This window comes from Oreochromis aureus, linkage group 23 (assembly GCF_013358895.1).
Source record: "Oreochromis aureus strain Israel breed Guangdong linkage group 23, ZZ_aureus, whole genome shotgun sequence".
NCBI classification, from domain to species: Eukaryota; Metazoa; Chordata; class Actinopteri; order Cichliformes; family Cichlidae; genus Oreochromis; species Oreochromis aureus.
In genome coordinates this window covers 18461503-18749860 of record NC_052963.1, presented here as the reverse complement: position 1 = coordinate 18749860, position 288358 = coordinate 18461503, and the positions used below count along the sequence as shown (strand labels likewise).

At 41.0% G+C, this 288358-nt stretch overlaps 6 protein-coding genes across 18 annotated transcripts; 3 read left to right on the top strand and 3 right to left on the bottom strand.

Annotated features, from left to right (window-relative positions):
• Positions 1 to 54380: 54380 nt before the first annotated feature.
• acvr2ab (activin A receptor type 2Ab) lies at positions 54381 to 133734 on the top strand. The gene is made up of 11 exons (XM_039606228.1): positions 54381 to 55365; positions 87948 to 88155; positions 90132 to 90265; positions 98552 to 98706; positions 117514 to 117657; positions 119806 to 119949; positions 124035 to 124180; positions 124290 to 124404; positions 125523 to 125661; positions 125756 to 125886; positions 126262 to 133734. Exons 1-11 carry the CDS (start codon positions 55311 to 55313, stop codon positions 126454 to 126456), a joined length of 1566 nt encoding a protein of 521 aa, XP_039462162.1. The 5' UTR covers positions 54381 to 55310; the 3' UTR covers positions 126457 to 133734.
• A 1321-nt stretch (positions 133735 to 135055) lies between these two features.
• Positions 135056 to 140333, bottom strand: orc4 (origin recognition complex, subunit 4). 4 transcript variants are annotated; one of them, XM_031734970.2, is made up of 14 exons: positions 140233 to 140333; positions 139474 to 139547; positions 139303 to 139379; positions 138344 to 138434; positions 138164 to 138239; positions 137985 to 138070; positions 137848 to 137896; positions 137604 to 137755; positions 137346 to 137519; positions 136003 to 136089; positions 135803 to 135911; positions 135633 to 135728; positions 135487 to 135554; positions 135056 to 135357 (listed from the first exon to the last, which is right to left on the bottom strand). In XM_031734970.2, exons 2-14 carry the CDS (start codon positions 139528 to 139530, stop codon positions 135175 to 135177), a joined length of 1305 nt encoding a protein of 434 aa, XP_031590830.1. In that variant the 5' UTR covers positions 139531 to 139547; positions 140233 to 140333; the 3' UTR covers positions 135056 to 135174. The 4 variants fall into 4 exon arrangements, with proteins under 4 accessions (XP_031590830.1, XP_039462617.1, XP_039462618.1 ...); XM_039606683.1 differs by lacking the exon at positions 140233 to 140333 and adding an exon at positions 140169 to 140228; XM_039606684.1 differs by lacking the exon at positions 140233 to 140333 and adding an exon at positions 140163 to 140218.
• A 5949-nt stretch (positions 140334 to 146282) lies between these two features.
• Positions 146283 to 192245, top strand: LOC116316408 (methyl-CpG-binding domain protein 5). Of its 3 annotated transcripts, none has more exons than XM_039606682.1 (10): positions 146283 to 146460; positions 160353 to 160978; positions 164340 to 164442; positions 170985 to 171156; positions 172028 to 174418; positions 183739 to 183959; positions 184057 to 185178; positions 185663 to 185736; positions 186771 to 186846; positions 186935 to 192245. In XM_039606682.1, the coding sequence occupies exons 2-10, from the start codon at positions 160866 to 160868 to the stop codon at positions 186995 to 186997; spliced, it is 4335 nt and encodes a 1444-aa protein (XP_039462616.1). In that variant the 5' UTR covers positions 146283 to 146460; positions 160353 to 160865; the 3' UTR covers positions 186998 to 192245. The 3 variants fall into 3 exon arrangements, with proteins under 3 accessions (XP_039462616.1, XP_031590826.2, XP_039462615.1); XM_031734966.2 differs by having other exon boundaries at positions 184054 to 185178; XM_039606681.1 differs by having other exon boundaries at positions 146283 to 146558; positions 184054 to 185178.
• A 1745-nt stretch (positions 192246 to 193990) lies between these two features.
• LOC116316412 (kinesin heavy chain) lies at positions 193991 to 219664 on the top strand. Its single transcript, XM_031734972.2, has 26 exons — positions 193991 to 194616; positions 198450 to 198537; positions 199356 to 199429; positions 200986 to 201090; positions 201374 to 201422; positions 201525 to 201580; positions 201891 to 201978; positions 202775 to 202899; positions 203001 to 203105; positions 203195 to 203343; positions 205438 to 205586; positions 208906 to 209087; positions 209509 to 209577; positions 209668 to 209874; positions 209970 to 210122; positions 210217 to 210414; positions 210498 to 210615; positions 211823 to 211887; positions 213094 to 213203; positions 213722 to 213823; positions 213907 to 213967; positions 214749 to 214820; positions 214894 to 214998; positions 215116 to 215332; positions 216098 to 216209; positions 216360 to 219664. Exons 1-25 carry the CDS (start codon positions 194491 to 194493, stop codon positions 216184 to 216186), a joined length of 2862 nt encoding a protein of 953 aa, XP_031590832.2. The 5' UTR covers positions 193991 to 194490; the 3' UTR covers positions 216187 to 216209; positions 216360 to 219664.
• A 75-nt stretch (positions 219665 to 219739) lies between these two features.
• Positions 219740 to 269030, bottom strand: LOC116316414 (plakophilin-4-like). 5 transcript variants are annotated; one of them, XM_031734976.2, is made up of 17 exons: positions 268994 to 269030; positions 254927 to 255431; positions 245437 to 245607; positions 244487 to 244688; positions 243641 to 243773; positions 237756 to 237969; positions 234695 to 234878; positions 229986 to 230103; positions 227873 to 228067; positions 226661 to 226834; positions 226216 to 226366; positions 224705 to 224897; positions 224466 to 224550; positions 222548 to 222665; positions 222298 to 222429; positions 222107 to 222180; positions 219740 to 221800 (listed from the first exon to the last, which is right to left on the bottom strand). In XM_031734976.2, exons 2-17 carry the CDS (start codon positions 255405 to 255407, stop codon positions 221543 to 221545), a joined length of 2883 nt encoding a protein of 960 aa, XP_031590836.2. In that variant the 5' UTR covers positions 255408 to 255431; positions 268994 to 269030; the 3' UTR covers positions 219740 to 221542. The 5 variants fall into 5 exon arrangements, with proteins under 5 accessions (XP_031590836.2, XP_039463412.1, XP_039463413.1 ...); XM_039607478.1 differs by lacking the exons at positions 254927 to 255431; positions 268994 to 269030 and adding an exon at positions 250340 to 251646; XM_039607479.1 differs by lacking the exons at positions 254927 to 255431; positions 268994 to 269030 and adding an exon at positions 250398 to 251646.
• Positions 257635 to 262491, bottom strand: LOC116316415. 4 transcript variants are annotated; one of them, XM_039607480.1, is made up of 8 exons: positions 259903 to 262491; positions 259265 to 259360; positions 259075 to 259168; positions 258872 to 258983; positions 258592 to 258797; positions 258324 to 258495; positions 258100 to 258224; positions 257635 to 257986 (listed from the first exon to the last, which is right to left on the bottom strand). In XM_039607480.1, the coding sequence occupies exons 2-8, from the start codon at positions 259303 to 259305 to the stop codon at positions 257945 to 257947; spliced, it is 792 nt and encodes a 263-aa protein (XP_039463414.1). In that variant the 5' UTR covers positions 259306 to 259360; positions 259903 to 262491; the 3' UTR covers positions 257635 to 257944. The 4 variants fall into 4 exon arrangements, 2 of the variants coding, with proteins under 2 accessions (XP_039463414.1, XP_039463415.1); XM_039607481.1 differs by having other exon boundaries at positions 258342 to 258495; XR_005610441.1 differs by lacking the exons at positions 257635 to 257986; positions 258100 to 258224; positions 258324 to 258495; positions 258592 to 258797 and having other exon boundaries at positions 258920 to 258983.
• Positions 269031 to 288358: the final 19328 nt, after the last annotated feature.

The following is a 288358-nucleotide window of genomic DNA, read 5'->3' as shown; positions in this document are numbered from 1 at the left end:
TCCTTTTTCAAGGGGTTTTCCCATATTCCCATCTCCCAACTGCGGCTCCTGTTTTGCGGTTTCTCACGGTATCATGAACTCTATCACTGTCAGTGAATTATAGGCAGGTTAGAAGGAGTTTATATGGGGATCTCTTTTTGTAATTTGCCACCTGGATGTCTAGAAAGCTGATACAGGCTGGCATTGAGATCTGTTGATTTTTGGCCCGCCTGAGCTGATTTATGAAGCCCTGTACAGCATGCAACATCCTTCATCCTCAGGCAATCAACCAAGATGAGAAAAAACCTCCCCCACATAGTTTAAAGTGGAGAAGAAATGAGAAATCTGAAGTAGTGAAGAGCGGACTTGCTGCCTCAAGTGGAGGAGTTCAAGTATCCCAACCCAAACAACCCTTCAACATCTCTAAAAATACAGAGTCAATAATTAAAACTGTTATTTCTGCAGTCGCTTCTTTGTTTAATTGGCAAGAGCCGAAGAGTATTGTGCTCACGTTGCCCATCCTGAAGCTCCACTGGGAGTTTTCTGGCAACCACTAACTGGCAAAGATGGTGGCGAGATGGCAAGAAATGAGCCCAACTTTAGGAAGCGCAGAGTGACATCAAACCATCACACAAAGACAACCATTCAGTCTTTGTGTGATCAGTGGCTCTTCATTTCAGGCATGCTCACTATAGCATGCTCTGTTTAAACACACAGAGAAGAGAGAGAAACGTAGTACAGTTAAAAACTCTAAAGGAAAGAGACAAACACAGGATATCATGAAGGTTAAGTGATTGTGAATCCCGAGAGCATAAAAATCAGAGGGGACAGGTGGCTGTTTGATGGATGGTGATGAAGACTGGTACGCTAGACTGATATCACAAAATGGCAAATGAATAACACCCCAAGTTATTTTGTGTGATATCACGAAACAGTTTTTGCTTTTTTACACTTTGTGAAACAATGACATTAAACTTAATGGCTGTGAAGCTTTTAGACACCTGAGTCACATGCAGTGCTTTTTTCCCTGATGTGTTCAGGCACATTAAAAATAGGTAGAACACATAATGGCACTGGTAGTTTTATCGTCATTCATCCCTCGGTTAGACCACAAATTAATGCAAAATACTCCAACTGCATCCTTAGATAGAAAATTATTTATGAATCACTTTCACATGCAGATTGTTAGTTCTGATTAATCACTGACAAATCAGAGTCTGCTGGAGAAAACGGGATAAGTACTTGGATCACTTGTGACTCCAGCCATGTATGTTTTTAATCCTAAAAATGTTTCCTGCCATCAATTTATCTTCTGCAACATTTCATCAATTTTATAGGGATTCGGCTCAATTTTACTAAGGAATAAGGCTAATTTGTGTGAAATGTATGCACAGTATTGTGCAAAAGTCTTAAACCATCCCTCTGTCTGCAAACATACATGAAAGAAAATAATATAACATGGCTTTACAACAAAGTTTGTGCAATACTAATAAACCTGAAAGTCAATATTCTTCAGCACAGTCTGATCTCTCTTAGGCAGCCCTACTTGTCATGTCTTTAAGTAGTCTTCAGGAATAGTTCTCCAGGCTTTTTGAAGGACATTCAAAGCTCTTCTTTGGATGTTTCTGCCTTTTGTTCTGTTCTCTGTCAACATGATCCCACACTGCTTTAATAATGTTGAGGTCCGGACTCTGGGGAGGCCGATCCATGACTGATAGTGTTGCACTGTGTGTTTTTCTATCCAGGTATGATTTCACTGCATTGGCAGTGTGTTTTCATGTCATGCTGAAAAATAAAGCCATTGCTAATCACATGCTTTACAGATAGTAATCCATGGTGGATTAAGATTTGATCACAGTAACTGAGACCATGACTGATGAGGCTTCAGTGAACAGTAGATGGATCAGGTGATGGTCCAGATGTATCTCAAGGGGCTTGCGTCATGTCTTTGCTGGAATTTTTTTCCACTTTCTTAAAGACATGACTTTCAGGTACTGTTCATCTGCTGTAGACGAACACTATCTGTAGCTGTAGAAGTAGGTAGACCTAATACTTCTTCTTTTGTCGTCCACTTGTGCCAAGGTTTTATCTAACAACTCTTTGGGAACCACATTATTGATGCAAAAATACTATTTTATGACAAACTATGATTAAGCATTTTTCAAAAGCCAAACTCTAAAGAAAAACTTTGAAGGACTTCAGTTATTGCTTAAGACCACTTTCAAAAATTACAAGTCTGGATCAAATGTAAAGAACTGAGGGGTGACTAATAATTTTTGCACAGGACTCTAAGCTTTTATTTTGTGTGTTTTTTTTTTAAAACTTTTTTATGATTAAAGTCTTAGATTTTAATGTAATTTTCTTTGTAACTTCTAATCACCATGTTGTAATGTTTTACTGTTGGTTACAAACCTAGATTTATCCTTCCTGCTGCAAAAGCTTTAAGGCAGATAGTTAATAACCAAAGTGATGATAAAATATGAAGCAGATTTATTCTTTTTTCCATACAAATGATTCAAATGAATACATCTGAAACATTATAGTGTATCTATCACTGATGAAGGAAAGATTATGGGTTTCATAGACACAAACAGACCCATAAAGAGGTATTCCTGTATAAAGAGGTATTCCTGTATACCTGTTTTGCCACTAAAATAGTTTGTCAGTATAAAATAGTTAATTTCTGATATCTTAATTTCACAAATGTTGGGATAATGGGCCAAACAAACAATATCACCTTTATCAGTTTAGTTTTTGCAATTTTAAAAGGTTTTTGAAGCCTGAGCTAATGTTCCAGCTCTATAAAAACACGACGCACAGAAAATTCTTCACTTTTTACAACCACTGTTATTAAGAAATTCAACCTTAACCCGGTAATGGCTCTAAAAACGCGGCTTGTTAATTAAAACAGTTACTTCTACAGAAGTTTGTTTTTTTGATTGACAGGAGCAAAATAATATCATCCTCCTGCTGCCCATCTTTAAGCTTCACTGGGAGTTTTCTGGCCGCAGTAACTGGCAGAGATGGCGGCAAGATGGCGAGAAATGAGATATGAGCCCAATTTTAGAAAACTCCGAGTGACATCACAGCCGCTACAACTAGTCGATTTGTCCTTATCTACGTGATCACTGGCTTTTTCTATAAATCGCACTGAGAATAAAGATAATGCGCTCTGCTCAAATACAGAAAAGAGACCAGTGATGTGCAATAATGGCTTCAAAGTAGTCCGAATGTCAAAAGGGGGTGGTTATTCTCATCTGCAACCAAATTTTAATTGGCAGCATGGCTCCACCTTCCCAACTGCAGAAAACAACATCTGTGACAACAGATGTAACATTCATTAAGTCAGACAAAGCGTGAAAGGGTGGAGGTGGGTTGCAAAGCAGTCTGCATGTGTGTAGACATTGTGAGGAAGCTAATGAACCTGAGAGAGTCCCATGTGAGCTTGACCAGTAGCTCTGTGAAAGGCCCCTGGGATGGTCTGGGTTCTTGCCCAACTTCTGCCCCATCTGGGCCACCTGTAGCGCCCAGTTGGGGCACAGCAACTCAATCAGAAGGTTGGTGGTTTGATCCCTGGCTGCTCCAGTCTGCATGCCTAAGTATCCACGGACAAGATACTGAACTCCAAGTTGCTACTGATGCATCTTGCAGCATCAGAAGTATTGATTGGAGTGAATGAGGCATGTTACATAAAGCGCTCCAGATGCCAGCTGGCCACTGGATAAAGACTGGAAGCACCTCCTTTAAACTGGACCTGACCAGACCTACTTCCTGACCGGTTGTCTGCATGTATTTTTTGAACTGAGAAGAGTTCAGTTAGCAATTTTGTTGATATTGTAAATATATATTTATAGGTTTTTCTGAAAGGGAGGCAGGTAGGAGGCCTGTATCCTCTTTTGGTTTTCATAGTGATAGGTAAGTTGTTGGTTTTTTTCTTTTACTAGAATGTTTCGTTTGTTATTTCGGCCATGCCCATCCTGACGTGATCTCCCTGTAAAGAATATTTCAACTGCAAATTTAGCTGTGGTGCCGGTCTTTCTTTGGGAGGAGGGGAGTCACGTCGATGCCCTGCTCTAAGGTTCCTCTAGATCAAGCCATAACATAGGAAATCTAAGGAGAAACCTGCCCCAAATCCTTTTAACGTGGAGAAATAAAAAGAAATCAGAAGTGCAGAGAGGAGCTTCACCCTCAAGCGGAGGAGTTCAAGTGTCTCGGGGTCTTCACAAGCAGTGGGAGAGCAGAGTGGGAGATTAACAGATGGATTGGTGCAGTGTCTGCAGTGCTGTGGACACTGTACAAGTCTGCTTTGATAAAGAGAGAGCTGAGGGTGAATTCAAAGCTGCTGATTTACTTTTTAATCTATGTTCCTGCCCTCACCTATGACCGTGAACTGTGGGTAGAGATTGAAAGAACAGATGCAAGCAGCAGAAATGAGCTTCCTCTGAAAGAAGGCTGGGCTGCAAAGGCTGGGCTCAGCCTTTGCATCAAAACAAGTCAATTGATGTGGTTTGGACATCTGAGTAGAATACATGTTGGACGCTTCCTAGATCAGGTGTTTTGAAGGACAGTCCAGGGCAGACTAAGGACACACTGTAGTCTCTCGACTTATTTGGGATTGTTTCCAAGTATCTCCCATTGCCTGGATAAATGTTCCTAAATGGTAAATAGATGATCAGACAGAGAAACACCGAGTTAAATATAGGAAAAGAATACAGATCTGGGAGCATGTTGAGCAATTAATATCAATAAAACTTTCTAATTAGAGACAGTTTTATAAGAGCATCACAAAAACATAAACACTAACATCGATTCTTCTTTGCAGAAAGTTTATTCTCCAATTCACTTCTGAAAACTCAATCAGGGCCTCCGTATCGACCTAAAACCAACTCCTCAGAATTTGATATTTTGAAATCACCCAACAGCCACAATGAAGAGCTCAGTATAAAACAGAGGGCAGGAAAGCGAAAGCAGACAGCAAGTCAAATGATTCCCTTTGGTGTTTCCAGCAACCTTACACGAGTGAGTGCTGATTCACAGCCCGACGGTGTGTTCGGGAGTAGCTGGAGACACAATCGTATTAATAAGTGATCCCCACAGTGCGGCGATGTGTTCTTCATTAGTCTCTGCTCAGCTATAAAAGGCAAAAATTGATTATCTCTGCAACACCTTCCAAACCTTGAGGTTTGTGTTGTTGCTGCTGAGCAGGGGGGGGAACTCTCCAGGCAGGCTGAAGCAGAAGGATGAAGATCGATTTTTTTTTTTTTTTTTTTTTGCATTGAGGAGCTTGTATTTGTGGAATTGCTCTCCTCCTCAAGCTCAAGACTATACACATAGATCTATAGAGATCTTCTTAAGACTTCAGGGCTTGTTCAAAGGTCCTTTGCAGAGACCAGACGTTCATGGAGCAAAAGACTTCCCCGAGGAGCCAGCCAAGATTCACAGCAAAGCATGAAGAAGAGATTTACTTCTTATGAAATTATATGTTAGTGGGAAACATTGCTCATACCAGAGCTTAAAAAGAAATGTATTCAGTTTGTTTGGATATTTCAATGTTAGTGCTTAAAGGAGACATCTCATGCAAATTTTGTAAACATCATTTTTACCAAAGTGCCCAAAGTTTAAGAGACCCATCAAAAATATCTCCTTTCTTAATCCAAAAGAGTGTGACTGAATAAATCCCTCAGACCTGTAGAGTGTCATTACCCGGGATAAGCAGGTTGTTTCCTAATGTATTATACATTACCCGTTAAAAGTAATAATTAATTATGCTACTCATTACATTGCTTTGTTTCTTTCTCTTTTTATAAGCTACAGTCCCACACACCAACACAAATCCCTGTCCTAATGAGGACACACATATGCTCTTTTCTTTAGTATTTATGTATGAATATAAAGCTGACACACAAAGGAAAGATGAAACCAGCGCAACAAGACACTCTGGGTCCTTGGCTAGCTTAGCATTAGCATTAGCATGCTGTTTGGCTAGCTTAGTATTAGTACACTGTTTAGCTGGCTTAGGAGTAGCATGCCGTCTAGCTAGCTTAGCATTAGGATGCTGTCTGGCTAGTTTAGCATTACCTTGCTGTCTGCAAATGGTTGCAAAGAGCTAAAGTTGTGTTAGTAGCATAATGCAGCTATTTCTTTTCTGGATGCAGGATACGCTGTCATTCTTTGTGCAGTAAGATAAAAGTTATGTCAATATCTCCACTATAGACCACTTCACTATTTTCCTTATCCTCCACATGAACTGACATCAGCTGAAAAAAAAACTGAAAAAAAGAGTTTTGTAAGACAAGTATATTTGTGACAATTGTAACTGTAATGTAATTACTGAATTTTGTACAGTAAAGCATTAAATTACTTTGTTACTGTAAAATCTCATGTGATTACATTAATGAGTTACTTTTTGATACATTCACCCAAGACTGGCTACAGCACAGCCAAAACCTCTTGTGATTGCAGACAGAAAAAAAGATCCTTGCAGCTTCCTGTACGAAAAACAGAGCCAATATGGAAGTCCTATTATGCTAATGGGAAATATTTTCAGATCATAGTGCTGAAAAGCTGAACAAAAATGGAAAAAGGACAAGCTCCTTATATTATTTCAAATGTTATAGGACTGCTGACATCGGTATCAGAAAATCTGAAAAACCTCAAAGTATTTGTCTAATATAATTTTGTTAAACTGTCACAATCCTGGTGTCTTATTTAACACTGTTGATGTTGTTTTAAATGTTCCTCAGCCTGATGGTAGTGAACCTTCCTCTGAGGCATGTGAGAAATTTCTGAATTTCTTTGTGGAAAATGTGAATGACGCCAGGGCTCAGATAACACCACCTGCTCTTGTGCAAGCACTAAATGATTGTCTTGAGGAAGTAAAAGCTTGGTTGGCCCTTAATTTTTTACATTTAAATTTTTCTTTTCCCGTGACAGGCCCACGTCACTAATCACTCATCCTTGTCACATATTCATCTGGTGCAAAAAGCTGCTGCACAGCTTTTAATTGGTTAAGGGAGCATATCACTGCCATTTCATCCTCACTACACTGGCTGCCGGTCCATTTTAGAATTCATTTAAAAATGATTTTGTTGTTGGATGTGCCTGTTATGTTACGGCTGTGTGCAGACAGGAATAGGACCCAAAGTGCAGACTCCGGAGACAAAAAGGTGAACTCAAAACAGCTTTAATGCTGAACTCAAAAAGGGTAACAAAACATACCTGGGAAAAATCAAAATAAACTTAAACCAGAGAACTGACAGAACACACAGCTAGGTAAACGGTAGAACGCGACAGAGAGCACAGGAAAACACAGGGCTTAAATACGCAGAGGGAGTAATCAGGGAATGGGCAACAGGAGGGAAACACAGCTGGGGCAAATCAGGACTAACGAGACAAAGAAGCGTAACCTGAACACACTGAGAAAAGACAGAGACCTTCAAAGTAAAACAGGAAACACAACACAGACTGAACTTACAGACACAGACACTGACTGGACGTGGGGATACAGCAAACAGGGGAGACAGCAACTCAGAATCACAGACAGAAAACCAGAACACTAAAACTCTAACAGAACCCACCCAGAGAACCTAAACTAAGAATAATCCAAAAACCCAAAAAGCAAAACTAGAATATAATGAAATAACAAACTCAAAGAACCAAAACACAAACCACTGGGTTGATGACCCAGGGATCCTAACAGTGCCGAGGACACATCGGAAGCTCCAGGGGGATTGGGCTTTAGCAGTTGTGGCTCCCAAAAAGTGGAACGCACTGCCTTTACAAATTAGAAAGACCTCCTCACTTGATATTTTTACATCTGGTCTGAAGATTCACCTTTTCAGTTTGGCTTTTGTGTGATTGGTAGGCATGTATAATTCCATTTTTGTGGATATAAATATGACGTTATTCTAATGAAGTTAAAATGCTGAAGTAGGTAGGTTAGTAAGTACATAAGTCAATTTTATTTATATAGCAAATTTAAAACTAAAGTGCTGTATAGCCATAAATAAATTAAAAATTAATAGTTTCCTAAAAATTTGCACTACATAGATTCACATTATTTAATAGCACAGCAACAACCTTCCTCCCAGCCGCTTACAAAAGTTTGACAAAAAAAGGTAAGTCTTCAGCTCAGATTTAAAGACAGTCACAGCTGATGCATTTTGGAGGTCATTTCTGTGGGGAAGACTGTTTTCCCTTCAGTCAATGTGGTTTTCACACATTCCTTTAAGAAGTGGGCAGCAACACAGCTGAAAACAGAGGTATTTTAGGCTGGTAGAATTAATCTATGCAGCATTCTGAGATGAACATTGAAAGTTAAATTGTTGAAAAACCATAGAATACGGAACCTTTGGGTTACATAAAAAGTGTTTTTTCTCATATTCATCATTTGTATTGACCCTTTTCCATGTGAATGGCAGCAGTTCTCTATGAATCTATGGTCTTGGCCTCTGTCTACCACAAGGACAAACACCCACTCATCTTTACTATATAGAAATTCAAAAAAAAAAGAAAAACTTCTATTTTCCAATGCAGTTTATCATTTCATTGAGTCTTTAGAGCCTTTGTGAGAATCAACTGCTCTAAAGACTCAATGAAATGAGTTGAACAGGTTTATGTAAACATAAAACTAATTTAAAGTTATCATAAAGTATCATTAAATTATCCCAAAAAGTTGATTCTGTTCATCTGGATGTAGCGTCCAGATGAACAGAATCAACTTTTTGGGATTTCCTTATCTGGATGATTCAGGATGCCTCAAGATATCATTTAATTAGTCTTCTTGTTGGTTTTTACAGTAAAACGGCGGTTTGTCATTTGATTGCGTTTTTGTAAAAGTCGTCAGTGAAATGAGTGGACTTTCAGGGTTTAAAGACACCTAAATTACTTTAGACTTACCATCAACTTTGGCTTCTTGTTAGATGTCAGAGTAAACGGGCCATTTTTATGCTTAGAAGTACTCATAATACTGCTGTGCCGTGCAGCTGGTGAGTATTCAGGTAATTCTGAGGCTTGAATCACACAAGGGATTTCCATTAAAGACAATCTTTGTAATTTCCAACCAGCTCTTCACTTTGCTAAACATGCCTGTCAAATCTATTTTTCATCAAAGCTGCACAGAGCAGATGAGGAGCAAGAGAAGAATAACACAGGAACATTGCAGGGCTTACAGTAAATTTTCAAAATAAAACACCCTGTGCAGATGAAAGGTTCCGCTTCTGAAAAGCCACACTGCTGCACTGCAGATGATTGCTTTCCAAGGATGAGGCTGTGGCTGCACTAAACTCACCATGGATGTTCCACTATAATGAAAGAATCTGGCTCCACCAGATGTGAAATCAAAACAGAAATCCTGAAACAGGAGCACAAGAAACAAGGAGAAGATCATAAACAGACAGTTTGACCAGCGACAAACGGGAAGACAAGATGATACGCAGACAGACCACTGAAAGACAAGACATGGGTGGAAACAATCAGGTCCTTAGAGGGAAGACAAAAACAGGAAGTTAAGGAAAAGGTGACATACAAGAAAGGCCAACCACTGACCTGAATTAGGAAGAAGAAACAAAGAAGACATGCTAACTAACAGATGGTGATAAGAAAATACTAGTTAAATATGATCATGAAAAAATCTTGAGCCACCCCTTATTTCCTCATATTTTGCTAGCCCAACTTTCTTGTATTTTGCTGTCTTGAGCAATAGTTCTCCAAGGTGGCTGTCTCTTTAGGTAGGGAAAAATAAGAAAAAAGGCAGAGTATGCCAAATTATACAAGAACTGGACTAAAAATCAGTGGCAATTTCACATTTTTCAATATACAGTATATGGAGCAGTTCAGGAGAGAGGTACCACAGTTAGCCATCTGTAAAACAAGGTGGAGGCTCTGCCATAAGGTTGCATTTCAGTCAGTGCTGTTGGAGATCTTGTCAGAATTGATGAAATGTGAATATGGAACATGGAAAAGCTTTAATCCTTCATGCAATACCATCTGTAAAGCATTTGATTGGCAACAGTTTAATTTTTCAGCATGTCATTGATCCCAAACACACTGCCAATGCAGTGAAATCATACCTGGATAGAAAAACACACAGTGGAACACTATCAGTCATGGATCGGCCTCCCCGGAGCCCGGACCTCAACATTATTGAAGCAGTGTGGGATCATGTTGACAGAGAACAGAACAAAAGGCAGAAACATCCAAAGAAGAGCTTTGAATGTCCTTCAAGAAGCCTGGAGAACTATTTCTGAAGACTACTTAAAGAACAAATGACAAAGCTGCCTGAGAGATCAGTCTGTGCTGATGAACAATAATAATAATAATAATAATACAAACTCTGTTTTTGCCTCATATGCTGTATTTCCATGTATTTCTTCACATGTGTCAATACATCTGTCTGGGTTCACCTCAGTAACTGACCTGCTGCTTCTTCACGTCAAAGGGAGTCTGTTGAGGAGGTTGGCAACTGACTGTGATGCTTCTTGGAAACCCTCCTAGGTGACTTTTTTCAGCCAGTGAAGACACACGACAAGCAGGAGACATAATGCCTCTCGATTGGTTTGGGAACCTCTAACAGAGGAGCTGGTGGAGGTGACATGAGGAGTTTCTGCTTAAACTGCTATCTGTGCAACCCAGACCCCAGTGAGCAATGGAAAGTCTTTATTTCACTCTTTTAGTGCAACCTTAGGTACATGAACCATTGCTTTAACAGCACAATGAAGGATTGCTTGTGGATATGTGAGACAAATATCTTTTGAATCACTGAGTCCTTGACAGCCCTTTTTTCTCAGAATCTGAAATGGCTATTACAACCAAATCTAAACAGCTCTTTCTACCAGAAGAAAATCGTGCCGTATGTATGGGACTTCTTTCTAAAAAGACACACCTAGCTTCATGATAAAGAAGAAAACTCTGTATTTTCAGTCATTTCTTTGAGGTGATCCTCCAACATAATATGCATATCTATATAAACCACTTCTGTTCTTGTTAATAAAGTGTTACAACTAAACTCCTGATGGCACCAGAATCCATCCCCAGACTTTTACATTTAACGTCGCTCACTTCTATTTTCAAACTAACCCAGATGAGTTAAAATAGAAAAGACAGATTTATCGCAGTCTGCTCCGAAAACGCAGCAACATGCAACATGACAGCTGGGATTACCATTGGCAGAGACGGCAAAGACAAAAGTGGCAGTGTCAGAGCGTGTCAGCACACACGCACAAACACGCACACACCTGTCAGTGCCTCACCTCATCCTGCAACAAAAACATCTCGAGGGAGCAGCAGTCTGATCCAGAGCACCAGCATCTATATATAATACACATCATTTGCATTTGAGTGTGTAACAAACGTCATTTCGCCTGTTTCACTCCTGACATCAAGCGGCGTGCTCTCGATGGTATTTACCATTTTTTTCCCCATTATTTTCACCTATTTCATCACGCCGCTGTCCTTGAAGCACTCTTTCCTTCCTTTTACATCACATTTCATCGGGGCTGCGCCGCCACGTGAGCCAACACTCTTCAAAAGCCTGAAAGTAAAATCTTTTTATTAAAGGAGCTCCCTTTACATTTCTCTACAACCGTGTCATTCACACCTGACACCCCGGCAGGACCGCGGCCCCCTCGGTTTGATTGGCGGTGGAAGGTGGAAGGGGGGAGTTGGGGTTCCCAGACTCCGTGAAGAGTGATTGCTGGTGTTCTGTAGTCAGCCGGGGGGGAGGGTGTCTCATTTCAAAGCTGGGAGGAGAAAGATTTGTCAGAGCCTTAAAGCCCTAAAGGCTGCCTGGCGCCTCTTATCCTCTATCCCAGGGAGAAGAAGCAAAAGTCTCCTGCTGAAGCAACATCGAACACTGCAGCAATTACCATGGATGGATGGATGGATGGTCTGGTAGTGTGCAAATAATCTTTGTACAAAGATCAGAGTCCAGTTTCATGGATGCTTATCTGATGATGCAAAATGTCTTTTAAAGTTCCTTTTTTTTTTAGCTAAATTGAAAACAGAAGTTTTGTTTCTACTAAATCGCTCCATCAAAACTCTTTAAGTCTCCCACCGCCCACCAAGAAAACTACTAGAGAACAACTGCCTTTTCTGCAGAGCATGTTGTTTTATACAGGGTCCATTACCCCCTGTCCAACATAGTGGGACACATTTGATGGGCCCTAAGTTTTTAAACGAAATGTGTGACTCAAAAGAGATGTGCCCTACTGAAACCCAAAGATTTTTAGGCAAAGGAGTGGTTGAAATAAAAGTTTAAAGGACAAAAACAGGACAGTAACCTCCTTGGAACTAGGAAAAACTGGTGATTGCACTGAAATTTTCAGCAAGTTTTATTTCTTCTATTTTATGTGACCTTCATTTAACCAGGAAAATATGACTGTCGAGATTTTAAATCTCTTTTACAGGGGCATCCTGGCTGAGAAAGACAGCAGTAAAAACAGCAAGTAGAATTCACACACAAAAGATACAAAAGTTAACTAAACTAAAATGTAGCTAATAAAGAAAAAGGAAATATCAAAAACAGCATATAAAATTTATCAACCTCAGTGGCAATAAAGCCGGAAACATCAATAAAAGTCACTGTCTTGTGCTAGAAACGAGGGTAATAACATTCAGGCAACATTTCCTCCAACCAGGTCATTTAAAATCACCTTAAATTCACTAAGTGAGGCCTGTGCATGAAGTTTTAGTTGATTTTGCAGAAGGAAGGAGCTGCAGATCTGAACGCTCTGTTTCCAAATTCAGTCTGAACTTTTGGGACAGACTGAGGAATGAGTCTTGGGACCAAAGATTATACAGATTTTTGATGCGCATAAGTCAGTAGGTAAGATGTGAGGAGACCAAGAATAGACCTATATGAACCAGTCTCTGAGTCTACTAAATGACAAAGCAGACCACCCAACCCAGCCATTATTACAATTCTTACTTATGCTGGTTTCTGTTTATCAGAGAGGAGAGATGATGCATGCATATAAATAACATCGCCGCAATCAAGTACAGACATAAAGGCGGAAGTCTCTTTTGTGCCTCAAAGGATAGAAAAGACTTTCTTCTAAAGTAAAAATCCAGTTTCAGTTTGAGCTTTCTAACCAGTCGCTGTATGTGAGGTAATAAAAAGAGAGAGTCGTTAATTAGTAGTTGAGATGACCACGTTCATCTGCACCGAGTTCACCGGGATATAAAAGAAAGTCTTTCACTATCTATCCAATCAGCTTACTGTTTACCTTATCTGTCAGCGGCAGGTGAGAAGCGTAGGTTTGTCTGTTTACTGTGGAGGAGGTTGTAAAATTCTGCAAAAAGTCCAGCAAACTCGATGAATCAGTGAAGCTCAATTCTGTTGGATGACAGTGATACTGAGGTGAGTTGTTGAGGATATCCTGAACTTTTCTGTCGGTAAATGCTGCTGTTAGTGTCTGTTAACCTCTGTTAGCTGCTGTTAGCGAAAATGTTTCTGAAGTGGATCTATCGTTCGAGGGAAAGTGTGATTTTTACAACACTCCAGCCTAGCATTAGCTAGCACAATGTTAGATGTTGCTGTTTAGACTGGAGGGTCACATGACTAATCTGCAGACAATACGTAGTTGCAGCAGTATAAAAAAGCAAGTTAATGCACGCTTTCATGTGCTAGAGCCCTGACTTCAGCTCAGGAGATGAGGCTTGAGGTGATGATGAAGAGGATGAAGGTTTATTCAGATGCTGGTGGTTTCTGTTTTCACTTCTCTGGTGAAGGAGACCACTTCTCAGATGATCAAACACGGTCATTATCCTCATATCTTGTATCTCAGGTATATACAAGTTTACAAGAACGCTTCATTTTGCTGTAAGATTACACACAATTACACAGAAATCATTGGACACGTGTGAGTACAATAAATAATTCTTGTTTTCTATTAAATAACCTCAAAAGATTACTGACTATACCTTTAATATAAGCATCCACTTTTGGTGCAGAACAATATACATGTACCAGAAAATAAAGAGCGCATAATGGATCCACTTTCAGTGTCTGCGAGCTTTGTTTCCTGCTTTTAGTCTGCAATTTCTGATGCTGCTCTAAGTTCGGCACTGATAAAATCTTGTTAAACAAATACTAAATAATTTAAAAATACATATATATCTTGTTATTACTGCTGTTGTACTTCACTGCTTCCTTCATCCTGACAGCACAGTATTGTAATTCAACAGCTCTCCCTCTGAGAAGCTACAGTGTTTTTTAATTAGATCATCATCTCTTTGCCGAAGTATTATAAAACAGAAAAACTGTCACATTAACTGTGGTTGGAAGAAACGCTGAAAAATGTTGAGCAGCGTGTGTGCTGGCACCTGTCCTGGTAAAATCTGCTCAGAACACAGCGAGCTCACTGTACATTTTACACAATGTTCATGCACTGAAATTAGCAGCATCGCACAAACAGGCAGGTCTTTTTTTCTTTTAAGGTCATTTCAACTACTTTTCAGTGCCGCAAAAGGGTATCATTACACAGAAAGTTACAGGTTTTTGTGAGCAGAATGAAGCTACTCTAATTAGCAAAACTGTATCTGCAACCAGCAGAAAAGTTTTGACTTTTACAAGCTGAATTTGTTGGCAGTCGGCTTCACCAGAGAGTCACACATTCTGGGCTTGCTGTGAGCTACAAGTTAATTGTTTGGTGATAATTTCTCTGATTATATAATTTGTTTTTTTAAGTTGTCTAACTGTTGGATTCCGTGGAGACGTTTTCTGCTCCTGGATTTTATCATGCTGTATAACATAGCTGAACGAATGCACTCGTGTTTTTAATGCAAACGGGGTGGCGCTGGACATAGTGTGTGGTGGCAGGTCAGGTCAGACTGTTACGTCTTCACATGCACAACATGAAGCTGAGCTATCTTGGCAGCAATTACCACCAAAGGACCGACGCCGACAATGAAATGATCTCACTAAATGTGTTTATCTGAAGACTGGTGCAGTATATTCTCCATCCTCTGTAAGTCTGCTGTCCAAAAGTATTTAAAAGCTCTCACGCTATCACACTGGGTGAACTGTTCCTTCGACTAAATTCTACAAAAACACAAAAAAAACACTAATACACTGCTGAAAATGGTCCGAAAAATTGCACTATTTCCCCATCAATTGGTTTTAGGAAATTATACTGAGAGAGGAAAGGGAAGTCAGCTGGTATTGAAAGTCTGACACATTGCTGATTTTTGGTCTTTTAAAAAAAGTTGTTCACAGTAACAGAAATACAGGCCATTGCGGGCTTTATCCTGTGGAGGAAAAAGAAAACTGAGAGTGCATCGACCAAGCTGTGCAGTGAAATTGTAAAATAGGATAAAAGTCTGTAAACTCTGACCTAAATTATGATGTTTGGGCTGGGTCCGACCACCTGTCATGTCATTCTGTCATAATGGCTGTGGGCTAAGCTGGACTAGGAGGAAGACACTGAGACAGATAGCAAGTTTACCAACTCCAAGTGGAGGCAGTCTTCTCTTGTGTTGCAGGCGATGACTGGGTGGTTAAAGGTGGATGAATCTCCTTTTTTTCTCTGTGAGTGATTTCCAGGTTGTCAGGAGTGATCTGGCCGTCCTTCAAATGAGGCGTTTCACTAGGGGCGGATGAGAGACAAGACTGGAAATGGCAACAAACAGGTACAAAGACAGAAGCCTCAAGAAGGCCTGATCACCACCACAAGGGCGTTCAACAATGTGGCGGAAAGTAGATGCTCCGTCTGGTCCTTCAGTAGTGCGGTTGATGATTAAGTGTCAACAGGTGTGACGGCTGGAGCCGTGGAGGAAAATAAAGACAGAGCAAACACAGTGTGTCTCATATTCTCGTGTTTGTGTTGTTCCATTATCATCGTAATAATGTTGGTTTAGGCTCGACATTGCAACTGATCAATCATAATGTTGTGATGTCATAGCTTTAAGGAAAAGAGAAAAAAAAAGCCTTTGTTTATAAAAAAAAAAATCTCTCTTCTGGATCAAACCATAAGAACTTTAATTGTTTTCTACGGTGGCTGGGAAGTGCAAATCACATTTACAACATCAACAACAAAATAACATTTCCGAAAACACTTTTACATTAAAAAAAACAAATAAAAAATTGACAACAAAATAAGAAAACACTTTAACAAGTCCGCAACAAATTAACAAGTCCACAACAAATTAACAAGTGGCTCTTGACGGAAAGGGATTGTCTGAAATACCGGAAGTGACTCAACAATTAGGCTTACTCCATATTTGTAGTACAGAAAAATGATTTGTAGTCAGCTAAAGGAGGGCTTTTCAGAGAAGTAGTGTTCAGTTAATGTTTGAAGAGATTTTACAAAAGAGTATGGGTGAGATAATAATGTTCAGATTTTTAAATGTCACGGGGATTTTCCTAATAAAATATCCAGGCCTTAAAACCGTCACGGTCGGTCCACACTCCAGCCCAGCAGGTGGCGGTAAAGCGCCTTTGAATTAGCGGCAGAAGAAGAAGCAGCAGCTAAACGCGGGATGCACAAAAAGGAGTGAAGAGGCTGAAGCTAATGCCACAAAACGGGCAAAACATTTTCCATTTATCTATGTAGTGCTGCGAGCACCGTTAGGGTAATAAATGTAACGAAGCGCTGTGAGGAGTTAGTTTCTAGACGTTTGTTGACATCCCACGTTTGGAGTAAGCCTAATCGTTGAGTCACTTCCAGTATTTCAGACAATCCCTTTTCGTCAAGAGCCACTTGTTAATTTGTTGCGGACTTGTTAATTTCTTGTGGACTTGTTAATTTGTTGCGGACTGTTTAATTTGTTGCGGACTTGTTAAAGTGTTTTCTTAAATGTTATTTTGTTGTAAATTTCTTTATTTGTTTTGTTTTTAATGTAAAAGTGTTTTCGGAAATGTTATTTTATTGTTGATGTTGTAAATGTGATTTGCACTTCCCAGCCACTGTAGTTTTCTTTATTAATTTATTTAAATTAAGTTTGCTAGACAACTTTAGGTTACTCGTGTTGGTTTGCTTTTGATAGTGTTAGCATTAGCATTAGCGTTAGCATTCTTCTAACTTTTTGGCTAATGCTAATTGAATGCTAAGTCTACACATCACAATATTAGATTTCAGTTGCCCAACACTTTAAGAATTGCTCACATAGCTTTATATACTTTTGAGAGATGCTTGTCTTGAAGCAGAACTGCATTTTTGTGGAGTTTTTAGTATCTTGAACTAGCGTTTTGTTCTTCAGGTCTTCGCGCTGGTCACATTGCAAAAAGTTTCACTTTCGAGTGATTTAATTTCTAAAATGAGCTTAAGAAGAAGAAAAAGAAGGACCTGAATAAATGACCCTCCGTTTGTTCTTTTATTGGTGTACAGTTTCTGTCTGTTATGAGTGCTTACCAGGCTGGTAAAATGAAAAAGCTGGATCTAGGAAGAACAAGTTGGAGAGAAAAGAAATAAAGGTGAGAACACCATCAAGAAGCAAAAAGAAATAAGTGCAAAAAAGGCAAATAAACACAGAGCTGTATTGTAGTTAAAAAGAGGGAGCACAGAGGAAAGATAGACGTGTACATCCATGAAGACGGCTAGAAAATGAGCCTGGAAGAGGGAAAAATGAGACGGATTTGCACAGAGAGAGAAATGAGACGCAAGCCCGAATCCATCAACAAAGGGAGAAAAATGAGCTCGACAAAGGTGGCAAAAAAAAAACCCCCAAAAAACGAGACAGTGCTCCATGAAGGATGAACCACTTGAAAGAAGAAGAGAAGAAGAAAAGGGCAGAGAGGTCTGCATTTATTAAGAAGAAGAACAGAGAGGAAGAGGTCTGCCTTTATAAATTATTCACAAAGACGGATACGTGCCTCTGATAGATGGCTTTAAGACGCAGGTAAATACCCCGGGTTTGCATCCAGAGAAAATGAAAATGGAAGAGATGGGAAGAGAAGAGGCTAACAGAGAAGCAATGCCTCAATGTGCAGATCGATTGGATGCACACAGAGGAAGCAAAAAGTGGAAGATATGAGCAGTCCGAAAGTGACATTTCTGTTTGTCCAAGAGCTGGCGGGTTTGTTTGCGCGAGGCCGGTATTATGCTGGGATTTCACGCGAGTAAAGATTCATCCTCTAATCTCTGTGGAAGGTCGGGACTTTACTCCAATGAATCATCTTAACTCATCGACTGAAAATGCCAGATTTATGTAGTCGCATCCAGAGAAACAAGCTGATCAATTGCTTATAATTCTGCATATATAAAACAAACCTACAGTTTCATGAAAACTGATCAGTGATGAGACACTATGGGGTGTCAGCTCTCTAAGCAAGCATCTCATTGCACCAAATGTCACCGGACAGTGATGTGCTGTGGCAGGTGACTGCTTCAAGGACCCGGCTTTCATTCAATCGCATTCTGCTGGGTTGTTTATTTGCTTTGCAGTCACAGGATGAACATTGCACAGCCCGGCCTCAGATTTGCTTGTTTTCAGTCTGATACACATTCGGGCCCTTTGCCGTAAAGCGCTGGCACTGTGTAAAGCTGATTGTGAGGCGTGAGCAGCAGAAAAGACGAGAAAAAAGGGCAAAGAATCAAAATTCACCGGAAGATTGAAAGTCTCTCTAAAGATCCGAGTCCCAAGCTGTTACCTTGACTGTCTTGATTTGTTTTTTTATTTGGCTTATTAAAAAGTTATGACAAAAAAAAAAACATGAGCAACTGAGCTATTGCCTTCAGACTCCTGGAAGAATTTAATAATGACAAAGACTGGCAAAATGCATTCCTAAATAAAAGCAGAAAAATTATATGCCCGGAGGCTCTCTTCCTTTCTTATTGCAGTAATAAGTAATGACAAAAATCTGCAGCTTAAATTAAATCTATTTAAGATTCAGGGTCAGTTTTTGGATGAATTCAGCAATCATAATGTTGTGATTTGTTCATGACTTCAGCAACTAAACACTTTAAATGTGCTACAGCTCAAATTTGTGTGCTTGATTGGCTTCATCTGCCAGTCCTCTTTCCTAAAAATCATATTCCCAGACAACTCAAGTGCACACTTAATTACATTCCAAGGGAAATGGCTTCACTTGGAGAGGTACCGATTTGATTTTTTAGTTGCTTTTGCATTACGTTTAGGTATTTAGATAATGCATGCTTAGGTTTAGGGTTAAAATAATAGATAATAGATTTTGCTAGACTGGAGTATATAGGTGTGTGAGTTAGGGTGAATTTGCTAGGACGTCCACTTCTGGGAAGATTATAGCACTGCATATTAAATTCATGACTAACTCTACTTAGTAGGTAAATACTGTGGGTTTCTCTGCACATCTGAATCCAAATTGCCTGCTGAGACGGAAATATTTTCTCCGTTTTATACATATAAACAGTCTTGTGGATTCTTGTGAAGCCTTACAAATGTTCCACCTCCGTGGTTTAAATATGTTTTTATATAAAGCACAATAAGTGACCTTGACTGCTGCTGTGAGAAGTCTGCCTTTATTTTTTTAAATAGTTTTCAGTGGGAAAAATACTTATCAGGCCACCAGGGGATATTTTTGTTGCAATAAATGTCACCATATCCATCTCTCTCGATGCATCCATGGGAAAATATTTCCTTCCACGCCATGGTTCAATCAGCACTCTTCAGGTTTAATCTGTTTGGGGTTTTTTAACTTATCCCTTAAGATTTATCATTGGTTTTCTCAGCTCTTGGTTGTGGTTGCAGATGTGTTTGTTCTTTATTTTTCACTTTCAGTCACAGATCTCTGAATACACCGTGGTGACACAAAACATAATAGTTGTATCTTCCTGCTTGATGGCTTTTGGTTTTCATTTTACCTTGTAAGGAATGAAATGTGATAGCCTATAAACAAGAGCAAGCAAAATGAAGCAATATTTACAAATGGCCAACTGTTCTCTGTGCCTCTTGGCTGGCTGCTTTGGTCCTGACCGGTTGCGAGGACTCAGAGTCCAGGGCAAGTGCCAGGACCTGCTGGTGGGATTACAACTCCCAGCTGGCCTGGGAGTGACCGGTTATCCCCGAGCAGGAGGTGGAGGAAGTCGTTGAGGACAGGACATTTGGGCAGAATGAGGGATTTGGATAGATTCTTAAAATGTCTAAATGGGTTTAAGAGTTGTGAAGGTTTGCTGTGAGGGGGCAATTCTGGGAAATCTCTTGAAAATAAATGCACTGGAAAAGAAGAAGCTCCTTCCTGTAGATACATAACGAAATAAGATTTTCCCTGGAAATTTCATAAATGTTGCTATCATCTGCAGACCCAGTGGTCAGGTATCAGTGGGATTTTATAACAATTATATTACTGCTGTATAGCTTATTAAAAAGTTATCAGTGGATCATTAATTTACTGTATCATGTTCAGTCTTATTTCCCTTAACAAAAAACCCTTCAAACCCTTTTGGTCAAAGGGAATCCCAGTCCATTTGTGCAGTTGCCAGATGGATTTCTGCAGCAATTTCTGAAATCGTCATGACCTCTAATGAGTCATATTTCCAAAATCGTATTTCCCAACCACTCCGATGACCTGGATCTGGAGTGGGAGAAAATGGATGGAAACAAAATACAAGACACCCAATTTAATATAATTAAAGGGGGTTTTTTTAATGACATATAGGAAAATCTGACATGTTGGGTTGGTCTAATGGGTGTATTTTGTTATTTTAGTCTATCTCTGTCAGCATGTACAATCAGGTTAAAAAGAAAGTACCCCCCCATAAAAGTTTTATATATAGGACGTAATAAAAATATTCTTAAAATGAGGTGAACACAACCTCAGATGAATTATTAAATTCTGACATATTACACTGGGTCATTATTTATTTAAAAAAATTAAACCAAAGTGTAGAGTCAGTGTTGAAAAATAAACCGACCTTTAATGCTTCAGTACAAATTAGCAACCAGGTACTGCGTGGGCTTTTGCAAAAAGAATGATAAAGTCATTTTTCAAAGCTAAATTGCATCACTGGCTAAAGAATGAGAAGCTATTTTTTTCAAACTTCATCTAAAATCAAGGTTGCAGTGATACTGAAATTATTAAGAACTGCCAAATAGCAAATGAACTTTATGCAGAAAGTTGACAGATTACTCAAAGGATAACCCGCCTGATCTGTGGCTAAAGCTAATTGTGCCTCATCCACAAAAACTAAGTGGTCAGGCTTCTATGGGTGTTTTTACACCTGCAGTATCTGGTCTGTTTAAATCAAACTTTCCTTTTCCTCCTTGGTGCAGTTTGTTTGTGCAGGTATCAACACAACAATCGCACTTGTGTGCGGACCAAAACAACCGTACCGAGACCCTCTGATGGCGGTGGTCTCGGTCCAGTTCCAAACGACCGTGGTCTGACCCCGATCCGAACCAACTACCAGGTGTACGTTGGAAAAAAACTAAGAGCTAAAAAACTTCCCGTAGCCACATGTGCTTTGTATTCTGAACGTGGCAGGGTACTAAAGATGTGCAAAGGTCTATATGGGCTAGCAACAAGCTGTGAAATGAACATAACATCCCCAGAACGCAGCATGTTACTTCCTGTTTCTATCTTTGTTGCTCCCACCTCAGACACATCTGGCGAATGAGCAGACTGAATATTGTCACATGGTTTGTAGGGACTCATTTTGGTTTGCATTGAGTTCACTTGGATGTTTCTCTGTGTGGTAAGGAACCAAACCGCTGGGAAAAGCTACAAGTTTACCAACCCACCAACTGATTTGGACCAGAGTAAACGAACTACAGGTGTAAAAACGCCCCAAGAGTCAAATGTAAGGCCGTCCGTCTGACAGCTAAAGCTTAGCCTAGACTGAGTCATGCTCGAGGACAATGATCCCTAGCACAACAGAAACTCTACAACACAAGGAAGAAGAAGAAGCCGTGCATAAACGAATGCCTGCAGATCTGAATGAACCGAAACAACGTCATGAAGAACAGTCGGCCAAAATTCCTTCAGAACAATGTAACAGACTGATAAAGTCTCACAGAAAATGAGTACTCAGAGTTATGGCTGCTAAAGGTGGTTCACGGGGTGTACTTCGTTTTTCACACTGCTTCTGCATATAAATAAATAATTCTGCGGTACAACATGTCATGCTTTGCATTTCACCTGAGGATGTTCTTAGCTCATTTTAAGGATCAGATGACTTTTTTTTTTATTATGTCCTGATATGTAAAACCTTAGCACTGGCAGAGGGCGTGCTTTCGTTTTAACATGACCGCATGTTGTCAAGAGACTTCAGAGGGGATGTGTCACCCTGGTAACCAAGAAAGTAGACGTTTGAAACCCAAACTGTGATCTCTTTCTAAACCTGACCAAATAGCTTTTAATGCTTAAACCTCACATAATTGGAGTGTTAAAATCTGTGCTCTCTGGTGTGAGCAGTGAAATGTTTCAGCGTCAACCCGTCAAGGCTCCAAATGTGGACTTTTTCATCCTGTAAAAGTGGAAAACACTTATTTCATTTGCATGGACGCGAATCAAAAGTCGTGAGACCAGCGAGAGAAAATTCATGTTGGGGAACACGAACACAAGGGTGGGACATTAGTGTCCAGGATCACGACTCGGCAGTCGTGACAAGTGTTGTCAATGCATGATGATACAAAGCTCGAGCTTTTGTTGAACATATACAGAAAAGACATAACCTGATATTATTCCTGAACAAATTAATACAGCTACAGTATAATGAGCAGAAAATGAGCTGCTTGGAAACAGGAGAAAGAAGGAAAGAAAGGGACTGGAGTACATTGTGTAACATCGCCACATATGATTCATGTAGTATTTCTGTCAGCTCTCGCCGTGATGCATCGCGGCCTGCGCTTTGTAATCTGCAGAAGGCATCCGTCTCATTTTTCAATCCTCAACCTTGGAGGAGGAGCGGATGGATGCCGAGGCCTTCCACCGAGCGGCGGATAAATATAAATCTGTCTGTTTGCATTTACAAAACAGTTACTGTCTGTCTTGGCTCTGCAAAAGAAGCCCCTTTTATGCGCTCCACACTTTACTCGCACTGTTAAAACCTACATATGTCAGCAGGTGACTATTGACAGCTTGAAAGCTATTCTTAACTTCCTGCAAGAGGCATAAAAATCCATCAAAGTCATCGTTTCCAGGAAATTAAAGGCAGATGTTATTGATGCTATTGCACTATTACCTTTGAATATCTATTATGTTAATGGTGCTTTGTTTTTTAGTGTCCTCTCTTTAGTGTTTTATTGATTGCATGCGAGTCGTTTGCTTTTGGTTTTAAAGTGCTGTCGTGACGGTGCGGAGCTGCTGCTACTGCAACTACTGCTACTGAGCAATCTGCAACAAGATTTTAAAAAATAAAGTAAATTAAAAAAGAAAAACAGGATCTCAGAGGCTGGCAACTCTTTGGGGGGGAATAACACGCAGAAAACACTACTATCGCTAATATTTTCAAGGGGGTTTGATGTCCCAGAGCTTTCACACCTCCACACAAGATGGCCAGCCTCGTAGGGTAGGATGAGGAGGAGGAAGAGGAAGCTGCACTCTTCCTCCTTTCGATAGCGCAGAGGCGAGGAGCAGATGGTGCGAGAGATTGGAAACATCGTCTGGAGTCGGCCAACCCTGGGCTAATGGCAAGCTGTGCTGGCAGCGCCGCGTGAGTGTGTGCGAGGGGTTGAAGCTGTCGTACTGTGCAGAGCTGGCTTGTTAAAGTTCATTACTCTGTGTGTGTGCGCACATGTGTGAAGATCAGAGCTCACAATGTGTCCGTGAAGCTTTCAGAAAGTTTCTTTGTGATGGTGACACTAACAAAGAGATGAGCAAGGACGCGAGCCATGGAGCTTATTATTATCTTCGTCATCATCATTATTATTATTACTGCTGCAAGCCTGTGAGAAATAAAAGCAGGTTTAGAGCACCAAAACTACAATTTGGTGGGTTTAAAATAAACGCTTAAGGTGCCGGGCACGTGGGATGGTAAATAAGAGTAAACAGGAGACAAAAAGAGGCCGTTTCTGTGTCGCCGTTTAAATGCTCCTCGTGTGCGGAGCCTGTCTAATAGCTGCAAATAACTTCAATCCTGCCAACTTGTGGCACATTCATCCCTCCCACGTTTCTGAACACACAAATTCAGCTGGGGTTCACTGAGCATCTGAAGCACCTGAAGGTTTCCGTCTATAAACCGCTGAGAAATATTTGAAATCGACCCTCTTTTCTTTAATGGGCGTCTTTCATGAATCTGAGGATATTTATTATAGTTGTGAGCAGCTATGAAGCAGGCATTACACCACATGATGTTAGTCCAATGTGAGGCTAAAATGAGGCTAAAACAGACTGAACAGCCTGCCTCCTCTCTAATTGGACAACATCTGATACTAGCAAAATGTTCTTCCAGCTGTTTCTTTTTAGTGCCACTTATTTTCCAGGCATTTGTTGCATCCATCCCGACTTTTTTAAGGCTTGTTTCCTCCATCAAACTCAAAATTAGCTAATATTTTTAAGGAAATCTTAAAATGTTGCCGTTTTCTATGTTCAATTTTGGGTCAGATTTACGAATCCCTACATTTTATCTTCATGTTACACACTGTCCCAACCTACTAGAAACTGTTCTTCCAAATATTGGAAATCAAGGGACAAAAACAATCACGAAGGTTCGGTTTAGGGTTGGGATCATCACCGATGATGACTTAGACCTCAGGGTTAAGCAGAACTCTTTGACCTCCTAAACCTCTTCCAGGAGTTAGCAAAGCATTCAAAAATCACCAGACATCTCTCCAGCTTGTTTTGTGTCTGCCATGAGGTGTCCAGCAAAATATCTCACCATGGAGGAGTCCAGAAGATATCCTCATACAATTTCAGTCAATCTTCTAAGGTCTAAGTTGTCATCAGTGATGTCGTACTGTGCAGAGCTCAACCTCAACCCTAAATCTAACTCAAACTCTAACAGTCCAACAATCAAAATATGTATTTTGCTTTTGTTACATTGTTCTTCTTCCATGTCAAAACAATCATTCTGACACAAACAAAAGGTTTTCTTTTCTTTTGTTTGTAAAAAGTAAGTTTTGTCTTTCTCCCAAACAAAGGGTGAGGTTAGGGTTAACAAAAGAAAGCGAAAGAAAACAATAGTGAGCGAACTAACAGTCGCTGTTTCGTCAAACTGGTCTGACAACATCAAAATCAAGCAGTCCTCAGCCGTAACAGTCCTTAGCCATGACAATCCTTAGCCGTGACAGTTCCTTAGCCGTGACAGTCCTTAGCCATGACAATCCTTAGCCGTGACAATCCTTAGCCGTGACAGTCCTTAGCCGTGACATTGCCACTGTTGACATTCCTGATGCATCTCTGCCTCCTTGCCTGATCTCCTTAGCGTGTCATGCAGGTTGTCAAAAACCAGCATAAGCAAGCCACAATTGGCCAGGGCTCAACTTGTTCTACTTGTCTTTCAGCCAAACAGTAGCAGAAACTGAGGGCGCCGGGATAAAACTCTCTTCTCCACAGATCTAGTGCGGATGCCTTGTCTAGAATCAGTTTCATCGAAACAAACTGGCATTGGTCTAAATCCACAAAATTCCTAACACCTGGCAGGAGATGCTGCGGGTAAAAATTTACGGTTGTTTAACAGATTCCCTAAGAATTATCTATCTCCAGCAAGTCAACATTCCCAGTGTGTGTTCTCAATCCTGTTTTTATACAGGGTAAACCCAGTGTTACCTTTGGAGAAAGTACCATCACTGAGGTAGTTTCTATGCAACGACGAAACGTTCAGTGGGGTGGCCGGGTCAGTGCACCAGGGCCCAGAAGGTAAGATAATCATGCATATATTTGGTGAATTCAGTCAAAGCTTGACAATATCTTTGAGTTCCACTACATAAGTCATGTTTTCATTCACCTTGTGAATTGAAGGCTATTATGCAGTTTTCCCCATGAGTTGAATTTTAGCTGGAAATATTTACTCAGTTATCTTACACCTTATTTATTTAAAACAGGTGCCTTTTTCTGAAAACTGTTGATGGCAGGGCGGCATGCTGGGAAATATGTTACTTGTGATTCCTAATATTGCTCTCTGTCATTCGTAGAAAATGTGCAGTTTATGTTGACATAAACTACTGCAACCATTTGCCTTATAAAAGGTAGGTCAGTGGCATAGCCCGGGACACATTGTGGCTACGAGGGCCCAAAAAACAATATCTGCACTGGGCCTCTTTTCTGTGGTTACAATCTGAGGTCTGCATCTACCAATCATTGGTGAGTTTCTTCCAGTAAACCTAACTCCAGCCTCTCAGTCAGAGAACGATTTTATTTTACTGTGCTGGATTAGAAAAATGAAGGGAAGACTCTTTTTCCTTGTACAACAAGAAAACACAGACAGCAGTTTGATTGAGTGGTTTATTACAGCCTAATATCACTTTTACTGGAGAGGAGACTGGGCTCATTGGATGGGTCCGAACATACAAGTTTGTTTCTCATTTCAAACCCAGTCTTTGTTGTTTCTTTAATCACAACCATCGTATGACCTTAACAGTAAGTTTATTATTGTCACAGTAATGAGAAAAGTCCTCTCATGTCAACAAAGCACCTTTTTTTTCAAGCCTAAAGTCTCTCCAAACCTAATTAAATTGCTCTGTGCCCAAGCCTGATGAACCTTTGCTACAGAAACAGCAAAGTTTCTTATTTATTTTTGTTAACATTGATTTTTAGCTTTTTTTTTTGTTTGTTGTTTATTTTCTTTGAAGTCACAGAGATAAGCTTCCAATCATGATTTTCCTACCTTCAGCTGTCTAGATAAGTCGTAAAAGGTGGAAGATAATAAGAATCTAAAATAGAAATCTATGCTGCGTTGTTAAAATGCTCTTCTAGTTATGCAAACATGTTGTTTTTCGTTTTGGGCCGAATGTGTTGAGCAACAACGTTTTTGTTAAACTAATTTGGCTTATATTCCTTCTGTAAGTGTTCTCTAAGCATGAAAATGTATTTGAAAGATTATAATACTGTAGAGAGAAGAAAACACGGCACAAATTGATTACACTTCAGGAGAGAAATCAGTATCCATGTTTGTTTACTCGATAAACTGTCATGGACTGAGGTAAGCTGACCTGAAAATACTATCAGATGTTGCACAATGTTGCACAAGAGTCATGCGTTACTTTGTTCTGAGACACTGATATATGGAGCCATCTGTAAAACACGGTGGAAGCTCTCGCCTAACCATGAAATACCATCTGGAAAGCTTCTGATTGGCAAAGGCTTCATTTTTCGGTAAAAACACACAGTGAAACACTATGAGTCATGGATTGGCCTCCCCAGAGCCCGGACCATGTTGGGGCTCTAGGATCATGTTGACAGAGAACAGACCAAAAGGCAGAAACATCCAAAGAAGAGCTTTGAATGTCCTTCAAGAAGCCTGGAGAACTATTCCTGAAGACTACTTAAAGAAATGACAAGAAAGTACAGGCTACGTTGAAGAATAAAGGTGGTCATACTAAACACTGACTTTCAAGCTCGTTAGAATTGAACAAACTCATGGAACTTGGAGATAAATACATCTTTTGCACTTCTCTCTGTTAAATTAAAGTTAAATTTTTTATGCCAGCCTGCATCTTTCATGTCTGTACTTCTTTGTTTCTGTTTTTTACTCTATCCTGATATGCGACACAAACAGTACCAACCACATAAACTCCTTAGAGGGGGTAGAAATGATCAAGGGATTAATGGGCAATAAAAATAAGCATTAGTAGCAGTTGTAGTAGTAACAGCCAGTAAAGCAGAGTCACTTTACTGTGTCTTATGACGCATTACAATCCTCCAAGTGAACCTGCTTCTGTATTTCATGAGAGGAAATCTGCAGCTTCTCACTTGGCTGCACCTCCATAAGGCTTTTCTTGTGTTGCAGTGAGTAGCTTTACCTTGTTTTGGAACTGAACTCCTCACTTGGCATTTTTCTATCAGTGCAGTCAGAGAGGGAGGGAGAGAGGGAGGGAGCCTTCTCAGTCCAGTGGCAGTGACATCAGCGGTGCCTTTGGCGCCACTTATCTCTGCAGGATCTCCCAGCTGCCCTGGCATTTCCTGAAACAGGCACACACACTGTTAAACTTGAAAGATTCAGGGAACCATTTAGTGATTTAGTGCCTTCTTGCACAACTCAGTTCTGGGTATTAAGAAAGAAAAATAATCCTACATACAAATGACCCATGAAAAACACTTTGCTTCCATGACTGTTTTTGTTGTTTTTGCTAAGTATTTATCTTGTTTGGAAATCAATCGATTTATCTAGACTTTGGTTCCACTCTGATGATGCATTGCACATTTCTTCTGGTGCAACTTGTGACTGTGATTTTATTTATGAAAGCAAGTGTTTAAGTACTTTTACGCATAAGAAAAGATGTAGGGAGCATTTGTAACACACATCTGTAACAGAACCTTATATGTCAGTTGGACATTTAAAATTTCATTTCAAATATATATGTTTTAATTTTTTTAAAGCTCTCTGTCAACATGATACCACATTGCTTCAGTAAAGCTGAGGTCCGGGCTCTGGGGAGGCCAATCCATGACTGTGTTTTTTCTATCCAAGTATGCTTTTACTGCACTGGCAGTGTGTTTGGGAACATTACTATGCTGACAAAATGAAGCTGTTGCCAATCAGATGCTTTACATATAGTGTTGCATGGTGGTCAAAATCTGATGGTACTTTTCTGTGTTTGTAATTCATACATTTTGACAAGTTCTCCAACATCACTGACTGAAATGTAGCCTCAAACCATGACAGAGCCTCCACCTTGTTATACAGATGAAATTTGGATTAATCACTCCATCCGACCTGTTGCCAATGATTTTTAGTTCAATATGTAATTTGGCATACCCCAATCTTTTCTCCTTGTTTCCCATCCTTAACAATAGCTTATTGAAACCCATCCTTTCACTGAGACCATTTCTAATAAGGCTTCTGTAAACAGTAGGTGGATCAACTGAAGGTCAAGGTCCTGTGTCACATCTTTGATAGTTTCCTTTCTATTTGAAATCTTTTGATTTCAAATGTATCAAATCTTTTGATACATCCCTTTTTCATAGTATAATCTTAACGTGCTTCATCTGAATCACCCTTTCTGTGTACTCACTACCTAATTTATAGCCAAAGTATTCACTCACTGTCTCTTTACTGTTTCGCTAGCTTAGCTTAGCTCGTAGCCGACTCGTTAGCACCATGGCTACTTCACCTGTCCCTCCTGCACTTTCCTGCTCATTGTGTCAGATGTTTAGTTACTCCTCGGCCTCCTTTAGCAGTAATGATACCTGTAATAAATGTAGCATATTTGCAGCTCTGGAGGCCAGGATTACTGAATTGGAGACTCGGCCGCACCCCTTCATTCACCCGTAGCTAGCCAGGCCCCTGTAGCTCGTGCAGCCGAAGATAGCGTGGGCCCGCTAGCTGTTCCCCGGCAGACCCCAAGCAGCTGGGGAAAGAGGGCGGCTGGGTGACGGTGAGGAGGAAGCATAGTCTTAACCTGAAGCCCCAGGTACACCACCAACCTGTTCATGTGTCTAACCGTTTTTCCCCACTCGGCGACACACCCGCCGGGGTCAAACTCTGGTAATTGGTGATTCTGTTCTCAGGCGTGTGAAGCTAGAGACACCGGCAACCATAGTCAATTGTCTTCCAGGGGCAGAGCAGGCGACATTGAAGGAAATTTAAAACTGCTGGCTAAGGGTAAACGTAAATACAGTAAGATCATAATTCACGTCGGCAGTAATGACACCCGGTTACGCCAATCGGAGGTCACTAAAATCAATATTGAATCGGTGTGTAACTTTGCCAAAACAATGTCGGACTCTGTAGTTTTCTCTGGTCCCTCCCAATCAGACCAGGAGTGACATGTTTAGCCGCATGTTCTCCTTAAATTGCTGGCTGTCTGAGTGGTGTCCCAGAAACGATGTGGGCTTCATAGATAATTGGCAAACCTTCTGGAGGAAACCTGGTCTTGTTAGGAGAGACGGCATCCATCCCACTTTGGACGGAGCAGCTCTCATTTCTAGAAATATGGACCAATTTATTAAACCCCCAAAATATGACTATCCAGAGTTGGGACCAGGAAGCAGAGTTGCAGTCTTACACGCCTCTCTGCAGCTTCTCTCCTCCTGCTACCCCCAAAACCCATCTCCATTGAGACTGTGTCAGCTCCCAAAAGACAAAAAACAAACCAAAAACCAGCAATAAACAACTTAAACATAAAAATCACAAAGAAAGAACAACACAGTATCCACATCTGAACCAAAGAGTAAAACAGTGAAATGTGGATTATTAAATATTAGGTCTCTCTCCTCCAAGTCTCTGTTAGTACATGACTTAATAATTGATCAACAAATCGATTTACTCTGCCTTACAGAAACCTGGTTGCAGCAGGATGATTATGTTAGTTTAAATGAATCAACACCCCGAGTCATTCTAACTACCAGAAATCTCGAGCACAGGCCGAGGGGCGGTGTGGCAGCAATTTTTCACACCAGCCTATTAATTAACGAAAGACCAAGACAGACTTTTAATTCATTTGAAAGCCTGATGCTTAGCCTCGTCCACCCCAGCTGTAAAACTCAGAAACCAGTCTTACTTGTTATCATCTATCGTCCACCTGGGCCTTACACAGAGTTTCTCTCTGATTTCTCAGACTTTTATCTGATTTAGTGCTCAGCTCAGATAAAATAATTATTGTGGGTGATTTTAACATCCATGTAGATGCTAAAAATGACAGCCTCAACATCGCATTTAATCTGTTATTAGACTCAATTGGCTTCTCTCAAAATGTAAAAGAACCCACCCACCACTTTAATCACACTCTAGATCTTGTTTTAACATATGGCATAGAAACTGAACATTTAACAGTGTTTCCTGAAAACCCTCTGCTGTCTGATCATTTCCTGATAACATTTACATTTACAATAATTGATTACACAGCAGTGGAGAGTAGACTTTATCAAAGTAGATGTCTTTCTGAAAGTGCTGTAACTAAGTTTAAGAATATAATCCACCCACTGTTATCATCTTCAATGCCCTGTACCAACATAGAGCAGAGCAGCTATCTGAACGCTACTCCAACAGAGGTCGATTATCTTGTTAATAATTTTACCTCCTCACTACGTGCGACTCTGGATACTGTAGCTCCTGTGAAAACTAAGGCCTCAAATCCGAAGTCCCTGACTCCGTGGTATAATTCTCAAACACGTAGCCTAAAGCAGATAACCCGTAAGCTGGAGAGGAAATGGCGTGTCACAAATTTAGAGGATCATCATTTAGCCTGGAGAAATAGTTTGCTGCTTTATAAGAAAGCCCTCCATAAAGCCAGAACATCTTACTATTTGTCACTGATTGAAGAAAATAAGAACAACCCCAGGTTTCTCTTCAGCACTGTAGCCAGGCTGACAAAAGTCAGAGCTCTACTGAGCCAACAATCCCTTTAACGTTAACTAGTAATGACTTCATGAACTTCTTCACAAATAAAATTTTTATCATCAGAGAAAAAATTACCAATAATCATCCCACAGATGTAATATTATCTACAGCTACTTTTAGTACCATCAATGTTAAGTTAGACTCTTTTTCTCCAATTGATCTTTCTGAGTTAACTTCAACGTGTCTTTTAGACCCCATTCCTACAAAACTGCTCAAAGAAGTCCTGCCATTAATTAATTCTTCGATCTTAAATATGATCAACCTATCTCTAATAATCGGCTATGTACCACAGGCCTTCAAGGTGGCTGTAGTTAAACCTTTACTTAAAAAGCCATCTCTAGACCCAGCTGTCTTAGCTAATTATAGGCCAATCTCCAACCTTCCTTTCATATCAAAAATCCTTGAAAGAGTAGTTGTCAAACAGCTAACTGATCATCTGCAGAGGAATGGCTTATTTGAAGCGTTTCAGTCAGGTTTCAGAGCTCAGCACAGCACAGAAACAGCTTTAGTGAAGGTTACAAATGATCTTCTTATGGCCTCTGACAGTGGACTCATCTCTGTGCTTGTCCTGCTAGACCTCAGTGCTGCATTCGATACTGTTGACCATAATATCCTATTAGAGCGATTAGAACATGCTGTAGGTATTACAGGTACTGCGCTGCAGTGGTTTGTATCATATCTATCTAATAGACTCCAATTTGTACATGTAAATGAAGAGTCCTCTTCACACACTAAGGTCAATTATGGTGTTCCACAGGGTTCAGTGCTAGGACCAATTCTATTTACATTATACATGCTTCCCTAGGCAACATCATTAGAAGACATAGCATAAATTTTCACTGCTATGCAGATGACACGCAGCTCTATCTATCCATGAAGCCAGGTAACACACACCAATTAGTTAAACTGCAGGAATGTCTTAAAGACATAAAGACCTGGATGGCCGCTAACTTTCTGCTTCTTAATTCAGATAAAACTGAGGTTATTGTACTCGGCCCTGAAAATCTTAGAAATATGGTATCTAAGCAGATTCTTACTCTGGATGGCATTACCTTGGCCTCCAGTAACACTGTGAGGAACCTTGAGTCATTTTTGACCAGGACATGTCCTTCAACGCACATATTAAACAAATATGTGAGACTGCTTTCTTCCATTTGTGCAACATCTCTAAAGTTAGAAATATCCTGTCTCAGAGTGATGCTGAAAAACTAGTTCATGCATTTATTACTTCCAGGCTGGACTACTGTAATTCTTTATTATCAGGAAGTCCTAAAAACTCGCTGAGAAGCCTTCAGCTAATCCAAAATGCTGCAGCAAGAGTACTGACAGGGACTAGAAAGAGAGAGCATATTTCTCCTGTTTTGGCTTCCTTCATTGGCTTCCTGTTAAATCCAGAATTGAATTCAAAATCCTGCTCCTCACATACAAGGTCTTAAATAATCAGGCCCCATCTTATCTTAATGACCTTGTAGTACCATATCACCCTATTAGAGCACTTCGCTCTCGCTCTGCAGGCCTACTTGTTGTTCCTAGAGTATTTAAAAGTAGAATGGGAGGCAGAGCCTTCAGTTTTCAGGCCCCTCTTCTGTGGAACCAGCTTCCAGTTTGGATTCGGGAGACAGACACTATCTCTACTTTCAAGATTAGGCTTAAAACTTTCCTTTTGCTAAAGCATATAGTTAGGGCTGGACCAGGTGACCCTGAATCCTCCCTTAGTTATGCTGCAATAGACGTGGCTGCGGGGATTCCCATGATGCATTGAGTTTTTCCCTTCCAGTCACCTTTCTCACTCACTATGTGCTAATAGACCTCTCTGCATCGAATCATATCTGTTATTAATCTCTGTCTCTCTTCCACAGCATGTCTTTATCCTGTTTTCCTTCTTTCACCCCAACCGGTCGCAGCAGATGGCCGCCTCCCTGAGCCTGGTTCTGCCGGAGGTTTCTTCCTGTTAAAGGGAGTTTTTCCTTCCCACTGTCGCCAAAGTGCTTGCTCATAGGGGTCATATGATTGTTGGGTTTTTCTCTGTATTTATTATTGTGCTATCTACTGTACAATATAAAGCGCCTTGAGGCGACTTTTGTTGTGATTTGGCGCTATATAAATAAAATTGAATTGAATTGAATTGAATATTTCTTAAGGACATGACTTTCAGATACTGTTCATCTGCTAGATGTAGATGAACACTGTACACCATGCTATAATAATACAAGTTATAATACGTTTTCTGCCAATAGCTTTTTGAGAATCACCTTGTTGGTGCAAAAAATACTATTTTATGTATGTTAAACTGTGTTATCATTGACATTTTTCATAGATTCAACCAAAGAAACTGGATCAGATTATGGCTAGACTGAAAGTGAGGGAAAAAGCAGCCAATGTCCAAAGAAAACTTTGAAAGATCTTCAGGAAGCCTGGAGAACTATTGCTCAAAAGCACTTTAAAAAATTTAAAGATAGTCTAGCTCTTTGAAAGCAAAATATAAAGGCGGTGGTTCAAGACTTTTGCACAGTAGTGTACAGCAAGATGCATATTAAAAAACATAATGCACATGTATGAAACAATTCTTAAAAACTGAGAAAACCATAGGTTATATTATGATCACGTCAGGTTTTTAACATATTCTTTTAAAGTCAGACAGGTTGGTGTCAGTTTTTCTAACTGCAGCATAGAAAGCATTTTCCTAATCCATTTATTAAATGATGGAGCCTTATCTGATTTCCGCTGCAGGAGAAAAAGTCTTGGGGTCATTAATGAAGTAAAAGTTATGCCTTTGCTTTTGTTGCAGACACTGAAACCCCACCCCAACGATGGAGATACTAAATGGGGAAAGTAGTATTATCTTTCTACACTTGCATGACAGAACTTCAGAAATGTTTTTGAAATGCAGCAGCATGAAAGGATTATTGTTCAGAGGAGAAAATGGCTAATTGATTGATGTGAAATGTCCCCTAGCATTGTTGGCATTGTTGAGATCACGGAAGTTGCTGGGTTGCACTTCCATCCATCCATCCTGAATGACCAAGCTTCTCACTCTTTCTTAAAGGGAGAGCCCGTACACCCTTCAAAGGAAGCTCTAGCTTCCACCACTTAATCTCATATTTTGATACAAGAGGTATCCACACTCAGCTAGCAGTCCAAATCTCAAAGCTATTCCATTTGAAACCATTTAAAAGGAGTAAAAATGGTCACCTATCAAAATTTAGAAGCGGAATCCAGAAGATGTTCACCATTGTTTCTTCTATAAATAACTTCAATGGGCTTTTTATCTGGATTTTCATCATAAGTAGTCTGAGGAAAAATAATAAGTGGGTGGAAAAAAACAATATTTAACCACTTTACCTGGAAAACCTAACAAGATAAGTTAATTTTACCTTATTTTTCCTAATAAATCAATCAAAGAAGGGCAAATTTAGCTTGCTCTGCTCAAAAATGTAATTTCCCTATAACTGCTTCCCCGTGATACGTGACCTTTGCGGTGCAGGATGATGACCATGAGTTGAAAGAAATTCTCCCAGTTATTTGATAGACCTAATATCTAAAAAGATCATATCTAAGCATCATTCAACAAGCATAGTGTGGAAACTTAAAACCTGGAGTTTTTGTGACTAAAGCACACAAACAGAGTTCAGCAGTTAGACCCTTTTCCCTCATGATTAAAAACACAACCACACCAAGGATGGATACGTAGATGTGACTGTATATAATAGTACAGGTGAGCTGTATGCAGATGTCATGTTATGGCCTGTTTCTCTCCCACACAGAAGCCCCAGTGGATTGTGGGGGTGGGAGTGGCAGAGAACAGCCATCTGCTGCAGGAGAACAGCTATTTTTCATCAAGGGAGAGAAAAGGTGAGACAGACAGCAAAGAAGGAGTGAAAGATGGGGGAAGACAGCAATAAGGCCATGAGGTTAAAGTCTCCAGATTTAGACTGGTGTGACACTCATCTGAGTATTTCTTCTTGATTTATGGTGGCTTAAAGTGAACCTTTTATGCTTTTTCCTAGTTTCTGTCATGTATATACTGTAAGAATGCTCCTATTAAACATGGCCAAAGTGTGAAATAATGAGGTCAGTGTATGTTCATGTAGTCTTTAATACTGCTTTTAACTCTAATACTACTGACATGCTTGTATATGTACATACATTGGCCACTCAGAAGCCCATGTATGTCAATACAAGAATAATTTATTGACAATTAGTTTACCTATTTTGTAAAACAAAAATGCATCTTGCAGTTTTAATTCCATGTACATTCCACATTATTACTTAAAAGCTTGTTTGCCAACTTTTGACTCTGGTATCACTTAGTTTTCAGTAATTTCATACATAGAGGTAAACATAGAGGTATAATCTCTATGTTTGTCCTGGGTAGATCACAGTTAGGTATAGATAGTAAACTGTCTGTCAGTCTCCTATTCCACTCTCACCTCCCTTGTGAATAAACCCTAAGATACTAAAAGTCTTCCTTTTGGGTCAGCAACTCATCCCAACCTTGAGTGGGCAGCTGAGCATCTTGCCAGGTTTGAAGGTGCCAGTTCTCATCCCAGCCAGCTACAAAACCCCCAGTGTGAGCTGAAGGTCATGGCTCAAAAGGCCAACAGAGTCACATCATCTGCAAAAAGCCGAAACAAGGTTCTGAAATCACCTAGCTCTCCATCCATTTGCTGTGTCTAGAAATTATGTCTATATATGTTGTAAAAAGAATCATGGCAAAGTGCAGCCTTCACACAGTCTGACTTATTACCTGCAGTGTAGACCAAGCTCTCACTGCAGCTGTACAGGCACTGGAACAACTAAAAACAGCTAAAGCTAATCCCACATTACAGGCACTTATAGCACACAATTTGCCTCATGCTTTGTTCAGGACATGCTGGCATGTGACAGGAGGGCGGAAAACAGTTGCTATCTTCCTGTCTCTGTTTTGGGACCAAATGTAAAACCTATTTCAAGCAGATATTCCAGCTGAGCATTGGACAGTCACATCAACAGGTGGAGCTTGTTCCTCACTCCAAAAAAGGTCATTGCTGCTCAGTCTAGGCCTCACAAAACAGCAATATTGACTTTTGTTTTCATCTACAGCAACTCTCTCAGGTAGATCCAGTGATGTCTCCAACATCCTGATAACTTACAGTCTGAGAAGCTGCCCATCCAGAAGATGAATGCAATGATGGAATCTGAGTTTTTCTTCTTTACAATGACTAACACGCCATTTTAAAAAAAATAAAATAATGGTTCAGGCTTTAAAGGGTTAACTCAAATAATAGTCCCATTTGTGAAAATGCATAGGTGAAACTGGTCTTTTTTAGGTCATTTAGGGCCCAAAATATTTGCATTTTTAAAAAGCTCTAACCAAAGGAGAAAAAAACTACAGTGTGACATCATTAGAAATAAATTGGTTTTTAAAGTCATAAAACACCTGGGGTCTGCACAAACCCATTTCGGCAGGATCTCTTTTGGACATTTTTACTTTTTCACCATTTTTCACCATTTTCACCAAAGCTAACAAGAACTGCATCGAAAGAAAGTGGTCAGAGGACGAACTAATAGGTTAAACCAAAAATATAGTCAGAAAAATGTGTCAAAAATAAATAAAAACAAAAAGACCAAAAAAACAAACTGAGACAAGAAACAAAATAAAACTCAAGGGGTCCCACACAGATATCCTGAGGAACTCCTAGCTCTGTCAAATGCTAAAAACCCATTTTATTCATCCCTTTCCTCCAACAGTTACATTTAAGAAGAGACAGCTTACTCCTAACAGCTTCATGCTTCATGATTAGGTTCATACAAGTAGTGTTTGTATTGTTAACTTGGCTTCCTTCTCTCTTTTTGCCAACCCTAACACTTTTTGTTGCTTAACATATTTTCCAGACATATTGGGGAGTGTAAAATGAATAAGTGTACTTTTTAAATTGTGACTTATGCAAAGTTACTCTAGAGCCAAAGAATATAAATGTGTTGGAAACGAGGAGAAATAGGTTCTCTCAAAAATGTAACACTGCAAAAAGACAAATCTGTCAATAAATGAAATAAAAGACGTCAAAGATGGCCCATGTAGGTGTCCTAGAAAACTCCCAGCTCTATCTCTAGCTCCATTCCCAATACTTTGATTTTAGGGAGAGCTTACTTCTACCATCTTCTTGCTTTGGTTCAGACAGTTTTCTGTATTGTTAGATGTATTATCATCACTCAAATCCCTAATTCGGTCATCTCAAAACGCAGCACCACAACCCACCAGCCATTCAGACTCAGAGAAACCTGCTTGTTTCAGATAGAGATGACCTGAAGGGCCACACCAAGTGTAGGATAAATAAGGATTATCTAATACAGTTCACAAATAAAAATCTGGAGCTGGAAATGAGCATAATAAGACCTCTTTAACTTTCCCTTTTAGGCATTCTTATTATCAGTTTCATGATTTCAGAAGATTTTAAAAATAAAGACAGAGGTGAAAGAGTAAGAACAGAACTTACACAGGCAGACAGAAAAGGGCAGGAGACATAAAAACAGAGAGAGAGACTGGGAGGTCCTTGGCAGAGCTTTGTACAGCTGCTGAGTGCTGTCATACCGTTCAGGAAGGCCAGAATTATTATCTATGACTGCACACAGTCTCACACAAACACCACAGTACCATGTTATGGAGTCCAACCAGGAGGGAGTAATTCATCCCCTTTTAGGCGTGTAAACATGTGTTTGCCGAGTTTCTCATGACGAGAGGATATGAAGACTCGGCTGAGGACCAAGTCTCTCTATAACACAATTGTACTGACAGTATGTTGGCGAGGACAGCCACACTGTACACTCCTTACAACAGGACATCAATTTCAAATGAGGTAAACACAGTTTCTTTGAGAAGAAGCTGTTCAGTGTTCTCCTTCTTTCACGTCTCTTCCCCCTCAAAATCAAGTTAGTCAAGCCAGATCACTCCTTCTCCATGAGCCTGCTACTGCTGGAGATCGTTTCCTGTTTAGAAGAAGTCCCCCCCCGTAAGAAGTCCTTCTTATATGGAATCGTTTGATTGTAAGAGGGTTTTCCCTCTTACCTGACAATGCAAAGCTCCTTGAGGTGACTGATGTTCTTAACTGGTACTTTATAAATTAAACACACAACAGCCAAAACAGTTTCTTTTGTAGCGACTTGAGCCTGCCTCAAAAAGAGTCAATCCCCATATTAGCATGTTAAAATTCACAACTTAACAGCAGATATAAACATGTTCACAGCTACAACAACACCACAAAGACAAGCAGTTTTGGACTCTCCACATTCATATCAACTCTAATTGGCTTAAAGTTAGGGGTGTGGCCACTCTGATTGATAGGTGTCTGAACACAGGCTGTTGTAGCTGATAGCTGTCTCCTAGCCCCCACTCCTCCATGCTGAACTGGAATTTTCCACTGTGTTTACTGTCTGTTATGTAGCACCAATTCTCAGATATTTGTCTGTCCATTGCCCCTGCACATTTTATGTTTGCTAAAAAGGCCAGCTGCCATTAGCTGATAACTTAACACTCCGCTCTTTTGTCCAAATATCGTCACTCGTGGTGTAGGATTTTTAGAGCTAGACAGCTAAACTAAACCGATGGGTGACCTCTTGGACATCACTCCCATTTTTTATATACAGTTTGGTAGATCTACATGGGCAATGACTTTGGTGATGGAGGTATCAAAATTTCCCCCACCTGTCCACCAAACATTTTTGCTTGTTTGTTGTTTTAGCTCGATACGTTCTGAATTCTTTTTTTTTCCTATTCTATATCTTTTGGTATGCTTGCTTTGATTCATACACAAATTCCACTATTTTCTCTCACTTTCCTAGATTTGTCTATTTAAATCAAACAAAAACAGCATGTTCCTTACATCCAGTCCAACTGGCGTACTGACACTATTTGTTCTCTCTTCCTCCTACATCTCTGTATAAAAGAAAAAAAAAACTTCACATTAATAAAGAAAGATGCTCTCTTTCAGTGTGCAGAGTTCAGATAAAAATACAATATATATCAGCACAAACACATTAATCTAATTTCACCTGTGTCCAAAACAGTCAAAACACCATCACAAACTCTATGACCTCTGAAAGGAGAGCTAAAGTGTCCGCCTCTAATTGTCTCTAACTGTGGCTGTGTCACGTCACATGATCCAGTTTTAGAAAATGCTGCTGTGGCAGGAGATCAAAAATAAGCAAAGCAGAGCTTCGGTTACATAACATCCTAATGATTTCATACATGTCTCCAGTATGACCCTCTCAGATCTTGCCAAACATAATATTAGATAATAACTAATTGGCAGCCTTTTTGTGACATTACATCCACTGTTGGCAAGACTGGATTATGAACCAGGACAACTGCACAGACAATGTAATAAAACATTCCTTTATTCCGGCTTCAGAAATCCAACACTGACAGCAAAAAGGGAAAAAATTGACATCTTGACTGAAGATGAAGGACAGACTAAACTAAATATGCACAGAGAACTGACTGAGAATGACAAACAGGCGATGTCAGGGCAGACAAAGAAGTAAAACAAAAAACACTAAAAACCAACTACCAAAGATAAAATGAAGTGTACAAACAACCGGAACACAGAAAGAGAATATTATGGAAGACCTAGACAGTCTGACGGAAACAGGGAAACACTGAGGAGACTAATAATAAAACTGTGAGAGACGCAAAACACAAAATCATCCAAAAATTAAACAAAAGTCAAACAGAAACCCCCAAAACTCCATAACAACTAGGATAAAAACTTCAAACAAGAACCCAACAATAATAGATTAAAACCAAAACACAGAGATATTTGGGAGTCTAAAAATTAAAAGCAACACAATAGGTTCCCAACAGCCACCCAGCATCAAAGTTTTACCTCAGCTGGAGGTTAAACCAGTAAATCATCTCTGTTATAACGGTTTTTCAGACATTAGGTAACAAAGCAGCTGTTGATAGACCAAAATGGTGGAACAAACAACAGGTCAACAAGCTGCCCGGAAGGCTAGAATGTAATCATCTGGCTGTCATGTGATCAAAACCTAATTGTAACATAATAACATAATCTAAAAATTAATGTAGTCATATACAGTGTTTTCCAGAAGTCTCCAGATTGTACCATCAGAGATGTGTCTTATTATATTCTGCAAACTTTCAGCTAGCTCTGTAAAGAAGCAGCAGGGCACCGTGGCTGCATCCACTGTCAAGTCCTCTGACCTTTTATTTGCAACTTTAAAGAAAGTTTTACAGATCTACAGTTCTTCCTTTGCACATGCTTTACTTCAGCTGGGTACTTTCATGTAATTTTTAGACACAAATGAACATCATTGATCACAAACCAAACTAACTTCAGCCAGAGCAAGTGGATCTATGAGTCCTGCAGCCAACGCTGTCAGCCTGGGTTAGAATCTTAATCCTCTGAATATATTGCACTGAGTTACCCAAGACCCTTCGAACAATCTACCTGCAAAGCAGACATCTATGCAATAAGGGGAACCTAACATGCTAATTTACAACTCTATTTTTATTCTTGGTAAACTAGGTTTGTATGACTCACTGTTTAAAATATACCTTATTGATCTTAGGCGTCTTGCTGCTTAATTCATCTCCTGTCTTTACCCATTTCTCTTTAAGGGCAACCTCCATTTAAGCCATTGGTCCTCAAACTTTGGTGCAAACCCTGCTAGTATGGCACAGACCCACTGAAGGAGCAACATGGATCACCAGGGTAAAAATAGTTTAAAAAGTTAAAATTTAATTAGTAGGATTTTTTGTTGTTGTTGAAAAAATTATTTAAAAACAAAACATAAAAAATCTGATGGTGTGTAGTGGGGTGAATATTTTTTCCCTATTTAATGTGAGAACCACTGCTTTAGCCTTATATACTGTAGCCTTATATATCTTAGTAAAAAGGGAGATTTATGTAATAAAAACAGTATCACCTGAAGTAATTCAACACAATATGGAGTTAAACTAAAGTCAAACAGCAGAAACCTTGACCTATCAAACACAGACGTACTTAATACTGCTTTACAGCAGCTGCTGGAACAGCACTGCAGTTCTTGTTACACCTTTGTCTCACCTGCCTCTGCTTTTTTGTTTTTTTAACCTCAAGCCGGCACTGCTTTTCAAACACAGCAGGAAAATAGTTCTTGTACCTAATAATATTATTTAATAAAACTCAATTTGGCTTCTACCTACTTATGTGATTCATATAAAACTGAGTCTGCCTCTTACCTTGAGTTTCTTCAGCAGGGTATAACCTTTGTTTACAGTTTAATCACCAGGCAAATATCAGGACCTGACACGGAATTTAATATAACTTTATTAATTGTGCTACTGTTTCTCAGAAGCATCTGAAGCTCCATTTATTTTTTGCTTTATGGTAGTTTGGATGTAAGTAAAGCAGAAACACAAATATATTCTGTTAAATGAAGCGGTGCAAATTTTGAATTGGTGTCAGGAGAGTCTTTACTAAAATAAATTGTACCTTTAACTAACTTTAAAGTGGATTTGATTTCCTTCATTTCCATCCTACCTATACTGATACTGTACTGAATGTTCATGTTAAACATGGCAAGTTTTAACGTGAATGATTATATATAATACAAGACAATGCTTATATTTAACAAAACTATTCCTGCCACCTTTACTTTTCACTGTATTATAGCAGTGACATAATATCTCAGGTACAGAAGCCCCACCCACCTGCTGCTGAAATCTGTTTAAAAGGGTGCAGCCAATCAAAAAATGATACATGGTAAATGTCCTCGTTTGCACCAAGAATAAGCTAAATAAAGCTTATTTTGAACTGTGAATTATCCAAAGATGCTCTGGTAGAGCACAGGAAAAAAAACACGGGGCTAGTAATGATCAGAATAAGCTTCGTCAAAAATAACATAAAAGACATAAAAGAATAAAGAAATGAAGAAATGAATTTTTAAAAATACCTAAAAACCATCACAAGAAACAAAATAAACCCAAGAGGACCAAAGCAGGTGCCTTGGGGAACTCCCAGCACTGTCTGTGAAATACCCACTTTATTAACCCTCTCTCTCTCCCATTGCTTACAGTTAACAAAACAGCTGACTTATAGTATTTTTTTTAATTTCCACTGTATTATATCAGTGACCTAACATGTTAGTCACATAAGTCCCTCCCACCTCTGCTGCTGAAAACTGTTTAAGAGAGGCAGCCTATCAGAAATAGAGCCGTGCTCAACATCCTTGTTTCAGGCAGAGGATGAACTTTATTTAAAGACTTATTTTGTACTGTGAATCTTGCAAAGCTGCTCTAGTAGAGTCCAGGAATAAAAACAGGCTGGAAATGAGCAGAACTGTTTGACCTTAATCTTGAAATATGCTTAAAATTGAGCTTCAAGCATCACATGTTTTGGAAATTGCCTTTCATGTATGCATGCACATCACCTGCACAGCTGCCCTCCTAAACCTTGGCAACAACCTGTCTATAAGCGTTTTGGGGTTTCGAGTTACATTCCCCAAATAACTGGGCCTCATTGTGAGATTGCATAAGCGTCACGTCACGCTCAAGGCATGGGCTGCCTCAGCTTTAACGTGGTGTTATTTTCACACTAGCCTGGTCATGCTGGCACTTTTTTGGGGGGTGTTGCGTATTAAATTTAGAGCTGTCAGCACTGCATCTCCTGTCAAGCCCCCCTCCAGAGAGGAAAATGAAGAGGAGAGGTAGATCAGTTCAGCGGCATTCATCTGCTTGGTGACTGATCCTAAAAACTCACTTCGTGAAGCTCTATTTCCTCCATGACTGATGAGGGCTCACTTGGTGACTTGAAATGACTACAAACTGGAAGTAAATTCTGCAAATCTGGCTGCAAACAAGTGTTTATCGGATGAGAACGCGAGGAAAAACAACTATTCATGTAACAGCTTGGCAAAGGTCAAGATTTGCATATAAATTCTGCTGCAGCGGGTCTTGGTACAAGTGTATATACAGGAGCAAGCTCATGAGAGATTTAATGAAAAGCATTGAGCCCTGAGATTCAAAGCTTCACAATAAGTTCGTCCTTCATTGACTCTACTGTACAATGTGCATCTCTGCTGTGTGCGTCATCGTCCTACATCTGTATGTCCATTTGTGCAAGCCATATTCACTCCTGTGCAGGAAGTATTGTTTATTCAAATTTTATTCAAGCAGTAAAGGTTGTGTGCTCTTTTTTTCAAAGCCCACATGTTCCTTTTCAACCAGTAAGAACACTTACATCTACTTCACCTGTGTCCTTATTTTCTCTTTTCAGAGTAAACTCATCGACCTTTAGGGACCCAAGCAGCTCATTTTGCCTCTCCCGCCTGATGTTCGGAGGCTCTGCTGCTGCTGACAGCTCCTGCATGTCTCGGTTTAAAAACAGTAGCTGTCACAGATCACGGCAGGCACGCTGGGGATTAAGAAGACAGTGATACCTGCCAACATGACATAAGCGTGAACTGTCGCCGATGATTGACGACGTAACTGGAGATGCTGTCTTTCTTCGGTTTATTGTCCTCCTGACCTTGAGTCCTCAAAAACCCTTTCTTCTCAGCTTCATCTCCACTGCTTTGCACACAGCAGCTACAGCAACCGTAGCTCATTTTTAACTCTGCAATGCCGCCACTCCCCCCTCCGAGGTTTGCTGCACAGGTTCATATGAGGACAAGGAAGGCAGCTGGGTGCCAGATGAGAACGGTAATTAGGCCGCTATCCACCGGACTTTGGTTACAGGTGCAGATCTGCCTGCAGGGATGAACAAAGCTGTCAATGGAAAAGATCATTCATGCTGAAACAACAGAAAAGAAGGTGGGGGGAGACTGGCCAGCTTCTGCTACAGAGAGCCTGGGCCAAGGCAAGATAAATCGCTCTGAGTGGCATCGCGACAAGCCGAAAGCAGGCGTATAAATCATTTTCCTGGGAGCTTTAAGAGCAAAAAGTGGAGGCTCTGATTTTAGCTCGAGCGGCTGTGCACAGATAGAGCTATCACCAGCCAGTCTGGGCTACCTGCTGCTGGTGCTGTTTTTGATCGAACGTGTTTAATTAGACAAGAGAGCCAAACATGTTGTAGGAGTGGAGTCCTTCTGAGAATTATAGTGACTCTAAAGAATCTCAGAAAGGTCTACATAGGAGCCTTCCAGTGGCAAACAGCAGGAAAAGCCCATTATGTTGGCATGTTTGTTGCATGCTACATTCTCTCTATGTTTTGCAGTGGTTAGGTGTTCACATACATGTGGCCTGATAGTATCATTTCACAGTTCACAACGTGACTGGACATTAAGTGGTTCATAAAGATGATTTTTAGAGAATCATTTTAGAAAAATGACAACACAAAGGCTGCAATGGCCACTTTATTAGTTACAACCGTTCAACTGCTTATTAAAATGGAAATCAGTCAGTCACATGGCTGCAATTCACTGCATGTAAGCATGTACACATGGTTAAAACAACCTGCTGAAGTTCAAGCTGAGCAAATGTCTTGTTGATGCCAGAGCTCAGAAAAGAATGGCTGATTCAAACTGATAGGAAGCCAACAGTTACTCAAATTACCACTTTTTACAACCAAGGTATGCAGAAGAGCATCTTTGAATCCACAGCAGAGGAGCAGAAGACCACCGGGTCCCACTTTTGTCAGCTAAGAACAGCAAACTGAGGCTATAATTTGCAAAGACTCACCAAAACTGGACAATCGACTGTCCGTCACATTCAATGAAGATGTGAGGATGAGATTAATAATACAATAATACTCCAGCATGAAGCGTACGGGACCACGCATGGCTGTCCAGAGCCAGCTGTTCCCAGTTGTCTACATCAATCAGCATTGCTTTCAGATCCCTGTTGATGGAGTCTTTCTGAACAATAGCAGATTGAAAAAATGTTCCCTGGTGTCCTGAGCCTTGATCTCTACTCTCTGAGAAACATGCCCAGTGCCTTGTTGAATTTGTCCCATTTAGAATTAAGACATGAGACAAAACGGGGTCCAACCCAGTACTAGCAAGCTGTACTTAATAAAGTAGCTGTTCAGTGTCAATGTCAAATGTATTTTGCTTTTTTTTTTTTATGAATAAGTAGATAAAATTATTTTTGTGCTGTTCTGAGTATAAACTATATTTTTCACTTATTTTGTAGATAAAATATACTTTATTTTTGCCCAAAGCTGGGAAATTCCTGTGTTATATGAATGAAAATAAAAGAAAAATATAAATATAAAATACAAAATATAACTAATAGACCAACTATTTTACGCACAAATTAAACAAAATACGGCCTGAAAATGTATTTACGCGATTAGTATTAGCCATACAATCATATAATATGTCTGATGCACACGTTCCTCAGAGTAATGGGAATGCATTCAATATTTTATATGTTTTGATAACAAAACATAGTTCTTACTAAGTGATTTTTCAGTGCTAGACTTCCGCTGCATGTTTTCTTTAGTTGAAGAGCTGGTTCTTTTAATTAAGTTTCAAATGCTTGCTCGGCCACTGTTTCTGAAGACTGAAGTGGCTGCAGAGTGACATTTTCTCTCAGCGATGTAGGTGTGTATGTAACTTTCTGTTTGGCAAAGGCACTTATCAACTTTTCAAAATGACCTTTACAGAAGATGTGGCAGCAGCAGCGGAGGCAGCAGTTGCTGTCTGATTTGAGGTTTGTATGGGGAAACTCCATCCCGCTATTCATCATTCATGCTTGAATCTTTAATCGTCCATGTGTCCTTGGCGTCACCCTGCAGCTCTCACTGTTGCACGCGCTCCCTCGCGTTACAAACTACTAACATTTCACCGTGTTTGCTCACAGTTTCGATGTATTTACATCCTTTTGTTGCCCTGCAGTGCACTCTGCGAGCAACCTGCTTTTTGTTAAAAGCACTTTGTCGATAAATTTGACTTCCCTTGACACTCAATACTGAGTCCATTAAGCCGCAGAGCCACGGGGCTACTCTGTGCACAAGGGCCACTGGTTCCAGTAAGGTATATCAGCTGAGCTCTCATTAACAAGCATCATCATACGTAACTCTGGCACGTGTAATGCCATTAGAGGGGATTTGGCATCTGATAGTTGAGTAATGGGATTAGCTGGGCAATAAATCTCCAGGACTAGAACTGTAGGTCTTCCCCACTCAAGGGAAGACAGAGAGACGCACTCGTTCCACATGAGGCGCGTCATGTCGTCCCTTTGTCCTGGCGGAGTGCTTTCAGGGTTTTGTTATTGTAGAGAAATTAAACAGCCTCAGTGCAGGCATACCTGTCCACATCAGTGTCTGGAAGGACCTTGAAGGCTCTTCACCTAACACAAATACTACAACTCTGCTCATATTTTTTTTATATTTCAAAGCCTCAAAAGAGCATTTTAGGTGCTCTGGCAGTTCAAATACATTAAAAAAATGTAGGAAAATTACACATTTAGTTTATCTTTAAGTGAAAAAGCAAATGGCCCTTTGTAATTTAGCTTCAGCACACAATTTGATCTACTTGTTGTCTCTTTGTTGTCCTTCAGCTTGTGACATCTCCTTGCTTCATTAACTTAAGCCTTAATTGACTCACAGGTCAGGAATTACCAATTAGCAAGCAAGCTGACAACAATTCTGAATAAAAACTGTTTTCAAACATTGTCCTAAAGCTCACCAAGCAGATACGCCTCTCAACACCTGACATGAGAATCCTAAGATGCAGCTGTAAAGCACTTTCAGCTTGAAATTGCCCCTCGGCCTGAAATGTCACTAAAAATGGCAGTTTCTCCCACCTGCGTCACTGCACAGGTGCACCACTGATGCATCAAGTAGTAAACTGCATACGCAGTGTCATCACAAAAGTCCGAGCCAGTGATATGCAAAGCAGGTGAGAGAACAACTCTCAGTTCACTAAAAAAGTTCTGACCAGCTGTCCCTCATTTGTCCCGTTCAGATTTCTGCCATTCGCTTCACTCATTTGAGTTTACAGTTTTCTTCCAAGGGTGGCCACATAGGCAGAGACCACCCTCATTAACTTCTGATGCACATTCAGTCGTTTTGTTCTATAAGCCTGAAATACGACAGAAATTGCCCCGTTCAGAAAAGAGCTTCAAGGGTTACTCCTAGCAGGCTTTCAAGGGGTAAAGAGTTCAAGTTAACATGCAACCTTGTAAAAAGGTGTTCTGTCATGTGAAAAACTAAGTAGACCCAATGATTCAGTAGCTTGTGGACAGTGTTGGGGAGTAACGGGATACATGTAACGACTTTATGTATTTAAAATACAAAATATGAGTAACTGTATTCCGTAAATGGATTACACAGCGGTCTTTTCCTGTTTCATATGTTAGGCTATCCCCTCTCTATCCCCTGTCTAATTTTGGCAATTCCACACATTGCTGGAAACCCAAACAAAACACTAAGTAAGAGGCTCTAATTCAATTCAATTTTCTTTATATAGCGCTAAATCACAACAACAGTCGCCTCAAGGCGCTTTATATTGTACAGTAGATTCTACAATAATAGATACAGAGAAAAACCCAACAATCATATGACCCCCTGTGAGCAAGCACTTTGGCGACAGTGGGAAGGAAAAACTCCCTTTTAACAGGAAGAAACCTCCAGCAGAACCAGGCTCAGGGAGGGGCGGGGCCATCTGCTGCGACCGGTTGGGGTGAGAGAAGGAAGACAGGATAAAGACATGCTGTGAAAGAGAGACAGATTAATAGCAGGTACGAGTCAATGCAGAGAGGTCTATTAACACATAGTAAGTGAGAAAGGTGACTGGAAAGGAAAAACTCAATGCATCATGGGAATCCCCATATCTAATGTAAGCATCCTGTTAATGTTGGTGGCGTCAGTTACACAATGGACCCAAAGCCAGCACAACAGAGCCAGCAGTGCACAGGCAGGAATGGATTTCTTACTTGGAAATTCCAACACCACTTCATATTTAAAGAAGGGATGGACGAAATCCGACCATACAATGCAAACTGTTTGCCAGCAACCAAGCTGCTCTCAGCAAAGACTCCACGTCCAACCTAAAGAAATAACTGGAAGCAAGTTCTTTTTTAAACTAACGTTAGCCTACTGCAACTACCTTATTTTAGTTGTGGTAGCTACCTGGTTTATGTGCCACTTCAGTATCTTTGATGTACTATTGCTGTGTGATTTATTACTACTAATGAAGGCTATTCGCCACCGAGCTAACTTTGTTTGCTGGAGTTAGCTGAGTTCATAGACTGCAGACTGTTAGACTTGATGGATAGCATCAACAACCTGTTGGCTGCAAATAATCATGTGCAGTTGTGAAAGCAGTCTATGAATGAACGCCAGGTTATTACTATTAGCCTTCAGTAATAGTAATAAATCACACAGCAATGGTGCATTCATTTAGTTGTAAAAAGCATGATAATATATTGAGTAATCCAAAGTATTCAGAATACATTACTCACATTGAGTAACTTAATGGAATATGTTACAACCTACATTTTGGGGCATGTATTCTGTACTCTGTAGTGGAGTACAATTTAAAAGTAACCTTCCCAACACTGCTTGTGGAATCACCTTTAGTAGCAATAACTTGAAGTGACAGTTTGTGTAGCATTATCATTCGCTTAAGTCAAGGTGGAGGAATTTTGACTTGCTCTTCTTTACGATGTTGTTTCAGTTCCTTGTCGCTGTTAATGTCTGCACGCTGGACAATAGCAACACCTTGATTCTTTTCTTTTTCAGCCTGTAACAGATGCATGGCAGCCCCGACCACATATTGCACACTGGCTCCTGTTGAAAACGAAGCAGGTCCAGCTGGTGCGCAGACCCCAACTCGGCTGCACAGGTCTCTCCCTCGCGCCAACCTCTGGCTCCGGCTGAGCAGGACTCTCCTGCACGCTGTCCACCGGCTCAGACCAAGCAACTCTCTCCGACCCCCCGGCTCCGGCAGAGCAGGTCACTCTGGCACACTGTCCACCGGGTCGGGCTGAGCAGGTGGGTTAGCAGGTGGTGGAAGTGGAGGTTGCTCGGCTGCCCTCCTCCAGGGAACAGGAACGGGTGCAGGCACCTGCCGGGCAGCAGGCACCTGCCGGGCACTAGCCACTCCCACCCGAGGAGTGGATACGGGTGCAGAGGTAGGCTATGCCTTGGCTGGCCTCACCCTGGGGACTGGCACGGGTACCAGAGCAGGCCAGACCCCAGCCACTCCCATACGGTCAAGGGGAGCCGGTGGAGCCGGCGGCCGTGTCAGCCAGGCACCGATCCTAGCTGCCAGACTCTCTATCGCCTGCATCTGGCAGTCGGTTCAGTCCTGCAGCTGTTCCCACTGTTTTGCCGCCTACTCCCTCCCCGTGGCCGCAAGCTCGGCCACCGTTTGGGCCAGTGCCTCCTCTGGCTGGCCCGGTCGCGGTTCCGCCATGCCCCAATCCTGGGTTTGGGCAGCAGTCTAACAGACACATGGCAGACCCGACCACATTTTCACGCTTTTCAGCACACATCTTTTATTCCAGTTGTCGTTTTACACAGTCGGTTGCAGCTTTTCAGCTGCCAGCCACACATACACCAACAACAACAACAACACAGTCAGGACCCCGTTTAATCCTTTTAAGCTGGCAAGGCGTGATTACTGATGCCACTCAGGTGTGTCCACCTCCCCCTCAGCCGCGCCACAGCCCGCACCCTGCCACACAGCCACTCTGTTAAAGATTTCCTGCTGTGCATGAGATCCTTGTCCTGTAGCATGATGTTGTTCGTTATAGCCAAACATCTCTACTTTGGTCTCATCTGTCCAAAGTTCAGTGTTCCAGAGGTCTTGTGCTTTGTTCATATACGACTTTGCAAACTTAAGCTGTGCTGCCACATTCTTATTAAAGAGAAGAGGCCTTCTCCTGGAAACCCTTACAAATAAACCATCCTTCTTTAGTCCCTTTCCAATTGTGCTGTCACAAACTTTAACATTTAACATGCTAAATGAGGCGTGTAGAGTCTGAGATGTAGTTTAGCGTGGGGTGAATTTCCTGGGACGTCCACTACTCCTGGGTGGGAAGATTGTGGCATTATGTTAACACACCAGAATGCCCCAGACCAGCAAACAGCCAAAGCTGTTTCACTGTGCTGTGCTGTGCTGATGATTACTTAGCAGTACCTGCTACTAAAGCTCAGATTATGGGCTAGCAGCGGTAGCATGTTGGTGGTCCAGTGGTACTGATACACTGTGGTCTACCTGCAGAGAATTTCAATAAACAGTGTCAACAGACGCAGAGTACAAAGTATGTGGTACAACCGGTCTGCTGGCCACTCTTACTTGTGCTGTTGGTGGTTGATCAGCCAGCCATGGAAAAAAACAAATTTGTAACATACAAATGAAAACAAGTGTTAAAAAGATGAAAGGTGTCCACTGCAGCCACAGTCTGTACTGGTCACACTGTATTTTTGATGTTTTATATTTTGTTTTGTTTTTTTGCTTTTTCTTGCTTCTCGCCTTCCTGCTGAACTCAGGACTACACAGAGGCACATTCACTGTGGGTGAAAACTCCTCTCTATGCGCTGTCTGCATGGAAATCATGCAAATGGATACATTGGCAGGACAGTATTTTAACCCAAATTGTGATATTTTCTAGCCAAATACCAAATGTGACTTAAAGTAACCAGTGACTGAAAAGGAAACTTAAAAATGGTGATGATAAAAATCTGAAGTCAGTTTTGAAGTGGAAACAGTCCCATGTGTCATTTCAGAAACACTTGAAAAATGTTTGTTTCACTTCACTTACGAACTAACGCCGATAAGATCATGTAGTTGGACGACTGGTTAGAGACATTTCCATGAACTCAATCAAGAAAGTGAAACTTTACAGAGGTCGAATTATTTGTCAGGACACCAATGTGAAGCAGACTTCAAAATCCCCCAAGAATTAAATTAATGTTAGCGTTTATTAGCAAATGTCAAACACAAGGCAACAAATATTCCTTGTATACTGTGATTTCTAAGGGAATAGTACTGGTTTTCTTGTATTGCATTACTGCCCTGTTGTGAAGTTCTTAAATCAACCCAATTCATCCATCCGTAATCATTTTCCAGAATGGCGCCTATCCCAACTGTCCATGGCCAAGAGAAGGACAAAGGGTCACCCGAACAGACTGCCAGTCAATCGTAGGGCCGACACAATACAAAATAAGGCAAATTAAACATTTTCAAACTGAATTGAAAAATAAGGCTTTTAAACCAATAAAAACTAATGAAAAATAAATTATTTTACTTTAAGGTTTAACTTCAACATGGATGCATCCATGTTCACCTTTTAGAGGTTAGTTGGATGGACTTGGATTCAAGCCCTGGAGGTCAGACTGAAGTTCATTTAGGTTAGGTTATGTGTGACATTTTGCTCTAGAAACCATTTTAAACGGGTCATGTGACTCTAGGCTTTTCTGTATTTTTGTTTGTTCATATTTTAGTTACCAGGATTATAGGAAATGTTATGGGTGAATTTACATTGACGTTTTTCCAATTTAGAAATGGTAAAGTTTTAAACTTTCCAGGAATTTTTGGAAGGTTTCTCTTTCATTGAGAAAGGGGGAAAGATACATGACAAGTTTAGATAACAGAAATATAAGACATCATCTAGAAAACAAATCTCAGTCTCAAACATATGGAGAAGGTCTGGAGAGAAGTACAACAGTAAGAGTCTACAGTCGTCTGTAAAACTCGGTGGAGGCTCTGTCATGGTTTTGGGCTGAAGACTAATCCCTGAAGACGACTTAAAGAAATGACAAAAGACTTACATTCTACATTCTTACGTTCTACATTTTCCACAGGGTGTCTGTTTTCTTTAATATCTTCATATTTTCTTGGACATCAAAATCAATCAAGCCATAGGCTCATAGATTGTGAAACTCATTTCAGTCACATGATCTTACATCTCAGCTGAGATGTTGCCTGCAAACTGGAACTTTTCTATTAGCTCCCGATCTATTTTCTTACCACTTATTCATCTCGGGGTGATTTATTTCACAATACTGGTGATTTACAACAGGGTTCTCAGTTATCAGCTTACAGCACATGCTAAAGAATTTGCTTCAAAATGCCTCATCAATTAGCAACAACACAACCCATGGATGAATGAATCCTGTAGGTGTGGTATAGGCTGATCATGAAGCTATTGTTACAGCAGCTCATCCTAAACTTCTGTAAGTGAATTAGTTAATTGTACGTGACGCAAGAAAGGAGTGTGACAATCTGATTATGTGGTGACTTGGTGACCACAGCTATGCTCACAGCGTGCTGACACATACTCAGAAACAAGCCTTTTGATTCATGTTTCTAATATCTTTGAAATGATGAACATCCTGTTGGGGCTGCTTTCGCTCTTTCCGGAGAGATTTCATTTGTGATGAAAGTTTGAAAACGCTGCTAGGGGAATAACATTGACAAGAACTAAACTCCTCACCCGGGCTTTGTCAGTGCCTTGAGCCCCAGCCATTAAGCTATGTACAGGACCCCGTGTTTTGCTGAAGATGAAAGCCAACACTCCAATATAGAACAGGTGACTCAGCTTCCAGCTTGGCAGAGAAATCCCCCGAGACCTTTGACCTCCTAATCGTTTAGCAGCGCTTATGGTTGGAGATCTGCTCCAGGCTATTAGAGAGATTAGTGTCACACAGATCTGGGGATGGGCCAAGCCTATATCTGTACTTCATGGTATTCTCAGCATTTATTACTGAACACCCAACCCATGCTGAAACCTGATATATGTAGGTATAGTAGCACATACTGGAAAGTGAGGCTATATGTAGCCTATGTGCGGCATGTGTTGACCTATATGAAGTGCTGAGCTGTATAATGAACATACTGTTGATTAGAAAAAGGACATTTTTTATGTAGTTTAAACCTCAACAACACCACTGTAGATGGCTGTAGTATAAATAGTTTTTCTTTTAACATAAGGTGTATAAAATAAGTACACGTTGACTAATGATATGCAATATAGCATGCACAAAATTAAAATTAATGCAAGTTATTGTAAAGACTTATAAATGTGTAACAAATTGGGCAATTCTTACTTTGAAAGGATGTTTAAAGAAATGTGACCGCCCCTCTTTTCATTCTACGGCACGCACTGGAAAGCAAAGCTAACAGCCTTCCCGGACAAAAACAATCCCTAGCTCATAAAGCAGATCGATCAAGCTGGATAAAGTTAGCCAGATTGGCACCGGAAGTTGACTAGCAGTTCTTTCAGAATTAGGGTAAGACCCCCCCCCCTCCCTCCAATAACATGTCAAAAACATTCAAAATACTAAAATACATTTGTTTATGTGATTTTATGTGGGGTTTTTAAAAAAAAATTTTTTTTTCTTATTCATACAAAGTCCATTAATAACAATGTACTCTGGACCTCAACATTATTGAAGCAATGTGGGATCATCTTGATAGAGTCTTCATAGTGCAGTGGTTTACAAATTCGCCAAACATGCTAAATATCTCTGGTTCATTTGAGGGAAGAGACAGTAATCTCACAAATGGCATCCAGAGTCAAAATCTGCCAACTCAAAGACGTGGAGCTACCTGCTGTGGCAACTCCTTGTGAATAAGGGAGCAGGCAAACGTAGCTCCTTGACAGAAAACAGAACAAAGGGCAGCCAACATCCAAAGAAGAGCTTTGAATGGTTTTCATAAAGCCTGGAAAACTATTCCTGAAGACTACTTCAAGAAATGACAAGAAAGCTGCCTAAGACAGTTCAGACTGTGTTGAAACACAAAAATAAAATCTTAAATAAAAATCTTAAATCAAATCATTTTCAAACATTTTGAGAAGTCTGTTAATTTTGGGGGCAGATTTTATAAATAATAATGGAAACAGTCACTTACTCAGGATTTAAATAAATGTTTGCGCCAAAGCCTCTCTGGGCTTTTTATAAAATGTATAAAATTGATTTTAAAAAGACATCTAAACATCTATCTAAAAAGAAAATCATACGTTTTTTGCTTCGGTTGCGTAGTTTTATTTTTTATATCAGTGAACTAAAATTTCTCTTTACAGCCGTTCGTTTACAAGCGTAAACGCTGTGGTTTTTATTTTGAAAACCCTCGCCGGAAGCTCGTTGTATGAGCTGGGTAAGCCTAACAGGGTGCCAGTGACGCCATCTTGAAATCGTCCCGAGCAGAGGAGGCGAGGAGGAGACGGACTTGGGAAAATCAGCTCGTCCTAAACTCGACAGCTACGCGGATTAACGGCAGCTTCAGCGGCTAGTGCTATCATATGATAGTCTTTCCACTTGTTCATTCGAATCTTTTGGACCGGGAACGGTTGTTTGGCCCACTTTGGAGAGGGCTGTCGCAGCGGGAGGGGGGCAAAGGCAGTCTGGTAATCGGTTGTTTCCCTGCTGGAGCGGACGGAGCCGTGGTTGTGGCCGGGCAGCCCCGCCGGACCGTCGGACGAAGCCTAAAATCTCTGCACGGAATATAACACCTAAGATAAAGCTTTTAAATCCTTTTTTGCAAATAGCGGGAGAGTGGAAATGCTCCCTTTCGACGCAGTTTGGACATTTTGAGAGCTATGCGACGGAGCTCACCGAGGAGAAGTTTGATTGGAGAGCGGAGTGCGTTTGATTTGCAGTCCGATGGATGTTAGCCCTGCCCGGCTGTGGCTCGGGTCCGTGCACCGTTCTTCTGAAAAATAGCACCACCGGGCACAGGTGAACAATGCTACTGCTGCAGACCTGGCAAGTACACGATAACCCCGGCTCCAGTGCCATCAGTTCACCCTGCATTGCTTGTGTATAAACCTGGAAATACCAGCGACCATCCCCTCCTCCTCCTCCTCTTCTTCATCATCCTCCTCCCGTCTTCTTTTTTTGGACTAGTGAGGCTTGCATTACCTGGGATATTTTGGATGTAGACTCGAGCTTGACTTTTTTTTTTTTTTTAAGATGCAATATTTCCAGAGACAACAAGACATTTAATTTGACTCAATCGTTTTGAGATTTTTTTTTTTTTAAATTCTGGAGCTTTTTGTGCTTTTGTAAAATTCTCTTTCTAGTCAAGAGGATCCAATTCGGATGGAAAATGGGAGACGCCACCAAATTGGCCTTCGCCGTTTTCCTCATCTCCTGCTCTTCAGGTGGGTGTGGAGGTGGGGGGCAATGTATGTTGCGTACGGTCAGCCGTGCAGTGCATAGCTTGCTGTTATGTGTAAGGAGTGTAACCTCTTTTTGGGCATCATTGGCGTGCATGCAAACTACAGGTGAGCCCCAAGATTGAAGGGGGGGCTCAAAGGGCCCTTGAGTGGCTTCCTGTGGGACACACGGGTACAAATTGGAGTTTTTTTCATGAAGTTAATGAGGGAGCAGCCAGGGATTTGTGTTGATGAAGTGCAAATAAAAGGTAATCAGTCACCATTTTTTAAGGGGAAAATAGGCATTGATGTTTAATCGCGTTGGCCAAACTGGATGCATGTGGCTTCTTTCTACATCTACATGCTAAAAGCCATTTTCAGCACTCTGTGTTGGTAGATGTCCATTATATGTACTTATTTCCCCGGGGTGGATGTTTAATGAATGTCAGTGTGGTGATAATAAAGGAAAGAGAGGTCATCTCGGGAGTGCAGGGCATGCTGTTTATGTGGGCGACTGGGAGAAATGCTTCACACTTTACTTTTTTACTTGCCAGAGTGTTCCGAGAGCAATTGTTCTTTAGGAAGAGAAGTCCTTGAAGTTTGTCATTTTAAATCTACCTTTTGGGTTTGGTTTGATAGGACAAAAGCCACTGAATTTTATTTATTTTTTTAATAGAATGAGAATAATATAGTTTGCAACAAATATAAAAGAGGAGACAGACAAGCAATTATATAACGTAATAGATGATTAAAGGGTAAAAAGACGGAAAAATCACATGACTAAAAGCAAGGTTACAAAAATGTGTTTTTACAGGAAGTCACAGATTTTACGAGCCTTATCTGCTCAGGCAGGTTTTAGAAAGCCAAGGGCTCCTGATGGGAGAAGCACCTCCACTTCCTCAGGTGGGGCGCTTTCTAACAATGTGAAGTAGGTTATATAAGGGGTCAGAATTTCTGCTACTTGGCCTTAAGCATGAGTAGGAAAATCTAAAATGTACTGGGAGTCAAAGGATTGGGATGATGTGATGCCGTCTGTACCAGTAAGAAGCTTCGCTGCTCCGTTTTGAACTGTTTGGAGGTGAGAGAGTGGTGTTTCATTTGCAGTAATTTAGCCTGGAAAAAGCACAAGAATGAACCTTTTCCAGCTAATATTTTGTTTAATTTTAATAGTAGATGTTATTTGGAAGAAGCAGGAAAGGAAACTTTTCTGGTTCAAAGGTTAGAGCTGAGTACGTTTCTGACTGCTGACTTTAGGGTTCTAGGACACCTTCAGAGTGGTTTGTATGATTTTTAGATTAGGGAAGAACATGATGTATGACTTTTTTTTTTTTTTTTTTTTTTTTGAGGCATTTAATTAAAGAGAAGTGTGTGTTTTAGGGATCATAAGGTATCTATTTCAAATCTATTTATCCTAGGGAAAGCAAATAAATAGGACCTATAACAGGACCTAAAATCGAACCTTGTGGTATGCCACAGATAATGCTCAATTAAAATGCTAAGAGGGGTCACGAAACTCCAGCTCCACACTCCTTTTTGATCCATCTCCAACATTTATCTTTTGCCTGGACACCTTCTCTTAATTTTCCTAAACCTCAATACTGGTGGAAATACACACATAAATGGCTAGTCCTAAATCTCTCTAGCTGTGGATTCAAATATTTAAAAAGCATGAACTCTCTCCCAATGCTGTTGGCTTCTGGCTTCGTATCATTAGTCTGACATGGACTTTATTTAAAAAAATAAAACTTTTAGTATGTTAAAAATTTTACCGGTGCTGTCTGTCTTAGTTATTATAAAAGGAGACTGTTTTTAATTTGAGTAATTTGTGTAAACATAGGTAGGACTCAATGTTTCATACATATTAGGCTTATACATGCTATTATCATTGTGCTGATAATAAAAAAAGTAAATTATTGTTATTTTAGTTTTATAATTTGCAACAAAACATGAAATAAGTACCAGTTATTAATAAATAAGTCACTGTAAAGGCGTTGGATGTGGTCAAAGGTAGTAAAGTATCTAATTTATGCTTAATAGACTGTCACTATCAGTATAAACCTTCAAAACTGGCTATTTTGATAGTAAAGGTTTGCAACCCCTGAAGTAACCAAGTGATCGAGTAAATCTAGAGTGGAACAAGATTTTATAACTTTGTATAATTTGGCCTGGAGGAAGCATATAAATAGAAAATGAGATGGGACCTAAAATTGAACCTTGTGGTTTACCACAGGTAATGTGAGCTGTAGACGATGAGGAGTTAGTTTGACCAAAATCGGTTTATTCCAAAAGATTAGAGGAAACTCATACAAGCAAACACATATGGTTTAGCACGATCCAGTCTCAAATGCTCCTGTTGGATCTAAAAAGAACTAAAATCATGATCTCCCCTGTGGCGTGCAATGATTTTTGACTTGTAAAAGCGAAATATTGAGTAGAAACCACTTTTTCTAAAGCTGTAAACTGCACTGTAAATCTTCATTGAACCACTTCCACCTCCCAAAATGAGCTAATGTAGCCTCATATAAACCCTGTGACACTTCTATGACCATGTAATTGTAAATACTTGTGGGAAATTGACACAAGTGTCATAGTAGTTGAGGTTTTGGTGTTGCTAACAAAATAGCACTGCAGTGAGTTTAACTTCCATTTGCTGTTGTGTCACTCGATGTGGTTTGATTGTGGTGCGAGCCTGATGTAACTGGAGCTGACAAAAGAAAACAAAAATTAGGCCCAGAGGCAGAATTTCTTTTCCTGTTGGCTTACAGGATAAACAGAAAATGTTATAACTTTAACGTTTGAGCGTGTTTGTGCAGCTCCACCAAACCGGTTTTCTCTACAGTTGCTGCCGGCTTACGAAATACTCAGTGTACCTGTGTGAAAACTGCCCCAATTAACACCTAAAAGAAGTGTAAAATAAACCCCCGAGTTGCAGCAGAATTGTACTTTCACAGCAAGTCCCCCCCCTTCTTTTTTTGAATAGAAATTAAAAGGTTTCTCAAATATGGTAATAGTCGGGGTTGGTTGGAGTTATAAGACAGGTGCTGCAGGTGATTATTCCACTCACTTATTACTGTCTGAAGTGAGGAAATGAACGAGGTGGAATAATAATCCTCAGTGAAATCGGAGTTGAATTGGCACAGCTCAAGAAAACCTCTGATAAAGGCAGGGCACTTGGCCCAGAGTGGCTTTTATTTGATGAACATGCCAAAAGAAATGAACAGAGAGAGGTCTCTGTAGCTTTTCAGTGATGTTCATTATGCACCTTTAACCAGCTTCAATTCACTGTGAGATGAAACTGAGAGAAACAGCTTAAACATTTATCAGAAACTTGTTTGGCAGTAGGGGAAACAATCAACTAGTCTGCTCACATAGCCTCTGAAGACAGCCACCATTATTTCAGGACTTCAAGTGTGGACATCCCGTTCTGCCTGCGGGCCATTTAAAACCCCAAATCAACGTCTGACGATAAGGGAGGGTTTTGATGTTGCAGTTTTGGGAAATATAATTTCTGGACTCAGCCGAGGCATGTTTGATAAGTAGAGGTCCAAACTGTAGCTGCCTGGTTATGGCAAACAGTCAAACTCCCCATTGTTTAGCTCCATGATGCAGTGGTTAATACACTGGCCTCACATGCAGAAGATTCTTTGTTCAAAACCAGGTGGAGTCACGAATCCTAGTGAGTCTGTAAAAATCGGTGCCGAATCACGTATGCAAATCCATCCGCTGTGTGAATTAGAGAGCAGCCAGAAGAAGGTTCCACTTGGGTGTTGGGAAAAAATAAATTTATTAACCCTCAACCCGACCACATTCTGAGTGGGAGTAAATCTGGACTTTTAGTGGAAGCAAAAGTTTGATCTCAATCATCTGTAATATAAAATTACATTTTGTTTAATTACATTTTAAAGAAAAGCTTCTTGATTGTGGTAAAAAAAAATCCCAATCAGTGGTAAGATTGTCATTATTTAACAGTGGGGTTTTTTTTTCCAGAGACATTGGAAAAATAGGTCAATCATTAAACTTAAAAAAAAAGAAAGTTGCCTTTTTTATTTAAACTCAAACTTTAATTAGAATTTAAAGGAAAATAAATTAATGTGAACTTTACAAAAAGCAAAATTGGCAAAAGCAAAGCGATGTGCTGAAAGGCAGAACGAGCTTTAATGCAGAACAGAATGTGGCCAAATAGTTGTTTTTATCTCGATCAGCCAGTCTTTTTAATAATCGTTGAAAGCCAGAATTGTGTTGAAATTGATGAATTGCACAGCCCCAGTAGAAATGTAAGAGAACAACAAATGGGAAAACCAGTTTTGGAAAATGTGAAAGCTGCAAAGAAATAGAGAAGGGCATAAATTTTGCCCTCTAAATTTATTTCAGTATAACAGCCTTCTAACTGACAAAGATGTGGCATGCTACCCCAGATTAAGCAGATAATAGATAAACCGTTAAATGACAGAGATTGTTGGGGTTTTTTTTTTGTTACTTAGTGTTCCACTAAATACTATCGAAATTTTTTGGTTTTACTGCAATGCCACAGTAAGAACAAGACTTTATCTGTGAATATCTTATTCTTGAAGGACTGAGTCCAGGTAATGAGCTGCAGATGCTTTTTTCTTTTTTCTTTTTTTTTTTAACATATTTATTTATTAAAGTTTAAGCTGCTTTCAGGTTTCTTTTATTTACTACATCAGCTTTTCTGCCCTGTGTAGAAAAACCTGAGATGTAATGGTGAAATTTCACTTATTTGCCAAAGGACTTCTCAGGGATTAAATGTGTGTTTAAACTTCTTTACACTTGAAAGGAAGGGTAACAACCTGCAACTATGCTATATGTTGTTATGCAATAGTTTTACTGGTCCAACCCACTGACAATAAACATTGAGCTGTATGTAAAAACGGCCGTGACAGCCCTGCTGTAAAGAAGAACTGAGGCATGACTAAAACAGGGTTTTTGGAGGATTTTTATATTTAATGCTTTGATGCTTTTATTTTGTAAGGGACCTCAGCAGCTGCCAAGTGTTTCACTGCTAGAGTTGCCTGCCAAAGAGTTGATGGGACTTCTTTTTGTTGAACTTAAAGGGGACATTCTGGTAACACCGCACCACCAACAGCAGCATTAGCAGATGAACCTTGAACCTTTGGTCATCTGATGGTCTTCAGGTGACCTCTGCCTCAGATCTCATGTGAGCTTGAACTGCAGGCTTGTAAATATTTACAGTGCTGCAACAGCACATCCAGATCCGGTGAGGCTTACTCTGAACTCTTTAAGTTCACATGAATCAAATGATCGAACGATCATGGTGTGGCCTTCCTAATGCAATCAATTATGCATACTAACAGTAATACCTACCCTACCCTGTGACTGTCTCTTTATTTCTGGCGAAGCTGAGGCAACAAGAAACTTCCCTTTTCCTCTCTATTCGTCAGACCTGATGTGACTGTAACTCAGCGAATCAGTCAAGAGCTGCAGAGGTCAAACCTTGTTATTACAGCCATGTTTCTCCAGTAATTCGGAGCAAATGGGTGTTTAGATTTCTCTACCACAGAGGCCAAGAGACGGACAAGTCGTGTCCCGTGCGCTGCCTGTACATTTGGCCTCCTGTTTTGTACACTGCAGCAGTTTCACACAGACATTGATCCTCTTGCACACCAGTGTAAGGTTACATCAGTATGGCGAGGATGAAGCAGCTCTGGGTTGTTGTTGTTTTTTGTTTTTTTGTTTTTTTTTCCTGTTTCTTTTTTTCTTTTTTAAATCCTCAGCAGCAGCACTACAGAGCCGATGATTCAGTTTCAGCTCTGCTGCACATCAACTTAAATCTCAGTTGATGACCAGTCCGGGGTCTCTGTGTCCTGCTACCATTAAGCTGGGGCTGACTAACATTCACCAGTTGCATTTAACAGGTCAGGTGGTTCTGCCACCAGATTTGCAATTACACTTTAAATAGCATTTGTTTGTTTTGTTTCTTTTTAGTTGACCCCAAACGTCTGTCCTTGCTGTGAAGGATTTGAAAAGATAGGCACTCTTTTCTCAGCTGTGCAAGTAATAATAATTATATAATAATGAATGAATAATCATTTTCAGGTATTTATTTGTTGGGTTTTTTGAGTAAATGTTGAATGAACTGGTATAAAGTGCCTTTCTGCTTAAGTTGAACATTCAAAGCACTTCCCGCTAGAAGTCGGTAGTCGGTGTCTTGTTCATCGATACAACATGTGGACTAGAGAAGCTGGCAAGCAATCCACCGACTTCCCAGTTTATACCAGAACCACAGCTGTGCAAAACTAAAAATCGTCAAAGATGGCCCACCGCATTCATGCTCAGATGACTATGTAGAGTTTGTTTTAGCATTCGAGATTTACCTGGTAGATTTATGTTTTGTTGCTCTCTCAGACTTTATCAAGGTAACAGTATCTAATTTCACTACGCTGACATCTTGATGTCTGGTAGTTGGTAGCCCCTGCATCTTCGCTTACCAGGTATTAGTATCTGTATTTATTCATTGTTTTAATAAGTTCCAATAAATATATTAATTTTAAAAAATGCACAAACTGGGACTTTTGCACTGTACTGTACAATTTCAGACCTATAAATCATTAGGATTGAATTGAATTGTAGCAAAGTTATATTTTATTTTGTAACTTAATACTAAGTTTATATGATTTGATCTAAACATATAGAGACTTATTGGTCAACTTGATTACTAATAATAGGTACTGGCCTTGAAAAAGCCATGTCAGTTGATCCCTGTTTTGCTGTTTAATCCTTGCTGCTAACCAGGTGGCTGCCAGGCTGAGATAAAAACAGTGGAAAATAGCTGCCTGATCTGTTGGATGTTTCTTTTTAACAACTTAATGACTATTTGGATATCCCAAAATCATGACCATGGCTTGTTTTATCATCACAGTGATGCTCTCTGTGAGGCTTTTAAACCTTTAGACCTTTATAATTCTGTCAGTTAAACACAATTCAACTCATTTGGCGTTCCTTTCCAGGCACAGTTAATCATTAGATGTCGTGTGAAGTGTTTTTAATGTTAAACTGAAGACTCCAAAAAAACACTTTAGGTAGGAGGGGGAAAAAAAATCCAATCATGGAAAGTAAAGACTAACGGTCCCAGTAGCAGACTGAAACCATGAAATGTTTACTCGTGCTCACTGAGCTGATTATTTACTCTCTAACCGGTTAAAAATCAGTGAAGTGCACTGAATCAATAGTTAAACCAAAGAGTGGAAAGTGAGAATGATAGTGTAGCTTTATTGTGGTTTGGCTGAAGACGCTCCTGTGTTGTGCTGAAAGCTTAACAAAGCTACAAACTAAATTAATGAAAAACTTAGTTTTCCATTAGATTTAAACCTCTTGCATGTGACTAAACCCCCCTCTATCTTTGCGCTGCAGTCCTTTGGCTGCTTCCTCGAGTGGTCTGAGGCCAGCCATCAGCTCTGTCCCATTTTTTTTTTCCCCCTCCTATCTATTTCTAATATGTTCTCTTGCATTATGCATTAGGCTTTGAAAGCACAGGTGTATTTGTTAAGGCCAGATGTAGCCTCTATTTCCCATTGGGCCCAACTAACCGGACAGCCTCCTTCCAAGGCCGTGTATCATTCTGTGCTTTAACAAAAACAAAGCGCTGCACTAGCTCGTGTTCACCGAGGTAAAATGTTGACCCAAGACAGCATGTTGCCAAACACGGCTGGGGAAATTATGACCCTCGACCGGTTGGTTAAATTTAGCCTGTATCCAGGTGTTTTGTGCTTCTGTACACACTGGATTGTGGGTGGCGTATGCAGTCTGGTAATTGCATTTCTGAAGTGGACGATAAACTTACTTAAGCATGCATTGTCACTGAGGAAATTGAGATGAGTCATAGTCATGTTCATCACCACATATGGTTAAAATAATATGTTAAAAATGTTAAACTGTCCACAGTTAGTCTAGCAAATGGCAGCTGCTCACACACTGAACCAACAGTGTTAACAACATGTATAGCCTGAGTATTACTTTGGTTTTAGTATACATGAGAGGCCCACATGGGTAGGATAACATTTTTGTGAGGAGTTGATGGACTTTATTTCAAAAGTGAGAGTGAGTCAGTCAAGGAGTGGTCATTTCTCAATGAGTAGGGTCACTATTGTGAAAGAGCATGTTTTATCCTAACTAGTCGATGGAAGCGAAAGGGGGGGCAAAAAGCAGAGCTCCCGGTGAGACATCAACCAGGATTTCCTGCCTGTTAACCCTGGAAATTATTCACTATTGTTCACTGAGCTAAGATAAATTCTTTATTTATGGTCAAAGTTGGGAAATTCTTTTATGTTGGCAAAACTGAAATTAAAACCCAACCTTTAACAAGTTGGCTTAAATTATGTTGATTATCTTTAAGAATAAATAAAACATGATAAAACAGACTTGTTCAATAAGGTTAAAATATTTCCTAAAATCAAGCTTTGGTTGTGGAATAAGGAAAAACATAATGCGTCCACTTTATGATTTCTCTTAAACTCCGATCAGTGAAAGTTATCGCTGTTAGTTTTCATGAGGCCGACGTTAAATAAAGTAAATAACAAGTGAAAGAAAAAAACAGTGCAGAATATCTTTGCAAAGTTCACTTGTTGTCTGCTTATTTACATGTTGGCAAAGTCTGCACGGTCATTGAACTCCAATGAACTTAAATCAACATCGAACTTGATTATATTTGTGAGCAGCAAACGCCACAAGAAAAATAACTAGTTTGAAATCTTACAAGGACATTTAAGAGATTTCAAAAGCCTCCCTAAAACCTACTCACCACATGAATGACTGTCTAAACTTTGACTCCAATTAAATATCATCAAAACAGCATGATTACTATCGAGGGGATTTTCTTTCTCCTGCTGCAGGGATTTGTTCCAACCTGCTCCCACTGTTGTCGGACTGGGTATTGCCACACAGAGCCTTGCAGTCGAGGTGTTTAAAGTAGTATGCAAATGATTTCCTCTAATGTACCGTTCTCACTCTGGAGTAGTAAATACTTTATACTGAAAACAGTTCTTCTAGTGTTTGTAGAAAGAGACTGAGACAATCTCCGTATCATTTCTTGCAAATATCCACCATTTTATACTCTACCTGACGTATCGTAGGAGACAGGTGGGGAGAAGAGGCCGCCGGGTAACTGAAAGGTCGCATGTTCAACAACTGCTGCAGGCTTTCATGCTGTCAGCGACAAAAATGCAGCCCAGTTTGAGGTCAAATGGGCCAATCCATTGAAAGCATAATACCCTAAACCCCACAATCTTTTAAGAGGAAAGAAGTACTTTGTTAAAAGTGATCCAGCACCACTGTTTATTTATTTATTTAATTATGTATTTATTTTAAATATGCTGAGACTGTGATTGCTGATTTCTCTCACTCACCACAAAATTTGCCAGACAACAGTTATAATTTGTAGAGGAATCTTTTCGGAAAACCGTTGAAGAACGGTCTGAGGTTTCTTTAAAAACAGCTGCATTTTCAGTGATCTGTTGTAGTTTTTGCACATTTATTTAAGCTTGAAGTAAATGTAGTGGAGCGTTTTGTTTAAGCTACCACCCTTACTTGAACATTATAATTCATAGCTTGCAGTGAAAAAACAGAAATGCTGCTCATGAGAGTTTTTGTAACTAAACTATAAAGTCTTTATGATTCAAAAATCTTGTTTATACAATGCTCAGCATAACATATTTCCCCAATAGACCTTTGGGCCTGTAGGTTAGACCTTTATTTGGCCACAAAAAAGTCAATTTGATTACTTCGTATGCTGCTAGCTTAATATACAAGAACCTTACTATAATGCATGAAATAAAGCTTGTTCTACACAATCAGGAGTCGATCATGCAGGTACATGTTAAGTCGCTGAAAGATCTTATCTATATCAGATATTTGGATGTCATCAGGTTGCCTAGCAACCAGCTAGCAACGGGATAAAATGCTTTTATCATTTAGGTAAATATAGCACTTTTCTTACACCTTAACTTCTTGACAAATAATGTCTCATTTATGTCCAAAACAGTTGAATTATACAAGAGATTATGATGTTTTTATATTGCATAGTAACCACCTGGAAATAGGCTATATTTCATATGAACAGGACCTAGCACCTCTATATTTTCCTAAATGTGATTAAATGTATCTCTCGATATTAGCTATTTCTGGATAAATCGGTATTGGCAATTCTTATGTTATGGTCATTGAATGAAAATTTTAAAAGTAAAGAAGATATAGGAGAAACACCCTTCAATCCTGAGTTGAGTGTTGACGTTGCTGTTCATAATAACCTGCTGATCCAGGCAGAGTGGAGATGACTAATCCACAATTTGCTGTGACAATTAAAAAGACTATTTTTTAAACTCCGTAAAATCTATTTGTGTTTTCATGTACCTGCAAGAATAAAAGTATTTTCCAACATATCTGATTTTTATGACAACAATTTATTGGTGCTAAAAATCCTATTGCAGTCAAGTTACAGTAATTAATGACTTAAAACACTGGGGGCCGGTACTGGCCCCCATTCCTTATGTTTGCCACATCTTATTTACAGTCACGGAGGATGAGAGCTAAAAGCTTATAATGCAAATCCAGACTGAGTGACCCGTATAATGGGAAGCCAGCAAATTAAATCGACTCGAATTAAAACAAGGCAGATGGAAGTTCAGGATTGCCGCATCACCTTTAGTGTGGATATTTCATGATATGAGAGTCTCTGAATCCAGCTATCCTTAAATAGCGTCTCAGTCTAGACCACTTGATGTGCCGGTACCCCAGAGATCGGTCCAGAACAGTCTTTTACTGTAATTAATGCATCCTGCAGATGTTGCTTTATGTGCTTGGGAGAGTTTCAGTCTAGACAGGCTGGCTGCTCAGACGGAGAGGCCCGGCTTTGATCCTTGATTAAAAACTGCGAGCTGTACATTCATCATGCTCTTGTTTCAGGCTCTCTCAAGGGTCCTCGCCTGCTTTACACTTAACACACCCTCTTTCCTCCTCTTCCTCCTCCACCACCTCTTCGGCCGCCTCTTGCCAAGATTCCTCACTGTCGTGAAGGTCGCTCTAACTTCTTATCACCACAAAACCACCAAAGGGTAACGGTGACCCGGGGACTCGGTTGGCCCTGGTTGAACGCCGCTCAGTCGTGATAATGCGAGCTTGTCATCCTGCCTTTATTGTTGCTGTCACTTTGCATCTTGTAAAACTCAAAAGCCATTTAGGATGCGCGGAGCAGCAGAAGCAGGAACATGACGTCTAAGTCGACCTAGTAACAGTCGTTTTTGTTTTAATTGGGTCTAACGGTCTTCCGTTATTTGTGTCTGGTTTTAGGGGACTGTTTGTGAAAGCAGCACACGTCACGTCTTAAAGAATTCATTCTTACACATCTTGATTTTCCTGGATTTTTATACCTCAGATGTGTTTGAGAGAGGTTTCTGGCACTGATGTGCGTGATTGGATGATGATTTATATAAAAAGTAAATTAAACTAATAATAACAGGTGGTTAGTTTGTGATATTACTTATTACTCTGATCTAAATTTACTGCTCTTGTATTGTAGTGTCCAAGTGGCAGGCAGGTCATATGTTGGCCTTGATACTTGACACACTAGCATTAGCAATTTCTAGCCTACAGTCTGTGTCACTTTCTTTTGTATTTTGATTAGAGTGAAGATTTAAGATTGGGTGCACCCCTGGGATTTTCTTTTCTTTCTTTTTTTTTGTTTTTCTCTAATGAGCGCTAATAAAACACTCAAATTTCACTCAGGCGGAAGTAAAAGCTTCTAGGATGGTCTGTACAGCACAGACAGTCATAATTCTAATCAGGTATTTCCATGAAAATACTCCCAAAGCCTCCAGCAGCACAGACACAGTGAAGAGGTGCAGTTCAATTACTCAGATTAGCAGGGCTGCTGCCGAGCAGCTCCAGCTGTCAATCAAAGGAGCCACACCCCTAAACTACGGTAGAGGCATAAAGGTGGGGAAACTGCCCATAGAGGAGGCTATAAATGTGTCTATTTCTGCTGTACAGTTGGCCATTTCCACATAGGAGACTATGGATTGACTCACCTTTGGAGCCTCGAGTGGCCACTAGAGTAACTGCAGTATTTCACACTTGACTGTGGTTTCATTTCTGAACCTCTGAGGTTTTCTTTTGCATACAGCTCCATGTAACTGTTGTTTCTGAGACGCTATTACGCCATGCGACAACAGACTGCAGCGGCTCGCCTTTCTTGCTCTCTCCTCTTTCGTACAATGACTTGATGTGGACGAGCAAGCTTTTAAAACGAGACAAGCGACGGCGACGCTCTGCAGAAAACGGGCAGTGGTATGTTGGCACTATAGCCACTCGACTGAAGTGTCGCGCAACCACTCTCTGTACTGCCACACTCTGCAAACATGGAGCAAAGTGTCACGTGTTCGTTATCAAAGGGTGTGGTTAAGGGTTTAAGGTTGCCTGTTAACACACACACACACACACACACACACACACACACACACGGCCAGCGTTTAATCTTGTCCATTAGACTCTCCATCCATAGTTCAGACCTCCTGGTCAACTTGTGTTTTTCTGTGTGTGCTAAATACCACACAGGCTATTGCGTGGTATTTGCTGTGATAACCAGCTTCAGATGCCTTTGAAATGAATGTGTTAGTTGTTAATCACATGCATTAAACTGGACTATCCCTTTGAATGCTCAAAGTGTCCTAATGTCAGACTCCACGCCTCTCTCTCTGTCTTAATTTTTCCTCCACGTGGGCTCCTCCGCAGTCGTCAAAGTGCCCGAGGAGACGTTGACTGAAAGCGTGTGCGGCAGGGACTATTATGTTCATCAGTTGTAAATGGCCTGTAATGGTAAATGGCCTGTATTTATATAGCGCCTTTATGGTCCCTAAGGACCCCAAAGCGCTTTACATATCCAGTCATTCACCCATTCACGCACACATTCACACACTGGTGATGGCAAGCTACATTGTAGCCACAGCCAGTTGTGTGAAATTGTGAAATTGTGTTTTAAAGTCATATTTTGGGAGTAGAAGACGACCTGCACGAGAGGGGGAGAGAGAGAAAGAAAGAGAGGACAGATGATCGCTCTCTAAATATTGAGGAGAGGATGTGTCCCCCATGCTGAAATCTACACCTGTGACACAACAGAAATGAAGGGTAAGGAGTGAGGAGAAGCAGGGGGAGAGAGTTCAAGAGTGGTTGCTAAATACTGCTGCTTTTTTTCCCCACCTCGACTACAAGGCCTTTCAGCTCTTGTAGCCGATTGAAGAGGGATTTGTTCAGTCTTGAAACTCTCGCTTTTCCCCCTCCCCCTGACAGAAAAGCTTTTTTTTTTCTTTCCTCAGCAGGGCTCTGCTTATCACTGACTCATCATGATTGGTATTGTAAACAAAACCATAAACCCCTGCAGATACATTATAGCTATTCTCTGCATCGCTTACTGCACCTGTAATATAATCTCAATCAGAAAATACACCAGTGTTGGGGGGTTTTATTTTGGCCACGCTGCCTCGTGACCGCTGTGTCATTAGTTTCCTTGAAATAGCGGCGAGTCAGGGAGGTCGTTGGTCAGTGGCAAGGGGTCGGTGGGTGCGTGGGGAAGCAGGGGGGTCAGTGACTCCAAATGTTTATTGGTCTGTCTTCTACAAATGCGAAGCTGGTGAGTGCAAACAGTGAACATAGCTAGGTGGCAGACATGTCTTGGAGGGCCACGTGAGGTGACTTAGAGCAAGGCGGTGCGGTAGTTATATGCACTAGCAGCACCAGCCACCGCCTGTGATCCAGCGTGGGCTAACCGTGTCTAGTTCCCCTGCACGGCCTTTATACGAGCCTTACCCAAGCCGCCACAGCCCAGTTTGAAATGTGAGAGCCTTTTAATCACAACTGCAATCATCATACGAGCACAGAAGCATCTTCGGTGTGTCTACATTGAGTCATTTTGACCTTCTGATGAGTTTACTTACTGAAAAGGATTCTCTCAAAGCTTCTGCTGTAAGCTTTTTTTCTACTAATGACAAGATAGAAGACAAGTTGAGGATAAGAAATAATACTAAAGAAGTCCTTTTCAAATCCCGTGACTTTTTTTATGTTGAGGTTTTTTGGTTTTTTTTTAAATGCAAATGTTTTCAGGGCAAAAACCAAATAAAAAAAACCTGGGTGGAAAAAAAAAAGATCTTTTTAATAGCATAATCTATTTGATTTGTTTCAGACTACAAAAATGTATCATATTCTATTAGATTAAGATGTATAAAAGTTTAAATGAGCACCGGGTCACAGTTGGGCTGGAGCTTATTCCAGCTATCACAAGGTTAGACAACCAGACAAACGTTCACATCACATAGTGGTGCATGTGACATCAACATGCTTTGCATCCTTTTATTGACACACACGGTTGCTGTTCACAATATACACAGAGCTGCAGCTCTCCCGCTGCCCGCTAAACATTACCACAACAACTCCAACCACAGGACCCAGTACAATATTTAAGTCGGCGGGGCGTGATTGCAGATGCCGTGCAGGCGCGTCCGCCTTCCCTGCACGGCACCGCAGGCCACGCCCCGCCACAATCACTAATTAACCTAACATCCATGTTCTTGGACTGTGGGAGGAAGCTGGGGTAGCTGGAGCAGATGCATAGAAAGACCTCAGCAAGCTGACGGATTCAACCCCACAACCTTCTTGCTGTGAGCCTTATTTATTTAAATTTAAAAAAAGAAAGTGACCTTTGCAGTACATTCGCGGCCCATACTTGGAGACTCCCTGCTCTGTATGTTACACAGAGGCCAGTTTAGCCAGTACTTTGTTTTCGACTGAGTCTTCTTAGTCTTGGCAGCACAGTTTTAGGTATTTAACCGTTCAGAGCTGGGCTGTATCAGTGACTTTAATGTTATTTATTACAGGGTGTGACCAGCTCTTTTCCATGTAGCAGTGTCTGCACAAAAGGTTCGAAGCCAGTATGCTAATGCTACATCTTTGGGTTTTTCTATGATGCATTCTGGGCCTTTTTGCCCTTTCACCTTTCTTAGAAAGTACAGCACAGAGTATAGACAAATTGGGGAGAGAGTGGTGGTGAATGAATCCATGAACTTAAGGACTGCAGCCATCTGTAAACACAACAAGCCAAATTCATGGTACAGCTGTTCTTATCTGTGTACTTATTTTTTGTTTGTTTGTTTGGTTGGTTGGTTGTTTTGTTATGTTATCCAACAACTGTACGTGCATGAAATTGTGATACAAAGACTAACTTAGAGCAGGGCGATATGACCAAAAATATTTATCACGATATACATTTGAAAATTTGCGATAATGATATAACTGACGATATAATTGACACTAGACAAAATACTTTACAACTCCACAACTTTATTAGTGCAAAAAAACCCATCAATGTATTTTCACTTAAACAAGCAGCTGTTTTTATTTGCATTAAAGTTATATAAAAATGTAACAGTGCAAATTCCTTGCTGACAGTTTAACCAAAAGGCATTTCCAGTGGAAATTGGCCGACATATCCTCAGCATAACCATGTATAATATCCACAGAACTTAAAAAGAGGTTATACACACACAATACCGTAATATTATGTTGAAGCAGAGTATGTATCACTCCGCGAGGCTCCTGCCTACGATAGCTGTAATGCTCCGACAATCCATCAAGCGGTGCGGCTTCGTAGCTTAGCAAAGTCGTACTAAAACATTTGACAGATTTTCGAGTGCCGTGTACCACATAAAATCGTTTCGAGGTCAGTCAACACAACCAGAATTCATACATAAGGCGTACGGGATTATAAGGGGCACTGTCGATTTTCAGAAAAATCAAAGGATTGATTTTAAGTGTGCCGTATTTTCCAAACAACACGGTAATAACGACGGCCCGCTAGCATGCTTTACCAAAAATAGTGCTTTGTTGTGTATCTGACAGACGAAAGCCAAACCAGTTCCACACCACTGAAGTTGCAGCATTTTTACAAACCAATTCTGGTTCATCCGTTTCATTTAACGATGCCCTTTCGCTCTTCTCATTCTGCGTCGCCGCCATGTGCGTATGTAAACATAGGCACTGCGCATGCGCGTTTTACCCATATTCTATCGCGATATTTCATTTTCTTATTGTTGCCCAAAATTACACCGGTATTATCGTGAACGGTATGATATGGCCCAGCCCTAAACTAACTTTCAATTTTCCTCTCTAAAAAAACATTTAGAGAGGAAGTTTGAACCCACATGTGGCTGAAGCTTCCTGTTAACAGCTGGGATGATGCCTCACAGCTCTTCAGAGGTCTTACACTGGTGGCATCTGCAGCCATGCTGACATTAAAGCATGCAAACATGCTCTGATAGTCATCAGACTAAACTGATGAGCTTGCAAAGGGCCAGTTTGGGCCCACATAAGGTGTCGTTTTGACTCTTAAAAGTTTTTTAATTTTAATTTCTAAATACAGTTGTTTTATTTTTACCCTGCAACTTTAAAAAAAAATACTACGAGTCTGGCAAAGATGGAGCGCAGCTCACTGTGTTTTGTTGTGCGCACTTAGTAATGCTCACAAGTAAAAGGTAGGCTCGTATGTTTTGCCTACAGGTTTTACCTTTCAGGATCTTCACGGGAGAGGATGATGGGGAAATTTCTCTGAGAGAATTGGCCTTGCAAAGAGCCAATCTCCTCATTCATATATATATGTGTGTGTGTGTGTGTGTGTGTGTGTGTGTGTATATATATATATATATATATATATATATATATATATATATATATATATATATATATATATATATATATATATATATAGAGATAGATATAGATATATATATATATATATATATATATATATATATATATATATAGAGAGAGAGAGATAGATATATATATATATAGAGATATAGAGATAGATATAGATATATCTATATCTATATAATATGTGCCTCCTGCCTCTCCCCCCTCCTCTATTCTTCGCTCATTGATTGCTTGTTTTATAGAAATGAATTGAAACACCCGTGTTTACAGGCTTGCCGATATTGCAGCATCACTGCAAACTCAATAAGCAGTTCAGCTTTAAGACCAAGTGGCACTTAACATACCCTTCAAATAAATCCAAACATTTCAAGCACAGAGAGGGTGGTGGATCGGAGGGGAGCAGCAGGCGGGTGGGGTGAGGTGGGGGCTTTGGCAGATCCTTCTGCGGAGAGATAACAAGGCGCTTTTAAATTGCTCGTCCTGTAAAGAATGTACGGCACGCAGAGGCCGACCGCACAAGAGACACTGGGGCTGCCGCGCTGGTATTCGCTCCTACAGCCTGCCACCACTCAAGGCTAAGGAGACCCAGGTGCTCCCCTGACCTGTCCGACTGCGGACTCCATCAGCGCTAATTGAGGCGGAGACTGCCGGGCTCGGGCATACCAGCGAGGATTAAAGGGATTGGATTCAGTTGCTGAGTGCGGTGGTTTTTAATGCCCCCTCCACCTCCTCCTCCCCCCCAACCGTGGAAAGAGTGCGGTCTTTGTGACCGGCTCGCCCGAGCCAACCCAACCACCCCTGCCGTGTTACGACACCATCTGATTGAGCATTAACACAGGTCTCCAGCGAGATCTCTGTAAAATTACTGTCTACTGTAAGACAAATAAATAAGTAAAAGAGCGTTTTTATGCACAGACCAGACATTCATCTCCCTATTTATTCAACCGCTGCTGCTGCTGCTGCTGGAAATTAAATGAATGCAATTATATAACTTTCCCTCCCAGCTTCTCTAATTTTACATAATTTCACATGCAAAGAACAAAGCTCGTCATCTTTCCTGTCATTTCTGCGATTGTCACCTATTTGAGGTTAAAAAATCGGCACAGAAAATCTGATGAAGCAGCTCCGTTAGCAGTAGCTCCATCACAGTTTGTACAGTGGTTTTTAAAATAAATAAATAAATAAAACAATGTGCTGCCATGGCTCTGAAATTGTGCATAATATCCATACAGTGAGGTGGTAACCTCACCGTGGGACGATGGTCTCCCATGCCGCCCCTGCTGCCTAATGCCTGTGATAGTGGAGCGGCTATAAATGGTGGAAAAAATCTTTATCCGAGCCGACCAGGAGCTGCCCCGGAGGCAGGCGGTGGGATGCATTTCTAACTGGCAGTGCCCACGTTTTTGGAGTCAGGGAGAAAGATGGGATGGTGGATATGGAGAAGTAGCACTACGTTTAGTTTGTTCAGGTACTTGTTTGGTTTTTTTTTTATGTTGCTCAGCAGATAAGGTCTCAGACATGCAGGATTTTTGATGGCTCTATTTCGACCCCAAGACCAGGGTTCAGCAACCTTTACTATCATATCAAAAGAGCCATTAACTACTTGCTAAGTACAGCTGAGCCTACGAGGATTATGAAGATGTGCAAATAATTCAAGTCTTTACCACATGCGACTACTCTGCAGTGGGCTGTTTATGATTATTAGGGACTTTGCATTACCATTACTGTAATTTTAAGTAGTTTTAGTTACATTTTTGAAACGATATAATGATGATATAATAGAAATTGTTCAGGCAGAAAAAAGGAAGAAAGCACAACAAACTAACTGAGACTCTGTCAAACTCAGACTCGATATTTTCACTTTTAACTGCTACAGTAGCTTTGCATGATTCAAAGTTCAAAAATTATCCTTCTTTATCTCTGTGCAACTCTTGAGGGTAGCTCCTGCAACCCCTTAAAAGCAGTCTTTCCTCTTATTGGCTGCTCGTCGTGAAAAGGTTTGAAAGGCAAGCAGGCGGGGCTTCATCGTCCCCCTCTCTGACCTCAGAGATCCGAGGGTAGAAAAAAAAACTGTCTGAAACTGAGCTTGTTATTGTTGATCTGTCCTCCATAGCCACTTATAGTGGTGCTTAACTGAGTTAGCAAAGTTTTTATTTTTATTTCATTTTGACTTTTTTTTAAAAAAATTCAGTTTAGTTTTTATTAGTTTCAGTGTTACTTTTACTCTTTTTGATTAATATTTTAGTTTTAATTAACTACAGTGACCTTGGCACTTGAAAATGAGTTGAAATTAGCAAAAAAATGCAATGAGTTTTAATTTTTTCTCAGTGAGTTGTGATGTTTTTTAAGGCTGTTGCAGTATCTCTCTCTCTTTAATCTGAGCTCCTGGACTGATTACGTCACCTAAATGTTGCCACCAACACCGACACGATGGTACACTCATGCCTTCAAGTCCAGTCTCGCCCATCGAGTGGGCCACGTTCCAAAAATCAAGATATGGCGTTGTAACAGTAGGTCAAATAGACTGAAAAGTTCCCACTAGAGTCACCTGGATTTTTTTTAAACAATAACCTTAGTATATTTAATGAAATCATGCAAAATTTTACCTTCAAATAATGACTAGAGGTCCTGGAAGTACATGGGGCTGGTGAGTAGAAATTTTGTGCGTTTGCATTTTTGAGCCATCATAACTTCATTAGTACAGAGGGTTCTTTCAGGGCTGGTACACACTTTTAAAAACACATTCAAGCTGTTTAACAACTGCAACTGAATCAGTTTTACACCCTCTCCATGTGCCACAATCTGACAGCAAATCATCTCAGTATCATAGCTTTACACTCACTTATTTTCCATGTGGACTTTTTTGTTTTTCCTCTATTAAAGTAGTCATAACAGATACCTATTTGAGTACCTTCAGAGGAAGAGCTGCAGCTCGAAACAAGACCTGACGGCTTATAAAACCTTTTCTGCCTGAACCCAACGCGACCCCGAAGTCATGTCAATTCTGTTTATTTCTCTGTGTGCATGTCTAAACTGGACTGGCGCTCGTTGTGCTCACTGCTCTGCTGCACAACTTTGGAACTGCCTCTGCTCCACGTGCATGGCTTTTCGCGGTCAAATGTTCAACACCGCTACGATTAGAAGTTTTTCTCCGACATGCAAAAGCTGCATTTAGTCGTGTCTTGAGTCAGTTATCTCAGGAGGGAGAGGAGTGTCAGGTTGCATCAGGAGCAAAAAAAAGAGCATTGCCGGGAAGCCGAGAGGCTGGCTCTGCAGACGGCGTTTTGACCTGTGGCCTCAGCCCAAACGTCTTTATTCAAAGCCCATCGCTCATGCTGTTTCTTTTTTCTTTCTTTTTTTTAAATTGCGGGTCGGACTGATTCCCACACAAACCAGCGCCCCAAACGCCCATACATCACCTCCAATCTATTTCATCTGGGCCCCGGACGCAGATGATAAGTTGATCCTTAGAACAAATTCCATCATAACGAACAATCCCCGCTGCTGGCAGGCACACAAAAAAAGCCTTGATGAATGAGTTGTTTACCTACTTCAGTGCACGCAGTGCTGAGCGCAGGCCCGGCCCGCCAAAATGCCACTTCATTATGAGGCTGCAGAGCAAGAGTGCAGCACAGCCTGCCCCTGTGACCGGGGCCTCGCAGACAGGAAATTGGATATTAGTTCCTGTATTCCTCAACAACAGTCGTCAGGCAGAAAACGCTCAGATGGGCTGTTCTCGAGTCTGAAATGTCACATTTAAACGCTGTTATTGTCCACTGATGACAAGCTCAGGTCCCGGGTTTCTTTGTTTGTTATTATTACTATTATTATTATTATTATTATTATTATCATTACTTAGAGCTCATGCCATATTTCTGCCCTCCACGACCCCGAGATTACGTGTCAGTGAAACCAGAAACGTGGTGGTGTTGATAGGAGAGTGAAACAGACTGCAAAGCTTCCTCCGCCACGATATAGGTTGAATCATTGTGGTGTTAACACAACTGGCAGCGGCAAGGAGCCAAATGTACATTTATTTATATGAAGCAGTGGCATGTTTTCCAAACTGTGAGGCTGAAATGTGGCCCGTTTGGCAGATGTTGTTTTTGTTGTTGTTTTTCCCTTGCCTTTTTTCTTTAAACTGTAAGTGTTGCTCTTCAAACTCAGAGGGACAAAAAGGCTTCCTGCCACGCAAGCTCAAGGACTTTAAATTAATCAAACACTTCACGGGTTTCACCAGCCAGCAGAGAGAACAAAAAACCTCCGGGCGTTGGCTGGCTTCCTGCCAGAGTGGCTCAGTCGAAATTTCTCTAACATTTGGCAGGTGGTTGGTGGTCATTTCCCACCCAGCATGCACCTCCCTGGCCTGGCGACCGATCGCACCAGAACCATCTCGCTTTGCTAATAAAGAGACATGTGGCAGTTCTCGGGATCCCATGTATCCCTCTCTGGACATCTGGGGAGCCATTTGAGTAACAAAGTGCAGTAAAAGGAGAGGAAATACAAGGTTAAAACCTTTTTAACATGTTTCACAACTGTTCCTGTAAAAAGTTAATGCTCCAGAGGTTATGTTCCGAGCAACAACAGCAGATCATTTCAAAGAATGCAGCCTTCTCATTGATTTAACTGAAAAAGAAAAAAAAATCAGTCATCCAGCAAAAATGTGGAGTCTGGCTCAACTTTTGCTGCTAAACAACAAGTCGGCATCCAGCAAAAATAGTTGATTGTTGATAAATCAGAAACTCGCAGGACCGAATTCCTGGAAAATGCAGACTGTTCAGTTGTGTTCGTTTAACTTGGAGGACAGTTTTTCAAAGTAGTCTTCGTTGTGCTGAAACCAGAGTGATTGCTTGATTATTACTGATTTAACTATTTTGGCTTAAAGTGAAAATAATTCTGATTCTTTAGCTTTAGAAACATAATACATTAGTTGACCTTTTGAGACTTTTCTTTTTAACGTCCAAAACTTTATAGTCCATTTAAAAAGCAAATGAATAAAAAGCTACTTTCAGCTGCTCCCTTTTTACCAGGGTTTGGAGGTAGCGGGACTCGAACCACCTACCTTTTGCTTGTCACGTTAATGTGTTAACCACTACACCAAAAGAAGGAAATATCCATCTATCCCTCCCTCCCTCCCAGTGGCAGCTGGCTTTTCCCTAGCCACACTTTCTAGTTCTTCTTGGGGACATCCCAAGCTGTTCCCAGGCCAGACGACATCTGTAATCTCTCTGGCAGAAAAGTTACAGTTCTCATAAAGTTTATCCCAGTGCATCTGTAGGTTCTGTCAAACAATTAAATAAAGTTGCGTGGGGCCCATAAGGTTGTCTGATTAGGAACTAAACCCTGTAGATGGGTCTTGACTGAAGCCTAACTAAACAGTAAAGCCCAGGTCATACAGGCCTAGAGACTGGTCAGCAACAAACTGCTTGTTCTGAGGAGATTTCTTTTTTATTTTCCAACTGTTTGGCCAGTGCTTGTGGGAAGTACAACTGTCGCTATGTGGAATTGGTTGCAAAGGTGATATACTGGAGAGTTGTTGGGACCTTTCATTCACATAATAGGCAACCAGTGACATAAACAGTGGCACACCCAAAATCTTCTTGCTGTTGCTTTGGTCACTAGGACCTTAGCACTCCCTGCAACCTCCAGCAACCACTCACCAACCACTTGAGGAACATACATTTTTCTCTACTAAGAGGAGATTGCCAGTGGATCAATGACCAGTGACTTTTTGAAGTAAAGAAACAGTGAGTTATGCTTGTAAAATAAGATCAAATTAGAGTGTAATTACTGCTCAGCCGTACATGACGGTATCTCAATTTCTCACATTTGCGTTGCTTCAGGCACAAAAATGCATTTTAGTGGATTCATTTTAATTCAGAACTAGATTAACTGAGTCATTAACACTGGTCCATTTTACCATGTTTAACAGCCACCTGTGTAGTCTTTTCTTAAAAATATGATTTACTTACACGTGGTTGTACGTTTTCTCATTGCCTTCTGCATTTTCCTGCTGCAACTCTCAAACTCAATGTCTCTCATTTGTGTGCGCCTAAAATGACCTCTTGGCCTCCTGACAAAAAAAGATTGAATTCTCAATGCGGACTACAGATAATCAGTAATCTCCTCAAGTCGCGGGGTCTCTGCCAAGTTTGGCATCTTTTCCATCGTCTTATTACGCTCTCTCTGTTTGCAGGGTTCTTTGCAGGAATATTTGCACCCTCAGTTTATTTCTCGCCAGTTTTATAGTTCTTTAATAACAGGGAGCTTAATTGCTGTGGGGATGGGATAAAATTTTGGAATAACCACTAGCAGGCAGCTATAGCGAGAGGTGAGGAGAATAACCCCCAGTGAATTGAGAAGTAGGTCGAGGTGTTTAGACATTTTACTGAAATGTCCGCTGCTAAAGTAGGTCACGGTTAACCTTGATAAATCTCTTGTATGGATGGAAGCACCCGAGTAAAATCCACTGTGGTCACTTGTGCTCACAAAAAGAGAGGAGAGTGTGAAAGTAGGAAGAAAGTAGGGTTTTTTTGTCTTGTTATTTTTGACGGTGACGACCAATTAAACATCACAATAAGTGTTCCAAGGATGAGCTGATGCATGGACTCCATATGAAGCGTAAATGGATGCTTTTCTTTTCCTGTTTACCCCGTCGTGAGCTTACCTTCCAGCATAGCCTCCCTGACAGCCATTACTATCAATTAGCCAGGCGTGTTGATTAAGGCTAAATAGCACACCGCTGCTTTTAGCTGCTTAATTTTCCCTCCTCCGTTCATTACTTTGTTTTTACTCTTTTTGTTTCCTGTGTTTTGGTTCATTTATCTCGACACCCTGACACTTTCATTTACCTCGTAATGAATTAAATATACGTTACCAGCGTCATCGCAAAGAAAGCAGCCTTGCATTAAGAGCGTCTGTAGGCCGACCGACCTCATCACGGGTAAACAAAGCGAGCCCGTGCCGCTCGTGTTTGACATTTCCACACGTGAGATATCTTTGAGGATGGCATCTCTTTATTGCCAGCATGTGTGTTTGTGGGTGGAAGCCCTATTATTGTATGTTCTTGCACAATCGCTCGGTGACATTATCCGCTTTAGTGAACTCTGAGCTGCGACTTAGTCAGAAGATTGATTTCTCTGCTTTATATCCTTCACATCCGCCATGCTGCCCGGCAGCTCTCTTGGCCACCTTTGGCACACGGCGCTATAGGCAGCCGGCCTGTACTGTCACCTCATTTCAGAGGAGTGATTGATTTGAGCTCTTAACGGCTGTATTTACAACTCGGCGCTGTATTTGCAGTTCACATGGCTCGCAGCTCTTTGAGGCACAGTGGAATACCTGAATGAAGCTGTTGACGTGTTTCATGGGAGCTAACATCTTAAGAAATAATTCATTTAAATCAGATCCGCCATGACCCCTCAGAATCAGATGAGTTCCTTTTTTTTGTTTTTTTAGACTAATTACTGTAGTATATTTAATGAAGTCATGCAGATTTTGCCTCTATACTAAGAATATTTTCTGGGTTACAGGCCTTTGAAGTACATACAGTTGAGTTGAAATTTGGTCCCTGTTAAATTTGAGCATTTTTGAGCCCTCGTAACTTCATAGGCACACAAATGAACTTTAAACTTGGAAGTTTGAGCAGCAGTATCATAGTTTTAGTTCTCTCTGCACCAGTTTAATGTTGGTGATGTGGAAAAACAGAAGCACCCATTGGCACCATGGACGTGTGATCTGATCATTCACTCAAGAAAACCAAAAGTACATTTTTGGTTAAACTAAAAAAAGTCACCATGTGGGATAGGTGGCTGCTCAAAATAAGCTGTACCATCTGAAAGGTCTGCATGTTTTGTTTTCGTTTGTTTTTGTTTTTGTTTTTTTTTACCTGCATGGACACCAGGCTCATCATCTGGCTGGAAACAAAAGAAAAAAGAAAAAAAAACACTGTAAGAAATCATGAGGTGAGGTGCTGATGTAGGTAGGTGCAGCACCCCAGGTTCAATACATGAGTTTTTAACACCTCTACATCGTCACTGAGATTTCTTTTAAAACCCTAACCCTTTTATTTGCTTTTGTTTAAGAAAAACTGTCAGCAATAAGTTGCGCAAAAATACCTGATATAGCAAAAATGTTACAAATGAAAACTCATATATGCAAATTGATATTTAATTTATTGTTTTTTTTAATTTGTCAAAGGTTAACTAAAACCTCAAAATTTTAAAAAAAATTTAAAAAAATTCTGGCAATCATTTTGTGGTTCAGGCTTCACGGTGGCGAATTTCACCCCATTGTCCTTGGAGCCTTGGAAACTTGGAAAAGATTCATACTATGAAGGGAAAAGACTACATATAACAAATCTTCAGTGTCTCTTTTTAAAAAATAAATAACAAAATTAAAAATATTGCTTTAAAATATATGAACAAAGTGTAATATTGATCATAATTAAAGCACTCAGATGCTGCCAGTAAACTTTCAATAAAGCCCTGTCCACATATAAGGCTATTTAAAATGACATGACTTCAGTAGAGGACATTCAGAGCTCGGTTGCTTGGGTTACGCGAAGACCCTAACATATTGACCATCCCTATCATTCAGTAGTATCCTTGGATCTCATTGATATCCACTTAAGTAGCTCACCTCAAAAATGAGAGAAGTTGAACTCTGGATCCGCCCTTGTTGTGTCACTTGAAGACGCACAATATTGCAGTTTTTCTACCAGTGCATTGTTAGTACAGTTCCAGTGTTACCCCCACTGGTTTAAGAACCACTTGGTGCATGGTGTTCCCAGTGGCCACCTTATAGATGAAAGTGCCCCAGTTTGAAACTGGACATCCTAGTGCTGATCCCAAGCCTAGGAGCTTCCATAGCGAGTATGACCACTTTGACCTTAGTTTTTGTGTTTATCCACTTGAACGGTCTGGATGAACATGTTTGAGTGCTTGCTATGATAGTAAAAACCCTGAAAGGCTAACCCCGCTAACATGCTGTAGCTGATGGAAAACAACTGGTGGACTGTCAAAGCCCTCTTCATAGAGCTTAAGCTCTACAGTTTTTGTTCCGGCACATCAACACAAATAGACTGCTGACACTTTGGCTTTAGATACCGAGTCGAGCGTAGCGTAGCAGATGTTACACCCTTATTATGCACTCTATGCCCTTAAGGTTCAATATTCAGATTGACAGTGTAAGGAATGGATGGAAAGCACTACAGATTTGGTCAAAAACCAGCTGGTCTCACAGCTGGAGCAACATCATTATAGTTTTAGCCATTTTTGAATAAGAAAAAGTCAAAACATGAGTTGTTTAAGCTTCTCTTTGCCATAAACGGCATGATAGCGGGTAGATTGGTGTTTAGTCTCACAAATCAACCTTATCTCAAACTTGTGAGCCATATTTTTTTTTACTCTCTTCTGGGCTTTATTTATCCAACCGGAGTGCACAAGTATGCAGTAATGTTTGCTCTGCGCTGAACGCGTGTTTTATTAAGACTTCCTTGTAATGAAGTTGCTTATCAGGCTGCCTGCATTCACTGGAAGCCATCCCATGCTTGATAAAATCTGCATTTTCCAAGTTCCGCGACGTGACGTCCACGGGGGATCAGCGCTAGCACAGCTAATGCAGTCGCACCAGAAGTGGCTAATGAGCTAACCTTCCGCTTTACCTCGGCGTACCTCTCCATCATTAGCGCCTTCAGCTCCCACGAGAGGCCAGTGAGGGGAGCGGTGCATTCATCCCCATCCAGGAAGCAGAGAAATAATAGAAAGCAGGCGCCATACAGTGAACACTTAAACTGCTAAAGGGCTGATTGGAGTGGATAAATGTAGCAAAACACCACCAGGGATTTTGCCACTTGTATTTAGATGCATGCGTAACATCGTAGGTTATTCGAGGATAGGATCTTTCAGGGAAAGCATCAACTCTCCTTCCTTATCTGTCACTGCCTTCAGGGAATCTGCGGTTGGAAAATTTGGTCTTCCCACCTTTATTTTTTTTTTTGGTTGGTTGGTTTTTGGTTCATCAGTCTTTGCCGGTCAAAGAAAACAAATTTCCTTTCCTCTTTTTTTTTTTTTTCTTTTCCCCTCAACCTCCAGATGTGGCTTGGAACCCAACTGCAACCAAACAACAACCTAAAGGCATGATGGGATGTCTGAAGGGAGTTTTTCTTTTGCTGTGTTTTATGCAAATGTGTAGTGGCTGTGACAGGAAAACCAGGCTTTTCAACAACTTTGTCACGTATAATCCCCACTGCAGATGTGAATGTTTTGCTGAAGGGTGTCTTGGCAGGAGTTTGTGTTTTCAGGGGGAAAAAAAAGTTGTTAATTTGGCCAGCTCAAGCATCCACATTTACCACTCTTGTTTACCTTAATTTGGCACGATCGCTGCAGTCAAGTAGGTTTTTCTTATTATCATTAAAAGAAGTAAAATACACACAGAAACCTAAAAAGTTTTAAATGTGTTTATTTGTGGGAGGAGTAGGAGGGTTGGGAGGGAAAATGAAGACCACATACACCACACGTCAGATGAGGTAATCTTCCCCGTGGCGTTATATCTGCTTAAGTGCACGTTAGGGCAAATTCCTTTTTTCCCCCTGTACAGTCACATATCTGTGACTTTATTCCACTGTATTTTTTTCCTTTTGCATCATTGTACATTTGCATAGTGCATGCTTATTTTTCCTGTGCTTGTTTTTTGGAGGATTTTTTAAGGCTGAAAGGCAGTACGCAGTGTACATCTTGGCATTTTCTCTGAAGTAGGCTAGATGTTCAGTTTTATGTCAAAGCAACCTTTGAGAATAAACTGAGGTCAGGATAAAGTAAAAGAGCTGCAGCAGTTCACAGGAAACTAAATTCTGATGTTTGTGTTAATTGCCGTTGGAAGCAGCCACCAGACTCCATTGACAAAAACAGCAATTTTACTCCTAAAACTCCTTCGATGCTTGTTTCCTGCGGGGGAACACGGCGGGCCTATGTGCCGCGCTGGAATGATAGCGCTGTGCAGGGCGGCTGCTGTGTTCGCTTCGGATAACTCCTCACCCCCCACCCATCCCGTGGCTTGTCATGTCCTTCATAATGTTGTGCTGTGGACATTCATGTGCTTTTGTGCAGAGGAGTTTTTTGTTTCCTGTTCTCATGCTGTCCTACCATGGAAGCACAGCATGAGTAGGGGTCTCTTTTTTTCCTCTTGTACTTTCCCATTGTAATGTACATTTCAATGTTTTTCTCTAATGCTACCAATCTCCGACCTGTATCCCCATGTAATGTCTGTGTTTTATGTGTAAGGTCGGGGGGGTCCCATTTCACTGCAGGGCAACCTGCATGTGGCGAATAAAGCTTTGATTGATTGATTGATTGATTGATTGATTAAAGACACATTTACAATTACGACTGTTTCTTTGGGTAAGCTGGGATAGTTTGGTTTCTTTGAAGTCGTTTTGTTCAGAAACGCCTGTGGTTCATAGTTGGAAGTAAAAGGCTTTTTTTAAAAACAATTTTAAGAAATCGCCCTGAGTTCAGGTATGTGCTGTTTTTAGGTCATTTTCTCAGTTTTACTTTTCCACAGGGAGCTGAAGCCATTTTATTGCTCTCTGGACTCCATTAACAAAAGCAGTAATTTTACTATTAAGAACACAGGAGTCGATGGCTGTTTTCCTTTCCCTATGGAATGATTAGAAGAGTTTTAAAAGCCTAATTTGAAACTGAACCCAACACTAAATGAATAGCGCTGGACAGGCAACCATAGGCAAAATAAAAATGGATATAGTTCTTCGTTATACTAACTGTCTTGTGCCGGAAGAACGGCACTGGACAACAAAGTTGAGTTCACATGCACTGTCCCAAGCCAAGATACTGACCCTCGAGTTGCCTCGGATGCATCTGTCAAAGTGTGAGTGTGTGAATGTTAGGTTAAAATATAGGTTCTTGAATAAATGAGTGTGTGAATGGATGAACGAGGCTTGTAGTAAGAAAGCAATCCAAGTGCTCAGAGCAGAGAAGCACCAGATAACTGTATTTTGAAAAGTTTGTTGGATATTGTGCTGCAGAGGAACTTGTGAGTGGAGTGGGGGCCATAAATGGAAACAATAGCCCACTCTACAGAATAAATGCCTTATGTAACACAACATCAAACTAACATCCTCTAACTCATGGAAACGTATTGATGTATCTTAAAGTCATTTATTGTTGGACTGGGCAGCTGGAGAAATGCTTTATATAATCCAACATCAACTTACACTGTATTGCCAAAAGTATTCACTTATCCATCCACATCAGAAGCTCCCAGAAGCTCAATGAATTGCAGAGTGGTACCATGATAGGATGCCACATGTGAAAAAAGTCCGGTCATGAAATTTCCTCATTACTAAATGTTCCACAGGCCACTATTAGTGGTATAACAAAGCAACTCAGCCACAAAGTGGTAGGCCATGTAAAATCACAGAGCGGGGTCAGCAGATGTTCTCTGTGCAGAGTCGATCACTGCAGACCTCCAAATTCATGCGGCCTTCAGATTAGCTTAGAACCGGTGTGTAGAGAGTTTCATGGAATGTGTTTCCATGGTCGAGCAGCTGCAGCCTTACATCACCAAGCACAATGCAATGCATTGGATGAAGTGGTGTAAAGCATGCTGCCACTGGACCGTAGAGCAGTGGAGACACATTCTCTAGAGTGATGAATCACACTTCTCCATCCGCCAATCCAGTGGACGGGTTCAGGTTTGGAGGTTGCCAGGGGAACGGTACTAAACGATATTGACTGCTTTGTCCCAAGTGTAAAGTTTGTTGGAGGGGGAATTGTGGTGTGGGGTTGTTTTTCAGCAGTTGGGCTCAGCCTCTTAGTTTCAGTGAGAGCAACTCATGCACTAATGCTTCAGCATACCAAGAAATTATAGACAATTTCATGCTCCCAACTTTATGGGAACAGTTTGAGGATGGCCCCTTCCTGCTCCAACATGACTGCACACCAGTGCACAAAGCAAGGTCCATAAAGACATGGATGAGGGAGTTTGGTGTTGAAGAACTTGACTGGCCTGCACAGAGTCCTGACCTCAACCTGATAGAACACCTTTGAGATGAATTAGAGTGGAGACTGTGAGCCAGGACTTCTCACCCAACAGTGTCTGACCTCACAAAGGAACGGTCAGAGATTCCCATAAACACCCTCTTAAACCTTGTCTTTGCGGAAAGCCTTCCCCAAAAAATTGAATTGTACTCCTATGCAACTCATGGACATGCATTAAAATGGCTCGCCGTAAAAGTTGCCGGTAACATTAGCTACCATATAGAAAAATACACTCGTTTAGTTTTTTTTGAGAACCAATTATTTCGGCTTTGCTCATTCAGCAGCCCCAACTATTTTTCTCCTCTCGCTCCCTCTTTACTTGAGCCATTTCCTCTCAATCACGCAGGCAGCACTTCACAGTTGCACCTGTTGCTGTGAAATAGTTTGGGGCTTCATGGGAAATGGATTTGACGAAAGAGAGAGAGAAAATGCTGTCGGTGCTGCTAAGAGGCAGCGTGACCTCGCCTGCCAGTAAAGTAGCCATTCTCCTCTCACTTCCATCTGCAGCTGTTAATGTCGTTGAAAAGAGACCTGCGGCGCTTCTGGGGGCCCCGGCTGGCATTAACTGGCTTTACTTAAGCAGCCATTTTATTGAAAAATACATGATATTTCTAAAGTTAACCTCCATTACGCAAGCTAAGCTCTAATTTCTGAAAGCTACTGTGGCTGCAGACACGGTCAGGACTCTTCTCCTCTGCGACGTGATTTCACTGGCAGAGGAGAGCGGATAATGATCCCATAAATTGGAGCATTATTTTCTATTTGTCCTGTGCTTTTTTTCTCCCTTAAATTACAGTGCGCTTTTGAGACATTAAAAGCAGCAATAAACAAAAGGCAATTAGGTCAAGAGCGCAAATCCTACAAGGGTGGAACAATTTAACAAAAACAAAAAACAGACAATTAAGAGTGAATTAAACAGGTATAAAGAGATAAATAACAAATCCTGTTTGTTAAAAAATGTCCAGCTAACAGCCTCTGCTTTAGTGGCTTTTCTCACTCTTCATCCAAAAACCCACAAATCTCACTAATTGCACATTTAGCAGCAACAAAAAAAAGAAGCCATGTATCATTTGTATATCTGCTGAATGTTGACTCCAGAGTTGGATCCCAGTGCCTCATTTTAATAGCTTTAATTGACTTATATCAACAGACTGAGGTAGCTGAGAGCTTTTTGACAGACGCACACCATTCCCATGTTTGTGAAATTGTATTTGTTTGTTGTATTGTGGTCTGAAAAAGATTTAAATCAATATGAATCCTATATATAAAAGCTTGTGAGATTACCAATTGGTTGAGGCAACAGTGATTGCCTCAAGGTGCTTTACATTTTAAGGTGGAGACCCTCCAATAACACAGAGAAAACCCCAACAATCAGATGACCCCCTTTGAACAAGCACCTGGCAACAGTGCGAATGGAAAAACTCCTTTTTAACAGGAAGAAACCATCAGCAAAACCAGGCTCGGGGAGGGGCAGCTATCTGCCACCACTGGCTGGGGGTGAGGAGGGGGACAGGACAAAGACACACTGTGGAAGAGAGCTAAAGCTTAATAATGACTAATGATTAAATGCAGAGTGGTGCATAAGCACACACATACAACCTGATTAATAGACTTGCGAATGTTGTGCCATGGAAACCTGGCTTTGTACAATCAGCGTCAAGTACTGTAGTACAAAGCAGCAGTGTGGAGGCCTTGACACCCCTAATTTCTTTATATTTTGCTAGGAAAATACGAAATGGGTGCAAGCACATATGCAAAGATACAGGGAAATGGAGCATATAAGGCATATACACCTCTGCAAATATATTTGCAATCAGTGGCTGTTGGGTAACTCTAGCAAAGATTTTTGTTTTTTTGCTACATCTCTACAACAAATGGCAGCAAGCTGGGTGTGGAAGGTAGAATTCAACAGAAATGCGTAAAACAAAAAGGAAATTTAGCATAAAGGAGCTCAGAAACTCTTTCAGTTTCATTTCATGGCTTAAAAACTGAATGGACACATTTAGAGGACTAAGAGTCAAAATTTCTTTATTTCACTTTGTAGGAGCACAAACCAAATAATGTGGGAAGTAATCTCTGTTTCCTGTATGTCTGGGCTGTTTAGCTTGCAGCGCCAGGAAGCAGGCAAACAGCGGCTGACTATCCTCAGACTTGTCAGCAGTCTAAACTGGACTAAGTCTCTGACAGGTGATGAGAGGCAGCGGCAGCAATGCTAAACTGACAAGCTGTCATGCAGTTATTTCCCTGGATATCAGTTTGCTGCCTGCAGGCTTCATCCGCAGGAAATCGGAGTCCCTTTTATTTTGGCGGGGAGAGAAGTCGATCGTCCCTGCTCTGCTTTTGTTTGTGGACAGGAACTTTTTTGTTTTGTTTTGTTCCTCCAGTAACTGCCTTTTTTATTTTTATTTTTTAAAGCTTTTATTTTTCATTGGTGTATTGATTCTGAGGCATTCTGGGAGTCCACATAGAAAAGTACCAGAGAAGTGAATTTTTATTATTGAGAAATGTTTTATGACTTCACTTCATTTTATATGTGGAGGCTGTAAAGAAATGTCCTTCCACCAGTTATTGATACACAGCTAAATTATCTTCTTTGTCGGTGACAAGGAAGGAGAGCAACTCTTACACCTCGCAGCCACAGCGGTTGTAAATTTCCTCATTCGAAAGCTTCTTTCGTGAGTGTTTGAGACGTCACCTGACAACATGTTTGATAGAGTAATTTATCTTCCCCTGCAAGAGTCAACAATGCTCTCCTTCAAATTAAAAGGAAAGAAATTAAAGAATAACCTCTTTGTCCTTCTCCAGGTGCCATCCTGGGACGCTCAGAGACGCAGGAGTGCGCCTACTACAACTCCAGCTGGGAGAAGGAGCGGACTAACCGCAGCGGCATCGAACCCTGCTACGGCGAGAAAGACAAGAGGCGGCACTGTTTCGCCACATGGAAAAATGTCTCCGGGACCGTGGAGATTGTCAAGCAGGGATGCTGGTTGGATGATGTCAACTGCTACGACAGGTAAGCACCAACACCAACCCACTCTGCATACCAACCAATTATTCCAGTAGTTACCTGCCCACTGCCACCCTGGCTTCCTACTTATCAACTAACCACCCCATGTAATTACCACTATACCTGTCTATCCACCCACTTACCTACCCACCCACCTTCTTACATTGCTACCTATCTATCTTTTCAACCATCACACCTGCCTACCCACTGAATCAACCTAATCTATGACACTTATGTATCCACCTGCCTCCCTCCTTTGTTTCCTTATTATTTTGGTTATTATTTTGATATCGATTGCTCTTAACTCCTGCTTCCTGCTTGCCTGCCTAATATCTGTCTAACATGAGAAATTAAAGAGGAAAAAAAAGCAAAATTTGGGGGTTGTTTTCTATGATAAAATTGAAGTAGGTCACATGACTTTGGTTTAATATTGAGGGGAAAAAAAACAACCATCTAACTTCCCATTTTGGTTTCAGATAACAGTCTGGCTGAAGTAACAGTCCTCTAGGTTTCCAGTGCAAAAAGGAAACAAAAAAAATATTTTTGTTTGTTTATTTTTATTATAGTTTTTCTTTGATTGCCACATGCATAACATATTACTGGGAAAGCAGAGTGTGTCTTAGTAGGTACTGTGGACTAAATGACCTGCTATAGTCACAGTATTAGCACACAGCAAGAATCATTGATGGGCTTGTAGGGTAAATTAGGATTATTTTGAACTGTGAATCATGCATAGCTACTCTAATAGGGTCCATGAATAAAAATATGGATGTTAGCAGAATAGTCCCACTTTAAGATTTACTTTGTTCAAACAGTGCAGTGGTTTACTAATAACCTTCCCTCGCCTGTCTAAAATGTAAATAAAATACAGGACACTGTATAAGAAACACTGAGTAAATACAATAAAGTGGCCTTATAAATAGCAAGCAGAATAGCTCATGAAGTCCAGTTAAAGTAAATAAACTGTAGTTTAGTAGTTATACTAAAAAAAGTTGATCACTAAATCTCATTTCTGTGTATTTACATTTGGGTTTTCGGATCCAGCAGACTCCCTTTAACCTTAAAAAAAACACATAAGAAATCTCAGCTGATGATTTTAAGGGAACTTTGTGCTGTCACTAGAAGGTTGCATGGTATAAAATAGTAGTTAAATTCCCATCAGTAAGTAACAGAATACGGGAAATATCAAACTTTAACCAGACATGCGTGCGCTCTAAGAGGGCGAGCTTTTAATCGTGGCAGGGGTTGTTGCTGAGAAGCTGCCCATTAATTTCTGCACTGCCTCTGAATCAGGACAAAAGCAGCAGCCTCAACTCTAAATACATTTAAAATCACCTTGAGCATAATTTGTGTCCCTCTGTGAGATTCCACATCCAAATGGCTGCATTTTAATTACCATGCGCGAGGGAGCCTGAACCACAGCATGAGATATGCGTCCACATCCAGGACAGTAAACAGATGATGATGATAATAAGAGATTATTATAGTTTGTCCCAGAGTAAAGCATCACCCTGGCCTCGGATACCGGTTTGAGCCAGTTCTGTTTTCCTTTTTGATTCCCGAACGATAAAGTTGTTGTCGGATGTGTAGCCCGCACAGTTCGGGGTACCTCTGCTCAGACGGCGCCGCCTCGCCTCCCTGGAGAGTCCAGAGCAAATCGAGGGCGGCTGCCACTTCCTTTGGCTTTTATCTGATGGCTGCGTGAGTGTGAGAAGAGAGAACGAGCGCGATTGTCGGCGTCCATGTGTGCGTCTGTTCGCATGTGTAGGAGTTATTTTATAAATGTTTTGTTTCATGTGCTCTGTTGCAGCAGCGAGGGAATGGAAAGCAGTGTTTGTTTGTTCTGTGTGTTTTCTTTTTTTTCTTTTTTTTTTGCGTAACGTCTCCTGGAGTGAGTGCATGTTCAAAATAGCTCCCGTGTCCTTTTGCAGTGCACGGAGAGGATTGAGTGTTTCTGATTTCCACCTCTGTGTCCTCTGCAGTAACGAGTGTGTGGAGAGGAAGGAGAGTCCCGATGTTTTCTTCTGCTGCTGTGAAGGCAACATGTGCAACGAGAGGTTCCTGTACGCCCCTGAAGCGCCCCCGCAGAGCGACCCGCACCATTCGACCGCCTACAGTACGTACAGTCCAGCACGCTCACTGAAAATGACGACTTCTCAGCGGGCGCAAACGCTTTCTTTGAGTCAGAGCTGCAGCTTGTTTGCTAGGCTTGAGCTTAATGCTTTAATATATATTTAATGAGTTCCTGGAAAGTTGTAAGTTCATGCTATATGCTATTAATCTTTTCTGAGTTACAGGCCCTCGAATTGCACAAGGGTTGGTCCATATTTGGCACTGAGCATCAGCCAGAGCTCTTTTCAATGCTTGTTGCTTTTACTCACTTCACTGAACTTTAGAGGGGAGCATCCAGTTGCTGTGTTCAGTGCATTGTCCTCATCTGCCGGTGTACACTCAGGTCTTTGTTTGATCCTGAGATTTTTTTTAGGTTTATGAAAAACATATTCAGGACTTGATCCGTGTGACAGGTCCAAACTATTATATACAACATGCCAACATCAATACTTCTCATTACTAGTAATGATGTCTTAATATCCATTATCCGTATTGTGGTTGAGATGCCTCTTTGGTTCATCAGTCAGGTGCTCTCCGGTAGTGATGTGAACATCCTCTATTTTTGTAAAACAACATAAATAGGGGATGTTCAGTGTTTCTCACGCTGTGGGCCCAGGAGGAAAATATGGAAGTGGAATGGTAACAATTGGTTGGGTCTTTTTGGAGCAAAAAATCATATTAAGAGTTTTAACTGTCATTTTAATTAAATTCGACTTGGAACTTTTTTTTTTTAATGTTACTGAATGCGAGGCAGTCACACAGGTGTAGAGATCAGTTGGTGACTTCCTGGCAACCTCTGGTCACTGAGGTAAAATGTGTATTCCCCCACCAGTTGTGGAGTGGTTGCTGGAGTTTGTTGGTAATCATCACCATGAAATCGATTGCAAAGAGGATGATTCACTAAAACAATCTTTTGCTTGCTTTGCTTAATAGCAGATCCCCATGATTGCCCATAGTTTGCATGAAAGATCGCCAATTTGTCTCCAACTTCTTGCTGAGCAATAATGAAACTTCAAAATAAGAAAGTGCAATGCAAACAGAACACATAAAAGTTGCGCCTTACTACTTGCTGTTTCAAATGGTGCAACTTTTACTTTGAGGTCAGACGATCCCAGCTTCCCACCACTCTGCAAGCAGTTGGCGAGTGTTTGCAGACAAGTCGCCATCTTCTGTGCAAACGACAGGTGACCACCTGCTGCAATCGCAAGGTGGTTTGTGGAGCAGCACCAAGACGAAGTAAAATTGTGTCTGAAAGATGCTGCATAAATAAACTTGGAGAAAAAAAAAAGGCACCATATGGTGACAAGCAGACTCCCGCAAACAACTCGCCAACTTGTCCGGGAATCTCTAGAAAATGGTTGTTACTGGGGATCATTGACTGGTCTGTCAAACATGCTAGCATACTGAGTAACTTGTTATTTTTTAGCAACCTGTGGTGGCGGTCGCCAGCTGATCTCTCTACACCTGAGTCAGTGGGGCATTGGAAACACTCAGGCCAACCAAAATGTGGTGATTTACCTTACAATAGCCCTGTTAGTGTGTTTCTCCATTCTTTATGTTTAATATTTGACTATATTAGAAATGTATTTTGCCCCAGAAGGAATTTTGGCTAGAGAATGAACCTGGTATCAAAATGTAGATAAGAAAAGTTCTTTCATATGCTGTAACTTGTTTTGAGCAGCCACCTGTCTCCCATGGTGATATATGACCCTTTGAAGTTCACCCAAAATACACTTTTTGAAGTTTTCTCCAGTGAAAAATCAGAAAACAGATCAAACATCCAGGATACCAGCCCTTTTTTCTGTTCTCTCCATGACACAGATATTAAATCAGTGCAGTTTTGCTATCGAAGCTATGAATATATTCCATTATATCAACTAATCAGCTAATCTCTGATAGAATACCCCTAAGTATTTCGAGGGCCTATGAATTTATAAGTATTCATACTATCCAGGTAAAATATTTCGTGAAAAAGATTAAAGTTATAATACACACATATTAACTGATTGTGAGGTGGTCATGGCTTGGTTTGATTGGTTTTATATTAAAAACCGAACTTATCAACTTCGTACCTCAGTACTTGTTTGGGAGGTTATTTCTAAAGTTATTCCTATCAACTTTGTTTCTATAGCATGGCTCATAAATAAAAAATATACCTTAAAAGCAAACAATCAGAAGCACATACAAGTTATATCTACCATCTGGAGACATCCACGCTTTTATTTTGAAAGCCTGACCTTGCGCAAAGGGTGTGATGTAAGAAATTATGCAGGGCTGCCATCAACTGAGCTTCCTTCCAGGTGTTCAGGGCTGGAATGATGATTAAAAAGTGAATACATCCAGGTTTGAGGGAGGCATGTCTGGGCTTTGTATGGTGCTCACCTGCACTAAATGAAGCACCGGGGAAAAATATTTAAGCAAATATGTGAATCATTTATTTGTAATGAAGTGGAAATATTGCAAAAGATTTAACATCAGTATGTATTCATGGCTCTGAATATCCACTGAGCTTAGTAACTGATATATTATAGAACAATATAAGATCAATGCATCCCTAAAAACATGATTCAGACTCCTTTTTTAGCCCATTTCAATGCAATGGAATTTATTTTAAGAAACAAAAATGTTAAACAATGTGTTTATCTCCTTGAATAGGAATGGAAATGAGACATTAAACTAGCTTACATGTAAAGTCCTGACAGCCTCATAATGTAGGTTAAATGGTGAATGTAAATGCAGCAATGCTGATGATATCAGCGTTAAGTGTAGTGGCTCTGCACAGTAATGAATGTGAAAAAAAAACTGAGCAAAGCATGAGATCAAGTAGGAAATGAAGACTGACCACAGCTGGGGCAGATCTGCTGACCTCAGTGCCAGTCCACATCAGCTCACAGCTCAGCTGACACATCTATTGGACAGTGTCATCTAGAGCGTCATCTTTTAACTTGGCTTTAGTCTGCTTTCATTTGCTGCTGCCGCTGCCCCTGCAAGCTACTTGGCAAACCCACCTCTGCCCATCTCCACCTTTCATGCTGTATTCGGCTAAAATCATTCCAAATCTGTCACCTATCCTGTGAGGGAGTCGCGCTGCCGATCTTAGTGGAACTATTGCACCTATTGCAATTTTCGTCTCAATAATGACACTCTGAATTAACTGAAATCTGGGCTGCTACGATTCGTCGCCATAATCGATGAAACTGATAATAAAAATTTGTCGATGCAGAATGTTTATTGACAACACGTCGTATTCTAAAACCACATAAATGTGTTTTATAACCAAAATAATATTCAAACAGCCCTCCTCCCCACCTCTTCTGCTGCACTTATATTTCCATCAGGTATGCTAAAGCACAGGCCGAACTACCTGCAGCATGTGTCCAAAAGTGTCCACTGTCAGACATCACCAAGCCCCGGGCAGACAACCCACTCATTTTTATTTCACAGGAAAAACATCTTTCTTTCTTTCTTTCTTCTTCATGTTTTTTTTGGGGGGGGGTTAAACTTCCATTGGGTTTTCCGCCTACTGATACCAGCCTGACCTTCACCTTTAAGGCCAGCAGCCTTGTGAGTAATGAAGCTCGTCCTTTGGGGTCAAGGCCGGGTCACAACTAAGTCCAAATAATCTATTAGTAGAGAGGCTGGCAGACAAAACGGCTACAGATGGAAATCAGAACAGAAATTTGTGTTTTCTTGTTATTCTTGGCCATTTTGTGAACAAACATGTATTTTAACTTGAGTAAATTAAACCCTGCTTCAATAATAAAATGAATGGAAATGATTTCAGACCTCAGACATCTTTTAAACGCAGGAAAAATCTTTAAGACCGCCAGCAAATTAATCAAACTTTATTTGTATAGCGTCTTTTATGCAGGTTAGTAAAGTTCAGTCCTTCACTGATGACTGTAAAGCAGGAAATTAGACAAAACTGGGGGTTATGTGCTATTATGGGTAGTTTAATATAAGTTAAAGAGACAAACGATCAAAGGAATAGATTAATCAATTAGGAGTACATAGTATATTCATATAAATAAAATGAATGAAAAGGATGTACTTATCCCTGAATTTAGTATAACAGGAGCTTAAAGCACATTCAGGTACCGGTGATTAATGCTTCACCAACCAGTGGTGGCTCTAGTGTCCTTGCGCTCATCAGTTTGCAGCTGAAGTGTCTGGCAGGCCCGTCTGTCTCACCCTGTAAATCTGACTTTGTGAAACCTGCAGACTTCCTGTAGAGGCACAACTTTCCACAACCTCCCGACAAACACCCTGAGGGTCCCACAATGCAGCTGGTGCAGTCCTGTCGGCACCTACCCCCTCCCTCACGCCTTTCCTCACTTCCCTGCTCTCAGAGGGCGGCAGCGGCGGGTCGGCGTCTGAGCGTCGGCGTTTTGACAGTGCTGCCGAATCAGACGGCCGCACCTTGTGACGGGAGGACAGGCTGAGCGAGCAGGCGTCACCCTGCGCCTCCTGCAGGGGTCGGGCACAGTTCAGAGCTCTGTTATTTTTGGCAGGCGGATTACGTTATGTCACGAGATGGATTTGCTAATCCTGCTGTGCGTGTGTGTGTTTGTGTGCGCTTACGTGCGCCGATACGATCTCTAAGCACGGTGGCTGTAAGCAGGGTTAGAGCTGCATTTAGAGATGGAGCCCCAGCGTGAGGCCAACCAGGAAGGCTGTGCACTCTTGTCTTTGTTTGGCTGATCCTGGAGCAGTTTCTTCTGAGAGTTTCAGTCACTGTGGGCTCGTTTCTCTCTGCAATATAAAGTCCTGCACTCTTGTGGAAAGATAACAACCAGAGCTTCAAGGGGAAATAAGTCAGAAATCTCTTTTGTGAAGTATAGCACAAATAAAAATACTGAAATATAAAATATATATTTAATGTATGTGTATACAACAGAAACTGATGATACCAGTGTAGCAGAGGAAAAACCTTCACATGTGAAATTATTAAATGTTTAGAACCTCTATAAATCAGGCATTTTTCATGCCGCTCTGCAAGTTGACTTCATGGAGATATTTTCTGTGTATGATCAGGAAGACTGCCCCACACTCCCTTCTGTGGCCGTTTCCACATTTGTAACCAAGAGGATGTTGGCGGTGTTTTTAGGATCCAACAAGCTTGACGTGACTCTGTGCTTTGTGATAGGCGCTTCTATTGAAGGGAGGTCCATCTGAAGTGGAGGGTCTGATATTATCACCAATCAGAATAAACGTAATCTTAGATTAAATAAACCATTATGACAATCTCCTGAAGTTCCTAGAGCAGGGCGATATGACCAAAATATTTACCACGATATACATTTGAAAATCTGCTATAACGATATAACTGACGATATAATTGACACTAGACAAAATACTTTACAACTCCACAACTTTATTAGTGCAAAAAATAAAACCATCAATGTATTTTCACTTAAACAAGCAGCTGTTTTTTATGTGCATTAAAGTTATATAAAAATTTAACAGTGCAAATTCCTTGCTGACAGTTTAACAAATAGGCATTTCCAGTGGAAATTGGCCGACATATCCTCAGCATAACCATGTATAATATCCACAAAACTTAAAAAGAGGTTATACACACACAATACGGTAATATTATGTCGAAGCAGAGTACGTATCACTCTGCGAGGCTCCTGCCTACGATGGCCGTAATGCTCCGACAATCCATCAAGCGGTGCGGCTTCGTAGCTTAGCAAAGTCGCACTAAAACATTTGACAGATTTTCGAGCGCCGTGTACCACATAAAATCGTTTCCAGGTCAGTCAACACAACCAGAATTCATACATAAGGCGTACGGGATTATAAGGGGCACTGTCGATTTTCAGAAAAATCAAAGGATTGATTTTAAGTGTGCCGTATTTTCCAAAAAAACACGGTAAAAAGGACGGCCCGCTAGCATGCTCTACCAAAAATAGTGCTTTGTTGTGTATCTGACGGACGAAAGCCAAACCAGTTCCACACCACTGAAGTTGCAGCATTTTTACAAACCAATTCTGGTTCATCTGTTTCACTCAACGATTCGTTTTCGCCCCCTTCTCATTTTCCGTCGCCACCATGTGCGTATGAAAACAAAGGCACTGCGCATGCGCGTTTTACCCGTATTCTATCGCGATATTTCATTTTATTATCGTTGCCCAACATTATACCGGTATTACTGTGAACGGTATGATATGGCCCAGCCCTAGTGCAAACTAAGCATCAGAATGGGAAAGGATGATTTAAGTGACTTTGAATGTGCTGTAATGCTCTGTGGGATATTTTCATGGCACTCTTTGGACCCCTTAGTACCAACAGAGCATCATTTAAACACCACAACCTAGTTCACCTTGTTCCTGACCATGTCTATCTCTTTATGACTACTGTGTACCATCTTCTGATGGCTAACACACCATGTCACAAAGCTCAGATCATCTCAAACTGGTTTCTTGAACATGACAATGAGTTCACTGTACTCCAGCAGCCTCCACAGTCACCAGATCTCAATCCAGTTAGAGCACATTTAAGATGTGGTGGAACAGCAGATTCTTATCGTCCATGTGCAGTCAACAGATCTGCAGCAACTGTGTCATGCTGTCCCATCAAAATCTCTAAACATGGTTTCCAGCTTCTTGTTAAGTATGTGCCATGAAGAATTAAAACAGCATTGAAGGCAAAATTGGGTCAAGCTGCAATAAAAAGCCTCAGGTGAGAGTATAATTGTCATTTTTTTATTAGGTGGGAGGCAGGCAACATGATGGGGGTCTAATATCTCATATGATACTTTTCAAGCACTGTGAATAGAAGTTAGATGTTATTATCATGAATAAAAAGGATGCAACGCTTTTATTAGGTGTTTTGGGTGCTTAAATGCTAGAAATGGGTCATTTAAACTCCATTGGTAGGTGGTTGCTAAGCAACATGATGATTTTATAATATCTGGTATAGATAAGAACCTTTGGTCGCCTGAGATGTACACGTGTGGCAGATTTGGTTGCTCAATCCCTGATGGTGTATGAGTTGTGAGAGATTCAGTGTTCTTGCATGTCCTCCCTTTGAGGCATATCGAGAACTATCAGTTCCAACAGGTTGCAAATAAGTTGAGCAATTCTGTATTATTTTAACGCTGGGGCACGGTTTATCTTACTGCCAGTCCTCAGGAACCCGATGAAGGCCACAAGTCGAGACACATCAGCCAAGCAGTGAAGTTGTTCTGTACACACAAAGTGCTGCTGGTGTTTTAACATATTCAGATCTGTCGTGCTCTCCCTGCACTTTGAAAGTAGGTGAGGTTGTGCCAGAAAGCACCGCTTTGTCTCTCCTTCAAGTACTCCTGAAATGCAGCTTGTAGACCGAGCCTGTGGTTTACAGCGTTAACAGAAACTCACTGATTTTGAAAAACCGCTCCTTCCCAAGGGCTGTGGAAGCCTGAGTTGTACAGGGCACCATACACTTTAAATTCATCGCACATTCAATTCAACAATGAGTGAACCCTCAGTTTTACACTGTTGTCATTTGTCTGTTATTTATTTTTTATTTATTCACAATTGTACTATCCAATTTAAACAACTTAGCAATAGCCAATTTAGCAACTCCTATATTCTTTCTATTTATTTCATATGCTGCTGTGAGAGTTTGGTTGAACAATCTATTATCATGGCTCCTCACTTCAGCTGAAGTTTGTTTTTTTATTACAGGATCTAGTCGTGCACATTGGTTATTTTTGTAGAACTATTAAATGAGACGTGTTGAGCAATGAAGTCTTTCTAATATTTCTGCCTCTGTTACACACTCAAGCCTAATTTAGTTGGCTTTTCCTTACAGGACCCTTGGGTTACGCGTAGTTTAAATCCCACTGGACATTTTGAACATCTGATGCTTGTTTTTACAGCTTGAAATATTAAAAACAAAACCTAAAAAGGTACTAATCTAGCGAAAGAAAGCATGTCCTTTGCATTCCACCTCGAGATTTGTGCTTCAGAAATTAAGTGTGTCGATATTTCACAGCTTTAGTTACATAGGCAGTATAAAAGGTGGACAATAACCACCATGATTTCAGACACTGGTTAAATCATGAAGCCATAAGGTGAGCGCTTTCATTGTCACCATCTTGGTGTTGAACATACCGGATTATCCTCCTTTCTAATTCTAATTATGACTATGATTTGTAAAAGTTAACTATATCATTTATTTGCTATGACCTGAAAATGGTGATCGAGTCCATGAGCTCATTAACAATGTGGCTACAAAGCGAGGGAGCTCAGGCTGGTTTTTTTCCCGTTGACTTATGTAATTTCTGTTTCTCCCCTCACAGCCACCTCCAACCCATTCTCCCAGAAGCCCCAGCTCTTCAGCACCCTGCTTTACTCCCTGGTTCCCATCATAGGCCTGGCCGCTGTCGTCCTCTTCTCCTTCTGGATGTGGAGGCACCACAAACTGGCGTACCCAGCTGCTCTCGTCCCCACACATGTAAGTCCCACCAGAGTCCAGCCCATCGCTGCTTTAATCTCGGTTTGTCTCTCTGTCTTCACGTTTGCTCGTCGCTGTCGTCTGATTTCAGAGGTCACCTGTCAGTCACACAGTGTGGCGAGGCTGCGGTGTCCTCTTTCTTCAAAGTTGCTTGCTGATGCAGTTAGTTTCTCTTTCTGTCTGTTCAGCCTCAGTGACCATCGGGTCTGACTTCCATCTGTTAATTGCAAACAAAGGGGAAATGTAAAACCAGTCAGTTCCTGCTTGTCAGAGGATTCGTCCTCTGATACCTTTAAAGTTCGGTTAAATTTATTACAAGAGACGTCCGGCTGTGCTCTGATTGAGGTTAATATTTATTTCTGACATGACTTCATCAGTTGCTCGCTTTTAAAAAGGTTGTGCATTATTTGAAGTTTGCAGTCAGCCGCAGTGTGCACACTGCCTTCTTTGTTTAACCAACCTTCAGCTTCACCACTGTTCCGCTTCCATCAGTGGGCTCCAACAGCATTGGCCTCTCCTGCCCCGCGCAGCCGAGGGACGGAGCGATGGTCAGCCAGAGCTGACACGCTGTGCCGAGAGTTTACGTCTGGATAATTGCTTTTACAATTTCTTATTTCAGTCCTGTTTAGAAGGATGAGAGGAGCCCTGGTTCCGTCTTTTTCTTTTTCCTGCGGGTCTCTTTTCAGAGCGAACTCGTCTCAGACTTGCTTTTAATTCACCACATGAGGAGTCAGGAGACGAGCCGAACTGTGTTGTTGAGAGTGTGTCACACAGGCTTTTAATCACACACAAGTGCGATTACTCTGATCTACCTGTGCCCTTTTTGGGGGGGCTATTTACAATTAGCCCAGTTCCATATCAGATTATCCCTAGTGAAACTGTCACACTGCAATGTCATTGCTATAGCAATGGTTTACGTTACTTAGTGGACAAAACAATGAAATAAGCCCGGGCATGTCTGAGAAAGAGACTGTGTCACCTTGCGAAGATGATTTAATACCTGGAAACAGAGATACTTCTACAAACTCCATCAATGCACATTACTGTGCAAAATATGCACAAAAACTGCACAAAAACTAAAACAAAACTATTTTTAATTCATTTCAATTTTATGAATGTAGCGCTAAATCACAACAACAGTCACCTCAGGGTTCCTGTAAGGTAAAGACCTTAAATAATATGTTTCACCACTTGAATCTATAAAAGACATAATCAAGTACACGGTTGGTGTCGTGCGAGCTAAATGTACACAAATGAGTCCACCGAGCATGTGGCAGGAAGCGGAAAATGGGTGGGTGGAAGCTACTGATGCAGTTATCTGGTGGAAAGGCAGAGCTTTAAACAACTCCACTTAGCCAACTGATGTGTCCATATCCACCCCAGCAATAAGTATCAATAGAAGGCGGGGCGTCCTTAAAAGTTAACGGGCTAAAATTTACATTTAAATTCAATTACATTGTCTAATTGTAATTAAACGCTCAGTTTGGCTGATGGTAGCTGTGCTAGCTGCTAGCGTTAGCATTTTCAGTTTCTACATCAAAATAAAACTCAAAACACTGAAATATTTGTTAGCCTGAGAGCTAAAACAGAAGGAAAAAGCTGTTATTGTTGTTGTGGCTTTTAAAGGCACTTGAGCCACTACCTGTTGTTATTTGAAACTTCATTTAAGTCTCTTTTTATAGCACATTTGCTTATATTTTGGAAAATGAAGTTTGCTAAATAAAGTATTCGCATTTTCTTTTGCTATGTTCCGCTAAGTGTACTGACACAATGTCCCTCACAGTGATTACTCTGTTAAGCTATACGTGGCCAAAGGACAAGAGCTGGTGACTCGCAGTAACTTCGAAAGGAGCCCGTGTGCATGGGCGCCCTGGTCATTTTCTTTTGTTACTGTCTCGTTTAGCAATTAATGAACTGCTGAGTGCTGACCCTCAGACACCCTCAGACCATCAGTTATTAATGCGAGCAATTCTGCAGAGTGCGAGGGCGGCGGAGGCACAGTTACCATGGATTACTTTGGTGCTGAAGGAATATGAGCAATTAATAACAATAATAACTAACACAGGGGTGACAAGCTTACAGCCACATAGCGCTCAGCGAGTCTATGATGCTAGCAGATCATACATGTGTGACAGTTTTGGGGACGCTTCCCTTTGGAATTCTTTCCTGAAATGCTTTAAAACCACACACAGGATGAAAGTAAGGGAAATATTTACCACTCTGAGCATGAAATGAAATCCCACCCGACACCATCTCCAGTAAGAGCCACAAAAAGATATTTTTAAACAAGATGTCAAATTTCTCCAACACATTGTCATTCAGAATGTAAACAAATTAGTGGACATGAGAACAAAATTTCGGTGCATTTATTAATCATTCGGACTGTACAATATACATTAATCTAAAGGTATAAATCTAGCAGTGTTAACAGTAAGGAAAACTGCCCAAGATCTTAGGAAATATAATTCACAGCACTAATAGCATTATAAAAACCAGTGTACATTCAGTATTTCAGGCCTGAAACTGCACTGCCCTAAATAAACAGTCATGGTGTTAGTTGTATAGTCACTGATATGAATGATGAGCGGAGATTTCAGAGGGTTGCAGGAAGTATACCAGGAGTTTTTCCTGAGGACACGTCAACTTAGCTGATTATATGTGATCCATGTGTCTTCAGACGTCGTCCCGCTGTTTCCTCCTCCGCTGATATCTGCTTCTGTTTGATGGATGTGTGTTTAATGTTGGCGCCAACCCGGAGCAAGTCGGCGAGTGGTGCGTTGGTGTGCATGTGGCCGTTCTGGGGCGTGTTTGACTGTCACACATGGATCAATGTTGCTGATACAGGTAGTCGCTCCCAGAGGAACAAACAAAGAGACCCAGGTGATTATCTACAAATAAATTCAGAATTTTTTTGGTCTACTGGTTACTCCTGCACGCTTCTAGCTAGCCACAAGCGTCACCATTTACTGTACGCCCTGGTGAAGTACTAAGACGGTAAATGGATACCTTTTCTTAGTCACCACGTTCACCATGTTTCCTGATTTAACGCTGTCATAAACCTTTCAGACAAATCCTCAAATCCTCGCTGTTTTAGGACTGAGAATAAGACCGTTTCACCAAATTCCTGATTAATTTAGTTTCTGTGATTCGGAGGCTGTTTCAACCCTACAGCAGCAGCGATGTTCTCGGCTGCTCGGCAGCAGGGGAAAAAGAAAACCCATGCACAGCTTCCACAGTATGGAAGAGAGGAGTCAGGGGCCTCTGCATTATTGATGAGGCTTTATATAGGCAAACAAAACTAAGCAGAGAGAGACGCTTGCAGCTCTGCCTCCGAGGATGGTGGTGGTGTTGGCGGTGGGTGGGAGAGTGGGGAGTGTGGGGGTGGGAGTGAAGAGAGACATGCAGTTCTCTTAACTTGGCTATTGTATCTGCACGGTGCTAAAGCACGGCAGGAAGAGGATAAAAAAGACAGCAACACAATGCAATCTGGATACAAATGGTGATGGAAAAACAACACCGCTAAGAAGCTTATGAAGCATCTTACCTGGGAGCAGATAAATGAATAAATAAACAACAGAAAACAAAACAAGATCAGCACTGGGGAAAAAAAGAGTGGATCAGATAACAAAAGATGATACAGAGGGGATTAGAAAAATGCAGCACCTATAAGATTTATAAAATCAGAGGGGAGTGAAATGAAATAAAATAGCCAGGGTGGAACAAATGGAGTCATGCTGCATGTGTGTAACCCTGTGTGTGCGTGCAGGAGTGCATTATTGCATGAATGAGTAGGTGTGCAAGGACAGGAGAGGGGAAGTAAAAGGAGGTCACTCCACTCACAAGGAATGTATTTAAAAGTCAGCTAATATGCATTTCTGGAAGAGGGTGATGAGGTAAACTCCACTCGCCCGCTGCGTGAAGGTGGGTAAAACAAACAGGAGGTCCGTTTGCAGTCCCCCTCTGCAGCCGTTTTTGTGTCCGTCGCTTATTTTGCAATTGATTAAACCTGTTTTTTCAATATAGGAGATGGAGAGGAGAGAGGTGGGTGCAGCGGGGAGAGGAGATATGGAGGGATTTATTTCTGCTGCCTTTTTTCTTTTTCGTATGTGTGTGGTGGTGTTGATGTTTTTCAGTCACACCACGGGCGCCGTTTTAAAAAAATAAAAGCAGAGGTGACTCCGACAATCACTCAAACAGCCTGCAAAGTCATCAAGGACGGCTGCTAGCAATTCAGTTGTTGAAGGGGACAAAAAAACACCACAGACACCCTCTGTTACAACAGAGGTTACTCAATTAGGACGTGCAACACCTGCTCGATGAAGTGAGACATTTAAAGGTGTCCTGTCTGCTTGTTAAGTGATGACATATCGACCGTTTCCGGGTCCACCTGTCTCCTGTTTTTGATGATGAGCCTCTCGTCTTTTTAACCTGCTTTCCCTTTTAATTGTAATGAGTCCCACAAAACTGTGGGACTGTGCCGCTACATAGTATCTTTATTTTTCTCAACATATATTTGCGCCTCTCTGAAATTAAGATCATCCCTGCTATACTGCGTTTACACTAGCTAACTATAGCTCTGTAGATAGCCACCAGGTAGTAGCTAGTCATGAGCTAGCCCACTTTCACTAACCCTCCAAACGTTGCTGATATTTAATCTTCTCTTTTATATCCAAAGTTATAGCAGTGCTGTATGTCACACCATGGTATACCTGCTAATTAAGCATTATAAATGCTCTTTTTCATAGATTATTGGACTCCAGAGCAGCTGGCCTGGTTATTTTATTGGAGCTAAAAGAATTTGAATAGTTTCTGCCTCTAAAGGTAGCAAAAATCTGTTGTCTCCTCTGTTTGTAAGCCAGCTGTCTTCTAAGTGGCTGCCCCTCACAAACAGCTGGTGGGTGGAGCCTAATTTCCTATCTCCGAGATGTCCCACAGAGCTAAAAGTTGAAAAACTAAGTTTGCATTTCGAGCAGTCTGAAGCCTGAACTTCATTATTTTAAATTTTGGTCATGCTTAATATAAGAATTTGCCTTTGTAAATGGCAGAGAATATGGAAGGCGGCACCGCTTCATCTAACTCTGGAACACAAACTTATAAAAGTATGCCAGAAAATTTCCAGTGTTGTATTAGCTATGCAAAAGTCGTCCACAGGCGAATGAAAAATTGTCAACATCTTCCTCCAATTCGCAGTTAAAACACTTTGTCAGATTAAATTTGAATAATTTGTTTGGATTTTTTTGAAAGAGACATCCATCAAGTGAAAACTTCTGCCACCTCATTTCATATCAGCTCTCAGCGACTCTGGGAAAATGTCAAAAACAGAAGATTTTTTATTCTTGGTCATGCTCGCATCGACACCCGAGCATAATGCGCTCTTCTTGGTCATTTATTATTAATGTGACAGCAACAAATTGGCCACACCTGTTGCCAGTTGGATTTCAGAGTGTCCTGTGTGTTTGGGAAGTCGTTCTAGTGATTAATCATACCTGTTGGGAGCATTTTCCCCGCTCCCTAACAGCATCCGTGTACCAGCTACACTGCTTCATCTTGTAAAATGTCAGAGCTCTGCATCACACTGCGCACATTTAATCTGAATCTCTAATTAAAACGAGTAGCAATGCGATTATGTCATAAACAGGCAGCTGCAGTCTGAACAGACAGCCAGGGAGACAAAGACGTATATGTCTTATTAATATCCTCTTGAGTGTTGAAAACCCCTGAATCTGGACCTGAAAATGCTAACAGATCATTAGCTGAAGCACTGATTTGTGAAATGAGGACAACAATAAAAAGAATTGCAGAGTCAGGAAGTGTTTTTGGAACAAACGCCCACTCTTGAACTACATATATTTGAGGGCTTTTTTTTCTGTTTGCATTCACACCACCAACAGAGATGCTAACGGCCCATTTGTGCACACTACATCGGTCACTTCGACCACAAGCAGTGATGTCACCACAGCTCCATATCATTAATACCACCGTTGAGGGCATGAGGACTCGCTGCAGTAATCTCCTGATAGGTGTCACCACACAGACAAAAACCTCCAGGTTTCTTCTTGTTCGAAGGGAGTTTCTCCTTTCCACTTGGGGACAGCACCTTGAAGATACTCTCAATTTTTCCCTATATAAATAAAACTGAAATTAATTCCACTTATGATTTGTGCCAGATTTACCAGCATGTATTTGGCTAATATTTTCTCTAGCCTCTGTAAACCCTAGACACATATGTCACCTAACTATTAAATGGGTTCTTTGTCAATAGTGCTGTGGAATTAATAACACTTTGCGTACAATTATGGCTTTATTGAGATGAAATTTTTTTTCTGCATGCTTTTAGTTTTTTGCAGTAGTGCTATCCTTTTGTTTTTTCTCAAAAATCTCAAATTCACATTCCTAAAAGCGGTGGAAGGTTTCAGTCAGCTCGACTCAAGATAACAGGAACTTTTCAGATTTTAACAGTAACGCCACTTCAGCTGGAAATACTTAAAGTTCTTAATCAGACATCTTAAAATCAAAAATGTTATAAAGTTAAGCTGATTGTGTTAATTAAAAACAGTCTCAATATGCTTACATAAGTAAAGGTTCCTTGTTGCTCGGGGTTACCTACCCTATAATAGAAGCTAAAAGCCTGTCCCAAAGGCCCTGTGTTGAACATTGTGTACAAGGCAACACCAGTAATCCAAACACAGAAGGGACCAGTTGGAAGAATAGGTCAGTAAAATCTCTGAGATGGAAGGGATTGTCTCACTATTCAAAGCTTTAAAAGTTCAAATGAAATCCGAAGCTGACAGAAAACCAGTGAAAAGATTTTGGAAATTGGAAAGAGATGATTAGCATTTTGGACTGATTGAAGTTGATTCAAAGACGATTTGTTAAGACTTTTACAGTAACTGATTGAGAAAAGATGAAAAACACGAGCAGTTTTCTCCAGTTCCAGCTTGGAATTCACAAGAATCAACTTAGCAATGGTCCTTCCGTAGATGAAAAAAAATTAGATCCTGACAGGAAACTGTCCAAGATAACCTCAAGGTTACATGAGCTGGATTTAACAGAGGAACTTGGCAGACCCAAGGCATTGTTTGATCTTTGATATGGTGCTATCTGGAGCAGTTGTTATGAGTCTCTGTTTTGCTAAAATTTAACTGTAGAGATTGAGCACTTAACTAAGACCTGATGGCAGTCAGGCAGTTATTTAGATCAGCAAGGTTAGAAAGGCCAGAAAGAAAAGACCAACCGGATGTCATCCGCATACAAATGGTAAATCAAACATCTGTTAAAAAGTCCTCTTCTGAAAAGAAATGATTAATAGAGACTGAGAACATTTTGCCCATGAGATGAGATTTAATCCAGTCTAATGCAGAGTATTGACAGATGATCTCAGATCAAACAAAACAAGGGAAGTATTGTTACTGGCATCTGAAGACATTAAAATGAAAGGAATTGAACGTTTTTAAAGGAAGATAAGACCATCAGCAACCAAAACAACAAACCCATTATTTGATGATACACTGACACCAAGTTGAACCTAACCAGAAACTGAAGGGTCAACGAGAGAGATGTTTTCAGTCAGGATTTGAATAACAGGAGGCTGTTGCGTAGTTACAGAAATCTCTGTCCTGAATATTTCCTTTGTTTTGTGATTTTGTTAAGAATTTTTGCACATTTTTAGCTTTGAACTTGTTCTCTCTCCTCAGCGAAGGAGCCTTCTAGTCATTTAAAGAAAAACACCATTAGTTTTCTCTGCTAGGTAATGAAACATGCAGTCTTCACAATGCAAAAGTAATTGTTCCCACTTAATGATCGTTATTGGATCCATTATCACGGCTGTGCTCCCTAATTTTACAAGACAAGGCACCAGAGATGAAATATACCTAGCAAAACAAAAAGAGCTCCTGCCTTCCTTTCTCATGTAGGCAGCAGATTTGCATCAGTGTGGGTTTAGCATACCAAAAAAATTATGTGTTGGATTTTCTGTTTAATTAGCCATCTTCCCAACCCTTAAAATGACAAAACCCAGTGTGAAATGCAGAAAATTTCATGCGCCAAAGTCCTTCTGTCGCACTCTGTCATTATGTCATGATGGCCGCGGTCCATCATGGTCTGCATACTTGCCACCAAGCCTCCATTATTCACACCACAGTGCGAAGTGGAGGCAAACTGGAATTGATTCTGTCTGAGTACACAGACCCACAGCTTTCACACGAAGAGGCCTGGAGCTGCAGCATTTAAACATAAGTCTAGCCTCTTTTTCTTTTTTTTTTCTTTCTCCTTCAACGTGGGCCCTATTTTCTCATCTCTATCCATCTTAGCAATCGATTCTGACCAAAATCCCATCAATTGCTTTATTATGGAGCTACTTACATCTTGTTTGTCTGGGTGCAGCTTTCCAAAGAAGTCCTAAAGGATCGGTGGACTCCACACCATGTCTTATTAACTCATTTGATGCAAAAATGAAGCTGGCAGGTGCTGTTAGAGAAATTGAAAGCTGATATTGACCTGATTGTTGCTTTACTGCATTTTCTTTTCTGTTTTCGTTGGACAAAGCAGCTGGCCTTTAAAATGTGTCTGAACTCTTACATGATAGAGTTCATGTGTAGTGTTTGGGATCATTTCATATCCAGACATGTGCTTCAGATATGTAGTATAATTCTGGGGCTGCTGTGTGTCATCTTGGACAGAATTTTTACATTTCCAAATGGTTACCATCAGTCCGACATGTTAGGTTGGATGTGCTGATCCAAATCACCTGTTTAGGATCATTTTTGTTTTAAACCAAAAAGATAAAAGCCCGACATTACGCAGCATCTAAATTAGAAGCATCAGGGCGTCAACACCAGCCATCCAGAGGGCTCGACTGCCCCTCTGGATGGCTTTACAAAGAATGAAATTTGTATTTAAATCATTATCAACTCAGATTTCATAATAAAATCTCCCGTTATTTTTACACAGGAGTGAAATAACTAAATGCTAGTATTTCTAGATATCAAGCTGTTTCAACTATAAATAAGTTTAAAAAAAATTTCATATAGTTTAACAATACATGTCATATATTTTATGCTGTAGTATGGCCCGTTTGAGTTCAGATTGGGCCACATGTGGCTCACTGACTTCAGTTAAATAAACAAATGGCTGGGGGCAACATGTGCTATCTTATACTTGGAGAAGAACTATCCACAGGCAGCTAGCTTGCCCATTGTACACTGTTATTTCAAAAGTTTTAAACTTTTAGGTTTTACTCGGCAGTACTTAATATCAGCTACACAATAAAATCGTCTCCACGAGTGCTGCATTTGTCTGTCCTACTATTACTAATGGGACTGTCCATCAGTGACTGTGTTAAACTATCAACCTAACCTCAGCTAAGGGAAAAGAAGAAGGCTTGTTCACCACGTTGATTTACCAAGTTCATCGTCAAGGAGGCAGAGCACTAAATCAGCATAACATAAAAAGCTCCCCCCCCAAAAAAATTAAATGGTAATAGACTTGTAGGGATGTATTAGCATCCGGTTGGAAAGTAGGGGGAGAGACAAGAGAAGTAAAGTTAAAAAAGAGAACCTTATGTAAACTAAGCAGATTTACCAGTTCTCATAGTCCAGTGCATAGAAAAACTTGATCACACTTTGTAAGTCGTATTTATTACTGAAATTTTACCACCTAATTTTAGCGCCTAAAACTAACCGACTAACTTTACGCTTCCAAACTTAACTTAGACCTTGTTGGATATATTGATCCAATCTCCCAGCCCTAGTTCCACTTATATAAGCATCTATTTCAAGATAAAAGCAGCCGTTAGTAGAGAGAGGCATATTTTTCATGTCTGATTTCTCTGTAGCTCCATGTTGATGTCCTCAGCTGAAGGTCTGACTCTCCAAGCTCAACCTTTCTGCCTCTTACATGACTTCTGTCGGGAAAGTTTTGTGTGTCTGACATCAGGGTGCTGTTGCTGTTAACTTGTGTTTGTTTGGCTTCACTGTGATCTTCTGTTCTTTTCACACATCATTCAGTCTCTATTTTCAGCATCATTTTAAGTTCCTAAAAATGTACCATCTTGCCTTCGGAACCATGCTTATTAACCTCTTCATGAACCATGTGGGATAAGAACTAGAAGCCCTGCTCTGGAGCGCAAGAGGGGAACAAAAGGTTATTCAGGGCTGACTTATCATGTCCTGCTTTTTTATCTGCCTCTATTTCATCCACTAACTGAAAGAAGATGGCAATAATTTCTCTGTTTGCTTCTTATGTTCCTTTTCAACAAGCACGCCTTTCACATTATGGTGGAGGTAAGAGCAGTTTAAATGAAAACACTGTTAGTTTTCCCTCCTTTTTGGGTTCAGAGCTTGGTATGAATTATCCACCTCAATCCCAGACCACCATTTTGTGTCTTGTTTAGTTGACTTTTCTTTTTTGTGCCTGGATTAATTGCATGGGTGGATGGTTGGTTTTTGTTTGGTTTTTTTAGTTTTTTTATTGTGTTTCTTGCTGAAGATGCATTGTGCATGGCGGAAAATGGCCAACGCGGCTCTGAATGCAGCCCTCCTTTTATATTTTTCTTTGTATGAATGTCCACCTGTGATGTTTATGTAACACATTGTGTGTGTGATGTGACCCAGTTTCCAGAATGGTATCTGCTTAGACCTATGGCTCACCATTTTTCCATGCAGAGATGGCAGAGGTGTTTGAAACTGAAACTGCGGCTTGCTTTTCCATCTCATATGCAGACTGAGGAGGAGTACAGATACGTTTTTACATAAGTAGGAGCTTTGCCACTTATCTGGAACATTTTTCAAGTCAGAGAGTGTAAATTACTTAAGTAAAAGGGAAGCATAAGCCTCTTGCAAATGTACCTTGGCTCAAAATTCAACAAATTGGAGTCGAAGTATGGCGCCAGACCTTTCTGGAAAAAAAAAAAAAGTAACTCACTAAATAACTCGGGGATTTTAGTCCCTGGCTTTGCTCCTTTAAGGTCATGTCAACAACTTTTTGTTGTTGATATGGTCTCAAGCTTTACGGCCATATCAACAACAGGAAATGACCTTACAACAGTGGAGTTTTAGCCAGAATACCTACTCATTGTCCTAAAACCAAGCTTGGCATTTTAGTTTTGTTAGATCTACTTATCTGCACCTAAACCCAGGACATCCAAACCAGACTGAAAGACCTGTTTTGATGTAGTAGATGAAGGTGTAACCTGATTAGGCCATAGGAGATGGTTGAGGGTTGGGAAGAACGGCGTGAAGCAGCAGATTCTGTTTTCCTGTTTCCTGTGGTCTGCTGACTAAGTGTAATGCGCCCCCATTTGAGGCCACAGCGCCCTGCGATCGGACAAGGGATCCGGTGACTCCCACGGGACGCCCGGCGGGCTGGGCCCCCTCGCCATGCTGAAACGCAGAAGACGAGTTTTCAGAAATGATGAAGAAAAGAAGAGCGTCCTGCAATGACAGGTCGTCTTCAGGATTGTGTCTGATGCTCATCAGGCAAATTCATAGTGGCTTATATCGTTAGGGTTCTAAGATGATGTTCTCATACGTTTTTGTTTTTTTGTTTTTTTTTTGTTTTTTTACCAACATCGGGGTTTTGAGCATGACCACGACCACATCCTTTTGTGATCAGAGTGAGCATCAAATACTTTTCAGTTTCACTGCAACCCAACACAGGCGAGGCTGAGGAAAAGTTAATACCATGCATGTGTTGATTGACGATTTATTGATCACATCAACACCAAATCAGTTTTAATTTTCAGTCAGAACAAAATGTACCAGAGCTTATTGTTCTGAAAAATTACTATGCATGGTAAAATGGTCCTGAGCTGATTTAAATACTGAACAGAATCATAATCAGTTATACTGCCAAGAGCGATAGATGCACTGGAATTCTTCTTGATTGCTTTTTTGCAAGCTTATGTAACACAGCAACTCCTCTAATTATACTTTTATTGTCAAATCATAATCGGAATTTAAAATGTTGGATTACAAAGCCCAGTAAAGACACAGGAATTTGACTTGAGACAAATTAGAAAATTGTTTTGTACCAGTGAACAGAGCTCGTATCCTTGTATTATAGCCTGATTTTATTACCAAAACCATGATCAGAATAACAATCACATCAGAAAGTGAGCTTAAAGTGGACATGTTTTTTTCGTTTACAGCTCCTCATTTATATTTTCGGACTCAAGTACAGTAGCTTTGTGTGATTCCAGCTTGAAAGTAACCCTTAATTCAGCCCCTCAATTCATCTTCTATCCGAAACGAGCCATTTTCAGAAACTTTCATCTGATTGGCTGTTCCATATAAACATGAGGTTTGAGCAGTAGGTGGGTCAGGCTTTTGTGCCCTTCTGACCTCATATAGAGCAAAGAGTATTACAAACTCTTACTTGTTTTTACTCTGACCTCATCATTTTTAACTTTGCTTTTCATGTTTATTATGAGCATCCACCTCTGGAACGAGATATATTTAACAAGAAAATAAGCATAATAAGTCCTTTTTAATGGATGTACTAGAAAGTGCTTTCATCCTCTTTTCTGGCATAAAGAGTCCTTCAATAGCAAGTGTTTGTTGACCTATTTTCACTGAAAAGTGTCCCCACTCATATTTACTGCTAAGCTATTCTGTTTATTCTTTTTTTCGCCCCCCGTTCTACTTTCCTGATTCTGGAAAGAAATGATAATCTTCACCCCACCTTCTCTGGACCTCGTCAAATGTTGGGTTGTCGTAAGGCAGATTCATAGTCTTATGTTGGTATCTCTGTACACAGAGCGAAACCAGTGTTGAGTCTATGGTTTCATACATGCAGTCATTCAACAAACCTCTGATGGCTTGGCATTGGTTGGAATGGAGGTTTGAACCAGAAAGGGAATTAACCACAGTTACCACGAAGAGAAAGATGGCTGAACCATTTCTCTTTAACACTTTGTTGTTTAGGTCATGTTAAAAATCATAACTGTAAAGTCTTGTAATGGTGATTTTCTATGTTATGGTCCCCATTAGAGTCAAAAAGGATGATTAAAGCAGGGTATTCTTGAGTCAGGCTCACCCCTCAGTGGTCTCACAGTGTTTTAAAACACCAAGATGGCAAAAATGCTCAGTTTAAATATACAGTCAGTCATTTTTCTGATGCGTTCTCATAACCATTAAAATTCATTAAAGATATAAAGTTTTATACGTACAACATACAAAGTTTTACAGCCTCTTAAAGAGTAAATAGATATGAATACACATTGACAGCTGTGGTAAACAGCAGACTGACAGCCTACACTCACTACAGATGAATGGCAGCCAGAATAGGCCAGGCCTACAGCAGCCACGCTAGCTAGGATTATGTACTTGAATGGGAATGTTAACTCTTATAGTGAGATTTTTTTACACGGGCTTCACATACACTTGCAAAATCAATGTTGAGGCATGACCTTCAAGGAGCCTTTAAATAGGTTAGGGACATAAATCAGATCAGACAGTAGGAAGGAAAAACTCCCTTTTAACGGGAAGAAACCTCCAGCAGAACCAGGCTCAGGGAGGGGCGGGGCCATCTGCTGCGACTGGTTGGGGAGAGAGAAGGAAGACAGGATGAAAGACATGCTGTGGAAGAGAGCCAGAGATTAGTAAAACAGAATAGAGAAAGGAGGACGCTGTTAAACAGAAACTTTTACTTACATATACATTAAAACATCCAACAGATACTTCCAAAGCAAGATAGACTAGTTGACCTTGTCTTTTTTATTTTTTATTTTTTATCAGTGCTGTCAATGTTAATCTTGTTAAAATGACGTTAACACCATAACCGCATTAACGCGGCAGATCTCCATTAGTGAGTTAACGCGGATCGCCCCGTGCGTGGGGCTGCATGGCGTCAACGCGTTAGCGCGGTTACGTCGTTAACATGTTGATATAAAAGCTCTCCTTTAAAAGGAAACCTGGCTAAGAGGGCAGCAACACAGACAGATGGGGAAAGACATTAAATTTAGTTAACAACAATAATTGAATGGTTTTATATATAAACAAATTTCTGTTACCGAGGCGTCAGATACATAAAGACGTTCAGTTAACTGTAGAATAGAGTACAATATAATTGTGAGTAAGGGGACCACAGTTGGTAATGAATCTGAGTCCGATTATACACAGTCCAACTTGCAAAGACGGTGAACAGAAGCATTTAACAACAACAAGTTGTCTCCAAAAACTTCTGATATACACGAAAAGAAAAACACTGCTTATTTTCTATTATTTCACTCGTATCATTAAAGGTTCTTATGTGACGCTATAGAAGCACATCACACCACAGTTTCAATCATCTATCGCGCCTGCTGCTGCTGCAGGTAGATCTAAAAGTCCAGACTGGCAGAAACCAGATTTCTGTCCAGTTATTCTTTAACCTATCCCTACTGCCAAATGACAGGAAGTTGTCAAGTTCATTCATGCACAAAGGTCTAAAATAACAGCCTGCCAAATCCTTCAACTTTAGTTAATAATATCAGTAAGGCTCAGTCGCCAAACTGGAAGCTAGCTTTCTCATACAGTGAGTACAGTACGTGCTCCCCAGTCATGGACCAGGCAAGTAAATGATTTGTTTTAAAAAAAAAAGAAAAAAAAAGTTTTGAGTCCATCTGATCCTCTTCATTGAAAGTTCATGCCTATATTTAAAAAACAGTATCAAAAACAGATGCATAGAAACATTTGTGTGAAACTATAGTTTGATTATTTTGCTCAGTACAATGTGTTCTTAAAAATGTTTTCAAGCTGCCATCTAGAGAGCGTTTAGGCCGCTCTGAAATCCACCCTCTGCACCGTGGTGGGTAATTTTCCTCGTCATTTGGCTGGCATTTGGTGTGAAAGCAGTGTGCAGACAGCAGGTCTGCCTCACAGCTCTCTGTTAGAGGGAAAAGGCTTTAAGTAAACACACCAGTTCCCATTCCAATCCTCCATTCCCCTCGCACTGCCCAGAAGAAATGGGCAGCCTGGTCTATGTATCTACCAAAAGCAGCAGCAGCAGCAATTATTTCATTTATTTTTTTCTTACACGCTTTTAGTCGTTGCAAATTGAAAACACGATCCCTGGGGAGCAGCTTGGTCCTAGAGAAAAGGCCGTTTGACGTGCACCACCTCACGACTGCAACACGTCTGCATCATAAATGTCTGTTCAGACCTCGACTTTAATCCGTTTGATGGATATTAAGAAGTTTCTTTGGAATTTTTGGTGTGAGGTGCAACGTTATTATAGTAAACTAAAACTAGATGTGAATGCAACGCTAAAGTTATCTAAAATCAAAATCAAAACGAGACTTTCAGGGAACAAAACTTGAAACAATTCTGTGAGCTTGGGAAATTAAAATGAAAAAAGTCTAAACAAAAGTCTAACACTGAAACAGTTAAAAACGGTGTTAAATTTTCAAGCAACAAAAACTAAAGAAAATCCGCTCTGGAAACTACCTGAAACTAAATTAAAAGAAAAGTCAAACGTTAAATTTAAAAGCATGAATTAGAATGAAAAAAAAAACTATAAAAACTCTAGTTAGGTGCTAGTAACACAGCCAGTCATATACAGTCACGTGAAAGTTGTCACCAGACTGTGCACTCTTGTAATAAACGCAGTACACCCCATGATTTCATTTTGCTTGCATAATTGAAAATAAAGAGTCTTGAATTCAGTAGAGCCACGTTTAGCAAAAATAACTTGAAGTAATGATTTTCTGTGTAACTTTATCAGCCTCTCACATCACTGTGGAGGAATTCCAGCCCGCTCTTCTTTACAGCGTTGCTTCAGTTAATTGAGGTTTGTGGAGATTTGCTTATGCACAGCTCTCTTCAGGTCCCACCACAGCATTTCAATCATGTTGAGGTCTGGACTTTGACTGGACCACTGCAGGACCTCGATTCTTTTCTTTTTCAGCCATTCTGTTGTAGATTTGCTGCTGTGCTTGGGATCATTGTCCTGTTACATGACCCTGTCAGATAGACGGCCTTACATTTGACTCTAGGATACTTTGGTATACAGAGGAGTTCATGGTTGACTCATTCACTGCAAAACAAATCCAAATCATCACCCCTCTACCACCGTGCTAACTGCTGGTATGAGGTGTTTGTGCTGATGTGGAGCTGTGCATCATGACCAAACATCTCCACTTTGGTCTTGTCTGTCCAAAGGACATCATCCCAAAAGTCTTGTGATTTTTCAGATGGGGGTTTACAACCTTAGCTGTGCTGCCATGATCTTTTAGAGAGAATAGGCTTTCTCCGGTAACCCTTCCAAGCAACCCACACTCATTCATTTTTTTTCTAATTGTACTGTCATGAATTAACATTTAACATGCTAACTGATGCCTGTAGAGTCTGAGATGCAGATCTTGGGGGGTTTTGCATGGTTACCTGAACACTGCTCGGTCTCACCTTGGAGTTAACTTGTTGTAACATCCAGCAATCTACCAAAAGTTGAGCTTTAATAGAGGTGCTCACACTTGCTGATAAACAGTTAATGAAGTGCATTTGATTAGCAGCACTTGGCTGCTACTCTTAATTTCTATGGAAGCAGTAAAGTTGGGCCAGCTATCAATAATGGATTTAGCCTACAGCCATGTGGTTTAAAGCCAGCCGATGTGCCTGATGGAAAACCTGGACAGCACCTTATTTGTTTCATAAAGGTGCTCGGAACATAATTTCAGACACATACAATTGTGTGTAAAAATGGCTGTACGTCCTGAACAGTTAATGCAATGAATCAAAACCAGAACTGTGCACTTGAATCATATCTTGATTGGTTGATGTAAAACCCACTGTGGTGGTGTACACAGGCAAAATTAAACAAGATTAGCTCAATGCTTATGGACCTGACGAAGGATGCGTTGTAGGCGTGTGTTCACTAGATAAGTCCTCTCGCACTGCAGAAGAAGCAAAACTTAATTGAATTTAATTTGTTCGTAGCCTTTCTTTATATGCATCCATAGATTTAATTATATGTAGTTAAAAAATACTTTGATTCATGCAAATTATTTCTGTGAGCCGACCGCACAATCTGCCACTTTTGCAGCAAAGTTGCTTTTTGTTTACTTTAAAGTCAACTTCTCCAAGAAAAAGAGCCAGCTGAGGTTATTTTGTTGTGTTTCTAAAAACTTTGATTTACCCCCACCCTCTCAAACAGCGTCTTGTGCTTGCGAAAACGTAATAAAATGATGAGATTTAGTGAAATGCACTTACAGGCGCTCTCTTCAGCCACACAGTAGCGCTTTGTTTTGTGTGCACTAAAGGCCAGAGTTCAATTTCATCTTGATAAAAATCAAACTCATAAATGTTACTAGAGGATATACAGTTTGCTCCTGTAACCGCAGTAATCTTGCCGTAGCCGCTTCCTCGCCGCGTTTTTTTTTTTTTTTTTTTTTTTTTACTGCTCCTGCTGTTAAACGCTCCTTGGCATGGGCTCATTTTTAACAGTTGGTGTGCGGCTTGAATCTGGCTCATGTTTGTCTTTAAGAAAGGTCGTATGCCAAAAACCCTGAATGGTAAATCCAGAAACGAGGTAATATTTGTGCCCTGAAATGCACGTTTTCTTTTCCTTCTGTAACCTCGTCGGTGAGAGCAGTGCTCTTAAATCTGTTAAATCCAGCAGAAACTCAAAAGAGAAACCTTTTCTTTCTTTTACGTGAGCTTAGCGAAACACTCGGAGTGACACGAGTGCACTCCTGATATATTATCGCTGCGTCTGAGTGGATCCTGCAGGCCTCGGGGTCTTGAAACTTGCTGCAGCTCATCAGGCACCTTGTAAGCCTTCAGTTCAAGTGAAAACATGAACATCGCGAAGGGAAAAAAAGCTCTTTTTTTTTTTTCTTCTTTTCTTACTGACAGCAGAGGCATGCAGCTAAAGTCGAGGTTTTACAGCAGCGTATCTGGTTTCATCAAACGCCATCAGTCATGTGCTACTCTTTCTCCTCTACCTTTTATCCTTTGGAAATGTGACTCCTGCACTGCATGCTTCTTTTTAACCTTCTTCCCCACCTTCGTCCTCCTCCACCTCCCTCTCGCGCTCTCTCTCTCTCTCTCTCCAGGCCTCGCTATCCTTGCTCGCCCTCTGTCCTCCTCTGTGAAGTCACATGTGAAAGTGATCAGCTTAATCCCGATCACCAGCTGTGTTTAACCTACTTTAGATTTGGAACACTTGGCTTTACTCGCTTTCACTTTTGTTTGTGTGGGATTAGCATGAACGCACAGCACACGCATGCGGTCTGACCCGCCACGTTTGGCTCTTAAATGTTTTTATTAAATCCATAATTAAACCCTTGTCCCATTTCTTTGTGTGCCTTGCTCAGCGGTTAATCTTCCAGGTTTTGTTTTGTTTTTTCCAACCACCGCCAGCGCACACATTTCATCTGCTGTTTGTCGGATTTAAACTGGCAACCCTCCAGTTACAATCCCGCTTCTGTAAACTTGATCAAATGCAGCTCCTCTGGGGGGTTTAATTGAATTTAAAATGAATGTATCCGAACCCTGCTCGGTGTGCCGTGTCCACACGGTCATATGGAGGCTAAACTTAAACGCGCAGCTCTCCTGAAGCGGACTTTCCCTAATTAGAAACAACAGAAATTTAAAAGTAAATAAAGCACCGAGGCACCACTTTGTGGAAGAAGTCTATAAATGTAAGTTGTAAGATTTAAGATGTGGAGACGTTGGCAATTCTCCTGGCCTAAGCTCCTCAGGCACACTGTCACTGTGAGCCAAACAGCCCGGTCACCTTCAATGTAAGCCCGGTGCTATTTTAATGCTCTGCATAAGAAATAAATAAATAAAAAGAATAAAGAATAACACCCTCGTCTCTGTCTCTCTGCAGGATCCCGGACCCTCACCCCCGTCCCCAATTCTGGGACACAAACCTCTGCAGCTGATCGAGGTGAAAGCCAGGGGGCGCTTCGGCTGTGTGTGGAAGGCGCAACTGCTGAATGAATACATGGCTGTTAAGATCTTTCCCATCCAGGTACAGGGGCTGATGTTACCTTTTTTTTTTGTTTTTAACTACAACTGTTATGTTAGCCTGACAACTGTTACACCCCCACAAAATAAAGTACTAAAGGAAAAATGTTCACTGTCTTATCAAATAAAGGCAAAACTAAATAAAAAAAGCAACTATAAGTAGTAAAGGAGGTGATTCAAAAACACACAAATTGTATTAATCATTTATCAAATGCCTGTCCACATATCTTCACTAATGACTGTAGCCTGTCACCGCTACCTTCATATGTCAAAAACTTATCATGTTTGATATATGACAGTTTATTCAATTCAGTTTTATTCATATAGCACCAAATGACAACAACAGTCAAACAAAATAAGGCCCTTTATATTGTAAGGTAAAAAGCCTACAATAACCAGGGGTGCACATAAGTGGTCCGCAGGTGCGCATTCGCTGTCAAAATAAAAGACGCGCACCAGATAAGAAGTTGCAACGCGCGTTTGCGTACATAAGATTTTCTGGAAGAGGACAGACATTTGTTTAGAACTCTTAAAGATGTCGAAGAAGCGAGCTCCTTTAAGCAACTACTTTGGTGTTCCTCCACCTCCAAAGAAATGTCAGAAGGAGTCCGAACCGCAAAAGAAGCGCGTATTCTCGGAAAAGTGGTTGCAGGAGGTGAGCTGGCTTCAAACAAATGATGAACACACAGAGATGTGGTGCAGAATATGTCGTGAAAATCCCACTGTAGCGGACAAAAACGGTGCCTGCATATGCGCGTTGCAACTTCTTATCTGGTGCGCGTCTTTTATTTTGACAGCGAATGCGCACCTGCGGACCACTTATGTGCACCCCTGACAATAACAGAGAAAAAAAAACAATCAGACAAACCCGCTGTGATGAAGCACTTGGCGATAGTGGGAAAGAAAAACTCCTTTTTAACAGGAAGGAGTCATAGACAGAGCCAGAGGGAGGGGCAGCCATCTGTTTGTCGCTTTTTTCAGAATTGAAATAAATACATAAGATCGAAGTGAAATAAATACTGTAGAAAGGGATTTATAGTAATTTAAGGTCTTAAAACAGGGGTGCCCAACATTTTTAACATCAAAGTCATGCTGCTGTAGTTAATGAAAGAAATATGTCAGCACAGCTCTTAAATTGTAAGAAATAAATTGTGTCATTTGCACCTGTTTTAAGAAAAGACATTTCTGTAGTAGATAGTGGACAAAACAGGAACAGGATCCATTTAATTTTCTAATGTATGTTTAAGTCCAAAAATGACACTTTCACATTTTCCAGTACTGTCCAATGCGCCCGGATTCTGGTCTATACTGGGCTGATTCTGGTCTTATATTTGACACTTATGGACATGTCTTTTCATGTCATTTAAACAAAGACGGGCAGTGCGTGATTAAAATATTCACCTCACGTAGTTTTTATGATGGACTAAACTAACCAAAGCAGCTAAAACGTTTTTTGTTCGTTTTTTAACAATGCTGGAAATGTCTTTTAGAGCCAGCCTCTACTGGCTGTTAGAGGAACTGCAGATTCCGTTAACTAATAAAAACTAAAGTAAAAGAAGCAAATCCTCTTTGGGAAGTAACTGAAACTAAAATGAAATGAAAAGGAAATAGAAAGGAATAGAAACTGTACCAACTCTGGCTGTATGTTTGTAATTTTCTGGGTAAAATCTAGTTTGGTTGCAGTAAAATTCTTCAGATAAGCTTTTTTTTTTTTTTTTTTTAATTGGGCTAGTGTATCCATTTTTTTTCTCTTCATGCTGGAAGCAGGGAATAAATGAAAAACAGCTAATTAATCGTCTACCCCTTTGTAGCCAACAAGTCTGACAGCTTTTCTAGTGGAAACTTTATAACTCATCCCCTTTTTTGTTATTTCTGACCTTTTGATAAGCAAAAATGTGTTTTATATTTGTAATATTATTGGGATTATTTGGGTGCCGACTGTCTCTGTTATGAGATGAATTAGAATTTCTCGGCTGTTTTAATAATGAGTAATAATAAAGCAGCATGTAAAACAAGGAATAGACTAAAATCAGTCTGCGCCTCCACAAACTTTCTAACACTAGTCGTGACCTGGCTTTTACGTGTTTTTGTCGATTGGGTGGCACAGCGGCATGAATAACATCTGCATCTGTGCCTCTGTGCTCGTGTCTAGGACAAGCTGTCTTGGCAGAACGAGTACGAGATCTACAGCGTGAGCGGCATGAAGCACGAAAACATCCTCCACTTTATCGGCGTGGAGAAGAGGAACAACAACCTGGACCTGGAGCTGTGGCTCATCACCGCCTACCACGACAAGGTACGCCGGCAGGGCTGCAGAGATGCATATTCTTTTCTTTACTGAGTCATTTTCAATCTGAGCACACTAAAGCAGAGTACACTATAGGAGACCGGACTGTATTTCTAAACCATTCATTCCTCTATATGTTGTATATTTTCTCATTGCCTCATCAAACCTCTCGCACTTTGGGGACGTCTCAGACCTACAGGCTCGATGACCTAAGCTTCGTGCTGAACCTTCAGTCTGCTTTGTATGCCAGGCTTTTGTATACTACACTGTGGATCTATTTCAAACCAGTTTCAATAAACTCTTCTTCCTGCGTGAGTTTGAAGATGAAAGTTCAGGTTTGGCAGGATGTTTTTACATTGAGATGTCATTTAGGTCTAAAAATAACTTTATGAGTTCAGCGTGATTTAAGACCATCAGATAAAGAGGAACGAATAAGACAAACAAAAGAAAAACAAAAATGTGTTTAATTTTGCTTTTTCTGGGGTATCTTAAGTGCAATCACTGCTTTAGTTCATTAAAATAAACAGGCTGTTACTTATGTTAAGTAGCAGGCGTGCTCACAGGGGCAGCCTCGGAGTTTAAAAACTGCAGTTTCTCTAGTGGCCAGTAGAGGGTGACTACATAAGTGAGTCAGTACCCACAGATTGCCATGTTAAAATGTCAAAATTTATAGCTGATATAAGCACGTTGACAACCTGCTAGACAAAGCAGTTTTTGTCTCTATAGCCAGTTGTGTCCTAAATTAAAAACCAAGGTGACTGTTTTTATAAGTCATCTATTTATATTTTAAAAAGTCTTTTTAAGTTTGCGTTAGTCAGTCATAATTTTTTTTTCTACAGAGCTTCTTGATCCCTCTGTGCTGTTTTTGGCTCTATCTTAGTTTAACTGTTAAAATTCTTATTACATTTTATTGTTTTGCTTTTGCTTTGTGGCAAACGAACCCACATTTTTGAGTTAAGTCATAATTTCAAGGTTTTTTTACCTTCACTTTGAGTTAAGTTGAACTTTTGAGATATTCAGAATTGGAGTTGCATCTAAATTTTGATCAGTTTTTTAGTTAAATTTAGTTATAAATTTTATGTAACTATAAATTTTGACGTTTAGCCAAGTAAATTTTCTTCAGTGGCAGAAATGCGCTTCCATAAAGTATAGTTACTTCTGTCTTGAAAAAACAAACACAGAGGTTTAAAACACTAGTATTCGTTACTGATGTCATCGTGGCCGTCTCCATCCTTTATATACAGTCTGTGGTATGATCCCTACTTTTTTCTTATTGCTACCCAAGTAACATGTTGAGCCGATGGTCTGGATGTCTATACGACCTTATTTTAGTGCCATTTTTGAGCAGTGTCAATAAGTCCTGATAAGAGTCCATGTTTACTGAGCATTTAGCCATATGTATCCATATCCTGTTCTGTTTTATGGTTCTCAAATTTATGATATACACCTGCATTTAAACCTGGGACAGCCACTCAAACCTTTAAAAAAATAGCTGTAAGATCAAGAGATCAAAGCTGGTATACAAATCTCAATAAAACAGTTAAGACTCAATAAACTTGGACTCAAGTTTCCACAGCTAAAGAAAAGGTTAGAAACCGTTACAAGTCTTGTTTAAAACACATCCAACTGGAGCGCTTCAGATCTGTTTTCCAGTCACAGTGTACTACAGCACATGTAAACAAATTCTGATTTCCCGCCTGATTTCTCCCACTAACTGGGTTGTTTGTGTCCATGTAAGCTCAGCAATATGCTGAGCTTAGTGTATCTTATCGAGTTGTTTGCTGGGGGGGGGTTTTTTGGGGGGGAGCAGTTGCACACAGATCTAAAAAGCTCCAGGGCCGAGCATCTAACAAAGTTGTAAACACTGGTAAAGCGGGGGAAACATGCATGAAACCTTCACATTTTATCGATTCTGTTTGGTGCCTTAAGATCTAATCTATAGTTACAATACGCCTCATGTTGCCTTTTTTTTTTTTTTTTTTTTTTTTTTTTTTTTTTTTTTTTGTACCGAGAAAGTGGGCTTGAGCTGTGTTAGCCCCCTTTTGTGCTCCACTCACCCTCCATGCTGCAGCCTTTGTAGCATTCGGGGCTCTAAGTGCCTCTGTGTTTTGAGGGTCATTACCAACCAAGTGGAGAGTGATTCTTGTACGCTTGGCTTGCCCGAAATTTCCCAGCCAGACTGAGGATTTGAATCAGCGTTCTTAAGGAGCCTTCATCGCGTGAATAAAGGTTGAAAAATTAAAAGCTTGTGGGTGTGGCGGTGAGGCTTTAACACTCACAATACAACTCTTGGAAAGGCACTCAGCTCTGGAGTGGAGTGAAGCTCTCCAACAGGGAATAACACTGGAGGTTTAAAGGAGGAAACTGTAATTATTCTGCAAGCAGAAGTCTTTAAGCTTTGACCTAAAAAGAGCAGGTGTCGAAGTGTTGGCGTCTCTGTCGCAGCTGATTTATGTTTGATGCATGTGAGCAGCTTTATGATATGGAGCTGTGCACATGCAGCAGCTTGCCGAAGAAAAAAAATCCCTGTAATTTATATCTTTTCATATATTTCCACCGCAAGGATATTAAAAGCTGTCACACAGAATATGCACGCAACACACACACAGACTGGAAAGCTTTCATCTGAAGCTCAGCTGATGATGTGTTGGAGTTGCATGCCCTCTAGTGGTCACTCGACACAACTACATTTGCCTTTGGCCTTCACTGGTGACCTTGTGTTGTGTTGACATTCAATATTCAAGACCTTTATTGTCATTCTGCATTACAGATGACAAAAGAAAAACACTAACAGGAGTACAGATTAAAAAGTATAAAATATATTTGTTAATCTACATTATTAACTCTCTTTATGATAAAAGATGGCTAGTAAAGGTGTGAGGGAAACAGTAGCAGCACAGAAATATGAGTAAATATAAAATATGAGCATTAACAGGGCAGAAAACAAATGAGTAAATTAGATTTAAGCATGAATTGTCCCTTTTACTGCTAAAATCTGCAGATCTACAGTTGCATTTCTACTTTTGCGCTCTAATATTTAACATTAAGGCGCATGCTGCTCTTCATGAATAGACAAAGGATAAGTGATCACATGGAGGTCATTGAATCAGCGTTGTCAGAGCTCCGTTATTCAGAGAGGACAATAAGCATCCAGGAAATTGGCTCGGGGACAGAGGAGACTGGCGGACTTCACTGTGGTTTTAAGAGGACGCCTTGTAGGTCATAAATGTCATTTATTGCCCTCCAGGGGATTTATTGAGCTCCAGAAGTTCTTTCTTCTTCGATAATCATCTAAAAAATGTCAATATTGAAACTTGTACATCCAGTATAATTGTTTTATCTTGTTGAGTCAGCTGCAAAATAAAAAAATAGAAAAGCTTTGGTGAATTTCCATCCATTAGAGATATTACCGTTACCACACTGTGAACACTGCATGCTCTGATGCAGCTCAACTTTTAATGTACTATTAATTAATCTTTTCATTCCATCACTCTGACTCTTGAATATATTTATAACATCACACATTTCTAGATTTCAGCTGATAAACATTCAAACTTCTGTAAGAATTAAACACAAGTTAGTGATCTGCTTTGTCCTCCATCGTCCTCCGGCCCTTCCCATCACACGTGAATAAGAAGATCTTGTGAATTCCCTCTCTTGGAGCACAGTCTCTCCCCCAACCCAAAGGGGAGTTTTGCCTCAGACTTGAAGATGCCAAGTAACTCCTGGTAGGGTCATCTCAGGGGAGGGGTCTCGCTTTGAGAAACTCCATTGAAACAGAATATTTGGCACTGGACAACCTCACCTGAAACTGGGATTAAGCTAGAACAGAAACGGGAGCGTCTGGTGGCCAGGCCTGGATTCATGGGGTCTGGACACAGGTACAGCTTATTAACAACAACAGATATTAGGGGAACATGCAGTGTGGACTGGGCGACAGGCAAAGGGCACGTTTTGGGGACTTGTTATTTTGGTTTTCATTATTTCACTCCCATTCTCCCCTTTTCCTACATGCCCATTTTTGAATGTAAAGTTAGTGTTTCTGTTTTTTCTTCCTGCTGACACCCATCTTCTCTGTCTCTCTCATTCACTAGGGCTCGCTGACAGACTACCTGAAGGCCAATGTGGTGTCCTGGAACGAGCTCTGCCACATCGCTCAGTCAGCAGCCCGCGGCCTCGCCTACCTCCACGAAGACATCCCAGGACACAAGGACGGGCACAAGCCCTCCATCGCTCACAGGTACACTGCCATAAACATAAACATCTGTGGATAAATCATCACCTATCAAGACTCCTGTATTAGTTTGACTGGACTGAAGGGACATTTCCTGTGTCTTGCGTTCTTTCAGGGACATTAAAAGTAAGAATGTGTTGTTGAAGAATAACCTGACAGCCTGCATAGCTGACTTTGGCCTCGCTCTGAAGTTTGAGGCAGGAAAATCAGCAGGAGACACACACGGACAGGTATAGCTCACACTTAAAAGTTCATATAGTTGTCACTCATCCACCATTTCACTGTGTTTGAAGGCATGTTTACAGGCAGTACCCAGTTATATCTATTTCCAGCTTATTTGTGCATTGATGTTAAGCAAACAATCTCAGTTTATGTTGTCTGAAAATTTGGTTTATTATTATTATAATAGTCTTTAGTCTTCCAAACATTTTGCACTGCACAGCACAACAATCTTAAATGACAAGTTCAATAACACAAAAAATTCATCTATACAGCATCAATAATTAAAGTCTAGAATCTTTCCCTTAATGTAAAAGGACATACTTCCCATTAACGTATGACATTTTAGATCTTCCCGTCAAAGTACAATCAGATTCTTTCTGTCAATATACAGTGACATTCTAGAATATTTCCATCAATGTACAGTTAAATTCTAAAATATTTCCCTTTGTGTACAATGAAATTCTTTGTTAATGTACAGTGAATTCCATAATCTTTCCAATATGTTTTAGAAGCTTTCCATTAATTCACAATGGCATTCTTTCTATTAATAGTCAGTGACATTCCAGAATCTTCCTGTTAATGTATAATTACGTTCTTTTCATTGATGTTTAATGATGTTCTAGAATTTTCAATTCAGTACAACTTCAATTCCTCCTGAAACTGCAATAGTCAATTATAGATTATTTTAGCTTAGCTTGATTTATAGTTCAAAATAACCCTAATTTATCTCATACTGGACCTTGTGTTAAGGGGAAAATGGGGGGGCAAAATAACTGAAACTGAGTGTTTAGACCTTTCTGAGGACTGATCTGTTTTGTGTTTTATTTTTTAGTTGTTAATTTAACATGTAAACACCAACATCCATTTTAGAGTGACCCTCATTATTCTTGTTTTGAGACAGTAGTTGTAGACTCCTTTGGGTGGCAGCATAGGCCAGAAATTTTTGAAGCAGCCCTGGAGGGATTTATTTGAATGATGAGGTTTTCAATTTTTGAAAGTTGGACAATCACAGTAAAGCAGTGAAAACACATTTATTTGGCAGTGTCTTGCTGGGTCTGCTTTAATTGGTGGCCATGTAGCTATTTATCTCAGTGCTGACTTTTGAACTCCTGCTTGGAACCTGTAGGTGGGAACACGACGTTACATGGCTCCCGAAGTCCTGGAGGGAGCAATCAACTTCCAGCGTGATTCCTTTTTGCGCATCGATATGTACGCCTTTGGCCTCGTCCTGTGGGAGCTGGCATCGCGGTGCACCGCTGCCGACGGTAAATCCACAAGTACTCCAGTCAAGTTTTATTCACACTGTCTTATTTTTATTCCATCCAAATTTTAACTTTCAACACATGCACACATTTCCAGGACCAGTAGATGAGTACATGCTCCCCTTTGAGGAGGAGGTGGGTCAGCACCCATCTCTGGAGGACATGCAGGAGGTGGTGGTGCATAAGAAACTGCGGCCCTGCCTGCGAGACTGCTGGCAGAAACACACGGTGAGAAATTAGAGGAGTGTTTGTTGAAACTGTCCCATAGCTCTTTGATTTATGCAGCATGATTTAAAATAATTGGTTCCCTCTATAGCACATTTAAAAAGAACAGCTGATGTATACCTAAAATAATCAAACAACTTATAACACAGGACAAAATGACAGTGAGTAAGAACCTGAGTAAGAACAACACAAAGTATTGTGAGCTTTCATTGGATAGTCTCTTCAGTCGCTTGCCTGAAAGTTTATAAATAGGTCCCGCCCACTTTGTGCCGCTGCAGAGCGCTTCCAGTGTGTCCATGCTCAAACTCCAGAAACCACAACCAGCTTGAGATATCGTGGTGCTGTTTGGATAATGTTCGTCTGAACTTTGTTCCACAGGGTCTGGCCATGCTTTGTGAAACCATCGAGGACTGCTGGGACCACGAGGCCGAGGCACGCCTGTCCGCCGGCTGCGTCGAAGAGCGCATCGGACAGATGCAACGCCAGGCACCCGTCATCGGCCCTGAGGAGATCGTCACTGTTGTCACCATGGTGACAAACGTGGACCTCCCACCCAAGGAGTCCAGCTTATGATCAGCCAATCAGCCGACGCCAGACGAGCTCTAGCGAAAACACGGATCAACACGAGGGGATAAATGGCCAACCCTGGTTGGTTGGCTTTGTGGGGGGGGGTTTTCTTCTTCTTCTTCTTCTTTGATTGTTTTTTTTTCTTTTTCCTTCCTGTTCCTTTAAGTGCGGGCCGCTGCTCGCATTCAGGAAACGCCCCTTGCGCCCGCCTCACCACATCAGTTGACATCCACCTCATTTTAATAGGTGTGCTTGAGGATTTTAATGTTGAACTCTGCCATCCTGAGCGGACTCACTCAGGATGTTTTACCAAGCGACAGCGCTGACATGCTGGGACAACACTCTACGGACACTTTGATCATGTATTGTTTTTATATACACATATACATGCAAACGCACGCACACACAGACACACACACACGCACAGATGTAGGAGGGCAACGTGTTCTGCTCTGAGAAGATTCTTCGGAGAAATTTCACAAAACTCTCAGTGCATTTTAGTGTTAAAAAACAACAAAAGAAGAAAAAAAGAAAGAAAAGACGAGCGTCCGGCTCTTGATACATTTGCTGTTTTCTCGTGTGTTTTTTTTCTTTTTCTTTTTTTTCTCTTTTTTTTTTAAATTTTTTTTTTTTTTGGAGACTATCGTTCTGCCAATAAGCAACGGCTTCTGAATGTTTATAGTGTAATGCTGCTGTAAATAGTGTATTATGGACCCAGACAACTTGGTAATCAAGCTTATTTTAAATGGGGGGGAATGGGGAGGGGGGTCCATTTTCAAGCATTACGACGATAAAAACCATAAACCTCCTTCAACCAGGTATACCTCAGTTCAGATGGACAGTTTTAAAAAAAAATCAGTCCCTCTCTCCCTGTTCACGGTCATCGCTCGCACTTCCTTTAGAACCTTTTGGCCCTTCGTCAATCAACAAAGCCTAGACACACACACACACAGACGCACACAGACACACACGGCCATACAAACCGTAAAAACAACAACGCAACTTTTTCCCTTCTTCCTCCCCTTCCTTTCTCTCAGTGTCTACTTCAACTTTCTCCTGTTGTTGTTGTTTTTTTGGGTTTTTTGCTTCTATCATATGTTCATGAGAACGGGATAAACTCATGACCCCCCACCCCCCCCCACACCACCACCAACCACACCCTACCCACACCCGTGATAATGACGTTTAAAGTTTTCTTCCCCTCCCCCCTTTTGGGTTTGCTGTGTCAGCCGTCAGCAGAGAGTAAATACCCATTGCTGACTAGCTTGAATTGGAGTCACGAGATCTCTCTCTGGATTAGCGCTGGGTACCAGCTATAATGATACCTTCTCTTTTTTTTTCTTTTTTCTTTTTTGATATTTAATCTGAGATATCAAACTCTCGGGTCATATTCTTGTTCATTCATTGTGAAATAAATTATGTGTTGTTTGATTCTATTTAGAAAAATCAGATTAACAAAAAAAAACATGGAAAAAAAAACAAGAGGTCACCTGGCATGATTATTTTTAGGAGGTATCAAATTTGAAGTACAGTTTCCAGAGGTACCCAGCCCTACTTTGGAACTGTGCCTGTATTTAGCTGAGCCAGCTTGCTTTTGATTTGATTGCACGCATCTTTTTATTTTGATTTTTTTTTTTTAATTAAGAGTTTCTGCTCTCTTTGGATACACCTCAGGAATCTTTGCTACTCAACACCACGCCCTCACATCCTCATCCTCACCTGTCTCGAACTGGAGTACCTCCTCTCTCGCCGAATCTTGCGCCTCCTCTGTCTCTTTCTTGCCTCGTCTCCACTTGTTAGAGTTTAGCTGTGCAGTAATAGTTCAGTGTCTTTAGTCAGTTTGAAGAAAACGGTATTAGGTAAGGTTGGTCGATAACTAAAAGTGGACATAATCTGCTCCCCATTCTTTTTAAGTAGCCAAGCATGAATCACAGTTCAAAATAATCCTTATTTATCTCATCTTCTGAAAGAAACAGTCACATGATAGAGATATTATATTATTATATTAGGACTATCCACTTTTTCTGACATGAAGTTCCACCAATCATTTAATGCCAGATCCCCACGGCGTTCATTAGTCGTAAGTTGAAGTCTCAAGGATGCAGACCGCTGAATTAACTCCCACAAAAATGAAGAGAGATATTACTCAAGACAGGAAAAATATCAACCTGCCCAACCAACACAGTCAACCTGACCTAATGTATCTGTAGAACCAAACATCTGGTCATGTCTTAACCACCTTCATTCTGCACTGTTCCAGTTTAGACTTAATTAATTGGTTTTGATCCCTTCGCTTGAGCTGGGCCCACTGGCATTGGAATTTGAGGGTTATTTCCCTAGGGCCTTGGTAACACAGGCCTAGAAACCAGTTGGTGACCCCATGACAACCAAAACCCTCCTTGTGATTTCTTTGGTTACCTGTAGCTTGCAGAGAAGACGCCGACTTGTCTGCAAACACTCATTATTTAACCTCTGAGACGTACTAGAAACCAAGAATGTTCCCCTTCAAAGTAAAAGTTCTTAGAAACCCCTAAAACCACTTAGGTTGCTCAACTTGACAGTTTGAAACCCTTGCCGACCCCAACCAGCACACTCACACAGCTAACCATGGTTCAATGAGTGGAGACGAGGGGATCTCTTCTTTCTGTCTTTCATCCTGGTGCCATTTCTACGTGTCGATATTAGTTAATCTTGTAGATGTCAGGCAAAACGGATGTATCTGTCGTTGTTGCGAAGGCGACAAATGACATTTTTGAGTCTTTATTTCCTCTGAGGGATATTGAACACTGGTGCCGGCAGACCTGCAGTCTCTCCTCAAGCTTTGGGACGGTTTCACATATCACAGTTTAAAATCAAGCTCTGTGTGCAGTTAGAAAATACTGGGAAAAAGAGACTTCTTTCTAACCAAGCCATTCACATTCAAGACAGTGAGGCTATCTTTACAGCACTGTATTATGACGTTTTGGTGAGCAAAAGCCAGTAAGTATACAAGTAAAACACTAAGAAATTAAATTGTTTAGTGATCAGTTGAGCAAATCCTTTCATTTTGCACAAAAAAGTCTGTAATGAAGCTAAATGTTTTGGAGAATGTAGATGTGTGCCAACATTTGTACCAATCAGGGCCAAATTGTTAAGTTATCCCACCTAAATCTAGAAGACTCAAAAAAAAAAAAAAAAAAAAAAAAAAAAGGATCTTCAGAGTTGAACTGTAAAAGTTCTTTGAGCAAATTTGACAGCATAAGTTTGAGGTTATTTCCGCACATCATATTGCAACAACACCGCAAACCTGAAGGAAGTTGAAGCCATCATCTTATTTACATATTGTAGCATGAGTACAATTTTTTGCATCAGTGTCGCTTCCTTATGCTGCTCCACTGCTGTTCAAAAGCACCTGTTGTCCAAGGTCCTCGCAAGGCTTGAACAGTCAGGGACGATCAGTACTGCAAACCCCAGCAGCCCTTCAGTAAGTACTACCTCACTTGCAGGGATTTCTTCAGTATAGAACTATGGCAAATAAACCAAAATCATAACCAGGTTGCTAAAAAAAATTCTAAATGTTCTTGATTTAGGGGAAAGGTTTCAGTTTAGGGGTAAACTTAATTTGTTCCCTGAAGGTCTGACAGACAGAAACAGAATAAGGCTACAAAGAAGTTTCCTCATTTCCACCACAATGTGTTTTCTTGTCCCACAAAGGGAGATTGAACTGCAGAACGAAAAAGATCCTTGAATGACACCAACATAAGGGAAAGACACCAGTATTATTATTTTTAGTTCCCATGTTTGTGTCCTCAAATGCAAAACCTACTCACCAGTGTTCCAGCAGCCAAGTGGATTTCCAAAAACTGCCTCCAAACTGGTTGGTTACCTGCCAAAGTGGTTGACAAATCTTATCAGCCACGAGCAAAGAAACTCGCTGCTGTTTGGTTGGCAGTCACATCCTAAGCACTGTAGGGGAAAGACTTCTGGCTTGAGTTTAAACTGCGGTCAGAGAAACCGACCCAAACCGACAAATACCATTCAGGGATTCAGTACTATGCTTTTCTAAGTTCTAGCGAGTTATATGCAACCAGTGCCGCAAACTACCCTACACTTCTGTAGGTTCAGCTGCAGGAGTGAATTTCAATACACACACACACACAAATAACTTGTAGCATTTTTTTTTTTTTTTTAATCCGTGACCTTGCATATTGATATGTTGTATTTATTTTTTAATTTACTGGCCTGAGGTTTTGGGGATTGGAGCTCGAGTGCAACTCGGAATAAAGTTCTGGCACGAGCTTTGGTTTTTGTTGGGGTTTCAGGGTTTGGGGTGGGTGTTTTGGGGTGGGTTTTCAGTTGTAATTCAGGAACTACTTTCATTAATTGATTCAAAAAGAAAAAGATATAAACTGTACTCATGCTTCTTTCTATTCAGTCTATGGACAAAATGACCGAGAATGAATGTTCTTCAGACTCCTGGATTCCAGTATTGTGTGTACTTCGATGGATTGAGCCCGGCCCTGTGTAACTTTAGAGGGCTTTGCGTTTGGCTGGTTTCGTGTGATTGTGCCCTGTCCCGTAGAAACTTGCAAAGCCCAGCGTATTTGGACATCCATTCATACACCTCTCGGTTGTACCGGCTCTATGGTCCATTAGGACCAAACCGACCATCCAAAGGATGATGGGAAAAAAAGGTCTTCAAAAACTTCTGGTCCTACCATTGTTTTAGCACCTAAACTTCCAAAACAAAGCAGATATTTGGTTCTGTTTGTCTTCACCTGATCAAGTACCCAATTAAAGCAATTGACGACAATCTCGTCTACCATCCATTGGTTCCCCTCAGGTCTAGACCATGCCTGTTCTGACTCCACCAAAGGAGCATTTACATATAGCGACATGATGCATTGCTGAATTGAACTTTGAGGATCTGTAGCATTAACTTCTTGCACTGAAGAGTTAGGAAACTTCACCAAAAGAGCTTCTAAATACTCAAGGACTCGGAACATCTCATTTTAATAGGTGGCGCTTCTAAAATGGTCCAGAATGAACATGGCCCTATGGAGCTATAGCTCAAATATTTAAATTTTGTGGGGTAAAGTTTTTCCCTCTGGAAATTTTTGGAAAATATTTGAGACATTTGCTGTAGTAGATGTATTTTTTCTTTAAACTAGCAGCTTCTTCTGGAATCTCCTTTATTGGCAAAATTAGCTTCATTGTAAGGGGAAAAGGTAGAAAAATTTTAAAAAATTAACTTTTTGTCTAGAAGAACCTTTAAAGAATTATTCATTATTATTCATTGTCAATGGTCTTGTGAGCACCCCCAACTGAGCTTGAGCCAGTTTCTCTGCAATGGGTAGTGAAATGGATCCTGCTAGAGTGATTCAACTTTGGAAGCACCAGTTAATCAAGTCAGTGAAAATGTAATTGATTGGATGTTGTCTCTGTAATGAAGATGCCAGCAGAGGTACACCCCATCCTCACCCCCAACAAATGCTCATGAGAATCCTCTTGACTGGTAAATGTTCACAAAAGAGGTTGCACAGCTTTCTAGATGGCAACAACAAATGACAGCCTCCCCCAGGGCCTATTGTACCCAATGTTCTCGCCCTTGCAAATGTCAGTGAACACTAAAAGTGCCGTGATATCCACTGGCCACACTTTGGTGTTGTTTTAGCTAATAGCATCGGGGTTTTTTGTCACCTTTTCAGCTAGTGCAGGAGCTACCAGATTAAATTACACTTTCTTAGTTTCCTGTTTTGATCTCTGGCACTGTTGTGGAGATTGTGTCTTTCGTTCAGGAGGATACTGTAGCGAGGCAGTGGTGGTATCAGTGTTTGCAAGATAGCTGGTCACCTCAACTTTTGAGGTGACCAGCTTTGGAAAATGGTCCAGTCATATTCGACCCCCCTGATTTGTATAATTTATCTTGAACTTCAGCCTTATCCTGATGAGGAGCAGTTGACTTGGTGACCTGAGAGGAGTGAAAAGGATGGATCTTTTGGATATTTAAAGGTGTATGGATGGGTCCTGCGCGTGTTTAAGCTTTACATGTTTCTACCACGACTTCCTCCAGCCCAGCACCTCACATTGCTGTGCATATAAACAGTGAAACATTTGTGTCTTGTTGCCCCCACTATTTTAAGCAGTCTAGGATCTGTACAGACATAAATACCTGTATCAACTATATACTCTGAGCTGAATCTTTATAAGTGCGTGTTGAACTTCAGTGTTTCCTCTACATTCATTTATACTTTTCTTGTGTTTTGACTCAGCACCCAGGCCTGTTAAAGTTTCCCTTGACTAAGCTGGAGGCTCATTGGAGTACTTTGTAAGGCAGAAAGAAAACGAATTGTGATGGTTCAGCCAAAGGTGTTCCTCAGGGAGCCTGCTTGGATCCCCTGATGGTTACATTTAAAAAGCCCTCCGAGCTCTTTAGGAGCTGTTGCAATATTCCCGTGCTACTATGATCATCCACTACAGGTTATTTCATTCTAACTTCCCAGTCTCCTCCTTTTTCTCGCTGGTGAAAAGAGTTTTAGAGGAAACATTGAACTCCATTGACCCCCACCGCTAAGACTGTCTTGGCAGTAAGAGAAGTCTGGTTACCAGGCCTGAAATTTCTACAAAAAAAAACAAACAAACAAAACAAATTAAAAAAAAAATAACAAAACAAAAAAAACAAAAACACTACTTTGACCCCACATTTCTCGAGGCTCTCGAGTTGCAGCGCTTATCCAGGGTCTGCCAACACTGTCTCCAGTGCTAATGATGCTTACAGGTTGTTTAAGGCTGGGAGAAACTGATCAGTCTGAACATGAAACTTCAGTGGGTCATGTTTAAAAAAGAAAAAAAAAAAAATCCTCTCTTCAGTGATGAAAATGTCTTTTTTTTCTTTGCTCCTGATACATGTGACTGTACATTTTATGTTACTGAGAAAAAAATGTGAAAAACAAGAAAGAAACTAAGGTCTGCAATTTCAAACTGGAAAGTGAAGTACATCAAACAAACAAAAAAGAAACATCCCACTGGGTTTTCCTGAGCAGGAATGAGTCTTTACCAGCTTTAAGGATGTCCTCATCCTGACCTCTGACCTTTGGCCTCTCACAGAAGGGATGAGAGGAAAATCTCTTGAAAAAGTGTTACAGCAGAGGAAATAACCTTCATGAACCCTGTGTACATTATAGCAGAGGAGGCAGGACTGATCCCTGATTAGCGCTGCGACTCTCGGCTAATGTTAGCCGGCCATGGTTTTTATCAGCTGAAGTGATCCACGTGATGTAAATAAATGTGTTTTTAGATTGTGAATGTGTTTTCTTTCCTTTTTTGCTCTCTCTGAATCACTGCAGTCTGGAGTTTTAACTCATTTTAGAGGCTTGGCATTTTTCTGGAAACAGTTGGTTTTCATTCTTAGGGACTTTTTCCATAAAGGAAAGTCATAAAATAAATTTTGATACATCAGATTTTAAGAGGTAAACCCTAACCAATGCAAAGACAGTTATCTTTAATGGGTACACCTTGCTAGTACTAGATTAAGTACTTTTGCCTTTAGAGTTGTCTTAATTCTTTGTTAGCATCACATAGCTACTGCAGATGAGTCTCCTGTTCCACCACATCTCAAATCTGTTCTATTGGACTGAGATGACTGTGGAGGCCATTTGAGCACAATGAAGTCATTATCATGTTCATAAAACCAGTTTGAGATGATCTGAGCTTTTGTGACATGGTGTGTTATCCTGCTGGAATCAGCCATCAGAAGACGGGTACACTGTGTTCATAAGGGTATGGGCTGTGCCCGTGTCATGGCTCCGAACTATGGAGCACAGTTACCTCCTTTCCTCTCATTCAGAGAATTATATTGGCTGCTCTTAAGGCTGATACTCGCAGGTCCCTTCACTCAGTTACAAGCCTTGCTTAAACGCTCAGTGCTCCATGTTTAAGAAAAGGCAGTTAATTTGAGGGTGGGATTCCCTGGCTGGGTTCCCTGTTGGAAACATGAGGCTTATATTTGGAACTGGTAAAATAGACTCAAATACATAGCATACCATTTAAACAGTTAAAATTAGTTTAAAAAAAACAAAAACTTTTCATGTTTATAAAGCTGGATTTATTCTAAAATATACCTTTGAAACGAGCAGCAATGAGGCTTTTGAAGCCTAGAAACACAAAATATCTACCAAGAGGACACCTTGTAATTAAATGAGTTCTTTTTATTGCCACTAAGGTGAATCTTCATTCAGCTCACGGTCCATCAGGAGTCACACTGCTGCCTCTATAAAATGACAGATATGACCCCGACTGGAAGCACATTTTGGGTGCAGACCAGTCAGGTGATCATTGTGCATAAACTCTGTAAAACCAAGAAATCAAAACTACAACTTTTATCCAGGTTATTGTCAACTGCATGAAATCACCACTAGATAGCAGCATTCAGCAGCCTGATGCCCATGACCTGAAAATGATGAAAGCTGGACGCTTGATGACTTTTATGGGTTGCTAACTCCTACTATTGATCAAATGACACATGCACATTAAGCTGAGTTTTTGTATTAGGTAAGGGGGGGATCTATCTGCAGCATAAACCTCTTTAACTGCTTAGAGGGTGAAACATTTGATCGCACCAATGCCAAACTCTTCATTTCCTTTTATTTTGTGATCGTTTACAGTAGGCAGCAGTGCAAACCTTCAGCTCTTCAGTCCAAGTCAAAACAAGCTTCACAGACTCTGAATTCTAAATGTTCTGAAGCTCTACCCAAACGCCGACATGGCCCACTGCTTGATGTCAGTGGGGCACTGTGGGTACTTCTGCAGGGCCTCCATGATCTGGCTGTGGTCCAGGGTGAGCCGCATGAGCTGGTACTCCCTCTGGACTTTGGCCGAGGAACCATCGACAGGCCGGATCAGCTCCAGCTGCTGCAGGTGCTCGAACGCCTAAAGGCGAGAAGAGATTAAGGGTCAGTCAGCAAACCGGTGTTCAGGAAATCTCCACTTTCCGCCTGGTGTGGGGTGGGGGTTTGGTAGGAAAGACTGGGGGAAGAGTTTCGAAGCGTTTCTACCAACCTTCATGACAACAGGCTGCTCAAAGTTGTACATGGAGTTGGACTTCCTATGCAGGAACTTCTTAAACTCTGGAAACAATCAGACACGAGTGAAGAAAAAGACAGGACAGCATATTCTACTTGTGTAATTTAATCGTGCGATCGTACCATTATGGACCATCTGAAGGTTAAATGGCTCTCCTTCATACACATCATTGAGGTGCTTCATGGCGATGACCAGGCACAGCTCCAAGATGGACAAACCTAAAGAGACACAGCTCACTTAGAATCTTCGGACCATGGGTAGAAAACACTCCTTTGTTAGGACTTGTACTCACCATGGAGCATGTTAGCCGTGGCGTCAGCAAAACACATCCGGCTGGCCTCGAGCAGGTCGGCTGGTTTGATGGTAGGTTTGGCGACAGAGACGCGACTCAGGCACAACATCTGTAAAGATATTTAGTACGAAAAGAAACAATGAAAGAAAAGGAAACACCCAAAACTTCCCCAAACCGAACTTCAGAAATGTTCTTCTCACCAGCAGCATGTGCAGAGAGCGAAAGTCTTTGCTAGAGTTGAAGTGTCTCTGCAGGACTTCCTCCACAGATTTGTCCTCACACAGAGTCTGAAGAACCAAGAAAACAAAGATCAGTACTTTGTGCTTTGTATGTCTGCACTTCTGTTCTATGTGGAAAAGGTGTGTACATCGTCTCCCATTCAAATGGAGGCCAGAGATGACATCGCTGCCTGAACCATGTTAGCTGGGCAGTGATGTTACAACGGTCACTCAAACAACTCAAAATTAGACACTTTCTGACCTTTAGTGAGTTATTTAAGGCTTTTAGGTCACGAAGAAGGTAGAGCACAAAAAACAGCAGTACCATGCAAAAGCCAACAATCGTTTCATTATATTTTTCGACCAAGCCGTAACAGTAGACCAATCAAAATGATAAGTAGTATATATACGGTATATGTTTTTATCGGCTGTTAAGAGACGTAATGTTGTTTGTGCACTGTTCCGTAAAAAAACCATAAGCAACGTAATTTGTGTGTTACCGATACGTACGTATACTTAAAAGTAGCCGTGTTACAGGCGCTGCTCGAGGAAAAAAAGCATTTGCAGTATGTATTTTTCTATGTTACCATAACGTTTATGTTACCATGTTTATGTTACCTTACGGATTAAATTAAACGTTAAAAATCCTCATGTGTAATATTTCTGTGTAAATATCTCATATTACAAGTGAAACGCATACGGCTTAAAATCCGGTGCGGCCTGTACCATACTGTACAAGTACAAAATTTATTTTCTTTCTACAATTAGAGCAGGCGGCTTTTAATCAGGTGCGCTCTGTAGTCATATCCACAGGACTTTAGAGATTCATCTGGACCTTTAGCTGATCCATCAACTGTTCACTGAAGTCTCATCAGAAATGGTCTCAGTGGCTGCGAAGAAGCCATTCTTAATGAAGGGAAACAGTAAGAAAAGGCTGAGGTGTGAAAATTACACAAGAACTGGACTGAAAATCAGTGACAACGGGTCTTGATAGTGATGAATCCACATTTGGAGTCTTTTGCTTCAAATCATTGTCAGTATCTACGGGGAGACGTACAACAGTGAGTGTCTACAGCCATCTGTAAAACACGGTGGAGGCTCCATCATGGTTTGGTGCTGCATTTGCATTCGGCAACAGCTTCAATTTTTAATTACGACAATGATCCCAAACTCACTGCCAATGCAGTAAAGACGTACCTGGATAGAAGGTAAGGATCATCTTAACAGAGAACAGAACAAATGTTCTTCAAGAAGCCTGGAGAACTATTCCTGAAGACTACTTAAAGACTTGACTAGAAAACTTTGTGTCTGCCTGCTAGCTTCACCTTTACACCAGCGTTCCACTCCTGAGCGAACTTCTTGTCAGGAAAGCTGTCCGGCAGGCTGAGTTGCGTCCAAACCCGTTCCAGGTACTGGGTGAAGTTGAGGCTGCTCAGCAGGTGGATCTGACGGTGGGAAAACCGCGACTTCACCCGCTTCTCCAGCAGCTCCAGAACATCCTGAATGGAAAAAGAATCACAACACGTATTAAAAACACCTACCATTATCTAAGTAGCGTTTCTGAGAGGTATTCTGAGGCCCACCAGTCTGCAGGTGACGCCAACCACAGCGATGGGAGCCTGGGCGGACTGTGAGACGTCAAACAGGTTGTAGAGCAGAGTCTGGTTCTTGTGGTGGGCGAATAAGTCGAACTCATCCAGGACAAACAACACTGGGCAGCTACTGCTGCGATTGCCTTTTAGGATTAAAAAACAAAACAAGAACAAAAAAAACATCAAACCTGCCCCTCTAGTCTGAAATCAGCTTTAAATATTTGAATTTTCTCACCTTTTTTTAATGCCTCCAGGAGGAAAGCCAGATTTTCAGCAAAGCTTCCCTAAGAAAAAAAAAAAAAAAAGGTAGAAAGATTTTTGTAGGAGTTTTCAGAGCTGAAAATGTTAATAACAGTCTCTCTTAATACTCACAAACACTTTGTCTCCAACAACGTTTTCCAGGTGGAGCTGTCTGGTTATTTCTTTCAGCGCTATTCTGTCATCAGTCTGCAGGAGACCTGCAGCAAACACACAAACCCATCCATCCAATTCAGATTTCCAGCAAACGTGTGGGTTCTTAAATTGTGAGGAATTTAAATGAGGTTTGGCACCATTGAGGTGAACCTGAAGAAGGTTCTTCTGCACCTTCTCCTCCTTCTGCAGGTCTCTCAGCACGCACTGCAGCAGCTTCAGGCACAAAAACACAAACCTCACAGGATTCACAACAAGTCCATACTTTTAAAAAATTATTTAAATTTAAAAAACACAAATTCATTTTTTCCACGGCTCACCGTCGTTTTCCCTGCTCCTCTGGGACCCACGATTAGCACAGAGTTACTCTCCCCGTGGATCGCCGTCCGCCTCAGCAGCTCCAGGAGGTGTCTGCAAACACAATGGCTTTAACTACAATACCCACAATGCTTAGCAAAATTTACACCCCCATCTCCTGCTTCTAATGAGTGGAAATCTCTCACTGGGGAAGCTCGTGTTGTGGCCGAGTCGGCCAGGAAACTGGGACAGAGCTGTCACCCAGGTGCGACTGAACTGGGTCACTGAAACTCACACCGAGCTCCAGGTCTGCTCTTAATTATAGATGACAGTTCTACTACGGGCCTTCTAAACCATCCAACACCTGTAGGAACCGAAGCCGAAACAAAAACAAACACCCTTCACAGCTTATTTGCCTTTCCCAAACACTTAGGACAAATTATTCATGGTTTTATTTTCACAAGGCCAGATTACAACAGATTCCTCCTCTCCTGTATAAACAGTAAGGTTGGAATGGCCTCGAACTTTTAACCTTTTACTGATCACTAGTAAAGGTACCTTTCATAATTACACCCTACATACTGTTACTATACGTTTCACCACAGTGGGCAGTGTTTTACCAGTCAGTGTGTTTTCACATTTTTAAGCCTCTTTCCAGACCTCCACTTTAAACAAGAATGTGTTTTCAAAGGACAACCATAACGAAGTCACAATGCGCACACACACACACACAGACACAAACACACAGCTTTGACAGCGCCAGAAACGCCCCGAGGATTAAAACAGGCCGATCCGGTTGAAGCTATGAGGCAGGAACCTGTGCCAGTCATTTCTCCAGTTTCTTTTCTCGCACTGATTGTCTTGTTTCTTATTTTAATATCCAACTTTGTTTGAATTTAACGTTCTGATTTTCTCCGTGATTTTCTTGTTGACATTATTATAAAATCACCTCTATCCACAGGCCCTGCTGTTATGAACTTACTTGTACTGAGCTTCTACTCCCTCTAGTCTGTCAGGGAGCCGCCTCTCACAAAATCGCTCCCTTAAAATCTGCTGAACCTGCACAGAAACATGTATTATAAATAAACTACATTTTATTAGGTATATTTCAGAGTATGACACTGAAAAACTCACTGGCTGTTCATACACACACCTGTTTGATGCATTCCCCTACAGGCAGATGAGCATCTCTGGCCTTCCTCTTACTCATGATGATGTGACTGTCAACTGCAAAATGTGAAAAAGTGGGAAAACAGGTCAACTTCAACATGCCACTAAATTCATTTATCAGGGGGATAATACTGACACTTTACATTGCCGTTAGGTGTCAATTAAATGCACCAACATGGTGGAAACAACGGTTTTAATGCCAATAAATAACACCTTTTTTTTTAGTTTAAGCCAAATGTAAGACTAATAATCACCAAAACGAAATCACATCGCTTCAGGACATGTTTACAGTTGTGCTGTAACCAATGTTAGGGTCGATAACAGGTGAAGATAAAACAATTTAATTCGGTATACAGCTGATGCAACAATAACACTCTATCTCATAGCTGCCTTTGACTGCTTAACTTACAATTTGGTCAAAAAATGAATGTCTAAATAGATTTTATGTATGCCGAATTAGAAAGCGACTCATAAGTGTGAGAATCCGTCTCGGGCTGCATTCAAGGCTGAGATCATATCCGCCGACAAGTCAGGAGAACACAAAATTGGCATTTTTACAACAGAACCTCGGTGCTACACGCTTGCGACGCAACCCAGGGCTTTACTCGAAGATCTGCTCGCTAAAAGCGTGCTGAAGAAGCACGAATGTTTTCCATTTCTAACTTTGATTACTTCTACCGTTGTGTAAGACAGGTGTCAGCTAGTCGAGCTTCTTTTCACACACACATCAGAACAAACATACCGGGAGCAACGATGAGACGCCTCAATCTTCGCGGGAATACTCCTCTGCCAGCGATGACGACTTCCGGCTTTGACTATATCTGCTCTCTGATTGGCTGTGACTCAGAGCAGCGCTGTGGTTGTGGAATTATATTATTCACACACATACGCACAAATAAAATAATAACAAATAAAAAATGATTTAAAAGAAAAACATGACATATGATAATGTGCAAAAGTCAACAATTGTGTTTTTTTATATTTTGTTACCAAGTAGACAGACTTTGTTCTATTGTTTTCAAAGTGGTCTTGAGCAGTAGTTCTTGAGGCTTCCTGAATGTCTTTGAACGTTTTTCTTTGGATATCGGCTGCTTTTTCACTTATTTTCTGCTCAGAACTTGTCCCTGGCCAATCTTTTGCTGGTTAAACCACTATGAATCATTGAAGCGTAAAAAAGACAACCACAACCACAAAAACACATCATTTGTTCTAATGTCTTTAGTTGGATCTATGAAAAATGTCAAAGATTACACAGTTTGACAGACATTAAACAGTATTTTTTGTACTAACAAACGTGATTCCTAAAAGCTATTAGCTGAAAACTTGGCATAGCACAACATGGTGTGCAGTCTGCCCTCAAAAAATCTGAGGAAGCTGGAGAAGTGGAGGGCTAAAGAGCTGTCAGCCTTCAAAAACCATCTACATCAGATGAACAGTATCTGAAAATCATGTCCTTAAAAAACATGAAAGAATCCAGTAAAGAGCTGACACAGAACCATCTACTGTTCACTGAAGCCTCATCAGAAATGGGCTCAAGTAGAGATTTAGATTTGAAGCTATGTAAGCACAAAGCTATTCAAATATGTCAATACTATTAACATAAATCCACAACAATTTAAGTCACGTTGTGATTTAATAAAAGTATTAGCAGTAAAGAAGACATTGCACAGAGGTTATATTTGAATTTGAATATTTGAATAACCCATTCAGGTGTGTACAGACTTTTGAACTTGTTTAAAAAATATATAAATTAAAATGACAAAATATTATTTTATTTTCAATTTCAATTTCAAATACAATATTTTTAATTTGTTATTATAACAAATGACACATCCTTGTCTTGAGGGCAAAAGTTAAAAACAATGTGTCTTTTTATGCTTTTTATGAATTTTACATGAATAGGATTTTATTTGTTGAATTTTATATACATTTTATTCTTGAATTTGATCCTGCGCATTTCCGTTCTACAGCATTTACTGGCTATGAAATGAAAACAATATGATATTATATATAATATATTATTCACAATTCAAGTTTTGTAGATTACATTTTATGTTATTTTTGTGAAATTAAAATAACAGGATGCTCTTAAGAGATTTTACATCTGCATAAATGCTAAAAACAAGTCATTTTGGCCAGTTGCTATAGGTGGTTGCTAGGCAACATGATGGCATCATAACATTTGACATAGATAAGAACCTTCAGGTGCCTAAGACATACTTGTGTGCCAAGTTTGGTTGCGCTGCTTGTGATCATGTAGGAGGAGTTGGTAGACAAAGAAATGAACACACAGATTTTCTGTGTTATAGTAAGATATATAAGAAATAGTCTGTCGGCACTGAGAAAGACTACAATTATGTGTAATTATATATACGTTTATTTGTGAAACTATAACAGCCACTTCTGCTCTGGTTTGATAAAATTAGGAGGGATGGCTCATGTGAATGGCTAAAAGGCCGCCTGCATAACAGCATCTTTTACTCACTGAAGCTCTGGAGACACTTAAACGCTTCCTGCGGCTTTTTGGTTGACTGATGAAAAGGAAAAAAAAAAGACACAGCAAACCGCCAGATATCTCGCAAATCGTCTCCCGCTCTCCGCTCACATTTAGCCTGTCACATTATTCTAAAATACGACCCTCCGCTCGCACATTCAGCCCTCTGTGTTTGCCCTTAAAAATACATGAAGCGCTCCTTCCTTCAGCAGCCCTACGCTGAATTCATTTAACGTCTCCTCGGGTTTGACCTTCACACAAAATTCAGGCGTTTGCACCCTGAGCTGCATCTCGTCCTCGCTTCAGACGGCTGAGCTCATGTTTTCTTCAGCTTTTATGACCTTTATTTATCTCAGGAAATTATTTTGCTGAGTGTCTGTTTTTGCTCCACTGCAACTTTGTGTTGTATTTTTGTAGTTTTTGTGCGCGCAGCCAGTCAAAATTAACCTTAATGAGTGTCATCTTGTTCATAAATATGAATAGTTTAGTTTCTGCTAAAAGATGTTCTTGTAATTAATCATTATCATTGCAGTTTGTAGCTTATGGTGTTAAACACTTATCAAATTACACTTCATATACAGTATTTAACAAAGTACCTGTAAGGTACTAGCAAAATAACTGGTAATGGGATTGTTTTTAATTAGATGGTGACTTTTTTTCTAACCCTGTGAGTCCACATATTCTGAGTTTCAGTATGTAGCCATTGGCTTCTGATCATTTTAGTACATTGTGCTTAATATGTAAAGACCACCTTTTATTTTTGACAAAGTAAGACATGGTAATGATAACGTTACAAAAGTTAAAACTTCTGTAAGGGGTCTTTATGTAAGCTTACCTTCTGCAACAATGACCCTTCCCCCTACCCCCAAAAAAGGAAAAGGGAAAAAAAAAGTTGTACTAAATTAATTTCCTGTCACTTTTTCTACCTTTTAGAATTAATCAAAGTCATTATTCGGCATTAACTCAAACTATTTTGCAGATCAAGTCAGCAGAACTTAAAGATCACTGTGTTCATTTCTACTGTTTCTGATGTGAGCCAGTCATGTCCTCCTGTGAACCAGCCTATTCATTTATGTCCTCTGTAATGGACATTTGTTTTTGGTTTATATCTTTTGAGTGATTTGAGATTCTTAAAGTCCTGATGTACTAAATAAAGGACATCCTAGGCTTTCCACTGATATCTCATGTGTTTGAGTGGCCTCTTTTAGCTCCAAAGAGGAAAGGACTCACACATATCCTTTTGCCTTGTCTTGATTCTGCCTTGCACAGATTCAAAAAGGTGATGGAATTGTTCCTCTGAGATTTTGGTCCATGATGACATGACAGTATCACACATTTGCTGCAGATTTGTTGGCTGCACATCCATGACATGAATCTGCTGTTCCACCACATCCCAAAGGGGCTCTACTGGATTGAGATCCGGTGACTGTGGAGGCCATCTGAGTACAGTGAACTCAGTGAACTCATTGTCATGTTCAAGAAACCAGGTTGTGATGATCTGAGCTTTGTGACATGGTGTGTTATTATGCTGAAAGCAGCCATCAGAAGATGGTACACTGTGATCATAAAGGGATGGACATGCTCAGCAACAACGCTCAGGTAGGCTGTAGAGTTTCAATGATGCTCAGGTGGTACTAAGGACCAAAAGAGTGCCAAGAAAATATTCCCCACACCGTTACACATCCAACACCAGCCTGAACTGTTGATACAAGGCAGGATGGAGCCATGCTTCATGTTGTTTACACCAAATTCTGGCTTGATCCTGAATTGTATTAGTGTAAGAAAGTGGATGGATGTAATCAAAGTATACAGAAGAGCATCTCTGAACAGGCAACATACTGAATGTTGATGGAGATGGTCTACAGCAGCAGAAGATCATAGCAGGTGACACTGCTAAGAACAGGAAACTGAGGTTACAGCTCATCAGAAATGACCACAGCCTACCCATCTTCCGTCAAAGACAAAGTGCAGCCTGTCGGTCCTCGCCTAAACTCAGTTAATTAGACTTAACCAACTAACCTAACCCCATACCTGTTTTTGGACTTTGAAGAAAGGAGTTTGCATCTAGTCCAGTGGATGAATCCAACCTAGGAGCCTCTTGTGAGGTGACAGTGCTGATGACTGCACTGCCATGGCAGCCTTCCTTGGTTATAACAAGTGTCTTGTCGTGCTTGTTATATTGATTATTGTTTGAAATTGTCTAGTTTTAGTTGAATTTTTAGTAGTTTCAGTTTTGCTTTGCAAAGTCAGCTGACTTGACATCTTGATACCCAATAAACATCTCCATGAAAGCCTCGTTGGGGTGTTTGTGTTGTGAATGCGTCCAAACTGACAGAAAGAGTGAAAACTGTATATGAAATTTATATAACTAATTGTTAAGGTTTGTTTTAGTACTTAATATAATCATGCCACAGTCATACAGTGTTATTACTAACAAGTTGCCTCTAAGTCATTTTTCTGCAAGTAAATTCAACATTATTTATTTGTAATACAAAAAATCAGACGTTTTTAATAGGATTTGTGTGTGTGCACACATCACCATCCTGTCTGTAAACACAATAACTTCAAAAGTTGTGAATGAATTCTGATAAAACGTTGTATGAGTGTAGAGTGGGGTCATGTTAACAATCCACTCAAATTTGGCTTACATCCACCAAGGTTTTCAAGGTCAACTCAATGATGTATTGGTGGAAAATTGACTAAAAGCCTTATAACTTTGAAACTATGATGTGTAGTGTCAATCTAGTCAACATATATTACTAGTTTTATTAATGAATATTCAATAATCATCAATTTGATTTGATTTTATGACTTTGCTATGGCACATTAAAGTAACAAGTTACAACTGTCTAATACATAACAATTGAATACATGTACAATGTTCCGTCTTTTGGGAAAACAAAACCTTGTGATTAAAAGCTTTTTCCACTTCATATTTATTTAAATAAATTTTATTAAACATTGAAATGAACAGTCTCTGGTCCAAAGTGTAATAACAAGAAATGATATAAAAAAAGGAAAAAATATAGATCAGCCAAAAATTTCTGTACTTTTTTTTTATTGAACAACAAGCAGAAATACTTGTGTGTGTGATTTCCATGAGGTGTTTAGGTTAAGTCTTTATCTAATTCCAGTGATCTATAGTGTAAAAAAGTATATTAGTATGGAAAAATACAGAGGCAGTGAGGAAAAATTGAAAGACGCACAAAACATAGTGACCAAAAACCATGAAAATCATGTGAAAAAAAGTCCAAAGCATTTAAAAAAGTGATGCAAATGTGTTAATAATAAATAATAACAAGAGAAGATAATAGTCTTTTTGTCAGTCTCCAAATAAAAGCAACAATCAATCTTGAAATTTTCAGATGCGTAACTCGAGACATGGAAAATTTTGAGATACACAAATCGAAATTTTAAGTTGATTTGAGTCAAGTTGTTAGATAAGTTTTTAGTTTGTAATTTTGATTTATTATGTCTTAATGTTAAGATAAAAATCTTCAAATTTTGATTTATTAAGACTAAATTTTGAGATACATAATTTGAATACTTTCATGATGAACCCCAAATTTCACATTAGGTACTCTAAAATGTCACGTTACTGACGGATTATCTCAAAATTTCAACTTACTCAGAAGTAAGCAAAAGTTTTTAAGATATGTTATCTTGGAATTTTTGGTTATTAGCTGAAATTTTTGAATAGCATAAATCAAAATTTTGAGTATCATCTTGAAATTTCGAGACTTTTGGATGGCAAAAAAAAAATTCATTCTTTTACTGGCAGAGGAAAGCTTACAGATTACAAAGAAGATTACACAATAATGACGTAATTTTTAGTATAATTTTTACGCGTTTTTCTGTATTTTTAACCACACATTGAATTTATTGAATTTTACCTTTTACAGAAACTTAGATTATATAAAAAATGATAATATATTGGGAGCAAATGAACAGTATATTTTTTGTTTTTTATTTATTTTTGGTGTATGAGTGTATGAGTGTATACAGGATGACCTCAATGACCTGAAGAGTACAGTGTCAACATATTCGTAATGTACTGTGAAACGTTTCCATAGAGTCTTTAGGAAATAAAATAATAAAAAATAAAACCAGTTCTATATCTCCCAGGATTAAAGTCAAATATGTGGAAAAAGGGATGAAATAGTTTTGCAGCCAATTCTGCCTCAGGGGTCCCTGGAGGCCCCTCAGGCCTCAATGTGGGACCCGCCGGTTCAGGCTGTGGCTCAGTGTGAGTCCCCATCCCAACCCTCACATCCAGGTTACCCCTAACTTTTCCCCCTTTCTTTTTTCCCCCTTTCTTTTTTCCCCCTTTTGGCCATGCAGAGCTCGTGTATGTGAGGAAACGTGCATCACCTCTCCCATCTGCTGGCTGGTTGAGGTCGGCGCATGCGCAGTGCGGCTCTCCATCATTTCCAATATCCCAGTGTAGGAGAACCAGCAGAGGCAGAGAACTAATGGGTAGGCTGCTTATTCTTATTTTTCCTAAGCTCGCAGACGCACTGTTGCTCGCCCGTTTCGCTGTTTCGGCTCCGGTACACATTCGCCGGGATGCCCGGGTAAGAACGGACAGTTTACGGTTTGATTTGACGCAGACAGAAACGTTAGTGCCTGAAAAGCGTCTCTCTCTCCCTCTCTCTCTCTTCTTCTTCTTCTTCGCTCTCCCCTCTGCAAACGCAACGGGATGGCACGGCTGTTAGCTAGCATGCTAAGCTAACCCGTGCTAACTCGGCCTTACCCCTGGCCTTGCCTGCCCCCCTCCCCCTTTGGCTCGAAACCTCAACGGCCGGGCCTAGCTGCTTCTTCTCTCTCTCTTTTTTTACTTCGACAATTTGAAGTCGGAACCCCGGGCCTGCGGGTCCCCGGCATGCACGAACCCTGCTCCGCGGTTCCAATTAAATGCTGAAACGTTATTAGCGTAGCCGAGCTCGTCCTAATTCATTTTCGTTACAACAAGCTAGCTAAGCTAACGGCAGCTAGACAGCTGACGCTTGGCAGGCTAACCCCCCAGCTAGTTCAGATGCTGTGTCCAGTGCATCAAAAAGGCAGTCAGACAGGACTGATCCCGCTTGTTGACACGGTCCCCTCTTAATGCGGAGGCCCCTCACACGGTGGAGCTCGAGCTAATGGTTATTAAACCAACATTTGGCTCAGTTGATGAGCAGCCCCAGCTAATGTCCACCAGGCTAATTGGCTATTATCTAACGTTTAGGTTGTTTTGGTTGTGTACACAAGCGGTTGTCATGTTCCTCCGGCTTCGGGTGGGAAAAAAAGTCTTGTCATTCAGGCTATGTGGCTGTCAACTTTGAAGGCTGCTGCAGGACAATATGGCTAATTTATCCCCGAAGCTTTCCTTAGCCAAATCCAGCAAGCAGGAGCTACAGCAAGATTTAAGTGCTGTGCTGAGAATTAATGGGTTTAATCTAGCCAGCGGTGGATATCTTATGGGTCAGGACAGCGTGTCTAACCTTTGTGGTGTTGCAGGTTTATGCTCAGCAAATAGAAGGTGCTTTGTGCTGGTAGCTCTTCACTTTCATGAAACTGGACAGCTGTAAATATAGATGGAAATTCACTAAAAAAGCTTCATATTGAACATCTTCAGCGCAGTCTTGCAGCAGTATATGAAGTAGTCACAACCTTTAATCTATTGATTAGTGTTTCATGTACTGTACTCATTAATTTGCCGTACACTGACACAAATCAGTACATATTTTCCACTTTTAAAAGGTGAAAGGCAATAGACATGTGTTTAGCAGCCCCTCATTTCTGTATACTTTTCTAGGAAATGGGAAATTTGTGCAAACATAAATGAAGATGCAGTATATAGAGTGAAAAAATGGGCCTGTACAATTCTGCTGGGCTTGAAAGTCAATATCTGGTGTGACCACCTTTACTCTTCAGCACAGTCTGAACTCTCTTAGGCAGCGTTCTTGTCATTTCGTTAAGTATTCTTCTGGAATAGTTCTCCAGGCTTCTTGAAGGACATTCAAAGCTTTTCTTTGGATGTTGGATGCCTTTGGTTCTGTTCTTAGTTATTATGAGGTCCGGGCTCCGGGGAAGCCAATCCATGACTGACAGTGTAGCAATTTATTTTCTTTTAGTGCATTGGCAGTGTGTTTGGGATCATTGTCATGCTGAATCAGTCAGATGGAATTGCATGGTGCATCAAAATCAGACTTATCTGCATTCATACTTGCATCAGTTTTGAGAAGATTTCCCACACCAATGGCTGAAATCTAGTCCCAAACCATGATAGAACCACTCACAGTTGTACCTCTCTTTACATACTGGCAACAATTTGAAACAAAAATGTCAAATTTGGATTCATCACTCCGTAAGACCCGTTACCACTGATTTTCCGGCCAGCCCTTGTGTGATTTTGCATAAGAACATGACTTTAATATATGGTTCACCTGCTGTAGGCCTTCCACGTCTTCTTGTGTCCTCCACTTGTTCAGTTTCCTCAGATTTTTTTTTTTAAGGCCATGCTGCACACCATGCTGAGATAAACCAGGTAATAGCTCTTTGGGAATCAGTTTTTTACTTTTCGAACCTGTCAGTCTTTGTTATTGTTGGCATTTTTCATGGATTCGACTAAATAAATGAGGAAAAATAATGACAGGACTGAACCCCAGTGGGAAAAAAAAACAGTACTACTGGGTTAAGTTTAGAAAAAGATCATGGCTTGGGTTCAAATACAACAATTGCTTCCTCTTTTATAGCTTTTCTTTTGTACTTTGCTATTGTGACATGTCACTGCTGAAGGGTCTTAATACAAACAGAATGCAAACACGAAATATATCATCTATTGAAATACATTGCTTATGAAGTTGTGCAACCTGCCACAAAAAATCCCTATAATTTGTGTCCTTGTACATTAGGGCTGCCACGATTAGTCGACTAGTCACGATTACGTCGACTATCAAAATTGTCGACGACTAATTTAATAGTCGACACGTCGTTTGAAGCTTTGTAAGATTGCAAAAGACGCAGGAATAAGTAGTAGGATTTAAGAGTGTAATAACGGACTGAAACAGAAGATGGCAGCACTGCATGCACAAGGATGCCAGCTGCCGTTAAACCCCGAAGAAGAAGAAACTGTCCTAGAATTCATAGCGCGGCCCTGCTCAGTTTCCAACAATGGCGGCAGCTAGTTAGTTTTAATGTTACTCTTATTATTCTTTCTGGGTCACAAAATAAACGTTTAACATATTTTCAGGCAGGAATGTAGCTGTGTAAACTTAAAATATCTGCTTAGTTTATCAAGACACCACATATTTTCAAAAGCGCTCCGACGTTTTCGGAGATGTCTGTTACCCACCAGCTCGATAGCTAGCTGGGGTTGACGGCTCACTAGAGCCGGTGAGAACACCGGACTCCCGGCAAATCGTTTTCAAATCCACCGCCGTCTTTCGCTACTCAGGTTAAACATGATATATAAGTCACTTAGATAACTTAAAAATGTTATTGTTTGGCTTTTTTCAGTATTCTATTTGTTCCTGAGTAAATCGGTTTGGCTGAGATGAAAGTTATAGTTTTTACACAGCTGAATAAACGTCAAGCAGACGACTGATTATCAGAAGTGTGAGATGCTCGAGAATATACTCCGGTGTCCTGTTATATTTTAGATAGCAAGGAGCAGACGGCTGCGTTTATTAAACTCCTCCGAAACAATCTGCAAATTTCATTTAAATTCAATAAACTATCATCTTGTCTTTATTTTTAGTTAGCACATACCTTAAACACTTAAAGCTGTAAGATAATGATAGTTAAATAAGAGCAGATGCATGCTGGTGCAATAAGCTGTATGTTTTACGTTCAATGGATGCATGATCTGATTAGTCGACTAATCGCAATAATAATCGGTGACTAGTCGACTATCAAAATAATCGTTTGTGGCAGCCCTATTGTACATCAACAAATAAGTCACTTTTTGTGACACTTTCATGTTTCGCTGTGAAAAAACTCTCAAAAACTGTCTGCATCTGATAACCCTCTCAAATTTTTTTCTTAATTAAGGAAAAAAAAATTGACAATAAGTAGTTCTTTGAATGCACAGATATCTCATCTAAATAATGGGTAAGAGCATTTCTACCTGTAATTTTCCTCTTCATGTCTATGTTTACCTGGACTCTAATTTTCAGACTTTAATGGGATTAAAAGCCCAAACAGAATAAAAATGCTCCATATAAACACCTTCGAATGCATCTGAGGTAGGCTCACTTTGTTGTAATTAGGGTACTTTTTCCAGTACCGATACACAGACACCAACTTTCTGCTAATACCATGTACTAAACCAGTACTTTTGTTAATGAAACTGTCGTTCTTGTGAGGAATATTTGGGAAACTGTTATGTAGATATCCAACAAATTTGTCTGGCACAACTTCACTAGATTCCAAGGTGCACGAAGAAGACAAAGATCTGATGACGTGAAAACTCCAGCGACACTAAGCATTAGGGAACAACTTTATTGGTTTTATTTTAGATTTTGTTGTATTGTAAAAGATTATGTAATTGCCATAGCCCCACATTTGGGGCTATGGCAATGTATTTGTGACTTTTACATCAGACTATTCCTAAATTCAAGATGTCTAAAAACAGTGGTATAATCTTTTTCATGAATTGACCTCATAGACTCCATTAATTTCTTGCTGCGTTCTATCAGCTTGTGTCCTGCATCATAAATGCTTGTGGAGGTATGTTTCTCCACCTGGTGCTCTGTAATGACCTTATCTTTAAGAGTAAAAAGTGAAATAAAAAATAGAAACAAATGTGCTCAAAACCATAAATTTTCAATTCAAGGAGAGAAAACAAATTTCCCACGTGAGGGACTAATAAAGGTTATCTTATCTTATCTTATCTTATCTTATCTTATCTTATCTTATTTGTGACTTTCACGTCATAGTGTTCTTAAAAATGTGCTCTGTGCCTTTTATTTAAATGGATATGGAGGTATGTTTCTCCACAACTTAATAAATGGCATTGTTTTTCTTAGCTGAACTGGTCCTTTTAACTTAGTTAATTATATACAGACTATGAGAGTTAAGCGCAACCCCATAATAGGAACGTCTGTCATGAAAAGAACATAAAATTTCCAAATTTAGAGTTTAAAAAGAATTATTTTCAAAATACATTTAAAACAGAGAATGATATTTAAGAAATACATGCAATATTGATAATTCTAACAGTAAAAAACAACACAATAATGAGGCACAACAGTAAAAAGACCATTTTAATCCAATTTCAGACAGTTCATTAAATCACCCCCCCCACCCCCCACCCCTGCCCCCTTAAAAGACAAAAAAAATGTATATTTACATCATTTTGATTTAAAATTACTTTTCCTCTATTGAGATACTTTTGTCCAAATTATTTTGCTGTAGGTTTTGTTTAACTTAATCCTTAGGTGCTGCACCACAGGAACTTTTGGGATAAATAATCTCTAACTGCTACCTTTTGTAGTAATTTATTTAAAGCATGATTTACAATACCCCTAAAAGATGTAGAAGTAAAAACAAAGTTTTTAGGGTTCATGGAGTCCCAATGATCGTCAAAAACACGTTCAACAATGAAATGTGGTCTGTTAAGCTACATGTCTTTGATATTTAAGGATCTTATTTGGTGAGTGGAATAAAATTCGGTTGCAGATCCACATTTTTGGTGACCATTAAATTGCATACAAACAAATTGAGAATGTAACGTTGCATGTGCAAGGAAATGATGAAATAAACATAGTATGTACAAAAGGAAAAATAAATGGATTTATAACGAATCTTTGAAAAAAAAATATATATAATATTTATTTGTGAATAATTGTTGTGTGTGTGACATCACGCAACGTTTTGTTCAGATTTGCCCACCTGTTAAGATGGAGATGGGATAAATGCAGACATATGCTATGGTCATTAGTGCAAGATAGTCAAAATGTGCAAAATAATTATTGAATAAATATAGTAGAGGACGCTTTGTGCTCCTATTTAGAGTCAGCACTGCATGTATCTCTGTATGCAAGTATTTCTGCTAGAAAGAGAGAGGATGGCTGCAATTTTAAGAAATCTGCCAAATTTAAACTAAACAAGCTGTTCATCTGCATAAAGGCAGCTTTTTTTAAGTATGTTTTGCCACTTCTAAAAAAAAAACAAAAGCAAAACAATTTTTCAAGCTGTACTGGTCCTCTTCAACGAGTTTATTATATACAAACTCTGTGAGTTAAGAGTAACCCAATAATGGGAATAGCCGTGCTGAAAAGACCAAGAATTTCCAAATGCAGTGTTGTTGTGTTTCATTTTTAAAATTATTGCTAAATAGGTGGACAACAAAGAAAATGCTGTTGTTAAAGTCACGTATGCAGAAAGTATTCATGACTATTCAAGTTTGTCAGATACTGCATAGAGAAGACCTTTGGAAGGGTGTTTCTCCTCTTAGGGAAAAAAAGGGTTTCTGTAATTATTAATAAACCCTTTAGCAATTAAAATCAATGGTGGGCACATTGGTGCCAAAAAGACCATTAATATCTAAATTTAGGGATTTTGATTCAAACATTTGCCAAAAATATGAAATGAAACAAAAAAGCTGTTGAGAAAGACGAGTGGATGATGTATTTGTGACTTTTACAAAGAAAGCAGTGTAAAAGATGCTTTTCACTTTTTCAAATTTGCTGGTCTGGTAGCTTGATAAAGACTCTTTTGGACTTTTTACCTCCAGGATTTTTTTTTTTTTTTTTAGTTAAATTGTGAATAACGCAAAAGTCCTGCTGAATGTCTATTCTGGGGGAAAAAAAATAAAATTGTTCACTTCACCTGGGGTCATGCTTTCAGTTGTGACACTGCCACTGCTTTTCCATAGATTCCCATTTTAAAATTAAAAGCCAGCATCATATATAAAGCAGACTCTGGCACCTTTATCCCCTCACCACTCAACCAGTTACAGCAGGATGCTGGAGGTCTCTTTGTGTTCAAAGGGAGTTCTTCCTCCCTACTGTTACCCAGTTCTTCCTCATAGGGATCATCAGATTATTGGGGTTCTCCCTCTAATACTGAAGGGTCTTTACCTTACAATACAAGGAGGCTTGTTGTGAATTTTCACAGTTCATGCTGTGGCGCTCCAAACCTCCAGCATTGCCTTCCCGCTGTGTTTTCCACACCAGTTTCTCTCAGCAGCCTCGTATGCTTCCTGTAATGAGAAAATGCTCACTCACTTGTTAATGAGGTTTGACTTTATCTTTTTTTTTCTTTTTCTTTTTTTTTTTAACAGTTGAACTGATTGGTTGAAATCAACCTGTGCAGACACACACATTTTACTTTGCCATTGGTTATGTCAGACCCTGTGTAATACCAGTAAGACCAAGAGATTGTCTATTTTAATGCTTCTGCTGGACTGTGACTGTGCTCCCTCGATTTTTACAGTTCCCAAAACAACTACTCCTCCACTGTTATCTCTTCTAATTGGCTTTATTAGTTTGTCACTCTGCAAAGACCTTAAGTCCTCCAGTGGGTTATGTGCTCCATTCAAACTTACCAGAGTCCAAATGCTGGCAAACTGGCGTTGCGTGCTGCTAAAGTCGTTTGAAGCTCATGTTCTGACCTGAATTGTGAGTTGGCGGGTAAAGGTTGTCGACTCATAGATAAAGAGGTTTTCCTCTTTCTCCTTTTCTTGTCCCGATGACTTAAGATCAGTCAGAGACAGATTGTCGTTAGAGTTGAATGAAAGTCCAGCTCAGACATGAACCAAAGCAAAGAAATCTACTTCTTGACTTAATAATGAAATGCACACAGGCCACTTTGTCTGATCATATTCTTTAATATTTGGACACTGAGGGAGAACGTTTTCATTTACATAAGCTGCCATCTTTAATGGACCACAAATTTAGTTACTCGAGGATCTTTGGCTGCGTTTCTGCTCGTCTTTTTTTTTTTTTTCTTTAATGTGATTTCTTATCTAAAACAGTTTGTAATTTTTTTTTACTCATTTCCTATTGAGGGTGCATTTCTTCCTTTTCTACCACATTAAGTTTTTCCCTCTCTTGTTCCCTACTGTTTTGGTGACGTGTGCAGCTGGATTCACTCCAAACTGTAAAATTCCCGTCACATTCAAGTGCATGCACTTTTGGATGTGTGAGATTGACCTTTCTGGGTTTTTCCATGCAAATCTGAGTTGGCATATTTAAAAAGGGGTTGCAACATTTACCTTCATTTTGTGAATACTTTCAGTTACAGGTCCTCAGAGTAGATAGACATAGTTTGAAATCTGGCGTTTTTTTTTTGTTTGTTTGTTTTTTTATTTTTACCAGCATGTCTGTTAACAATACAGGGGTTGATCTAAGGAGACTAACATTAGATGGCACTTTGTGCATAACTTGTTACCTTATCTTAACATTTTATTATTAGCCATAGCCACTAGTAGACGGCTTGTGTGGTTATGGCTAGATAGTTTCATAGCTAAGTAAACACCTATGATAACTGTTTAATAATTCAGTGTTGAAACGGGAGCTTAACAAACATCAGAATTATTAACAAAATGTCACTTAGTGTTGTGGACGGTTTCTGCTGTCTACAGCATCATAGACAGTCATCTACAGTCATCGTTTCAAGTTAAACAACTACCTCGGCACTGTTGGTATCTGCTACTGTTGCCAATCATAATTTTTAGCATTGATGTGTTTTTATTTTGTTTTTCTTTCTTTTAAATTTCTGTTTTGTAATTTAAAAAAAAAAAATCTAATACCTTTAGCCAGGAAAAACCCTGATAGCTCGGTAAAATAAATGACCATATGGCCAAACAAATACCTTTAAGAGCTAGAAACAAATTTGAAGTCAAAATAAATACAATGAAGTTAAATAATTATAGATTTCAATGAAAACTTTAAGTAATAACAGAGAAAAAGTTCATGGAAAATAAAACGATACAATTAACCTACTAAACGCACTAGTGGAAAGTGTAGTGCAAGAAAGCATAAAGTTGTGAAAAATGTCTGTCATACAGATCCTAATTTTAGCAAATATTCACTTCTGAAAATCTGGATGGCGATTTTAAAGAAAAAAAGTAAAAAATTCTTTTCATCCGCTGTTCAAGTTTTTGCTTAAGGTCTAACTTTATTCACTGTAAGTTGAGAGATTTCCTCTCATATTTCTCTTCTAAGGTTTAAGGAGACAAAATAGGAAAACGAATTTCCAATACGTCTCTCTGTCTTTTTTTTTCCTTCCATAGTTGGTGTAATTATACAACTGCATTGGTTTGACTGCTAGTGTTTGATCTCAGACAGTCCAACTTGTAGCAGTTTTATCCACCTCCTCCTGCATCTCTATGTAGCTGGCAGAGCAGTAGGTGGCAGGGTGCACCTTCACCGTTCCCCAAATTCACATCAGGAGTTAGAGACAGGTAGAGGTAGCTTTAGTAGGTGTGCTTTATTGAAGGCTGGGAGCCTTTATGCATCTTCCTCATTGTTCTCTTCATGACCGCCACTGCTATAAACAGCTGGCAGGAGAAAATGCAAACAGCCCGAGATGATGAATCATACTTCTTGTGTCTTCCACGTGGTATCTCCAGCTGCTGCAGCCATGATGTGCAGTTATGTTTCGGGAACTCAGCTCTGTGCTGTCACCTATGAATAAGAAAACACACTTTCAGCATGTTCAAGCAGCGAAGGAAACACACAAACATGGGTTTTATTTCCTTTTCCCACTGTTTTTTGTACTTTAGGTTTAAGGAAATCCTCTGTAAAAAGACACGTTTTTCTTAACCCTTCTGGTTGGGAGTCCTTGCTGACAGCGGGGACATTACTTGACCACTTGGAAGACGTCGAACTTGTAGATTTTAACCTAGGTGGATAGAAATTCACCATTCCTGTGATATCTTTGGTGAAGTCGTAGCCCTCAAGCTTTACAGTCTACCAGGACACAGCATTTGTTTGGGACAGATTCTGAAAATTAAGCGATCGAAAAAACTAGCATATACTGTATTCACATGTACCCTGTTTTTTGTTGTGCAGATGTGTCCTGATACTACTGGTATGTCCATTAGCATGGCTGCTAATGACAACAACTTTCATGTAGAAAGTTGCAGTTTGGACAGCATTCTCAGTAAGAGAAAGATTTTTTTTTTTTTTTTGTTCGTCCATGATTGCCAAGAATTGAGAGAACATTTTTCGAAAGTCAAATGTGGTTGTCCATAACAATTCTATGTGTAATTTGAGAGAAATTGATAAAATCCTGTTTATGTTTGATTTTTTTTCTCCCTTAAATTTTGTATTTGTGCAGGGTTCAACATAAACAGTGGCCGAATCTTTGGAGCCAGTAATCATTAGTTTTTAATGATTCGTTTTTATTACAGTCAGTATTTTCACAATGCTAATGCAAATCAAACCACCCATATGGATTGTTTAAATGTAACGAAAAACTGTTTAGTTTTTTTGTTGTTGTTGTTGTTGTTTTTTAACTGCTTCCATCTACTTTTTACATGGCAGCAGCTTAGTAATTTAAGTAGAAGCTAAAATGGAAGCTGTCTGCTTGCAGGTAAACTGATCTTTGTCCATCCATGGCTGGAGCCTATCTCAGCTACCTTGGGGAGAGAGGCAGGGTACACTATGGACTGGTCGCCAATCTGGCACAGACTTAAAACACTCAAACCAGAGACAGACAACCACTCACAGTCACACTTATGGGCAATTTAGAATCATCAATTAACCTAACCCTTATAACGGCATGTCTTTGGACTGTGGGAGGAAGCTGGAGTACCCACGCAAACACGGGGAGAACATGTGAACTCCACACAGAAAGGCACATGGTAGAATCGAACTCAGGACCTTCCTGGTGTGAAGCAACACTGCTAAACACTGTTGCTGCCTGATAGATCTCTAAATCTGTAAAAATTTCTTGTAAACTTGATGCAGGCTAACAGCTGCCTCTCTTTTAGAGCCCATGATGTAGAATTTTCAAGACTGGTACACATATTTAAAAATTTAATCAACCAATACTTTTTTGCTCAGTTAGATGAAGACAAAACAGATTCCCCTAACGTTTGTTATGTATATTTATTTTTAACTCCTTTACATGTTATTTTAATTTACGTACTAACTGCACTGGAAGTATCAGTCTGCTAATAAATTACGTGTTATTTTTATGCGATACGCTAACAGTATGTAAAGTAATTTTAATTGGCTTTATTTTGGGGGAATTAAAAGTGATCTACCTGCCCCAGTGGGGGAAAACTGTTAACACTGTTATAATTATGTAAGCTTTTGCAAAATTCATGTGGTATGACTGCAGCATGCCTTAGAGATGATCCTAAAAAACTGATCCATGAAGCTAGTTTGTGCATTAGAAGAAGTTCTAAAGAAGGGTAAACCAAAAATAGGAAAAAGGAGTTGGATTGTGTTAAGTCAATAAGATTAACTGCTGATCAAAATAATCATGCTTATGAATTTTGTGTTGTAGATTAGCTCTTGGTGGTTGGTAATTTAAAAAAAAATCACAAGTGTTTGATTGAGGTCAGGCCCATGATTTTACGAGTCTGTATCTTTCCAATTTGAGGGAATAATACAAGAGAGCATGCCTCAAAAAAACAGCATTTATAAAAGCCAAAGATGTCTTCAAATAGCAATGCTGCACTGGGCTCTTACAGAGAAGTATAATTCATTTTTCCCTCCAGTGTGAACCCAACGGTAGAAACGATGTCTTCTCCAGACTTAGGCTTATGTTAAATTAGATTTTAACTCTGCAGCAGAGGTTTCTCCTTTTGCTGTCGTGTCTTTCCAGATAAACTGCGTACGTTTAACTGCCACCTCTTTCTTTTCTTTTTTCTTTCTTTTTTTTTTTCTAACTGTTCTTCCTCTGTGGTAGTGTCACTGGGTTTGGTCTCAGTTATGAGTCAGCAGCACCAGTGGCTGAGAGGAAGCTTTGCATGGAGCTCCATCACTCACAGGCTCTATTCAGCCTGATTACCAGCTTTGACGGGCTTCTCCTACTGTCTGATAGGGAGACGGGGGGGAAGCTGACAAAACTGCTGCAGTTTTTTTTTGTTTTCTTTATATAGACTTGAATGTTGAGGCAAGATTAAAGACCTGTTGTTATGAAAGCGGTGAGGATAAATTAAAGCATTTTCAACAATCAGTTGCTGTGTAAACCTTTGTCTAATATTTAAGTGATTAAGCTACAGACTCCTAGTAAGGATACTAAAGCAAACAAAGTTTGTAAATCTAGTCGATTGCTACGACTGAACCGGTGTACCACATTGGTATTCTTTGTTAAGACCTTGATTATACTTTGCTACAGACATGGACCATTGGAGACTTGACAGCTGAGCTATCATTCCTGTTCCATTTCTTAGAAAGTCGCAGAATAACTCTAGCCTTCCTGCTCAAGTGTCTGAGCTGCAAAGAGGAGTTCATCTTGTCAAGAACAGTTTGTCTATTCATGAATTAAGATTTTTTTGTCTCCCTCTTGGTGAAGTCGTTGATTTGTTATGTGCACATTAAAGCTCTGAAACTTTAAACTTGCTTTCAACATTAAAAGCTACTCTTTGCGGTCTGCCTCCGTCTCATAGCCTAAAGACCCCAAATTGACTACATTCTGTTCTACATCATGTTTGCAGACTGTTCGTGGACTTTGCTTGTATTAAAAGCACACTTCCTGTCATTCTGCATTTTTATTGGTCCACTATATGTGTGTCACATTACGGCAAGCACCAAGGCTCCCCCGGCGGGCATGCTTGCGCTGTTCTTTGACGGGTAACTGTTCTTGCGTGGCACAGTGGTGCTGTTGTCGTGTTGAATGCGAAAGACCTTTAATAAAGTAAGGCACCTTGGTTTTACTATTACTTTTACTCAATATCCTACTCATAGACCAAGAACTCTCTATAATCTATGGTCAACTATAATTCCCGGACTCTTAGTAGTACATTAGGACCAACAATAAAAACATATTTATCAGTTATCAATTTACAATTGCTTTGGTCTCTGAATGATAGCAATAGTCATCATTAATCGTCATCGATTAATCACCAATATATCGTAGTGGTAGTGTCAAGACTGTGCTGCAAACTGGAACCAAGAACATTTGCCTTCAAAGTAAAGGTTGGACCTTTTGAAATATGGTAAAGCATATATTTTCCTAAGAAGGTGAAATGCATTTTTGCAGGTTTTACTAACACTCAGTGGTTTGTTAGCAAATGTTTCTAGACAAATTGTCATCGTCCATGTAAAACACAAACAACCATGGCAGTTTGTTAGCATTCCCTGGGAAATTCTTTTATCACACTCTAATTGTGCTAATTGTGACCATAATTTACAGGGTTAAATTAGTGTTTTATTCAGTATGGCTTGAAATTAGTGACTGAGCACATAAACTCATCAGGAAAATGTTTTCTGAGGTCGCTCTACAGATGCAAGGGGTTTTCTTCCCCAAGACTTCTTTAGGCGGTCCTCTTTGCGGAGTCAGAGAGTTCGCCCCCTAATGCTCATTAAATAGAATGCAGTTGTAAGACAAATCTACATCGGCTTCACTTCTCAGAGCCAGGAGCTACAGATATCTCTTCCAGCTTTTTGGGTCAGGAACCAACTGATATCGACATATCAGAGTGGCCCCACCCTAATTTTAACTGTCCATTGAACCACAAGAAATTATTTAGATATAACTGCGGATTTTTGTTATACGTTGCATGTTCCTGTATCGCCCCAAAATAAATTAGAGTGCATCATGGGGATTAATTTCTTAAATTAGTTCTGAACAATAGGCTTTGTGGCTTAGATATTACCTTTTTACTCTCCCCTCCAAAAAGAGGGAGTATGTAATTGGTTCCGTTTGTCTGTCTGTGTTTTTGTTAGCAGTTTAGTCGCCAGTTTACAAGATATAATTTCCAAATTTTGTGTGATAGTAGATACCAACAACAGCTCAAGCTGATTTAATTTTCATGAAGATCAGGTCAAGGTGACACCAAATTTAAAAAAAAAAAAAAACAGTAAAAACTTTATATTACCCACAATTTCACAACAATATACTAGGCCTTGGGGCACATGAGTACCTGGATTGGGTATTCATTTGACCTTGACCTTCATTGTTAGCACCCAATGTAAAACTTAAACTGGATACAAAAAAAAGTAAAATATTAAAAAAGGAAACCATATCAAGTATAATGTATCATGAACAGGCATGGGGAGGGCTATACAACACACTTTATCTTTTCAATGCAATGCCCTATGACTGAAGCCCTTGCCCTTCGGGGGAGTTGCGCTCTTGATGTGCTTTTGTTACCTAAGAAATCATTTTCTATTAGGGCTGTATGCTTGTTAAATATTTTTGATGTGTAATTTTTTGTTTCTTGTTCTTACAACTCTGTCTTTTCTCTTCTGCCCTCAAAGGAACCATGGGAATACCACTACCCAACTGCATTTGGGAACCAATATGTTGAACATGGTCTGCAACATGTCCGCCTGAGGGGAGCGTGTTCTGGGTGGTGAGAGACAAATGGTGAAAAATTAAAAGTAAGGCGACTCTCCCCTCAACGCACAGCCGATTCCTCACCCCAACCCCCACCCCTCCTCCTTCTCCCCTTCTCGAGTCGGATGGCTCCGAATGACGAGCTGCAGTAATGGAAGTCCACGCGCCGTTCAGCACCGTGGCCATGAAGCAGCTCAAAGGGTAGGGTCTGCCGTGAGCTCGCCTCACCCTACCCACCCTGCACCCCCATCCCCCATCAGCTCCACCTGAGAGCACACTCCCACTCTGAAGTGAATATTCATCGTCCTGAACCCTCCCTCCTACCGCCACCTCGGCCACGGCTTTGGAAGACAAACATGACACGCATTGCGAAGACGCTGGTTGATGTCTGATATATATACCTCTGAGGTGTCGAGCGTAAAACCAGCGGAGCAATGAATGGCGGAAAGGACTGCGAGGCGGGAGATGAGAGGCAGGCCGTCCCTGTCCAGGTCCCCATTGGCTGGCAGCGCAAGACAGAGCATGGCGGAGGGGTCGTGTACATAAGGTAAGAAAATGAGATCAAAACCATTAGAGATTTGAAAGCAAACATGGCTACAGATTAAGGGAAATATATCTGTGAACCACTGCACGTGCTCAGTACATTTAGACTGAAAGCTGTTTAATAAAATGTTTAAACTAATTATGGGCATGAGTGTCATGATAATTTCGGGCTTTTAATGATTTCTTTAAACTGTTCTTTTTCCAGAGTAGAATGATTGTATAGCATATATCTTTAATGACTTCATAAAACAAGTAGTGGGTGCCCAAGTTTGAATTTATTTTGTATTTTCTCTAATCCACACAGGGTCAAAAGTATATATAAATACAGGCTCCAATATATACTTACATATATAGGGGGATTTGGGAAGGCCATTTCAGAAACTTAGCTGTTGATTTGAAGTCATCCTTAATGTTTCTATCCACTTTGTGCAGTGTACCTGTACCGCTGTCAGCAAAACAGGCCCAGAGAATGATGCTACCACCACCATGCTTGATAGTTGGTGCAGTGTTCTTAGGTTTGAAAGCCTCATCTTTTCTCCTCTAACTATAACTCTATATATAAGCTCAAGGCAAAGATATAAGCTTGTCTTGAGACAAAATAAACTTTTATAAAAGAAGTCTATATTGGAGCAGGGGTTTCTTTCTTAATCAGCACGCTCTCTGGTGTTCCAGAGGTTTCCAGTTCATGTCAGGCTTGAACCTTGGTAGTTTCTGGGCTGTTCCTGAAGATCCTAATCAATTTCTTGTCATGTGTGACAGTTTGGGTCTTTTTCCACATCTGAAGAACTTGTACTTACCGTACAATTATCTGATATGATGATCTTCGAGTCTGCATTTATATAGACCTTCTTAACTTGTGTAAATCTACAATTCTCCTTGTTGGATCTTCAGTGAGTTCCTTAGACCAGCGGTCCCAAACCTTTTTTGCATCATGGCCCGGTTTATGTCCAACAATATTTTCACGGACGTTCAAGGTGTCGCGGATAAATACAACAAAATAAAGCCAGTACCGGTACCAAAAAAAGATTTATTCATAAAACATGGGAAAAGACCCAGGGAAACAGAGTTAACGATAAAAACGATAAAAAAATAACGATACAAAACCGATAAAAACCCTGAAAGCCATAAATTTCACACCCGAGCCTCAACTCTCGTGGCATGGTACCAAACGACTCGCGGACCGGTACTGGTCCGTGGCTTGGGGGTTGGGGACCGCTGCCTTAGACTTCCCCCAATGTTCTGAGTATTGGTAAATCCAATGAGGGCTGTTAAACAAATCCTTTCTGTGCTGCAAAGAAACTACCAGTTTTAGTCATTCGTGATCACTAAAAAGAAAAAGCCTTGTCAAGTTGAGACATCATAGAACTTTCACCACCACTTATTAAAAGATTTTGACCCTGTATGTATAGGCTTGAGCCTGTGTGGATTATAAAAAAATTCAAACTTGTTTTGTCCCAAATTACCATGACATTCATATTCTTGATGAGTGTGTGTGGGGCTAAATGGCTGAACGTCTAACCCCTGTTGTCCACCAATCGATTGTCTTTCTTAAATTGCATCATTTTGTTCCAATAAGAGTCAAGGAGAAATGAAAATTGTCGCCACATCTATCAGCTCATTATTACCACTAGTTTGTATCATGACTACAAGTGTGTTCACGAACAACGAAGGTGATTGATGTCATGTATCAAAGGTAAGCGTCAGGTTTTGGTCCCAGTCATTTGAATTCAAAGAGCACCCAGCAGGCTTGTTTACTGTGCACACAGGGTAGAGTTTCTCTAACTGATCGATGAGCAGAAGCATGGCAACTCTTTGATGATGATGGTTGCTGTGTCCAGTTATGGTCACCTGATTTAGTTTCCATTTCACATGAACTAGACACACAAATTTCTCCACTGATCAGCCGACGGACACAGGTAAGCTGCAGACAGTGAAATGACTAACAAAGCGACTGCTCCTCGTCGGTCTCCTCCGATGAGTCGAATCCTTGTAGGCTGTAAGTTGGTGTCCTTCCCGGCACGCGCGCTCACCAACCACAATGAACCGAAGCAGTTGGCTGGTGTCAGGTTTATTTTGGGTGTTGGAAAGAATCCTGTCTGTGACCGTGGCCTGATACTGTCACAGCACACTTGTATTTGCTGATGTTCTTTTACATTTGAAAGCATGCTTTTGCTTCAGGGATGATCCTCACAGTTGATTTTTTTTTCATTCTTTTTCACAGCCACAGTGATTGATGATTCAGTCTTTGGCTGGTTTGTCAACCAGCCACTGTATATGTTTGATAGGAACTACCAGCGGTACATACTGTTCTTCTTTAGAGGTAGTTTCTTTGTGCCAGCCTTCGAGTGCATAGAGACCCCTTTTTATATCTATCTTTGGTTAAAGCTCGTTCTAATGTTTCGTCCAGGGGTGTCAGACTCCTTTTATTATTACATGGGCCACATGCAGGCTAATTTTATCTCAAGCGGCCGTGACTAGTAAGAACATTGCATAATAACCTATATGTCTAAGTTTCTCCTTTCTTTAACAAGTGTAAAGATTAACAGGCATATTAGGACTAGATTAAAAACAATTATCACCCAGAAACCCAATTTGTCCTGTGCATGTGTTCCATCCTTTCACAATAAAAGTCCTTGATTGCGTAGCTTCTGTACACAAAATGGCTCACAGAAGTGTACTGAAGTATTAGATACACTTTGCATAATGTGTGCCTCCAGAACTGCCATAATGCTTCATGTTATAGATTAATCAAGGCGCTGGAGAATTTGGTCCATATTCAGAGATGTTCTTCTGCACATCTGGGTTGTAACAAATAGTTTTTTGAGTTACTGCTACCTTCCTGTGAGCTTGAAGCAGTCTGACCTTTCTCCTCTGACCTCTGACATCAACAAGATATTTTTTAACAGAGAAATGCCGCTCACTGGATAATTTCTCTTTTTTTCTTGAAACTCTAGTGATGGTTTCTGAAATACCCCTAAGGAAAGATGAACGATGAGAAAGTAAATGACAATTATTTTATGTCTTCATGTAAAATGCATATATATTGTTCAGGTCAGGTGTTGTAATACATGTGGATGGAGATTATTCCTCCGCGGTTGATTTCATGCTTACTACTATCCAGAAACAGTTTGAAGGAGCTGCTAACCTGCCTCAGAGAAGGGGAAAAAAATCAAGTTTGTGTCCATCGTGTTTCTTTTCTTCTTCCACATTAACACTAAAGATCAGTGTTCAGGAGCTCCAGTATAAAAATGTTGAATCTTATTTCAAACGGGTGCTTCAGTGAGCTTCCCAGAAGGAGCATTTTTGCTGTGGATCGTTGCCAGCTTCAGCTTCAGCCTCACCTTGTTGTTGTTCTCTGTGTGCAGTCCCAGTGGCTCGGTGCTGTCCAGCTTGGAGCAGGTGAGGACCTACCTGCTGACAGATGGAACCTGCAAATGCGGCCTGGAGTGCCCACTCATCCTCCAAAAGGTATATTTATTTATTTGTTTTCTTTTGGCTCTGATTAAAACACAGTGAGATTTTTACAGCTGCTCCAAACTGAGCTCCGGATGATTCGCTAATTAGAGATTAAGATGGAGGAGCCAATCTGCGACGGAAATTAAAATTCTGTTGTCCACAAATTACGGCTAAACAAGGACCCCTAAATTTAAACTGGTGTGTGGTGTTTGTTTGTGCAGGCTCCTTTCAGAGCTCTAATCGTCAGGCAACTCGAGTGTACAGTGATAACTGCTGTTTCCTTTATTTACAGTAGAGATTTAATGTAACACAATCACGGTTTTCAGTTATTGTTATGCAGAAAGGAAAAACACAAACTATATAAACAAAAATTACATTTATTTATACAAGCTGTCAGTTTTATCCTATTAAACAAAATCACAAGTTAAATCTCATCTTTGGCATTTTTTTTGGCCGTTATTTGACAGTGTAGTATAAACACAATATGGACAGGAAAGCAGGGGGAGTGAGGCTCGGCCAGGGGAGCTATAGCACTGCTACATAGGCCTCTTTTCCACTAGTACCTACTCCACTCGACTCTACGCGGTTTCAGTCGTTTTCCATTACAATTCAGTGCTTTGGGCTGTTAGAGCAACACGGCCAAAAGACCCGGGATGTCATTTGTATGCAACAAAAACAGCACAAAAATGGATGTTGTAGGTATAAAGGTGATGGTATACCTGCTGCTAAACCGAAAGTAAGCATCTCCACTTTGTCGCTGGACCACGGTGTCGGTTTTTGTGCAGCCATTTCTGTCGTTGCTAGGTTTCAAAAATGGCAGTTTTGATTTTTGTAAAGGAGACGCTCTCATCCAGTCATTGCCCGGCCAATCGCTGGCAGTTATCCCCTCAGATGCTTGGAACCCCGACGGAGTAGATGCTTTCAAAAGTACCTTGTACCAGGTACTACCACTTAATGGGAAAACCTCAAAACTGCTCTAGCTGTTTTAGCCAGAGCTTAGTAAAATCACCAGCTCTAAAGTGACAATAAGTGAGATTAAAAATACCCACTAAATAAAAAGTTTAATACCACTAAAAACTAATTACAGAATGCTAAACTTTAAACTCTGCTTGTTTGCAAATACTAACCACTAATAAAACTTGAAAAAGTGGCGCACAAAGTTTGCCTTCAAGGGAAAACTTGTGCTGAGGCCAACAAACTATACAAACCACAGGTGACCATGGTAACCAGCTAGCAACTGAAACCCTCTTTGTGACTGATTTCACCTGGCAACCTTCTGCAACCACTTGGCAACTCGTCTGGGAATGCACATTTTTCCCTAGTGACCGGTGATTGCTAGGTGGTTGGCAACCAGTTTGTAGGCCACTCCCTAGAGTGGACACTCTCCTCTTATTTTGAAAGTTCACTTGCTGCTAAACCATTAGCATCCAGTCTTTCCAGTTTTCCTTACTGATAATTAGGGCTGGGTATCGTCACTGATTTCTAGAATCGATTCGTTTCCGATTCACAAGGTCCCGAATCGATTCGATCCACGATTCGATTCACTTCGATTCGATTCGATTCGATTCACTTCGATTCGATTCGATTCACTTCGATTCGATTTAAATCTGAGAAATGTTGACAGTCAGAAATATTATAATTCAGATCAGTACATTTACATATTTTTGTATCTATAAAAAGGAAGCTGACACATGCAAGACTTTATCAAAGGTGTGAGCGTCACAGCAGATGTCTTTGTGTCAAAGTAGCTGAAGATAAAACACAGAAAAACATGAAGGTGGTTTTCCTGGCCTGGGATTTTATAAAAATATGTATCTGCAGTACATCAAAAACGAAGGAAAACCATTAATCAACATATGAACGTTACCTCTGACGTTACAGCAGTTTTATTAGAGACACGGCTAAGCGTTTTGCATTTTGCATAATTTTAAAAAGTTTAAATTTGTTCAGTATTGAACGGCAGAAATTAGTTTTCTTTTCGGAAGTATGTAAAACGAAAAAAAGGAAAAAACAGCGGCGGACAGCGCTGTAAACAACGGTAGACTTGTGCGTAGCAAGCAAGCGAATAATGCAGAAAACAGATTTTTAGACGGGAAACTGTTCTTGAAGTACAGAGAGAGAGAGAGAGCTGTGCATGAAGTGTGATTTTTATTGTGGTGGAAGCAAAACAGTAAAAGTCAGAGTGAATTCATGACGATGTTTATGTGAAGCGTAGTTTGGATCTTCTTTTGCTGCTGGTTCGGTCAATATTGTTTGGAGAGAGATAAAATTAACAGCTTTAGAATCAGCGCAAAAAGGACGTGAACACAAAGCGCGGACCATGAAACATCAGAATCAGCGAGCTGTCGCTTTCAGCCCCGACCGTGTCCGTGCAGTTGTTGTGCCAAAAAGTGATTGTCTGCCAGAAAGTGATTGCCGTCCGCGGGAGCGCGCGCAGCCGCTTAAAGCTGCAGCGCCTGTCGGGTGAGAAAGGCGACATCTCACTGATTCTGATCCGCGCTGTGTTTACGTCCTTGTGCAGAATCCGTGTACCTGCTCTCATTTACTGTTTTGGCTGTTTGGTAGTTGTTGAAATTTTGTGAGGTTTCACCTGAGATTCTGGCGTTTCGGGCAAAATAAATTTATATTAAAAAATCGATTCAGGATTTTAATGAATCGATTTCACGTTATCCAAGCCAGAATCGATTTTAATCGATGAATCGATTATTAAAACCCACCCCTACTGATAATGCCGATTAGGTGGTTGTTTTGGTGGTCCCCAAGCCACCAAGAGTCCCCTGCACTGGGCTCAAAATGGAAGAATTGGGAGTCTACGGGATGAGAAACTCCAAAAATCAACTACTTTGTTATTTATGGCCAGAAAAGTTTCTACTTTAGAGTCTTCTAGTTTCCTTTTAGGACCACTACCACTATTGTCTGCTCTGACAGCTTTGAATGGTGGTTCTGAATAGGGCTGTTCGATATAACGATATGTATCGGATGACGATATAAAAAGGTCTATCGTTTCATTTTACGCTATCGTTTGTTTCGTGGTGTCGCAAAATAAACGTTTATGGCAATATTTTTTTGTCGTTTTGATGGTCACTGTAGTGGCTATATTTTTCTTAAAGTTCTCTCTTTCTCTTATATTTAATATAACCACAATACGGACGGACAAGCGCCTGTTTTTATGCGTTGTCGTTAGCAACAACAACGGTAAAACCATCGCGTGTCCGCTTGTTTATTTTCCACATAAACCTTTCATAATAAAGCTCAAGATCCTGTTGAGACTTTTCAAAATAAACTGAATCACGTGAAAGATGCAGAGTATTTATGGATGAGAAGCAAAAAAGAGCCGTCAGGTGCTAAAAAATAAATCTTAGACTCAAACGTTAGAACAGGCTTTTCCCCGTAGCACACCGTGTAATAAATACTCACAAAGAAAGCGGCGGCCGTTACAACTTGTGTCTAAAAATGTATAGTTTCATGCATCGGTTAAAACACTCAACTCCAGGTACACGACGCCCAGCTGGAAACACTTCACGCAAGTCGAGCTGCCCGAGATTCACAGAATTTACAGAAAATGTTACATTTTTGTGATTTATATCATTATCGGGACGATAGATGTCTTATATCGGGATATGAGATTTTGGTCATATCGCACAGCCCTAGTTCTGAAGTTTTATTCTTCACAGAGTCCAGAGACTCAAATCAGTGTGGCTTAGAGTGAATTGCAGGAGTGAAATTATAAAAGAGTATACAGGAAAAGCTCTCCTGCAGCATAATCCTCTCCTATTTCATACTCAGGATGTATGAAATGAACCCAGGCTGACCCGCTGATCTCTGTAGGACCAAACTACAAATGTTGGGGTTATGTGAGGCGTCACATTACACGGGGTAATCTGACCGATTATCCTTCCTGATGCTAAATTTGTCCCCAACACTCCACGCCATTATCTGAATGATTTTGTAGCTGCACGTCTTCCCTTATGAGCGCCTCCTCCCTGCTGTCTTCTTAGTATCTGAAAGTGAAGATACAAATATTATTTAAGACTCATTTTCTGGTCTTAAACATAAGTGCACTTTTACATTTTAACCGTCTTAAGATGTGGGATATCACATATCGCATATCACAAGGTGCTCGGGAGAGCCTCTGCCTCCATGTTTATCTGCGATTTAGTCTATGTACATCACAGCCTGTGCTGTTAAGATAGCCCCAAGAGATGATGAGCGTGAGGAAAATACAGTGTGCTGCCAGACCTGGATGTGATTTACATAATATTCAGGGGTGGTCACGTGGCTCGGGGAAGCAGCTTCCTGGCCTCAAAACTGATCCTCACCATCCTTATTCTGGGCCCATAGCATGCTTTCTTTTCTTTCTTTTTTTCTTTTCCCTTTTTTTGTAGGGGGCTCTGATTAGTTGCAAAGCGTGATAATAAGCTTACTGTTATCTGTGAATCCATGATCACGGGAAATCGCAGTTTTCTCTTGAATGAATTGCAGTTGCTCTAGAAGCCCACGGGTGACTGGATGGATGGGTGGATATCTTTGTTTTTGTGTGCACTGATCTAAGAGGACTGTTTAAACAGGGTTTTTCATGCGTACTGATTTTGGACAGGTATGTCAAGGAAAAATACTGTTTGATATTCACTGGAATTTCTTGGACGATTCCTTGAAGATCCTCCACAGCCACTCTCGGATGACTGGGCATTGTTGTGACACACTGGCTTTACCTGAGGCCTGCACTCTGAAGCAGGATTTGGGACGTAGTGAGGAAACCTCAGTGTTAGGAAGACGAAGGTTTACTTCTCATCACTATAGTAACCTATGCTGGAGAATTAAGCTGCTCCTTAGCAAGCTTTGTTTAAGATTTGACATTAATGGGTATGAAATCAGCTTGCACTCACCAATAATTTCTCTGGAAAATGATGTCATCATTCCAAGAAGATCCCTCTGGTCAAACAAGGGCAGTTGTTGACCTTTTATCAGTGTTGCGAATAGCCTCAAACACCAGCATTTGCAGTTCACATTTTTTTTTTAAAAAGAAGAAAAGGTTTAGAAATATTAACCTTTAGTGTAATGAAAATAACTGTGTTTCGTGCTACAATCAGACTAAGGAAAACAGTGATTGCAGACCTGCAGTATGAACAAAATTATAGCAGCCATAGGTGTTCAACACCCTTTCTTTTATACAGTGATACAATCGGAATACAACCAGTTACATTTAGTCTGCACTGGTTTTTGCAGACTGACTCAGATTGATTATAGTATTTAGACTTCTGCTGGAAATGTACGTCCTAACTTACGACGTAACTGAAAACCCCTTTTAATCCTACGCCGTAACCTGAGTCGCACCTCCCAAGAAATGAGTTGGATTGAAGCAGCCCACAACTACTGTGATCAACCTGTTCTGCACCGTTAGCTCCTTCTGTGCATTTCCAGCTACAGTTTTTCATTCATCAGTGACACAAACAGTCATCACCTCAGTTTAAAGAATAATAATCACAGTGTAGCTATGGAGTTCCTACTGGGAGATTGCTGAAATTACTGAAATGGACATGAGAAATTTTATGAAGAAGTTAAAAAAAAAACAAAAAAAACAACCTGGCTCTGCAAAGACTCCCTGCAGAAGTGAAACTCAGGCATATGTTGGCAATCGGCCTGTGTTTATAAATTACATGGAAGTTGTTTGCAAACCTTCAGCAATCTGAGGGTGATTGCAGTCAATCTGAGTTGGACTGTGATTGTTTGGAGACAGGTTGACTTCCCACTCAGCGACCTGTATAGTGACCTTGAGATTGAAAGTGGTTGCCCAGAGGTTGCATGCTCAACTCCTGGATGACAAGTTAGCTCTTTTACTAGTCACGAGAAGACTGCTTACTCTGATGTGACTGGGACCTTAATGATAGAGGTCCTGGTTGACATGTGCTGTCAGGTTTTTTTCCTGGATACAAATAGGCTAAACTTTATTATTGCAGCAGCAGGTTTTTAGTCTTACTGACCAAAGCACTTAAAGCTCTCTCACATTCACACGGTGCTTTTAATGCGCTTCACTCTCACTCGCAGTCTGCTGAGCTGTCTGCAGCAGCTGTGCTGGTTTCAGTCTACTTTATGTTGTTCTAATATCAGTTTTATCTTCCTTTGTAAAACCTGTTGTTATGCTGCCAGTGCACTTCTCTGTTTTTCTCATTGGGGAGGTGCTGCTAACATCACCTCTTTCATGTGAACACACTCGTAGCTGAGATTGATAAACTGTGGGTTAACTTATCAAGTTGATAACAACCTTTGTGTGACTGCTTGACCCGATTGATGATGTGTTGGTAAATAAAGATGGATATGAAAAAGACATCCTGGGTATGGTGAATTTGATTAACAGTGTATATGATATATATGTATATATGACAGAAAATGAGGAATAAAACCAATAAAATGGCTAACAATAAAGGCCACTGCATGACAGTGCAGAAACAGGGTGCAAAACGTAAATTAATTAAGCAAAAAGATTGTGAGTAAATGAGCAAAACGTTGACCAAGTCAGTTCAGTGACTTCTAACCACTTTTATTTCTCTCCTCAGGTGTTCAACTTCGACCCCGGGGCAGCTGTCAAACAGAGGACAGCGGAGGATGTGAAAGCAGACGAAGATGTCACCAAACTCTGCATTCACAAGAGGAAGCTGCTGGCTGTGGCCACACTGCACAAGAGCATGGAGACGCACCCGCCTCTGACACTGACCAGTTCAGGAGGAGGTACGAGTATACGTTACAGCTCTGAAACCATTTGCCAGGACACTTGGAAGTTAGCTCCTATAAATCCAAATGAAAGAGGACAGTGTTGATGTAATTTATGTCATAGTTTCAGGAAATATCAGTGAGTTTGTTAAGTAATTTCTCCATTGTAGAAGTTCAAAATTCTAGCTGACCTTATACACAATAAGCAAATGAAATATTTGGAGGTTTTCAGGCCTTTCACGTTGCCTCGGTGATATTCTGTCAAATCCACTCACTTTTATTTGGACTTGAGGATGAAGACAATCATAAATACTTAAAATTACTGTCTATTCATATATAAATCATACTTTAAGATGTATAAAACAGAGAAAAAGAAAAGAGAGGGAGATGCAGAGAGAAATTTATTGACACAAACTTGGAAGTAATAGATATAGAGTAATATGAAAATAATCAAGAAATCACCTATCTGTTTTGTGTCTGCTAATGGTCAATCCACCTTTACAGTTGTACTACTGAAAGTGTGATCGCATCAGTTACATGCAAGATTAAAAAGGTGTGTGTTTAAGAGCTTTTTAGATTATTCTCAGTTTGTATTATTAGGGAGTCCAGCATAGCGAGCACCATAATAATCCGGTTCATGTGAAATGAATGCACAAGTTTTTCGTAATCACGTTGAGTTAGGAATTGTCTTATTTTTAGCGATATTTCGAAGAAGGACGAAGGCTCTCTTAGTAAATAACTTGCCAGCCTATTAAAGTCCTACATTTTGAGTTAAACTATGCATGGAGGTGAATAATAGTTACTTTCTTCTTCTGACTAATGTTTTCTCCAAGCTGCTGGTCCTGGTTTAACTCGGACTTTCCTTTTCTTTCTTTCTTTTCTCTTTAAGGTACATCGTCTGTGGTTGCTGTGCATTCCACAACTCAACGAGCAATAAGGACTAAACCCCACGATGGCGTGCCCAACTCTGTTGCCCCTGACTGTAAGAACCCTTTCAAGGTGATGATGGCAGGTGGACAGCATCAGCAGCAGCAGAGGCTGTATCCACCCCAGGAGTTGGGTGGGGCCCAGCAGCCAGAGCATTACCCTGGGTACCCCAGGCTGCAGAGGCTGGGCAGCGGGGAGCCAGGCCCTAAATCCCCTTACCGGTCTGGGTATGGAGGCATGTTGAGCCCACCTCCATCTGGTGCTAAGCTTTATGGAGATGGCTCACAGTCTCCCAGTGCAGAAACTCTGGTCAGCCCTGAGGGCTTTACAAGGACCAATCCTTGTGGGTTTCCAGGAGGCGGTAGCCCTGGCTCAGCCTCTATCCACGGAAACACTAGGACACCTCTTTCCCCGCCTAGTGTGATGCTTCACGGCTCCCCTGCGGGCCAGCCATCGTGTGCCATGACAGGAAGGACTAGCACGCCCCTCTCCCCAACGGCCACTGCCAAAAGCCCTGTCATTAACATGAACATGCCGCGGGGGAACTTCCCCCCTGGTATGGATATGCCCCGTGCAACATTTCACCATAAAACACAGCCCCCTGTGCACCCTGTACCGCCCCCTCCATCCATACCGCCATCCTGTGCCCTCCAGAAAAGGCAGTTAACGTCTGAAAAGGACCCCTTAGGCATCCTGGGCCCCATCCCCAACAAACCAGTCAGCCAGACCCCCACCAATGCCCCAACACCCTCCAACTTCCAGCCTAACATCCACTCTCAGGTACCAGTGATGAATGTAAACATACCCCCTCCCGCCATTGTTCCCTTGCCAAGCAACTTACCGTTACCCACAGTGAAGCCTGGGCCTGTGGGTCATGGTGGCCATGTTCAAAGGACTCAACAGGGTGGTCCGGCTTCCTCCATGTCTCCCTCCCCCGTCACCTCACCTGTCCACATGGCTGGGCCCGCGCTTGGGAGAATAGAGGCCTCCCCTCATCGCTCTCGTTCATCCTCCACCTCCTCTGACCACGGGAACTTTGTGATGCCCTCAGGACACCAGGCCCCGTGTGGCACCATAAAGGTTCCTCCTCGTTCCCCTCGATCAGCTATGGGGTCTCCCAGGCCCGCCATGCCCTCCAGCCCCTCCACCAACAAAACCGATGCACTCCATCAGTACAAAGACTCCCAGCTGCTGCCCGGTATGGCAAATTCAATTGGCGCCCAGCAGCACGGCAACCCCATGTACTCTCCAACCTCTTCCTCCTCGTCATCTTCTCTGGCCACGCCCAGTGCTTCCCAGAAGGGTCACCCGGGACTCCTGGGGATGCCCCTCAACCAGATCCTCAACCAACAGAATGCCGCTTCCTTCCCTGCCAGCAGCCTCCTGTCAGCCGCAGCCAAAGCACAGCTAGCAAATCAAAACAAACTCAGCGCTGCTGGCAACAGCACTACTGGCATGGCTGCTGGTGGTGTTGGTATGTCAGGCATGGGGGCAGGTGGCGGAGGTAATGGAGGGGCTGGAGGGCATCCTGGCCCCGTGAGTGGCCCTCGAGGCATGGAAGGACACAGCACTTTAAATCCCATGCTCCCGCCAAACTCCACCATGCTGCTCAACACTCCTGAGGGCCAGAGCGGCCGGGCAGCTCTCAGAGACAAGCTCATGGCCCAGCAGAGGGATCCCATGCGCAAACGGAAGCAATCATCCGGGAGCGGAGCCGTAAATCACGACAACAACATGGTGTATAGCATGCTCAGCAAGCCAGGCATGGGAGGACACCACATGTCGGGCCCCAGTGCCACTGAGCAGCTACGAAAAGTGGGCCGACTTGGAAACCTTCATCCGAACACCTCCATGGCCCAGCTCCTTCAGTCCATGAGCAGTCAGAGTTCCCACAACCTGGCAGGCAGTGGTCATCGTCCAGGCCTAAATCCCGGACCGGCATCCGGCGCTTCAGGAGTCGCACCGCTACACTACAACGACAGCACGGGCATGGTCCCCGGTGGCACTCAGCAGAACCTCCTTGTCCAGCAGAGGCTGCGGGGTCCAGGGGAAACCCTGCAGCACTGCCAGAACATGGACACTTCTGGGGGCCACCTGGGCCCACGTCCAGGCCAGTTCCCGGACATGATGGCTCAGATGCAGGCGTCCTCCATGAGTAACTGTGGGCCTATGGGGCCAGGTGGTACACTGGTAGGACCTGACGGTATGGCGCTGGGGCGCCCAAACACTAACCCCCCACCACTATCGCACCCTGGCCCCCACCCCTCACAGCTTCATAGTATGGGACGGACTAACATGGTGATTCCACACGGAGGTGGTGATGGAAGCTGTACCCAGAGTGTCTCCGAGACAGGTGAGATGAGATTAAACCTACTACTAGCTGTATGACAGGTAGAAACAGGAGGAAGGTATGGAAAATGCTGAACATCAATAATCTTAATGTTTATTCAGGATTCATTACAACCTGTCACATTGTTCAAAACCTCCATCTAGGTAACACCATCTCTATCAAGGTATGCTTTTACGCAATCTCAAACTGTAAGGGAAGACATTACTAGAGTGTCATTTACTGCCATGTATGTTGAATACTTGAAAGAAGTGAAATCTTTATCATTCAGAAGGGATGCGTTTAATCTCCATTGTTTCTTTGTGGCCTATGTTCCAGAGAAGTACTAGTGGGGAATGGGGCTCATAGTGAATTACATGCAGACAGCTTAATATTGCCATGACAATTTATACTCAATGGTTACGATAAAGCCATTTTAACCATCGTACGTAGAAAAACTTGCGATACATAGAGTATATTCAGTATATCGCCCATCCCTAATTGGGAGTATTTCAACATTTTTAATTCTATATAACTCTACCTGTGAGATGAAAAATAAGTCTATTCTGGTGTAGGAACACTGTCTACTTGGGTAAAATGTGAAACTCCTTCTTTTAGAACTTCTTTTAGAAACTTAGACCTTCAGACATCCACCAGGCCTGCCTCTGTAGCTTAATATTCAAGCATATTCTACTTTTCTGTAATAAGGGAGCCCTAGAGGTTGGTTACATCACACAATTAAAATCTTCCATCATCAGCAACAGGCCTGAGCTATAGCTGGTATTCATGTTAAATACGTGTTTGACAAACCCTGGGTCATCCTCACTGGGAGCATATATGTTGACAAGGCATACCTCCCGTCCGTCGATTAATCTGTTCAATAAAATATTATCTTCCCTTAGAGTTTTTGTAAAATTAACTTGTCTTTGGATGAGTATAGCTACACCTCTTTTTCTTCCTGATTAGTGTGAGAAAAATAAACTTTTTCTGCCCAGGACTTTTTTTCAGGTGTGTTTCCTGCAGTAGTGCTATAGAGACCCTTAACAATATAACTTAAAACTTTTAATCCATCCATTGTCTATAGATAAAATAATATTTTGTATGGAGAAGAGGATTAGGTAGGAGGGTGAGCCTCGAAAGATGCACTGTTGTCTGGGCTGGGAGTAACATGACTTTCAAAAGTGGGGGTAAAGGGGATCTATAGGCTAATTTCAAAGGGAAAGTAAGTTCTGCTGTTTGACTAAGCGAAGTAATGTTCTGATAAGAAGAAGACAAGAACATTACACACGCGCGCGCACACACACACAAGCTATTTAAGCAATAGCGGCTGAACGATTTTTGGGTTTTTGTTTTTTTTTTTTTCCCCCAAAACAAACTGATACCTGGTCTTTTGCCACCACTGAATAGCAGCACCGTGGCACTCTGGGAGTTCGGGATGTACCTTTGGGGTGAGTCACGAAGAAAGATTTATAAAAATAGTGTAAATTTTTAAAAAAAAAGAAAAAGAACAAAAAAAGGCAAACCCGGCCTTGTGATTCTAGTGGACCTGCTAGCTTTAGCTGTGTACTTGTATTTTTGCAGTTTTTCTGTTATTCAGCCCGCCAACACATATATTTAGCAGTTCTTGCTTTTTAAAGACACAATGAGTAACCACCCAGGACAGCCTGTACACGTAATTAACCACTTATTTATGAAGTTTTTGTAGATTGTCAACTGTTTTCGATGTTAGATGAACAGACACTAGCATGGCTGCTTGTGCACATGCAGGAGCGTGAACCTCTTGACCAGGGATTTGCAGTTTACCGGTTGTTGTTCTGCTTTTACACAGTTTGGGCATTTCTTGGAGGGAGAAAGGCAGAATCACCATCATTTTCTGACACTGTGCTTTGTGCTGAGTTGCCAGATGGTTCTGTAAATAGTTTTGCAACCGCATGTATAAAAAAATGAAATAAAATAAGAAAGAGTTTTGTGGAAGCACGATTACTCAAGAATGGCCTTCTTGAGTAATTGTAAACTTAGAGATCAGGTGTTGGCTATGAAGGTCACAGGAATGTGAGATTACTGGCTGCGTTTTTTGAGAAAAATAACGGTAAAATGCTTAACATTTTAGATGTGTGTTGGTGAAATTGCCAAGATTTGGGAGAACCGTTTTCCAAGCAATCTATTTAAGGCAAAATGTGCCTAATAACACAGATAGAAACAGAATAACCTCAGCTTACATCACTTCCTCCCCTCCCTGCGATAATCTCGATTAAGATGTGGTTTCTATGGTTATGAGCGAGTAAAACCGAGGGATTTAGGTGATAGGCCCTGAGCCTAGACCGTCAGGTTCCTCCAGTATCTCCGAGCTAATGAGTGGGAGCCCCCTCATCCTTTGGAAGGCCGGGCTAATTGTCAGTCAGCCAGTGTTTCCCTTTGTTTTATTTGTATGCTAGCATCAGTCAATGGTGTAAGGAGATGGAAATGGGATCTGCATCACGCTTTAAGGGAAGCAACCCAGATAGGGTGCTCTAAAGAGCTTCTCCCAGCAAGCCGGTCGCTATAGTAACGATAGACCCTGAATGGAGACCAGAGTGAAGCCTTTGATGAGGGTTTAGGCCTGTGTGTGTGTCTGTTGCTGCTGTGTATGTGCATCTGTTTATTTGTGTGTGTATGAGGGACTGTGTATGTTTTTGAAACTGCTGAAAGAACCTACATCTTGTCTTCTTTTTGTTGTTGTTGTTGTTTTTTTAATTTCCCCCTCCTCTTTCCTGCCTGCTCAGGGGACTGGACTCCGAGTTTATGTATTCATTGTGTGTCCATGTGTCCTCATATGGTTTATAATGGCAATATCACCAAGGGCTGCTCCAGGCCACCTGTTCCTATCACCAGGTGCCCTGTTGGTCTGATTTTTTTTTTTTTTTCTTTTCCCCTTCCCAAAGTCAACTCATTGAAATTCACGTGGTCTTCTGTAGGCCATGAGATGGGGATGGGAGGAGAAGCATATGTTTAAATGAGATTAATTATAACTTGAGGTTTGGTTTCAAGTCTTCAGAGTCAAAAGTACTGTTTAATTCTTCTTTTAAGTACTTAAAAGAAGAATTTTTAAAAAAGAATGACATGTCATCCAATCTGACCCCCTCAGAATCTGCTGGATTTTTTTGTTCAGTTATTTTTTTAGTATATTTAATGTAAATTTTTACTTTCACATTAGGAAAGGATGCATACTAGGAAGGATATACTATACTAGGTGAAATGTGGCTCATTTTAATTATTCTTTCCTGCATACAGGAGATATCCACATGAAAACACTGAGGCTTTGTTAAACTACAGCCAAATTAATTTTCCACTTAGTTCCAGGATGATTATTTCTATATCCTGCCCTGAGAATTAGATTCATACTGGAGGAATCACAGATACAAGATGAGCCTGATATTTAAATGTAGGGCAAAAAGAAGACCTTTCACATGCTACAACTTGCTTTGACTAGCCAAGTATCCTACATGGGGTGATATGAGCCTTGGAGTTTGGCTAAAATTCACTTTTTGAAGTTTCTCCATTCAATTATCAGGAAACTGATCCCGTATTCAAGGGTATCAACTGCTCGTGTCTGTTTCTGTGCCTTGTAGACATTGAACTGGAACTATTTTGGCTGTTCGAACTATGGTATGGGGATATTTTGAGCAAGAGTTCTTCAGATCTTCTATTTATGAGAAGCAGCCAATCAAGACAAAGTTAAGGGCTTTACACACTGGCCACGTGAAATCTGTGCAAATAATTTGTGCGTTGAAAATATATTTCGGAGTTGCTTGTTGTTAATAAAGCCCTTCATACGGACCACAGGACATAATTGCATCATATAGTTTTTTGGCTCAAGATTGATTTTTCAGATTTTTTGCGTGCGAATAAACAGATATGGCCAGTCAGACCACTGCATTTGCCGACAAAGTGCTCCCAGTTCAAACCCTCAATGGTAGTGAATATAAAATAATATGGAAATGGTAAAATAATGCTGTTATACCTTAGAAACACAGCCAGATGCTTCTCTGGGGTTTCGGCTCAATGAAATGATTTCTCTGCCTCCTCTAATGTTGTCCCAACTCTAACAAGAGCTCAAGCTGCCCCACTGACATCCTGAAATTTGTACCAATCAGGACCGCCTCATCATCACTTGATGTTGACTTCATTTTCTTTACAGTGCTTTGTCTTTTGTTGAGGATGAATTTTCCACAAAAACTCTTTTGTTGTGTATATGCGCTACACAAAAAAAGAGTTCAGATTTTAAAAAAAGGGGGAGTTTTTCCTTCCCACTGTTGCCAAATGCTTGCTCATAGGGGGTTGTCTAATTGTTGGGGTTCTCTCTAGTATTGTAGGGTCTGTACCTTACAATAATAATTGCCATATCACAGCTGTTGTTGTGATATGGCACTGCTGCAGGGCTCCATTTTCTTAAGCACTCCATTGAAGCAGCCTTTAATGCAGACACTAAACACCTTTTTGTTGAAATATTTCAGTACTGAGGAACATTTTAGCTATGTGGATGAACAGAATGACTCCACCAAGGATCAGTGTAACAATAGAGATTATTTTGAGCTGTGATTCATGCAAAGCTACTCTGAGTCCAAAAATAAAAAATATGCAGCTAAAAATGAGCGTAAAGGTGATGTTTTGATGAAAAATTGTAGGAAAAAGATCCCAGTTCATGCAAGCTTTGCTCTGACAGTCAGAAGATGAAACCAGTCCTGCAAGCTGTTTGGAAACAGAGGACTATATTCCACATTATAATTGAACCAGCATGTAGGCAGGTCTGACTCAACACCATATGGAGTCCAACACTGCAGAAGAGGAGAAGCAGCCTGTTGCCTCCACCTGTTGCTTGTTACGTCTGTTTTCTATTAGTTGAGATTATGTTGCCACGTTTTACTATTTTTCTACTAATTTCCACTGAATAAGTTCATTTGGTTTCCTGGATGGTCTCCTGTTGTTAACCTGCTCAGGGTGTAGAAGACAGCCTCCAGTGCCCTTTGTACCATCTGATTTATAATGCCTCACGATGCATCTACAGCTGTGTTTCCCGCACTAGATCAGATCTAAAAATATTCTGTGATGCTTGTGAACCTTTAATCAAAATCTTGGTCATCACATGAGCCCAAGGTTGCCTCAGGTTGCCCCATGTTGCAGAGCGAGTGCTTCCAGTTTGCAAGGCCAGCCATTATTGGGCTTAAACACACCATCCAATCAGGACTGTAGCTTATCGTTTTCTTTTGTGTGTGTGTGTGTGTGTGTGTGTGTGTGTGTGTGTGTGTAAAAAGCACAGGGAGTTTGGCTGGATTTTAGCTGAGTGTATATCAGTACATATGACAGGGAATTCCTTGTTCTGCTCAGTAGATGCCTGCAGTATAAGAACTGCAAGAGAAGCTCAGCATGAATGTTTTTAGTGATCTTTAAAGGTTTTCTGAATGCTTCATTTTGTTTTTTAATGTCAGAGAAGAGGGTAAAACAACATGAAAATAAGTATGTGGATATTTTCATGGATAGGAAATTAAGCGTTATGCAACTCATATTAGACTATTATAAACATTTTTTGAATGATAGTTGAGCGTACTTACAGTGCTATGAAAATTTCCCAATTTCTTAGTTAGTGCATTTTTTTTACACTTAGTCCTTAGCCCTGCAGCAGACTGGCAACTTGTCCATGTTGTACCCTGCCTCCTGCTCTGTGGTAGGTGAAGAAGGCTCCAGCTTTTCCATGACCCTGAATTGGAAGGAGAAGGTTGTGCCACCACTGGCAGTTGTCTTTGCAGAATTGTTTTAATTTAGCCACTTTGGGTGGTTTTCAAACATGAACGGCCTCTTTAAGTCCATTAAGTCCTTTGACTAGGCCACTCTAAAACCATTTTGTGGGTTGTTGTTTTTTTGTTTGTCTTTCTTAGCCATTTAGAGGTGGACTTGTTGGTGTGGTTTAGATCATTGTTCTGCTGCACAGCCCAAGTTCGCTTTAGCTTCAGGACAATAACTGATGGTCAGACATTATTATTCAGGATTTTCTGGTAGAAAGCAGAATTCATGGCTCCATCAATTACAGCAAGTCATTCTGAAGCAGCAAAGCGGCCCCAGACCATCACACTACCACCACCATGTTTGACTGTTGGCGTGATATTCTTTTTATGAAATACTGTGTTAGTTTTATGTCAGATGCAAACCTTCCAAAAATGTCAGCTTTTGTCTTGTCAGTACACAGAATATTTTCCCAAAAATCTTTGGGATCATTTAGATGTTTTTTGGCAAATTTTTTGGTGAACTCTCCCATGGATGCCATTTTTGCCCAGTCTCTTTCTTGTTGACTCATGAACTCTGACCCTAACTGTGGCAAGTGAGGCCTGTAGTTCTTTGGATGTTGTTATGGGTTCTTTTGTGACCTCCTTGGCTATGTCCATATGTATAGGGGTATTTTTTAAAATAGGGATTTTTCAGAGTGTGTTTTGAAAAATATCTCAAAAGCTGTGAAAAGTGTGCCAAATCATCAGGTAGTGATATAACGGTAACCGTGAAGAAATGATGGATGATTAAAAGCCACAGCGCACAGTCTTTTATCATAAAGGGAGATAAAAACGCACACCTTTGTCCACACGTAAATGCAGAAACGCAGTTTTCTGAAATCACAGTAAGAAATAAATAAGGATTGGGGCATTTTTACAGCACTGTAGATGAAGTTTTAACCACATGCTGAACAAATACGCTTTTAGCTTTCAGCTAAAGTCTCATTTATGTATTTTGGCCTTGGAGTTCTCCTGTTGGCAGCGTTACCATTTGGACATGTAGGGGAAATATTCAGTAAATGTTGGTGGGTGGGAGCAGGTTAAATAGTGTTTTTGTCACTGAATGGTGGATGTTACTGTCTAAAGAGCCCTGAAACGCTTTGAAAGTGGCCTAGTCATTGGCGTCTTAGCTTTAGCCTCCGACCATCTGTTTCTATACAGCGCGCAAGCTTTGAACACCCCCCCCCCCCCCTCCACTCCTGCCATCAACAAATACTCCAAAGTTCATTGTAAACCCCTCCTGGTACCCCCCCCTTCAACCCAGCTGACCACCGCCCCCATCCCCCAGCAGGCTAGAATCACACCACCCAACCCTCGTAACCCCCCCATCCACCACAACTCCCCCACCACCAGCACCACCTCCAAACAAGCTTCCTGGCAGCGGACAGCACCACCAATCATCACTCGGTTACCAAGGCAACCTCCCCCGGCAACAGCCGTCACTATATCATAGCAGTAGCGGAGAGGACGTGGGGAGGAAGAGGGGGGATGGCCGAGTCGTGGCTCTCAGCATTAAAGAGAGAGTGAGAGAGAGAGAGGGGAAGAAAGAAAAGAGGAGAAAAAAAATGGAGAACACACAGCTGCCCTTCAGCTACGTCGCATCGCACCAGCTGCTCCAGTCGCTGCTCTCTCTCACACACACACACACACACACACACACACACACACACACACACACACACACACACACACACGTCAGGCCGCTGAGATCCTGTATGCGCTCCGGCTTTGTCTGCATAACATTGCTGCTGGGCTTTCTCTTCATTCATTGATACATCTGTGGCCTCCGTGTATTTTCTTCATGTTCTGTCCTTGGATGCTTCACTAACAAGTCTGGCTGTACCATGCATCTGGCAGCGGGTCCATCTGTTAGCTTTGGGAGCAACAGATTGCTAATGTGCAACTTTTTTTCTTTGATTGTAGAAGCCGCGGTCGGGGGACACTTTCTAAGCAGCTCGTTTTCTAGATTTAAAATCCACCGAACTGAGAGGTTTATTACACAGATGAACACAATGGCAAAAGAGATAAAAAAAAAAAAAAAAAAAAAACATGCTACAGCTGCTGAGATTTTTAATTATATTTATGATCTTTTTTTATACGGCACTGTTGTTAACAGAGTTACAGAGTGCTTCACTGAATGAAGTTAAAAATGTATTATGGTGACGTTCCAGAAATACAACTGAAGACAAGGCTGAATAACAAAATATTAGACAGGATTTAAAACACACTACTTTAAGCCTTTTGATAAAAGAACATTATAAGATGAGATTTAAATGAGAAGTTTGTAATCTGGTTTGATTGGGCAGACTGGTCCACTAACTGGGAGCACTAATGGCAAATTATCTTTGTTTGCTAGCTGAGTTGCTTTCACCAATTTTAGGCCAGAGATACTTTTTATTTTGAAGGCGAATATTCTCTGTTTCCTGTTTGTGATCTCACCACTCAGTGAGTAGTTGGCGAGTGTTTGCAGGCAAGTTGGCGTCTTACCTGAAAACTAGGATTAGCAGGCGAACCTAAATTGCCCAAGGGTGTGAATGTGTGTTCCCTGTGTTGGCCAGGATAATTTCCAGCACCCTGCTGTATAAAAGCTGTATAAGCGTTTAAGAAAATGGATGGATGGGTTCTACAGTAGGAATGTACTCATCTAGTCCAATCCCGACTCAGAGCTGGATCCAGTATAAGGTGGTTTGGTTTCCTAGGGTGCTCAGGTGTAGCAGAGGGTCCGCTTTTCTGTGTGGTCAGGTGAGACGTTATTGCTGAAAAGCTCTGACAGCTGCGGTGTTGTCACTTGTCCGGTGCTCATTGGAAAAGCTTTTGTTGCACTATTATGGTAGCGAAATGTGTTGACACTGACGTCAGTAGGATTTCACTTATCAGCTCCCCTTTGCGAGTGAGTTTGTGTGCATGTGTGAGGAGGTGGGCACACAGTGAGAGCAGGTAAAGGTGAGAGCAGCATGCAGTCACCTGATGATTTTCACGCAGCATGTTGCACTTTCTGCAAATTAGAGACCGTCAACACTGCACTACAGTGCACCTTTGCACGTGCCCTTTTATTTGAGTTTAATACCATGTGAAATGACAATAAATCCTGCAAACTTATATTAAGTTAACTTAACTGAAAAATGAGTAAAAAATAGGAAAGCAATCTCCTTATGTCCACAAGAAATCGATGGGTATTTGACGATGACGTTATCTCTTTGGTTAAAACAGGTACTGATTTCCAGTTAAAGAAAAATGTTAAAAATGTGGTGATTCCCACCTCTACAAAATACAGTGAAGGCTCCAAACACTGGTAGTCTGGCTGAGGCCCACAGGTCCTTTGTTCGACATCCTTGATGTAGGCTATCCATTCTTGTTGATGAATGCAGTGAATATTGTGGATTATTTTAAAAAATGTAACTAGAATTACACTTCAGCGTGCTTTATGATATCAGGTTTTACCAAAAATATAAAATATTGTTTAGTTGTGAAGTATCAGTGCTGTCTGTATTAAAATACACACCGTCTCTGATGGTTTAAGCTCACTGGCCTCTCCCTGTGGTTTTGCAGGAAACCCCTCGTCACTTGGATGTGGAATGGGCGCTCTACAGCCACATGTCAACGCTGGTGGAGGTCAGATGTACCCGCAGCAGGTCCATCAGGGCATGCAGCAAGTGGTGGTATCTCATCCCGCCTACCAGGGGCAGCAGCACTTCTCCGACAACCCGCCCTACGCTGACAGCAACAACGCCAACTCCGGCTCCATGGCCTGCCTCTACCAGAACTACCAGGTGGAGCAATGAGTCATGTTTTAATCTGTGTAGTATTTCAGATGTTTTAGATGACATTTCTAATCACGATGGCACCTCTCTGTTGTGTCCACAGCAGGGGATGCTGCCGCACCCACAGTTCGGGGAGGAGCAGCAGCCCCAAGGCGAGGGACTTCCAGCGGGTACGCCTAGCTCTGACAGAGCCCCCGGCGGAGGGCCAGAATCGGTGGACGCCATCTACAGAGCTGTTGTGGACGCAGCCAGCAAAGGCGTGCATGTAACCATCACCACGACAGTGAGCGGGACGACACAGGCGAGTCCGGTGCCTGCCCTCAGTGCCATGAGTGCCTTCACTGCCTCCATAAGGGAACCCGTCAACCTCCCCCAGGCAGTCAGCGCAGTCCTGCATGGGCACCAGGAAGGGGAGACCATACCCCAGCAAGCCAGAGCACGGCAGGTTAGGCCGGGGCGGGGTCAGAAGAACATGGATCCAGGGAAGAGCACTCCGGATGGCCCTGAAGCCAATGATTACTTCCGTTCTCCTGGACGTGGGACTCCCAGGGGGCAGTGGGATGGGGAGACTCATCATGGGGGAGGCTTTGACAGTCAGAACAACAACAACGCCTGGGGTGGTGAGGAGTTCCTGGAGTGCTCGACCCAAGTAAGGAGTAGTCCCTGCATGGAGAGACCTGCCAGTCTGGCCCCTGCTCCACCCTGCCCCACTGAGGGGTCCAACGACCACGGCCTGGCGATGGCCCACGATAAGGCCTACCTCGATGATGGCTACCGGTTCAACAACTGTGGCCGGGCACCAGCCAACTACAAGGAACGTCTGGAGCAGACTGTGGAACGTTGTGCCCATCTCAACGGCGCCACGCCCCACTTCAACACCCGGAGCTATGGAGAAGTCCTGGGCCCCCCGCGGCAGGATGACGACCAGTCACCCAGCTCCTCCACGAGCCTGGAGGGCCCTCTGGCCACAGCCAAAGACTACAGCCACTACAACGGCCACTTCAATGGAATGGCACCCAGCCCTTCAGACACGAAGAGCCTGAGCAGTGAGGAGGACCTCCGGCAGCCAGACTCGCCCTCGTCGGAGCTGCTCCACTACCGGTCCAGGACCTTCAACATGGGAGAGCTGGTCTGGGGCCAGCTGAAGGGCTTCCCGCCGTGGCCTGCCAAGCTGGCCGGGGACGAGCAAGTGCACAGTGCTGCCATGCAGCTGCGGGAGCAGGCCAAGGTGAGGGGCCGGGGTAGTCTGTCACCACCTGTCACCATTTTACAGGCCAGCACCTCAGCCTGAGGAGGCTATGAGCAGCAATCCCAGTATTAAAAGTTTCACCGAGTCTTGGATTACACTGAATTATCTTTTAGTTAAAGAGAGCTGCTTGCCAATAAGTCGAGAATAACTTGTATTTGACTGTAACTTTCAATTATTGCAGCTTTGAAAAGTCAGAAGGAAATAGAGCTTTTTAAATTTCTGTCCAACGGCCATCAAGGCAGATGGACTCCAAATTACTCAAAAAACACATCCACAGCTTTACCTGCCAAATCAGAAGTGCAGAACAGAGCACGTCCGACAAACGGTGACTGCCAAATTATCCGCTAGATGCGCCGAAGCGATAAACTGGAGTTCAAATTGAGCATCAGTTCCTGGTGCTTGGTGGGAAATTTTCAGTCTGGTGCTGAATGTGCTCAAATTGATTCCTCTTTTCTTTGTGCAGGTAGAGCCAGAGAAGCTGAAAACACTAACTCATGACTTGGAGGCATTTGACCGCGCCGCCAAAAGAGGCCTGAAGTAAGTAACCTCGCCCACCACACTGGTGCTTCACTAATAATATAAACCCACCTTTGCTGTAGTTTGAGCTGAGCGAGGCCTTTTTGTGCTTCCTTTGATGATCTTTATCCAGAGTGGCATTGACACCTAGTGGTTAAAGATGGTGTCCTGCAGCAAAGGAGAGGCAAACATTTGTTTAAGTGAAACAATAAAACTTTGAACACTTTGGGGCAAATATAGACCATTAACCCTGAAGTGACTGAGCTAAAATGACAGAGGTAGAGTCAGAATACTTTATTCAATGGCTCTGTTTCCAAATATTACACATATACAGCTTCTTTTATCCAGGGTAGATATTAAAAACTGTTGTAGTCTTTTATTTCAATAATCCAAAAATTAAAGCTTTAAAGGTATGTTTAAGTGACCTATGTGTTACAGCACACTCGTATCATTTTATCACCTTCATATGGACACATTGGAGGTTCTGTAATCCTCCGACCAACAAATTATGATGGAAGTCATCACAGTGTATACTATAAACTTGTGCATATACTTGTATATAAACTTGTGTCAAAATATTAAGAGTGTAAAATTACAATAAGATCAAATAGTATATATAATCATATACTTCCCTGTAACTTCTAAATTATCTTTCCTACGCTGCTTTATCTTTTGGCCGCTCCCGTCAGGGAATCATCTGCCTCTATCTCACCCTAACGCTAGCATCCTCGTCTGATGCCAACCCTCTACATGTCCTCCTTCACTACATCCATGAACCTCTCGGCACCATCTCCAAACCATAGATCATAGCAAGTCTCACTCCTGCATTACAACACTGGGACATTTTCAGTTAAAGAGCTATGAGAAGTTCATTTGAAACATAAATATACACCTCGGTCACATAGAGGTGAACCAGCTGCTTCTCCGGTCAGTTTCCTCATCCTGTAGATGGATTCAAGTGTGATAATTATTTTTTAAGCTTCCTTTTTGTTGTAGTTTATAATTTTAAAGTTTTCTTCTGCTTAAAAGTAAATAATATAAATATTGTCTGACAGACCGGGGAAACTGAATAATCACTTGGAAGCTGCTATCCACGAGGCCATGAGCGAGCTAGACAAGATGTCGGGCACAGTGAGTATTTGCGCTTTTCCTCTCTTCTCATGCACCGCTGTTTCCCCCGCATTCACCACCACACCGTTTCCTCTGTGTGTGCCGTCAGATCCCGTCGAGAGATCGTCAGGTGAAGCTCCCCAAGCCGAAGAGGAGGAAGATATCCAGATAACATTGAATGTGTTGGCCCAAGAACGTCCTCAGAGCCTTTCGGAGACTTTGTCCGTTCAGCCTTGATGCGATCTGAGCTCTCTAACAGGTGCTACACGTGGACTTTGAGTGGTACATCGTTGTTCCATGATATCAACTTGACTTAATGACTGACCACAGAAGGTGCTGGAAATTCCAATCACCACTACAGTTTATAGACTGTAGGAAAAAAAACATGAATACAGAAAAACATTAAAAACGGTTGCAATTTGTCTACAGCTCACTGAATTAACTATTTTTTTCTAGTATAAGATAGTAAAATAAACAAAAAAAGCTACAAGCATTACCTTACATATTTAAGAAAAATAGACAGTCCAAATATTTCTGATACATTTTCAATATGTATATAGATAATCCTGAAATTTCATGCTATTAAGAATTGTATGTAAATATTGTACAATGTCATGTACAAGCGTACCTAATGCACATTTTATCTTTTATTGTACAAAACAAAGCAGAAGTGTACCAATGTCTTGGTTTCTATTCAGAAATGCGGTCGCATATGGCCGCATGCATAGGATAAATAAGAATACAGCCTAAAGCTTTTATATGATGAACTGTAAGACGTGCTGTTTTCTTTTTTCTTTCTTTTTCTTTTCTTTGTTGTTTTATTTTTTTGTAAGGGAACAGCGATGAAACTGACATGAGTTCACCATAACAGTAGTCACTCCAGCTAAGTGTTCATTTGTAATGGGGAGAAAAAACAGTTCAAAAAACACAGAATGAACTTTACCAGCAGAAAGTGTTCAGTGTCCCACCCCACCCACACCCTGTATCCCTATCCACCCACAGCCTGTATCCCTACCCTCCCACTGAGACCCCAGCCAGCTCCGCCAGTCACCACGTTGACAGGAAAATCGTGTTACTTGGTTTGGTTCTGGGTTTATCAGTTGTTGTAATTTATGAACAAAAACTTTTTTTTGAGTGTTTTTAGAAGGAAAAATCCACCCACAGACACTTCATTTTCCAAAACCTCCACAATGATTGTTTTTAGAAGAGGTTCATTCATTTGAAGTAAAAATGATGGGAAAAAAGTCCTAAACATGTGTTGTCCAGCTTCTGAAACACCAAGACTTTTTTTATGTTGTTGTAAATTAAATGCTATTAATTAATGTTGGACTTCAGAAGTTGAGCTCTTTCTGCCAGCGTGCTTACATACACTGTAGTTAACTCTACTGACTTTACATCTGCTGGCTGTGCAGAGTTTTTAACTGGAACAAGTATACATTGCAAAACAGGTTTGAACCCATTTTAGGCTACAGAAATTGGTGGATATTGGTGGTCTTGGTGCATCTCTGAAAAACCTCCCCGATTTAACGATTTCAGTGGTTTGGGGCTGAGGTTTTTTGTGGTTTCTGAGCTGCGGCACAGAATAACGGAATGAGGAACCAGTTTTGAGGCTGCGTAGCGTTGGGTAGCAAGTGAGTTGGGGTTATTTCAGTGGCAAGAGATTAATTTTGAACAGAATGTCAGGGGGTGCATGAGTGAAATATCTGAATTTCTTAAATAGCCCATCCTAAATTCAATAGCATGAGCAGTTCCAACATTGGGGTTGGCCATTTTTGGTTGCCTTTGGACCATTGGTCTTTGGCTAGCATTTATAGATTTGGCACCAGATAATATGACCCTGAGCTATCTTGTCCTGTCTTAGATGCCTTTAGCTTACCTTTAAACGGCTTTGAGAACCCCACATAGGGTTGCATTACACAGTGACACAGTAGCTTGGGGTAATTTCAGTGAACACAATTTCCAATAGTAGCCCAGCCCATAATCTCTGATGTCAGTGGTTCCAGCTTTGTGACTGGCAATTTTGCAGTGCTGTTGGCAGTGGCAGTCTTTATTTTGTAGAAATCTATGGAATAGGCGTCAGATTTGGCGGCAGCTTAATGGATGTAGCGCAGCCAGTTCTGCCTTGTTGTGTCTTGAGGACCAGCCCGCATTTTGACACTTTTAAACCAAATGTAATACAGTATTAGGTATTAGGTTGCAGAAGTTAGGTTGTAAGTAACTTCTTACAGTAGCTTCTCCCACCAGTGGGTCCAACTTTGAGACTGGCATTTTGTTTTAGTGTTTGTTTTTTGTTGGGGGGGGGCATGCTAATGCCGTGCTAATGCCAATCTTTTTGAGATCTATACAAGTTGTTTTTTGAGGGGCATTCATCTGTAATACACTGTAAAACAAGAGGTATTTCCGGTAGTAGATACTGGGGGTTGTACTTAGGGTTGGGGAAAGTTCTCTGGAACTACAATTATAAAGAGTCTGTGTGCCGTCGGTTTGAAATCACTGTGCATTTCATGTAGTCCCAGACATGTGCTTCTCCAAGTTTGGGACCAGTATTTTGTGTTGGAAATGCATAGAGCTGGTTCTAGATTGGGCACTAGCACCTGCTAATTGGGAAATATGTATCAGTGGTCTAATTAAGACTTTTTCTTCTATGTCCTCTTTTATGAGGTTTTGGTTGACATTATTTTAAATCTGCAGATGGCATAGCTGGATGCTCTGTTGGCATAGGGTTAACTTCATGTCATTCGAGTGCTTAGATGTAAAATGGCTATTTTCAGGAGAAATCTTTTGCTCCCTGATTACTGAAACCATAAAAGTCCATCGCTACATGCATATAAACACACTGTGAGATGTTTAGAGACTCATCCTGGTCCATTTTCAGTATGATGAGTAAAATAAGCCCTGCTTTTAGATTTGAAAGCTTTAACTCTCATTGTTGGAGGTCAAAAAACCAGAAACCACTACATCTGAAAATGCAGACAATTTCAGTTTGCTTTGTGTTGTAATCACAAACTTTGGCCAGTTATTAACATGGGTGGATTTTTCCTTTAGCAACAAGAATCACAGGCTGCATTGAACGATCATGTCATTGATTGTCACGATCATATTCTCGTGCTCGTTTGTACAGTGACTGTTTTTATTTTTGTTCTCCACGTATTTTTACCCACAGCTTTCAGTAGAGTAACTGAACTCCGAGGCATCTGAAGCAACACTAACTGGGCTTTCAAGAGCAGTGAAAGCGCTTTTATTTTATTTTGTTTTTCCATTTTAGGGGCCTTGTTGTTTGTTTTTCATATTGATGTAAATTATTTATGTACAGTACTCCATATTTATTTTAAGCTTTACAAATATGCTAGATGGCAATAATACTACCAAGAGTTGAGAACTCAAGCCTTATATGTGTATATGTATGTTTTCTTTCCTTTTTTTAACAAGTGAATTGATCATGTATTCAGTCCATTACAAACAAAAAGGTCATATTCTGTCTTATTTAAGAAGTGAACGTTACAGATAACAGTCTTTTTAATTACAGTGAGGTTTTCTGGTCTTCATGTTTTTACTTGTTACAGATTGTGTCATGGTAGAGAAAAAGAGCATCTTATTTATGAATATGCACATCTGATGTTGGTAATAAATGCAGTTTGAACACTACAAGTTATCAGCGTTTGAAGCTGAGAAGAAGAATCATCACTCGATCGGTCTGACAGTATTGAAAACGGATCAAAACCACCAGGAATCTCTACGGAATAACCAAGTGCAATATTACCAATCGATGGCAAAGATCAACACTGCGAAACACTGCATCTCTCTCATTGTTCGGACTCTTCTGTGTTGCCTTTTTTGCTTTTCTTTCTTTCTTTTTTTCTTAATAGTCATCTTTTCTGATGCTCTAACCTGAGAGCAATGAAGTAGAAATTGATGTGTAGCTTTATTTTTACCCACCAGCCACAACCGTTAACCCAATTAGCCTCAAAGTTTGAACTAGAATACTGTTACTTGAACTTTATACGCAAGAACTCTAACAAATAAAACGTTAAAACCAAATAATACACTACTGAAAGAACAGATTCCCCTTTGTCAGTCTCTAAAACAAGGGGTGCACCATTATTGGCCAAATATCCATACTGACACTGGTATCGGCCAAATATCCATATGGACACTGGTATCGGCCAAATATCTGCATCTTTGGTAGATTTACAGATATTGGAGGCCAATATTTTGCAGCAAAGCACTAAAAAGACCTTTTAAGCAAATCAGTTATTTTACCTGACATCAACGGTGAAATTTGGTGCAACGAAAACAGAGAAAAATATATATAATTGCCCTTTGAAACATCATTTCTGTGCTTCCCAGATGAAAACACTACTATGACTACATATCCATAACAAACGGAGCCTCTAAGTCAAATCTAATTTCTGCATTGTTAAGTCAAGTTGTACTGTATTTTCCAATGAGATGTCTCTCTACCTTTTGGTGTTTTTGTGCACGCTGAAAAAAAACTGTGGATGTTTTTTTTGTTTTTTGTTTTTTAAAAAAGGTAATTTTTTTTCTTTGTTTTTCTCTTTTGTTTACTGTTAAAAATATCAGTATCAAACACGAACACAAGGCATTGTTGTTACCTTCACGACGGCAACAACAGAAGCAATACCTGTGAAGAATGTGTTTAAAAACACGTCCCCGTTATTTTCAGCGTGCACCCTTTTGAGAGTCTTACTGTAAACCTTCGGAGGAGATGTCCTCCAGCCGTTTTCCAAAATGTGACGTTTGCTGTGGAGAACATGTGAGCTCTTTCGGTAAAGTTCATTCTGCCTCTTCTCCCCCTTCTCTCCACCTCTTTTTAAAAAACAAAACAAGTTATGTTTTATTTTTTGGTTTTTGTGCAATGACATGCAGGTTCCTGCACTTGTGACCGGAGCCCCATGTGTTACAGATCTGTTATCGGTTTCTTGTAATTCGTGGTCAAGAGTTCAAAGCATTTTTTGTGTTTGAGGTGGTCCGTGCTGTCTATTTTACCCTCCCGTCTCCTTCCACCTGTGATTGTGTGAGGTGTGAGTGTGAGTTTTATTTTTTCCAGTGTTTGTTTCTGCTCTTTAAATCTCCCACCCTTTCGTTGTCAGTATTTTGTTTCTTCAACTTGTAATTAAGTATATATTTTCTCACTAATATATACTTTACAAAAAATAGACCTGCGTGAAGTATGATGTGCACTTGATTGCTCTTGTTTATTTTTCTTTATTTGCATTAATGTGGGCTAGGGATAGTTTGTCAGAGTCCATTATTTTGAGATTGTTTGGACTTTTTTTAATGGTTTGATGTACGCAGCATTTTTTTGTAAATATTGTGAAACATTACAGGTCATGCAGTGATGTAACATTTTGAAAAATGTTGCACAGATGTTTAAGATATTAAAAACATGGTCACTCTTACTTGAATTATCTGATTTGTTGTGCATTTTTATGCCTTTTTGTGGAGGTTGGGTGCTTTTTTCCCCCCAAGGTTTGTTATTGAATATTTCTAAGGGAATTTATTGAGAAAGTTTGGAGTAAAACCACGAGTCTAGTTTAAAGCTTGTTGTACACTGGCCTCTAGTGGAAAAGCAGGAAAGCACACTTATATGCAGGGTTTTTATCATTAATGTTAAATATTACTCTTTAAATATCTGCTGTTTGTCACTCTTCAAATTCCCCCCAAATTTACCTAAATCCACACACACAAAAAGCCCTTTTGCTTGAAAAACATCTAGCTAGTAGACCTACTCAGCAGCCCTAGACCTCCTTTTTTATTAAATGTGGATTAAATGTTTATGTTTTTCAAAGTAGTCACAGAACATTTAGTCACATTTTTCACGTGGGGAATACTACATAAAGTTGAAATATAATCAAAAGCTTCAGAGGAGTTCTTAAGAAGGAAATAAATATTAGCTTTTACTAACTTGGACACTGTTCAAATCTAGATTAGACAACATTAAAACATCTGTCAGCAGAACAAAGATTTTTGTTATTTCACAACAAACGTTTTTTCTTACTAAAAAACCAAAACGGGGACTGTAATGTCATTTAATTGTGTTTCTATTACTTAATTATTTTGGTGCAGCATGAATGGAGCAAAAGCTCTTAAACTTGAGAAAATATTGTTAAAAGTAAAAAGAAAATCTATTTCTTCCTCAACATTTTCCAAAGCCATGTTTGGAGTCTTTGCCAGGCTGATTCGGACGCCCGGACCTTATGTTTGATTCCCCTACTTTATTCTATAGCTATATTAACATATAAAGGATTAAAGTATTTATTTTAAGATTATACAATTATTCTTTAAGTAATGATTAGCAATAGCTATTTAGTCAGACATGGTTGCTTGCTTAAATTTGAACCTGTGTGAAGCCTATTGTTAGCTTTACCTATGACTAGCTTGTACCTTTGTCAAATTATTTACTAGTTAATTGGAAAAAAAAATCTTAAATATATATATGTGTGTGTGTATATATATATATACATATATATTACAGTTCAAGAAAAAAGTTGATTACCTTTTATTCTATATTCATATTAGCTTATGAAGTATGAACATATATTTATAAAAAATGTAAAGTTGAGGTAATGATTATCTAGCTAGGTAGGAAAGGTTGCTTTCTCAATTCTGATTTTTATCATCTGTGTAAGGCTAATGTTAGCTAAACTGGAATTACTTTAGATGCTTGTTGAACCGACACCGGCCAGTTGGGAAAGAAATTACTATTTTTAAAAAAAAATAAGTTCTTTTTAGAGGACCAAATTGCTGGTTTACCTTTATTCTACATCTATATTAGCTTATAAAGGATTAAAATATTTATTAAATGTATACAGTTAGCTATATCTAAACAGTAATTTAAGCTAATGATTAGCCAGTGTTATCTGCAGCTAAAATGTTTACATTTCCAAAGATACAGATAGATAATAACGAAAATAAAAGTTATATAAAATGTATTTTATTAAATATTCTAATTTGCCTAAAATATAGGAGATGTAATACTTATTTGTACTATATATTTTAAAAAACTCAAGTAAAATACAATAAACTTGATTTAAATATGGAGAAATATGAAGATTCATAGAAAATTAGAGCAGATTGAGTGCTCGTGCATGTGACTAACTCAGTGATGGTGGTGCTGATGTGAGGTGAAGGCACGCGCCTCGGAATCGTGCGAGCGCGCGCCCCGATCACCGGTAAAGGACGATGCGGCTGTGTGCGCGCGCACCCTCCCCGGACTCGGTGTCTCTGCAGAGCGGACAGCTCCCCGCTCAGTCCTCCGCCGCTGACAAACTGGTAAAAACGCCACGTTTCCGCGCGGCTGTCGGTGCCACCGCCGCGGGGGGAGGAGGCCTGTAAGCTACACCGCAGTCCGAGCTCCAATCCGGGACGCAGCGCTGCGGTTTGTCCGCTTTGGCCATGGCGCAGCGGAGGAGGCTCAGATGAAGGACGCCCTGCGCATCGGCTAAAAAGCTGGAGGAACTTTCCTACTGCTGAATTCCTCTGAACACAGATGTGAGACTCCTTTAGAACAGGAAAATCCTCGACTAGCTACAGAGGGAAGCAGACAAAACCATCCAGGCCCCACTGGAGGTCCCGAAACCTCCCTTTGGGCACCACCGGACAGAGGGGGCGGTGTAAACAGTGGCAGGAGGAGCAGCAGGAGCCATGGCAGACGCGGCGGAGTGCGGGGTGAGAGTGATGTGCCGCTTCAGGCCCCTGAACGAGGCCGAAATCATCCGAGGAGACAAATACATCCCCAAATTCAAAGAGGACGACACCGTGGTCATAACGGCAAGTCTGCACACTCACTGCTGTCACCTCAATGCTGTTTACCTGTGTGTGTGCGCGCGCGTATGTGTGCGCGCCCAGTGATTTAAAGGAAAAGACACCTGCAGACCAGACACGAGTGCTGAGCCATACTGCAAATTTCGTTGTGATCGATACCAAATCAATACAGGGCCAGTATTACCGATACTAATACCGATACTTTTTTAACTTAAACATTTTGTACTATATGTACTCTGGGCTATAACTAAAATAGAAATAAAAAAGGTTAAGACATTTTTCATAGTGCATATTTGAGTTTTTTTGTTTTGTTTTTTGTTTTTTTTACAAAAAAATATGTATAAATAATTTAATATGAATCAGTGGGCGTCATACTGAACTTAGAGGATAGAAGTAACAGAGGAGCATCCTATTGCGCTAGCGTTGGTATCGATACTGTCGATATATGGATTGATCCATCCACCTCTACCTAATGCCAAATATGCAGTAAGTCTTTGGTGGTACAGAGGAGCATTACAGCAGCGTGGAAATATTTATTTACTATAAAGACTGCCTCTTTACACCCGTATGATGTTACTTATGTTATTATAACTGATCTAAACTGTCTGATGCACTCATGTGTAACATCTCAGTGGTTCTCAGTTGGATTCATCTCTGTGGGAACTGCCTACACCCATCAGTAGGAATCTAGTGGGTGCATGTGGGGGACTTTATGGCCCTCCTCTGCAGACAATCAAGGATATCTTTATTTGTTGTACAGTCAGCAGAAATCACACAAAATTAAATACATAGTGAGGTATTTAAAAGACCAGTGGCAGCTGGGAGTCTACTGGTCCTACGTGTTGGTAGGCCTATACTGTATCTATAGCCAGACGTAAGCCAGCATAGACCGGGCCTCCTTCAAAAGCCACTTTATAATACAGCCTGCTGCTAAGTGTGTGATTCAGTATGTTATTTGAAATTATAATGTAATTATATTTACACACAAATATTTAAAGGTAGGCACATTAGAATACATGTGTATCAAATCAGGTTTTTACAGGAAAAACTAAGTAGATTCAGTACTATCTGAGTAATTTTAAGTTCTTTTAAATGCTGCATAAGTAATTTTTGGTACTTTTAAGTAAATGTAATTATCACATCAGTCATTTTTAAGTGCTTTTGAGTCTATTTAAGTACCGCATGTGTAATTTTAAGTATGTTTAAAGTAAATGTAAGTACTGTTTAATATAATATATAGTATAATATGCATTATATGGCCTGCCCCTCAAAAAGTACAGCATACTTATGATATAAGGTGTGCAAATATTGTTGGCTTTTCTGTTAAATTGCCAGGAAATAACGCGGTAATTACAGAATAATTATCACCTTTAAGTATTTGTAGGTAAATGTAATTGCATAATAATTTAAAATAAAATACATTGAAATTCCATTTAATTACAGAACAATTACTCCATTAGTCGCAGGGTGAATTAATGTTACAACCTGACCTTATGCAGGTGATGAAGGTTATTCATCACTGACCCACTGCCAAACCTGTCCTGCTGCATGGTGTTGGAGGCATCTCCACCCTTTTCCACGTCTGTCACACGTGCTCAGTATGAGTCTGCTCTCATTTCTAAAGGCCTCACAGGTGGACCTGCACGTTCAGACGTCGCTGGGCTGTGAGCACATGTCCCACTACAGGATGTCAGGGCCTCGCACCACCCTCACAGAGTCTGTTTCTGATAGTTTTTGGTGAAACATGTAGTCGAGGAGTAAGGTGGGGGTCATTTCGTAGGGCTCTAGGAGCGCTCCCCCTGCTTCTTCAGCACTGTCCGTCTGACCTCCACACTCTGGTGGAGGAGCTGGACTACCTGTGCAAGCTGGGGTGAATCAGTCTCTCCATTGCACCTGCTGTCACTGCTGAAATGGACCCACACTGGTTTCTGCTTCCTAACAAGACACAGTGGCATCCCTGGAGTTTAACTGAGTGCGAGTCATGCTGTGATGGTCAAGTGTTCCCTCGATAAATGTGAACAGTTCAGATCTCTTATTAGAAATCCGACCTCAATCACCTGATGCTCTGACGCTTCAGAAACGCTCCTGTTTATTTTGTACAGGACCTCTAAAAACATGTTCTTTTTATTCTTAATGAGCCTGTACCTCATGGGAAATTCTTATTTATTTGTACAAAAATGGATAGTTTTTCTTTTTACATCAGATTACATCAGATTTGTGCTTTCTCTGTGACCCTACCATCTTAAAAAAACAAGGGGAATTTTTCTGTAAAATCTGCAGCAGGCTGAGCGGTGACTGAAGATGAAGATGTGTCACCTCCATCAGCAGCCCTGCGTTATCCGTGCAGTTGCTTTAATCGCCCAGCAACACTTTCTCCTCCGTCAGGTTAAACTTGCACACCCCCGCCTCGTGCCATCAATCAGCAGAGCAGAAGCACATTACCGACAAACACACCCCGATACTGTCTGTGTCAGGGGTTTCTCTGCTTTATTTTGGGGGCTCGGAGTGCTGCTGCCGCTGCCTCCAAGTGCTGAGAGCGGCGTTTTTGCAGCGGCAATGAGGCTTTTCCCCTGAGAGCAGGAGTCAGGAGCTGGATGAATGATGGATGGCAGTTACTGGAGCATTTTGAAGAAACGGTAGAGATTTCTGGCCCAGCTTCACCTATTTCCGAGCTGCACAGAGAAGGAGAGAGAGGATGAAAACTGATAGTTTAAAGCTCTGAATCCAAAATCCAAAGCAACCAATCACGCATGTCCACAGAAACATCCTCTAATGAGGCACCTACAAGTACCATCTTTTTTTGTCCATAAACTGGAGAAGTTCAGTTTCTTTGTCCTTTGCAGCAGGTATAGAAAAATAACTCCATCAGCATTTTGATTGGTGAAACAGGACTATTTAAACAATGAGGACCTGAGACACAGGTGAGGATAGTCGGCACCAGCCAGTCTAACACAGGAGACGAAGGAAAAACAGGAAATAATCAAAGGAGATTAATCCAGGCGTGAATATCAACATTTAATAAGGACGTTTATAAGTATAAGTATATAAATGAGAGGAAGACTCAGGGAGGAACAGCTGGGGAAACACTGTGGAAGCTTATTGACAGAAACACGACATCCAAAAGTGAAAAATCACCACTCGTTTCAAAGACGTGATGCAGGAAATAAAGGTTACAGTAAAGAGAGCGTAGAACACAGGAACCCAGAAATCCAACGACAACAGGAACAACAATAAAACATCAAAAGAAGCCCAAACTCATGCACTCAACAGACACTTTATTAGGTACACCTTGGTTGTACAGGATCGGGCCTCCTTTTTCCTTAAGAGCTGCTTTAAGTCTTTATGGCACAGATTCAACATGTTGCTGGAAACATCGTGCCAAAGTGTGCCAAGAAAATATCCGCCCACACCATTACGCCACAATCGGCAGTGTGAAGGGCTGATGCAATGGCAGGTTGGATCCATGCTTTCAGATTGTGACCCTACCATCTGAATGCTGCAGCAGAAATTGAGACCCATCAGAGACTCTTAAATGTTTGAGCTAACGAGAGTTAAACGAGTGTACCTAATAAAGTGACTGGTGGGTGTACATTCACAAAGAATTCAAAGCAAAGCAAACCGAGTAGGCGGAGCTTTGTATCCATGTTTGTATCCTTTTCCCTTTTTCCCAGAGTGTTTGAATCTTCGTGCCAAACCCCCCTTATCTGGTTATTGATACAGTGTCGTGAATCATGTTTTAAACATCACGGGCGACTGGGAACAGCTGTGTTGGGTGTTTGGTGCTGCGATGACTCTGAACCCTGTCGCTGTGTGTTTTTGTCTTTGTCATTGTGAATCAGGGCAAACCGTACATGTTCGACCGCGTGCTGCCTCCCAACACGACGCAGGAGCAAGTGTACGACCAGTGTGCCAAACAGATAGTGAAAGGTAAGAAGCTTTAAACTGAGGAAGCATAGCTCTTTATGTAACCGTCATCTATCCAACATCTGCATACGGACTTAATCTGCTCTTCATCCTTGTTGCTTTACATAATGGAGCCATGGAAATGAGTGTTTGCCAGAGCAGCGTGGCTGATGCTGGATTTTTGGGGGGCTGACATTAATTTTTACCTAGTAAAACTACATCATTATTATTAGATTATGTATGCATATGTACATGCAATATGTTAGAGTTGTATTCATAGGCCAGCTGTTTAAAAATGTCTCCTCCCTCCAGGGTTTATATGTTCCAGCAGTTTGCCACGAATCCATGAATTTCCTTCTTTCCTTCCTGCCTGGCAGCTCCATCTTTAGCATCCTTCGTCTATCATATGGGTTTTCCCTCTTCTGCACATGCTCAAACCTTCACTTACCTCTCTAACTTTGTCTCCAAACCCCGAGCTGTCCCTCTGATGCACTCATTTCTAATCCTGTCCATCCTGATCACTCCACATCTCCTACACACTGAAGGTAAAAGCACTTCTGCACAGGACACACCTGTGCGTCCTTCTCTTCCAGCCTCCTTTCTCCTCTAGATGCAATTTAGGAGTTGAGATGTCCTTCAACCCAGCGTACAGTTACTGGTTTCTAGTATAACCTCTGAAAAATCTCTGCAGGTAGCATCAGTAGATGGATGCGCTAGTGTTTATAACTGTGAAGGTTTAGTGCTCATTTACCGGAGAAGCGGGCTGGACTGTGTCATAGATTCGTTCGCGGGGTTCAGACATGCTGATGTTGTTGCACCCTTGTGTCTTTGTGTTACTCCAGATGTGCTGGGCGGCTACAATGGGACCATCTTTGCCTACGGGCAGACGTCCTCCGGGAAGACCCACACCATGGAGGTGAGACGCTTGTTAGATCACGCGTGCTCTTAAAGCCTGAGATGTTCACTTGTGACCAGATGTCAGCTGCAGAGGGGCTCCATTCCTTTAAAGTTACAGCTTTTTTACATAAAGATGACTAAAAGCTATCAAAGTGACAGCAAATACTCTCTATAGCCCTTTGTGTAAAGACGTGCGGTGACTTTTATTTGGAACTTTCAAACAGTTGGAGGATTAGAGCACAGCGGGCATTGTGTAACAGGCTTACTCCCAACAGGAAACCCACTCAGGCTCGTGCAAGGGGTAGGATTCGAGGAATCAAAAGCTGGTAAGGTTAACGTCTTGGAAAAGCCTTAATCATCACGTCCAACTCAGCGTGTGCTTTAAAGGAGTGAAATTTAATGATTATTATTAGAAAATAGTCAGAGGAGCGCTTCGTCGTTTCGTCATGTCACCAGTGTAACTTCAGCTCGGAGTCTAATCCTAAAGCCTGGTTTTAATTGTCTGATCTGATCTCTGCTTCACCCTCTTTAAGTCCACCTCTGAACCCAGATGTGTCTTTTTTAAATTTCCTTCATTTAAAAAGGCTTTAAAATTGGGCTTTGCAGCCACAGGACCTGGGCACCTTGCAGCCATTGAGTCGACCATGAATTTGTCTCGATACCGAAATATTCTAGAGTAAGATGTCAGGCCGTCTTTTTTGACAGCTCAAGCTTGGCTCAAACTGGGTAACAACGATGATCTCAAGCACAGCAGCAAATCTACAACAGAATGACTGAAAAAGAAAAGAATAAAACTTCTGCAATGCTCCAGTCAAAGTCCAAGTCCAGACCTCAACCTGACTAAAATGCTGTGCATACATAAATGCCCGCCAACCTCAGTTACCTGAGCAACTCTGTAGAGAAGAGTGGGCCAGAATTCCTCCAGCGTGATGTGAGAGTGTGATAAAGCCGCACAGAAAACCACGACTTCAAGTTATTGCTGCTAAAGCTACAAAATCATGAGGTGGACTTTCACAGGTTCTTGGTTCAGTTTTTGTTAAATCAAAAAAATAACACGACACATGACGGCAATATCGTGTGTTGTTGTTCATCTCAGGTTGCATTTACCTCATTTTAAAACTTTAAAACTGTCCTGCTACGTGAAACCTTAGAACTGACAGAGGATGCACTCTCTTTGTAACACTCCTGTTCAGCTAATAACAATGAAAATCAGTTTAAATCATATAGCACCAGGTCATGACAACAGTCAACTCAACATGCTTTATTTCGCAACATCCTCTGTGAGCAAGCAGTTGGGGACTGTGGGGAAAAAGAACCCCCCGTTTATAACAGGAAGAAACACGGCAACATGCTGGAACTGTTTGGGGAGCTAAGAGGAAAGAGAAACGAGAACGAGAAAATAGTCACCAGCGGACGTTTCAGGCTCTTGTTGCCTAGGAAACCCTCTAATGTATTTACCACCCCCAACATATGGCAGCATTAAAGAGCCACATTACACACAAAATTATCAAAGGGAGAAAAAGACTGCAAAAACTGCATCACTGTAATATAACACATGACTGTTGTTGTGTTCAGGGCAAACTGCATGACCCGCAGCTGATGGGAATCATCCCTCGCATCGCCCGCGACATCTTCGACCACATCTACTCGATGGACGAGAACCTCGAGTTCCACATCAAGGTGAGAACAGGAGTCGTTCACAGTTTACCTCCTGAAAAAATGAACTAAATGTCAGGTGTGAGCCCCTGCACTGGAGACCTGTAGCCTGTGGCCGTCTCTGAGACGTTTGTTAACAAAGTCCGTGAAAGGAAAAGCACACACACAACCAAAGAATACCTTTTTGATGTGAAATAAAAGGTAAATGATTGGGTTTAAGGTGCAGTAAAGACCTTAAATCTAACATGTTCAGGGCGATGAATTAAAGGTTTTCAGATTTGTGAGACAGATGCGTTTCTCTATGCAGGTCTCTTATTTTGAAATCTACCTGGACAAGATCCGAGACCTGCTGGACGGTAAGAGAGGCTGTTTATCTGAAGCACTCAGCAGTCTGTTTTTCTTAAAATGTGACTTTTAAAACCAACGTGATGCGATTTGGATCTTTGTTCTGTCTGAAGTGTCGAAGACGAACCTCGCCGTCCACGAAGACAAGAACAGAGTGCCCTATGTGAAGGTTAGTGAGCTGAGCGAGAGCTGTGACACAGTCATGTGTTTCCTGCATGAGGATCCTGCAGGTTTAGCTTTTCATTTGTTAAGAAGTAAAGAGATTTATATATTTAATCTCCCCGTGTGCCTGAGCCGGAGCCTCAACTCAGCTAATGTTTAATTTTAGATGAGCGAATGATTCAGTTAGCGTTTTATTCATCTGTGCAGATTTCCAACACCTAAAAACATTAAAACAGCGATTTTTCAGGCTTTTCTTTATCCTGTAATCGATGCTCATGTCCACACTGGCTGCTGCAGGTCATGATTCTCTTTTTCAGGGCTGCACTGAGCGTTTTGTGTCCAGTCCGGAGGAGGTGATGGACGTCATCGATGAGGGCAAATCCAATCGGCATGTGGCAGTGACCAGTACGTATTTTTATGTGTCTGCTTCAAAAGCGGCACATTTTTCAGAGTTTTAAAAGGTTTCCTGGTATTCATTTCTACCACTTTATTAGATACACCTTGCCTGTACCATGTTGGGACCTTTTGTTGCCTTCAGAGCTGTCGTGAATCGGCATAGATTCGACAAGTTGCTGAGACATTCCTCAGATTTTGGTTCATACTGTAGAGCAGCTGGTCTATCCACACAGACACTCTGTGGTGGAGCTGTACAGCATCAGCAGCTGCTTGCCCCAAAATTTGAAAGAGGAAACCTTCGCCATACAGTCACCTTTAATATTGAGGAGGTTAGGGGCAGTTTTATTCTCCCTGAAGTCGATGATGACCTTCTTCCTTTGTGTTGATGGACACGTTCGCTCCGCTCGTCCCTGTAGGCTGTCTCATCTCTTGTCATTAGTCATTTCAAGCAGAACTGGGGTGGTGGGAGGAGGCTGTGCTTAAAGCCTGCTTCAAACTTAGCGGCTACATTAGGATCGTTGAAAGCTGGAAATCGTTCAAAACTATTCGTATGGAGTCCCAGAATAAAAATAAGCAGTTAGACTTAAACACAAAAGGTCCTTTAACCTCTTAATATGGATCAAGTCAGCGGCAAAGCCCTAAAAGTCAGGACTTTAGCACAGCTCCTGAAACTTCTTAAGGAGGCAGAAACACCTCAATATCTAGATTTAAATGTTTTATTTTCACCTGAAATCTTAAAAGAAGATAAAAAGCCTTTTCTGGTTCCTTTTCTGCAGTTATAATGACTTTTTGGTTAATTTTGTAGACATGAACGAGCACAGCTCTCGCAGCCACAGCATCTTCCTCATCAACATAAAGCAGGAAAACATAGAGACGGAGAAGAAGCTGTCCGGGAAGCTCTACCTGGTCGACCTGGCTGGCAGCGAGAAGGTTGGTCCAAGCGAGATCAGAAACGTGTCGTTAGTGTTTGCTTTGAGACTTTCCTGAGCTGTAAAGCTGATGGATAACCTGCTCGATCACTGTTTGGACAGGTGAGCAAGACGGGAGCTGAGGGGGCGGTGCTGGACGAGGCAAAGAACATCAACAAATCCCTCTCAGCGCTGGGAAACGTCATCTCAGCTCTGGCTGAGGGCACCGTAAGTCCATCCCAGTTCTGTTTCTTATGTAAGTGAAGAAGTACGTGATATTAGAAAACCTCAGCACAGCTGTGTTTTCTTTTCTTCAGAAAACCCACGTGCCGTACAGAGACAGTAAGATGACCCGGATCCTGCAGGACTCTTTGGGAGGGAACTGTCGCACCACCATCATCATCTGCTGCTCACCGTCCATCTACAACGAGGCCGAGACCAAGTCCACACTCATGTTTGGACAGAGGTATCTGCGAGCTCCTCTGTCTAATGTACTCAGTGCCAAAACAGGGCAGAGTTTTTTACTTTCTTTTCTCCATTTTTTCCATAATTAACTCCCAAACTACATAAAAAAACAACAGAAATTTTAAAAAGGAGTCTTTCATCCTTTAAACAGCTAAGATTTTACGCACCACCATATACAGTTTCATCTGAAGTAACCACAACCACCTCATATTTTTAACAGAGGAACAGAAAACAGCCAAAAAAAAGATTTAAAAAAAATGGTTTCCTCCTTCATAGCTATGTTCATCAAAGACCTCCAACACCACTGGCTGAAATGGGAGGCTACCCCGCCCCTTCCCTGGTACTGCCCTCCGAACCCACTGCACCACTACTCCTGTGCAGTGGAACCACGTCCGCCACAGCACTTTCAGATACTTTTTGTCTCACTTCTTCTTTTGTCCAGTTTCCTCAAATTTTTTAAGGCCACACTGCACACACTGCTCATATATGTCAAGTTTTTAGCTAATAGCTCTCTGGGAATCACCTTGTTGGTCCAAAAATACTAGTTTATGTCTGTCAAACTGTTATCTTTAGTATTTTTCACAGATTCAACCAAAGAAATTGGAGCAAATTATGATTAGACTGAAAATGAGTTAAAAAAGCAGCCAAAGATGTTCAGAAAGCCTGGAGAACTGTTGCTCGAGACCACCTAAAAAATGACAAGAAACTCTGACTGTTATAAGTCTGACTGAAGTTATATAAACATTTCCTCACATACAGCTGTTATGAAGCAGGAAACTGGATCCTCAAATGGCTACAAGACGAACGCTTTGCATTTCTGCAAACGAAAAACTTACTTAACTTAAACTTAATAATTACAAAAGAAAAAGCTAATCAGGCAAATCAAACATTAGTCTAAAATCAGTTTTGAATCAAACACAGAGTTGCTGTTTGTGTTTGTGGGAGAGTATCAGTGTATCCAGTCCATCTGCAAAGGTACACGGTGACTCATTTGGTGCAAACTAGCAAACAGATGGCTCTGAGATTCCCGCTGTGCATCTGGGTTTATTCTTATTTATAGACTCCGACACTGCCGCCTTCTTGTTTTCACGTCATGTAAAACTGAGAATAATTAACATTTTCTATTTTCTACACAGTTTTTTTCCTCACACTTCATTCTGAAGCACATTTCATTCATCTGCTTCACTTCTTTAGATGATACAGTTTCATAAAACTGACGCGTCTGTAAAGATCCTCGACCGCAGCGATGTAATCATTTATTTTAAAAATCGAGCTGAAATCCACTGAGCCTTGATCAGTGAGTTCAGACTGAGCAGTGTCACAGAGACTGATTACTGTGCAACCATCTGCCCTCTGCTAAGAGGAAATTCAATTAATTAGGAGATTTCCATCGTGAGAGGAAAGATCGAGAGGGGGGGGGGGTCCTCTGGGAGAAAGCAGACTCACACATATAGCATGTGGAAGCGACTGTATTAGGTGGTAAGGTGAAAACACGCTCAGAAACAGCTGTAAAATGTGTTGCTTTAATTCCACTAAAACAGCAAAAACATGCTTACCTGCAGCGAAAAGGGAAAAAAGGCATAAACTCTTGGATGCTCCTGCTACTTTCATCTGATCATGCTTAATGTTGCCAACTTGCATGCTCAGATGATCAGATTCCTGCATATGTGGCTTTTTTTGTAAGCTCTTGTTTTCAGCAGATGATTTTTAAAGAAGTAGAAACTAAGTAGTGGAAAATAAACCCGAAAATGTTGCTTTTAATCGTTGTAATCAGGGGTTGACTTGACATTGGGTGGGCAGGGGAAGCCTGAGATCCTGTGTAGCTGTGCAGCAGGAAAAATGACAAATAAGTCACCAGATTATTTGTTTTCCTTGATTTAACCTGCTGAATCAAACACTTTAAACGGATGTTTAAACCCCTGTCCATTACTGTAAAATGAACGACACTTAAAGTGCAGTTCAGTATTTTGATTTGATTACTATATTAACTCAATGAGCTGGAACAAACTCTCAATAAATTCCAGAGAAGAAGTCTAACAATTAAGCACGATGAGATTAATTAAAAGGCTAATGCTTACTGTCTGTGTCCGCTCAGAGCGAAGACCATCAAGAACACAGTGTCTGTGAACCTGGAGCTGACGGCCGAGGAGTGGAAGAAGAAATACGAGAAGGAGAAGGAGAAGAACAAGAACCTGAAGAGTATCATCCAGAGGCTGGAGGCCGAACTCAACCGCTGGAGAAACGGTGAGATTAAAGCGGCCTGCAAGGGCCAATTAAAGGAAACAGCTGCTGTGAGCTCCTGAGTGTTGATCGGTGGTTACGCAGTGGGATGCTGGGGTTTTTGTGACAACCATACATCGTTGTTGTATCTTACAGCTCCACAGTAAGTTATGAATAGTTAACGTGCTGTCTTTCTGCTTCCTATGCACTCATTTCTATACCTTTAAATAAATGATATTTCAGAGGGAACCCACCTTCTGTTGCACGGTTCCTGCTTGGTGGGACTTATTACAGAGTTACGCATCAGATGTCCTGATTAACAGCCCTCAGCCTGAGATGTTTACCAAGGAAGCTAATAAAGAGGCCCTAGTTTGAAAGCAACTGCTTTGGTGAATGTGTGATGGGAAGGTGGACGAAGGGTGGGATGGACAGTCGTGGTGGAGACAGAGCCAAGAGAGAGTTTTTGATTTAGCAGGCGAGTGATCCACACTCCAGCCCTCAACGATAGTCATGAGCTCTGGGTAGTGACTACGCTCCCTACGCTCCTAAAGTATGCCTTAGGTGCCATGATTTCCCTTGACAGTGGGACCTCCAAGGCCTGATAGATTGGTTTACCCAGACCTGTAAGGACTTTGGGCACACTTTAAAATTGAAGGCTGAACTTATACCAGGCAGGAAAAAAATGCTCAACACCTTCTATTTGAGACGTCTCAACATGAGAAACAACCAGAAAAAGGGGATGTTAGAGCACCCCATCCAACGTCGTCCTCGACTGGTGGAGACGTACCACCTGGGAAGAGACCCTCGATAGACCCAGAAGTCTCTGGAGTTATTAAATATTTCATCTGGTGTTGATGAGGAAAGGACGTCTGGAAAGCCCTGCTGCCACTGTGACCTGACTCTGGATAAATGGAGGAGAATGGATGGATGTTTCTAATGACTCACAACACAAAGCAATCAAAGTGGATCAGCAGCAGCAGCCTCCTTTTCTTACATCTTAACATGTGAATACCTAAGCAGAGCGCGGCTACTCGTTCACCGCTTGTCTGGTTATTTCTCCTATCTGTGCACCGAGGTCTGAAGGATCTGACGAGTGGTGACACTATTTTCCTGAGATTGGATTGGTCTGTAGGAGCTGTTGCTCTCCAATCTGGAGCATCATCTGCTTCAAAAAGTTGTAAAGCCTTGACACTTTATCACCCGAGTATCATACAGGCTGTCTGGACTTATTTTGTCATATTTGGCTGTAAAATTACAAAATAATTCTCATCATACATGAACCATTTAAATTTCCTCTCTAGCTCAAACTGTGAAATGCATATAGTAAAATCTAGGAGTTGCTGATTTTTCTGTGTTCAGAATTTGTGAATGCTTTGCTATACAGAGATACACCGAATATTCCCGTAAAACTCATCTTCTCTTTTTTCTAAAACCGTTTGAACGGTCATTTAAAATGAGTTTCATTTATATAGCGCCAAATCACAACAACAGTTCTCTTAAGGTGCTTTATAATCTATACTGAAAGGTTAAGACCCTCAAATAATACAGAGAAAACCTCAGCAGTCAGCCGACACCCACCCTGTGAGTAAGCATTTGGCGACAGTGAGAAGAAAAAGACCCTATTTAACAGGAAGAAATCTAGCAGAGATTAAAATGAATTGCTGATGATTAAATAGTGCAGTAGTGGTGTGTACTAGTAGCTGCTACTTTGTTTTTAGGAGACTTTGACCTTTGACCTTTGAGAGTCAGATGCTCTCTGTGACACACACACAGAAAATGTTTTTTTCTCCATGCATGCCAACAAGCAGAAATCAAAGAAAAAAAGTGGGCGGCGGCCTGAGAAACTCGAGTGTCATTAACCTCACAGGCTCTGGTTTTATTTTAGGTAGCTGTGTATGCACATGCTCAGTCTGTGACGTCTGGAAATCACATGTAATTACTGCTCAGATGAATCTGGCGCTGTGATAATGTGTGGGGTCTGATCGGCTCACGCCTTGTTCTGCCCGAATGTTGTAGATTCTGTGTAAATCCACCATGAAGGACGCCACGCTGCCCATGTGTGTTTCCACACCACACTTCCTCCCTCTCTGCTGAGACTGCAAGGTCTCCTTCACAGCATCCTCGCCCTTTTTTTCCCCCCATCTTTGTTGCATAGTAACCACTCCTCCTCCTCCTCTCAGTCCTTTCTTTGCTTTAATGCCTCCCTGCCTTCACCCCCCTCCTCCCCCTTTCTTTCTGTGGCCATTGTTGCTTTTTTATGTTTAATTCCCCTGTGGATGCTGATAACACTCCCCCTCCTTAGCATCAAATCAGCTCAGCTGCAGCATCCAAAGCTCCTGACATGTAAATGCAGCACTCTCACACACACATACACACACATTATGCTGATACAGTGTTTGTGGTTTGAGTCAGCCGCTGGCTTCCTGCCCTGCCGTTTAAAAGGAAGCAGCTCTCCGCCTCCTTCAGTCTGTCCTCTGCTCCATCTCCTCATTAGCTGCTGGCTTTTATCACCAAACCCACAGTTAGAAAATCAATAATCACACAAACACTGGTGAAGCCAGCATGATTTCACTCAGTGCAGTATAACTGATGCAGTTTTCTCCTGAAGGAATTGTAATTGTAAAAAATAATAGTAATGATGATAGTAAGTTGTGTGCTGGCTTACAAACGTAGCCAGCCCCCAAACCTGATGTTCCAGGAAATACATCAGGTTTACTTTAATTATCTGAATATAACTTATCTAATTTACTTTGATAAACTACAGTATCCTGGTGTTATCTTGACTGCAAGACAACAATTGTTCCTTTTACGTTAAAGGACTGCTGCCAGGATTTACCACCCTACATGCACGTTGCAGACGATTAATTTGGTTTTGTGCATTACAGTAAAACATCTCCACTTTAGTCTCTAACATCCAAAAGAATTTGTGGTTTGTTCAGATGCATCTTTGCAGACCCTCAGCTATGCTGCCGTGTTCTTTTCAGAGAGATGAACCCTTCTTCCCACTTCATTTATGAAGCCTGCTTGAGCATCAAGTCTCTTTTAGTTTCTCAGCTTGGTTTTAACTGTGGTTTGTTACTTCAAAATGCGTAAACTGAGACGTAGTTATTACACTTATTACAGTATTTACACTTTTAACATCGTGGTTTAAGAATTCTTCCACAAAATTAAGATTGTATTGTGCGACGCACTGAGGCATAATGTAACAACTATAGTGCTACTCGATGTGACACCACACCACAACATACGGCACGATCAGAGTGTTTAAAACGTCGTCACAATAACATGTGTGTATATAATGGATGCACGAGTAGAATATCTAACAAGTGAGTTCCTATCACAGGGGAGAACGTTCCTGAGGAGGAGCAGCAGAGCTCTAAAGATCAGAGAAGCGGCGAGCCGTACGACAACACTGCCATCATCGACAACCTGCTGCCAGCCGGAGGAGGTGTCTCCGTCTCCGGTGACGAGAGGAGGAAGTACGAGGAGGACGTAAGGAACCTGTACAAACAGCTGGATGACAAGGTGAGCAACAGGACGAGGCTGAAGCTGGTTTATTGTAAACATGTCACATACAGCACAGACTTACAGGGTACCTGGTTTGCTTATTTCATGCTCCATCTCCACTACAGTAGCTTTGCATGAATAAGATGTAAAAATAATTGTCATTTATCTCAGGATGGGTTTTATTCATCTTCTGTCTGAAATAAAGTGTTCTAGCTCCTTCCCCTTTCTTCTGATTGGCTGCATAAAACCCATAAAAAATAGATTTGAATTGCAGGTGGTTCACCATATATGTGACATAGGGCTGATATATACCTATATGATGAACCACAGAGCCAAGAGTGTTTGATCAGTCCGAAGCCTGAGCTTTGGGCTCATAGGGATTACATGTACACATACTGCCCTCATTATTTAAACAATTCCTGAAATTTTTTATTGACAGGATGACGAAATTAACCAACACAGTCAGCTGGCGGAGAAACTCAAGGAGCAGATGATGGATCAAGAAGAGGTTTGTCTCCCAGCTCATGACGGTTAATAGTAATGATACAGCATGCCTGCTTATTTCCTCTGACACGTTTTTGTTTTTTTATCTGTGCAGCTGCTGGCATCAACACGACGCGACTATGATAAGATCCAGGAGGAGCTGTGCCGGCTGCAGACGGAGAACGAGCTAGCCAAGGAGGAGGTGAAGGAGGTGCTTCAGGCCCTGGAGGAGCTGGCAGTTAACTACGACCAGAAGAGCCAAGAGGTGGAGGAGCGAAACCAAGCCAACGCGCAGCTGACCGAGAAGCTGCAGCACAAGACGGTGAGTCGTGACGTTTCTGAATCCTACTAGATTACACATGAAGTGCAGCGATGCAGAGGCATGCTGACAGGCTGTCTTTGCGGCGGCGTCCTCAGGCGCTGCTGTCGGTGCTTGAGAGGGAGGTGAGTCAGCTGCAGGAGCTGAATGGCCTGCAGAGAAAGCGTGCTGCCGAGGTCCTCAACCTTCTGCTGAGAGACCTCAGTGACATCGGTGCCATCATCGGCACCAGCGATGTCAAGACGGCTGCGGTGAGGCCCCACGTGCACATGACAAAAACCTTACCAACCTTACCTGAAACAGACACACGACCCTTTAACCCGGCTCGTCCTGCCTCCCTCTCAGTGCTCAGAGATGAAGGGGAACGGCTCGGCGCTGGAGGAGGAGTTCACCGTCGCTCGCCTCTACATCAGCAAGATGAAGTCCGAGGTCAAGTCTTTGGTCAACCGCAGCAAGCAGCTGGAGAGCGCCCAGGCCGACGCCCACCGCAAGATCCAGGCCAACGAGAAGGAGCTGGCGTCCTGTCAGCTGCTCATCTCCCAGGTAAGTGTCACCTGACGTTGTCACGCTAACCGAGTTCTCCTGGAGTTTGGTAAAGTGTCAATCACGTGTTGCTGTCCCTGCAGCATCAGGCCAAGATAAAGTCTCTGACCGACTACATGCAGAACATGGAGCAGAAGAAAAGGCAGCTGGAGGAGAGTCAGGACGCTCTCACCGAAGAGCTCGCCAAACTGCACGCTCAAGGTCAGTCCTAGAAACCTCCACGGACTCTTAAAAACCAGACTAATTTACACAGGCAGTATGAGCACAGCTGACATGTCATCCCACCCTGAAAAAAGAAAAACTCTGAAACAACAAAGAAAAAGATGTTCCTAATGTACGAGACACCACTTTAACCTTTTAGTTGTTACTGATTCAATAACCATTATTTAATCAGTGTGTTTTTTAGGTTTTCTTTATACCTCAGTTACACACAAAGCACTGGAAGGTCTTTAATTTGAACTCTCAGTGAACTTTATCCATCACTGGAATATCACATAGATTAGGACCAGACGACACTGTATCTTACAACATGAGGGTGCTTTGAGCACGAGTGGCCAGTATATTATGTCTGAGTATCACCACAGGGGATAAAGTGGGATCTGGCAGGCAGGGGGACCTTATGATCAGGTGCATCAGTGCTGTGTGATGAAAATAATTACTTAATAATGATAATAATAATAATGATAATGATAATGATGATGATTATTATCTGCCGCTCTATCACTAGCTAGATACTGAAGTATCACAACTACGACTTTATTTGCATCTGCACCATGAACGCATCACATGAAGGTATAAGTGGGCCGTGGGATTTTGTTATTTTATTATTACTGAGCAAATGTGTCCATGCAGTCAGTCTGCAGCACATAAGAAAAAATTGCCAGTAATGTGCATTAATCTGCCATTCTGAACCTTTGAGGCCTTCTTTAACCGCTGCATCCACATAAGTCAAATATCACATGTGTATAACGTGTGCACTGTGTTTGGGAATCATGCGTTCCAAGGATCATTACACTATCTTGATGCCCACATTTGCTTTTTGCTTTTGTGGAAGAGGAACGTCGCCTGTACTCGTCTGATGGAAGGTGGTTTGGCAGGAGATGGATGTGATAGAGTCTTGCACGTCAGAGTTTTTTTTTCTGAATACCTTAACGATTAAGATGAATTTCACAAAAAGGGTGGGCTGGGTAACTACGCTATAAAGGTGAGGGTTTGTCTTTGGATGTGTTTGAGTCTGTGAGTCTATGGTTTGACCCACGGTGGGAAGTCTTTTGTCTATTTCATCAGATTTGATTTATATTGTCTTTCAGTAAAATATCTCACAGTGTGAAGTTTGAGAGTTTAGCTTTGTGAGTAAATTCGGTCTTTGCCTTCAGTTTCTGACACAGCATAATTATTTTGTCTTTAGAGAAAATGCATGAGGAAAAGGAGAAGGAGGACATCTGCAGAGCGGACGGAGACGATGACATCAAGGTAAAAAAACACAGCTCAAAGTTTGATTTTGATTTTTACAAAATTTTAAAATCTGGAACTAGCCAGATGACCACTTTTATTCTTCAGCACAGTCTGAACTCTCTTAGGCAGCTTTCGTGTTGTTTCGTTAAGTAGTCTTCAGGAATAGTTCTCCAGGCTTCTTGAAGGACATTCAAAGCTCTTCTTTGGATGTTTCTCCATTTTTTGTTCTGTTCTCTGTCAACATGATCCCACACTGCTTCAATAATGTTGAGGTCTGGATTCAACAGACCACCACTGTGTGTTCTTACTGAATTAAGAATGTGTTTGGGATCATTGTCACGCTGAAAAATGAAACTGTTGACAATCATATGCTTTCCAGATGATTTTGCATGGTGTATCAAAATCTAATGGTACTTTTCTGTTTTCATAGTTGTTAATTTTAACAAGGTCTCCACCACCACTGGCTGAAATACAGCCTGAAAAATGCCTCTAAAGATGATCAGGTACAAGGACTGGACTGCAAATGAGTGAAAAAGCAGCCAGTGTCCAAATAAAACCTTTGAAAGAGCTTCAGAAAGCCTGGAGAACTGTTGCTCAAGAACACACAGAAGTAAAGCGTAAAAAATGAGGGTTGATTCAAGACATTTGTCCATAAAGAGTAAAATGAGCCGAGCTTTTCTTCATGCAGTGATCCGGGTCTGCACTGTGATCAGATTAAAGGCAGGAGATCCAGTAACTAGTTGTTAACTAGTAGTTACTGTAACTAGTAGTATCTGTTTGGTGTTCACACTCAGTTCTGTCCTCACTACAGTGGGCCGGTAGAGTCTCCACATGAGTACAGATGTGTCACGAGTCCATCTGTCACTCACTCCTTGAGCAAGACCCTCACATACTTGTAGATTGTTCTAGATTCTTGATTCAGGCACTCCCTAAGACCAGCTTGACTGCATCGTCTCTGCAATAAGCTGAGACCCTTCCAAGTAGCCTGATTTAAAGTGTTAAACCTAACACGGTCTAACACGGTCCATGTCATAGGTTTATCCAGTATTTAAGTACCTTAGACTGACCCAGAAAACCAAGCAGCTTCTAACAGGAAGCTCTTGTACTTTGGATCATGGATTTGGGATTATCGTAGGGTTATTTTAGTGCGTCATGTTTCTGTTCAGCATCCTCTGAGGGAATAATGTTGCCAACCTCGGTTCTAATGTGTTTTTATGTCTTCAGAAAACGCTGGAGGAGCAGCTGGAGAACCACAGGGAGGCTCATCAGAAGCAGCTCAGCCGCCTACGGGATGAGATCGAAGACAAACAGAGGATGCTGGACGAGCTCAGAGAGTGAGAAAACATCAGGAAACGCACACATTGACCCACACAAACCAACTCTGAGGATGTAACGGCACAGCAGGGGGGAGACGATGGGAAATTTCACAGATTTCACAGGGAAACCCACAGATGTGCTCAGGTTTTAAAGATTTGTGTAGAACCCATTCTACACAAATTCTGATCTTTTCTGACGAGCTCAGGCCACGAGCAGATACACACATATACCCATTTTAAAATTCCCCTCAGCCCTCAGAGTAGGGATTTCCACTCAGGTTGTCTTCAAAGGGGGACTGCTGGGGAGAAGAAGCAGCTCAGAGAGCAAGTGCGAGCGAGGAGCTGCTGCCTGAAAGCGATCAAAGATCTGGGTTCAAAGTCGGCTTCTGCTTCAAAAGAAGAGTTAACATGACTAGAAAGTGACTTTCAAGGTCTCAGCCTGCAACTTTAGACCCTCCAACTAAACATGCTTCGATTCCAAACCACATTTTCTGAAACTAGAGAGCGTATTTATTAAAACAGTTTCTCCCTCTCAGTCTAAATCAGGGGCTGTTACTGGAGCAGGAGCGACTCATGTCGGATTACGACAAACTGAAGGCGGAGGAGCAGGAGAAGAATGCAAAGCTGGAGAGGCTCGTGTAGGTGAACACAAGCATCTTAGAGCTAATTTCAGCCAATAAAAGTGTCACATGGTTTGATTATTGCTCTGTTTTCTGTACAGGCTGCTGAATGAACAAAGGGAGCAGGCCCGAGAGGACCTGAAGGGTCTGGAGGAGACTGTGGTGAGACTCAGTGATGGCCCCATAACCACTCTCACCTTTGAAGTCACAGCTCTTCTAACCTTAGATGTCTGTTTAGTCACATAGCAAAGCAAAGAAACTGCACTGCTGGAAGTCTGCACCAATGCAGGCTTGCTCAAAAACAGTGCTTTGTAATATATTTTATGAGAATGGAGGCAAGTCGGAGGATTAAAGAAATGTTGTTAGTATAGTGCATCTCATTGATCCGGCAGTTTACAACTTCATCCCAAAGAGTCTTGCGGACAGATTTCTTACGGTTGAAAGTGCACTTCTTTTTCTTACATTTAGATAAAAAGGGGAGTTTCAGTGATCGAGCCTCAAGGAAACGGCTGTGATTTGATGCTGTATAAATGAAACAGAATTTAATTGAATACCCTGAGTAGGGATGGGAAGCTGGATACTGATGTTTCGACGCTGTGTCGAGCTTATGAAGCACTGATCTGAAGTGCCGTTCAAAACACCCACTTCACATGACCATGGCTTTTTCAGGTTTCACCCTAGGTTTGACAGATGGTAGAATAAACCTGATGACATCTTTAATTCAGTTCAATTTAATTTAACAGTATTTACATACAAATGAATTCAACTGAACTGAATTAAAAAGAAAAACCCAACAGTCTGATGATTCCCTATGAGCAAATACTTGGCGACAGTGGGGAGGAAGAACTCACTTTAAAAAGGAAGAAACCTGTGGCAGAATGTAAATCCTAGAGCTATTATGTGGGTCTAACTTCCAGCTTTCACTCCTTTCTTGTTCACTCAGGCCAAAGAGCTGCAAACGCTGCACAACCTGCGCAAACTCTTCGTCCAGGACCTCACTGCACGGGTTAAGAAGGTAGATCTTTTTACTGTTGACACATAAGACTGGTCGTTTAATGTAGTTTGGTGTAATTTTCCTCTATTATAAGAGTGCAGAGCTTGACTGTGAGGAGGGACTCAGCAACATTGCACAGAAACAGAAAATCTCATTCTTGGAGAACAATTTGGAGCAGCTGACTAAGGTCCACAAACAGGTACGGTTGCTATACAGAGGCTGAATCCATAAAATTATTATCAAACAGAAATGCTGAGCGCTGTGAGATACAGTACAATAAAAATGATGCTCAGTAACTTCATGCTGCCGCCCTCAGCTGGTCCGGGACAACGCAGACCTTCGCTGCGAACTGCCCAAGCTGGAGAAGCGTCTGCGAGCCACGGCCGAGCGAGTCAAAGCGCTGGAGAACGCCTTGAAGGAGGCCAAGGAGAACGCCATGAGGGACCGCAAGCGCTACCAGCAGGAGGTGGACCGCATCAAAGAGGCCGTGCGGGCCAAGAACATGGCCAGGAGGGGATACTCTGCACAGATCGGTGAGGTTTTACTTCCATTTATTATTCCACTGAAGCAGATGTGCTAATGTGACAGCTGTCGGAACAAGAGGACCGGTTCACACTGGGGTTAAACCTGCCACCAGCAATGTAGCTGAACCTGGACACAAATACATTTCCAAATGAGTGATAATGTTTCTAGATAACTGCTATACATATAAATGACCATCTGTATGCTAAAGAGTTTGCGTAGCAATTTAAAGTGGTTTTGCTGAGAATATGCTGATTGGCAGGATTGTTTCTGTGGCCTGGACACTGATGCGCTTGTTGCTGTTGGTGCTTTTATAACCCTATTGCAGATAGATGCTTATCAGCACAATCTGACTCTGATTGATTGCAACATGTTGGCAGTCTCACTCAAATATTTGCAAAATTTGCCAATTTGTCTGAGAGGGACTGTAGTCAGCCCAAGTGAGGCTGCTGTGTTAAACCTGTTTCATAGTACAGATGATACCCTGTGTGCAACATTTGGTGACTAAGGTGAGGAAGAACTCCATTTTAACAGGAAGTGACTTCCGGGAGAACCATACTCAGGGAAGGGCAGCCAGGGGAAAGATTCAATCCCTGTGAGAGTAGCTTTTCCAGTTCATATTTCAACCAGAAAAATTGAAATATCTGAACTGTTTTAAACTTGAAACAAACAAACAAAAAATAAAACACTGGATAAAAAACAGACCTGAATATGGATCCCTGGGAGAAAGATAGATCAGGCAATGGATCAAGATGTTCCTTTTTTTGTGTTTTCAGCGAAGCCTATCCGGCCCGGACATCATCCACTGTCCTCCCCGATCTGCAGCTCCATCAGAGCCGGAGGTGTTGATATTCATAACAACTGAACCCACAACAGCAACATAATCCTGTGAGTGCAAAAAATCTCTTTTCCATTTTAAGAAATAGAATTTCCTTTGCTTGTCTTACACATGGCTACCACCAGGGGGCGGTTAACAAATAAATCAATTACACATAAACTGGATGTAAGACAGTCTCAGAGATTTGCCTCCTGTTGCAGACGACCATAAACAACTCAACGCATGCTCACCACCCCACCTGGATCCACAAGCAACACCCCTCCTCTTGGAGCACCAATGGGAGGCCTTCACGACAGACTGTCATCGCTCGGAGAAGCACCATCCAAACATTGTGTAAATACTGATATGAGACATATTTAATTTGCTGAATGTAGATCTCAGAGGCCTCATTTATAACACATTCTCTGTTATAAGTTTAGTTTTCTGGATCTTCTGATGGTAGATTGTCGTTATTATGCAACGGATTAAAAGCTCGATGTTCAGGAGTGAGGCCTGAATCCGCTTCTGTATTAGAAATGAAAATGAAGCTTACGTTTTAGGTTTGTGCAGCTTTACAGGAAAAGGCAAACGTGTCAGTTTTTAGATAAGTGTTGATTCTGCGTTCATTTTATCGATTGAGATAGTTTAACGTTTTAGGAAACAACTTGCTTTTTTCCTTTTTTTCTCAGTCGTCATGATGAGAGAAGTGACACCACTCGAGTGTATCTGATCAATATGAAGCTACAGCCAACAGACGGTTAGCTTAGGTTAGCATAAAGACCAGGGAACGGCAATCACAGAGGTCTTTGGTCCTGTACCCTATATACCTCTTTGCAAACAGCCACTTGTCATTAGGTTGGTGAAAATACAGATGGTTGCCAGATGGTTGCTGACTGGTTTCTAGGCCTATGTGACTGACGCTACAGCAGCATCCCTCCAAAATGGCAGTCACACCGAAGACAACAGTTTACTATGGATAAACGCCTCATCCCACTCTGTAGCCTAAATGGCGACCATTAGGTTGATAATTGCTCCGTGCTCTTTATGGAAATGCCGACTGGACAGTGTAATCACAAAGTGCGTTAACTACAACTCATTGCAAACAGAAGAAAATTTAACATGCATAATCAGCAAATTACACCCCAGCTCATTTACATCAATGCCTGAAGATGATTTCTGCTGTTAGCTGGGCAGCACTAACAGGTATGCTACCTGCATATTTTGGAAAACATCTACAACTTATTAACAGATCCTGAATTGAAAATCTCATCCATATTCTTTAGAAGTATTTTAACTATGGACCAAAAAATTGTACTCACCAAAAACAGACTCACTACAAGCTCAAAACTGTAAAATGATGGTATGTGACAAAAAACATTAATGTATTATTTATAATATAAGGGAGAAGAACTACTCTTCCCGCAATCCTTAACTGAAACAGCGGCCTCTCTGATTGGTGGAAGTTGCTGTTGGATGACATTGACCTAGGAAATGTGTAAACCCACAAACATCAGAGTGGACGAGTGGCGATTGCAGTCAGGAACGTAGCACTGTGCCACATCGATAACTTGGCTATACTCGACTGCACACGCACAATACAAACTACAAACACTAAATTCTAGAAGGCTGGAAGTCGGTTGCTATGGAATCTGGGATTTGATTGTATTATTGGATGAGTAGTTCTTTCACTGTTAAAAGTTATTATGTACACAGAAGCGGGTCATCTACTAATTGGAAGGTCAGTGGTTCAACTCCGGGTTTCTCTAGTGTTCATGTTAAAGTATCTTTGGGCAAGAAACAGAACACTGAGTTGCCCCCAGTGCATCCATGAGGGAGAATGCTAGGTTAAAAGCACTTAGACACAGTGAATGCGTGAATGAGGCCTGTAGTAAGAACACTTACAAACAGAGTCGAAAAGGACTACAGAAGTCCCAGACCCCGTACCTTAGCTTTTTTTTGTTTATTTATTTATTTAGTAGATTAAATAAAATCTGTTTATGGTCACGATTTATCTTGTTGCTGGTTGGTTCAAGGCTTAAAACTTTTCTGAAACGTCAATGGAGAAAAGGAGTGGAATATTTATTTCTGGAAACAGAGAACTTGAAATAAAAATGGCTGTTTCTCCATTTTAACCTAAGCTAACTAACTGCAGGATGTAGCTTCGTGCTTACTTTTCTGGATGTGATTTGTATCAAAGCAGGGCCTTTAAGTTTCTAACCTCGATGATGTTGAAGGTTATTGCTGGAGCTGGGCAGCAGAAACATGCTTCCACACAACTGTCTTTGCTTGTGTCTTGGTCTTGTCTTCCAGATTTTATAATTTTTGTGTTTACACTTTTGTTTGATTACAGGTGACAATCAATAAAGAAACCCTTTGATTTGGTTTTAGAAAACATGCTCTGGGCTTCAAAAATGATCTTTTTTTGTCGTTTTGCGAAGAGAGATCTCATACAATTAAACTGCGCTACTATAGCTCTTGAGGAACACTGACCAGCCAATCAGTTGCTCCTAGGACTATGAGGCTGGTTTATAGCTCTGGTTTAAAGCTGATTTAAATTTTTTCTCCCCACACAATTTCAGTGTCTGGATCTTTGTAATAGTCTGAACTCAATCTGTAAAGTTTGTGATTGGCTAGTCAGAGTCTTTAAAAACAGATTCGAAGGCAGAATAAAGGTTTTTCCCCTCAGGAGAAGTAATTAAAATCTCAGTGGATAAGCTGGATAAGTTTTTCCCTTCAGAAAACTCAAATCATCAAAACAGCACTCCAGCTTTAGAAATTAACACATTTCTCTACATTGACTTGTGACTTTGTAACTTTCTTTTTTTAAAGTCAAAAAACTGTAATTTAATGAGGCCTCTTGACCCTTTAGTGGTACGTTAGATGTTTGTGCTGCTTTCCTTTATGCTGCCTGTTTAGCATATTTTTATATACATTATTGTCTCAGTGGAAAAGGCCCAATACAGTTGTTCTTTAGTTATAGTCTACCATTTTAGTTTCTTTTAGGTATCAAAGAGTAGCAGTCATCCAGCTCGAGGACGATACCTACAATCTAGCTTGATGACTGCTACCCTTCTAATGACGACCCCTACGCTTTGAATTAGCTTCTTGACCAGTAGCAATCATCGAGCTTGATGACTGCCACCATTCGCCCAGTCATTGGGCTAGATGAGTGCTCCCCTTTGACTGGTCATCACACTTGACTGCTACCCTTTGAACATAAGGCTGAGGACTTGGGTAGGATTGGGCCTTAGTTGTGCAACGTGACTTTCGGGCTAGTTGCCTTTGTTTCTGTGGATGTTGCTGTAGAATATTACAATTTTGTAATGGTTTAGTTGCAGGACAGCAACAATCACAGACGACGAATAAGTGAATGTAACTGCATGGACTAGAGCTTGTGTTAAAGGCATGCTCAGGGAGGGCAGTTTCTATACAGGATGCATTTACCTCATCATGTTGTACATTTTGTTTGTTTTAGCTGTAGCATCGTGTATCCAAATATATCTTACAACTGATGCAATTAAATCTAATAAAGATATATCTATTTAACTTGCTTTTTTGTGTGCATTTTAAAATTAGAAGAAAACGGAAACTTCCAGGTGTCTCATCGTGATATAATCTTTAATCCCTATACATATTATTTCCCTCTGTAACACATCATCATTATCAGTTTTAGACAGAACAGACAGATTGGGTATTTTGGTCAGGTCACAATTAAATTAATAAAAATAATCGATAAATAATACAAAAATCTTCCTCACAATCACATAAGAAAGTTCTACATATTGAATACAACAATGTAACAGGACAGTTAAACCATTTTTATCTGTACAAATAGATTTTCACTTTTGTTTTTCCACATATTTCACATACTTTATGATATACTGCACTTTTGGCCAACATTACAGAAAAGCAGAGGGTTACAGGTTTAACCCCGGTTCTCTGAGTCTTTAAAGGTTCATGAGAGTGAGGATGTTCATCTCCAAACCCAGGTCAAATAATATTTAGAGCAGCTTTTATGTTGTTTGGAGTAGTGGTTTTATTTAACTGGTAAATAGAATTTGTCCCGGGTGTGATCCTCAGCTTCAGCAAGTTTCTTTTTCTCTTGCATTCAAGATGATGCTGGCGGACGATATTTATGTTATAAAGCCAACACACTGCACACTTTTACTGCAGAGAAAAATGAAATCAGTTGACGTGAACAAACACTCGAGTAAACAACAATGTTAGGGCTAGGTTTTTTTCTTTTTTTGTTTAAAAAGCACCTTTTGACTAAGCCTTGGGAACCCATTAGCTAGTCTGTTGACTTAGCTTCTGGCAGAAATGGCAAAGCCCAAGACAATTTGTTTCACATCCTGATCATTGTTTACAAAAACCTATCAATTAAAACGCAAAATCTTCCTTAGAAACAATCCAATTTAGTATAATCAAAGCAACAAGACTTACTTTTGATCCTTGATGGTTGTTCACTCTTGGCGATGATTTCCAGAATTTAACATCGTGGTTAACACGCCGAGTCTCAGTAAGGTCATAGCTATATCAGAGAATTGTCTTAAATATACACAAGAACTGCCACTCTGTGGACTTCCAGTTTGATAGTGGTGCTATGAGATAGTCCTGGATAACTGGGGAGTTCCCAGTTTAATCTGATTTAATCTTTCCGGGATTTAAAGCATACAAACTCTTCTCTAAGGATTTCTGGCTCTTACTGTAGATTGTAGAAGTCTATGCAACCTTAGTAAACATTTTCCCAATGAGTTCATGGTCTCAGTCGCTAGTTTCAAGTGTTACTGAGTACAGCATAGTGTTTATTTTGCAAATTGTGGTATGGGAGTGGGTGTGGTAGATCCACTCCTCATTTGTCACATTTAGCCGGAAGACCATCAGCTCGAAGGGACTTCACTGAGGGGGGTGGGTAAGGTAACGGTGGCTACGTCCATCTTTTAGACTGTTTGTGCCTCTAACCAACACCTTTACAAGTGTGTGGGAATTATAAATTGTATGCAACGGCCAAACAACATGGTGGAAATATTTCAGAATATTCTAGTTTTGCAGCCTGAAGCTCATAAAACTAGCAAACAATTTCATACTGCACTGCTTCTTTATGTTATCCAATAAACCTCTGATAAAACTTTATGACTTTTTTGTGTTTGTTTGGTTTGCTTTTAGCTTCGGAGTCAAAAATAAAGGGATAGTTTGTTATTATTATCGTGCAGTTTGACTGCACGTGGCAAACCAAGCCCTGGTCATTCAGCACAGTTTCAGTACACACACACACACACACACACACACACATGCATCCGCAACCTTTCACGCAGCCACACAATGCACTCCCCGCACACATACACCCACAGGAACGGACAGCCAACGCGGTGAAGACTTGATGTCCATGGTGTCCATTTTCTTTCTACACCCACGAGTCGGGGGAGCCGGTGAACTTGTTCGCCCTATTTGAAGGCCTCCGTGTGGTGGAGTAGAAGTCCACATAGTTGGTGTTGGCTTTGAATCGGAGCGACTGGGTGGCGTAGCCGTCGGGTGACGACGGGGTGAGGTGGGCTGGTTCGTCCTCAAAGTGCTCCTCGCCGTAGCCTTGTGGGGACGACAGGTACATTCTGTAGCTGTTGAAGTTCTTCCTGTCGGGTTCGTCGTAGAATGGCTCTGGGTGCTTGGAAAAGAATGTAATCAGTCAGTCTATATAAAAACAACCAAAGTGAGAAAACATCGTTACCTCCCCTCTGAGAATCTGTCGATTCAGACAGAACCAAAAGATCTCAAGTTTTATTTTACTGTTTTTATTATAAACCTACATATGCTTTATGTTTATCGTCCGTGTTAAGCACAGTGAGTTTGTGAATGAAATGAATAATGAAATGTGCTATGAAATTGCCATTGCAATTTAATGCTCAATCATCCTTAGCTGGATGATTGAGCACGACATTATTGTATGATGTAACAAGAAAAGGCTTCTTACCTGGGATCTTCTCAGATCCTCTCCTGACTGGGAGGAATAGGTCCCAATGAAATATGGGGTTTTCTTCTCTGACCCTGAGGTGAAAAATTCAGAAGTAGAGAGAAAAATAAATATAACTCCAAACTGAAATGGTGGTTGTTTGAGAGAAACACCAGCGGCACGTGTACAGATCCCTGAGGGACGCCACAAACCTGTGTACTGCCGTTTGTGTAAACTGTTGTCTCCGTAATATGTGTCGAGTTGCATAGATGACTGGGCCCTCTGATAGTTTGAACTATGTCTTCTTATCCCGAGCATCGCTGGCGAGGATGTTGCACTACCGCCTGAAAACAAAGCCAACCAGAAAAATAAAACAGTGATATGATTAAAACCAAAAACCAAATCCTGTTCCCCCCCCAATTTATTACTGAAATATGATCATCGGTTTGATGTCTCTCGCACCTGATTGGATGACGGGGGACATCTGCATTGGGCTGGTGGGTAGGGTCGGCTGAGAGCGGTATCGATCCCGCTCCAGAGTGGAGACGGGGGTGACGAAGTGGGTGTAGTTCCAGCCATCCTGTTCACATGTACGACAAAAAGAAAATAAGGAGGGATGCTTGTGCACACGTGTAGGAGCTCCTGCGGGGTTTGTTTAATATGAATACATACATTTAAAACCCCCCCCCCAAAAAACAAAATTGGCTCTATAGAATAGACAAAAGACTTAAGGAATTAGGATATGGATACTGGAAAAAACAAAAAACATTACATGTTTTTAAGGCTGTTGGAATTTAGATGCTCAAATTGCTGCAGCACCTGCTGAGGTAATGGTTGAGGACTTACATGTACTTAAAATACTGCATTTACTTGACCACCTCCTCCTGATCTCCTGGGGGGGAACGGTATTGTAGGGTCTTTACCTTACAATATAAATCACCTTGAGGCAACTGTTGCTCTATAATAATTCAAACTGAATTTAATTTTCAGTCAGAGAACCATGGCCTCAGACTTGATTCCCACCCCTGTTGCTTCACACTCAACTGTAAACCACCCCAAAGTAAACAAGGGCCATCCCCCGATGGAGCCAAAATAACCACATCATCTGCAAAAAGCTGAGATGACATCTTGAGACCCTCCACCCTTTGGCTGTTCCTAGAAATTCTGACCATAAAAGTCATGACCAGAATTGGTGGCGCCCATCCAGATTTACTAAGCAGCAACTGGACCTGCTGGAAGGTTTCGTCAGTGTGAATCCTGTGCCACAACACTTTTACAGCATAAGAGTTACAAGGCTGTTATGAATTTTGCCTGTGGCTATAACAGTCAGTGGTGAATTCCTTTATTCTTTGTCAATTTGGCTTTCATAACAGCTGCTGTGTTTAATTGGTAATATCAGTGGCTCCTGTTTCAAATCTGGCTTTCCTATGAATCATATAAGAAGCATTTATGCAGATCCTACATCATGAGTCATCCTCATGGCACGGAACATGTCCCTACGGCTGTCAATGTTCCTCCTTTCTTTATAGTTGAAACAGGAACAGTGATTTATTGAAGCATGTGCAAACACACATGTAAATACAAGCATATAAGGGAAAAACAGTTTGTACCATGCTAACGAGCTTGAAAGTCAATATTTGGTGTGACCACATTTATTCTTCAGTACAGTCTGAACTCTCTTAGGCAGCTTTCTTGTCATGTCTTTAAGTAGTCTTCAGGAATAGTTCTCCAGGCTTCTTGAAGGACATTCAAAGCTCTTCTTTGGATGTTTCTGCCTTTTGTTCTGTTCTCTGTCAACATGATCCCACACTGCTTCAATAATGTTGAGGTCCGGGCTCTGGGGAGGCCAATCCATGACTGATAGTGTTGCACTGTGTGTTTTTCTGTCCAGGTATTTATTGCATTGGCAGTGTGTTTGGGATCATTGTGATGATTTTTTCTTTCCTTAAGGACATTTTTTCCCCAGACACTCTTCATCTGCTCTAGATATATATTTTTAGGCCCGATACCTCTTGTTTTGTCCTCCGCTTGTCCCGTCGCTTCAAATTTTTAAAGACTCCACAGTACATAGGTCAATTTTATCACATGCCCCGAGGGACGTGATATACTGATAGCCTTTTCTTATCTTAGCACCCACATTTTGATAGATGTGACCAGGCGACTCTCATTCAAATGAAGTCAGATTAACAGAAGGGAGTGCACTTCTGAAAGAGACTTTGAATAATGAAGGCCTTGAATTGATACCGTGCCCTGAATTACAAACAGACGATAATAAAGATAATCAGCATCTCCCTGAAATGGCCTTTAAATTTCTTGAGGTGTAAACGGAGTTTTAATTCCATCAGTGTGAGTTCTTCCACATGTGTCTGCTCGTACTCACCTGTTTGTAGAGGGTCCTCAGCTCTCTGTACTGCCACAGGGTGTTCAGCACCTGAGCAGCTGCCTTCACAACCTTCATCGAATATCTATGACACACATGGTATGTAAAATAAAATGAGTAAAACCAGTTAAGGAGTGCCTGATTTTCTGTCACCCATCACCTGTCACAGTGGTAGATGTTCATTATAAACATGGCGAAATAAGTTCAATAATAAAAACATGGAGGTGGTCACGTCTTACCCTTTCCCTCGACCTTTGCTGATATCCACCAGTTTCTCGATGCCTCCGCTGTCAGCTAAAGCTTTGGCGTTCTCCATGTTGCGGCTGATGACTTCATGCAGCGTGCAACAGACCGATGCCACCGTGTCGTCTGACAGCACAGAGGGACTGCCGCCAGGCAGCCGGTTCACCAGATCCCGCATGGCGTACTTTCCTGCAGGTGGAGAGACAGAACACAGATGTTAGATTTAGAGAAGGTCTGGATCTGCTCTTAGTGGATTAACAAACAAGTTTGACAAACAAGAATTGGTTGCACAAATTTGAATTTATGTTGGAGAATTGTAGATTTACAAAAGTTGGGAAGGTCTCTTTGAGCCATTTCTAAATAACTGCAGATTCCAAGATCATCAAACAATAATAAGTACATGTAATTCAGATGTGTCACCGATTTGCCAAGAAGAAGACTTAAACCATCATACAATCATCTGATCACAGGAAATCAGTGAGGATGTTCAGGAACAACCCAGGAAACATAAGGCTCAAACCTGCCATGAACTGAAAACATCTGGAACACCAGCGTCACCGTCCACAGTGGAGTGAGTTTTACATTACCATGGACATGTTGATCAAGAAAGAAGCCCCTGCTCCAATATAGACCAGCCAAAAACCTTCTGGAGAAAAGCTTTATAGTCAGAGAAAACAAAGATTGGGCTTTTTGGTCAAAATGACAAGATGTATGTTTAGAGGAGTAAAGGTGAGGCTCTCAAAACCACAAACACTGTACCAGCTGCCAAGCATGGTGGTGGTAGCATCATGCTCTGGGGCTGTTTTGCTGTGGTACTTTGCACAAAAGTGATGGAATAATGAAGGAGGAGGACTACCTCCAAAATCTTGAACCTCACCTCTAATCAACAGCTTCCAACACACTGAAATGTGGACACAGTTGGATGTTACAGCAGGACAACGACTCCAAACACACATCACAACTGGTTTTCAAGTGGATAAAGCAGGCTAGCATTAAGCTTCAGGAATGGCCTTCCTAAAGTCTTTTATTTATATTTAAGTATATGTTTGAACCTGTATGGAAAAGAGAGAAAATCCAAAATAAATGAAAAATTTGTGCACCCACTTCAGGATTTCATTAAGCACTGAACACGTGTAAATGTGTAACAGTGCTGTTTGTTTACAGGCAGAGTATTAAGAGATGTTTAGTTTTGCTGAATCAGTTTTAGTGGCTGTCTTTCGTTCCTTTTACTGCAGCTCTATACTTTGGCGTGGCAAGATGCCACAAGCCAAGAATGACTGTTCACAGGTAAGTTTCAGGTGTTCACCCTTCCCAGGAGCAGCATTTAGGCATTAATTCTACTTTAACTGTAATGTGTTTGCAGAGAGGAGAGGGCACAAATGTAGGATTGTGTCACCACTAGGGGGCAACGTAATGTCAAAGACTAAGTAGAGTGAATGGACTTTATGTGCTGGCTTTGAATAAACAGCTGAGGTGTGTGTGTGTGTGTGTGTGTGTGTGTGTGTACCTATCAGTTCCTTGTTGCGGCTGTCCAATGCCATGTTACGCAGAGCGGTGGAGACGGAGCAGACCACCCGGTCGTTGTCCATCCTCAGCAGCTCCACCAGGATGGGAAGGCCCTTCTCCTTACGCACCGCTGCTCGGATGTAGGCCGAGAACTGCAAAAAAAGAAACAGAGTTTTAAATGACCTGAAAGGAGTAAAATATTGTTTTCCCCCATCAGATTCCTACTGTGACAAACACAAGACTTGACCTGCGATGTCTCTGTTCGTATTCACTGACCGAGATGAAAGCTGATGGCTTGTTCTGATGTTCCAAAGAAACAGTTCAGAAAGTCTGGAGAACTATTGCTCAAGAGCGCAAACACGTCTGGCTGCTTGGTGGCTCAAGAGTTTTGCACAGTACTGTCTATAATTAGGAAAATCTGCACCTTGTGTTAGACGAGGTCTTACCTTCCAGTTTCCTGCAGAGAGGTTCTGGAGGGACCCGGCAGCGCCCTCCAGGGTGGCGGGGTTGGAGCTTTCAGCCAGCAGGTTGAGGTATGGCTTCACCACCATCGGGTGCCACAGCAGCTCCGCTCCTCTCAGAGACTGGGAGAAACCCGGGATTGGCCCGACGCCGTCCCACTGCGACAAACGCACCAATCAAAGGCACAGAAAGTGAAGTCGAGTTCGTATAATTGGGAGCGCTTCAACTGCTTAAAGGGCGATTCCTCTAAGGGTCGCTTGATGCCAGGAGAGGGAAAATTTTATTTACATAAACTCTTTACATAAAAACGAGCAGCTTAGAATCAATAATTAACCCACGGAGCAGCCAATTCATTTCTCTTTATCCAAATTACACAATGATTCAGTTCAGATGGCTGTAAACAGAATATATTTGTGGATAAATGACCTTCATTTCCCCTTATTTCCTTCCATCTTTCCTTCCCTTCTTTCAGGGTTCATTTCAGAGTTTTTGATTTCTCGTTATGATTTTTATAACCTAATCAACCAATCAATAAAGAAGCTGTTCCCATGATGAGTCTCCACAGCAGATCATCTGCCTCCATCTCATCCTATCTCTATCATCTTCCTCTGTCACACCAACTATGATGCGATCCATGAAGCTTCTCTGTGGTCTTCCTCTTTATCGCCTGCCTGGCAGCTAAGGACTTTTGAGGATTTCAGTTTTCAGTTTAAATCTAGAGCTACAAGGACCCGTCATGGCTCATATTTGCTTTCAGTTGCTGACGAATACAGAGGACAGCAAACCTCACAGCTGTGCAGTTGCCCAGTTTTCCTGTCGGGATAAATTATATGAAGTCAAAAGGTGAGATTTTTGTGGTTTCTGTTGTGGATCAGTCCCACTGCATTCAGGTAAAGAGTCTGTTTGGAGGGCAAAAGGTTTGAATATTCTGAAAAAAATAAAACACCATCCAATAGCTTTTTAAAGATCTATCTGCACTCTGACCCTAGCAGACAGATCAGGGTACATTTTTGACTGCGTCAGGTATAAACTAGAGGCTTCCCTGCGATGCCACATCACCAGACTAGCTTTTGAGTTCTGAGATTGCTCAGCAGGTAACTGCTCTTCTACACATCTTGTATATTTTCAGTACTTTTAAAGCACATAAACATCTTTTCATGCTTTAAAAGAACACCTGTAAATAGTCTCAGTCGTACCTTGGAGTCGGGCCAGCCGCCTCTCTTCCTGCCACGCCTCCTCTTGCCCCAGCAGAGGTAGTCCAGCTCCTTGGCTGGGGAGGAGAACCCCAGCAGGGTGTCCAGCTCCTGGTTGCCGAGGAGACGAGAGGAGGGCATCTCCACCTCCAGGCGGTACGAAAGGTTCCTCAGGGTGCAGACGCTGTTCTCCACTATCTGAAAGTAAAAATGAGAACTGAGCATTTTTTGGGTTTCTGCCTTTTCTTCTATGTTTCCTGCTAATGACACCTGATGGTGGTGCTAGAGGAAAGTTTTTACATACAATCTAACATTAGACATCTGCTCTGCAGAGCTCTTGTTTCAGCCTGTGGTTGGTGCAAAAGGTTTATTTCTGTTATATGACGTTTTGTCTGTGCAAGTAGTTTAGAATTTTCGGACCACTGACATCGATGTTTTATTGCTTAATCTATTTATTTCTATTTGGTAGCTAAGGTGGTTGGGACACTACATGCTCTTCTTGTTTGCATGATGATGATATTATGCCACACGTCTGCAACACTTCTGTGCTGTAGTTGTATTTTCTGTACTGAACATGTGATGCCCTTAGATGTTTCCCCAGTTTGCTTGTTTTCGTGTTATAGAGGTTCAAGCTGTATATTAACTTTTAATGTCATTATTAGAGGTCAGCGTCTTTTATTTCCACATCAATGAATCTTTTGTGAACTACAGATGATCATTAAGCCTATATAGCTATATAATTTTTTTACTTGGTGGTGTAATACAAGATAGCCACAACACCTATGTTTGATTCTTGAAACACATTTTTCTGCTCCTAGGTTTTCAATTATAGGAAATATTACCACAGATATAGCAGGAGATGTGCAGTGTTGTGTTTTGCAGCCCTGATTGCTGGTTCTGACACATAAACTACCAAATATGTTTCCAGGAAATCATGCATAATATTAAACACAGTGTTTACACTGTTACTGTCAAACACAGAAGAATGCTCAGCACACGAGGTAGGATTAGTTCCAGTATTATATTAGCTAAGATTACCTTGTTATTATGAGGTTTCCACCAAAAGTCAGTGTTTAAACATTCAAATGTATATATATTACCATTTTATTGCTAGCAGGCTAATATGTTTGTTACTATAACTACTACTATTACTATAGATCTGTTTGTTCCCACTATGTCATTGTAATATTGCTCTGCTATAAGAAGATAAGTGATATTTAAGACTATTATTGAATATTGCTTTGGATTTTAGATATACAGAAGTAAAACTGTGGGTCACTGTTTAAGTACTTATGGATCTATCTGTGAAGTGTTGAAGGGTTATCAACTGAAGATGAACACAGGCCAGGGTTCACTTCCATGCAATACCAATTTGTACCACAGGATGGTGCAAGTGACTCAAGTTAGCATTTAAAAAGATTTGCCTAGATTTTAATACATTTAAATTTAAAATGAAGGTGGTGCCTAAAAACAGACAGCAAATGCTAAACATCAGCACACCCCTGAAAACATTTCATCACACCCACTGGTAAAATGTTGCACCCTGGTGGTCAAAATTGTAGTTGAATTTATGAATGCGTAACATCTAAACACATGTATAGTACGTTTATGTGGCCTGGGCACCTAAAATCACATACAGTGGTAACTAAGTAACTGTGACCACCATTTATTGTACTTAATATGTCAAAAATAAAGTTTTAGTAGGAAAATTTGTCAGAAAAAAAGAACTTTTGACTTCCCTCAAAGAAATCTTGAGCAGCAGGCAGTTAGAGGTCTCTGTCTAATTAAATACTCAACGTATAACAAAAAAAACAAGAAACAAATAGTAACAATGTAACAAATAGTAAATATGTGTTTAAACCACATAAATGAAAAAGAATGGATGTTAACCTCTTACTGGTTTAAATCAGGGCATCCTTATAACAGCAGTCTCAGTAGCTGTAGTTTGCACATACTGCAGTATGTGAGTATTGAGGGATCAGATTCAGGTCCCCAGAGTGCGGTTCCAGCTGTGTCTGGGTCAGGTTAAGTTGGGATGACTCTCTCGGGGATAAACTGTGACAAAACATGACTCACACACTCATGTGCATCTGTGTGTGTTTGTGCTTTGCTGCACCTTGCTGTCATAATCGGAGGTGTTGACGCAGGCTCTGAGGACGTGGAGCAGCGAGTCGACCAGACCTTCACAGCACCGCAGCTGACTCCTCGCCTCCTCCCCTGCTGAGCTCAGGTTCCTGGCACACACAGACACACAAAAGGAAACACACATTAATTCAGACTGAGGTGCAGTGTGTGGATTCCCCCACTGGGTGGCTTCAAACCTGCCTGGATACAGTAAAGAAGGGAGCTGATCCTCCAATAGGAACCTCCAGCTGCTGCTAATCTAAAGCTGCCATGAGAAGACTGCACAACAGCAGCAAAGAAATCCCACAATGCATTTCCATACCATCAACCTACAGCCTCACGCCAGTCTAAGTGAAGCAAAGTGCCCGAGGCTCGTGTGCACGCGCCGCTTCCCCGCAGCACTTCAAAGCTGTCGTGTTTGAGACACGTCGTGCAGTTTTCTGCTTCAGGGAGCACACCTGGCCTGGAAGTCTCCATTCAGCAGTTTTGAAGTTTTGTGTTTGGTAAATAAATCTACAACTAAGGGAAGTATTGCATCCTTAAGACCCGACTCTTGGTGTTACCTTACAGGTACAGATCACATACTGAAAAGAGTCTTAATGCATCAGGAGATTCAGTTTGATCATGTTTTACTTGCACTGTAGCTTTACATAAAATTACAGTGCTTCATAATTTGGTGAAAAAAAGTTGGATTATTAAATGGGAGTTAATGTGTTTCTGCTGGCAACAGGTTACTTAACCCAATGTGATGCGCGTCGTAAAGCTCAAATTACTGAGAAAGCAGCTGAAAAGACTGTTACTAAAGCCCGGAAGGAGCGAGGTGACCCTTCATGTCTGAGGACGAAATGAGGTGAGGAAAAAGTTCTCAGTGAAATCAAGAGGAACATTTCCACGCGCACAATTAAAAAGAGAACTCGAGAGATTGGGACTGAACAGCCCTGTAGCCTTAAAAGCTAAATATCGGCGAGGCTAATCGGAAAAAAGAAAATGTCAGTCTGCTTGAGAGTAGAGGCTGGACTCTGGAAAAAGGTCATGTGGTCTGACGAGTGCAGATTTACTCTGTTCCAGAGTGATGGGTGCACCGGGGTAAAAGGAGAGGTGGATAAAGTGATGCATCCGCCTACAGCACAAGCCGGTGGGGGCGGTGCTATGATTTGGAGTTGACCACAGAAGATAAGATCAGCTGATTACCTGAACACACCGAACGACCAGGATGTTTTTTCTTCCCTGACATGGGCATGTTCCAACATGTCAATCGCAGGATTCATCACACTCAAAAGAAAAGAACCATTGGAAGTATTAATCGCTATCGCTGGACTACTTTAATGTTCAAGAAATCATCAGCAGCAATGCTGGCCTTGTATTTACTTGATATCGGATCGATACCAACATTTGCAGTATGGCAGACCGCTACTTTGCGGTAATATTTAGGACATTTAACACCAGGATTTGTTGACTTATTTTGTTGTAGCAGACGAAGGTGGTGCAGGTGGTGACATAAAATAAATGTGTGGGCTGTGACAAACACGTCAAGCTGTGCACTGATGGAGCTTCCACATGCTGTCTGCCATGAAGAAGAGACACACAAGGCAAGAAAGAGCAAAAACACCTTCTTCATGATCATAAAACATCTCAGCCATATTCAAATCGTTCCATCATGCCTTCACACTGAAATAAGCTCAGATAATGTGAGATATTCTCGACCTACGTGGATTAAAGGACGAAGCCCTTAACGAAATATCAAGAGTTGTGAATCGTGATCACAGAGAGAAAAATGTTTGGCGTATTAATCATCGCACGCTAGTTTTGACCTTCGTGTGGGCGGTAATAATGCAAGCAGATTGTTTACATCTGGTGCTCTTTGCAGAATGTTCAGCAGAAGTGAGCATTAAAGCGCCACGTAAACAGCAATGTGTTTTCTGCCTCCTGTCCAGCAGTGTGAACAGAGATGATCAGACCTTCCTCCCCTCAGCACCTTTCCCCTACAACTGAGACCAAACAGCCTCCAGAGGAAGCTCACTGTAGGTGTTTGTACTGACAAATGTGATGCGAAATCTCTACACGAGACAGATTAATATCGTCACATTGACGATCCTGTTAATGCTATTGGCTGAGTCCTTAAACGCAAAGTGGTGACTAGTCCGATTAATCTCGGTATGCTAATTGGATGTTGGAAGGTAGAAGGCACTTCCTGTGTACGTGTTTATATATGAAAATGAAGGCATCCACCCTGCAGGTACCAAACCTTTAATAATGTTTTTAATTTCAAAGGTTTTATGCATCAGCATGTAATAAAAATCTTAAAATTATGTAAATACAACCTCACATGAATAACAATACCCTGATAAACCTCACATTTCAGTAGCCTGTGGAACCACCTTAACAGTTAATGGTTTGCTGAGTGACTTTATCAGTTACATCATTTTGGAGTTACTTTGGCCCAGTCTTCTTTACAATGTTCCTTCATTTCATGTGTTTATGCACAGCTCTCTTAACTCCCCACCACAGCATTTCAGTCAGGTTGACGTCTGGACTTTGACTTTGCCACTGCAACGCCTGTTGTAGACACGCTGCTATGCTTGGGATCATTGTCCAGTTGCATCACTGAAAGCTTTAAGGTGCCAATATATTGCTTCGCTCATCGTCGCTAGCTCGTCACACATATGCACACCTTTATTGCTGTTGTTAAGGCGCAAGAAGCTGCTGCAGTATTCTCCTGAACGACAGGTGTCACCACTCAATATTGCACCATATGCGCTGAAACAGGAGGAAAAAGTCAAAATGGGAAGCATGGTCTGATGGTCGATGGTTGATGACTGCAACGAGGCCAAATCAAGGCAGATCACATGATCCTCATTCTCCACCTCTTTTCTTCTTAGTCTGTTCATCTTTTTCACATCAGCTTTGATTCAAACCTTTTTCTTTTACTATTGTTTTAGTATCTCCAGTCGATCTTTCTCCTCCTTTCTTGCCGTAGTGATGCAGACTTCACCGCTCTCTCCACTTCACCTCCAGGTGTTTCCTTATATAGAAAAATGGTGTGGCTGTATGCAGATAATGTAAAGAATGCTCGAGTTGATGCTCTGTTGATTTAGCATGAGTCTGATTTACTAAAATACACACAGCTGTAAGAACAAAATCAGCTGGTGCACATGTGGCATAAATGTGACGGCAATTTTGCCCGCAAACTGTTTTTTTGTTCAGGGTAACGACATTCGCACACATATTAGTAAATGAGGGACATTGTTCCAGAAGCTTTGTGGTTTGTTCAGACGTTCTCATGGCAGACCTTTCAAACAAGCCATACTTATTCAGTCTTTTTCTAATTGTGCTGTCATGAACTTTAACATTTAACATGCCAACTGAAACCTGTAGAGTCTGAAATGTAGCTCTTAAACTCCGAGGATTGCACGGTCTGACCTTGGGGTGAATTTCCTTGGACGTCCACTCTTGGGAAGATTGGCGACTCTCTCAAATGTTCTCCATTTGTGAATAATCTTTCTCACTGTAGAATGATGGACATCTATAGCCCTTCACAGACTGGTGTCTCAGACCAGCAAACTAAACTTCTGTTTTTCTAGAGGCGCTCAACCTGAGAACTGAGAGAGGAAGTCCTTTCTTCATCAGATGAGTGCGGCCGCTATTAATAAAGTCTTAAGAACCACTCACGGCCCTTTACAGTAGATATTTTCATGTATGGTACATTAAACCAGCACTTTCTTCTGTGCACTTAAGCACTTAATGGACCTTACATTTACACCTATGACCAACTATCTTTGGACTGTTGGAGCTCGCCGGAGCACCCGAAGAGAACTGGACTCCACCCAGACTAGAGCCATGTTGTTGTCAATCCCCTATTTTACTTTTAACCCCAACTGTCTGTAAATATTCATGTGCTATTTACACTTTAATATGTCTTGATTTGGAAATTTAAAGCATTTAATTCTTGCGGCTTCTCTGTAGCCCCCAGTGTGCGACTCTGCCATATGCCACTTTGATCTAATCCCAATTATCACCAGAACATCCTGAAGTGAACTAAATCATACGGGACAAAAGGAGCTTCTACTCTAAATTACATCTTTCAAATGAGTTCAAGACCTTAAAACTTTCTCTGCATGCTAAAATTTGCAGGTAATAAATCTCAACCTTCATCCTGGGCTTTGAGTTTGAAGACACACTTTCTCTGGTATTTGCGTCTGTAGGCCAATATGGTCAAATGCTTCTTAAAGACTTCACGGCTGCATAAAATCTCCATTACGGAGCCCCTTATTGACGGATTATACGGCCGTGATTATGAGCTGTGGTTTTACAGAATCGTTAAGATGAAAAGTAGACGGGGAGGGGAGAAAAAGCAGCACAGACAACCAATAAATCCAAAAGTCGTCCTTGCATTTCAAAACAAGAATCAATTTAATGAGCAAACAGCGAGCCGGGTTACTCAGCAGGCTTAGGAGGCGATTATTTTCAGGGTGGAAATGAGGATGGATTTGCGTGGTTTGAGGACAGTTTCGGCTAAAGAGGTGTTTAATGTGTTGATGTGACACAGGACAAAGTTTGATGAATAACGTCATAATACCAACCATATTTAAAATTGGTTCTTTTCCTCGATTCTATCATCATTTTACGACTTAAGCTGCTTTTTGCAATGAACACACCCCGACTTATTGAGTGTTTGAGGGGGCCGTTTGATTTGTTTCTTACCTCAGGCAGCCGGTGGTGTTGCGAAGCAGCATGGAGGACTGGAATTTGACTTTGTGCTCGTCGCGGTGAGAAACGCTGCTCCAGCCTGAGTGGGGGATGATGACTGTGTTGGTCAGCGTGGTCAGAGCATCGCGGATGATGGTCATCTTCACTGCGTCGCACGATGAGAGGTTCCACAGGACGCCTGCAGTGGATGCACACACAGTAAAATAAGTCAAAACTATTATTAGCTGTCCATCCATCCATCGCTGCCTATCCAGGTCTAGGTTGTGGTGGCAGCAGTGTAAGATCTCCAGATCTCCCTCTACCTGGCCACCTCCTCCTCCGGCTCTTTCAGGGAAATATCAAGGTCTTCTCAAACCAGCCAAAGCATACAATCTCTCCAACGTGTCCTGGATCTCCTTCCAACTGGACAAACTGCCACAGCTATGAGGCACCATCGAGGCATCCTAGTCAGATGCCAAAACCACCTTAACTGGCTCTGTTAAATGTTGTACTAAAACCTTGAGATACTGGAACTCCTCCACTTGTTGATGGCAACTAATTCCCAGCCCAGAGTACTCCACTCTTTTCAAACACAAATCACTCCAATGTGAGGTGGAGGATAAAACTAAAAGAACCACATCGTCTGCAAAAAGCAGAGATCAGATCAATAATTTGAACAAAAGATTTAAAATTTGGATTCATCACTCCATCAGACCTGTTGCCACTGATTTTCAGTCCAGTTCTTGAGTAATGTTCATACCTCAGCCTGAGCCAAGAACGGCTTCTTGACAGCCTTGTAGACCTGCTCCTTCTTCTTTAACGACTGACACTGTACACCAGCTGAGATATGCAAAGCTTTCTGCGAATAGCTCCTTGGGAATCCCCTTGTTGGTACAAAAATACTATTTTATGTCTGTCAAACTGTGTTATCTTTGAAATTTTTTCATAGATTTCATAGACTAAAGAAATGGGAACAAGAGATGTGCTTTCGTGACAGGCTGCTAGTAACAAAGTGCCTCAAGATACAATTTAAAATCTTTGCTTAGTTTGTTATGTGCAGATACAAGACTGGTTCATTTCAGTGTTAGGTGCCTTTTTATGCTTGAATGATTCATTCATAGGTCAATGTTAAGTGGCTTACATTCTAAAAATGGTCAGGTATAAGAACTGGACTGAAATTGAGTGAAAAAAAAAAAAAGTCCAAAAAGACCTTCAGAAAGAGAACTATTGCTCAAGAGCAGGTTAAAATGATATGAAAGTTATTGCTGCTTGGAAGCAAAAATTTTTTATATAGTATGCGAGATATAATTTGAATACAACTGCCAACCATGTCCAAGGCTTCACGTAAAAATATCCTTGGCTTAATAAACAAAGTATAAAAGAGCAATAATAGAAAAAAGCTTTGAGTTCAGTAAAAACAAGTGTTTTATTTTTAAATATGCAGCTTTGTTCCTGAATGTTATGCAGTCTAATTTGTTTTGGGGTGTGGAAGGTCAAATTTAAGCAGCTACCAAAGAACAAAGTGCACCTTTAATAATCCGAGTCCCAACCCGAGCTAAAAATAGAACATTTCTGAAGCATTTCAACAGACAGAAGAGTCTCCTCTGCGGTTTGTGGAGCGTGTCTAGCAGCTTCTTATCTGCTGCCTTCAAACAGTATGTGTGGTGTGGCTGCAGAGTCCTGTTTCCAAAGCACATTATCTTAGCATCTGTCCCGAGGACTGTGCCGAGATCTGCTCAGCGCTGTGCGCCGAGTGTTTAAGCCGCTGCCGCTCACACCTCCCACAGAACAGCCGATACACAGATTAAAACACTGCCAGGCAGTCAGACGGCACCGCAGACCGATGCTCAGCCAGCAAGGCGGCCAGTCGGCCGGCCGGCCAACCAACCGGGAAGTCAACGGACCACGCTGGCAGGCGAACACCCACACACACCAGACTTTATCGTGTCAAGCTATTATTCTGAGCCTTTTTTGTCAATGTGGACCATAGTGTTAGCTTATTTCACCCATTCAGGAATAAAAAGGCACATCTGAGTTTAGAGACAGTTAGAACTAGTCCTTATCTGAACGACAGGATTTATGAGTCAGAGAAATCAAACCAGAATCCAGAAATACAGTTTAGAGATGTTCTGCTATACTCTCTTAAACCTCTGCACTTAGTTTAAATGACTGTCTCTAGACAACAATTATGAATATTTGAATGTGAATATGAAAATTTAAAGCTTGGAAACATATAGCTGATTAATGTTTTCATTAGTTAAATCCAGTTTTCTAGATTTTTCTCTGCTTTTATAAATAATCAGAGGTACCCCGTGTAGTTTCTGGGCAGCAGTAGGCATTAAGGCCTAGGATAGGGTCACACACATTCATACTGTTCCCATTTATTCTAATGTTAATACATGACACCTGGTAGTTTTATGCCTGGCCTATATTCTTATCATTTAAGGTACCGTACCTTCTAAGTAGAAAAAAAATAACCTTAACAAACAAAAGAGCAAAAATTTTCTGACATGTAACCCTCAAAAGTATATTTGATTACACATTTTTATGCACATAAACATAATTCCACAATTTAACCCCCACACCATAAATACATCTTCATTTAAATCCTTTTTTTCCCCACAGTAAAATTACAAAAATCTCCCAAATCACGCTGAGAAAAACAATTGAACACAGTTTGGGAGTAACTTTAGCTTTAAGCATTATTTGCATTATTAAAAAACAACAACAATCATTAAATTTAATTATGTGTCACCTTATGTATCACCTATGTGTCAACAGTAAATTATATGTACAGCATCAAAAAAATGTGTTTAATGAGATCTACAAATTATTGTTTTCTCTGTTTACTTACATTTTAAACAGTGTCACACTTTTTTTTACTCTTGGCTCTGTATGACATCAGTGAGAGGGGATAACCCTAACATGGTCGTCTCAGGCAGAGAAGCCCCACCCACCTGCTATACAAACCTTCTGTTTTTGACGAGAAGCAGCCAATCAGGAGAAAGTTGGCTTAAAAGGGGAGAAGCTGTAAATGAGCAGATTAGGTTGGAAAGTCAAAGCTGTCAGGACGTACCGGTGACCAGTTCACGGACTTCATTGTCAGTCGTTTTCCGGAAGAGGCGGAGCAGGGCAGGCACGCCACCGCAGTTCCTCAGCGTCACCTTGTTGTCGTCGGTGGCCTTGCCGTACACCAGGTTCCTCAGGGCCCCGCAGGCACTCTTCTGAACCTCGGCCACCTTATGATCCAGGAGGTCCACCAGGTGCTGGATCCCTCCCAGGTGACAAACCTGCAGAAGAGGAGCCATTACGCTTAATAACGTCAGTTTAAACTGCAGCGCAGAGCTTGTGTCTGCCTCTTGTGGCAGTACCCCTAATCAGCTATGTTTGTTTCTCTCTTTGTTGTAGTCAAGCGTCCACGGATTTCACGATATCAATTGCAAATTTTATGTGATGGTAGATACCAATAACAGCTCGAGCTGATTTAATTTTGGTAAAAAATTAGGGTCAAGGTCAAAAATGAGAAAAAAAATGAGAAAAAACACAATTTTTTATGCAAGGTCTTCAAACTTCACAACAGTATACTAGCCCTGGGTGAAAAGTTCCTAGGTTCGCTAACCATTTCACCTTGACCTTCATTCTTAGCACCCAAGGTCAAAGTTGACCTTGAAAAAAACATTTCAATAAACCATATTGAGTAATATATCATATGAAAGGGCCAGAGGAGAGCTGTGCAACACACTTTTTATTTTCTCAATATGACACACTATGATTTACTTTCCATCCACAGAGGATTGTCTCACCACAGAGAGAAAGTCAAAAGCATTTAGCAAAAACAGGCGAAATGACTGCTGGTGACACAAAGTTAAACTTTGGGTAAATGGTCTGGTGCTTACATATCGCCTTTATACTCAACTTGAGCACTCAAAGCGCTTCCTGCTACAAGCCTCATTCACCTAATCACACAAACATTGAAAAAGTGCTTTTACCTAGACCAAAACACTTTATCTAACATTTACACAGACACTCTGATGGATTCATCTGAGGGGTAAAGATGCAAAGATAGTGGAGCCGGGAGACTGATTCAACGACCTTCATGACAGGTCGACACCTCGCTTTCCCATCTGAACCACAGCCACCCACTTTTCAGCTTTGAAGGGAGCAACTGAAGAGACTACCAATTAGAGTGAAGGATAGCATTGACTGACATATGAGGGGTGTGGCAAATATATTCAAGTGGACCATTCAGCCTGGATGGTTCATCTGTGACCAATCATCAGCGACAAAATGATGACCAATACGGCTGGGCACCTTTCATATTTGAACCAATACCAAACTGAAAGAACAGGGACACGACTGGGGAGACAAATAAATAAACATGGAGACAAGGCTAACTTCCATGGGAGACCCTGAGGACAAGACACAGAGACAAAAACAAAGACACAAAAGGAAACTAACAATATCAAACAAGAACCACGAACCAGACACAACCTCAGAGACACTCGGAAGAACTAAACTCGAGACTAAGCGGTACACAGCTTGAACTTAAATAATCTCTAAATACAAAAGAAGAATCATGAGTCCATAACAAAACTTGATTTTGGACTTTGACACTTTAGCCTTTGTATGGACATATCTTTGAAAAGGTAATTAAAAAAAACAAGATCAGAAACTCTGGCCTCTTATGCTGTTTACAGATGGAGATTGGTTAACCAGTTTGGGGCAGATCAGGTGTAGAGATTTGTCTTTCTTTTGGAAATAATCTACCTAAAAAGCACATTTAAACAACTCATCTTCAATCTCTCTTTCCCGAAATCACCCAGTTCTTTAAAAAATGTCTCAATGGTTGGGATAAAAAGTACTACACGCCAGAAGATAAAATATTCATATCTGATTTTGGAGGGAACCGTTACTTCAAGGTGGAAGCAAATGGAGTAGAAACACTGGTTTTCAGGCTTGTAATAAGTCACTCTTCATCAGTTTGTGCTTCCTGATCGGGTGCTGCTGGCTGAAGACAGAACGCTGAATAATCACAGAGCTTTCCCCTCCTCGGCTTCATATTAGAGAAAAGAAATTCAATCAGAAGGCAGAAATGGGAAATAAAAGCGTTTTCTGTGCCTCCTGGATGAGTTTTAGATTTATGTCTTACACACATAACGGGATAACTGTCACGGTTGTGCATTAGTTTCAGGCTTTAACTGTTTACATACGCACAAGGTCACCGTTAGTGTGGCATGCTCACAGGAGGAGAGATTAAAAACACACATAAAAGATGGATGTATCAGTCGTTAAATGAATTCAAAGGAAGCAAACAACTGTCAATATGAATGAGCAGCAGTTTTACATCTATTTGGTAACCATCCATGCAGTTTCTTTGGACCTGTGCAAATGTTTGAAGGTGATTTTGATGGTTTAACTGGTTACTGGTTAACTGGTGTATATAGCATTTTATTTTATTTTATTCTATTCTGTACAGTTGTGTACTGTATTTATTCTTATCTTATTTTATTCTAATTTTTCCTTCACAACTTTTGCACTGTCCACTTCCTGCTGTGACAAAACAAATTTCCCACGTGTGGGACTAATAAAGGTTATCTTATCTTATCTTATCTTATCTTACATTTAACCCTTTCGAGACTTAACCCGGATTTAACTAAGCAAATACAGATGACGGTCAAACTATAGAAACTGAGTCTTTGAAAATGAAAGAACAACAAGAAAAATAACTTTTAAAGCACATTATGAAAATTTAGAGAAAAAACATTTTAAAGACAAAAGCACTGATTTTATGTGTGGCGATGAGTTTCTGAAATAGTTTGGAAGGGAACCAGGATACAAAGCTGCAGAAGCTTCTCTGTGCTGTGTTCAGAACTTTCTCTTGTCATCTCGAAATAAACCCCGTCTCAGGAGAGCTGCAGGCGCTCCCCGATTCTCTCCGACTCCGCGTTCAAACCGTCATTGAAAACATTTGTTTCTGGCTAAATGAGCAGGCGTGTGTCCAGGCTGCTCCAAAGGCTAATTAAAAGCTCATCACCAAACAAACCCAACGGCACTAAAATGGCTCTCACGCGGAGCCGCGCCGTCCTGTTGGCGTCATTTAATGCACGGGAAGCCGAGCAAAGAAAGCGAGAGAGCGCGCATCGGAGCGCCGGCACATTTGGCACCGACGTCACTTAAAGTTTTGTTGGAGCAGATGGCGCTTTGGCTCCAAATTTGGCAGCAAGCATCAAAAAAAAAAAGAAAAAAGAAAAAGAGGAAGAAATAAAACAAGATTTTGATTCCTGTAAGCTGAGAATACACTCAGAGATGACACAGGGATACAAAAGGAGAAACAGGAGTCAGAGCAAAAGAGCCACTGAAGGTGTACTCAGATGGTTGAGACTAAGAGAAATCCAGAAATATCTGAAGTATCAAAAAAAGACTGAAAATATCAAAACATTTTAATTTGCTTAATTTTCATGTTTATTTCTTATTTATTGTTATTTATTTATTCAGAGATCTGTGTGCCCTTTTAGGGATTTGTCTTGATTTGTGTTGATGTCTGATTGCCTGATCAAGGATGATTATCTCCTGTGGGAGATGCAGTTATCTTACATCTGATGCTCATTTCTCTGTATATACACTGCTCAAAAAACAAATGCTTTGAAAACACATTAGATCTGAATAGGAAAAAAATCATGCTGGATATCTATAGTGGTATGGGCTGGGTAATGTGCCAGGAGCGAAAGGATGCCTCATCGTTTAATGGGTGAATTTAAAGATACCTCGAAAATCAAAATGAGAAAACGATGTGGCAGGATACTCTATTTTGACGAAATTTCATGGCAGCAGTTCAAGATGGTACTCAGTAGTTTGTATGCACGCCTGACCACATAGATGGTGTCCTGGGGGTTCTTCGCCCAGAAGGGCACCACTGACCTCATGGACAGTCTGAGGGGACTGGATGGACCAAAAATCAAGAGGTGTTCTTTTGGATTTAGGTCAGGTGAGTGTAAAGGCCAGTTTCTTCATCCCACAGGAACTGCCTGCAAACCCTTATGTGGTATGAGGCCGGGCTTTGTCATCCACCAGTAGGAACCCAGAACCCACTGCACCAGCTTAGGGTCTGACAGTCGGTCTAAGAACTTCATCCTGATACCTAATGGCAGTCAGGGTGCCATTGCCTAGTCTGTAGATGTCTGCGCGTCCCTCCATGGATATGCCTCCCCAGACCATCACTGACCCACTGACCCACCACCCAACCAGTCGTGTTGGACGATGTTACAGGCAGCATAACGTTCTTTGCGGGTTCTCCAGACCCTTTCACATCTGTCGCATGTGCTCCATGTGAACTTGCTCTCATCTGTGAAAAGCACAGGTCACCAGTAGTGAACCTACCAACTCTGGCATTCTATGGTAAATACCAATCGGGCTCCACGGTGCCAAGCAGCAGCACAGGGCCCATAAGAGGATGTCAGACCTTCAGGCCACCCTCATGAAGTCTGTTTCTGATTGTTTGGTCAGAGACATTCTCACCAGCGGCCTGCTGCAGGTCATTTTGTATCTCCGACAGTGCTCATCCTGTTCCTCCTTGCACAAAGGAGCAGTTGCTGGTCCAGCTGATGGATTAAGGGCCTTGTACGGCCCTGTCCCACTCTCATGGAGTAACTGCCTGTCTCCTCCATGCTCTTTAGACTGTGCTGAAAGACACAGCAACCTGGCAATGCCCTGACTCCACCATGATGTCGGCCTACCTGTGCAACCTCTGTAGGGTCCAGTAGCGACCCTGATGCCAGTAAATGCAAAACTAGTGAAAAAATGAATAAACAAACAAAAAAACCCATAAAAGATGAGGAGGGAAAAGCCATTCATGTTGTGGGGAGTGTCTCATGAACCAGAATGGATCTAGCCTATCCTCTGAAGCCTGTTAGCATATTTATTATTATACTGCTTTTTACCCACATCCGTACTTCCCCGCACAGGCAAGGAGGCGACTCTTTTACAATTACTGAGATCAGCAGCAGACTGATCTGACTGAGGTTGAGAGTTTATAAATATGTGATAATGATACGACTAACACATTTTACAGCAGTGAAGCAGAAGTTCTAACTGAATGATGCAGAGAAGGGTCGTCAGGTTCGGCAGGATCCTTTCACTCTTCCACTCAAGAGAGTGTCTGTTCCCCTCTATCAGCCCGTCACAGCAGCTGCACCATTACTTGCAAAGAAAGCAAACTGTGCACTTCATAACTGCGGGATTTTGAACAGATGTCTCCTGATCCTCTGGACCCCCCCCCGCCCAACAACAGTGTCACCTCTGCTGTCAAGGGATGAAGACCGCTGAAAGTGGAAGTCAGTTTCTGATTTGACTGTTTGTCCTGTAGATGCATCTCCTCTAACCCTCCCCTCAAAAACTGCACTCTGGATAATCCAAACACTTTTTGAGACAGCTGCCTGTCACTGTCATATAGGAATGTCAGACTGACTAAAGAAGTGCTCATTCTGCTTGCACATCTGGGGAACACTTAGTTTTATTTTACTTCTTTTAGTTTTAGAGTGTTCTGTTTTGCTAACTTTAATAACGTCGGTGTGCAGCATAAAAGGTGTGGATCACTGATTCGTGCAGAGTAAAGCACCAATGTTCATGTTTGCAAACTGGAACCAGCTTTTACTCTATTAAATTGATGTTTTAAAATTAACTGCTGATTAGACTTGCTAGTATTTTAACGGATTAAGACATAATTCTTTCTGCACCGTATACAATGAAATCCCTTTAATCCTGTTTAAATAGCTTGTCCTGTCCCCGACTGGAACTCTTAATGGGTTCTTCCTGATGTTTTTTGGACAGGATCAACATTAATTAGGTCTCAGCACAGCTGTTTTTGAAACCTTTAGACACGGCAGCAGTGACTGAGTCATATCTGTGACGTTTGTCAGGTTATTTTTACCCAGACAGACTGCCCAGCATGTATCATCACCTTACCTCCACCTTGACCCTGTTGTCTCCGTAGCACAGGTGCTGCAGGTAGGCGGCGGCGTTGGCTTGGACAGAGGGGAAGTGATGCTGCAGCATGTGGATGACCTCGGGCAGCTCGGGGTCACGCCAAGCAAACTCCCTGATGGGAAACAGAGAAAAGTCTCCATAGGGGTGGCTCACCTTCTACGCTCAGCCATTTTTGGTTTATTTGTGCTGTTTTGTAGCATCTTGGATTCATTATAACACTTCTGACATTTTTTTATTTTTAATGTTTAGCTGCTGGTCGTACTTTAGACTATTCTATTCTATTTTCAGAGGATTTAAACTTTTGATTGCCTGATATTTAACAGGTGAATCAGCAAATAAGCAAACAAACCAGGACGACTGAGCGGAGCATTAGATGGTGCTAAAGACATTTCCACGTATATTGCAAGCATCTACTATGGGTTTTAGCAATTTTGTAAAAATAAACACTCTCTTTGTAAAGTAACAGAATTTGAATAAACTGAGAATATGTACCATGCATACCCACTCTGTGACCACCTACATCACTGTGTAAAAGTTTGAGTGATTTGTGTGTTTATATTGCTCATCATCAGCAAAAACGGGGCTAAATTAATTCAGCGAGCTCAAACAGCCAGACTCCAAAAACAAAAAATCTACGGCCAAGAGATGAAAAAGAAGTCCTGCAGCAGATGGCGAGGCCCCAACAGAGGCCTGCAGACAACACAGAGACAGCCTAAACCCCCCAAAAATAAAGACTGTGGCAAGCTCTCTCACATTAATACACCAGTAAACATGCTAATTAAACTGTAGTGTACTGAGAAGAACTGGTGGTTGAAGACTGAGTACCTGGGGTCCTTATGGATGCTCTCGATGGACGGGGTTCGGGTGACCACCTGGTCCACCAGTCCAGAGTGCCTGTGTGAGTAGACGGGCTCGCCGGGAACCCTGAAGGAGTCGACGTATACAGCTGCAGAGCTCAGCCCATAGCTGCTTCTTTGGTACGGCAGCGTGCTGCAATGGCTTGTGGTCCGAGGGAGAGTCCCCATTCCTAAGAAAATTAGGAAATTTAATCTGTGCTTTCTTTCATTCGCGATCAAGGATGTGTTTCTGGAGGCAGTTTATATCATCAAAATGCCTCTAAGGTCACATAAAAGAGAAAGTAATATTCTGCATTAAGTGCTTCAGCAGGCAGGGAGACGAGTCTCAGGCCAAACCTGTTTAAATCTTGACTAAACAAAACTAAAATGGCTCCTTAGATCCTCCACTATCAAACTCCACAGAGCTTTCAGCCTTAAATCATTCGGCAAAGACTTCAATTAAGAAGCTGCCGAGTACATGAAAGGTTTCAGCCTAATTAAAGTTTGACCTCGGGGAGCGATAGTAATAACAGTTCCTGTGCCTGTAAACCACGATTTCCGCCACAGATTTTAAAGGAATAATTTCTAAGTAGATGTGAAACTGAGCTCCATCTCAACCCGGGGAAACGGACAAGAAAAAATAAAAACTGGGACGTCTGAGTAACTCTCTCATTTCAAAAAGACTGCTGCCACAACCCACCGCCAGCACTGCTACGGGGTATAATACAGAATGTTTGGGGCGGTTAGCATTTAATTCCTTTTTTTCCCCCAAGTAGATTTAGTGCTGAAAGGTATTGATAATTCACAGTAAAACATACAAATTAGATTTATTAGGACATAAAATCTGTTAATCTCGTTTAAATAACCAACTGTCACATGCAGCTAGCAGAAATGTTTCCTTCTAAACAAGTCAAAGTAACTTCTGTTGATGTGCAGTACCTGTGTTTGTCCTGTAGAGGGAGCCCTGTGGGTCGTGGGTGGGGCTGTGGTACAGGGGGCTGTGGAAGGAGCGCTCGTCGAAAACAGGCGTCATGTGGCAGTCTGGAGACAACGCTGCCCTCAGCTCTGGATCAATTTGCCCGCTGTGACCGGCGTATGAGCTGTGGAGCCCTGCAGGTAGACAATTAAGCTTTTAAATAAACTTTATTTACACCACAGGAAACATAAAAATGTTTTTTGAGACTTTACCGTTTAAGCATTTTGCCTCTGAAAAAACTGAGGTGGCCTCCTCCATACTACACTCACAGAGGATGAGGAGACATCCTAATAGTGTTACCGGCAACTTTGTTAGGTACAACTGCTCATTAATGCCAAAATCTTCTCAGCCAATCATATGGCAGCAACTTATTTAGGCATGCAAATATGGTCAAGACAACCCACTGAATGGTGAATAAAGGTGAATAAAGAATGGTGAATAAAGGTGATTTAAGCGACTTTGAATGTGGTATGATGGTTGGTCTGAATATTTCAGTAACTGCTGACTTACTGGGATCTCCACCACACAACCATCTCTAAAGTTTACAGAGAATGGTCTGAAAAAACAAAATATCCGGTGAGAAGCAGTTCTCTGGAGAAAATGTCTTGTTGATGTCAGAGCTCAGAGGACAATGACCAGACTGCTTCATACTGAAGGCAACAGTAACTCAAATAACCACTCGATACAACCAAGATATGCAGAAGAGCATCTTCTACACCAGGTGTGTCCAACTCCAGTCCTCGAGAGCTACTTTCTTGCAGCTTTTAGATGTATCCCTACTCCAACACAGCTGAATCAAAGGGTTGGATTACCACTTCAGCATGGCATCAAGTTTGGCAAAGGCCCAGTAATAAGCCATTCTGTCAGAACAAGGATGCATCTAAAAGCTGCAAGACAGTAGCTCTCGAGAACTGGAGTTGGACACCCCTGTTCTACAGCAACAGAAGACCGCATGGAGCACAGGAAACTGAGGATTCACACTGGCTCACCAAAACTGTATAGTAGATGATTGTAAAAATACTGCCCAGTCTGATGATTTTCAATTTCTGCTGCAACATTTGGATGGTAGCGTCACAATTTGGTGTAAAAAGCAGTAAAGCATCCTGCCTTCTATGAACAGTTAAGGCTGGTAGTGGTGTAATGGTGTGGGGGATATTTTCTTGGCACACTTTGGGCCCCTTAGTACAAACTGAGCATCATTGTTTAATCACCACAGCCTACCTGAGTGTTGTTGCTGACCCTTTATGACCACAGTGTACCATCTTCTGATAGTACACCTAAAGGTGCTCATGTCACTTGAGCTACTTCACATGTACTGTGTGCAGAAATACTGAAAAATGTGCAAGAATACACAATGTCTAATATCTAAGGAAAAAAAAAAGCCCGGAGCTGCATGACACCAGCCTATCATGGTCACACATAAAATCGCCTCATTATCTGGCTCGCATGCTTGTCATCAACTTGTGAGACCGTGCCAATCCATACTGTTCAATACTCTGTATTTTAAGTCACCAGAAACTATTGTTGCGCCTATAAAATGCATGAAGACTCTGGTCATTCAGACCGTGCTGCAGGCTCAGACATCAGCAAGTCAAACAAGTAGAGCAGAGGGTTTTTCCATCCTCCAATCTCAGAGCAGATCAGTTCAAAGAGTGCTCCAATTATAAAGAAGCTTTAGGGCACGAGGGGGGCAGCCTCGGCGGATCAGTCCAACAGCTGAAGCACACAATTTGCACTTAAAGCTGGTGATGAAGGAGCCATTTGCTTCTGCAGTTTGCCTCTCTCGATTTACATAAATGTCCCAGTGAAAGAGATGGGCGCTCTGATCTCACATGGCTGGATGTATTTCTGAAAGAAAATGAAAAAAGCCCTGTTCAATCTGGACCTCGGGGTCGTACTCGAGGGATCTTCAATGGCCCATAAAGAGTGTGACCTTCAGGTTAGAGGATGCTAGAGCTACCAAATGTATGAAATGTGCTAGAACGACACAGAATCATGTTTCAAGGGGCTCGCAAAGGCTTGTATCAAACATCGAGCACTGCAGCAGCTCCTAAACCGGAGGTTACTACACTATTAATAATATAAAGACGACTGTGTCCTGTGTATAATTTATTACAGCTAAACTGTCAATGTCAAGGCTGGTTTGCATTGTTATAACTAAAGACCAATGGTAGAATCTGAATAATTCAGTCCTCTACCCGCTTATCTGGTGAATAATTTAACAATTTCTCTGAATCCGAATTCATCTTTTTATCTGTTAAGGTTTAAGCTAGTAAACTGGTGTCAGCGGTTTACAGCCGTTTCTGTCATTTACTCACACTACTTTTAGATATCCCAACCATTTAAGCACTCTGAGACACACTTTCACACACTAATCTAAAACCTTTAAAGTCTCCAGTCCCGTGGAAACTTGATTCAGCAGCTTGCGAAGCCTTCTTCAGCTGCCACATCTTGAAGTAATGTAGTAACAGCTCAAGGATGGTTTTTTCTTTTTTTAGCCATTTTGTTGCAGATTTGCCGCTAGGCCTCGGATAACTGAGCCTCATTCACCAATATTTTAGTAGAAATGTTCTTATCTTTCACCAGAAAATACATCTGTACCCAAAATTACCATCAGATTAATTAAACGTGCACACCTGCCTATTTTATTCTTACCACATCTGTATATTTGTGAATCAGACTGAATCTGAACCCACAGGCTTGCGCATCCTGCATACCGCCATGCTCTCATTTCTCTAATATAGGACAAATACATTCAATTCCAGGAGCAGCAGAGAAAATGGTGACAATGTTGCAAGGGAGAAGTCTGCACTGTTAACGCAAGAATAACGCGGAAGTCATTTTGAATAAATAAAATGAGACATGAGATGATGTGAGGTAAGGAATATTGGAGTATCTTTAAATGAAAACCTGCAGCTTTACATTTAGTGTTTTGTTGTCTTGACATGCATCACAAAATTTCTAATTTCCTAAAATTTCAGCCATCCATTGACAACTTTTAATTACCATTTCAAACAATCTTTTACGTTGAGCTTTTAAAATCATTTATCCAATAATTTTAAACAATTTCATAAATTTTTATGTTACCTCTAAACCCAATTTCAGCCATTTACCCAATAATTTTAGCTAAAATGCTTATTCAGGGCTTTAAACCACATTTTAAAGTTACTACAAATTTATACAATATCAGCCATTTACCTACCTACCTATGACATTTAGCATCTATTTGAACAATTTACCCATTTACATTATCCATATGTGGTTTTAAACTAGCTGCCCATTTCATCTGCTGTGTTTAGATATGTGTCCACGTATGACTTTTAGCTAATTATGCTAAATCAGACATTCCGGATCAATCCTTCAATCCAAACAGATCCTTCCTGTATCTATTTTTCTGTTTTCAATCAAATAGAGATCTGGGAAGACCAAAACATAAAAATCTGAAGCATAATAACGACAGCGCTTATTGAAAAAATAATTTCCACAAAAAACAAACAAACAAAAAACCCCAGCTCATCTTGCAGTTGCATTCACGTTTTGGAGGCACACCGGGTTTCAGTACCTAAGCCATGAGTTTCACTGATCAGTAATAGCCTAATCTTGTATATCCATCTATTGCTTATCTCTCTCGTGTAATCTGGGATTACGCTGGATCTGCAGGATAACCGGGAATAAGGACTTAGGCGACGTATTAGGCCACTTAGCAGCACTGCAGGATGAAAACCAGTCAGCTAGAGAATAGAAGGCATTTTATTTAGTTCACTGACTCTGCCTCCTACCCACACACAGACATAACGCACAAGAAATCCTTCCATCCTGTTTTCACACATGCACAAACAACAATAGCACAACACACAAGATGCACAAATACATATTCATATTCCTGACACATATGCTTGAGCTGATGCACACAAAAACAGTGCAGAAGAAAACATATGAAGACTAGCACAATAAAGCCTTCCAGTGCAGTCAGCTGATAATCACATGCTGATGCTCCATGGGGCTTTGTGATAGAAACTCCCCTATATGGGTCAGTGGGAGCGGCTTAGTAAAGTGGCAGAGGGCAGGACGAGGCATAAATCTGTGTCGCTGCTGCAGCATCAGCATCAGCAGCGCTTCTCCGACAGTAAATCCTCCACCGGCTTCGCAGCGGCGTGCAGGGAGGAAGCTGTCGATAACCAGTTAACAGGCAAGGAGCGGCTGCGTCCTAACGTTTCCAGAGAACAAAGCCCACGTCCTTCAACATCACCACGGCCCCGGCGACAGAGTTAAACACGTCCAGTTCAAAGCCACTTTTGGGTCTGAAATGTGCTCCAAAGACGCCTCAAAGGCAGCTGTAAGCCAGGCTCATTGAACAGCCTGGCAGCAGTACAGAAATAATCCCTTCTCAAGTTTCTCAGCCAGCCTCGGCTGTCTCAACCAATCGGAGAGGCACAAAGTCAAAAGGTTGGCTCTCAACGGAAAGTCAGTCAGCTTCTCATCAGCCTCATCATCCACTTAGCGTTGTTATTAACTCTGTAGACTGACAGTAGCTGCTAATTTTGATGAGTGGTCGAACTAATTTCAACCCTCAATTCTTCACAGTTCCCACAGTTAGCATAAAACAAAAGGAAATGTTCAGTGGCACTAAATGTGTTGACATTTCACCACTTTTATTCTATTTTTAAAGGTTCTGACTAAATGACATATTAAACACAAGCAGGTTATTTATCAGGCAAACGGGCCAACCGTTTTCTGCTTCTGTTCTCCGTTTTATCTCATTTTCAGAATAAGCACAATGAAGATGTCAAAACTGACACACTGAGCTATAATTAAAAATAAAAATAATCACGGCGGCACACATGAATGACAGACTTGCAAACTCACCCTGACTGCACTGGCTGCAAATCCACTCCTAGCACCTCGTTAGACAAACTGAACTCACCTGGAGGCCCGTGTGTTCGCCAGTCTGTCGTTAGGTGAGACCGAGCTGGAGCGGAGCTGCGGTGACTCAAGAGTAGACTGTAGTTAGTTCTAACAAAGGCTGTGTGGTGGGTACTCACACTGAAAAGTACTCACTGCTTAAAAATACATAAATACACGGTGAGCTGCCAGACATCGGAGCAGCTTGAGATGACGAAACAAGGGTAGAAGCGTCATCTTTCTATCCATCTAGAAATGTTTCAGTTTAGTTTCAGCTTCTTTCCAGGCCCAGATTTAACAAGCTCAGATCTGTTATGTAGACTTCCCAGTCTTAGAAGTTCAAACTGAGTAGAAAGGTGATCTGAGTGACTTTGAACGTGGCATGGTTATAGGTCAGAGTCATAGAAACTGCTGACCTACTGGGATTTTCCCACACAGCCATCTCTAGCTTTTACATAGGCTGGTCTGAAAAGGAGAAAATATCCAGTAAGCAGCAGTTCTCTAGGTGAACATGCCTTGCTGATGCCAGAGATTGGAGGACAATGGGCAGACTGCTTCATGCTGATGACAACAGTAACTCGAATAACCACTTATTATAACCAAGGTCTGCAGAAGAGCATCTTTAAATGCACAAAATCCCAAACCTTGGACTACAGAGGCACAAAGACCACTCTAGGTGCCACTCCTGTGAAGAAAGTGAAGTTACAACTTGCAACAGGTCAACAGAATTAGACAACAGAAGATTGGAAAAACGTTGCCTGGTCTGATGAGTCTCAAATCCTCCTGCAAAGTTCAGATGGTGGGCTCAGTAAACAACCTGGAAGCGTGGCTGCATCCTCCCTTACATCAGCAGCTCTGCTGGTGGTGTAATGTGTGGGGGATACTTTCTTGGCATACTTTGGACTCCTTAGTATCATGTGACCATGTCCATCCGTCTATAACCACAGTATCTTAAATCATCTCAAAGAGAGTGGTGAGGGAGGCAGAGCCTATTATGGGAAGTGAGTTTCCTTTCTTCCAGAAGATGTACGAGCACTGATGCACTGCCCAGCCAATGGTTGATCAAAGACGCTCACAACCTTAACCGCAACCTGTTCCAGGCCTGTATGAACTCACGTGAGCTATTTTCCAACCGCTATCAGGTTCCTGGACAAAGTATGACTGTTTATTAATTAATTAATTAATTGCCAGACATATGTTCTTATATTTTTGCATTTGCATATATCTAAAATATGGTGTCTTATTTATTGTGATCTGCTAATCTGGAGCTCCGCAGCAAAAACATTTTCACTAACTTCTTACTTTTGTAAATCTGTGATGACAATAAAACCAGTTGAGAATCTGAGTGAGCTTCTCTGTGCGTATGTGTAAAAACTGGTAACGGGAATAGTAGCGGTAATAGCTGCTAAGATATGAGGTGTGATCAAACATCAAGCTCTGTTTCCAAATGACCTGAATTCTCTATAGAGGATCATAAATGGTGATGAGAGCTGGTTCAGCAGCTACAAATAAGCAGTTTTCATTGAACCCTGCTTCGTCTTTCTTGAGTGGGAAATCTGAGTTAGAAGGACGTTCTGTGTTTCACAATGGGAACCTGGAAATTCTGACTTACTCAGGAACGCACTGTTAGTTAATTCGTGTGTCTGCATTTCCCATTATCATACATGCTGTTTTACTTTGAGAGTCAGTGTTCTTGGTGCTTTGCTTTTAGTTTTGCTTCCTTTGTCTTGTCTCCTGTGATTTAGTTCTCCTGTGTCTCCACTTCCCTAATCACCCTGTGTCTATCTGTTGTCTCTGTATTAACTTGTCCTTTGTCGCATCCTCCCAGGAAGTAATGTCTTTTCCTTATTCCACGTCTCCCCCAAATTCCTAGTTTTTCATTGTTTGTTTCAGCTCAGCTGATGCCCTTGTTTTTTATGTTCTAATGAAGACATTAATGCTCACTGCCAAAGTGTAATAGGCGCAAGTAGAAGGCGATATAACAGGACATGTAACAAAACATCTAAAAATAGCAGTGGACCTGAAAATGGTCCAGATGTGCAGGAGAAGGTGAACTTGAAACTGACATGGGCAAAATTTAAATCAGGTATGGACTGTTCTCCAAAGTTTTTCTTGCACATGCCCCCTGCTAGACATGCTCCCACTGGGCATGTGCAGACTGATGGTAGTGAGACCACAGTCCATAACAAGCAGAAGTCAAGGTTCTTAGCATCCAGCACCCTTTTGGCCAAACACTCCTCTATGAGTGCTACGTGCAATATAAATCCCTGTCAACCTGCTGCACTGCAACCCCTTGCTGCTTCTTTCTTCTGCTTCATATTCAGACCGATTGATACTAACGCGGTTTCCTCACTCAGCCATCACTTTGCTAAACGGCACATGAGAGAGAAAGTGGAAGCCCTGCGATCGTGCACAGTGTGTTTTTTAAGCTGGCCTCTGTTTCTGGCTTGTTTTCCTTTAACCTGCCGCACATCAATCACAGCCACAAACAAGATTAAAATTAAAAGAGTTCAGAACATCTACCTGCTACAAGTGAGATCCTTCCCAGATGACATTGCACTCCTTATTTTTCATACTAGCGTGCATCAAATAAAATTTTATCGAACCCAGCAGGATTATCTGCCAGTGCCAGAAGATAATTTGACTGAAGAAAAAAAAAAAAACCCCATGAAATGAGCTCCCCAAGCCTGGATAGGATATAAAATCACCTGCCGAGCTTGCACTTTGCCTCAAACTTATTTTGTTCAACGTGAGCTTCGATTAATGATTCTGGACGCTTGACAAAGACGCAGGAAACATCTGCAGAGAGCACAAATGTTGTGTGCTACAATATTAAATCAGCCCTGCTCAGTCAACTTTCCCCAGACAAAGGAAAGGTTATTAAATCAACAGAGGAAATGGTGTCGAGGCTGTGGAGCGTGGCTTTGTTTATTTACAGCGAGGAGAGCGCACAATCAGACCGCCTCCCGCTGCAGTGCAGCCATTTTCTCAAGGGAAACTTAACGTTTCTCCAGCAGCCCTCCAGGCCAGACACTGACCTCTCTACCAGCTACATTACTGACTCAAAAGATGGAGGAGGAAAGGAGAAGCTGAGCCTTTCCACTCAGTACGTTTGCAATGCAATATCAGGCCGCAACACCAAGGACGTAGGCTGCAGTGATCCCAGAGGTTCGTTTACACAGTTTCACACCTGAGATTTTTATCAGCCTCCGCAGCTCTGAAAGAGAATCAAGCTATTCATGAACATTTACTGGTTGTGATGGTTTTACCATGTCGAATTTAAGACTATGAATTTAATGCCTTATTTGACCTAGTTTCCCTCCGAGAACTGAAACAAAGAAGGACTTTGATCTAGATCACGCTTTTTAATATTTGGCTTTATTTTTAAACCATATTTTTTTTAGTTGGGATTGGATTTGTTGAAGCATGAAAGATCCCTTTGTTTCCCAGTTTTTCTATAAAGTCACACAGACTCAACTGCAAGTGGACCAGTTATTTTTTTACATTATACGCTCTGATTTTTATACTTTTTATAACATCTTGATTGTCCTGATTGCCAGGACCTGGGTGAACAAGAAGAAAAAGAGTAGAAAAATTTCAAAACCAACCAAAAAGTTAAAAAACAAATCAGCAAATAAGCACTGAATCACGGTTAACGTTGTTTAGAAGTCTTCAAATAATGATTTAGTGGGCTTCAATCTGCAGTTTGTGGACATAAGTAGATAATTACCGGCTGAAAAGTTGAAACAGTAGTAAGTTATTTCCTTTTTTCAAAACATCTCTGATGATTTTTCAAGCTGTTATTTTTGTAAAACGGCTAATGGCTACAGGAGGCTAATATGATACATCTACTAGCCTGCTAATTCAAAAACCAGAACTGCTAAGATAACTGTTGTAGTTTTTGCAGAAACAAAAAACTACGCTGGTAGAAACCTTAAAAAGCTGTTAAATGTAATGTGTACTTCTGCTATAAATATTTCTGATTTTAGGGAGGAAATGTAAACAAATGTAAGAATGGAGCTAACAACAAACCAGAGCGTGGTTTTGTGATGTTTTAATATATGACTATAAATACTGCTGTCAGCATAAATACGCTGATTTGAACAGCTTCAAAAATAGGAAATCTTGTTGCTTTTTGGCAGTTTGAGGTACGTACACTCTAAGAAGGGAAACGAGACAACGTGACGCATCTGGCAGCTCAGAAAACAGACGCTGATGAGCTGATTTAATCAGAGAAATGAGTGGAGACTGCTGTCTGCAGACAATTAACTCTCTGTAACATTATGACCTTTATGTGGATAAAACAAGCAAGATAAAACATGTAATCGCTGAACTTTAGAGTCGATCGACACAGCCGGCCTTGCCGTTTACTCCTGTCTCAGGTCTTAAAGCTAATCTGTGACAACTCGCTGCATCTAAATCTCATCGGGAAACCTAATAATCTGTTTTTAAGGTGGAGGCACATTAGAAAGACTGACAATACTTTTTCTGGGGACTAATTTCCTCAGGTACCAATGAGCATGACTGTTCTTAGCTGGGTGTCACACTGACCTATGAGGCTGTCTGGGCGGGGCAGAGCGCTCCTCTGGTACAGGCCGTATGGATCGGCGCCGTACGCCAGCGGCTGGCTCTGCCTGGGGAGGGTGGAGCCGTAGTGCTGCGGCACCGCCGTCATTCCCGAGCGCAGCGGTGACCCCGTTGAACCCCTCCCCTCGATCAAGGAAAGGGTGGACCCCAGACGTCCTCCACTTCCTCCTCCCCCTCCTCTTTCACCTCCTCCTAGTCCCACTCCTCCTCCAACTCCACCTGCACCACCCCCTCTACCCTGGGTGCCCTCAGTCGGGGAGGTCGGCGACGGGCAGGAGGGCGGCATGGTAGTGCCCGGGAAAACAGCGGCCAGTGGTTTGGGCTCAGACAGGATGGGCGAGTCGTACGTGCTGCCTTGGGATGTTCGCAGGGAGATGCGGGAAGGTGAGACTGTGCCGGCGGTGCCGCAGCCAGGAGACTGGCTCCTGGAGGGGAGGGAGGCCATCCTCCGTAACACCCGGCTGGAGGCCTGGGAAGCCAAGAGGAGAAGAAATATTGCAGTTTACCCTTCCAGAGAGTAGAGTGTGACATTTTATTCATCTGATAATGAGGCATGAATTTTTATTACACCTTCCTAAAGTGCCCTTTGCATCTCACAGGTCATTACGTTTGTGCAAAAACCATTAAATTGCGCTCATGTGCTGTTTAAAATGTGCATCATGTTCAGTAACGTGCTTGGAAGGGTGCAGAGAAACGGAACAATTAAAAACAATGAAAATTCTTATTCTTATTTTGGATAATTAAAAATTAAATAAATACTCCAGCAGTCCTGCCTGCATCATTATTAAATGACATTTAATGGCATTTTATTCATTTCTAATTAACATTCACTTGATTCTTTGCTCCTCTGTGACTAAAAATGTCAAGTATAATACCTGTAACAGTGTTGACAATTAATCACTTCAGCATTTTGGTTTTCTAAATAAATACCTGACAAATGAACATTAAAGTCTGCACACTGCGCCTCTCCCATTTGCAAATATACTCGCCAATTACGAGTAATGCGACACTCTCAGACAGCGCACTTCATCACGTCTGATGAAGAGCATCATTATCTTTTCCATTTGTCCAAGAAGCTGAACGTGCTTGCCTCTGGGAAAACGTCCTAATTCATTACACTTCAGACTGAGCGTCACTTTTTAGGGAAGACTTGACAGAATATTCCTGTTTTATGGCGACAAACATTTTCCCTTTTTTATCTTCTTCTCCTTATTTATGAAATATAGAATGTCTCCTAATTACAGACTCAGCCAACTGGATGCCGATCTGTGCCGCCTTAATCCATCGAAGCCTCGAACGCCTCGAAGGGAAATTAAGAGCGGAGACATGTAAGCCCATCCAGTGAGGCTGCTGGGTTTGGAATAAATCAGGAGAAAATTCAAACAGGCTCACCGTTATCTGTCATTCCTGCTCCTACTTTCATTCTAAGTGCGTATAATTATTAGCCACAAAGAAAGGAGCTGATAATGTTTGAGCCTGAGACATTTCAAGGTAGAAGTGGTTTTGATTTGAAGGGTTTAGCTGATGTTCTTCGTCGCTCATGACAGTAATTACCGAGCCTCAACCAGCTGTCATTACTTTAAGAAAGAATATTATTACTTAGAGCAAAGAAATACATATTTTTCAGGTGACAACGCTCTGAAAACCATTCAAATGTGGGAAACCTGAATATGATTTCTCCTCATGAGGTTCAATTACCGGCGCTGGAGCTTTTGATCGTGTTACTCGATGATTCGCTAGCAGCTGGAATTCACCGTGTTGTCGCTAATTTGCTTTAGTACCGACATCTCCTCTGGGTTGGCAGGAGCTGTGGTTCAAAGTTAATTAGGGCTTTCATTCATTCGAAAGATCAAAAACTGACTGAAACTGCCTTTATGTCCAAGCTTTCTAATAATCTCTGAACCTCAAATACACCAATCATTTATACAGAAAGTTTAGTATTTGCAGAGACCTGGTACAGTTGCTAGGTCTGTCATCTGTTATTTGGCTAACAAAGACAGAGGGTGAGATTTTACAATCAAATTTCTTTTGACTGATTTTATATAATTTTTGAAACAAACGCCCCGTGAAAGGCAGGCTTGAGCTTTTCTAGTATGAAAGTAGTTACTTTATAAGCTAAAATGCTATCTCTTAGCAGCTTTTGCTAGTCAGTCGCTAGCGTAGCATACTGTGACTGGATTTCTAAAAACATGACATACTTACATGTTTCAGATCATGAAACAAATTTTAGGGCTAGACAAATATAACTCAAGTAAATACAAAATGCACACAGTAAAAAACCAAGTGTCAATTTTACACTTAGAGAGTTGATTTTAACTCTGCTTCAGATAACATTTGGTCCCACTCAAAATTAGAGTTAAATTTACTCTATGGCCAAGTGTTAACTTTTCAGTGTTAATTGTACTCAGTTTAGTGTCAAAATTAACAACAAAATGTGTAAAACTATTTAACACTGAGGGTTATTCACACTGTTCAGAATAATTTGATTACACTTTATAGAGCTATTTTTCCTCCAAATTTAGTTTAATAATAACACTCTGATGTGTAATAATATATCATTTTTATTTCTCTGTAGTGTTATTTTTTCATATTCATCTTATGATGCTATATTACTAAACTGTGATCTATGCTAAATTATGGAAATAACAACAAACATACAGGTTAAAGTAACAGCATTTATTATGTTTCTCATTTCAGTGTCATTTAATTAACGTAACAAACCCTTGCATTAGCATACAGTTCTAGGATGCTCACTAGAGAAAGCAATATGACGTTTCCCCAATGTCATAGTTGTTTGCAGAAAAGTGAAAAAGTTGGTCAGGGATGAACTGTATGATGTACCAAAGACATAATGGGCCCTAAAGAGTTCATCAAGGGATCCTACTGAACCTGTCACTTTACATGGAAGTGCATGCTTGTCAATCACAAGGTGTGCATGCTGCTTCTTGTGGATCCCTGAGCAAGAAAGCAGGGCTGACTGCTTCAGGTGATGTTGTCTAGATGCTGCTGTACACTGGTTCCAGCCTACAACAACACATTAAACAACAGTATTAAGTGACTATCCTCTGACAGTAGATTAGCTCACCTCACTGTCCATGAAAATAGAGGTGATGGAACGTATATTTTAAACAACATACCTTTGGGAATTTGATGAGGTTATCGACAGCTTGAGATGCAGACATCTTTCCTGGTCTCTTTCGCCCTCGTGCAGATGGTGGTAGCAGATATAGCAGCAAGATAGCAGACATGTCACTGTCCCAGCCTACAGACAAATAAACAAAGAATTATTCCAAAAATACATTCAATTGACAGAATTACCTATATAACCAACAATGGCAAATAAAATGAGTCACAATCATACCATTCTCAACTTCAGTACCTGACTCAGCATTGCACATTAACTCCAAGAGCTCTGAGGTGGGAACAAGTCCCTGACTTTCCTTTACAACCTTTGCTTTGAGATTGATGGGCCACCTCTCCAAGAATTTGCTGGCAGTGGCCTCACAAAAAAGGAGTCGGAAATCTTGTTCTATCTGTAATGCAAAAATACATAACATAGAGAGGTGTAATGAGTGACACTGCAAGCTGCATGGAATATTTCAGTGATTCAACAAATGAAGATGTCTTACCAGTCCTGGTGTGTCCAGAAACCGCATCAGGCCTATGAAGACATCTGCTGGATTCTTTTCATCGCTAACCATTGAATGCCGATAAAAGAAGGTAGCTTTCATCTTTTTAAGGATGTCTTCATCAGCTGTCTCTGCTCTTACATCCTCATCTGATAACACTGTCTGAGTGGTGAGTGGTCTGGATCGACCATGGCCTGGCCCACCAACTTAAGAAAAAACAATTTGATTGAATCCTGCCTACAAATTACATCAGTATCATTTAAATGATAAGTGATCTTACTTTTGGGAGATTTGCAAACCGAGGTGCTTCTTTCCTCCGCAGCTTTTCTTTGAATGGTCTTCAACCGCCACTCAAGGTATCCTGAACTGCTCTCTGGATTGTAGTAATGTTCCTATGTAATTAAGATAAACGCAGAAGGACTATGTTATCAACATTTCTGAGGGCAATTATGTATTTAATGTTGAAAAGTCCCCTTTACTTACATATCCATGTTGTGAATATGGGTCTTCCAGATATGGAGACAGAGCAACAATCCCTTGCGCATACATCATTCTTACGCTTTTAGGGGGAGATGTCCTAATGTATTAATTCAATAATTGGCATTTAACATCACAATTAAAAATAATACAATCTTAAAAATGTTTCTTTATATCCTACATTTTTTATTCTCACCCATGTGTTTCTGTCATCTCAGCCTCAAGTATGTTTCTCATTCGTCTTCTGGTTGCATCTCTCAGAGATTTGGTTTTTGCATATTCTTAAACCTTTCTATAAAATAGAAACATTACTTCATATTACTTAACATATCATTAACATTGCTATCAGTTAAGTTATACAAAATATATATTTCTTACTAAATAATGAGCAAAACTCTAAATTAGTGTATGCCTTTGGCATTTGCTTAAAATAATATAAATCAGTAAAGTTAACTTCATGATAATGTTACCCACTTTTTCTGAAAGTACGTTTGCTTGTGTAAGCCAATTAGCGATTATTAGCTTATTAATAAATGGTAATTTAGTAGTTCAAACTGTACCATTAGACATGTGACAATGATATTATTTAGACAGCATTTAGAAGAAATACATAGTTAAAATGTTTTAGGTTCATATTAACTCAGTGAGAAGATAACCAAACATCTGAACTTTTAGCAACTGCTAGCATGTAGCTACTGGACAATATCATTAAACCTATGGGTAAATGCTGCTAACATGTCCTCACTCGACATCAGTGAAACTATAAAGAGCTATTTAGTTTAAAAAAAACCTTTTAAACAATGTTACCTGTATGGGAATGTTAACTTCACTTACCTGACTGCGGCAACTCTCCAGAGAAAATTCCATGCGCATCAGAGCTCTGAGACCCCACACGCCTGCGGACTGGTGTTTTCTACAGTCAATGGGCCAGAACCATTGTCCCGGAAGCGGCCCTGGCTTATAGCCATGGCGACCCTCTCCCAACACGGCTGCACCCGGTGAACGACACTGGAGACACTACTCACAAATGCAGGCAGAGGTATACCTCTGCCCTGCTGCCAATCGCACGCGTTGTCTCCTTCTGTCACTGTTCCTGCTGTCGGGTCCCTCTCTTCACCTGGCCTTCATGCGTTCCTCCTCATGTCTGGGGCCTCTCTCCTGCAGTGCTTAGCTAATGCTAATGGGGTTCCTTATAAATAGGCAAACAAATAAACACTATTCTAATCTTATATTACATTCTTAGCAAATTTACAGCAAATGAAACAAAGCACAAATTCAAAGTTTTTTTTAATTTTTTTTATTTTATTTTAATTTCTGGTTTGACGCTGTTTCTTAACGTAAAATGTCCTGTTGTAATTGGACATTTTGAGTTAAGAAACAGCGCCAAGCCCCAACAACACTTCCCTCATGGTGCTTTATATTGTAAGGTCAAGACCCTACAATAATGCACAAAAACTAACCCCCTAGAGCAAGCACATTGGCGACAGTGGGAAGGAAAAACTCACTTTTAAAAGAGAGAAACCTCCGGCAGAACCAGGCTCTGAGATGGGGTGGCCATCTGCCTCGGCCAGTTAGTGATGAGGGAAGGAAGTTGGGAGAAGAAGAGTGTTTATTTTGAACCACTCTGGTTTTAAAATTTAATTTAGGTTGCTGAATTAAAACAATATTTTATGCCAGTTTAAGAGTTTTGTAACATAATCACGTGCACGTTTCAGTTCAATTTTAATGTGCACATGAGAAAGCCCTCAAGATGACATTTTGGCTCCTCAGCTTGGCATGTTTTTTGAAGCTGCTGACGACTGCTTCGTCAACCACTGGGTTGCTTGACCTCATTAACAGTATTGGAGAAGGCCACTTTTCACGGAGATCATTGGATACTTTCAGGCCGAGTTGTTCAATGTTTTCCATGGACATTTTGTAGTTTTTGGACAAAATTTTGTTCCAGATCTTATGGGAAAGCCTCTGTACAATAAACTCTGATGTTCCTGCATTCCATGTAGCTGTCTCATTTTCTCCGTTCATAGCGTGCATTGCCAGATCTTTAGTGACATTTTTCACAGCCTCCTGGTACTCTTCCCTGTTTTTAGAGACACTAAGTACTCTTGTTGGTAATGCCAACAGGTGTTTGGTGAAGGTTGGGACAGTAATGTTATCAAGCTGTTCCCTCAGATTCAAAATCAGATATTTTTCCTTGCAGTTGTGTGTTTTGCAAAGATCCTTGAGAATGACCTTGTCTATATTTTTCAGCCATTTGGGGGATAGATCCAAATGTTTCAGCTCGATTTCAGGCCAAATTTTTTCAATCAGGCGATCGCTGATGCAGTCAGGAGTGAGGCGCTCTGTGAAGAGCTTGTATTTAGTGGAGACTTTTTCTATGGCCTGTGAAACCACCAACTCAATCACTTTGTTGACACACAACTTTTCCCCACTCAGACCATCAGATGAGGACGACTCTGGGGTTGCCGTCTCCTGTGTTTCAGTCTGAGCCTCTACTAATTCTTTTCTCTGCGTGTCCAGTTTTGTCTGCATTTCTGGTATTTTTGTCTCTGCCTGACTTTCTTTAATCTCGCTGGAGTCGTTACTCTGTGGCTGCAGAGCTTTCGTGTCCTCCTCCAGTTTTTTCTGTTCTTTCTCTGCATCCTGACAATTTGGGATGGCCTCTTTAACTTTTTCTTTTGTGTCATTCACCACTTTTTGCTCTTCCAGGAGTTTCTTATTTTGTTCCTCCAGGACTTTTTTCTCCTGCTCCAGATTCTCTCTCAGTGTTTGTTCTTTCCACAGAGCATTCCACATAGTTTCTTTCAGATTTCTTTCATGTTTCTGAAGCTGTGTGAACTTGGCAGACAGAGTGTCCTTCTCCTGTTTCAGGATCAGGATTTCGTTGTCCCTCTGCTGAAGCTGCTCTTTCAGACGATTCATCTCAAGGTCAAAGTTGCTGGCCTTTTCCTGATCTGAACATGTCTGTTCCTCTTTTTCTTTGGTGGCGCTGCTCACCTGCAGTTTGCTCAATGCTGATTCGTCAGTGACTCCTCCAGCTTGGATCTCATACAGTTTCAGCTTGGTGCGCATCGCTGACATTTGATTCATCATCTGTTTGATTTGCTGTCTGGCTCTACTTGCACCCTCTTTTAAAAGTTTGTTTTCAGACAGAGAGTTTTGCAAGGCTTTCCTAACCTTCATAAGGTCGTCGAGTGCACTCTTTGGCAGAGTGAACACAAATTCTGGTTTTCCTTCCTGATTGCTCATTTTTGATATTTAACTTTAAAACAATTTAGGGTGTTACACTAAATCAGATATTCAAATGTGAATTTGATATTCTGATATGAATCAGGGTTTGAAGTTGGCTGTAGCAGAACAAACGTTCGTCTAGTGAATCGCTCGTGACTGTAAGTAAGAAACGTGCTTGACCAGTGTGCTGTTTTACCCCTATTTATGGACTTTTGTTGGCTGTGACGTTATGGTCTGATTCTCTTTGCTTTGATGTTGGAAACAGGACACGCCCATTGAAAATAGGCCCCGCCCACAGGTTCTCAGAATGTTTCAGTTACATTCATACATTTATTTGAAATATGTTTTGTTTTTGTTTAAAAAAAATTTTTGATTCAACCCTTTTCTACATTTAACCTAAAACCATTTCCAGAGAGCTGCGTGTTCATCACAGCCATAAATATGTTAGAAATGAAGATATTTCACTGTGTTCAAGTACCAGATTTAGTGCTAATTTTATTCAGTCATCCAGGCTTTGTTTAGCTCGTTCAAATGTTTCAGGTGCTGTAGAACATCTCATTAATATTGTTCATTTATGCTTGTTTCCTATACCTGTTTAAAGTAATACACTGCGAACGCAACCAGTGAGAAAATGTCTAACGCTAGACCCGCCCCCGGGAGTCAAGCTGCTTGCATGTAATGTCTCTCAGTTACATAGTAAACAAAGCTTGCAAGGAATCACGAATCCAGCATCATTACTAAACATCAAACACGTGCCAAAAAACAAAACAAAAAACTTTGTTTACTTTAGTCTTAGTTCAAAGTTCAGTACGTGTACTGGCCTCGTACAGTAATGATTCCGCATTATTTGTAATACATGAGGTATTTGAGAAGGCTGTAAAACAGTGTTTGGATCCATGTTTTTTTTGTTGTTGTTGTTGTTGTTGTTATCTGCGAATATCAAAAGTGAGGCTCAGTGTTTGTTGTTGAACTTTAACCTTACCTATTCCTTCCAATAAAAATACACGTGTTTAAAACTTCTGTTTGTTATTTGTTTGCTTTTACTTAGGGTTAGTGTGTGGAACAATCACATTGCTGTGACATCATAGTTGCGACTTCGAAAAAATCCCCTTAAAAAGCAAAATCTACTTCAGTTGCGAGATCTCTAATAGATCCAGGCAATTATCTACCCTTAAAAAGATCGCGCATTTCAGGATACTTTTCTTTAATAGACGGTAAGCATTATACATATTTTCTTTGGACCATTGAAATTTCATACACGAATTTATCGTTTGGCTTGCTGTTTGTTTGCTAGTGCTAGGCTACAGGACCACAGAATTAGCTAACTGGTGTTCTGTATACAGAGAATTGAATGTCAGTGTACAGCCCCTATCAAAAGTTTAAGACTATTGATTGATATTTTTTTTGCAAGTAAACTATATCTATTTCTATCTATCCACACACACACACACATATTTAAATATATATATATTTGATGATTTCTTTACACAGCCTGCACCTGGGGTCTTGCCTAGTGTAATAGACCCCAGCCTCAAACAAGTGACAGCTTTACTGGATCACTGACCAAAAGCGCCTTTTCCGGCAGACTGTCAGCTGTTTTTATTAGTGTGTTTATTTTGATTACAAATGACCTCATCTTTACTCCTAGGTTCATGGATAAAGCAGAGCCCAACTATCCTTTCACTGCAGGCTCTCAAACTGGGCTGATTCAAGATCAACGGGACCACATCAGTGACATCACTAAAGTTTCCAGGTGAGTTTATAAATGGAACCCATGTTTGGACATAATATGCAATTGCATAGGTGGGAGTGATCCAAAGGGCATGTGTTATGCTTACTGACATGGGTCCTTTAACTGTGTATTTTATCTCCATTCTTTGTTTTTCCTGTTTAAACCACTGTTGTTTTAACTCATCCGTAGAGGTTGTCTGTCTTTGCGTTCACTTTATGGTAAATAACACACAATCTGCAAAAAACTGTGAAAGAATTCCAGATGACAAGTTTGTAGTTCAACATACAAGTGACGACCTTTGACCTTCATCAGGTTTTATTTAATTGTGTCAGAGAAAATCTCATATGCTCTTCATGCAGCTGAGTACATCAAGTGTTTAAAACGGAAGCTGTGCTGGTCTGAGATCAGCAGCTTTGTGAAACACCAAACTGAGGTCCTGTCAATGCTGATATATAGTGACACAGTTACATGAGTGATTAATCCTTTTGTTTTTTTGTCTTTAACTTTATCAATAAAGCTGCAGCTTTCACTACAGCACATGTGGTACTTTAACCTTTGCACTGTTTTCATCAGTTCATTTTGCAGTTAACATGTGAACATTTGGATGACAGTTGGATGATCTGTCTGCTGTCACTGGGTGGTGCTGAGGTATGAATCTGAGGGCAGCTCCTGTAATCACAAAGAGAACAGAACCATCAAACTCAAATATAAATTTTATCCCTCAAAACTTAAATAAAGCTGATTCTTCTGTCCTCACACACTCAGGATCTGAAGTTCTTCTCTTACATTTTTTCAGTATTACACTACAGTACTTTAATCCATAGTTCCTGATTAATGAGGAGTTACTGAAGTACAAGCTTTTAAAAAAGATGTTACTGTCTTTACAGATGTGGCAAGAGACTGAAAACATGCTGTTGTTTGCATATATTTGACATTCAGTTCTGCACAGAAGCTGCAGCAGATTGCAGCCTGTTGCTTTTACAGTATAATACTTGTAATAAAAGTACAGTAACAGTAATTAGTGACTGATTAGCCCGGGGCGTTTCTCTTGATTTCTTTAGTAAATTCATTCACCTGCACAGATTAGCTAAACGAACCCCGATAGCCGAGTGCTCATCTTAGCTAGCTAGGTCTCAGGAGCTAGCTAAGGACAGTAGTTACGGAGTAGCTTACAAACACGATTAACTCACCGAAAAAGTGCGGCGGGGCCTCGGGTCCTTCTGTCGGGTAGTCCAGTTTACTGAAGAACACCTCAGGCTGTCAGGTTAAAACAGTCGGTCGTGTTTTCGTAGCGTAAACGCTGGCCCTCCTCTCAGAGCCTACGCTCTATCTGCTATTCCCGAACAGAAATACGCAAGTTTCTCCGTGACTGCAGCTGTCAGTCAAAGCTGCTATGATGACGTTTCACCCCAATTTAACATCACCGCGGTAGGAATTAGAATCAAACTTATGGGAAAGGAGACCCCTTGGACATCAATCAGCATGATGAGAACTATTGATAACAAAAGAAAGAATCTTTGGAAAAAAATTATCTAAGGAGAATAAATTTATTTTAGTCTGACCCCAGTCCCATCCGCTAACATGGAGGAGGCGGGGTTTATGACCTATACTGCAGCCAGACACCAGGGGGCGATAGAGACGTTTTGGCTTCATTTTTGGGGAGCTGTGGCGTCGTCCATGTTTTCTACAGTCAATGGTACTAATCAACACTGTGTGGAGTTAAGTCTTCACTGCGTGTCTAACAAACTTTACACTGACTTTTAACTCTGATGTTAGAGCTGGTTTACTCCTCATAGAGTTGTAAATACTCTATCTAGGTTAAAGTAGGTTTACTCTGAAATATTGACACAATTTTTTACTGTGCAGTTTTTAAATGACGATTTAATTTTTTAAGGAAAAAAGGTTATTCAAACCTACCTGTCTCTGTGTTTGCAATTACGCCCTAAGCCTAATAACTGGTTGTGCTAATCTTGGGAGCAAGAAGCTCCAATCAAGTGTTTGTGGTTACTGGGAATGAGTCTTTCACATTGCTGTGGAATCATTTTGACTCTTTGCACTTTTGAGCCTGTTTAAGGTCATGCCAAAGCATCGCAATCTGATTTAAGTCCAGACTTTAACTAGACCACTCCAAAACATTTTTAAGTCATTCAGAGGTGGACCTGCTGGTGTGTTTTGGAGTTCATTGTGCTGCTGCATAACCCAAGTGAGTTTGAGTTTCAGGGCACAAACTGATGGTCGGACATCCTCCTTCAGGATTTCCTGGTAGAGAGCAGAATTCATGGTTCCATCAATTACAGCAAGTCATCCTGAAGCAGTAAAATGCCTCCAGACCATCACACTACCGCCACCATGTTGACTATTCAATCAAGCAATCAATCAAAATTTATTCATATAGCACATTTAAAGACCGAAGTACACCAAAGTGCTTTCCAGTAAAACCATGATACAGATAAAATCACAATATAAAATATAAATTACAGATATAAAATCTAAAATAATTACATAATCTATGGTATGGTATGACTATTGGTATGAAATGCTCTGTAAGTCTAATTCCAAATGTAACGGGACTCAAACCTTCCAAAAAGCTTTCGTCTCATCAGTCCACAGAATGTTTCCCCAAAAAGTTTTTTGGGAAATGCAAATAACATATAGATGTGAGTAACTTTGATCGTACCATGACGTGTCGCTTTTTGAGATCTTTTAGCTTGTTTTATTCTGTCATGCAGGTTCTGTTTAAATGATTCTAATCATTAATCACAATTAATGATTTTAGAAGGGGAAGCAAATGTGGTACGAATATGCAAAAAAACAAGAAATGAAGAAGAGAGCCAATAATTCCTTCACCGAACTATAGTTAATGTTGCCTTTAATGAGTTCCCTGAAAACAGCCCTCGTCCGAGTTTTACAATCTTTCCAGTTAACACACTAAAAAAATTGACACTGGATTTGCTTGGTGTAATTTTTGCTAGAGTAAAGAGCCTCTAATCAATCAAGTTCACTTCAGTTTGATTTATATAGGGCCAAATCATCTTCTTATCATCTCATTAATCAATTCATCTCAAAGCACTTTATACTGTAAAGACTCTACAATAATACAGAAACAACCCAAACAATGAGATGACCCCCTATGAGTAAGCACTTGGTGAAAGTGGGAAGGAAAAACTCCCCTTTAGCCCTTTAAGACCTACCATAGAACCAAGTCCGCCAGAGCTTATCTTTATATTTTTACATGCTGTAGTGCCATTTTTGGGAGCATTTCAAGTCGCTATACATCAATACAAGCCCAAATTTTAGTAATATGTATGCATTAAGTCCATAGAAACTACATAAATTCCAAGAAAGCGCAATAAACTACAAAAAAATTGAAAATCTTTTTTTTGTTGTTGTTGTTTTTTACACATATTTCTAGTTAGAGAAATTCAAGAGGTTTATTCCTCAAAACTGTAAATACAAAAACGTTGCACAAAATAGTTTCCAACCACAGGAAAATTATTTTGAGTGTCTTCATAGTTTCGTTTTTGAGATACACCAATTTTTATATACTGCAGGAAAAACGAAAATAAATATTATAATGCAAATTTGCAAAAAACCCCAAAAAACAGCATGTGCATCAAAATAAACTACTTCCAGCAGTGCAATTTGAGTTCTAAGCATCCCAGAAACAATACAGAAAAGCATAAAGCCAAATATGACTTTTAAAAACACCAGTATAGGCTTATAAGGCCCTGAAGGTAAAAAACTACATTTTCCGCGAAATGACGCCACTTCCGGTTTCGGGCAGGCAATGGCAGACATGCAATAGTTCGCGCTGACGCCTATTCCAACCTAGGAAGTGTTGTGAACAGCTGATCGGATCGGCAAAGTGTGTTTCTGGAATATTATGTTTTTGTTACTACAAGCGCTTTTTATGCAATTTATGCAAAGCTATATGTGGAAGAAAACCGTGACCTAGGACAAGCTAATGGCATAACATATAAGTACAACTTCTCCGGTTTCATATGCAAAAAAAATTATTGCGCTACCTTACATGTTTCCAGATATACAGAGATTTAAAAATAGTTACGCAAAACGGAGCGTGCCCGCTCCGACCGGTTTTAAAGGGTTAACAGGAAGAAACAAATTTGCTGTGACTCGTTGGGGGTGAGGGGAGAGAGATAGGACAAAATACACGCTGTAGAAGAAAGCCAGAGATTAATAATAACTCATGATTAAATGCATTAAGATGCATTTAATCATGAGTTAATATTATTCTTAAAATAATTAAGTATAATAAATACCTTACATATAGGGACTTTTTGAAACATTATTATAGACAGGATCTAATTACAAAAACAGGCAGTCACAGTCGTGCTCTATTTTCAAATGTTCCCAAACTACAACAGCAGCGTCGGCACAAAGGTCACTGTGCCCCCTCAGCTGAATTCTCCTGATATCACTCAACTCCAAGTTACTTTAATTCATAACATTTGGTAAGAAAAAACGTGAACACCTTCATCGCTGATAAGCTACTGCAAGCTCACTTTAATTATTTGGTTAATAACAGTTTAGCACTTGTCCTTTAACTAGCATGACTGAGGAGGACACTTCTGTATTTCATGTCAGCTAGAAGGAGGTCATTCATCAGCTTTGCAGCTAGTTTTGAGGCATGAGCCCAAATGTGTTGAGGACATTGTGAGCTCAACACATTGTCGTAGTTTGTGCCGAGTTCATGGGTACGCTACTGCACTGAGAGACAATGTCTCTCCTGCTTTGCACTTTTATAACTGTGGCTACATTTCTGTATGAGTGTAAAAATCATAGCTGTGACTATGCATTCTGATTCATGGTTGTGGTTGAAAGTGTGCTCTTAATCTAACTAAATGTGGCTGAAAAGCTAAGTGGACACAGAAGTAAAATCTTACCCTGAGCTTTTCTTTCTAAGGTTAGTAACTTGTGATGTAACCGTTTGGAGATCAGGCCTACCTGCCCAGAAGCTTGACCCTCTGCTCTTGGGCTTCTGGATATTGACGCTCGGGGCTCCGAACGCACTACGTTCTGGTTGCTGTAGTAACTGACGCTGCTGTCCTGGTAGCCGCTGTCAGAATATGAGGTCATCTGGATCGAGTGACCTCCTGAGCCTGGAAGGAAAGTACGATAAGAGGCCTCAGTGCTTCTTGTGACACATTAAAGCAGAACATGGTGTGATCAAACCACAGCCACCCCGACGTCAGTCACTGCGGTTTACTGATTTGCATATTATCTCACTTGGCTTTCAACTTGTTAAAAAGATATTATGCGTATAAATACATACACACGGACATCTGCATTAAGCCGTTCCTGGAACAATCTGCTGGCCTACTTTCTCCTGTAGCACCAGGAGGAGGAAGCGTGGGTGATATTTTTACACTTCCAGTGCACTCCAGCTGTATGCAATATAAATAAGACCAAAGGCAAGTTTGTTTTAAACATTTCAAACCGCTACTCAGATGTTACATATTTACTAATGGTGCCGATAATAAATGTGGAGGGAGAAGGAGGCAGAGTCTTTTTCTGCGTCGTGCTTTAAAAACATGAATAAAACCAGCAAGCGTTCTGCACATATAAGAATTCACAGCTGCACCCGCTGCTTCGCTTTGCTGGCCGTCCAACTTTTTTGTGGTTTAACACAAGCTTCTGAGGTAGCTTGATGGACCAAAGTGTCAAACACTCCAGTGAAGATGCCTAATGTCCAACAGCGACAGGCTGTGGCTGTAATGCAAAGCCCCCACAAGTGAATACATGGGAAACATTTCCGCCAAACATGGCAGACTATAAAAAATAAAACTCAGACAGCAGAGCGGAGGCGGATATCAGGTTCTGGGTATTTTAGACTCATCTGAAACAGTGTGGGGCCTTTGGCATCTGTTAAATGTGATCAGATTGTCCGGTGTGGGTTCAGAATTGTGGACTTACATTCACTGGTTGGTAAAATGCTGCTATGAAGCCTCGGGCTGAGCTTTGGCTCCCTCAGCATCTGGTGTTTAGACTTGATGAGAGAGGGGTGGATCTGACTGTGAAGCTGAAGGATGCTACATGCTTGTATGGTAGAGACATTCATTAAAACATGCAGTACTGTAAAAAAGCCTTGAGCCACCCCTCATTTCTTGTCATTTCTTCAAGTAGTCTTCAGGAATAGTTCTCCAGGCTTCTTGAAGGACATTCAAAGCTCTTCTTTGGATGTTTCTGCCTTTTGTTCTGTTCTCTGTCAACATGATCCCACACTGCTTCAATAATGTTGAGGTCCGGTCTCTGGGGAGGCCGATCCATGACTGATAGTGCTGCATTTTGTGTTACTGCATTGGCAGTGTGTTTGGGCTCATCAACATTCAAAAAATAAAGATTGTACCCATCAGATCCTTTTCAGATGATATTGCATGCCGGATAAAATCCCATTGTTTTGCAGCCACAGGAAAGCGTATCCTGCAGTTATTGAGTGGACCATGAACTCCTTTGTATACCAAAGTATTCTAGAGTCAATGTGAGGCCATCTGTCCAACAGCTAAAGCTCGGCTTAAACTGGGTCATGCAAAGGGAAAACGACCCCAAGCATATCAGCAAATCTACAACAGAATGATTGAAAAAGAAACGAACGAAGGTGTTGCGATGACCGAATTTGGACAAAAATTCCTCCACAAGAATATGAGAGATATATAAGTTACTACTGCTAAAGGCGGTTCTATAAGCTATTGAATCAATGGGTGATGTTGTTAATATAAATAATTTTAGGACCAGAAGATTTTGTTTTGTCCCAGTATGTAAGTTTATTCTACATGGCTGCAGAATAAACTAAAAATGCTGGTGTTTTCCAGAATCTGCACTCAACATCATGAACTTTAGTCCCTTCCTTAAGCATTGTTTAAACCGTGTGCTGAGTATATTTAACAGACCCTCACTGCCATGTAGGGATGCTCGGTCCGGCTCCGGCAGGAAGAGTCCCTCCTCTGCTTCCAGGTGACGACCAGGACATCCAGACCCCTCTGTGGCTCCGCCCTGAGACTCTCCGCCTGTTGTACGATTAAAAACATGCAAAAACTCTAGCATCAATGCACGTACCTCACACACATAGATTCACACGCATTGAAAAACACAGGTGTGGCAAATCAACAGCATCATCTCTGCATCAGTTCTTTTTATACCACGTCTTTTATTTCAGGGGAAAGATGACAGTGAAGAATGGGATGGAAATCTGAGGAAAGGGATCTGTGACAGGATAGTAAATGGATCCAATTCAAAGCTTTTATACATACAGTATATATACTGGCAGAAACATTGTTTTGCTTTGCTTGACCGGCTGGTGCTGCATTCTGGCAATTTTCAGTGTTTTGGAGGCTATAATAGCTTTCTCATGTTAAAAACAAAGTTCTTTCAGCGTGCATACTCGTATGCACTTCATCCTATCTGAAGCTACAGCATTTACCATTTAAAAGAAAGTACCACAGGCATGGAATAAAACTTCACTGAGCATCACTGAAGCTTTTTGCCTTCACGTAGGCTTCATGCCAGCACTTTATATTACCATTTTGTATCTTTTATTTAATATATAATGTTAAAGGTTAAATAAAAGAAGTCATACCTGCGGATCTCCATGCAAACGACTTCTCGGATGAGCTGCGGCAGCAGAGCAGATGAGGAAATGGAGGAGACGAGAGAGCAGAGAGAGAGGTAAATCAAATTAGAGTCACTGTCAAATAGTTTACGTCCGACCAGACCAGGAAGAAGAAGGAAGATGGAAGGTAAGATATAAGAAGATAAACTGGATAGGGAACCATCTCGCGAGAAAAAAAGCATCCAATACACAAGAACAATGAAGAAAGTAAAGCTGTGTGAGTTCAAGTCACTTTTTACACAGACTGACTGAGGGCTGAGGAAACACCTGCAGCTGGAAACAAATCATTTATACTGAAATGAACATTGAAAAAAACCCCCAAAAAACATAAAAATACAACTACCTCTAAGAATATGACCAAAGTCAAAGCTCTGTTTAGGTCACATTACTGTTGTAATGCTTATTGTTTGGCACATCGTATGATTTGTGGACCAATGTTACAACTTGAAGCATCTTTTAAGGGTCAAAATAACAGACGTCATGCATAAAGTGTCAAGTTTTCTTTAATAATTCAGCAGTTTTGTGGATTTCAAGGTTTCTGTTTGTGCTCAGAGTGATGTATGCTGGCTGTGACACCACAAAGTGACTGTCAGCTGGCTGAAACATCACTCCTCATGAAGACGGATATCACCATTATGTGGTTTGACAGAGCTTTCTGGAGCTGGGTGTGATTTACAGCCAGCTGTAATCCATATAACAACAACAACAAATATGGGCGCATTATTAGGGCTGTTTTGCTACAGATACAAGAATGAAATGAAAAACAAAATGCTTCCAAGGAGCCAGAGGTCCTTGTAAGTATGTTAAATTAAAGTTGAGCAATAATTCTAGACTTACTGAAGTTCTTTCACACTGTTTCTTTGGACATTGGCTGCTTTTACACTCATTTTCAGTCCAGTCCTAATACCTGAGCCTTTTTTTTGTTTGTATATTGCACAAAATCACATCATTTGTTCTGTTTTCTTTACTTGAATCTATGAAGAATGCCAAAGATAACAAAGTCAAGAGAAATAAAATAGTATTTTTGCACCAACAGGTGCAAAAAATAGGCAATTCACAAAAAGCGATTACCTGAAAACTTGCATATCTCAGCGTGGTCTGCAGTTTGTCCTTAATCAAATTTAGGGAACTGGACAAGTGGAGGGCAAAAGAAGTGTCAGCCCTAAAAAAAACCTCTTGACAGCAGGTGATAGCTGAAAGTCATGTTCTTATGACATGGAAAAATATCCAGCAAAGACCTGACAGGGCAGGACCTGAGAGGTACATCTGGACCTTCAGCTGATGATCTACTGTTCACTGAAGCCTCATCAGAAATGGTCTCAGTGGCAGGATGATGTCAAGAAGCCTTTTTTAAGGAAGGAAAACAAGGAGAAAGGACTGAGGTATGAAGGAGCGAGAGAGCTACAACAGTGTCTACAGCCATCTGTAAAACACGGTGCAGGCTCTCTTATGGTTTGAGCTGCAGCTTTCAGTCAGTGGTGATGGAGATCTTTTCAAAAAGTGAGCCAACATCCAAAGAAGAGATTTGAATGTCCTTCAAGAAGCCTGGAGAACTATTCCTGAAGACTACTTAAAGAAATGAGAAGAAAGCTGCCTAAGAGAGTTCAGACTGCGCTGAAGGATAAAGGCGGTCACACCAAATATTGACTTTCAAGCTTGTTAGAATTGTACAAGCTCTGTTTTTGCCGTATATACTGTATTTTCATGTACATTTGCTCTTCTTTCATTAAATCACTTCACCCATTTCCCATTTTTCTAACAAAAGATCGAGAAATGAGGGTGGCTCAGGACTTTTTCACAGTGCTGCACTGTATATATTAATGCTAACATCCTTCTTTTTCTTACCCATTTATACACGCTTACACTGAAGAAACTAGGGTCCAACAAAAAATATGTCCTTGCATGTCCTTCAGTAACATCCAAGGAAAAACTCATTGCACATAGATGTACCACGTTTGTCAGGGTCTTTGGTAATAATTTCCTTGGCACACAAATACTGAAATAATTTGAATGAAAATGATCAGATACAAGTAAGGGCTGAACATGAGTGAAAAAGCAGCCAATGTCGAAAGGAAAACTTTGAAAGACCTTCAGAAGGCCTGGAGAACTCTTAAACAAGACCACTTTAAAAAGAATTATAAGTTGTGTGGTTCATTTGAAGTAAAATATAAAGAAATAAGGCATCGCTCAAGACTTTTGTACAGTACTGTAGATCCAGGTCAATGGGGAAATACTGCACGTCTAACATGCAACCCCACAGAAATACCATATATATAGAAATACTTGAAAAAAACACTTACGTAATCTGCTAGTTATTGGACAGGTAAATTGTCTACATGGCTACAATGACGGCAGTGTCATCTGAACTCTCAGAAAGCACTTGTATTTAAATAAACTATTCTCAGAGCTGCTGTGCATCATTATAATTCTTAAACGATAAAAGGTGGTCATGTGTATTTTTGTTACTTATTCATCATGAGATACTGTGTGTTTTAATTGCAAAAATCTTGGTTCCAAATACTTGATGTGATCACTTTAGTCAAATCTACCTGCTACTGTCTCCTCCTGGTGACTCGGCTCCCAGCATGCACCTCTCCAGCTGGCTAGCCACGATCTGCCGCTCCTCCTCCAGCTCCCGAGTCAGCCGCTCGAACTGGAGCTCCTGGGGCAAGACATTAACAGGAGTGATTATAACCCAACATCCACCATGACGCGGCGATTTAAGCCTCTTCTTTAAGACCTATTTGGTGCCAGTTAGAATTAAGTGTAAAGCCCATTTTGTATTCAGCCTGCGTGGCTTGACTGATTTCTCACCGTCTGTGAGCTCGCTGAGAGGCTGTTAAAGGGGGGATTCAAGATTTTAAACACTAAGAGTGTGTCCGGCACCTTTTAACAGCCTTTGGTTCAGATAATGTAATTACACACATTTTTGAAACTTTTGGTGCAAAGCGCAGAGGTTTAAGCACAGAATGATAAAATGTAGATTTCATGGTAAAAATTCACCACAGAGGGTGAAAACAGATGTTTCCCTTTTCTTTTATCATGAGCATTCTGGGCACAGCCTTTAATTCCACATTACTAATAGATACAATGACACAGCACTATATCTGTAAATCTGGGGGGTTTAAATATGCCCCTAGAGTGAATTGCTCAAGGTGGTGGCTGACCTTTCCTGTCTTCTTATTGTTCATTCCACTTATTGTTGTGATAAACGGAATAGTGTGTGAAATCTATTGAGCTGGAAATGCAGTTTACTTTCAAAGAAGATGAAGAAAACCAGAAAATATTCACAATTTACTAACTGGAAACAAACTTTGTGGCATTTAAACTTTAAAAATTAGCCTGCAAGCATTTTGCAAAGTCCTCACTGATATAATATACATAATATTGTAAAGGATCACAGGTGCGCGCCAATTGAGAGTGTTTGATTGCCAAATTTAAATCAGTTCACCCTCGAGTCTGAGCAAACATTAGTGTCGTATTTTAAGCCAAAGTCGCGGAGGCCTGGAGACAATTTGTCGACTCCCCGCCTCCAGAAAAAAATAGTTTTTCACTCTCACTAAACATAAAGCAATAATTTTGAGTAAAACGCAACTGAAATATGTAAGAAAATATGTAAGAGAATTAAAGGTTAATTAATTCAAATACTTGTGCTTGGCATAAACTGAATGCAAACCCATCAGGTAAATTTCATTTGACCAGATTCCATTACATTTAACATTTTATACCCTTTCAAGGAAAGTTTACATGTAATGAAGTGATTAAAAGTCAACATTCTGGGCAGAAACTGTTTTTTTGATTGTGGCAAACACTGTTTGCAAAGGAAAACTGTGTATTCCCCAACAGGCTGGAGAGTGGTTGCTGGAGGTAGGCGTCACAAGCCAGTCTACTCATAGTGTCCTAATGCGCTTCTAAAATCTTTGCGAAATCAAACATTGGGATTATCAAGAACAGGGGTGATTTGTGACAGATGTAAAGAAGCAAAAGTGAAAGGGAAGGTTTACAAGATGCTAGTGAGAGCTGGTATGTTTTATGGTTTGCAGACGGTGGAAGTGACCAGAACTGACAGGATTAGAAATGACTTAATCAGAGGGACAGCTGAGGTCGAGCAGTTTGGAGACAACGTTAGAGGGACAAGGCTGAGATACTTTGCACGTGTGCAGAGGAGGGATAGTGGATATATTGGATAAAGGATGTTGAAGACGGAGCTGCCAGGCAGGAGGAAAAGAGGAGGGTGATGAATGTGGTGAAGGAGACATGCAGAGGGTTGGTGTGACAGAGGAGGATGGTAGGGACAGGGGGAGATGGAGGCAGAAGATTTGCTGTGGAGACTCCTAAAAGGAGCGAGAAGAAGAAAAAGAAATCTGCACTGTAAACCTAATGGTTAAACACACGTTATGATGTACAACAAAAGTACAGATGACAGTCACTGTTACAAAACTACAACTATTTAAAGTATTTAGTAAAGTGCAATGTGTATAAAATACCTTACAAGGAAGCACAGAAAGCAACTTATGTTTTTTCTTTTACCGCTTTGAGCTTCACAAAGTGAGTGTCATTTAATTCCATTATATTTCACAGAGGACAGACATTTCTACAGCTAATATCTACCAAACTGGCCAAATCTCATTAAAACAGTCTAGATAGTTAAACATCGTTAAAATATGAAAACTGGATTTTCCAGCCTCGCTCCTCAGGCTGCACCACCTGCTAAACAAGGGATGAATAATCATGTGTATTGTAGGTTAATGGGGCTCACATGCTCCTCATCAGTTGCGGCCACATGTCCTCTAGTTTTCCCCTAAAAACCCATCCAGTTTGTGACTATGGAGCAGTAAAATAACTCTTTTAACTAAAATTAGGGATTTGCATGATTGCAAAATGAAATTAAACACAGAAAAATGTGATGTTGAGTTCAAAATGTCCACAAAATTTTGTCAGCAGAGCGCGTTTTGGAGAATTTTGACTACTGAAACACCAAAGCATTTAAATACACCCTGTTCTCTGCCATCCCCAATAGATTGTTGGGTTCCAATACCTTGCTCAAGTTTATGAAATTGGAGCAGATGTTTGTGGACTTTGACTGAATAGCAGGTATTGTTGGCACTAACTCATTTGTATTCTGTAAAATAATACAGAAGCTTCCCAGTTGCTCCATAAATCATCTAGGAACCACAGCTGGTGTCATCACGGAGGTCCACTGGAGAATTAGCTGTCTGCAAATAATGTCTAAATATAATACTGGCCTGCTGGAAAACATACACCTTCACAGGGAAACTTCACTGTGATTCAGCAGTTCACTAATCCAAGAAATTTTCAGAGGCACCAAAAAGGCTGATAGCTGTAGCTCATTATGACACCTGTGGTTTGGGTAAAAAAAACCTCACTGTATCTCAATCACATGCTTTACTCAGGTAAAAGGACCTCAGCATGCCTGTAAGTAAAGTAAAAGTACTCATTATCTTCTGGATGAATTAAATTTTATTGAAGTTTTAACCAGTTTCGTCAGAGTGGCATGTTTTTTTTCTAAGTGGATCAACCAAGAATAATGGATGACAGATAGTTCATATAGACCTTGGGTGATACTGAACTATGACAGACCTATGTGGTCTAATATATGTTGATATCACATATTAGACGACAGACCTTATTGTATTGTCATACAATAAGAGCATAATATGAAATAGTAGTATATATAATATAATCATACTGTTTCATACTATTTCATATAATATGAAATAGTATGAAACTGATGATATAGAGAGGCCTTGCATTTAAATTCCATCCACAGCAATGACACAAGCGCAGACATGTTTGAGGGGGTGTGTCTGATGACTAGTGCTGTGCAATATTACAAAATTGGCATCAATCCGATACCAAGTAAATACAGGGTCAGTATTGTCTGTACCAATAGAACAGTGCGTCATGATTTAATCATCATCTTTAATTCCTTTCAGCTTTCGTTTATTTAGAAACTGGATTTTTTGGAGACCTAGAAGGAAAATGTGCTTGTCCCCAAAGCACTTTGGGTCACTTTGTTTAACCTCCTAAGACCCGAACTCTTCCACGGCATGGACTTTTAATTTCTCTTTGATATTTGGGCATAATGGGGCCCAATGAATGTAAAAACAAAGAATTACCAGATATTTTTTTTTACCTAATTTTTGTTTCTAAGACAAATGAGAGCCACATACGAGGATATTCGTTTAAAATTTTGATAGAACAGTAGCAGTATAATGTCCTCGTAAGTGGATATCAGGCAGTTGTAGAGCAAAATTGAGTATTTTGGTCTAAATAGCCCAAAATGTGATGTCCACATATGTGGACGCCAGGTCCTAGGAGGTTAAATGTGCTATAGACTAAAAATAAAATAGAGGTGACAGTCAACAGAAAACGGTTCGGACATTTTTCATAGTGCAAGTTTGAGGTATATTTTTTCATTTCTAAAAGCATATATATACACTACCAGTCAAAAGTATGGACACACCTTCTCATTTAGTGGTTTTTCTTTATTTTCATGACTATTTACGTTGTAGATTCTCGCTAAAGGCATCGAAACTTTGTTTACTACGTATTTCCATATGTGTTCATTCATAGTTTCGATGCCTTCAGTGAGAATCTACAATGTAAATAGTCATGAAAATAAAGAAAAACCACTAAATGAGAAGGTGTGTCCAAACTTTTGATATACTGTATATACTTAACACAATTAAGTGGGCTACATGCTGAACATAGAGGATAGAAACAAACATCGACCCAAAATATCGACCCTATGATCGATGTACTGGTATTGGTATATGATACCAATATCAGCACTGGTATCGATCCCATCAACGTTTGGATCAATCTGCCCACCTGTGTAGTACGTAAAATAAGAACTACTTTAACAATCTACAACAAAACACAATGCTTTACAAAATATGCAAGAAAACTATTCTTGCTAAAGGTGGAAACAACAAATGTGTTTTACCACTTGACCCCAAAACACACCATCGATTACAAATGCTAGCAATTGTTGATCCAAAATCTAACAAATGACTCCACCGACCATTGCTGGAGCACTCATTAGCTGTCCTCCATATGACAGAAAGAGCAAACGGTGGATAGAAAACACTCATTTGATTACATGGTGGAAATCAAGGCTTTAAGCAGCTGGTTAAAATGCTCAACCAAAGATACAACACCCATGTAGAAAACACTTTTTTACTTGTATTATGTGACAGCATTGTGCAGCTCCTGAAGAGTTAGAGGGTTTAGTTACTTCAGTTATTGTTAAAGTGAAGTGTAATTCAGGCTGTTGAAGAATAAAGGTGGTCGTACCAAATACTGACTTTCAACCTGGTTAGAATTGTACAAACATTGAATCCACATGGTTCAATAAATCACTGCACCCATTTCATATTTTTCTAGCAACTTAGGAGAAATTAGGGATGGCTCAAGAGTTTTGCACATTACTGTATCTACCCATGCTACCCGTACAGTATGGTGAAAGTCCTTCAAATCATAATCCCTCATAAAAAAACACCAAAAAAAAAACAAAAGACCCTTAAATCCACGCTGGCAGCTCTCCATCTGTTTACATCTCTTGATAAAAGCTTTTTTGTATTTGGGTCAGCGATGACCATGTGATGCACGGAGCCTTAACAGTCTCTTTAGTCAGATGGTGTACAGTGATTTAGCTAATGGTCTCCTCATGCTGGTTCTTTTCTTCGGTCTCCTCTGCTGTGGACCGGAAAAGTCTGTGTGTTTATCACAGCTGACTGCAGAAACAAAGCTGGCTGGATTTCAGAGTTAGCATGCTTGCTTCTGTAATCTAAGTAAACTCACAGAAATGAAATCTGTTAAAAGGCATTAATTCGGACAACTTAAAAAGCATTCCAGGCGATTTTAGACAGGGGACTGTTTCGCTTGGGGAACATAAAAATTCGGTAATTCCCACAAGGAAATCGGCTACATGGCTAATTCTGCAGCAGTAATAAGTGTTGGTTTTTCTGCTGTATTCCCTTCCAAGCTAATTGGAGAGATGTTTGTAGGCTTATGGGGCTAATGCAGCTCAGAGCTGGCTGCTACAAACTATTACAAAATATTAATAATAATGATAAATCATGCAAACATGAAAAATGCTCTTCTGGTTTAAATCCAGGCACGCAGAGCTTATTTCCCTACATTTTTTAAAAGAACTGTCATGTCAGTACAAGAGGTTTATCACAAGTTGGTATGATGGTGCTCCAAGGTGAGTCATGCAGGAAATTTGAATGAAAAATAAAAAATAAAAGCAGGTGAGAAACTAAAAATATCATACAAAGCTCACACAATAACACTAAAACAATGCAATACAATCAAACAAAAGTAAATGCAAATGAGTGATTTGCAGAAGTTGAGAAAAACCTTGAGAGGTTTACAAAGAAAAGTAACAAGTTTCAGATTAAGAGGAAGGTAATGACAACAGCAAAAGAGAAGCTCAAATATAATAGACGTGTGTCATTCAGACACGGTGCCTTAAGGGGACCTGCTGTGCTCATTTCCAGCTCTACAGCACGCTGTACGTCTCCCGTTCTGCCCGTGAAGCAAGTCTTTTTTACCTCCTGTATCTTTAAGGCACCAGCACACACCCAGCAAACTGTAAATGGTACATGAGGACTGAGAGCAGTGGTACTGGCAGCAAGAAAGATTTCAGCAGGACATCTCAGCTCAGTAAATATGGGGCTCATAAGCTGCTTATTACATCACATAATAGAGGATTTAATCATATACTCATAATATGCTTTAAACTGTATCTATATAGTTCCCTCTCCTATATATAGAAACATGAGAGGGAAATATGATAAAGGTCAACTGAAATGGCAAATACTGCCATCAGAAAGTTCTAAAGGAAAACTGTAGTTTGACTTTCAGAGTTTGGTTTGCACTGAGGATGACTGTATAAGTCAGAAAAAAAGCAAATTTTGGGAGCAGTTTAAAGCCTGACCTTTTTCCACTCACATTTCCACACCTTTATCTATCTAACTCTTTAAACTTTAAACCATGTTTAAAATGGATAGACTCTGTTCATTTTGCTCTTTTCCAGGCCCAGTCATCCATTTTTTTCTACTGGTCAAGGGGGCAGCAGTCTAAACAGAGACACTTCATTGTCTGATTTATACAACACTTTTTCTGGCTGTTGACAGTATTTTCTGATTTATGAAGCAATAAAAATATTTCCTAAATCCCCTTAAAAACATTATGACAGAATCAAATTTGAAATCTGAGCCTTTCTTTATCCAAAGTTCACGTTACATTTATTGAAAAGTAAGCAGGTTCCCACATAGTTGGATAGATGACACCTCACATGCATGTTTAATATGATCAACTGGGAAAGTTAAAGGGTGACATCTGTAATGGGAAGTCTCTTAAGTCTCATCGGAGCTGTGAACTCTGACAGCTCTGAGATTTTGGCTCTATCATGCGTAGCTGGCTCACTGCTTATAAAGAAACAATAAATATGTTTCCTTAGTGTTGATGAAATTCCATAAGATTGGAAGTTCAGAACTGGATGACGATCTCTGCTATAATAGTCATGGGTGATGTCATGGTAGCTGTGTCTGTGTTTTATAGGGTGTAATATGTACAGTATGCTCACCTATTTTATTTGATAACTAGTTGATATTTCACAATAAATTTATCCATATTTCATACAAAATATGTATTTCTGCTGAAAAATTATATCAGTACAAGAGCAAATCTAAATTCCATTATAGCAAATAGCAACATGATCCGTACAACCAAGATCAAGGAGATGATTATTGACTGCAGGAGAAAGAAAACAGATATTCTGACACTTTTCGTGAGTGGGGCATATATGGAGAGGGTCTTGGTTTTCCTGTTCTGTAGTGTGGACCTAACAGACTGCTTTCTGATGATAGTCGGGGAGAACCACCTCATCCAAAAACTGATAGCATCTTTCTAATATTGCTCCACAGAGTGTATATTGAATGCTGTGTGTGTGTATGCAGTTTTCCAGCTGTACAGAGAGGAAAATGCACAGAGAGTCATCACCGCTGTCCTAAAGATCATCGAATGCCCTTTTCCCTCCCTGGAAGGTCTTTAGAGTTTTCAGATTTACAGATTTCTTTGAAGTAATCTTTCCAAGTAATCCCAGGTAGAATGATTGTATATCTTTAAAAAACAAGAATTGGGTGCACAAGTTTGAATTTATGTTGCATTTTCTTTAATCCACACAAACATATTCACACTTAAGTCTTTTAATAAGTGATGCTGAAGCTTTTTAACTTGACAAGGCTAATTAACTTCTCTTTAGTAATCATGATTGACTGCAGCTTGCAGCATAAAAAGCATTTGCTTGACAGCACTCATTAGATTGACCAAGACTCAAAAAAAATGAGAAAGTTCAGGGAACAGTGAAGATCTAAGAAGGAGAACTGTCCGAGCTCTGGAAGCCCAAACCGTCACCCACACATGACAGGAAATTAGATAGGTTGTTCCCAAGAACCACCAGAGCTCAAGTCTGAACTGGAAACTTCTGGAACACCAGTGTCACTGTCCACAGTGAAGATTAAGTCAACAGAATTTTATTTAAATACCACCAAATCACAATAACTGTTGCTTTATATTGTAAGGTAAAGACACTACAGCAATACAAAGAAATCCCCCCAAATCAGATGACTATGAACAAACACGGGGCAACAGTAGAAAAACTCTTTTAACCATGAAGTGAGTTTTCAATCGCCAGGGTGCTGACCAAGAAAGAAGCTTCCTCTCCAAAATCGACAACTTCAAGCTCGACTAAAATTTGCGGCTGAAGTTTGATTGTCAGATGGGACAAAGATTAAGCTGTTGGGCCACAATGACAAGACATTTGTTTGAGGCTTTTAAACCTAAGAATACCTTACCAGCTGTCAAGCATGGTGGTGGCAGCATCATGCTCTGGAGCTGTTTTGCTGCCAGTGGTACCTCCAAATTCTTCAACCTCACATCATATTAACAGCTAGATGGTTGACACTTGGACACAGCTGGATGTTCCAACAGGATAATGATCCCAAACATAGACTGCTTTATGCATAAAGCAGACTAATGTTAAACTTCTGGTCTTCCAAAGTGCTGACTTCAACAGGTAGTGGTAATGTATATATTTGAGCCTTTATGGATTGGATTAGAGAAAATCCAAAATAAATTTAAACTTGTGCACCCAATTCTTTTTAAAACATTTTTTAAAGTCAGTAAAGATGTATGCAGTACAACCATCCCAGGGTGGAAAACGAAAAGTTCAAAGAAATGATTAAAACCCCCAAATTACTGTGACATTCATGCCCAGGATGAGTGGATGTAAACTTCTAACTATAACTTTACGTACGGTATGATTTGTGTTTTACTTTCCTTCTTACAATTTTTTATGGTTACTTTTAGAGACTTTTTATAGACATATGCTTACTTATTTTGCAGATTTTTGCACTGAGAAAACGTGATCTAATTTCGATCTACATTTGCAATGACAATAGAGTCACGATCGCCCACGGGGCGATCGTGGCTCAAGAGTTGGGAGTTCGCCTTGTAATCGGAAGGTTGCCAGTTCGAGCCCTGGCTTGGACAGTCTCGGTCGCTGTGTCCTTGGGCAAGACACTTCACCCGTTGCCTACTGGTGGTGGTCAGAGGGCCCGGTGGCGCCAGTGTCCGGCAGCCTCGCCTCTGTCAGTGCGCCCCAGGGTGGCTGTGGCTACAATGTAGCTTGCCATCACCAGTGTGTGAATGGGTGGATGACTGGATATGTAAAGCGCTTTGGGGTCCTTAGGGACTGTTAAAGCGCTATATAAATACAGGCCATTTACCATAGTTATTGCTGATATTATTATCCCTTAACATGAACATCCAACACTGCAACACCTATTTGACAAAAGATAAGAAAACCTAATAAGTACTATTAAAATATGCAGCATGTAGTCAGGGAATCAGTGCTGACTGTCCTCCTCTGCTCCTGCATCTCCTTACATCACTCTGGAGCAGCACAGAGACAGGGCAGCAGCACACAGCCCTCCTTATCTCAGCCTCGCCACGTCACGGCACATCTCGAGGGGCAAACAGAGCTGCATCGGTGCCGTGCGCCCGTCACCTCGTGATGTCTGGAAGCACGCCTGACCCTGCCAGGCCGATCCAAAGCCGTGCCAGGCAATGTCTCGTACCAGCTGGGGGCTACTGGACGATTCGCCACGGCTTATTGGGAGGCGTCACTAAGTGTTTTTCTCTCCTTTCTGGAGTGACACCAACCGCAGACCTCTGTGTTTCACTCCTTCTCGCCATGTCTAATCATAGCCCGGCAGTTTGGTTTATCTGGACTGCATCTGTGATACCCGTGAAATGTTCGGCCTAGTTGTGCAGCTGTGACACGCTGCTGATTTTTGCTGAAACTCGCCATCTTAAAGAGTTTGTTAAAAAAGGCAGCTTGAAGATTTTCAGGCTCATTTGACCGCTCAGAGAAGGCTCATTCTTGCTCTCACAAACGTCTGGCCATCATTTGGTCAGTGACGTAATGAGACATGTCAGACGTGGCAGAAAATTTTCATTATGAGACTTCTGTTTGTTTCTCGAGGCACAGAGAGAAATCATCAGAGGAGAAGCAGAGATACCAGCTGCTACACCCACAGTAGCCTCAATAAACCAGAATGCTATGCATCCACTTTTGTTTTTCCATCTCTCTCGCTCTCTCTCCACCCACACATGCAACCCGTATATGGGTTTAAACATTTGCAGTCTTTCTCTGCGCCCAAACAGGCACCTTTGATCGAAAGCAACAAGTTGTGTGAGTCGTTCTGCGAGGGCTCTGACAAGTCACTAAGCAGATGAGACAGGTGCAGGCAGCTGAGGTTCAATAAGAGAGTAAATAACTCCTGGAAATGCAAAGAACAGCCCCGACTGATGAGATCTGAAACAGTAACCCAGCGTGAATGTTCCTCTGTGATTTCCACGAGACATCAAGAGAAATCAGCGTCCTCTTCCGCCACACTGACTTTGCTGCAGACTGCTAACCTCAGGCGTCCGTGATCCCAAGTCAACAAGGCAGGCCGCCGCAGCGAGCCATCGTGAGCTCTCCCTTTTCTAAAGCATGACAGCGAGCATGCATTCAAATCCAGGCAGATATCCAACACAAACAGCAAACAGCACTGTGGCTCGGATATCATTGGGATCATCTGAAGCATCGGAGCAGGGAGGCGGTGGACGTTGACATAACTGGATTGACGGAGCTGGTTAAACCCGCAGATTCAGATTGTGACCCCGCAGGTCACGCGAAGCAGGGAAAGCGGTCACGGTGGTGGCTGCCGTCAATCATGCACGTCTAGATGATCTGCACTGTAAATTTACTTTGACGTCAAAGAGTGGTCTTTTGGCTCTGAAACCAACCCGAGCGTGCAGCGCACAATGTGGCCCAGTTGTTGTTGTTTTATTGGGCCTTTTTTTTCCTCTCCTCCTCTGTATATCCTGAGATGAGATTTGCTGAGCATGTTCTTTTTCAGCACGCCATGCGGCAGGCTCATTCAGTGGGACCCTGCATTTACACCTGGGAGCTGCCCCGCACAGTCTGCTACTGTCGGCTAAGGCGGCAGTTCTCACGCTGGGCGGGGTGGGGGATGACGAGGGGAAAAACATGCCGTGAAACTAGGCTGCATAAAGATGATTAAGGCGGGGGAACATATATAAGAGTTTGCCGGAGCTGGAATCCTTTTTTAGAAGCTGGTTCCTCTTGAAGTAAACTCTCCGATGGGGGTTGTTATACCAGCAGAAAAGCTGAAATTAAGAGAATCTCTGTATATTTCTAAATAGTGATAGATGTGCTTGTTTTGCGTTCAGTAACAGGATGAAACTCACTGTTTACTGACCTGCTTGACCGTGCTAAAACCACTGAGAGTCCAGCATCACAGGTTCACACTGTGAAGAGTTTGAGGTTTGAATATTTTATTTTCACAAGAGCTTTGCAGCTTTCATATGTATGTGTGAATTCATCAAGCCTAGAGCTCGACTGATGCTGGATATTTTGGTAGAGAATAAAACATTCTGGTATTGATATAGTAGCCCATAGCTTACACCAGGAGGAGTTTGAATATTTTACAGTGTTTTCACTGAGCTGTAGTTTGAAAGAGTTAACCTACACCTGAGTTTTACAGGCGATGCAGATAACGATGAAAAGCTACCCATGATTCAGTAGCTTGTAGAAGCATCTTTAGCAGCAATAACTTGAAGCTATCATTTTCTGTAGGACTGTCGTCTCTCACATCACTGTAGAGGAATTCTGGCCCACTCTTCTTAAGATCATTGCTTCATTTCATTGAGGTTCATGCACAGCTCTCTTAAGGTCCCACCTCAGCATTTCAATCAGGTAGAGGCCTGGCCTTTGACTGCAAAACCTTGATTCTTTTCTTTTTCAGTCATTCTGTTGGAGATTTGCTGCTGTGCTTGGTATCATATTCCTGATGCATTATTTAATTTCAGCCAAGCCTTATCTATTCAACAGTTGTCCTTACATCTGTCTCTAGAATACTTTGGTGTAGAGAGGAGTTTATAGTCAACTCAGTGAAAGTTTGTCCATGTCATGTGACAGCAAAACAAGCCCAAATCATCATGCCTCCACCACCGTGCTACTGTTGGTCTGAGGCGTTTGTGCTGATGTGCTGTGTTTGTTTTTATGTGTTATAGCCAAATATCTGCACTGTGGTCTCATCTGTATAAAGGACACAAGTCTTGTGGTTTGTTCAGATGTAACTATTGCATGTTCTGTTTACAGTGAAGAGGCTTTCTCCTGACAAACCTTCTAAACAAGTCATACTTGTTCAGTCTTTTTCTAATTGAACTGTCATTATCTTTACCGTAAGTTCTTGGGTTTTTTTGACCTTCTGACCTTAGGGTTAAATTGCTGGGACATCCACTCCTGAGAAGACTGTAACATTGTGTTAACACACACCTGAATGCTCCAGACCAGCAAACTGCTAAAATCTGGCTATATAGCAATACATAAAGTCAGAATTGATACAGTTATTTTTGACTTGTTATTGAAAACTTTCTACAGTTTTTGGATTTTATAAACATTTTTGAACGTGCAGTGAGTCAGTTAAAGACACGACTTCTCTCAAACCACAGTCGGGTTAGCGAAGATGCTACTGTGCTCTGCTACTTAATGCTGATTGGAGCTTTAATCCTTAGAAGCCCATGTTTCTATTTATTTGTATGATGTTAAGTAAAGCATTAAATTTTGTGAAATGTATATGGGAGTTTCAGTACAAGGTAAATGTGAAAACAGCACTATTTCCAGAACTTCTGCAGCTTCAGTCTCAACCCAAACAAGTACAAGATCTCACAGCGCAGCACTTTTGCTTATTACAAATGTACATTACAGCAGATCTGCGCACTCTCTGGATTTGATATCAGGGTCTGTTTCTTTGTTGATGCCGATAGGAGCTACAGAAGTCTCATCTTTCATTTTGGAGCAACTTTGCTGCAGGCTGTTGTCTCAACATCTGATCAGTCTCACCGTGTTTGCTGAAGAAGTGACAAAATTAAACTGCGCACACACACAGACAGACACACACCGGGGCGGTTTTGGGTTTCCAAGTTGCCACTTTTGCAGGTCTGGTATTTCCCTGCTCACATCTATCACTCTGCTACTTTTAATGGGCTAAATGAGAGCAAAGTGGAAAGGCATCAGGGCCTAAACACAATGGAAGGCAATAACTGATGTGCTCTATTTAGCACGTCTAATTTGACATTTCTGTGGAGGAACTGCAGGCGGTAGATTTGATGCTTCAGCAGCACTGCTGCCTGCATGCCAACGCTGAGGAGAGTGAAGCAAGTTGATTATATTTTCTGGTCGCAGACTTTTCAACAGTCTGAGACGAGCTACAAAATAAACGCTCGCTCTCCAGCAACATCCAAGTTTAGGCTGCAGTCGTCCTGAATGTTACAGGGGGAATCTTTCTATTGTGTTAGCTGCTGATTATCCATTTCTCACATCAACATATGCCGTCTAATCAGAAGACACATTGAGTGTGTTTGTCTAACCTTTTCCATAAAATCTTCATAGCCTCATATTCATTGCTCCACCTTTTCTGCTCCTACGGGTTGTAAAACCTAAACTGCAGAATAATGTGAAGTTTTGTTAAAGGTTTTCACAGCTCATGTGAACTTTTCACAAAGAGCTCATATTAAACATACAAAGGATCCTTTTCCTGGTTTGTGTGACTACTGCTGCTAAGTCTGTAAAAGGTGTTGGAAGGAGATAAAGTGAGAAAAGCAGCCTCAGGTGTCAAAGACACACAATATTTCTACCCATTTTCTGACCTTCTCCACAATGTCGGCGCTCAAAGACTTCAGTGTTGCTTCTTCTGTGGCAATTGTTGCTCTAATGTCAATCAGCAAATCAGTGTTTCAAGTTTACCTTTGAATAATGAAAACCTTGTGAGTTGAAAGGTTGAACAAATAAGCTCCAGATGAAAGTGAGCCAGGGATGCTGTGCTCTTACAGTCTATTACAAAGCCACTAGTAAACAAGGACCTGCGGAAGTGCACTTATTTCCAATTATCCTGAGGCACAACAGACAACACAAAAGATACTTTACAGCTAGTCTCAGAGTTACTGACACACAAGACGTTTGATTAACTGAAGTTTTGGTTATTTAGCTGTAAAGTCTGGTTGAGTTTTGACTGTAGAAACATTTCCTTCAGAGT

What these genes read in the sequence shown, in the direction of transcription:
- acvr2ab (XM_039606228.1), top strand. Translation starts at nt 55,311, where the DNA reads ATGGGAGACGCCACCAAATTGGCCTTCGCCGTTTTCCTCATCTCCTGC. An exon ending in GCACCATTCGACCGCCTACA is followed by an intron (nt 90,266 to 98,551) that starts GTACGTACAGTC and finishes CTCCCCTCACAG; the next exon opens with CCACCTCCAACCCATTCTCC. An exon ending in CTGCTCTCGTCCCCACACAT is followed by an intron (nt 98,707 to 117,513) that starts GTAAGTCCCACC and finishes GTCTCTCTGCAG; the next exon opens with GATCCCGGACCCTCACCCCC.
- orc4 (XM_031734970.2), bottom strand. Translation starts at nt 139,530, where the DNA reads ATGAGTAAGAGGAAGGCCAGAGATGCTCATCTGCCTGTAGGGGAATGC. An exon ending in TCTTCAGGTTCACCTCAATG is followed by an intron (nt 138,071 to 138,163) that starts GTGCCAAACCTC and finishes TGTTTGCTGCAG; the next exon opens with GTCTCCTGCAGACTGATGAC. An exon ending in TTGGCGTCACCTGCAGACTG is followed by an intron (nt 137,520 to 137,603) that starts GTGGGCCTCAGA and finishes TTTTCCATTCAG; the next exon opens with GATGTTCTGGAGCTGCTGGA.
- LOC116316408 (XM_031734966.2), top strand. Translation starts at nt 160,866, where the DNA reads ATGAATGGCGGAAAGGACTGCGAGGCGGGAGATGAGAGGCAGGCCGTC. An exon ending in GCCCACTCATCCTCCAAAAG is followed by an intron (nt 164,443 to 170,984) that starts GTATATTTATTT and finishes TTCTCTCCTCAG; the next exon opens with GTGTTCAACTTCGACCCCGG. An exon ending in AGCTGCGGGAGCAGGCCAAG is followed by an intron (nt 185,179 to 185,662) that starts GTGAGGGGCCGG and finishes TTCTTTGTGCAG; the next exon opens with GTAGAGCCAGAGAAGCTGAA.
- LOC116316412 (XM_031734972.2), top strand. Translation starts at nt 194,491, where the DNA reads ATGGCAGACGCGGCGGAGTGCGGGGTGAGAGTGATGTGCCGCTTCAGG. An exon ending in AGAAGCTGCAGCACAAGACG is followed by an intron (nt 209,875 to 209,969) that starts GTGAGTCGTGAC and finishes CGGCGTCCTCAG; the next exon opens with GCGCTGCTGTCGGTGCTTGA. An exon ending in ACGGAGACGATGACATCAAG is followed by an intron (nt 211,888 to 213,093) that starts GTAAAAAAACAC and finishes TTATGTCTTCAG; the next exon opens with AAAACGCTGGAGGAGCAGCT.
- LOC116316414 (XM_031734976.2), bottom strand. Translation starts at nt 255,407, where the DNA reads ATGGCCTCCCTCCCCTCCAGGAGCCAGTCTCCTGGCTGCGGCACCGCC. An exon ending in TCTCTGCAGGAAACTGGAAG is followed by an intron (nt 226,367 to 226,660) that starts GTAAGACCTCGT and finishes CTTTTTTTGCAG; the next exon opens with TTCTCGGCCTACATCCGAGC. An exon ending in TGAGGACCCTCTACAAACAG is followed by an intron (nt 222,666 to 224,465) that starts GTGAGTACGAGC and finishes ACATGTGAACAG; the next exon opens with GATGGCTGGAACTACACCCA.
- LOC116316415 (XM_039607480.1), bottom strand. Translation starts at nt 259,305, where the DNA reads ATGAGAAACATACTTGAGGCTGAGATGACAGAAACACATGG. An exon ending in GAGATGACAGAAACACATGG is followed by an intron (nt 259,169 to 259,264) that starts GTGAGAATAAAA and finishes TTAATACATTAG; the next exon opens with GACATCTCCCCCTAAAAGCG. An exon ending in GGTTTGCAAATCTCCCAAAA is followed by an intron (nt 258,798 to 258,871) that starts GTAAGATCACTT and finishes TTTTTTCTTAAG; the next exon opens with TTGGTGGGCCAGGCCATGGT.